The 242,493-nt window shown below is 39.8% G+C and overlaps 6 protein-coding genes across 11 annotated transcripts; 3 read left to right on the top strand and 3 right to left on the bottom strand.

The window, feature by feature from the left end:
- Positions 1-15,688: 15,688 nt before the first annotated feature.
- Positions 15,689-50,430, top strand: HEATR1 (HEAT repeat containing 1). 3 transcript variants are annotated; one of them, XM_030944992.1, is made up of 45 exons: positions 15,689-15,781; positions 15,944-16,122; positions 17,822-18,038; positions 18,925-19,066; positions 19,593-19,694; positions 20,575-20,715; positions 21,284-21,495; positions 22,618-22,751; positions 23,453-23,561; positions 23,911-24,021; positions 24,471-24,588; positions 25,863-25,970; positions 26,384-26,479; positions 27,495-27,583; positions 27,880-28,091; positions 28,365-28,486; positions 29,083-29,280; positions 30,009-30,192; positions 30,457-30,605; positions 31,273-31,465; positions 32,009-32,181; positions 32,518-32,685; positions 33,524-33,766; positions 34,507-34,638; positions 35,043-35,149; positions 36,199-36,342; positions 37,055-37,173; positions 37,440-37,561; positions 39,018-39,146; positions 40,375-40,605; positions 41,283-41,409; positions 41,713-41,876; positions 42,450-42,496; positions 43,161-43,284; positions 44,035-44,175; positions 44,383-44,672; positions 45,428-45,578; positions 46,090-46,248; positions 46,918-47,052; positions 47,310-47,414; positions 47,508-47,676; positions 48,380-48,534; positions 48,877-49,035; positions 49,717-49,825; positions 50,195-50,430. In XM_030944992.1, exons 2-45 carry the CDS (start codon positions 15,981-15,983, stop codon positions 50,281-50,283), a joined length of 6,471 nt encoding a protein of 2,156 aa, XP_030800852.1. In that variant the 5' UTR covers positions 15,689-15,781; positions 15,944-15,980; the 3' UTR covers positions 50,284-50,430. The 3 variants fall into 3 exon arrangements, with proteins under 3 accessions (XP_030800852.1, XP_030800850.1, XP_030800851.1); XM_030944990.1 differs by having other exon boundaries at positions 41,710-41,876; XM_030944991.1 differs by having other exon boundaries at positions 15,700-15,734; positions 41,710-41,876.
- Positions 49,665-66,635, bottom strand: LGALS8 (galectin 8). 4 transcript variants are annotated; one of them, XM_030944993.1, is made up of 11 exons: positions 66,517-66,635; positions 64,422-64,631; positions 60,489-60,577; positions 59,684-59,894; positions 58,896-59,012; positions 57,164-57,220; positions 57,059-57,085; positions 55,656-55,744; positions 53,172-53,337; positions 52,588-52,722; positions 49,665-50,662 (listed from the first exon to the last, which is right to left on the bottom strand). In XM_030944993.1, the coding sequence occupies exons 2-11, from the start codon at positions 64,533-64,535 to the stop codon at positions 50,570-50,572; spliced, it is 1,098 nt and encodes a 365-aa protein (XP_030800853.1). In that variant the 5' UTR covers positions 64,536-64,631; positions 66,517-66,635; the 3' UTR covers positions 49,665-50,569. The 4 variants fall into 4 exon arrangements, with proteins under 4 accessions (XP_030800853.1, XP_030800854.1, XP_030800855.1 ...); XM_030944994.1 differs by lacking the exon at positions 57,164-57,220; XM_030944995.1 differs by lacking the exon at positions 49,665-50,662 and having other exon boundaries at positions 51,463-52,722.
- A 6,623-nt stretch (positions 66,636-73,258) lies between these two features.
- EDARADD (EDAR associated death domain) lies at positions 73,259-90,346 on the bottom strand. The gene is made up of 6 exons (XM_030945374.1): positions 90,267-90,346; positions 86,018-86,079; positions 84,774-84,813; positions 81,730-81,818; positions 78,863-78,908; positions 73,259-76,376 (listed from the first exon to the last, which is right to left on the bottom strand). Exons 1-6 carry the CDS (start codon positions 90,295-90,297, stop codon positions 76,000-76,002), a joined length of 645 nt encoding a protein of 214 aa, XP_030801234.1. The 5' UTR covers positions 90,298-90,346; the 3' UTR covers positions 73,259-75,999.
- Positions 90,347-98,719: 8,373 nt separating this feature from the next.
- Positions 98,720-127,684, top strand: ERO1B (endoplasmic reticulum oxidoreductase 1 beta). The gene is made up of 16 exons (XM_030945926.1): positions 98,720-98,968; positions 103,358-103,477; positions 106,537-106,620; positions 107,037-107,078; positions 111,144-111,226; positions 112,972-113,045; positions 115,606-115,726; positions 115,817-115,863; positions 116,942-116,953; positions 117,786-117,812; positions 119,228-119,320; positions 119,476-119,722; positions 120,505-120,574; positions 121,714-121,800; positions 123,195-123,328; positions 123,990-127,684. Exons 1-16 carry the CDS (start codon positions 98,870-98,872, stop codon positions 124,048-124,050), a joined length of 1,401 nt encoding a protein of 466 aa, XP_030801786.1. The 5' UTR covers positions 98,720-98,869; the 3' UTR covers positions 124,051-127,684.
- Positions 127,685-129,703: 2,019 nt separating this feature from the next.
- GPR137B (G protein-coupled receptor 137B) lies at positions 129,704-155,098 on the bottom strand. Its single transcript, XM_030945224.1, has 7 exons — positions 154,590-155,098; positions 145,879-145,928; positions 140,850-141,072; positions 136,875-137,024; positions 134,791-134,919; positions 131,809-131,933; positions 129,704-130,305 (listed from the first exon to the last, which is right to left on the bottom strand). Exons 1-7 carry the CDS (start codon positions 154,956-154,958, stop codon positions 130,194-130,196), a joined length of 1,158 nt encoding a protein of 385 aa, XP_030801084.1. The 5' UTR covers positions 154,959-155,098; the 3' UTR covers positions 129,704-130,193.
- A 23,681-nt stretch (positions 155,099-178,779) lies between these two features.
- NID1 (nidogen 1) lies at positions 178,780-224,085 on the top strand. The gene is made up of 20 exons (XM_030944529.1): positions 178,780-179,042; positions 185,539-185,838; positions 186,942-187,171; positions 187,810-188,237; positions 189,133-189,282; positions 190,513-190,764; positions 191,888-192,088; positions 193,886-194,131; positions 195,071-195,214; positions 196,291-196,419; positions 199,227-199,370; positions 200,121-200,243; positions 207,908-208,132; positions 208,757-208,929; positions 210,896-211,022; positions 214,863-215,034; positions 215,804-215,961; positions 217,259-217,382; positions 218,594-218,706; positions 220,179-224,085. Exons 1-20 carry the CDS (start codon positions 178,836-178,838, stop codon positions 220,298-220,300), a joined length of 3,768 nt encoding a protein of 1,255 aa, XP_030800389.1. The 5' UTR covers positions 178,780-178,835; the 3' UTR covers positions 220,301-224,085.
- The last annotated feature ends 18,408 nt before the right edge of the window (positions 224,086-242,493 follow it).

Genomic DNA, 242,493 nt, shown 5'->3' with positions numbered 1-242,493 from the left:
AAGTACACACACAAATTGTGATGCTGTGATCCAGAGCTGTCCCCCATGCAAAGAGCTCTCCTGCACTGATGAAACCTGTGACCGCCCATGCACTCCCTCATTAGAGGGGAGCCATTGGAACCAGCTTTGTGCCTTTCCTTGGCACTGCCCTGTCTGGGGACCTACATGGATGGAAACGGTTCTGCACCAGTCCCCACTGTGCAGTACAGGTGAGCCTTACAGGTACTGATGGCTTCATACAGGGAGGTATTAGCTGCAACCCACATTTTATTTTTTGGTCCTCGCCCTCTAGTATAGGCCAGGGTGCCCACCTCAGTCATGAAAGCTGAGGTGCTTTGGCAAAGAATTTCTTTGACAAAGAGTATCCAAGCACACTGTGAATTAGGACTGGAATCAGACCCATGTCTGGATTTCTAGAAATCAAAGGACATCCTACCCAAATTTTCTAGAATTATTAAAGAAGGTTATTAAGTTTTTCATAAAATAACTGGATTTTCTCAAAATACAGCTAGCCACTGCTGCAAAGGTATTGTTCATTTTACCATGTTTACTTAGTACACAGGTAAACACCACTTGATAACAAAGCAAATAAAACAAAAATTCCTTCATTGTTCCTAGGAACCAACAGCCAGAACCATAGCATCTCTCAGCTAGCCTGAGAGATTAAAAAAATCAAGTGTCTCAAGACCCACTTCAGCTATGTTATATTAGTCCATTTTGGATTAAAAAATATTTCAGAATGAAAAACCTTTTTAATTCTGAAAATGTCAAAATAGGAGGCTTCAACATTGTCAGTGTGCATTTTGGGAACACTGGGCTTTTTACCTATGAAACAGGAAGCTAAGTGGAGTAGCCCCATTTTTTTAAAAAGTCCTGCCTATCTTGATGGAATCTGACGTGCTCTAGGTTCTCTAACTGCTTACTGTCTCTTAATCAGACAGCATGAGTAGGCAGGGGAGATATTTATAGATAGAGCTTTAGGAGGAGTATCTGGTATTTTGTTTACTACTTTAATTTAATTTTATAAACTAACTGTGTGGATGGTAATGAGAAGCATATGAATGGAGGTCTGTAGTGGAAAGAGAGCCAAATGTGAAGTGGAAAGGGAGTTGCCTCTTTCTGCTCAACAAGAGAATAGGAAAGCTGTGCTAGCACAGTGCTATGAATAAAGCACTTTGCTTCACCAAGCTTCTTCCCACATCTGAGGTAAATTAGGATTATTCCCAAATAAAGCTGGCAGAGTTGCATAGCCCTGAACTATGTGTGCCTAAAGAGAAAGAAAATAAAACCAAGAAAGAAATAAGCAACCTGAGCAAAAAATGAAGGACAAAAGTCTCCAAGAGAGAAAAAGAAAGAAACACAATAAACCATACGAATAGGGAATCTGAAGCTGACATGGAAAGGTACCGGAAAGTCAGCAAGTATATTTAAGGCAGAAATTACATGGGCTGTTTACAATGAGGCAAGACAAAAGAATATTCATGACTGCCAAACAGATTAGAAAAAAATAAGGTGGCAGGGGGAGATCAGGAGTAGAGATAGCAGAGCTGAATTTTCAACTACTTTTGTCTTTTATTTGGCAGAAGATGTGCAGCTGTAGCTCATGCTAACATAAACTCCAGTAATGGCCCACTCAGGAGAATGGTGCCTCAAACCCAGGAGAACACTGTGGCAAGCAGGCATCACTTCCCAAGCATGAGGAGCACCAAAAGGCCAGATCTTTCCTAGCAGCAGGTCTGGGAGTTCACACAAGCACCACCCAAGTGAAAGCCTTCTGGTATGCTTTGCATGAAGCTCCTTGAGAAACAAAAGACTTTTCTACTAAATGACATTAACCTCTATCATTCTTCTTAATGAAACTGAAGGTTTTCACAGAGTTTATATTTAACATTCATTTACTTGTCAAAAGCCACCATATCATTCTTTCAAGAACTCTGTCCTTCGCATTTTTACCGCTTCTCAGATTTTCAATCCTTCAACATGTTTCTTACACTTCCCTCTCACAGAACTGTAGAATAAACTGACAACTTTTATTAAAAGTTCAAAAATGCTGAACACTGCAAGAGTGTTTCACCTGATCATTCTTCTATTTGAACCTAATGAGATCTAGAATAAGAAATGAGCCAGATTTCTCTACTTCAATAATTGCCTGTGAAACAATCAACTGATGTGGAAATGGTCACCATCAGTTTTCAGCTGTAACACTTCTGTGCGGAAACACAATAGTTTGTATCTGCCAAAACTGTCTCAGAAAGGCCACAGGAAGATAAAAACCTTATGAGAGCTCAATCAGCCATTGAGTCTTTAAGTCATCACCTTGTCCTAGCCACAGCCTGTTTATTTGTGAAAAAGAACAGTAGGATGCTTTCTCAAGAAAGAAGTCAATGAAAGGTAAAAGAAAATAAATTCAAAGTGACGATTTTTCTGTATAAACTGTTAAAACAGGGATCAAAAAGCCTTTTCTTTTCAAAGCATGCCATAACTGTCACTTGGACATAAAATATATTTTTCCTTGAAGCAAATATCCACTAGTTTAATGCTTAACCAACAAAAATCTGAATTATTTAAGAAAATTATGATTTGGATTGGGCCAAAATGTTGGATTCTGTTAAAACTTATGCATCAATTTCCCTAACAAAGCTAAGCAGAAAGGTAAGGTGTGTTATAAAATGTATTCATCATTTATTAGAGGTGTTTTGGGGTTTGTTTTTTTGCAATACAATAAATATAACCTGCCTTCTTCAATGTCAAAAACACACTATATTTAAGAAGAAAACCAAGCAATTAAATTCATTTTGTAAAGGTAGTATGAATAAACTTTAAAGTCACTTGATATTTCTGAAACCAACACATACATAAGAAAAACAGAAGGAGAGAAGATAACAGAGACATACATCTGGGAACCAAAACCCCACTTTTGTCTGAGCTAAGGAAAAGCACTGTGGGCACTGAGCATATTTGGCCCTCCCACATTTAGCACCAAGAGGCACAAACTTTGACTGAAAAATTTCCATGCTAGTCATACATGGTGATATTAACTAGATAGTAGCTAATTACTTTTTTTAAAGTATATTATTTCCAATGACAGGTTTGGAAATAAAAATTAAGAAAGAACAGAAAAAATCATCTACTGGCTTCATAGTAACAACTGTCATTGTCAGAAGGCCCCAAAGTGTTTCATCAGCTATATATAGAGACTACTTGCTCTGTCCCTGGAATTCAGCCATGGATGAAGTGTAGCAAGAAACATTTATGGGACCAACAAATACTACCAAAGCATAGCTTGGGCTTCAGGGGTATGGAGAAAATGCTGACTGCACTGACATCACCAGCTTTTGCCAACCCTTTGTGCGGAAGGAAAATCACGGGGCTGAGACGTGGTGAGACCATGCCAGTTCAAGATGCCCTTATCTGACCTTGAGCAAATCAATTCAGATAAAATTTTCCCAAAAATCTGAGTGTTAGTTTGTTAGATTACTCTCATTGAGAGAAATGAGCTTATTGTGCTGCACTCTGCTATCTCTGAAACTATCAGCAATGCTTCCTTTGGCCCCTAATGTCCACCTAGGAAAGAAGTCACAGGAGCAGAGGCTTTGTCTGTCTAAAAGCCCTGAGGAATCTACACAACAATTATGATTACAGTGTGCTTTACCTATCACACATCCTTCCCCCCTCCATGTTCACCTCTCCTGACTGTGTGTGCCTGCCATCCCGAGCATTATTCTAGGACGGCAGGGATTTAGGGTCCCTTATACCCTGGAGGCAATGTTCCCACTGTTTGTAGGGCCATGCTTAGAGCCCTGCATCCTGTACAGCAGATGGCCCTGGTTCTCAGAGAGGGCTCAGGGCAGTAGGAATCAATCAACATCTGGTCTCTGCCAGAGCCACTAGGCAGTGATACATAGTAACAATCACAAACTGCAAGGCGAGTGCTGAAAGGCGTAACATAGCTGGGCAAACCCTCTAGTCACGGCACTGCCAGGCAGCACTGCACAAGATCATACTTTCCATGAATGAGAAGAGCCTTCAGACTTCCTATTCTGATGCATTTCTATTCATAAGGAACCACAACACCTGAAGTCCCATATCCCTCGAGCTAGACTCTCAAGAGTGTCTTTTTGATTTAATGGTTCTTGTCAGGGTAGGTGCAACTCACAAAGACAGATTAGATCACGGACTAAATAAAATCAGAAGCTTTGACAGATACTTTGCACAGATTAGAAGTGGGCAAAGGAAAAACTGGGGAAAGTATATTGTAATTTATATACCACACTGCAGTTAGTCTTGGCATGCTGAAGCTGTGGAGCAATACACACAGTAACAGGTGGGGAAACTACAAATAGGGCTGGCGTAATAGCGGAAAAAATGGCAAGACAGATCCAGGATTTTAAAAATGGTTCAGTGACGAGAATGCAAGTGGCAGGACTAGGGGTATAGCATGGCCTGTTACAAACCTTTTGAAGAAACCTTCACACATCATGTATTCCCAGAATCCTGCCTGTGTTCCTATTTTATGCTGGCTTAGCTATACCACAGCAAGCCCTGTGTGACTAGGGCAACGAGAAAGCTGCAACTGATGATACAATTTGTAATTCATTAATACAACCAGTTAAAAAAATCCCATTGTAGGCCAGCCTGTGACCCTTCAATGATTTAACTGAGACTGCCATCTAAAATGGCAGCACATTGTTCAGCAATAGAGTTTTGTTCACAATGAGAGAGGTGTGCGTGTGAGAGACAAGGAGTGCAAAGACAATATGCCTTTATTTATCTAGAAACAAGCACCATCAACTAAGTTAGCTTCCAGACAGCAATTATCTGAGGGGCACAGGTTTTAAATCACTGAGGTATGAGGTAGAGATTATGGGCACAGGACATCAGGCACTGCTGTGTTCTAAACTCAGCATTTGTACACATTGACTGACTGACCTTTGACAAGTTGCAGTCTCAATGCTCTCATTTCTTTTTCCAGATACACCAATGTAATATCACTAACATCAATGATACTCAAGTTACACAGTCAAGAAGGCAATCTGGTTGAACAAATTGCCAGTTTGCAAAAAGGAATACTATCTATTTATTATTCATTCCACAAAAGAGATACAGAGATTAATAAAAGCAGCAAATTCATCCTTGTATACAGCAGTATTAGGCACAACATGAATTACTGCCAAACAGGCGTAATTATGTTCTTTATGGATAGCACAAGTTTTCCTTTTCCAGAAGTGTTGCCCTTCCATGCTATCCAACAAAGTCTTACTCTGACACTCAGCTGCATTAAGAACCAGCACAGAGAAAATGCTGCTTTTGCATCAGACATGGCATGAACATTGCTCAAGGCCTGAATTTTCCAATTTTGGTTCTAAAGACAATTGTTTCCTTCCAGCTATGATCCCTTTCACCAGCCTCAGACATATTCTTATGTCAGGAGAAATAGGTATCAGTTTTACACACTTTCCAGTATCAGCCCGCTCTTGAGATCTACCAGCCATAACCTACTCATGGTGAAGGCTCTTGTCTATCTTCAATCCCTCTGAATGTCGACAAGTCCTCTGTTTCTTAACTAGCTTAACCTCTCTCCCTGCCTAAGTTCAGTTGAGCATAAGCAAAGGAGGACAGGAGAGCATTTAAATGTTTCTTCACTTTGAAACTAGTTCATTTTTACAATAAATTGGCTAAAGGGCAGTCTAGATCCTTTTGTGTCCTGTAGTCAAATTCGGAATAGCTGTAATCTTCCAGAATTTCACAGCTGAATCAAATTCAGCATGTGTGGGGCTTTTTTCCCTAAGCCAGAAGCTGTTCTAGGTAATTTTTTAGTTCATATGAACAGTTACTGGAGGTGGAGACAGCAACAAAGGTGAAATTACTCCTGCAGGCTGTAAGGCTCCACATGTATTTATACAAACTCCCACATTAATTTTTCAGTAGATGCAATCTGAACACATCTTCCCCGATAAAAACATTCTGCAGAAAGCTCATTTTGCAATTCAAATGAATGGACTGGAATATATTTGAGGCTTCTCTACAGGAAATTATTTTGTCATGAATGTGCTTCTAGAACACCATGACACTTTTTCATTTGTTCCCTATGGTTCAGTGATTCCTCTTGTACCACTTTCATTGGTAACCCGGGCACGCAGGTGATCTATGGAAGATCAGGCTGTTCAGGCTCTAAATTTTTAGGGCCTGATTTTTTACTGTGACAGTACCAGTGGTGGGAGTCAGGAGAGTCACTGCACTTCCAGTTGCAGGAGAGAACGTTTAAAACAATGTATGATGGAAATACCAGGAAAATTTAGGATTCTGATGGGCCTAAAGGTTCAAACCATCAGGCTTACCCAGTGGGGAAGTGGAGTATGTAACTGTACTCTGTAAAGCACATAGGGGAAAAGTTAAATTCCATACAAACAGCATTCATTGTCCTAAAACTATGCACTGTATAGGGAAATGGAAGTATATACAGTTTGGACCATGTGCCTCAGTTTTCTTTCTATAGATCAGGAATAATACTAATACTGTGAAGCATAAGGAAGTGTGTGAAAATCAAATACCAGATAAATTTGGAATACTTGAAGACAAGTACAAATACTGTGATGACCAGAGCAGAAAACCATAAATTATATATTTGGGAACATGCTCCAACTGAGTGCAATAGACATTCACCAAACAAAGAAGAAAAATCAAAATGGTGTTGAGTGCTGCTTATGCAGTACACCGAACAATGCACAATGTCTGGGAAAAAAAAATTTGTGACTGTGCAAATAAAGTCTGCATTCTGATACATACAAAACAGCTTGGAAAACTTAACTCTGGCACAGGTCACCATTAAGTAAATTGTGATCTTGATTTTTTTTTAAGATAATTTATACTTTATTTATAATTAGTTGTAGCACAATTAAATAATTTTAAATGGGTTCTGAATCGGAAGACAATTCACACACAATGTCAAGAAAAGCACTAAAGGGTTCCAATGCAGCCCAGCAGTTGCATAACCCCTACAGCATCTGCTCAAGAAATAACATCATGTTTTGCATCTCAGATCTATCTGTTGCAGTTCACACAAGAGTCATTAAACGTGTTACATTGCCACAGACTGGACTTTTCATTAAATTGTCATAAGTTGTTTAAAGTGTTTTGTTGCGCCTCTGCAAATTAAAACAAGCCACATACATCACCATACTGTTAAGAATCAGCAGGTAATACAGACCAAAGTACTGTAAGTGAGAAAGATTCTGAAGTGCAACCTCTCCCATGCCGTACTTGAGAGTATCACAGCAGGAAGTGTTTTACTACCAGGCTTATTTAAAATAAATGTATCAGCATCAGTGCCAGAAGCACCTAATTCTCAGTGCTCCACACTCCCCTCCTCTACATGTTCAAGGCCAGGCTGCCTTCCTGGTCCTACACTAAGTGCCTGTCAAGCATCGTGTAGAAATAGTACCCTCATCTGTGTGTATCCAAGGAATTGCCTCTGATGTCACAGGGTCTCTAAGTTGTCCCTCAAGTAGTTTCCCTGCAGAGAACTCCCTTAAGTCCCCAATATGGACAGTGCAGGCAGAGTGTCAGAGAGTAAGAGACACAGAGGAGAAACCAGTGACATACACTTGTCAGCAAGAGCTGTTAGCAGTTATCTAGAACGCTGCCAGTTGTCAAGACTACTTCATGCAAGGCACAGAAACAGCAGGGCCACTATTTTAAATCCGAAACCACGATGCCTATAGTAATCAGTAAATCTGGAGATGTAGGCTTATTCGTAAAACTCAGATGCATACCCTCATCTAACACACTATTTCTTCTAAAAACAGGGGTTTTTTCCCCTCCAAGAATCCCCACAATACATAAGAGCATGAACAGTTTCCAATTCACAATGAAAGCAAACACAAAAGCCGAACATTTTTTAAATGGCACTGAAACACTGAAAAAATTGGGGGATTTTTGTGACTGAAGATACTCTATGTGACTCAGTATCATGAGAATGCACTTTCTGACTCTTTAATACTTTTTAAAAAACAGTATTACTATCTCTCATATATGTATGCATATATACATACACAAACATTAAAAAATGTTCTGTTTCTCACAGTGTTTACAATGCCACTGTGCCAGGCATTATGTGAACACAACTCATTCCTACACAAAAAAATATGTAAAATGATTAAACTTTAGAATAGGAATAAACAGAATATGGAACTGAATATATTTGAACAGCAAAACCAGCAAATAAATATTCTCTTCTGTGCTACTGAATGTGGATCATACCCGTTTTCAGGAACTGTCATATAAAGTTGTGAGCTCACTGTAGTTTAAATCATGTATTCACCAGTTACAGAAAAGGCCCATGGACTGGCAGTGACTGGGACAAATGAAGACATGAAAGCAGCACAGACTTCAGTGGCTAGCCTGGGGAAAAGGCTGAAATTTGTATCTAGTGCATCCAGATAGGAACAACACTATTTCTTCTTCAGGGAAAGAGCTGTGATTCATCTTAACATTTTTAAAAAGACACAGAAAGTGGCTGGCTGACAAGCAAATAGAGGTTTGAACAACTACAGGTCAGGAATGGGTGAGTGAGACCTGCTGCTGTTCCAACACCTGTCAGTTGCTTAACAGGCAACTGAAGGAGGTGATAGCAAGACTATACACTGCAGTAAGAAAAGTGTGTTAAGCATGTCCCCTATTGATCACTCCTTACTCCTTCCCATCCTTCAGTTTATTGTCTCTCCTCCTGTTTACATCCCTGCTATGAACAATGAGATATGTCTAGTACACACTACTGTCCTTATTGTTCATTACACCCTAGTCCCCAATGGCCACATTGCTACACTCCAATTACCAAGTTCTCCCAATGCATTAAACAATGTGACTCACAACTACCACACAGCAGATCTATAACACCTACTCTCTCAGCAGATTGTCTGGCACGGGCACCTTTTCATAAGAACAGTTAATTTATACACCCAGTATTGTACTCCCCAGGCTAAGAAACATCAGAGCATGACAAAGAACTATACATTCACAGCAATCATGAGAGACATTTTCCTACTTTTCATTGCAACTATTATGCAGTCTCTGTAATCCAACTTTCTAGCTGACTTTTTACACAAACAAAAAAGTCACTGTTCATCAAGCAGCTCTGCACCGAAAGGACAGCTTTTTTTCTTCCATTCTTTACCTTCTCCATTTGTCTTCCTTACTCTCCCTGATGCTCTTAGGATAAACTAGACTACCTCAAATGGATACAAATAGATCTACAAAAAATACTATTGCCTACTCTTTTCAAGACAATGCTTTCTCTGCATGTGTCTAACTGAAGCTAGTTTGCTTATTTTGGGTTTATTTCTCCTTATGTAGAATATATATTTAAAAGCTTCCTTTACAGCAATTTTGATTCAAAAGCCTTTAGTTTGTATTACCATACCAGAAAGACTTTAATACAGTAAAATCCCCAAAACAGCTTCCACCACCCCATCTAAAGAGTTTCTATTTATTATTAGATCTGGAATGCAGCTAAACACAAGAATTTATGGCAGGGGGAAGCAACAGTAGATTTTCAAGGAAACTCAGGAAAACATGACACAGCCTCCCACAGTGGTCAGTAAGTCAATGATGTGCTGGAGGCACTGCCTAGCAAGCAAACTTCTTCCAGCCCTTCAGCTCAACTCAAGAATCATTCTCCCTTCAGCCTGATCCAGCATTGAGAACTGCAACTCTCTGTAACCTCAACCACCACTAAGTGGTGACAGTTGACAAAAAATTCAATACAACCAAGCCATGTGCGCTCTGAGCCCAAAAAGCCAAATGAATCCCAGGCTGCATCCAAAGTGCCATGGCCAGCAGGGCAAGGAAAGGGATTCTGCCCCTCTACCCTGCACTTGTGAGACCCTCACCTGGAGTGCTGCATCCAGCTCTGGTGTTCCCAACAAACGAACACGGAACTGTTGGGCCACAAAGTTGACAGCAGGACTGCAGCAACTATTCTGTGAACACAGGCTGAGAGAGTTGGTGCTGTTCACCTTGGAGGAGAGAAGGTTGTGTGAAGACGTAACAGTAACTTTCCACTATCTGAGAGAGTATACAGGGAAGCAGGAGAGGAGCTCCTTGTCAAGAACTGTAGTGACAGGACACAGGGAATGGCTACAAACTGAAAGAAGGTAGCTTTGTATTAGATGTTGGCAAGAAATTCTTTAATGTGAGGGTGGTGAGGCACTGGAACAGGTTCCCCAGAGAAGTGGTAAATGCCTCAACCTTGACAGTGTTAAAGGCCCAGGTTGGATGTAGCTCTGAGTAACCTGGTTTAGCGAATGGTGGGGAGGTTGGAACTAGATGATCTATAAGGCCTCTTCCAACTCAAACCATTCAGTGATTCTATGAATTATGCTTGATTGTGTCTGCCTCCAGGTAGCCCAGCTGTGCATTCATACAGCTTCACTGACCTCATCAGAATTACTCCTGAGTTTCACTGGTGCAAGTATAAAAAGATCAAGTCCTTATGGGAGAAAACAGACAAGGAAAAGAAATCTTAACTCCCTCATTTTAGATCTGTGCATTGCTATAGGACAAAACAGCTCCCATTTCTTTGCTTTTAGCAAAAGCTTAGCCAAGGGAATAATGGCCTTAAGGCCTTATCAACAGGTACCCTGCAGAAAGGTACTGCCTCATCATTTCACAATGCCCACCAGTGAAGGGTGACTGCTGCATTGTCATAGAGTACAGAAAGAACTGAAAATAGAGAAAAATACATTAACGCAGCCAAAAGAACACAATAAAGCATTGTTCTTCCTGATAATCACAGTAACTCTATAAATTCAGAGACCACAGGTGCATACTTATAAATGATAATGTTCTAATAGGAAGCAGATATGTACATCAATTAAGAACCAAGGACATGGATTAGCTCAGAGTAGCAGCCTCCCAAACTACAAAACTTCAGCACGTGTCTTAAAATCAACAGCAAAACACAATATATTCCTTGACAATGAGATTACCTTCGGTGAACAAGGTGTTCAAGCCACTACTCTGAAACACAGATTGGTTTACAGTTCAGTTAGCAGCCACAAACCCACATTAAACACACAGATTTGTTAACTCACTTTTGCTTAAAACATTAAAGAACTTCATACACTCCAAAAAACTGACAACATTTGCATATCCTAGAAAGTTTGAATATAACTTCATAATGCTGCAATCAGATTGTATTTTAAATGCCAGAACTAGAAATGGCATGGGGAAATGTCAGGGAACATACCAAGCTTATTAGCAAGCGATGGGAAGCACAGGGAAGGTGGCTTTCTTCTCTCTCCTTCAGAATTGTTTATCATGGTGGCTCACTAGATTACAGGAGGTGGTGCAAGAAGGAAAAAAGAAGTGTCATATTAGTAAATTAATAACAATTTGAGAATGCTTAAGAGCATTTAATACAAGCACTGTAATTTGGTATGCAAACAGTAAATTACATGGGTAGCACTCAATTCCTTCACATTCATTCTCACATATTACAACTGAACACTACTGAGGATTCTCTTTTTTTTTTAAATCAGAAGAGAATCCTTTTTCCTCTCTACATGAAATTCCTCCCACCTCCTGCTTATGAATGAAGTCAGACCAGAAAGATGCATTCCAGGGGTTTGATCAGACCAAATGAGATCTGGCCTGCATAAAACCTCTGAAATGCATATAGTGTGACAAGGGCTCCTCAGCACCACTTCGTTGTACAAATCTCTTCCTGCTGGCTTGCATTACTTACCAAGGTAGATGAAGCTCTGCTCAATGCACAGCTGATGGAGTGAGTTGGAATAAAAGGAACCTAAAGACTAGACCTCTATCCATTATATTTTCTCTATAAGTACCACAAACTTAGTAGTGGTACTTTTAAAAAAGCAAAGAACACTTACAGTTTCATAGCACTTACCTTTCTCAATCAAACCTTTTCAAACACACCAATGCTTACAAGTGAATAACTTACAGAAAATGCTTGAAACAGATCACCTTTTTCCCAATTAAAAATTAGCATACAACAATTTATATTCTAAGACCCCAAGAATTTTAACAGGCAATATAGTCTTTCAAATGCAGTTTAATGTCACAGTTGAGATGGCTACAATACACAGAGTATCCCCACACAATTTCAGAAGGCTTTATGCTTTTGCCCAAGCAGAGTAACACCTTACCACATCAGAAAGCTTCAAATAGCTGCCCATACAGAGCACCATCACAACACTGCAGAAAGCTGCAAGTATCTACTCTTCTTGCTGTTTAGTCCAACCTTTGATACCCCTCACATTCATGCATTGCACCTGTGTGCCCTCTGTTCCCTTTGGTGATTGGTCAGAGCACCTGGGCACCCCAGGTCTCATTGCCTTCAATGCTGCTCACCTGCTTCTCACAGTTGGGGCCCATTGGGGATGAGGCTCAGCCACAGCCCCACTCCCAATCACCACAAACTGTGTGCCTGCAGTTTAATAGCAGCCATCACCAGAGGTGATCTCAGCTGCAGTGTGGCTATCAGAATTTCACCTACACAGACCATCTATGTCATGCGAAAATAAAGGGACTACTTGAAACAGGTTTGGATTTCACTTCAAAAAAGCACTTCTTTAGAGTCCAGCATGGAGTAAATCTCCATGAGGCTCAGCTTCAATACTGAATAATAACAATGCCAACTAAGTGTATTTCCTAACAGACTTCCTAAGCTAATATTTTTCCACAAAACACTTGCTTATAATCAAATCAAGAACAAATATTTTTCTCTCTGTAGAAGGTGTCTCTGTTCCTCCAATTGACTTCCAAGGGAAATCCCAGCTTTCCTCTGCAACCAAGCCAGAATGGAACAAAAAGCACAAAGGCATAAAACTTTTGTCTTTCAGCTCTCAGTGGGAAAAAACAGAACCTGAACACTTTCCAGCTTTTACAACTTCTAGTTTATCTTTCTGGCTAGAGTATTTAAATAATGAACCCAGTTGCCAAACACAACAAACAAGACTAGTTTTCTTGTTTTAGAACCAACTTTCTGCCCCTTGCAATATGTTTGGTATTTTTAGGCATGGAAATATGCATATTTCTGGAGGTTTTAAGTTATGCTAAAAGTAAGGTCATGTGAAAGTTTCGTGAAAGAAAAGGATACACGGAAGCCACAGGTAATGTGATGAAGAAGTGCAGTAAAAGTGGCCTTTTGGTTTGCACCACTCCCAGCCAGCTCCTTTGCTAGGTGATCAGAATCTCAAGTGTTAGAACCATCAGAAAAATAATACCAATTCCTGTTAAATCAGTTATATCCTCCAAACACTTTGATACTGTTAAAACTGCAGTGTAGCAGCTCTTACCAGCTCAGCAATTGCTGTGATTACTTCCAGATCACACCATGTCAGAAGGAATGTGACACAGAGTTAACACACACTCTCTAACAAGGCACTGGTAAATATCATCAGGCACAGAGTTGGACATCCAGCTGCATTTCCTCCCTCTGCTACCACAGCTACAATGGTTTAACCCAAGCAAAATAAAATCAGAGAGGAATAACAAAATGTTGAAATCAGGGGACACTCATAATGGATAAAATTAGGCATTTAAACAAATCTCTGCAGAGATTTATTTTAAAAGATCCCAGACTTTTATCAGCATTTCATATTTCTACTGCATGTTAAATGATTGTGAAATACAGCAGTCTTACAAACAAATCTGTTATTTCTGTCATAGCTATGAAGCTTTTCAACAATACGTGGAAATAATTTTACAGAACTGATGCTGGAATTGTTATCTTTGGCATCATTTGGTCCATCTGCTGACATCAGTTGGGATAAATTTTATTTCTGATTTTTTGCCAGGCTTTCCTTGGTTTGTCACAAGCCACATTCCCTTTATGGCTTTGTGCACCGACTTCCAGGTGCAGAACCCTGCAAACTTGAGTGCAAACTGATGGAAGACATCACAGGTTTTAACACCAGAAATTTGTTTTTATTCTGAGGTTAACCGAATCTTGAATGAGAGGCTCATCCAAGCCATGGGGTTTCCACCCTTGGAGATATTCTAAACATAACTGGGCAAAACCATGAGCAAAATGCTCTAAGCTGACCCTGCTCTGGGGCTGAATCAGATGGCTTTTAGAGGACTCTTCCAGTCTACATTGTTCTGTGGTTCTGCAGCTAGGATCTAGCCCACACACATCACTGCAGCTTTCAGTACCTTCTGCTCAGGGAGTCCTGCACTTTCCCTAACTTCACTGACTACAGATATGGAAAAATCCTAAAGTGGAACAACTCTAGTTGTTCTAGTTGTTGCACCTCTTGTTGCTGTTGGTTTGCTGGTTCCCGGGGAGTCCCCGGGGGGCCCCTAAGCTGTATGTTCCCTGGTGGCAGCAGGCAGGCAAGGAGACTCTGCACGGCCTCTGAGGGTGCTAATTAGATGAGGGTTTATTGGGGGTCCCACCCCCGGGAACAGCATGGAATCTGATGGAGAAGGGAGGGAGGGGGATAGAGGGAGAGCCTAGGGAGAAAAGCACCAAGAGCTCCTGGTCTCCCTCGCATAGCCTAACAGGGAGAATCAAAGTGGGCGCAGAATAAGACTCAGGCCAATGGGATTACACATACTTGATACTTCGGGAGAGGAACATGGGATTGGAATAAACTGTACATTTTCGAGGGGTGAGACGGAGCATACCATTTAAATAAAACATAACACCACAATCTCTTCTCTGTGAAGAGCTGTTTGGTGGATCCCCACTCCCAGCCCAGGCTGTTGCCTTGCTGGGCTCAGCACAAAGCCAGAAGCAGCCCTGGCACACTGAGCTATCTCCATCTCTCCAGTGCTGCTGCCTTGGCTGATGCCTGGACTGGTTGCTGCCAGGCAGGATGGGCCTGTCCCACACCTGGGTGACGCCTCCAAAGGCACCTGCCTGGAAGGGTGACACCATCCTCCATGCCCACAACAGCTGCTTTCCTCACGGACACCAGCCACACGCCGGCATGGCCACTACCGGAGATGACACACACTCAGCTGAATCATTGAATCATTTGGATTGGAAAAGACCCCTAAGATCATTGTGTCCAACCACTGTCCCAGCACTGCCATGCCCACCACTAAACCATGTCCCTAAATCCCACATCTACGTGTATTCTAACTGCCTCGGGGATGGTGACTCCATCACTTCCCTTCAATGCCTGACCACCCTCAAGGTGAAACAATGTTTCTAAATGTCCAATCTAAACAAGCACGCCTCGAGGCCATTTCCTCTAGTCCTGTCACTTGTTTCTTGGAGAAAAGGACAACTCCCACCTGGATACCGTCTAGGACAACGTCCCCCTGAGCCTCCTTTGACCCAGGCTAAACACCTCCAGCTCCCTCAGCTGCTCCTCACAGGACTTGTGCACCAGACCCTCCACCAGCTCTGTAGCCATTCTCTGGATTCGCTCCAGCGCCTCCTGCACTGCTGGGCACAGAGCTGGACACAGGGTCTGATCCTTTCCCTGGTCCTTCTGGCCGCACTACTCCTGACGCAGGCCAGGGTGCCACGGCCCGCAGGACACGGCGCTGCCTCGCAGCTCTCGCCCGGCAGCTGCGGTCCCTTTCCGGCCGGGCTGCTCGCCAGGCGCTGCCGGGGCCCAGGGCGGGGCACGGCCGGGGCCAGGCCCGGGCCCGTCCCTCGCCGCCGGGGCGGGAACTTCCCGAGCCTCGGGAGCAGCCGCTTCCGGGTGAGCGGCGCGCGCAGCCCACGTGGGCCCGGCGGGAGCGGCGGAAGCCAGGTCGGTGCCGGGGACCGGGACCGGGAACGGGACAGGCACAGGGACAGGTACAGGGACAGGGACACGTGTCACCGCCGGGCTCTGTCCCGTTCCTCCCCGCGCCACACGTGCGCGCCCGAGCGGCCGCGGGGCCGCGCCGGGGCCGGGAGAGGCGGCTGGTTGTGTGCGGCTGCTCCATCGGCGGGCCTGCTGTATTTTTCTCCCCCCAGTTTTCTCCGGAGGCTCCTTTCCCCGACACTCAGAACCATGACGTCCCTGGCGGAGCAGCTGAAGCGGCTGGCGCTTCCCCAGACCGATCCCAGCCTCCTGGACCGCAGCGAGGTGGCATCGCTGCTCTTCACCTGCAAGGAAGCCGCGACTATTGACAGGGACACGTTCTTTGCCATCGGTGAGTTTGGCTAAGCAGATGGCACTGGTTTTAAAAGCACTCCAAAAAACAGATGGAGGAAGATAAATAGGAAAGGCAAACCCGTATTCAAAAAAGGCCAAAAGAACAGTTGAAGAAGCTGCGGGCTGGTCAGCATCACTCCAGTCCTTGGGAAAACCGGTTCCTCTACGAGTACGTTTCTGGACAATTGAGTGTGAGGTGATGGGGAAGAATCAGGGATTCCCAAGATGCTCAAGGACTGGAGAATTTGCCCGATAAGGGAAAGTTGATGAGAGGAATGTCTTTGGTCTCACTCAGTCTGGAGAAGAGAAGGCTTTGGATGGGTCTCATAGGAGCCTGCCATTGCCTTTGAGGAGGTTCCCAGAAAATGCACCAGGCATGTATGGCTGGAGGACAGGAGACAGTGGGAATAAGTTGAAAGAACAGGAGTTAAAACTGGATAGAAGAAAAAGCTTTTTCAGTGTGAGGACAGTCAAGCAATTAACAAGATTGTCTGGGGAGATTGTGGTTGGGGAAAGAAAAAAAGTGACTTTTTTAAAAAACTGTGACAGCATAATGCCCTGAGCAATCTGGTCCAATTTTGAAGACCCTTTTAACCCTGCTTTGAGCAGAGCCTGGGACTAGAAATCTCCCAATGTGACTTCTGACATGAATTCTTATTTCATGAAAACATGCTGATGCCCTGCTCTTGGGTAACGTTATGGTCACAAATAATGGGAAGTGGCAGTAGCCTTTGCCATGTTGGCACACTTCAAATTCTTTATGCTCTATTCCTTTCCATTTTTGTATAAATTTTTATCCAGGCATGTGATACTGTTGAATAAGAAAGCTGTTGTCTAAAACCAGGCAGACTGATATCATGTTTCCATTTTAAGTAACAGGATTGTAGATAAATATCTTTGATGCAGTACAGTGTGGTTTTTTGGTTTCTTAAATAGTTACTCTAGAACTGCTTGGCTAAGTTTGAGGATGGAGTTTTTATGGTCTCTTATCCAATATTGCACCTCTGATCCAGTGTTTGATAATTCTGCTGTTAGAAAAAATAAACAATAAACTCTACACATTGGGTTTGAGTTTCCTATGTTCCAGCTTGCATCTGTTGTCCTCCCATCCTTCCACTGTGCATCTCTGAGAAGAGTGGCTCCATCTCCTTGATAACCCACACCATATCCTGTTAAGTAGCTGCAGACAACAAGGAGATTTCCTTTTGACTCTCTCTTCTCCAGGCTGAACAGTTCCTCCTTTCCCTTTTATGTTGTTTTCCAGCCCCTTGACCATCTCAGCATTCCTCTGCTGAACTCGCATCCAGAAATGTTTTTCTTCTACTGATGATCTCAAAATTGCACACAGGGCTCCAGCTGCAGCTCACAAATGGAAGGGACAGTTCCCCCCTCCCTCAGCCTGCTCTCAGGGACAGCACAACCCAGAAGTGTTTCTCTTCACTGCTGCAAGAGCTCTCTGCTGATAGTTGCTAATGCTGTTTTTCTTTGTCAGTTGAGAAATAGTTCAAGTATATCAAAGGTTTTGGTCTTAGGCCTCTTTACTGTTTGTTTTGGTTTTTTTTGGTGAGGATGACATGTACCAGTATAACAAAAAAGTTTGATATGCCAGTGAAGAGGTAAGTGGGTAGGACTGGAGAACAAAAACTATTGTGTTAAAAACATTCCTCCCGTTTTTTTTTATTCTTTTCCCCCCACAGGGTGCACTGGCTTAGACGAGCTGATGGGCATTGATCCTTCATTTGAAGAGTTCCAGTCAAGTTTGTTTAGTTCCACAGCCAAAGGCCTTGAACGGAGTGTTCAGACTAAAGCAGTAAATCAGCAGCTGGACAAGAATATTTCATTGTTCCTCATTCACCTTTCCCCCTACTTTATGCTTAAGCCAGCCCAGAAGTGCCTTGAATGGCTGATTCAGAGGTAATCCACTGAATATCCTACATGTCAATAGATAAGGCCAGAAATGCAAGATTTATTTCTCCCGAGTGAGAAAAATTTTGAATAATATTACTTCAGCTTTCTGAAAATAGGATAGAATGTTAATAATGCCCATTTAGACTTAGTCCTTATGGGGCCAGATGCTCTTCTTTGCTAATTAGATTTTTGTCTTTTGATAAATTTCTGTGATTATTTTGTTCTGTCATGATATTCTGTATAAAAGTAATTTCACCAAAGTTGCCCAGCCTAGGCATCTTACAGAGCACACAGAGAGGCACTTCTATATTGTGCTTTTAGAAGTGGGCTTTGTAAAATAGCAAAGTTTCAATATTAACACTGAACCATGAATCCTAACTATTCTTATTTCAAGGTTTTGGTGTGAAGAAAAACACAATGAAGTATTTTGTGATGTTATATTTATTTATATAAATTAACCTATCCAAATGCAGAAAGTGCAGTACTTCTTATCATGAAAGAGTGTGTGATTTTCCTGAAACATACTTCTCTGAATCATATTTTTTTCTATACATGTATTGTACTGAGAGATTCATAATAGGTTATTGTAACATCTGTTTTACTATTGAAGCCTGTGCAGAAGAAATTAAGGTAATTTTTAGTTGTACAGAGACCTAAAATTGTTGATAGTGAGGAGAAAATATGCTAGCACTATTTTTTTCTTCTAGCACGTACAGGCTACCTTGAGTTTCTGGACTGTAGGTGGACCATAGATCTGAGTCAGTCTGACAACCACGTCAGGTCTTGCTTAAAAGCCAGTAAACAAGGTATTCTGAGAAGAATGTGACTGGGTCTTTTTTCCTTGTTGGCTTCCAGATAATTTTTAACTACATATGTATGTTCTTTTCCTTAGATTTCACATTCATCTCTACAATCAAGACAGTTTGATTGGTTGTGTTCTGCCATATCATGAGACTAATCTATTTGTGAGAGTTATTCAACTTTTAGATATAAAAAGCCCAACTCATAAATGGCATTGGATGGATCCAATACGGGTAAAGTACTTCACAGATGCCAGATAGAAGGACCTTGAGGGACTTTATTTAATAATATCTTGACACTTCTACTCTGCTTATGAATATGGCCCACTACTTTATGTGGTTAGTTTTAGAACTGTACTGAAAGGTTTAATTACAGGAATGGAGCCTGGATGCCCATATGTTGTTTCTGCTATCTTTCTTTAAAGGTGAAGTTGATACTAAAAAGCTTTGACTGTAATTACTCTTTTTTTTGGCTAAGTTAAAGCAGGCTTTTAAGGTGTAAGTATTTGCTACTTCTAGGAAGATATATAAATTGCTAAAATTTAGGTTTATTTGCATGTAGGTTAAATGTAATTCTCTTCGTCATCTGTCTTAATGTAGACACAAAACATTCTAAAGCAGTGTGTGGAAATCCATGACTTCAGCTTCAATGGTGTTAACTGATCAGTAGGATTAATTTAGAGGTTATAGTAATTTTTACTTTTTGTGCTTCGCTTTACTCTGAGTGTTCTAACTTTACGTTTTTTTCCTCTGTGTGAAGAAACCTGGAGTCCCTCTGGCTAGGGGTACTGTCATTACCCACTGCTACAAAGACCTGGATTTCATGGATTTCATCTGCAGGCTGGTGGCAAGATCTGTGAAGGTTGTTCATTTATTCTAGAGCATTGTTTGTTGTCACTTTGTCTTCCCCGTGTTTTTATAGTAATGTGCTATTTCTTAGTATTTTGAACTCATTCGTCAGTAAACAGTATGAGGATTTCTTTTATTATAATTTGTGAAGATGACAGTCTGTCAGAAGTTCTTATAAGGAAGTGACTGAGAACCAATGAGCCATGACAAAACAATTTGGCCATACTGTTTTATTTACTGTGTTGCCTGAGGGTACTTAATTGTCTTAATTTCTTCCATAAACTCATTCCTGCCATTAGTCTTTAACTGTGCTCTGAATTTCCATGTCTCTTCTGGGGGTTGTCATGGGTGTTTTAAATGCACATCTTCAAATATTAATGAGAATTTGAAATTGAGAATGTTAGAAGGTGGGCAGATTTTGTTTTTCAGTTAATGTCAAATAGAGAACTTGTTCTGTAGTCTCAGAAGGGTAAGATGTATCACAGATACAGTTATTTAGAGAACTGGGATGCATGTGCTGTCAAACTAAGCAAAGCAGACACAGTAACAGAGTATTCACAGGTGTAGAAGGAGGTGTTAAACATAACACCATTTAGCTTCTTGGCTGTCCAGCTCTGAGTCTTGAGCAGTACACCAGGATCACAGGTGATTTTGATCACCTTATTCTGATTAACTACATTGGCACCCATTTCCATCTGCTGTGTCTGTGAGGAGGAGCAGTAATCTCTGGTGAGGGTTGCTGCTGTGAGAGGAGATGACTTCAGTTGTGCCAGCAGGAGCTGCTGGAGCTTGCAGGCTGGAGTCCTAAGATTTTGGTGGTTTGAGGGAAGCCATATGTGCATTTCCACTTGCCCTGATGTCTGAACAACTGATTTTTTTTTTCTGTGGTCCAGGTCTTTTCAGAGGGTCCTGGCAACTCAGCTCAACTGAGAGTTCTCCTTGTGTTTTATGCTTCCACCATTGTGTCAGCTCTTGGAGCTGCAGAGAAGATAACAGACACTATGGTCTCTCTGCTGCTCCCTTATGTCCAAAAGGTGGGTGAAGCTCTGTTTCCCTCCTCTGTGATGGAAGTGCACTGTGTTCTGCAGATGTGTATCTGCAGATAACCTCTGAGAGAGACATCCTGTGTGGTACATACTGTACCACTCAGCCTGTTTTGAAACCTCAGGCAGGTGAGGGTCCATGGGAAATCATGTTTTTTCACACCTCAGATGAGCACTTTGAGAACTGTTTTCTACTCTGCATGAGGAATGGAGCTGTGAGAAATGGATACATGGTTTGAAGAGTGTCTTTGCTTTGAGATTATCACTCTAAACCATGAGGGAATTGTGTCAGGGTAGACAGCCTGCTTTAATATCCTCTCTTGCCCATGATTGTTGCTTTGTCAACAAACAGAGCAGTAGTTAATAAATGCGTCTTCTTTATCTGTGGATCCTGCACGATAGCTTTTTCTTGAAAGTTGAGCTTATAGATGCCTTAAACATTAACACATGGAAAAGAACATAGTAGGATTCCGTGGATGTCAGAATAAAAATGATTTTTATGTTAATGTACTCTTTTGTGTTACTCTGTGTTAAAAATTCACCTTTATCTCTTTTCTAGGGCTTGAAATCCTCTGTACAGGATTACAGAGCTGCAACATACATGATAATCTGCCAGATGACTGTAAAAGTGACAGTGGAGACTTCCTTGGTGCATTCCTTGATGGTGCAGATAAGCAAGACATTATTTAAAATGCCCTCATTAATCAGGGATGGGCTGGCTTGCTTGAACCTACTTCTGCAAACTCAGAAAGGAGATAAACTTGGGAAGAAGTAAGTCTGCATGAATCAGATTTTCCCACTTTCTAAAATTCCAAACTGAGCTTTGATAATTTGCAATTTTTATATCCTCATCATGAAAGGGATACTTCCCTGTCAGAAGTTTTGGTAGTTGACATTTCAAAGGGCTTATAAGTTCCTTTGGCTTACTTTGAAAATTTGTATGCTCACTGCAGCAGAGGAGTGTCAGTGGTGTGAGCTGGTCATCTCTTGGTGCCTCTGCTACTTCTCTTAGTAAGGGATTGATGTCAGTGTGCAAAGCTGAGCCCTGTCAAGTAAGAGGTTTTCTGGAAAGTGCAAAGAAGTTCTGCCCCTTCAGTGGAAGGGCTTTGAGTTGGTGGAGTTTAACACCTGAAGCATAAGTGTTTCTCTGCCACCCCTTGTTTGGTCTCACTTCAGGTGAGGTGTTCTCCTGGGGGCTTGTGTGGTAGGTTCCCATCCATCCATCTGCCCTGCTCTGGCACAGTTGGCTTGTGCTGCTAACGTGCATTTGAACATAGTCCCACATGCTACAAGGAATTTGCTTGCTGGCAGACAGGAGTATTCCAATAGGAAAAATCTTCTGAGGGATATATAGAGTGAGTGCTTTCCAGATGCTTAAACACTGTCATAGGTTAAAGAGTGCAGGTGTGAGGTTGATGTGTTATGCAGCATCCAGCCAGGTGGGTGTAAAAGGAGACAAGGTGAAGCTCTGTGTGAGCCAAAAGGGAAATGGCTTCTCCTCAGAGGATCTGTCATTGCACAATTACTTCTCACCCCTTTTGCTGCTTCTGGGGGATAGATATGCTCCTTGCAGTGTGAGGATATCTTCCTGTAATTCATACAAGTCTTTTTCCTTTTACTACCAGCTTTGGAAAAAAACATAGGTAGGTTCACTGTGACATTGCAGCTGCAGTGCTCAACATGGCTGGCAGTACCCTCTTTTCTTCTTGGATATTGAATTTGCCAATAAACATCTGGCATTAAGTGGAGCCCTTTGAACCTTTTCAGTGTTTGTTTACAATGGGGCTGTTACCTGATGCTGCAAATTGAATCCTCATCAAGTCTGCATAGTTTTGAGTTTGTAACCCAGATGAGCATACATACTTTATTTTTTTCTCCCTTTTAATTGTGCAGGCCATTTAATTATCTGTGCAAAACCCCAGAACTGGTAACACTTTTGCAAGGCCTGTCAGCAGGCTATGATATCTCTCCTCTCCTCCGCTACCTGTTGCCTCACCTTGTTCACACCATCATGAGAAGTGATACAGGTAAGTTAGCACAGGTTCTTTGTAAAACTTGGATCAGCCTTAGGATGGATAACTCGTAGATGTCACAGCTGTGTAATTGCTTCTTCCATTGAAACTGCCAGTACCTGTGAAGACCTGATTGAGCTTTTGTGTGTTTGCCTTTTTTTTTTTCTATTTTCTTTTTTTTTTCTTCTTAGAGGTATATTGTAGTACTATAAAATCTTGGGTAGATTGCATGTATGTACTCCATATGTGGTTAATTAGGGGACTACTGTGTTTACCCAGTGATTAAATGTGCCTGGGAACAGACTGGGGCAGCAAGGCTGGCTGGCATGCAGTTGTAGCCTGTGTCTGTCCTAGAGTCTGTTTGCACTGTGGCTTTGTAATGATGAATCATGACTGGGAAAGCTGTTTTGTTAAAAAGGTCCAGATTCACTCCAAGGGATGCTCTAGGGTAGTTGCTGGCACAGCTTTGAGCAGCAGGTCTGGAACATGACAAAGCATCCTTGAATTTATTGGCAGCAATCCAGGCTTTGGCATTTTAATGACATTGGTATAAAGCATTGCTAATGGATCACAGGGAGTTAGTGCTGGATGAGCGCTGTTGTCTTCAAGTTGTGTGCTTGGTTCACCAGAGGATGATGCCTGTAGAAGCTGTTTGCTTTAATCAGTAGGAGGGGGCTGTTCTTTAACAATTGTTCATCTTTTATGATTGTCCTTAGAGGAGCAAGAAGAATCCGAGGAGACAGAAAATGACATCTATATCAAGCATCTTCAAGCTATTCTTGAGAGTATACCACTGGAAAAGGATTTAGATGCCCTGTTGGCTTCGTGAGTTGACTTCTGTTCTTTTTCCTATGCAGTAGTGAAGTCACTTCTGGTTTAATAATAAACAATTCCTGACAATGGCATTAGCATTATATGAGCATGTTTTTATGAGTTCATAAGTTAAGTCCAGATGAGGATTTTGAAATTTAAACATTCAGTAACCCAGAAGAGCCGTTCATTTAGCATTTGTGGGAATAGTTGTGGAACAGAGTGAAACTTGAGGCCAGCAGCAAATCTGTTCTTGCAGTGAAAATGTATGTTAATCCTAATCTGTTAAGCACTGTGCTTTATAACAGTAATGGAAAGATACCATGCAAAACATGATGGCTTTTCCTTTTGTTTCTAATTTTAGCAAGTTTCTTGAAGAGTTTATCTCCTGTGGCACAGAGATTGAATCTAATCCCACCAAAATGGCTGCACTCAATCAAAAGATCCTTCCTCTCATCAGACTTCTCGAGAGAAAGTAAGTTCCTTTTTTCTGTGACAGACCCACAGTCTGTAGAGTGGTGATATCAGCTATGATTTTGGATTATTTGGTGTAGTAAGCACAATAGTCTTGCTGAAATAGATACAAAAGGGATAACTGACTCCTCATCTCTGTCCAAATTTTGTTTTACTGATTGTCCTTACATATTTTGTTACCACTGTAATACATGGACCCAGACCTACTGGCTTTGTACAGCTCTTTATTTGTAGCATGACCTTCTCTGCTCATTATGTCTCCTAGTGGTCTGCATATCGTTCATCTGTTTTAAAACATAATGGTTTATTGCCTTTGCAAAACCACTTAAAATATCTGATTTGGATGAATGCATGTGCATTGTTTCCTTGGTTTTCCCTGTATGTCTCCTGTAAATACATGTTTTTCTATAAACCTCTGCAGAAAGTATTGATGGTCTTGCCTTTTGGCAGGTATCCTAAAGCCTTAGACTCTGTGTTGGAGAAGCACCTGGAAGATTGCACAGATGAGGCTGACCAAAATCTTTTTCATCAATTTATTTCTCTTTCATTAAGCTGTGGCAAGTACAAGGTAGGTAGGATTATGATCCTAGCTCTTATATGGTTGTACTGGCAGAAAGCTGATTTTTGACGTAGTTCTGCTCTCTTATTACTCCTTAAAAACAAACCATCTACCATTCCCACAAAAAAGAAAAATTAAAAAACCAAATGAAAACAACAAAAAAAAACCCACCAAAAAAAAACCCCAACGCCAAAAATAAAGGGCCCTAACTTGATTAAATATTTTGGGGGAAAGCTTGGTCAAAATTGTGGTTAAACAAAAGTTATCAGATCTTTTAAGTTTTTTTGTCATAAGGACTTGTAAGTGTGAGATTTTTCCCCTGGTTAAAATGTATGCATTTCCACCTGCTCCAATTGCTACCAATATTTTTTTGCCTTAGAAACATGGCCACTGCATACACTGTAGGGGTCAATAGTGACAACACAGTGGTGCCCAGCAGGGCCTCATCTTACTTAAGGATGTTGTCAGTGGCAGAGGTGTCTGTTTTGGGAAAGCTGAGAAACAACTTTATCACTCTTGAGAGAATTTGGCTTGGTCCTTTTCCTTGCACTGATTTTATGAATGTTTGCAGTCGGTAACAGGGAAGAACCAAGTGACCACAGAGTTCTTCCTGTGCCATTTCTGAAGAGCAATTGAAACTCAGCCTAACACAGAATAACCATTACTGCAACAGATCTGGCCGAGGAATTTATTAGAAGAGCTGGTTAGTATTATGGCTGTTGTTTGCAATGACTGAAGGACTGAAGGCAAACATGATGAACTACAGAAAGAAGCGCTTCCTGTATTTTTGTACTGATTTAACAAAGGTGCAGATTCTGTGCCTGAGTAGTAAGTGGATTAACAGAAACGCAAGGCATGCAGAACAAAGGCATATGACTCTCTTCCAGCTTTTAAGGTTCCTGAGATAAGTGCACGCAATTGGACTAGCAGGGATGCCTTTTTAGCAGTTTCTGTCTGTGCTCTGTCACACTGACATTGTCAGTAGAGCTTTCTCAGAATCCTTAGATAAGCGTAATGCTTTTCTAGGACATAATGGTGTCTGTGGCTTACTGTACTTTTCAAGCTATCTTCCAAAAACTGTCTGCAACACTGAAGAAATTTAATAATTTAAAACAGTTATACAATATGGTTGTACTGTAGTTTAACTTTCTAGGTCTTGATTGTCCAGATTTTCTTCTGATACGAAAAATTGCCATAAGAATGTCTCCTATTATCCTTATGTATATTTAAAACATTTTTAACACGCAATGAGATTTCATTTCACTGTGAAATCTGTATTTCAGTTTCTGGAAGTCTCCGATACCTCCCTTCTGCTTAGTTTGAATCATCCTCAGCCTGCTGTGCGGGTCCTGGCTCTTCAGCATTTGAAAGATGTTATTGAAACTTCAAAGGTTTGTGTCTGAACCTCTCACTTACAGAACTGACTTAACATAGAATGTCTTCAAAAAGCTGTTTGCCAGACTTACCAGTTGAAGATGAGTGGTATGTGAAACTGTGCCTATGTCATCCTTACTGCTTTTCATGGTGTTTTCAGCAGGCTTCTGTCACCCTTTCCCTATATTCTGGAGTCTGGATATAGTTCTTGTTGATTAAGCTGCTTGCATTCTCATAAAATCCAAGTTAGTTAATATTTCTAGTTTTCTTTCTTTTGTTATTGAAAGTTAGTCTGCCTGTGAGGTTTAATTTAGATGATATTACCACTTCTCTTACACTAGAATTCAGATATTTCATTAAAAGCCTGTAAAGTGTTCTACAGACAAATTATTTATTTTTCTTTTGACTCTGTTTTCCCTTATTTTTTCAGGAAGGCTTTGATCAGGCTTTCATAGAAGAAGCAATTTTTGGACGGCTCAAGGATGACAACAGAGATGTTGTGATGTCTGCTCTCAGTTCTTTGGAGGTAAGTGTGTGTCTTTTGGCATGCAAGATTTTACCTGGTCTCCAATGTGTGTGTGTCTGGAATGTATTCTGTGTTGCTGTCTTTCTTGTTGTTGTGTTCCTATTGCATGACTTCTATCCTTTAACAGGATAAAGCAGCACAAATACAGGAGGCTTGTGTTGTTTGCCATCTCACAAATTCCCTCCAAATCTCTGCTCTCTGATCCTTACCAAGGGGTAGGCAGTTAATTTATCAATTTTGTTTTTCTTTTTTTTAATGTAGCTACTGAAGCATACTTAAATCTTTGATTATTATTTAAGGCACACTTCCTGCTTATTCTGTATGTTTTTCTATAAAAAGGCAAGCCACACTATCTGTCTTTTGGATGGAAAGTGGTGCAGTCACAAGACATTAGTCCAGTGAGAGGTGCTCAGCTGTTTTTCCATATGCGAGTCATTTGGTCAGTTGATAGTGGCAAAGTCCTGAGCTCCAGCTCAGGTTTACTGGATAGGACTCTGGTATGCATTGTACTGATTGTTTCCAGCTAGAGTAACAGTCTGTCTTTATGGCTTCTGCTAGTAGTAGTGGAGAATATTATTAGTAGTAGTGGAATTGGTCTCTTGTGTTCATTCATTCTTGATCACCAGTAAATAGGAATAGAAGCACATGAGGGCTCCTTTAAACTTCAGTGTCTTTTGTTAATGTGCCTTTTATTTTTGTGATCCAGATGCAATGTAAAGTAAAAACAATTCTTATTTAATTATAACATAGTTTGCATATCGTTTATCAATTTTACCAAACGTTTCCACATTCAATAAATTCTCCATAGTTTAGCATATCAAGAGGGCATACTGGGCAGCCTTATTACTTTTTTTCACCTGATAGTATTTTCATTACATGAACACCAGCAGAAATGCAGTTAGTCATGTTTGATCTCTGTTCCCACTTGGTATAGCAGATGCATTTTCCATTATGATGTGGCAGACTGCTTTGTATGTTGTTGTATTTTCATTAATTTTTCTTGATTATCGTTCAGATTTTCAGAGAACAAGTCAATCCAGAAGTAATAGTATCAAGTCTTTTGAACATTTTCCAGAAAACTGATCTTTCAAAGGATGGAAAATGGTATGTTTGTGCTTTTTTTTTCAGTCTACATTCTTTCAGTACAATTTTTTTTTAAGTAACTATAAAAGAATACTTTAAAAACTGTGTTTCTCTGCAAATGCTTTTTGTTATGCTATGTCTATGCTGAGTTACAAGAGAGATGACCAATTATTTTCATACCATTTCCCATTAATTCTTTATTTGTTGTTACTGCTGTTTAGATACAGAAAATCACCATGGAGAATAGAGAACAAATCAAAGAAACGTTGCTGATGTGCTTGAGTAATGTATTTTCAACATGATTTGTTCTCTTTCAGGTACAAGGTTTTGGAGCAAGCAGTAAAAATTTTAGTCAAAGAGGAGATTTTGAAAGAGAAGAAAGAACTGCTAGATGCAGCAGTAATGCAGTTGTTACCTTTTATGATAATCACTAATGCAAATTCAAAATCTGCAGATTGGAAAATGGCTGTTTGTTTGTCACAGTCTGATCTCTGCTCTTTGCATCCTTTACTGAAAGGCTGGCCAGAAGGTAAAGCGTTCCTTGTAACTAATTTGATAGAGAATACTTGTGGCAAGTTAGAACCTCATCCTTATTGAACCTAAACACATATTGAAGGAGGCAGGCTGTCACTATCAGGCTATCATGCTGTAACTGTAAATGGATTTTGAAAAAAACTCTTCGAAAAGAGGTAGAAATTGTTAAGTATGTTTCTGACTCATTCTAAATATTATTGAGCCACCAATATGTTAATACATTAATTTTATACCTAGATTATTGACTTTTTTTTTCTCCTTGGAGTAGCTCTTGAAGAGGCAATTAAATCTACTGAGTCTGCAGAGTTGGTTGGAGTGGCCAATGAGAAAATGATTCTTCTACTTTCTGGAAATTTGACATCAGAGGACCCTTCCTTACTATTGCAAATGGTAAGTATACCATGTCAGCCTAACCTTAGAGAAGTTTTACTTTTCAGGTGGTGACTGTAATCAAACAAATGTGATATTGAAGAACTTTGCATGGCTGCTCTAGGCACTAGTATGCTATAACCAAGCTGCTAGACAAATACATGTATGTGTGTATAAATATATATATATAATCATATCTATTTATATATATATATATATGTCTATATATATTTCTGTATTTATATACAATTTATATATATATGTAAAAAATACCAAACCACAATACCATCCATGTAAAACCAATTTCTTCCTTAACTTAAGGAAAAGAAGTGATTACCTTTTTTGACAAATGATTAGTGTAACTATATTTGAGGAATTTTTACTTTTGTGAAAAAAAATTTCTAGAGAGTAAGCAAGTATACCTGTGGGTAGTTCATAGAAACTGATGCTTGTGCATTGCAAGGTTTCAAAAAGTACAATTACAGCAGACAGTCACTTTTTACCTATGATAGAAACTAAACAGTATTACACCATTTTTCATTTACATGTTCAGTTTAGTCATAGGGAACTCCCACTGTTATACTGATTTTTGTTGTCCTCCACTCTTTTTTCCTAAGGTTGATGACCTGATACTCGTTGCTGAAACAGAATCTGACAGTGTGAGACAGAAAGTAACTACTCATATAATTGGTGCAGTGCTTGTTCACTGCTGCTGCAATGCACAGATGAAGGAAAATTATCTTCCAGTGGCTATCAGAGTCTTCTGCTTCTTGGATAAAAAAATTAAGAATCTCAGAACTTGTGAACTTGCAGAGGTAAGATGTAGACAGTGTGGAGAGGGCATTTTCTTTGTACTGAAAACAGTATTAAGAAGGTTTTAAAATTGTTTTTACTGAAGACCAGGTTCAGAAACTTTAAGTGAAAAATCTCACCTTCATTTCTTCTCAGAGCAAAAACACACACTTGGCAATAGTGCCATTAAGAATTACTCTAATATTTTATGTGTGTTTCCATTGGAGTTTTCTTGACTTATTTTGTTGAGAAACAGCTCTAGGTTTTTTTTCTGTGTGTAAGAAACCCATGTGAGCAGGGTTGTGTTTCTGTGTGTACATCCCCTCATATACACACATAGTGGCACATGGTAATTATTTATTCTGACCTCAGGTTATTCCATTAATGATTTTTTTGTATATGCAAGTATCTGAAACATGAATTATTTTTCTGGAACAGAGCTAGATGAAAGTGTTAAACTGACTGTCAAAAATGCTGGAATTCCCAATCCCTTTGAAGAGATTTTAGAGAGACTGATATTTTACTCTTCTGTTACCTCATTTATGTACACTGTAATTATGGTAGAAAGAGCTAGCCTAGGTTTTAAAACTGCAGATGCAAGTTTCAGTGTAAAATCAGAAATGTAATTCACTACATAAGGATACCTCTTTGGAGGTTGGAAATGAAACGTTGCTGAATTTTAAGGCTAAATTTCTGGTTTCTTTTGCATGGAATTGTGACAGAATACATTAAAATCGATTTTCATTCACAGGAAACTCTCTTAAGCTGGTCTGTTGAAACAGTGGAGGACACTTTGGTGCCTGAGGACTTGTTAATTGCATATATAGAAAAGCTCAATAGTGATGAGCATGCTCATGCTGAGGAGTCAGCTATGGTTCTGTTCTTATTGAAAAACTTCATTAATGGCCTAAAAACTCCCCTGGCCTTTGTAAAAGGTAGGTGTTAAGATTTTGCCTCTTGCTTACACTAGTGAAAAAGGAAAGTTTGTTTTTTTTTCCTTCAGAAGTTGTTGGAATCATGGAAATGTTGCTTCCCTAACCTTTTCCTTTGTTACTGACATCTGTAAAGATTGCTTACTTGTGAACATGAAATCAACCACATATATTGTCCTCTTTTAACTAGAGATGTCTGTTTTCTCCTGGTTTCTGAGGGTGTTCCTATGCACCTGCTGTGTCCTAATTATAACCTGTATTTTTTAGAGAAATATTGGTGGAATCCTGAATCTCTGAAGCAAGATAGCCAAGACTACCTGCACCTCCTTTTGGGGCTGTTTGACCTGCTTGTCAGTGGAGCTAGTGAGGGAAGCGATGCTCTTCAGTACAGAGCATTGATGAATCTCTTATTCAAGGTATTATTTTTGCATTTGTTGCTCTGAATTACGAGTCAGAGTCATGAACTATTTCATAGTTGCATTACTTTTAAGGAAACCTGAGAAAAATGGTCAACAGATCATGCAACACTGCTTGTGGCATTCAAGTACTGTGAGGAGATGCTAGTGTAAGCTTCAGCTGGATTACTTAACCCTAATTAAATGTAATAATAGAAAGCTAAGTTAAAAAACAAAACAAAACACAACTGTACTAGTGGAGACAAAGATGAAAACAGCACTGATTCGCAGGACAAGATCAAGAGCCTAAAGTTTGAGCAAAAAGTTTTGGTTCTATCTGGTAGCAAGACAAAGAATTGCTCTGTAAAATTTGGTAGTGTTTAAATACAGAAACTGGAAGGAAAACTTCTAGGAGAACTTTTGTGTTTCCTTATTACATCATCTGATGGTTTTTCACATGCATATGTAAATAACATCTGGCATTGTGTATACATGCAGTGTTTACTCAATAACTTTTTCTTCCCAAAAGACACTGTTTCTCTGTTTTTCTGAGACAAAGTTCTCTTTCAGTGTACTCCTTTGAAGTGGGTCGGGTGGTTTATCAAATGTTTTCAGTAGTAGTTTGCCAAATAAATTAAACAAATTAAACTTTTTTCTTTTTTTTCTTTTCCATTGTGTTAAATTTAAGGTGCATCTAGAAGATTCAGAGGTTCTCTTCAAATTCCTTTCCATTTTATGGACTTACAGTTATAACCTTTCAAATCAACTGAACTATGAAGTCAGTGCAATGCTACAGACTCAGGCTCTGTATATTGGCTATGCACTGCTTGAATCACAAGCAAACCAGAAAAAGAAACAACTGCTATCACCATCATCTCCAGGTAAAGTAAAACATTATCTATCTATCTGTCTGTCTGTGTGTCTCATCTTAGAACTCAATCACTGTACTTTTTAATTTTGTGCAATTTTACAATATTTTATACCATGAAGGGTATCTCAAGTTATTTATGTTCAACTTCACTGGGCTGAGACAGTTCTCTTGCTAATTCACTGGTGCAGTTGTAAGTCCAAGCTTGAAGTAAGTGAAGCCACTTTTTTTTTGATTTTATAAGTATTAAAGGAGCACAGGGCTATGTTGAAGGAGTCAGTTAGAGGACATTACTGTCTGTGCAGTCTCAGGGTGTGACAGTCACTACCAGTATATAAGGTCTGAGCTTAAACATGAATATAAGGACTGTGATGAAGTTCAGAGTCATGAATTTGTGAGACTTCTATTGGTTTTGTGTACCTTAGAGGTTTACAGTGAAAGGAGACAACTTCTTAATTCCAAAGTAATGTTGATGCCTCTTCAGGGACAGCTACAGTAAAATTTTCACCACTGACTTTACTCTGTTCTTTTCCTCCTTGCCTCATTGTTCTTGCAGTGGTGATATCTTTGCTAATTAACTTGGGTAGTCCAGTGAGTGAAGTTCGAAGGGCTGCTCTCAACTGCCTCCATTCCTTGAGAGGAATAAAGGAGTCTCTGTTTTATCCTGTCCTTCAGCATTTGGAGCAAAAGACAGAAGAGATTGTATCTGACCCTACATACATAGCACAGGTATATTTTTAATTAAGGTGTTCGTTAATACAAGTTTTGTCTGCTGCTGTGAGCTTCTGTCTCACAGAAAAGAAATCAGGTTAACCAGTAAAGTTGTTTGTCTTTGTATCCTATAGTGGACTGACTTATAATTGTTTTAGGAACTATAAAAACATTTAGGTGATTTATTACATGCAGAGAGCTGAGAACCTAAGAGGCATTAACAGTGGTTTATTTCCAGATGAAGAACTCTACTTATATATAGATGACAGTGTTAAGAAAACATCAAATGATTTTTCTTTTAAGGCCTTTTTATTGCAAGAAAATAACTTAATTTTCGCTTTGCTAATGAACTAGATTATGGGAACTCTATTTGAGGATCTTGAGACACAGTCAAAACAGAAATCCCAGAAAAAAAAATTATTGGAAGCTTTGGAAAACATACTTGATTGTGTACAGAGCCATATTTTCCCATCATATATTGCAAGAAACTTAATGAAAATTCTTCATGAAATCCATGGTGAAGTAAGTGCAGCCTTTTGAGTTTTTTTATGGATTCTGCCCTTGAGTGAAATGCTGAAATCACATATAATTTAGAAATAATGCTGTTAAATATTTCCATAATGTATTAGATTATTAGGTATTAAGTTGACACCTCCAATAATATGCAGTAAAGCTGCAAAGTATGGTTTAATGAAAGATAAAATGTTTGCATGCTCCTTCTGGAATGTAATGGCTGCAGAATTTTGCATTGGAGTTTTTAAGGAAACTCCCTTGATATTACTAAAAAATACTGTTTCAGAAGAGATTGCTGCAGAAGAAATGTATTACTTTGGTTAGTGAACATTGAGTTTTCTGTAAAGAAGTGCAAGGTATCAAGCAGTGACTGTGAATTTCTTTTATATATATTAACCTAGTCTTATGTAGCATATTCAGAATTCTCCAAGTGCTGGAAAATATGACTTCAAAGTTCAAAAAATGAATTAAATTTGAATTTTTATGTTCTGTTCAGTTGTATGTGTCTTGAAAAGATTGTGAACTGCATGGAGGGGGTGAGTGGTTTTGCTTCACATTTGGGTTTTGTGGAAAACAGCAATCATAAATGGATGGAAAAATTACCTTGCTTCTGTACTTTGAAATTATAAATACTGTTCTGCAAATGAAAATAGCTAAGGAGTGGATGAGCAGGTATTGGGGTAATCTCATATTATGCCTCATATTTTTCCAATTGAACAGCTGCTGCCTAAAATACTGTGTGCAGTGTGGTCCAAGAGAGGGGATGCTGCGGTAAAATGAAGCTGTGCTACTGGAAAGTTGTTAAACTGAAAATGGATAAAAACTTCTGGATTTTCTCTGTTTGCAGATGGTTCTGTCTCACCTCTTGCCTGTACTAGACCGTCTGCTAGAGAAGGTCTTTCACAAAGCTGAGGCAATGTTAAAAGATGAAGTCATTCTCCTGCATCTAATCCTTAGGAAGTTTAATGAATATTCAGCAACCCTCCTGTGCAAGAATCAGAAGAGTCTGGATTTATTTATCAAAAGTCTGCATGCTGCCAAGAAAATATATGAAGAAATTCCACCATTTCAGATCACAGCACTTGGGCAGGTATGGCTTTATGAAATACCCTTTATTTATTTTTATGCTTAAAGCAGCTTGCAGTGTTTGAGATTGGATTTGCAAGGGCTCTTTCACTGTGGAGGAGTCTATAGCTTTTGACCTGTCTTTTTTTTACTACAAGATTTCAGTGTCTCCATACTGTCTTTGAAACATCTAAACAGGCTGCAAAACTTGAACTCTTAAAATTATCAGAAGGAGATATTGCTGCTTGCTCTATTTTTTGCATTTTGACAAGCACAAAATAGCCATACTGTATTTGCTTGCAGATGAGTTCCTGTATCATTATAGATACTGCTGTTCCACAGGTTTTAGGTTTTTGTCAGTCAGACAAGAGCTTTACTTAATCTTTTTCATCTGAGGAAAAATTGTCAACAAAATCCAATAGGTGAGAAATAGTTCACTTTGAAGGAAGCTACAGATTCTGGCCAGGTGTAGGCATGTACTTCCCAAAGGCTGGCAACAGCAAGTTTGTTCCCTACACCAGTCAGTTGTGCGAAAAATTTCAGAAATCAGTTTGTCTCTTGGATATTTCATGTGTCTGTGATCTACATTTTTTTGTATATATCCATTCCTGGATATATACAAGTATGTAGTTAATATGCAGTTTTTTGCAGTACTGCATGATGGGGTATGTCATACAGAATCCAACATATATTAATTCAACACCTTGCAATTTTGTTACCCTCTTAAAGTAAACCTCTCTGCATCTTTTTTTTTCACTATTGTAGATTACTAAGCCATTCTTTGCAGCTGTGTCAGATGGGATGGTGCAACAGAAGCTACTAAAAGTATTGTTTGACTTACTCTTAGACTGTAAGAACCCACTTTGTGCCCAGACAATCAGCAGTGTGTTTAAAGGGGTAAGTGACAACCTCCAGAAATATGTTTAGACCCATTGCAGCATGATTTTGTCATCTACATTCAGTAACACTTGTTGTTTATATCATTTATAGTGGGAAAGGAATGGGAAGCTTTTTGTCAAAGAATAGTGTTAATAGCATGAAAATTTTGTTAAATGACTGCTTTTAAAGGGTGCTTCTTTAATAGCCACCTATCAGTCACTTACCTACACTAAGTGAATGAATGCAGCAGAAGTCACTTCTTTTCTACCGCGCTGATTTTCATTTTCTGGGAATATGACAGGAATATGTGGATTATATACCCATATGTGCATGAAAGGGATGTGTTTTAAAAAAGGCAGGGCACAGATATGTGATGTGACAGATTGTTCATTGGTGCTTGCATTGTTATTGTTTTGTTTCAGATCACAGTGTGTGCTGAGCAGATTGTCCAAGAACTGGAGCCTCCTGAGAAAACCAAAAGTCTGGCCACTGTTCAACAGACTAGAAGACAGAAAATGCAGCAACAGAGGTAAAGTAACTAGAAACCCACAAGTATTATCCATGCAGTTTGAAAACGCCAAATGTGTTGTCTTAATACATTGCATAGTTTGCACTGAAAATGCAAGCAAGCATTTCTTCTTTTCACAGTAAAATAAATCCAAGCTACTTTTGGCATGGGGAAACCAACTCTTGTCGCTGTTTGAGAGCTCATGGAAATACAGTCAAAATATGTTAAAAAATCCAGTATATTTAATGTTAACAGTTGCTGTTATAGAATCATGACACAGTTGAACAAGATTCATTTTTGTTAATGGTAAGGTTAGTTTAAAATATAGATGCATGGACAAATTACATACACTGGGCTGAAACCTAACAGATGTTCATCAAAATATTCATTAGGTGACTGAAAAACAGTATTTTGTTTCCAGTAAGGTGGTAATATAATCACTAATTTTTAAATCTTTGTCCTGTTTCTTCTCTCCATTCTCATGAGGAGCTGTTTTGTTCACTGTACTTACTCTCTTTAAATATTCTTTCAGCCATATTGAAACAGGATATTGAGTTAATTTTCCTGATTTGACCTGCAATAGCTTTTCTAATTTTCCTTCACTTGACCATTTTGAATAATTATCACCTATTAGATTGACCCATCTGTAAACTGTACCTGTCACAGTTCACAAACAGACATACTCATACACCCCCTGCCATTGCCTACATAGTCAGTGTGTTAACCACTAGTAGTTCCAGAGAAGCAAGTTTCCTGGATGGCAAGCAGATCACCATTTGGACAGTTACCTGGCAACAGAATTTTTTTTTCCTCCCCACTTCCAGAAGTGTTTCCAAGAAATACTTGTTTTTTCGAGTTCCGTCTGAAATTTTTTGTTGTTTGTTTAAAATGTGTTGCTGCTTCAATCAAAAGCCCACACAGTGCCACCCCTCCAGGGAGAGCAGTAAAGGACATGCAATACTATGTGAAAGAAAAATTGTCTTTTTTTACTTGGGGATGTGTGTGTGTGTCTCCTGAAGCACTGTAGCATTTGCTTTGACAATCCATGATTGTTTCTCCTGTCTTTTTAGAAAGCCTCAAGGTGCAGAATTGGCACCCGAAACAAAGCACTCTAGCTGGCAGCGGGTGATGCTTATTCTGGAGTTACTGCAGCATAAGAAGAAGCTTCGGCATCCGCAGGCATTGGTACCTGCACTTTTCAACCTTCTGAGCAGGTAAAACAGAGTCTGGACCCCTCTCTGGTGCAACAGACACCCTAAACTTGGAAATATGGGCTACTGGGTCTGTGCTTTGTTGCCATGTCTTGTAGCTTAGCTTGCCTTTTTCAACTGAACTTCATTTAGGCCAGTCAGGAGGAGGAGGGGAAAGGGAAGTTACAATTTTTTCTCTTGGAAACAGTAAGATTTTTACCTGATGCTTAGCTTCTCTTGTGTGAAAACTTCATTGGGTAGAGGGCTTGGGATTGCCAAGGATGGCACCTGTCCTAAAACTGGGATAATTGGCAGGACTCGTGTCTTCAGCAGAGCTGTTATAATTCTCTAAGCTTTAAAATTCCTCCCAATACATTGTGGAACAGTCTTAGTCCAGTGTAACCTAAGGAAATTATTTTTTTTCCTGCCAGCCCTACATCCAGGCACTTAGGATAAATTTATATAGATTGGGTGTTTGTCTTTCTTATGACTTGCTTGTACATGGACTAGCAATTCTAGTCCAGGTTATATGTAAGTTTTTGGCAGTTCTTTGATAAGTGTCTTTGGTTAGACCAGTTGATGCATTTGAAAACAAAAAAGAATAAACTTTCGGCAAAGACTTTTTGGAAGCCTCCATTTAGAATTTATGTAGAATTAAAATGGCAGTTTCTTATTTGTGTCTTAATAGGCAGTTTGGTCACTTATTTTTCCGTCTCTTTTTTCCATGAATGTATAGGTGTCTGGAACGCGCAGCATCAAAAGAAGAAAATATGGAATATACAAAGCAGCTGATCCTTAGCTGCCTGCTAAACATCTGTCAGAAATTGTCATCAGATGGTAGCAAGGTCCCAGCAGGTAAAAATCACCAGACTCATCTCTGGGTAATTCTCTCACAGCTCAGCATTAAAACATTTGTCTCAACTTGGTTTTCTTCCTCAGTCTACACTGTTTTGTTGAGGAGAGAGAGATTTCTCTATGAGGGTATACAAGTTTGCCTTCCTAATCGTTTTTTGTAGATGCATTAGATATGGTTTGCACACTGAAAACAGTGCTTGAGTGTACTGTTTACTCCTACATGGCTGACCATTAAGGTGTTAATCAGTGGGTATTTTTACCTGCAGATATCCTGGACAAAGAAAAATTCAATGTGGAACTGATAGTTCAGTGCATCAGGATTTCTAAAATGCCCCAGACACACCACCATGCTCTGCTGCTCCTTGGTGCTGTTGCTGGAATATTTCCCGTAAGTAACACCTGGGATTCATGTGTTGGCTCTTCTCTTTGGTTTCCAAATATTGGGTAGAGTGAAGAACATAGAGATCTCTTCTGCAGGGAGAAACTTCCTGAAAAGGAGCCAGAGGCAAAATGGACAGGGTCCCTGCTCTTTTAGGGCTTTCTGTTTCATTTTAGTTGAAAACAAACCTCTGTCTTGATGCTTTGGTCACCAGCCATTTGTGGCTTGCAGTGGAGTGCAGTAGAAATGGAAGCAGCTTTCTGACACCAGCCCTGCCTGACCTTTCCACTCTGGTCACAGTTCTTGTGCCTTTTTCTTCTTCCTCCTGCTCTTTTATATAAAAAGAATGCTGACCTGTTAGCACATGCATTCTTACAAGTTCCTATCTTGTACAACACTGAAAAATGAAATTGTAATTGATAATAGAATTGGGTTGTTCTGATTTTAATTGACCAAGAAACAGGCCTTTTCTTGTATGGACTGAAATTTGACTGTACACTGTTCTAAGATTCTTTTGCTTTGAAACTCTAAACCAGCAAAATGTATCCAGGTGTATCAAACTCAGCTTGTATCTTTATATTTACTTCAATATTTTCTCCACAAGTTTGGAAAGGTAGCATGTTTTCCTAAAGATAAAACTGTGATATTGTTGATAAATTTTTGGAGGATTTTGTAGTTTTATTGTTTGGGGTTTTTGTTTCCATCTTACTGCCATCACCTGCTAGAGAACCAGGCATTTGTTTTACATTAATATTGGCTCTTAAAAAATTTTCAAGGTCAGAATAGAAGGAAACATTTTGTATTCATTTAATCTCACTTTTAAAATCTAAAGCACTTATTCCAATCACTAAAAGTAAATGAAAAATATGCCCATAATTTATTGCTCTAAGTCCTGGCAAAATCTAGGAAACTAATTTTTGAGCTAGGTGACACCTCTAATCCAGCCTTCTTAAAATTGGCTACTATGATTACAGTCTAGGCCCCAAAAAGCCAAAAACTGAAATTAGTATGGTTAGTTTACACTGTATGATTGTGGATAATGCAGATGTTTTACAGATACAAAAAAAGTGGGTGGAAAAATCACTGGAATCTGTGCCACAACCACATTTTGTGCTTCTGCAGATTTCCTCATAGCTGGTTTTACTTGTGTTCACCTGGCACTGAGTGGAAGGATAACAAGGTGTTTTATCACACTAAACTCTCAATTTCCACTCTCTAATTAGTTGCTCAGACGTGTGTCTTGGTTTCTAAATAATGTTTAGAAATCTACCAGTCACACAGTAAGTAGCATTAAGGGACAATGTGCATTTAAAACTCATTTAGGGAGATTTTGAAAGATAATAATGATTCTCTTTTGATTTTTTGGGGTTTTTTAATAGGAATCCAATGTCATTTGTAGGAATGAGAAATGCCTCAAAGTACAATATGCACAGCAGCATGAACTAATTAATCTCTTCTTTTCCAGGATAAAGTTCTTCACAACATTATGCCCATTTTTACATTCATGGGAGCAAATGTCCTGCGTCTGGATGATACCTACACTTTCCAAGTAATTAACAAGACAGTGCAGATGGTTATTCCTGCTCTTATACAGGTACATTTGTCTGCTTAATGGAAAGATTATTAATTAACTTTATTTAGAATATTGGTGGTAGAATAAGTTGTCACCTACTCTAGGATTATTTTTATAGACAATAAATTGTTTGTAATATAATGTAATTCAGACTCCTCTGTCTCTGACCAAGTTCATCAGACTGCTGCTTCTTCAAGTGCAGTCTTGAGTTTCTGCACTTTATAAATGGTTTAGCCAAAATTACCACAACTATACGTTGAGAGGTCCTGAAACATACTTTAAGTTCAAGCTTTTTGTCATAAAAATAGCAGGCAAGTTCAGTAGAGGAACCATTGGAAGGAAGAATCTGGGTATTAGTCCTATAATATGTCATAGTCATAGGAATAGTAGATGTGGTCTGAAAGAAGTGGAAGTGCTTTTATTCTTCCTGCTGGTGTTTCTGGGGCTTTTCTTGATTTTGCTTGGACCTCTTAGATAAATGGCTAGAAACCAAAACAAAAATAGATCCTTGTTTTTCAAATCAACATTTTCTTCGGTCAGATTTCACTTGCACCTAAGAAATCTCGATTCTTGATCATATTTAGATTTAAACATGAAACATGGTGTATTATGTCATGTAAAAATGAATTGAGGAAAAAAATGTTTTCGATAATGGGCTGAGGATTTCCCAGACTATATTTAATTGTATGTGTACACATTTTCATCCTTATATATCCTCATCAGTTATAGTTCTCTGTTATATAAAAAGAGAGAGAAATTGATTTCTTTAATTTTTTTCTTTAAAACCTATCCTAGCAGCTCACACAAGTTTCTGTGACAAATTATTTGTTGCACACGATTATTTCATGTGGGAAGAAACTAATGTTACTTGAGGCCATGTAGCCCATGTATATTATTTTTCCTAGGCCCTTGAATCTAAGACACTAACTCAAAGTTTTCTGAAGGATGTGGCTTTGCTTTCTCTTGATAATGTCTTGTTTGTTTCAGCTGATGCCAAGTAGAGTTTTTCTCTTTTTTGTTCTTTTTTTTTCTTCCTTTTTAAAATTTTATTTGAAGCATCTTCCTTTAACACTGCAAAGGAGCTGTATGATTACAAATTTTACTTGGGAACACTTAGGTTTCCCTTGAGGTTATGCATTTGGCAGTGCTGTTGTCTGGCACTTAGAGGTTTCTCTTATTTTCTGAAGTTGCAAGAAAGGCCTTGTACCCACCTGCAGTAACCTGTCTGAGCTGCTGTGTTTGTGCCCAGGCTGAAGACAGTGACTTGTCAGAGTCCTCAGGAAACGTGGAGGAGGTGGTGATCAAGATCATTCGTGTGTTTGTGGATGCCCTGCCCCACGTGCCGGAGCACCGGCGCCTGCCCATCCTGTCCCAGCTGATCACTACGGTGGGAGGAGACAAATTCCTCTGGGTTCTCCTGGTGCTGCTCTTCGAGCAGTACGTGACCAAAACTGTGACAACGACGCCAAGCACAGACAAGGTTAGCAGACTGAGGGGTCAGCTTTTTACCTGAGAGCCTGATCTCTTTTCTTCACAGTCTTGCCTTTAGGAAGGTTCCTAATAAGCCCCAGGTCATGCTGGAAAAGGTAGTGAGCTCTGGATTTCTGCTACAGCAGAACCTGATGGTGATGTTGGCTGTGACATGTACTGCATATTCAATAGTGTTACGTCTTGGGGCCTGAACAACAGATCAGATCATATTGTACAGCAATCCTTAATCTGAAGAGCTGATAATCTAATTATGTAGCGCTTTAATAGTAATGAAGTTGGGTTTTTTTCCTTCAGTTGCATTTGTGAAACATTATACTGGTCTTTCTCTACAGACTAAGATGAAACCCTAATAAGTTTTTGTGTAGGCAGGCCCTGAGATTAGGTGAAAGCTTAGTTTATGGGGGAAACAGAAAGAATTATTAAAGGAACACTGGTGAGAAGATAGTCTTTGCTGCAGCGGTTTGATCTCTCTCTTTAGCCTCTGGAGCTTTGTTCTCTCCAAGGGCTTGCTGCTTTTACCAGTAGTGTTAATCCTGGAAGTGTCCAGCTCAGCATGGCATTTTCACAAGCTCACTGAGGTGTTTTCGAGTATTTTTATTAGTATTGGTAGAAATATTCTTTCTTAATCCTTGAAATATTTCTTTTTTTTGTCTGAACCATTAACAGGATGCTGTTCTGGAAGCAGACACTGAATTTTGGATTTCCATCTGCTGTGAATTTAATGTACGTTCTCAGTTCCAGAGCGTGATGAAGATAATCCAGTATCTGACAGAGCTGCCAGAGAATAAAGAAGGTAACCACAAAACAGAGACAGAAAATGCATATAAACCTTCCTAACAGAAGAGACAAGGGGTTGTGGTTTTAAACTAAAAGGGGATAGATTCAGACTAGATATAAGGAAGAAACTTTGAGAGTGGTGAAGCACTGGAACAAGTGTCTCAGAGGGGTGGTGGGTGCCCCATCCCTGTCAGCGTTCAGGGCCAGGCTGGATGGGGCTTTGAACAACTGTAATTTTACTTTGTTTCTGTGATCAGAAATGAAATATCTTGTATTTTTGCAAACAAATGCAAATTTGTTTTGTCAATGTCTTCAGCAGATGATCCTGGGACAAAAAAGTTAACATGTAAGACAAAGCTGAAAAATCAGGAGGGGCAGCTCTTTAATGTGGAATCTCACTCCGACAAACAACTCCGGCATTTCAAATTCTTGTCAGTCTCCTTCATGTCACAACTTCTGTCCTCTCAGAGTTTTGTGAAAAAGGTAATAATGGCAGTTTGCTTCTAGACTGGTAAGTGACTGTGCCATTTTGTAATAGCTGAGGTGTAATTTACTTTTTAGTCTGACTTTATATTCAAATGGGGGGCACTGTCCAGTATATCGTGCTGACACTTTTATTGGCACAGTTTTGAAACCTTTCAGTAATGTTATTTATGCATAGGTAACCAAGTGAAATTCTGGTCCCAGTGTATTCCCACTGACTTTATGGAGATGGGGATTTCACTCACAGCCTGTGTAACTCCAAATTCAGCATGAGATTCATGTTGTTAATTGAAAAGACAAAATGTTATGAACTTCAGGCTCTGACTCTAGAAGATAGTCCCAATTTTTCAGCTGAAAATCATCCACCAGCATGAACTGCATTTGCTAATGTGACTGCATTGCCCAAGGGTCTCAGATTTCCTTCTAGAATGATGGCTTAAGTACAAATGTAGGGACTCATAATTGCCATGTTGGTGGACATTTGATTTAAAAAAGCCAAATTTGTGTATTCTGGCATTTTAGTTTAATGAGGGGAGGAAAGTTTCATATTTTCATTCTTGCTTTTTAAACCAGATAGTTGAATATGAAGAACCCGAAGAGCTGCAGGAGTTGGAACAGAGGTATGCTTTAAATATGCCCTACTCCTATTTTTAGCTTTTACTGCAGCCCAGGAATATCTTTTAAGTGTAGTGCCATTAGAATATCTTTTACTCTAATGATAGTTTTAAATGTCCTCTGCAACAAGCAGTATTTATCATGTGCAATTTACTTGGTTTTATGTTTTTTCTTTTAATGGAATGTAAAACTTTTTATTTCTGAAAGACTTGCTCTACCCAATGTCCACTCTTTTTCTGTATTTTTGATAGAGGTTATTTACATGCTTGGCCATAATTGTCATGCTATTCATGTCTGAATCACTAAAGGTATTTGAGATTTTTAGCAAAATATATTGGTTCATTGGTAGGAAAGAAAAGTAAATCATTGTTCATGGGTGCCTCTGTATTGGTGTAATCAAAGATCACAGTTGTAGCCATTGTGCTGTAAAAGCCAGTGTTAGGGAAATTGAGGGTTTCTTTTGCAGAGGCCTAACTTATATGTTTGTTCCAAGAGAAAAAGCATGTAAGATTTATTTAAATGCTGTGTTCCATGAATGCTCATTTTTAAATTTTTCTGTTTCATTTCCTTGTATTTTTGTTGCCTTGTAAGATTTTATGCTTTCCAGTAATAACAATGGACTTCTTTAGCCTCCTTGTTACTTGCTGAAAGTTACTTCTTTCTGTCTAGGCTGTTAGAAGAAGTTCTTCAGTACATAAACACTGTGGCATCTTCAGTGGAAGGAAATGTGGACAAGCCAACGGCCAAATTTTGGAGGGTTCTGCTTAGCAAGTGCTACGATATGCTGGATAAAGTAAGTCTCACTAGCCCCCATGTTAGCACTGGCACATTGCTGCTTTTGCTTGTTAATATGATTATAAACTTTATAGGGTTTCTTGTTGCATTAGTACTATATTTCATTGGATGGTCTGCAGCCTGGTACATCAATGTTTAAACTCGGCTAACAACCTGAATAATTACAGCTAACAGCTTCTCAGGACAAGCAGAACAATAATCAGGAATGCTTGTTTCCTTTAGTTTAATGTTCTACTGGCTGTAAGCAGTCATTTCACTATGTCTGGTGGAGAAAAATGGCTCTTGGCAGCATTTGTCACTGTTAACTCATAAAATTTTTTATCTAATGCTGTTGCATATTTCTACATGGAATTAAATCCTTACACTTTTCCTCTTACTATTTTTTCTGATTAGAAATGTATTTGTAGAATTTGAGTGGCTATCTTGTTGGATCAGTTTTCATGATGTACATGGAGAGGGCATTGGCAGAATTATTTTGGGTAAAGAGGGATAGAGCTCACAAGGGTAGACAAAAGGACTTGCTGAGGAAATATCAGAGCTAGTGGATAATGGCTGCTTAGCCAGTGAACGCAGAATAGCTGGACCCTGCTTTGTTGTTTTGCATGCCTCAGATACAGCATTGCTGGCTTGTCCTCTCTTCTTTGATCCTGAAACCCATGAGGGAAGTTGAAGAGAGTCTTATCAGGAGGCTGCCATGTCACAGTGCAGGCAAAAGCATTTATGGTATTGTTTTTTTGTTTTCTTGTAGGTCAATGCCTTACTGCCAACAGAAACCTTCATCCCTGTAATTGGGGGGCTGATGATGAATCAGCTGCCGTCGGTGAGACGCAAGGCCATGGACCTCCTGAACAACAAGGTGCAGCAGCGCACCAAGTGGCAGAAGAGCCAGGTGAGGCAAAGGCGTTATCCTTTAGCAAAAGTACCCAGAGAGAGATTCATGTGCAAGTGCTTGACCCCATATAAAGATGGCAAGTACCAGTGGCAAGCCTGGCAAGGGCTCTTGAGCAGTGACACGAAGGCCGCCTGCCCACAGCTACCTTGCAGGTCCTGAGTTTCTCACTGAATGTCTGATGTGTGTGTTCTCCTGTCCTCTCAGATCCTGCAGCTCTTAGAGCTGGTTCCTGAGCTCATTGCCATTGTCAAGTGCAGAAGAAACGAGGAAGAGGAGGAGCAAGCAATCAACAGGCAGACTGCTTTGTTCAGCCTCAAGCTGCTCTGCAAAGGTTTTGGCACAGAAAATCCAGCGCCATTTGTGCCTGTTCTGAAAACAGCCATTGATCTCATTTCTTCAGAGAAGGAGGAAAAAAATGTGATGGGAAGTGCTTTGCTCTGCATAGCTGAGGTCACCTGTACACTGAAAGCCCAAGCAATACCTCAGCTTCCAAGGTACTGTGGGGTTCTTCTTAACAGAACCAACTGCAGCAGGAGTTAGTTACACCAAAGTGCATTACTGAAGGAATGCTGATGAAAGCAGTCTGCCCCTGTGTGTGTTTTGTGCAGACAAGATTAAAAGTATTTCTAGTGCTTGAAGGTGCTTTGTGGTCATAGACCTAAGAAACTAGTGGGGAACATTGCAAGACTTTTATAATGACCAGTGGAGTTCCTTATGGAGTCTGCTGCTGTCACTAGAGAGACAACCTTTATGGCTTTAGAAAAATTAGACCATAGCTGGTATTTTTTCTGTAGAACAAATTGCATTTAAAAACATGAGAATGAGTACAGTTGAAAACCCTTCATGCTACATTATTTTATTCTCCCAATCCAAGAAGAATCCATGTATCTAACTTGTTTCTTGTAAAACTGTTTCATTTCTTTACAAATACAAGTCTCTTATTGTCATTAAATCTTTAAACTAAAGACAGGGCTTTGAGTAACCTGATAGAGTAAAAGCTGTTGATCTAGATGATCTTTAAAGATTTCTTCTGATCAATCATTCTGTGATTTTAAATCTAATGTCCTTCATTAGCTTCAAAATAAAATATGACAGTGAGCCCAGAATATTGAGCTTTCTCAAATACACATGTAAAAATTCTTGTGAAAGTTGTCCCTGCAGGCTTAACAGATGGATGTATTTGATTGGAAACATACCCCCAAATGGTTAGTTATTTCACCTTTCTCTGCTTATGTTTGGTTATTCACAGACTGATGCCAGCACTCTTGAAGACTTTAAAAAGTAAGAAGGAGCTGGTCTCCAATGAGATTTACCTGCTGAGTGCCATCACTGCTCTGCTAAAGGTTGCAGAAACACTGCCACACTTCCTTAGTCCTTATCTTTTGGAGTGCTTGTTGCAGGTGAGCTCTGTGACTCCTACAGGTGTATAAAGGGGGGACAGGACCTGCCCAGATCCCAGAAGAAACTGCAGAGATTACTTTTTTCTCTGAAACTGAAGTAGGTGTGCTAATTGTGTGAAAGCTCATAACATACTACTCTTCTACTCCCTTTCTTATGTGGGTAACTCAGATACGGAACCTAAGAGCATCTCTTCCTCCTCCCTCACATTGTTGTATTTTTCCTCTTTGAAAAGGAAGATGAATCACAAAAAATCATTCTGTAAAATTCAGTCTCCTCAAACGTGTATCTGACACTCTTGTTGGAGTCATTCTAACCCTCTGCTGCTGACATGGGCATTTTTCAGAGTTTGTCTTCTGAAGCCAGTGAGGCTTTGTACGCAGACAGCTTAACGTAAGGTGTTCCAAGTGGTGCAAACAGCAAAATTCCTGTCTGACATTTGAAGCAGACAACTACTATAAAATAATTCTTAAGTTGCTAAGTAGGCCTGACTTTTGTTGGAATTCCTCACAGGTTGTCCGCTTGGAAAAGATTGTGGCCGAGTTTGGTCCCACTTCCCAGATCAGTGTCCGTGTAGCAGCACTGAAATCCATCCTAGCGACGAGGCTGGCTCCCCGAATACTCCTGCCTGCGGTCACCAAGTGTTACAGTGAAGTGCTGCATACCCGCAAGGTAAGGGCTTTTTTCATCCTTCAGTACTGTAATAAAGAAGGAGAAGAAACAAAGAAACAAGCACGCCAAAATTTGGTTCAGCTGTGTCCCCTCCCAGCACTGTGGCCGTCACCAGCCTGCTCACTGCGGCTGAAGAGTGAGAAACAAAGGAAGTCTCACAAACACTGTTCAGCAATGGCTAAAACACGGCTGTGTAATCAGCATTGCTTTGGTCACAGATCTAAAGCACAGCACCATGTGAGCTGCTCTGAAGAGAGCTAACTCCATCCCAGCCAAATCTGCCATAGTCTTTATATTATTATCTCTGGAGTTTTTTGTACTGCTGCAGTGATTCAGGAAAGGTAGATTTGAAAGAGATCCAGCAGTTTAATGTCTTTTGCATGTTAGATGATGAATGCTTGGGAGATCATCCCATTCATAAAGGACTTTATTTATGTGCTAGGAACATGAGTGAGTGAGAATTTTCTCCAGTACGGTAGAGACAAAATGCTTTTCAGGAATCCTGCTAACTTAAGCCCCCAAAAGTACAGGGAAAAAGCTTATTTATTTTATTGACAGTATTTAATTTAGTAAATGCATGAAGTACATAAATCCAATTCCCTAATTATGTTTTTCAGTTACTGTCAATATCACAGTTGCCTTTGCATTGCTTTGCTTTTGTTTTGGCAGAACTGCCTGGGTCCCCTTATGAACATTTTGAAAGAGCACATTACTGGTATGGAGAAGGAGCACCTGATCTCCCATCAGCCTGAACTGACAGCATTTTTCATGAAAGTCTTGGACTTCCGAACAGAGCATGCTGAGGTAGCTTGCTTGGGAGGATGAGCAGCAGCTGCACCTCTCTACATGCCAATTGCATCACTTGTTTAAGAAAAGATTAGTAGATTCCATTGTACATGTGCTCTGAAATTCTGGGCATCCAATATTCTGTTCCACGTTGGTTTTATGGTGGAAAACATGGTAGTTAAGTATTTAGTCTGAAATAGATAAAATTAAAATGTGCTTTGAAAGCTCAAATTCTTGCATTTCAAACTTAGAATTATGTTTTCTGATTTTTCTAGGATGATTTAGAGGAAGTTGGTAAGATAGAGGCTTACATTATTGACTGTCTAATCAGTATGGTTATGAAACTTTCTGAGGCTTCTTTCAGGCCCCTATTCTTCAAGGTAAGAAGTCTAAATATAATTCATCTGCATCAGCATGTTTGTGTTTTCCAGTGCAGAGACACAGGAAACAGCTAATCTGCCTTTCACTTTCAGCTCTTTGATTGGTCCAAAACAGAGACTACCCTAAGAGACAGGCTGCTGACATTCCACCGAATAGCAGACTGCATTGCAGACAAGCTCAAGGGGCTCTTCACCCTCTTTGCTGGTCACTTAGTGAAGCCGTTTGCTGAGACACTGAACCAGGTCAACATTTCTAAAACTGGTAAGTTGTCAATTACTGGCTACAGAGAGACTTAGTCTTGATTGCTGACAGGCTAATTTTAATTGCAGAAATTTTAGTCTCACAGGATTTATTTCACAGCACACATAATTCTTTTCTCTCTTTTTTCTTCCTGTGGTAAATGAGAAATCTTTCTCTGATTGGAACCAAAGGACGTTTTTCGTCTATGGAATGGGGCTGCTATTATAATGTTGTGACCAAATGAAAATTTTCTGTGTCAGCTCCAGTGAGTTCCCTGAGTATGAAATTATGTAGAAAGAGGGTTTCTCTTTTTACTTTTTTCTTTTTCATTCATTGACTTCTCTTATATGCTGCCTGGTGTATCTAGACTCCTCTGCTTTCTTGGGCAAAAATAGGTATTATTTTCTGTGGGAAATTTTGCCCGTCCCAGTTGTAGTGACCTGAAGAAATTCTCCATATCCACAGGTATGGCCAAGCACTTCTCCTGTAGCCAGTGGGTATTCTCTTTTATTTCCATCAGTAGCAGACCTGCTGGGGCAGTAGCTTAAAGCCAGATAATGTATCACATCCGCTTGTTCTGAGTGATGAGTACATAATTGCTATGTAGTACATCCATTAGCCTGATTGACAGACTAGCAATGTTTCTGTCCTGCAGTTTTGTAGGAAGTTTTGTGTTTTCATGTCATATTGATAATACTTTTTTTTCTCCTTGGCTCATGTGTAGATGAAGCTTTCTTTGACTCAGACAATAACACAGAAAAGAGCTGTCTACTGTTGCAGTTCACCATGGACTGTCTGCACAAGCTGTTCCTCTTTGACACCCAGAAGTTTTTGAGTAAAGAAAGAGCAGAAACCTTGATGCAGCCTCTGGTCGATCAGGTACTGACAAATCCATAGAAACAATTCATAACTAATTTTTTTTTCATAGTTAACAAAAAAATCAGATGTCAGTCCTCTCCCTTAACAAAAAAGGGGGCATTAGTTCATCATTTTTGGGCCACAGACAGTATTGATTTCTTTGCCTAAGGCTTTGAATTACTGTCTTTTTGTATCCTTTTTTTAAATGTCTTCATTCTATAAGGTTCATGCATGTTTATTGAGCTCTTGCAGAAGTGCACTCCCACTGATGAGCTTTGACTTAATTCTTCAGTACCTGAAAGCCAAAGCTAGAATTATTTTTGGCTGGGTTTATCTGAGCCTGGATCTGTTTTACTTCCACAGTTAGAAAATGTGCTTGGAGGAGATGAGAAGTTCCAGGAAAGAGTGACAGCACACCTGATACCCTGCATAGCTCAGTTTTCAGTGGCAATGGCAGATGATTCTCTTTGGAAACCACTGAACTACCAGATCCTGCTGAAGACAAGGCACAGTTCTCCTAAGGTTGGGAGCCATCAGAATTTGAACTGGTTTTCTTTGTCATGCTAGAAAATGGGAACAGTGCTCCCAAAATCAGAAGTGAATTAACCAAGTCATTGCTGAAATAGTAGCCTAAATTAAAATACTGATGCTGTACAACAGTATTCCCAAGTTGTAGAGATGGGTGCAACATGCTTTTCTGCTCTAGCTGTAAGCAGTTAATATTCCATGTCTTTTGTGCTGTGGGGTTTGGGCTTTTTGAAGATTTGGTATCTGTTGGAATAAAAGATGTTTGTGTACGAAGACAGGGCACTTCAGAGGGGTAACAGGAAGACAGTTATCAGCTTTCAGACCTGTTCATAGAGTTTTGTCAAGACTCCTATTGACAGGTTACAGATATCAAGGGAGTGTACTTGGTTTTTCACAGTGCTGAGCTAAGCTCTGGTAGAGTGGAAGTGGCATTGTGACAGGAAGTTAAAAGTCCATTATATCAAATAACTTCCAGCAATATTACCTGCTTCTTACAACCTGTTTTGTATTTGCCATTATGTTAACCCAAATGTTAGTATTTAAATTTGCTTAAAACTAGCTCCCTTCAGTAATGAAAGATTATAACCTTACAATGAATGGAAGGAAGGTAGAGGTGGGGGAAAACTTGGAACTATACTGTAGTGTTTGTTTCCTTACCTAATTGTTTTGATTTAGGTCCGATTTGCTGCCCTGCTTGCTTTGATAGAAGTCGCACAAAAACTGAAGGAGAACTACCTGGTCCTGCTACCAGAATCTATTCCATTCTTAGCTGAGCTTATGGAAGGTAATGTTCTAAACTGGCATTAGTGACTCATTTCAATTTCAGATTCAGACAGGCTCACTGTTATAACTGCTATAAATCTTATGAATTTGTATATGGTAGCTTATACTGTGTAAAATGCAAACTAAAATGGATTATGTTAAACACTCATGAAGTTCAGTTAAATTATGGTGGCTTCTTCAGTGTTGTAGCCTTTGCACATCTCCCCATGTGCAAGTTTTAGATCACTGTTAGCAGAAAGAGTTTGCCTAGTTCAGTGACAAAATATTCCTGAATAATAATTTCAAATACGGTGTTTTAGGATGGTTCTAGCCTTGATGGTGAAGCCTTCCTTGGGTAGCCTTGTAATTCCTGCTCAATTTCTTTTTCTAGATGAATGTGAAGAAGTTGAACAGCAATGTCAGAAGACAATTCAACAACTGGAAGTCATTTTGGGAGAACCACTCCAAAGCTACTTCTAATTTTATGCCCTTAATTTTCAAATTTTGTCTGAATTGTGTTAGCTTTACACATTCAGGTGTTACAGGCAAACTGTCATAACAGTTTTTATCAGAGACAAGATTTTAACTTTTTAATAAAATATTTTAAGAATCTGGCTTTATAATTTCTGGATGAACTGGGGACTTTCCTTATGACTTTTCCTTAACTGCTCTTTTCTTAACAGTGGGAAACTGGTACAGGCTATGAACAAATCCTGAATGACAACATGTGAGACTTACTGAATTCCACTGTGCTCAGGGCATAGAGTTACTGTCCCAGTGGAGGGGCTGTCATGCTCCAAGCATGGTCCTCACTGGACCAATGCACTGCAATCCTGAAAATCTGGTTTTTTTCTGTCATCTGTAGGGAAGTAAAAAGTATACCACTAAAGACACTGAAAAATAACTTCCAAGAAACTATGATTCATGTAGAAACTAAATCTGTTTTACAGTCTTTAAAGACTGCTACTGATTAGCTGAAGTTCAAGAATAAATTGCTTGCTTTGATAATGGATTTACCCAAAAAATTACTACTTGTTTTGCACCATGAGGTGCTGGTTCATTAAACTGGTACTAAGAAAGGCACTCATACTCTGTAAAATAGGGTTTAAAATGCAACAGGGTAAAACTGACACTATAAAGAGGATAATGTTACATCCTATTGGGTGCGCCTCTGTCCAGGGTGCAGCATGACATGTAGATCCCATATGTGGAAAGGTTACCACATCAAGCTCTTACAGGATTTTCTTAAAACTGTTAATTGTGTCTGCTGTCAAACAAAAAGGACATTCCCATGAGAACATCTGCTGAAGTCTCAGCTAAAGGCAAGGACACACAAGTGGTGTTACTGCCATAGGGAGCTGCCTACCAGCTCCCCCATTCCAATGAGTTTATCCTGCAGCCAAGGGGTCTGTACAGCACAGCACAGAACCACATTGTCCTGAAGGCCACCCCAGCACAGCCACAGCCCAGCTCCAGTGCCTGCTCAGGTTAACTGCTCTGCATTACTAAATCCTTGATTAGAAATGGTTCTCCAGTCAGGGTCACTTTGCCAACTTAAGAGATACTGGTAAGACAATAACAAAACAAAACAAAACAAGATAATAGACCAAAAAGGGATCATAGCTACTTAGCTACACTTGGAGAAAAGCAGAGTTCACGTATGTTTTTATTGATGTTTTTTATACATTAAATTTGCTCTTTTAAAATCTTTTAGTGTACATCTTATTCCTGAAATTGCTTTGTTATTAGCAGTCTTAAGACATACAGGGACATCCTTTGGGCATGTATTGACAACCAATAGTAACTTATTTTTAAAAAGGATATAAAAAGACTGGCATTTTTATGGAAAACTGAATAGGAACAGTTTATTTCACATAGTATTTTAATACAAGACTGAAAAAGGACTCCTTCTCTAGTCCACTGCTGAGTAGTCAAGTGCCATCTCAGCTGAAACTCTACCTGGACTACCTGGATTCAGACATATTCTAAAAATGAAACCCACAAACATCTACTTCAGACCCCAAGGATTCTTAACCCAGTTAGGAGCCACTTCAGATCAAACAAGCTTTGCGAGGTTCATGTTGAATTGAAACCAGCTAAATCCCTTTCTGGTGTTTTACTTTGGAAAACTAAAAGCTAGAAATCTTGGGCCCTTGTAAGCAGGAGGTGACATAACCATAACACAGATGTCAGAGAAGGTGCTACTGCAGCAGCAGGCTAAGAGGTAAGATCAAACTTCTTGCCTTTTGCCGGAAGTAAGGGGTCAACTGTTTGCTTAATCCAGCCTCACTGTAAAGGTTATTGGTCTAACATAAATTAGGACATATAAAATTATAATCCATAGTTCTATATTAAATAAATTATAAACATCCCTTTCGAGGCAGACAACTATCTTTGGATTCTATTTCAGTCTCATTTCTACTTCACAATATTGAATGTATGGTGTCGAGGAATGCTAAATGGTAGTTAAACATAACATACAGAGTGCAATTGTTGGACACAGTATGATGCAGCATTTTCATATTGCTAGGTTCAGTAATGCAGGAGATTTATCTGAGCAAACACTAACAGCTTGCCAGGAAACTGAAGACTAGAGAAGGATTTAAATTTGCAGTTAGCATTTCTGGTACTTGCCTAACTCACAGAGGCAAATGCAAAGCCTAGATAGGTTAAAGGCAGGCTCAGCATAAGTCAGCACCTGTTTGTACTTGACAAGGAGGCACTGTCATTTAGAAGAGGTTAAATTATTTCAGTACTGATTGAAAAGAACTACCAGCTCCTCACATCCAACAAGTGAACATCTCCTATGACTTCCACTATGTTGATCTTTTCAAGTTGTTTAAAACGATGCTTGTACTCCAGAGTGTGAACACCATTCACAGCAACTTTGAACTGGTAGGCATCACAGAAAATAATCAGCTGGAAAGCAAGAAGAGAAACAGTTAAGATTTAAGCTCAGGTAAGATGTGAAAAACAATCTGATGACCTAGCATAGACTTGGGCTAGACATGTTTCTGCTACAAAGAATGTTTCATGCAAAAGCAACATTTAAAAACAAAAATAGGGCAGAAAAAAAATTCACAGAATCATAGAATAACTTAAATAGCAATAAGGACCCATAAGGATCATCAAGTCCAACTCAATTTAATTTTACTCTTAGCACAGGTTGAATTTTTGCAACTACTTAAAACTGTTACTAAATAAAATCTCTGCTCTCTAATGTCCCATTTAATTCGAAGTATTTTCAAGACATGAAATGCAGGAATAGAAGTTTTATTTAAATCTGTATTAGTAATAGGACATTTAAGCACCAATGTTAATCCGTTTGGCAGATTTTTTCAGGTTGATGGTCTTTCAGTTCATCTTACCTCAAAATACATCCCTGGACTGAAAGGAAAGTTAGCAACTTCCTTTTCTTCTTCTCCCCAGCTGTCATGAAGGTAGGAATTTCTTACAAAAACTTTGTTTTTCATTCGGGGATTCAGATGTAAAGCAATGTCCTTTGAGTCACTTGGTCTCAGATTGACTGCAAAGCTGTAAGATATTTTTTTAAAGTTTACTGCACCAAGGGTTTACAGACATGACAAGAGCAGTCAATGCCATTTACCAAGTCCTCAGCCAATGTTCAGGCGGTTTGGGAGCCAGGGCTTTGATTCACCTGAAGAACCAAGCAGGGAGCCAGCCAGCATGCACTCATCTCCTCTGCACAGAAACCTTTGCTGGAGGCAGCAAATGTAGGACATGACCCTGCTAGATGCACTTCATCATTTGCAGCTTTCTGTACATGTCTCAGCAAGAAGCTATTGAGCCTAGAGTGGCTCCCCTACTGCACTAGGAAGCAGCATTCTCACAGGAACACATGGAGCTGCCTGCTTCCCCACCTCTCACTCAAGCACTGGGAGCCTTTCTTTTACCTGAAGATACCATATCCTTTCTGCCAACAAACTGGTTGGACTCTAAGGAAAAGTTTAAGGATTCTCTCCATACATTTAAGACTGCTGGGATGCCGCGCATACAAAACATTATTTTGTAGGCAGGAAAGCTCTGCCCAGGCTGAGTGAATACTCTGCCATCTCAGACATGAGCACCAAACAGGGCTCCTAAAGGGGAGCTCTGGAGAAGGGTGATCAGAGGGAACAGTTATTCAAATTCAAATGACTGCTTCAACCTGTGGCAAAGACCTTACCGCATTTGAAGAAAAAAAATATTTCCTCCCCACCCAAATTAGCTCCAGCTGTCAGATTGTTGCCCTCTTTTGACTTATTCAGTCCATCTAGGAAATACTGCAACACTTCCAACCTGTGAAGTTCTCTTTTTCACCAAGAAAAAGAAACATCTAAAGCTGTGTGAACTGAGCGAAAGACATTGAATAATTTATAAACTCAATATAAATATATAGGTTTAAAAGCATAAACATAAAAAGCAGACAATCTGCATGCTTTAACAGCCAAAAGCCTCTTCATGCTTACATGCATCTGAGCACATTCAGCACTTGAAAAGTGCTAATAAACTTTTCAAGCTAAAAGAAGGGAAAGAAATGCTACTCTCTAAGTATTAATTATCCTATTCAATCTGAAGTCCATCCAAACTTTGTGGATAAGGATTCCAGAATGAACTCTGAATGCTGTTCAACTGCAGGTAAGAAACGTGCCCTGAGGAAGCAGGAGTGCAATACACATTCAAAATGTGAAAACATGCTTCCCATCATTTTCATTTTTCATTAATTGCTTCATTTTTAGGCATGTTTTTGCAGAGCCAAAACTACCCCTCAGGTAAAGGGCATGCTGAAGCACAGCTCCATTTTGACTGCGTTATGCTCCCCTACTCCCTGAGCTTTATTTCATGTTTGGAAAACATGTTATTTGCAACCCTTCATTCCTAGTTTGCTATCAAAATTATTGCTCATACTCCCCTATCAGCTTTCATGGAATCACAGAATGCCCTGGGTTGGGAGGGACCTTAAACCTCATCTCGTACCAATCCCTCTGCAATGAGCAGGGACACTTTCACCAGACCTGGTTGCTCAGGGCTCCATCCAACCTGGCCTTGAACACTGCCAAACATTGGACATCCACAATTTCTCTGGAAACTTTGTTCCAATGTCTCACTATCCCCAGAATAATGAACTTCTTCCTCATATCTAACCTAAACCTATTCTCTTTCAATTGGAAGCCATTCCCCCTTTTCTGTCACTACATGCTCCTCTAAAAAGTCTCTCTCCATGTTTCTTATAGGCACCCTTCATGTACCGGAAAGCCACAATTAGGTCTTCTTGAAGCACTTTTTTTCCCAGGCTGAACAATCCCAATTCTCTTAGCCTTTCCTTTTTGGAGAGGTGCTCCATCCTTCTTAATCACTCAGTTAATCACTTTCATCACTCAGTTATTGTCAATTAGGCACATTCATGCTTATCCCAAGGAGGTTTGTCAGAGAAATATTGTAACATGCAGCATTTGAGCACACCCACAACTTGCCTCACTTATGTTTCACCTATTTCTAACACATCCTTACTCTTGGATCTCCTTAGAATAAAAGCTGTCTGTACAGTACATCTGCTCACACCTCCTGCACAATGGAAAGCCCTGAACAAACACACAAATTTGTGAATGACACAGATTTAGTAGGTAAGACACTCAGGTTTTACCTTCACTTTTCACAACGGAGCTGCACATTCAAGTCCTCTCTAAAGCGGTAATCCTGCTGGTTCCTGAGGAAACTGCACTGTAGTTTCAGGTGATTCCAGATGCTAAGTTGCAAGTGAGTAAGGATATACAGAGGCAATGGAAAGGCCTACTCATTCTCAAGAGCACCTCAGTTAAATAACAGAAAAATAGCCCATCAGTAACACATACCTCTTTGGGTTTTTATTCACTTCTCCTTTAATGGCAATTGTGCATCCTGGACGAAGTGCAGTATCAAGCTTCCCAGTGTAAGGAACACCCTGGAAGTACACCCCCAGTAAAAATCTTGACTGTGACTTACTTTTTTTTAATACAAGCTGAGCTTTACCATGGCATGATGAAATTTTGGCCTACAATTGCAAATTTGAACTTACAGCTAAAGTTATTCCTACAGCATATTGCAGGATCCTAATAGTACAGTGGAAAACTTACACTGAGATAAATACATCAATGTACTGGGTTTTAATTTAGACTATTACCTTGGGTTCAAAACAAACAAACTAATGGTGAGAGGAGGGGAGGAAGGGGAAAAAAAAGAAAAAAGTAAGCATGAAACTCCCTGTAATAGTTTAAATTCATATCACATAATTATTCAGACATATACCTGACTTCTCATCTCCGGAAGTACCATTTTTGCTTTAAAGAAAAAGACTTATGTTGAGGTGTGTTGTTGTCCCATGGTCACATAAGTACTAGAAGTAGAGTCACTAAGTGTTCTGTCCTCCTGGCAGCAGTTCATAATGATAGTGCAAGTATTTTATTCATCTTTACTTTTCATTGTGCTAGCAGTTATTTTTACCAGGGAAAAGAAGGGAATGGATAAGCACTTCACTTTTATGTTTTTGCTGAAGCCCACCACTTGCAGATTACAATATTTTGTGTTACTTGGTTTAGAAAAAAAGACTGGAGAAGGCAGGCTGTTAAGTGACAAAGCATCTAAAATTATGGCACTCACTGCAACTTCACTTTCTCCACAAATTCTATGTGTATATATTCCTGGCTTCAGCCCCTTTTCAGTTTGAGTGCGGTCCGTGCTCCAGTAGGGATACAGTTCACCTGCACAGGTTTTTGCAAAAAGATGAGCACTCACTCCATCTACACTCCATATTAGCTGGGTACAAGTTCCACCCCTGAAGTGCAACACTTGCATCCAGCTGCCTAAAGTGCACACAGAGATCTGACAGCAAGAGGAAGATGTGGCAGACAGGTTCCACACCTGTTAACATAATGACTGCAGAATACTTTTGCTTTGCAGGCATTCCCTAAGGCAGAAAAAACAAAGTATGCCTATTTGAAAAAAAAAGTGACCTTTAAAACTTCAGATACTTCACTTTTAATTTGTTTATGGTTGTGGATACTGTGTTTATCTTTTGGGTTTTCTAAATGATTTAACAATAGTCTCATTTGTACTAGGAGCAAAGGATTACCCTCTACAAAACCTCACTGATGATCTTTCTCCAGTTGACTGTCAATTCCTTTCTTCTTGTTTTTGTGCATGTCTTTTCAGAAATAACTGAAGTATTTTTGATTGGTTTTTATTCTACATTTGCCACAAATCTACAGGAAACACTTACCAATTGTGAACCATTTGGCATTTCCCCCTACAAGAGAAGAAAAGAACATTATCTAGCTTATCAGACAACAGGGAGATTCATTCAACGTTTTACAAACATACGTACATTTTCTGTGCTTATCTTTGTTACTCCTAGAGACGATGGCTGAGAGTCTTGTAAAGACTGCAGAAAGAGAGATATTTAGGTGTCATTGCTAACGTCATATAACTTTAGCATAAAGTTGGTTTAGAACAATGTAAGGATCATCGTGCTTTGAATGGCGAACTGTTAAGATGGAAATCTAGGGCTATGTTAATGAAAAAGATAGCCAAACGCCTACAAACTACAGAAAAGTTCTGAAGATCACATTACAATTTGGATTTTTATTTAACAGTCAGAACACTGTGAAACCCTCAGGAACTCAGGGTACCCATAGACTTTTCCTCATAGTGTGGCAAGTCCATACAGCTGGGTTCTTGGGATTCTAAGCAGCCCTCTACATCACTGTCCCTCCTCATGGGAAGGGCAGATGAGCAACATGGCCATGGCAGAGACAGTTCCAGCTTAGCCCTAGCAGATTGTGTCTTCAGATTGTTTATTTCAATACAAACTCATAACTTCCTCCTCAGAAAAGTGTATTAGAAGCAAAGACTAAAAGGAAAGAATCACCTTTCTCCATTCCTTTCTTCCACAAAGCATACAGCATCAGCAGGCACAGATTAAACTAAGTGTATGTTTTGTGCTTGGGTCAGAAACCAACCTACAGCACCTGCTTGCCCTCAAGCTCTTCTTGGAGTCAAGTCCTCCACGATTAGGATGCAGACAGCTTTTGCAGGAATATTATTCTGGCAACATGCCCAAGACCAAGTGATGGGACCCATGAGGATCTGTTTACCATCTTTGCAAATGGTCTTTAAACATAGCAGACCTATGTTTAAAGCTTAGACATTATTATGCTCAGCTTCTTCTTCTACCAAAACAATTATTAGTCTGCTGACCTGAGTTAGACCTGGTATTTGGCAGCAAGAGTCAAAAGCTTCAACCACAATGTAGTGAAGATTGTGCTGAAGAGACCCAGAGTATCTCACAGGAGAAGGTAGGCTACCTTAGTGAACAATCCCAATTCTGTGGCAGAAAAGGGAAAAGACATTCACCTTCTCTATCTCCCTGGAATTTACACCTTCAGTTTCTGTTCTAAAAATCTAACTCTTTCAGAATAAAAGGAGCTTTCCTTCTCCACAGGGAAAAACTCCATGTTAGATTACTATCAGCAGCAGAGCTGGCAGCTGAGAGGAGGCACAGCACAGCCTTCACTTCAAATTCATTGCAGTTTGGTCCACTACAAAGTCTGAGAAAGAATACTTCTTTTCATCCCCATAAATGTACATTTCTGACTTCAGTCAACAAATCAGTCAGTTTAGCAGGAAAAACAGGGCTATGTGCACAAGGAGCTCCAGCTATGGCCAACCTTGGCATTTCAAAGCCAAGCAACAAGTTACAGCCATGGCTACACTTGCCTCTCAGAAGCACTGAATACTCAAGAGTTCATTCTGAAGCCACTGCAATATTTGGAAAGTCTAATCCACTCGTAGACTAAGTATCCAATCAATTCTTATACCATTTGCCCTGTTAACTTTGTAAGCTGTAAACTTTTGTCACATTCTTGCCCCTAACTGCAATACTGAAACAGGAAGACACAAATCCTCATGAGAGTCACATGCTGAAATGTGGGGAAACCAAAATCTCCTTACTAATGTTGGACTGTGTAGCTGCTTCTCCTTCCTTTTCACCATAAATCCGACTATGCAGCTTAGCAGGACAGAGGAAATGAATCAAGTCAGCTATATGTACATCTTACCTTAGAAACAAACTCAATGGTTTTGATCTGCACTTTGCCATATATTCCAAGAGTATCTATTTTTTCAAGGCTAATTCTGTGGTTGTAGAGCAGCAAGTGCTTTTTGTTTACAGTCACCTAAAGAGATGGGAAACCAAACAGAAAAACTGTATTAAATATACATTGCACCAGCCATGTATCAAACTGTATGCACACATCTGGTTTATACTGGTTTGGTGCAGAAACAATTTGGTACAAAACACTCCTAGGAGTGTCCTAGAAACATAAGATCAACTAAGTTCAGCTCATCCATGATTCAGTCTCTCTTTTCATCACTATGAGGGAGATTCACTTATCTACACTAAAATTTGCAATTCACACCTCTGTTTCTAACACCTGATCATTTACCAATGTGGTATTATCAATATAATAGAATATACTACTGCAGTCTAACAGAGCAAGACAAATACACCTCACATGTCTCCTCCAAGAGGACTGTCCTATACTAGCCACAGAACAGGTTTATCCCAAGATTAGCCCTTTGCACATACAGAGGGAAGGGTGGAGTAGCCATTAGCTATGGCAGGAAGTTCCTTGCCTACTCATCCAACTTGGAGGGAAGCAATACAAAATTAAAGGTCTGGTTTAATTAGCACCTCTTTAAAGAAAAACTCTGAACTTTTCTGTAGTTAGACTACACCTAGGTAACAGAGACACCTAGACCTCCAATATTTATTTCAATTATACAAAATACTTCTACTTTTATTGGCCTAAAAATGGCTGCAGATGAAGAATCAACCCAGACTCACCTGGAATTTATCCTTTAAAATCATGATGACAATCTCAAATGACTTTCCTTTTCCAAAGGGCATCTCATAAGTGATCTCCTCCCAGCCCCACTTCTCCCTCTCCAATGTGTTGCAAACAATGCAGCCAGACCTTTTGAAGCGGGGGTTGAAATGGAATGCCACATCAGCTCTAGGCTTTATGCTGCTGCCACACTGTAAATCCACCTGGAACCTAATCACAAAAATAAAACAAACCACATTCAGCTCAGTCTCTCAAGAACTCACCTAAAGGTTTGGTACATTGTGTGTTACTGTGAAGCCTCAGAACAGGCAGACACAATGAATGTCACTGGACAAGAAAAGATCCCCAAAGAAACATGTGTCCTTCTCTCTTCCTACACAGATGTGAAAGGTTCTCCCATTATCTACTTGCAGTGAATATAAATATTTACATTTATTTAACGGTCATCATTAATATCATGTAAACTCCTCACTTACTGCGTTCATCACCTTCCCTCCCATCACCTTCAGCAGAACATATCAAATGAACCTTGGATAAGGTCAGGGAACAGAACTCCCTTACTGGGCACAAGCACTAGTCCATGCCTCCCTATCCCAGTTTAACTTAATTCTCACACACAACACATTCAGTTACCAATTTTGTTAGTGTCAGATTACCCTTTAAGCCTGCATTCAATCTGATGTTATCAAAAGGATTTAGATCAAGCCTTTGTGTGCCATCCTAAGAAGGATCCCTGGAAACATTTCACCCTTTATGGTCTCGCTTACATGGTGACACTGCAAAACTTGACAAAATAGCCTCTACCTGTCTGCATCATCAGGAACAGTCCCACGTATCACAATCAGCTCTCCAGGAACAAGGCCACCGTGTATTGTCCCAACATATGGAATGATCTAGAAGAGGGAAGAACAAAAAGAGAAGAAAACATACTGCAATACTATTTTGTGATGGAGGCAAGAAACCCCAAACCAGTTTAAAAATTAGTATTCTAATCCTTAATTATATGATTCTCTACAACATTAGAAGAAACACAACTAGTTTTTAATATAAAAGAATACACAACAGGAAGGGAAAACCTGGCATATTTTCCCCTACAAAAACCAAGATTTTCAGATAAAACTAAAATTTCCATCCTCCATTTTTAGCTCTCAAATGAAGAGTCATAATAGTCAAAAGAGTCAAATGAAGAGTCTATTGCCTCACTATTCATAAAGCATAAAGAGGATTCACTTCAAATTCGGTAATTCCCAAGAGTTGACTATTATCAGCCCCTTGCTGGTACCAGAAGGCAACTTCCACAACTCCTCTGACCCCAGACTACAGGAGCTGCCTTTTTGCTTGTTCTTGCTCCATTAGGGAAAACAATGATAGGAAGAGACTATGTCACAGAGTGTCTTCTCAGTAAAACCTACATAAACACAACAAAATACCTCATCCAAATGAGCCAAGAACTGCAAAGTGCACTAAAACAGCCCCGTCCACGAGTCTCGGATTTTATGGTGCCTACAGTATGCAGTCTGGCTCAAAGCCTCACTATCTCTTCTTCCTTATCAATAGCTGGAGAAGGTAACATATGGATGTTACACTGAACTGAAATGGCAGCATGGTGAGAGTTGTCAAGCCATAGGGAGGCATGTGTCATTTAGGATAAAAGCCCCAAACACCCCGGCACAGCTCACTGGCAAAGACTCAGACACGCTCACAGAAGCCCTACTCTGATCATCCAGCATTTCAGGAAGGGATGGGAAGCACCTTAACATTAAACTGTGGAAATTCCCAGGTGCCTGGCCCAAAAGCAAAGCAGTAAGTCTACATCTCATCACATGTGTGATGTGCTCCAGATTAAAAAAAGAAGTAAATGGTAGAAAATGTTGCACTTGCTCTGGTTAACCAAAAGGAAATTTTGCAAAGGTCGATTTTGATAGTTTGTAAGATTTTAGGATACTCCTGAAATGAAACATCAATTGCAAACAAGAGTTCCAGTAATTTAACAAAAAAAAACAAACACATTGGAATTACTACTCTTGAATGGAATATTGGACCATAAAACAACGAGTTGAGATTTTTATTTTTAAAATATATAGATCATTGCATGAAACAGGCAGATATGATAAGGGTATGTGTTTGCTGACACATATTTTTGTTAATCTGTGAGGAAAACGGAATGACAACAGAAATTGTCTAAATCCAGTGTTGATCATTTCTGCCAGTAGATCCTTTTCTGCCCATTCTCCACTTTCCTTCTCAGCTACCCACCCACTGCATAAAACCTAATTCAGAGTCATCTTCTGCATCAGAAAAAAAAAATAGGACCTGCTTCTCAAGCAAATTGGCCGGTTGTTTTAAGTCTCATCATCTCTATTGGCTTTAGCAGGTGCAGTGGAGGAAGACCAAAATGTGAAATTAAGTGTTAAAAGTGAAAGAAAAGTGAAATCCCTTTGCTTACTAGTAGTGGCTTGCTTCCTTAAAATACAAGCTGCACACCAGAAGATAACTTTTATTCAAACAATAATAATCAAAAATTAAAAGTCTATCTTGATTGTTCTCATTCTTACACTCTGCTCCTGAGGTGCAATAGCTCTACTGCAATAAAGTAGTAAGTTACTGGTTCGGTCTCCAAAGACAAAGCAAAGAAGCACACACAGGTCAGGGATACTGGGACTTGACCACTTTAGTGAAGCAAAGTTCTATACTTCCTGAAATGGAACTGTGGTAAAAGCACTTCTTTATATTCAAAAGGATGCATTTATTTAAAAGAAAAGGTGGCTCATCAACTCTTCAGAAGCACAGATGTGGAACCCACAACACCATAATAGAGAATTTTCTGGGTGCAATACTACAGACTTAATGGAACTTGGTAATTACAGAATGCGCCTATAATTTCCTCATGTCTCAAGATGCTCTTCTACTTTCTCCTCATTTATCAAGAATAGTGCTTGTCATATGACACGATCTACCATCATCCTGCCTTTCTTCCAGATCTCCAAAACTCTGCTCTAAAGCCAACTGGTCAACTGCAACTGAGTTTGAGAGGTCTCGAAGATTATGTTCTTCCTAAAAGAAAATGCCAGTTTTCATAAAACAAGAGGAGAATCATGATCTTACAGAGGAAAGGACTGCGACAAAAGCTTTTATCCAGCATGCTGGATATCAGACAGCTGCCCCACCCGATGGGACATGACATCATTTCTTGTCAGATGGGTGGAGTAAAGGGCATAAAGGAGCAAAGCAGATTTTCTACATGCTTGAGAACGGTACAATAATGAAGAAATACATCCCACTCTCAGACTCAAACCTGTAATAAAGTTATGAAGTTTTGCTGCTAATGGAACAATGTACTGAAACAATGACATTTTCATAGCCTGCCCTGCTACAGAAGGGCTGAGGTTGGAAGACACCTCTGGTCTCTCTAACGAAATGCCATGCTCTAAGCAAGGTCAGAGCAGGTTGCTCACTGCCTTGTCTGAAGGCTGCCCCAAAGTCATCTGGCACAATCTTTCCCAACTCTGCCTCCACATTCCAATCCCAAATACTCATTCTTTTTCCCACAATAGACTCTTGACCCCTAAGCTCTAGTTGAATTCTCCTGCTAGGTCTTTTCAGCCATCATACCGGTCAGTCCCTTGCAGCCACCCAATTTTGCTGGACTCTTAGTCTGCCTCTGACACTACTCATTGGTCCTAAACATCTCCTGATCCTTCTCTTCACACCTCCTCTCCCACCAAGATCTCCATCTACCAACTTTCATCCTCCCTCTCCTTTTGCACTTCAGTCCTGCCACCTTTTAGTTCATCATACAGCTTTCCTTCCTCTTCCAGCTGGGTTCTTGTGAAGGAGGTTGAAATTGTTCCCCCCTCATGCCTAACTCTATTCACTTTGCAAGCACTGACCATACACTGGGGACAAACAATCAGATTCTCTGAGGGCCCAATAGTGCAACAGTGCAAAGCTGCAGCAGATAAGGAAGTGTGCAGGCCTGTGCTACTGCACATTCCCCATAAATACTTCACACATTTTAGTATTTTAAAGGGGTCTAGCACAGAATGGTAAAAATACTATTTCCTGCAGGTTCAAATGAACAACCTTTTTTAAGACACAACAGAAAACACAGCTTCAGGTCACCCCTTCAGGGTAAGCCAAAGTCAGGCTGCTGTCACAGACCATGAGAATGACAGAATTTTCCAGAGAAAGTTTTCAGACTCTGAGCTAGGCAAACAAAATTCTGTCAAATCCAGTCTTTGCAACTGCTGAATCATGCCAGCTCAAGTCTTCCGTAGAAAATAGGATTGACTATGAATTAAAATATGAACTATGAAAAAAGATCCCAAGTTCAGTTGTTCAGACTGAAGTTACAGGCACCACAAAAAAAAACATTTCATGAAAGCTGCCAAGCACCACCCGTGTTTACAGAGAATGAGGAGTGAAAACACATCATACTTTCACTTTCCAGCATATTCTGCAAAAATGCCAGACGTCTACATAAACTGTACATGAAACAGGATTATCCTCCAAGGCTGACAAAACATCTGTCCTCTTTTGGAAGTCCTGTCCATTTGTTTACAGCACAATTTCTAAACACCATCAGCTCTTCGTGTCACCTGTGACATTCTCCCTCAAAAACCTGAGTGATGCAGAGCTCTCAGTAGCACCCCTCACTGTGCACAACAGTACTGTTGATATAAAACAGCAAAGTCCCCTCTCCCAGGTGACACACTGTTGAAATGACAGAGGAGTTACCGGGTTGCTGATTGTCTTCTGTGATGTATCCAAGGGCAGTTCATGTATTTCTTTCTGTGGCGTATCCAAGGTCAGTTTACGCATTTCCTCCTGTGGTGCACCTAAGGACGTCATCTTCCCTCCTCCAGCTGAAGTTTGTCAGTTCTGTGCGGCCACTGCTGGAGCGTATGTAAAGAACTCACTGATCAGGCAACACCAAAGGAGTGATCCCTTCAAAAAAAAAACCCAAAAACTTTAATTAAAGAGAAAAAAGGTGACACAACATGAAGTGAAACCCTCAGTACCTCCAAGGTAAAGAGCACAAGAACGATGCAAACATCTTTCCAGTAAATCTGCTGGAGTTTTAAAATATGAAATTAAAAGGCCTGCTTAAAGCACTGACATATCCCACTGGTAAACAATGTCAGCAGCAGTGTGCTATCCCCAGATTTGCCATGGCAGTCAAGCCTTAGCAGGTGACCGAGCCTTTTCCACCTTTATCTTACATAAAGTTAAGAAATACTAGGCAAAAACAAAGAAGAGAAACAGAGGGTCTTCTATATTTCTTCCTCCAACACATACACTCCCAGAACTACACAAGTAATAACAGGAGTTTGTAAAACTATCATTAAATGCACAACATTAATAAGAAATAAAGTTTATGAGTATACTCAGCTACACTGCAACTTCTTTAGCAAATCCTTTAACAAAGTGTCCAAAATTCAGGGCCCAATTGAAACTACTAAGTATTATTTCTGCCATATTCTGGTGAAGGTAGCATGTAAGCTATGTGGTGATGACAAGCAGACAGGGAAGAAGCTAAAGGTGAGGACTCTAGCCACATTATTGTGTGACAACAGCAAGCAATGTTATGAAGAAGGAAAAAAAAAAAAACAACCAACCAAACAAAAAAAAAACCCAAAAAAATAAAACCACAGAAAAAAATTCCAAAACAACACAAAACCAAAACTCCAAGGTCTGTGGCTTGTTCTACAGGGATTAATCTTCTGCAATGATTAAACAATAGAGTGGTCCATTTTGCAACACCTGACTTAACTTGTTGGAGATTTGGACCAGATGGATATTACCTCACCCACTTAAGACCAGTATCTAGAATACATTTCAGAAAGCATAACATACTTTAATTAAACACTGCATAACTACTTTGCCCTTTGACCTTCTCAACAGATACTACCATAAATTCACTTTTACCTGTGCAGGCAAGTTTTATCAATTTCATTTTTAAAAGAAGAAAATAAAGACCAAATCAAACAATAATTTTGCCTTTATGGTTGTACGGTCCAACAGCAGACCCCACGAAAATGAAGCCTACAACCCAGCAGCCTGCTATGTGAACTTCCTGTGCCTGCAACAGCAATCTAGATCCTGCTGGGAGAGGATCCTGGCACAGGATCTTGGCAGGGCAGGTGGCACTATGACAAAGTGATGAGTTAGGGGTTTTCTTGTTTGCCTATTCCTATTTTATTGACAAGGTCGCAATAATGAAGGAAAGCTGCAATTCAGGCTTTGTTTGTCAAAAGCAGGACGTGCAACTGCAAAGCTCTCCTGTATCCTTCTGCCAGAGGAACCACTATACGTGTCACACCAAATCTGCAACGCGGCAAGTTAAGGTTCCCTGGCTGCCCTGTTATCTCACACATTCCAAGGGGCTGGAAATATTTCTCACAGACAAACAGGAAACCATAGAGACAAAAAAAAAATAATAAGCAGCTATTATGCTTCCCACCCTGACACAGAGAAAATGTGTCCTTCACGAGTTACCTTCACGACGGTAACTCCGGCCAGCCCTTACAATTAAAGCGAGATTTTGTACCAGTGCGAACAAGGCTTCTGCAAAGAGAATTACCGAGAGGCTTTCTGGATATCTGCAAGCAATTAAAGCAAAACACTGGCGCTGCCCCCTCGTCCCCCGCTATAAACCCAAGACTCCCGAACACTGGAAGGACACAGGACCAAGCAAGCGCGACCACTTCAGCTTTACAGCGAACCGAGGCAGTCCCGGCTTCCCACAGCCCCGCCGGGAGCAGCCCCTCTCCCCGACACGCACAGGGGCGGGCAGGGGGAGTGTCCCTGCGTTCTGCGCTCCGTCTCTTACCTGCAGGACACACCGCGGCGATCAGCAGCGCCCGCTCACCCGCGGGACGCGCCCGCCCGGCGCTGCCGCCATCGCCGCCGCTCCCGGCCTCGCACCCGCCCCTCACCGCCGTGACGTCATCGCGGCACCGCCCGCGCGGGGGCTGCGGCGCGTGCCCGGCGCGGCCGCCTGGCCCCGGCGCGCGCAGGCGCCTCCCCCTGCGGCCGGCGGGGCTGGGCTGTGGCGGCCGCTGTGCGGCCGGGCTTGAACCTTGTATAGTACATTGCACTCCCTTCCCTGCGAACCTTTCGCTTCCCATGTGTGTTGTGCTTCCTCTGGATGCCCCGTGTTACAGCGCAGCCCCATCTCCTCACGAGGCACATCTCACATCGAGTCACAGAATTGTTAGGTCCTTTCCAACCCTCTGGTGACCAAGTCCAACCCCCCTGCGAAGGCAGGGTCACCTCGAGCAGGTGACACAAGAATGTGGCCAGAATGGGTTTTTAAAGTCTCCAGGCAGGGAGGCTCCACGACCTCCCTGGGCAGCCTGTTCCCAGTGCTCTGCCACCCTCCTCTATGTAAAAAAGTTCTCCCTTATATTCCTGGGGTTTAGTTTATGACCATTGCTCCTCACCCTGTCACTGGGCATCACTGAAAAGAGTTTGGCACCATCCTCTTGAATTCACCTTTGAGATACTTCTATGCATTAATGAGATCCCCTCCTCAGACTTCCCTTCTCCAGTCTGAGCAGGCCCAATTCCCACAGTCTCACCTCCTAAGAGGTACTCCAGACACCAAATCATCTTTGTGGCTTCCACTGGACCCTCTCCAGGAGCTCCTTGTCTTGTACTGAGGAGCCCAGAACTGGACACAGCACTCCAGATGTGGCCTCTGTAGGGTGGAGTAGAGGGTCAGGATCACCTCCCTCAGCCTGCTGGCCACACTCTTCCCAAGGCACCCCAGGATACCATTGGCCCTCTTGGCTGCAAGGACACTGCCAGCTTGTGGTCAGCTTTCACCCACTAACACTCCCAGCTCCTTCTCTGCCAAGCTGCTCTCCAGTAGATCAACCCTCAGCCTGTGCTGGTACTTGGGATTATTCTTCCCAGGTACAGGACCCTGCACTGGCCCTAGTTTAACCTCATTAGCTTTTTCTCCGCTCAACTCTCCAGGCTCTCCAGTGGCCCACGATGACTGTGGTCACTTCTGTGACCAGACCCAAACACAGTTTCAAAGCTACACTGGGTCATTCACTGCCACAGAGCCTTTGTGTTTCTGAAAACCTGGCAATCTTATACCCAACCCAATCTTTAAAACCACCGCCCCAAGGCTGCGCTTCCATTCTCCTGTTCCCTTGCAGGCCCCACTAAGAGTGATTTTGGCAGTATCGGTAAGGTAAGCAGGAAGGCCAATGAAGTCCCTTGCAGTTTTACAGCTCATGATGTGTAACAACAGTATGCTCAAAGAAGCACTACTTCAGGTTCCCCCTGTTAATATGCTGGATGGGGAAAAGATGAGCACAAAAATAAAGTGTGCAATATAAAAGGCTCACAAGCTTAAATCACCATCTCCTATTCAATTAAAGGCATTCAGTATTTCTCTACCTTGCAAAAAGCTGTGAATGTGGCTATAGAGAATTTAGAATGGCATCCAGCCACTTGTCACAAAGACCGCTAGAGTATCTTAGCTAGATAATATCCAGTCTTTTATTCCACAATTAACCAACACAAAAGCCCCATCTCAAATCATCTATCTACTTGCTAGAGTTCTGCTGATAGTTGTAGGACTGCTGCTTCAATGGGTACCTCAGCTTAGCTACATAAGATTGGAAGGATTCATTCAGAGAAAGGTATCTTTTGAAGAGAATTGCAGAAATGAGGTATTCAGATAAAAGAGCAGCAGGGCAGATTGCCTGGGGAAAGGTACCTTAGAATCATGCATGGTTGTGAGAGAGGACTGACAACTATTGTGTGTAGTCAGGTGCTAGCAAAAAGCCTGCTATTCAACTTTTCTACATAATTCCATAGCAATACTTTAAAAGAGAACAAATAAAAGGTCTGAGCTACCACTTAGTTTTTCTTTGAAGCTATTTTTCCAGGCACTCTAGTTGAAAAAGTAAAACACTTTAATAAAACCAGACTGACATAAGTATATGAAATATACTCAATTGTCAGTATTAGACTGCAACCTCAAAGTAGGTTTGAAAGTTCAGGTCAAACAGCAAAGAAAGAAAATATGCTGAAAGGTTGGAATAAAAAAATATGATGCAGAAAGGAAGAGCAATAGGTGGAAATGTTTCTAGAACTACAGAAAATAAAGTTTTACTACTTTACTACTTCTTGCTCAGGGCTCTTCTACTTTTGGGAAGAACCAAACCAGAGGAAATACAGTGATTTGAATTATGCACCAGTTCCTTGCTGAAGCAGAACAGCTGCTTGATTCATGTGATTTTAGGCTGAGTCATAGGCAGTTTATGAAATTTGCAGGGAAGCCCCTATTTCAGCTCCCAAACCTGATGCAGCATTGACAATGAGTCAGTTGGGTTACAGCTTCAGCAGCTTTGTGCGAGCTACAGTGCTGCTGCTTTGTTCATAGACTGTCAGTCTTCTGCTGATTTCTTGTGACTGCTATTTTTAGCACCATTTACTAATGGCAGTCCTGGCAGCAAATAACACAGTCTCCCCTTATTTCCACAGTCCAAGTCCTAATTCAGGTTTTTTCTTCTAAATTTGATGTGCACTCAGCCATTGCTGGGACTGTGTGTAATCCTGTCAGCAGAGACTTCTCATGTTCCGGCAGAATTTTGCTTGCTGGAAAAACAGAAATGCTTTGTCAAAACAGATGCAGCCAATTTCAGCTGAAGTGAACATAGCAGCTATCCTTGGCCATAAGGCCTTTCATCGAGGACCCCGCTACCCCTAAGAAATTTTACCTGCCTCTCCTGTCCTTGATTCCAAGCCTGTAACCTGTGTCTTTCAGGATAGCAAGCCATGGTCCAAAGTCAAGGTGAAAACATACATAGTTGCACTTACTTGGCCTGGTATTTTATGCACATTTCCAATTATAAAATTTCTATCATTAATGGAATTCCCTAGACGTGACACAAATAAACACTAGTCTCCATTAAGAAACCTGCCCATGGAAGTTACTCTTGGCTAATTTTTTTATACTGCTGTTCTATACCATGATAACTAATTCTATACCAGAATAACAATTTAATTTTTAATTTAACAAAATAATAATTTTCCCTAGTTTATACAGCACTACAGGCCACAGGGGTAAAGCTTCTAGCACATTGGACTGTTCAGCAGACATTTTGTGCTTAAGGACTTCACATGATCTCAAAAGACTGACATTGTTGTGTCTTCTGTAGTTTTAGTGGAGTTGTTTGTGCCTTACAGCATTTTCTGATGGAAATTATTCCCCTAGCTTCTTTGAAAAGCTTTAGACTCAAGGAGGACATAAGTCACCACCTCTTGGTACACCAACATTAAATTGCAGTTGACAGCCCAGTTCAGTGTTTACTTACCTATGAGTTAATCAGTGGCCTTCCATAACTCTTCCTTGACATGTCACTATTTAGCTTCAGTGATCATTCAGATTTTCCAGCTCTCAGTTTAAAGTTGCAAATCACAGGAAAGAAAAAGTAATGGTTTTTCAAATGGGCTTATAGATTCAAAAGCTTAAAATGCTACAGCTGCTTCAGGAACTAAGTATTCTATTTTCGTTGCAATGCCTGCTTTTTAAAGCAAAATGTTTAAGAGAAGCATAACAGCAAACAAGATACAGAATAGATATGAGGGCTGAAGGACAAAGAAGATGCCAAGAAGTCACTAGACCTTTTGAAAACCAGTTATAGGCCATATAACCATTAAAACATACTCACCCCTTCTTTCTTAAATCAGTGACACGACACTCCAGGTTTCCTGAAATAGTCAGGATCACTCCTTTATTTGCATTGCAATAGCTGTGTCCAGGTTTCCTGAAATAGTCAGGATCACTCCTTTATTTGCATTGCAATAGCTGTGTCTGTGCTTGCCCGGTCTGCACACCCCCACCCCCAGGCAGTTGTGCCGCGGTCTGCATACAGTGATTCAATCCCTGCCTACTTAGGGACATAAAACCCAGGAAATATCACACATCTGTACCAAGGGGAAGATTGTGTGATGCTCTCCAAAGTGAGGGCTGTGACCAAACCCAAGATCCCTAGAACTTCACCTTCACACCTTCATCATCCTCCTTGCAGTTGCTCCTGGATATCCCTGGTGGGTCTCTGCAGTTACAGATGAGCTCACTTGCCCTCCGCTCTGCTGCATTTTCAAGGGAGACGTGCGAGGGCTGTAGTATCACCTCTCACCACGAGATGGTAGGTGTTTCCTGATGGTTAGAGACGATCAGGCTTTTAACAGACCTTTGAGATAGTGAACTTCTCTGCTTCAGAGAAAGCAGAGGCAAAAATAAATAAGGACCAAAAAAACCACCCACTGTTTGCAGGATTGTGAATGACGTAGGGGAAGCTCACATGAATTGGGTGCAAAGACAAAAATAAATTCTCAGCTTGGACTTAAGATATTTTTTACTACTGTAAGGAATTGGGTGCCCCTTTCTTAGCCTAGCTCTTTCCATTAAAGAACTTTTTAGTTATGTAAATTTCTTTTAAGTAATCAACAATATGAAACTTCAGGGTTTTTTTTTTGAGACAAAAAACATTCCCAAATTAAATATTGGGTAATTTTGAAACAAACTCATAATAAAAAAAGAATAAGCAATTTCACATGAATGCGTAAAGTTGTGTATCCATCCCTTGCTGTACACAGATACACAGAACACATTTATTATCCAAGTTACTTGTGCTGATCTTTCAGTGCAATTTAAGAATTTAAGAATCTCTGGCAACTCTCATTATCACAATAACAAATATACATTTCCTCAAATTACTTGCCTTTGAAATTAAGAATCACTGTTTTACAAAGGCAAAATACAGAGACCAAGCTAGTAAGTATGCCCAGCTGTTAATTGCCGCTCTGCCTGTAACAGAGAGTACAGCAACTCTTTCCCAAGGCTGTCTACTTCTCTTTGCCATCAGTTTCTGTCGGATTCTTGCCTCATGGGGGTCAGTTAAGTTTCTTGTAAGATGGAGTCAGTCCCAGTCCTTGGCCAAAATACAGGCAAATACTACTGACTGCACCTCTCAAAGTAAGTTCTTTTAGTGCTGCTGATATTCAGCCTGTTCAACCAGTAGATCCATACCTTCCCTATCCACTTAAGGCCAACCGACCATAGCCATGGAATCAAGACTAGCTGAACTCAGGGACTAGGAAAAGCACTTTTCTGTCAGAAAAAAACCAGGCAAAAAGCTCACATCCTCATTTAATGGTGCTCTGCCCTTCTGTCCAAAACTGAGGCAAAATTTAAAATTTACAAGATATATTGAAAGCAGTTATGAATAACTAATTGCTTTGCCTTCATGGACAGAAGAACATGATCTGCTGGAAAAATTACACAAGTAGGCTGCTCTAAGTTATTATAAATGTCATGCACTTTCTTTGACCTTGTTTGAACAGTTCTTCTGTCTGACAAACAATTTCCAGCTATGTCTGGCCACAAGTCAAGAGTGCTACCCTAGCTTAAAGAACCATAAGGCAGAATTTACATTTCTTTCCTCTTGCTAACAGGTTGACTTGGAACCGTGGGAGGCCATTTGAGACAATGAAAAATATGTAGTCTGTTGCACAAAGCACTGCCCAGGCCAAGCTGCAGCTCTCCATTTTTCAGTATTGGTTCAGGAATAACCTTGATTTTTTTTTTAGTTTCTGCACAAGTTATTTTGAAGCAAGCATCTGGGACCATGCTGACTATGCCTATCCTTTATGGTAGGTTCCAAAGGACAGTCCCAAACCCATCATGCATTCATCTCCACAGATCCAAGGGAAGTGCATGCAGAAAGTATGGCTTTCTGGACCCTGTCACCATTTTGCTGGGGATACCCATAGTTGTCCTCACAGGAAAACTAGGTTCTCCTGGAGCACAGCACTGCAAATTTGTCATTGAAGAACAGTTATTAAGCTCATTTTATCTTACATAACCTTGCAGGAATGATACAATACAGTGGTTTGGCCAGCTTCATAGAAGCCAAAATGGGTGGCAAAGGCCACTGATCATCCTGCAGGCACAGAGACAGCAGGCAAAAAACTGGAAATTCCTGAAGGGAGAGCAGGTCTTACACAGGAACAGGAGAAGGATATCATGGAACAAAACTGATAGCCTAGTAGAGCCTCTTTAGTGTCCAGTATCAGATTGGTTATTAATTCAGGAAAAGTTCACCCCATACAGGTTTCTTACCTCTCTTGGTCAGTAACTCAGCTACAAATTTCTAGATAAATGTATTTGTTCATCTTATCAAAATTAACTCATTTTTCATATGGAAAAGATTTAAAAAATGCATCTTCCTTTCTTCAACAGCAGTATGTGTTGCAAACATAAATGCTTTAAGGCATCGTGAATTTCATATATAAGGTGTTTTTTACACAGAACAACTAATTGATAGTTCAGTAATTCCAAGGTGACTAGTGAGAAGAAAAACAGCTGTTTTCCTAGACGTAATAAAAACAAATACAATAAAGTCAAACATTGACAACTATATTTCTTCTAAAAACAGTACACATTATAACAGAAGACATAAGAATAAATTGAACACTCAGAATCAATATCTTGTAAACAGATATAAAACTAAGAAAAGAGTGCATACATCTCCATTTATGCCATACAAGGAGGAAAAAAATATTTCAAGTATAGTTATGAGTAATCCAGTGTGTGGTGAAGTTTAACACTAACATTTTCAACCTTCAGAGCTGAATTTATACTGAATCCACCTATGAACTCTCAGAAGCAGGTTTATTTCCATCCAGCATGAACTCTTGCATCTGACATTGACTTTTGAAGAGCTTCAAGGGATCAAACTCATCTTCACAAGACAGTTTCCTCAAAATTTTACAGGTTTTACCCAGAAATCAGGAAAGTGGGTATATTTCAATTGAACACCTTGATTCAGGAATGCTACTGCATCATTTCATATTCCCATTCTGATTCTTAGATGAAGAGTCCAGCTCCTAGCTGGTCTGGATCTACCAAAGCACAGCATATTATAATACCACACAGATATACCTGTGGTATGTTGTGGGAGGGAAAAGCGGTGTGCATACATGCCAGCACTCATCACTCAGAAGAACAACTTAACACATGTAGGAAAGACATTCTGTGCTGTCCCTGTGAGCTAGCAAGGGCCTCCTGAAGATAAGGAGAAGCCCCATATCTCTCCTGAAGGAAGACCAAGGTTGTTACCATGGAGAAGGATGAAGGAGAGAAAGTTAAGAGATATGGACTCTGGCTGGCTCACAGAGTTCCCTGATCACCTACTGGGAACTTTGTTTCTCTCTTATGACCAATGGGCACTGAATGTGTATGTTGGATGGGTATAAACATCTTGAAGAAGTATAAAAGCAACGTTGCTGTAATAAATCTCTCTTGCACCCTTTTGATGGAGTAGTGTATTTTTGTACTGTGTTGTGCTCTATAATGACAAACACACAGACATATGAATCTAAATCCTGCTTGCAGTCAGCCCAAGGTGTGGGAATTATGTTGGACAAGCTGCGTTATGAGCTATTTGCACATCAGCAGTGGATGCCTGTGCAGGACCTGAAAGCAGCAGGCAGCCCAGCCACCGCAATAGTCCCCAAAGCTGAATCTAGAGCATCTAACTCAAGACAGAAGATTATTTGCAAAAGTTATGAGCTGACAGAGAGCTGTTGGGAAACACCCAATCTTAGAAGAGAACCATTAAACACTTAAATTCCAGCCCCAACAAGACAGAGCAGTAAAATTTTCTCCTTAAAATACAGCTAGAAAACTAGAGTTCTAAAGAGTAGCAGCTTTTTTTTTGAGGATTAGTTAAAAAAATTCATCACAAATGCCAGTCTTTTCTAAAAAAAATTAGAAATTCAAACCTCAAATTTAGGTCAATTTCTTTACCCTGAAACAAAACTTTCAGCTTCTTGAAGTTGCTAAAACAAAGCTAATTTTATGTCAGTCCAGAACAAGTGCCTGACTTGAAAATGTTAGTCTTTACTTCTAGTTCCTCTGTAACCATATCAGAATCTATAGTAAAGTATTACTAGAGGTCCCTTTTCAAACTCTTACAGTAAGAAACTCAGCATACAGCATTAGACTTCCCTCAAGCTTTGCTACTAATTCTTATTATTTCTACTCAAGAAAAGTAAACAGTGTATCAACCTGCACCCCGTTCTAGTTTTGCCCCACATCTTGACCAGTGCTTGGGTATATACACCTATGTACATACTACATGTCTGAGATGTCAGAAGAATTGTAGGAAAGAGGCCAATTCTGAAACATTTAAAATGTAAAAAGTGTAATTCATACAGAGTCCTTAAAAAAAAGTCAGTCTAAACCACTGTAAGTGCTTTAATAACCATCCACCTGGGTGAATTCAGCTGTTCATTTTCCATTAGAGGGGCTCTAATCAATATATAGTGCTAGTTTCACACAAGACTGCAACTGCCTTGGTGTGGGACAGAAAGCAGGCCAACCCACAGGACTGTAAAGAAAACCACAGCCTGTGAAAAGGGAAGTTACAGTCAATATTAACAATACCCTGTGGTGCCATCATCTCGCACTGCGAAGTGAGAGGGATTTGATACCTGCACTCACAGTGTACAGTGTCTTTAAACCTTTGGAAAGTAATTTTAAACACTGAGCCTTTTAATTGGTTTTTTTGGCCCCTAAAGGTTATGGGTTGAAAAGTCTCTCTGAGTTACATTTCTCTTAGAGTAAATATATAGCCTATGATGTAGTAGCATGTGAGGAAGTATTTTGTTTAACATCTGTTATTGTTTAATGTCTCCTCTTGTTCATAAGAGATAATTTTCTCAAATGTGATGTTGAATATTCAGTTAATTGTAACATTCAAATCCAAACTGCTGCCTGGAACACTGAGGTGTTCCTGTGCCAAAAATAGTGTCACAAAGCTTAAAAAACAACTAAAAAGGAAGAAAGAGGTTCCACCTTATCTTCTACTAGGTAGAACATACAAAATTGTGGAAGGGCTACCAATAAGGCCAAGAGACTTTCCTTCTAACTGTGGCTTTCCCAATAACAGCAGCACACAACTGATATGGTTCACAAGTGCTGCAATAAAACAAGCAGTCTGGCCTTTTCATTCCTTTTCTATTTAGGAAGGCGGTGAACAGCAGCAAAGAAACTGAAGGTATTTGCAGACTCGAGAACACAACCTGGATGATTCCATCCACTTTTGGAAGGTTAACTTTGCAACCCTGAGGGCATAAAGCTTACATTGTGTGTAGAGTAGATAAAGCTTACACAGCATACAAACCCTCAGTACAGGCTTTCTCTCTCTTGCAAGGGAAACTTCCAATGTATCAGTGGTAGCTAGCATTTAACACGTACAGAATAACAACTTTCTTTGACCTAGAAGTCATTCTGGTAGGTTCTATTCCCTCTCTTGGGCCATTCCTCCTCCACCCATTTCAGCAGCACTTTCACAACATCAATTCTCTTATAAAATTTACAGAGATCAATCAGCTGCTCCACAGTCCGGTCACTATTCCGTAGCAAGAATTCCAAGGTGGGACTTTGGGGCTTTTGTTCAAGGAAACACAATTCATCATAAGTCATCCCCCACTTGCTTGCTAAATTTCTCCAGTTTTTCACTGTTGGATGGCAGGGATCCAGCTTTAGCCTCACTGTGTACAACAAGTCCTCATCATTGAGCATGTCACTGATGGTTGGTGCACGGAATAAGCACAAGGAGCAGGTGACATTTTCCTTGCAGGTTTTCTTGAGATCTGCAGTGAAAACCATTACATGGGAAGAAATTAGGATCTATTGCTGTGGTATCACCAGGAACAAAAAGTTAAAAGCATATAAAGTTGAGGAGTATTACGTTTCTTTGAATTGCTTCTGAAAAAGTCAGAATAGCGATATGCAATGCCTCTTCTCATGAAGAGCTCATTAAATTAACTTTCTAAAACTTCTCTCTTCACTACACTCTATTCAAAAGTGGCTTTAATCAAAAAGAAGTAATTTTAAAAGACAGTAAATTACTTTGAAAAGTAATGTATATTTTTACAGAAAATACACAGGATTCCATGCAGTGTATAAGCTGGGATAGTCCCCTTTTTTGTTTTGGAACAATGTCTCTTCCTTGAATCTACCATAATGCCCACTTACATCACCAATAGGATTATGTGTGCATTCTGTGCATCTTGTGTATCTGTGCTGTAGAATGAAGGAAAAGGTTTTGCATTTCTGAGCTGCTACCTTCTTAACAACATGAAATATGTGCACCAGGAAAATCTCTGCTGACAGATCCAAATACAACTAACATCTAGTACTTTAACACAATGAAAAAGTAGATATGTTCCTTTGCTTTGTAAGGGCTCTTGCAAAAAAAACTGTCCCTGTTTTACCAACAAAGTCTATTTTAAAGGTGCATGAGAAAAGGAATAAAGTGCGTACACCTCCACATGCAAGAAAAACAAAAATACCAAGCTGGTGGAAAGAGGAGGTGATATGTTCTAAAATCTGCATCAAATACTGAAAATTGCCTTTTAGATATCACCTACACACCATAGTCAGCATCTCCCCCAAAACTGGGAACAATGTGGTGCTATCAGATTATATTATATATTAATACCCCTTAAACCACATAAAAACCAGTTTGAGTCATACCTCTAGTCAAACTCTAATACCGAGACTTTTAACACTGCAACAGTTTGGGACATGGTCTGAGCATTTTGGCTAAAGATATGATCTTAACTCTCTCTGCTCCTTCTTGAAAGCAGGAAAATCTGGTGTCTCCAAATAGTATATAATGGACCCAGCCTAGAAGCTTTTCATAAAGTTTCTGTGCTACAGCCTGATTGCACAGCTTGAAATCGGGAAGTAGCTAGTCTTACTTCAGATGAAACTCCGTGAAAAAGGGATTGATAGTAATCAAAAGATTGATTTAAAACAACAGAAAACAGTGACACACAATTTACAAGTGCTGTATTAGAGGCCTGAACTGTATCTCTGGCAAAGGATAAATCTGGTAGTTAGTATCACCTACGCATAAGAACAACAGCATCTGTTCAGGCTGTTTGTTTGTGGGATTTTGTTGCCTTTTTTTAACATCAATTATTTATTTTCAGTAATTACTGTCAGATTGTGTGAAAATTCCAGAATATAATGTCTACATGCATGTTCTATTTTATTTTTAAAGAAAGAATAGGCTATTGTTAGTTTTGTAACATTGCTCATCAGATTGTTTTTTTTAGCAGGCCAAGGACAATTTCTGAAGTTTTCAACAAGTTAGGACGTGCAGCAACAATACCGCTGCAAACACAACTTCATACAAATGCTTAGATTCCCTGTTAAAAGGAAACATGTTCTGGTGACATCTTAGCTCACAGGTATTCCACAGGCTTTGCAGCTGTTCTCTACAGGAATATGTATGTTAACTCTTCTGTTCTTCTTGTGCACCCTAAACTTGCTGAACTGAGACAAAACTTTCTTGTTTCCTTCATACCAACCTTTACTTATACAAACAAGGCAAAATGAATATAATATAATCCAATCAAATTTCTGCCTGAGCTTACAGGGCAGGAGAGCACCCTATCTGAATTCATCTTATTTACTCTGGCAGGGTTGCCAGGGTAAGTTTTTCCTCCAATAGAAACAGGGAAGAAGGGCTAAAGAAAACACCTCTGTAAAAGGGCACAGATATAAGTAAACAAAACTAAACCAACCTGCTTCTTGTGCAATACCATCCAGAAGACTATCAAAAGCATCATAAAGAATCCTGCTTTTCTAAGGTGCTCCTGTGCTAGACACTGACAAGCACTACCCAACTAATCGCATGATCCTAATGCTACCTGATAGGACAAGCTGCCTTACCAATAGGAAACTCTCAGTTTCTTACTGTTGGACTAAGAGAATTGTACATCATACACCCCTCCCCAGCAGAACTCTCACAAATGATGGGATAAGCACTCACAGCCTACTGCCAGCTTCTGCTCTCTCCTGACAGCTATTCACACACCACTTCCAAAGGCAGAGGTATTAAATGTACTTGGAAAGCCCAAGTTGCATATTTTGTATGGTTGGCATTATTGATCACCATCTTCTTAGAACAAAGAGGAAGCTGTAAATGACACTGGTAAGGGAATGAGCTCCATAAGCACTAAATATCCAGGCAGTTATTTGTTATGACAAATAGCAGTTTTTAAAAAAGCACTTTCAAATAAAACCTAGGAATAAAATATGGAGAACAATAAAGTTGACAGATTACCTGAAAGTGATTCATCAGTATGGTTTTGTGTGTCTTTGTCTTCTGGCTACAAAGCAAAAAACAAATATAAAAATAAAACTTTGTAACTGAACACCAGAATAAGTATTTGACTAATTTACAACCGGCAGGAGATTATTTAGAAGAATCCCCAGCTACTTGTAAAATTAGACAGGGAATATACATATAGTTTTGAGGAATTGCTAACAATCTGGAGTCTTTTCAGGCAGCATTTCCATGCTTTGGCTCATAAAACTGCCCTGTTGGTTGTAGGCACTGAACAACAGCATTTTTATTAATGATATGCTATAGCATTGCATCTTTTAACTAACTCTCAAACACCCAAAAGTTATTTAACAATACATATAGTTTGATTTAAAAGATTTTAAAAATGTTTTGCAATGTAAAAATCAAGAATTTTGTAACCAGCAGTAAGGGATTGTTTTGTTGATCTAGGCAAAGGGGAGAATTTTTTTTATTTACAAACTTTTTTACATACCTAGGAAGCTTTTATAGACAACAGGTGGAGGTGAATATTTTTGCAGCTCACATCTAACCCTCCCCCTATTTGAAGTTAACATTCCCTCAAATGATGTTTCGTCTGCTAATCAAACATAATGAAATTGCTTAGCAGCCTGAGACTGTAACACACGTTGTAACATTTAAATTCTACTAGTTAGCAACCTCTAAAAACTGGAAGGACAGCCCCTCGATTGTAGAACTGCGGGGAAACTGCAGCTGCCCTTACTTTAACTATGCAGGTGTGGAGCCAGGTGAAATAGCTTTCTTCTGTTGAGGATTTAAAGATGAAAGTAGAAGGGGATTTTCCCCTTAGATAGCTGCAATGAAGTATTGTTGATCTTTTTGTATTGTGTCATTCTTCTGAAACAGCAGGCTTCTTAATTTTGCAGGTTATGCATACAAACAAAAGTCAATATATGGGTAACAATATAGTGTAATAAGATGCTCTAGTCCAACCTGCTACACCTTCTTTACTCAGAAACCCACTAAAAATAGAATACAGGCAATTTCAGTTGCTGTGGTGAACTTGCATGCATTCATGATCTAATTATAAAGAAGGTGAACTCTCTCCAAAATATTTACAGACTTTGTTAAGAAAGGAAAAATTTGCATACTGTTTTCAGTATTTCTTTACTCCCTGAAAACTGCAAGACCACACATGCAACATCAAAATGTCTGCTGTCTGCTCAAGAGAGATCTAACACTGCACATGCCAATTGCAACTGAATAAGCCCTGCCATTATCTTCTAGCAGTTTACTTTTCTGCCACAACAGCTTTATCTGGACAACGCTTTTTAAACACAAAGTTGGCCTTCATGGCAACATGTGAGCACACACAGTTTAAAAAAATTAAATCTGAAGTTCCTGATTATAGTAATTGTCTCCACTCCAACAAACACCTTAAAAAGGCAGAATGTTATTACTGAGCCTCAAGGAGAAAATTCCCAGAAGAGTAACTCATTGGGGAGAATGAGGAATGTCTCAGGACAGCTCAGCCTCCCCAGAGATCTACTCCAAAATAAACAAATAAGCAAATTAAAAAAAAAAAAACAACAAACTAAACAAAACAAAAAATCCACACCAAAAAAAAAAGAAAAGCAGATACTATTCATTTAACTACTGTACTGAACCTCATTTCTCAGACTTTATCAATTCATTGAAGTTCAAACCTTACTGTGAAAGCCAATGCCTAAGTGCCCTTATGTCACTATTCATGCCTTATGAGAGATAAAAAATAAAAGTGGGTAGTACTGCAAAAAGTACCAAGAAATGTAGTGATACTTACTTGTGCCATACATCTGTTTTCAAAATTCATATTTTTACTGATCAGTCATTATCCAGTTTATCAAGTCACATGCACTCAAGTTTATTCAAGATCATTTTCTTGTAATGTAATTGCAATAAGACAATGTAGTGTTACTGCCAGGGAAATGAAGGCATTAAGCAAGAATATTTTTTTCCCACAGTGAAGATCCAATCATCCTCTACAGGTCTAATCAAAGCCATAAACTTATGTGCAGTCTGCAGGTAAGCAGAAAGTTTTCCAGCTCTGTGGAACCATTACCACCCCAATACACTGAATTATCTTTATAGTGATTCTAAGTTGCCAACAAATGCTCTCTTCTTGATGATGGGAAGGAATGGTTACCTCCATCATCTGCGAAATGCATACCAAACCCATGTTTGTTTCTGATGGAATTCAGCTGGGACTTTGGCATTAGGAACTCCTTTTAATTCTTCATCTTGCTGGAAAATGCTCATTCATTTCTCTTCTCCAAGTTTTCTGCTCAACCCAAAGAGAATCAACTTGAAATTCAGCAAAAAACACTCACTTGAAATATGATAACCATGGAGCATGGGAGTCACTCATCATTGCCCTTCTGATGGTCATGAAAGATGTCACAAAAAGTGGACAATGTTTCAACTATGGGAAGAGCAGTGTCCCAAAATCAAAGCAAAAACCATCTAATGCCTCCCTAAAGACAAAATCTAGGTTTCCTTACTTCTTCTCTGCCTGGCTTTATTTTCACCAGGAAATATTTTCATCAGAGGGACAGCACGCATGACAAAGCTTTAGCACTTTGCTGGCTCTTCTTCAGAACATCTATACATTGATCAAAACCTATTTAAACTATAAAGTACATGTTAATGATAAAATAATCTCTTTTTTTGCTCTTCTCCACAAAAGCCCCCTTCATTGAACTCTTGAAAAGAAAGCAAATTTCTGGTCTGTTTTACTGAATAATTTTGTGCTCTCCAGATATATTCTGAAAATATACTTATTTGTTAACATACTTACTGAATTAACAGCAGTAACTTAGTTCATGTTCAAGTATCATTTTTCTTACCTGTTGTATTAGGCCAGAATCTGATGTAAGGGTCTTGATGTTCACAGATGCAATTTCCAAAGTAACTTGATCTGTTAGGTATTCCTCATCTAAGGCAAAGAGTGTGAAACACTGGTCTTCCACTCAGACACAAATTTAAATAGTAAGAAGTAATTTATGTTATCAACCATAAATTATAGTATAGTTGTCTAACACAAAAAATATAACTCCATATCATGATCAAATGCTGAGAATTGCTGGATTAAAAGCCCAAAATGTTAAGTCAGCAGAGTCTGTAACAGTCATGCAGAGCATGACTGTGAGAAGAAATATAAACCTTGCAGAGATTAGATATTAGAGTAGCAGTTGTTTTCTAAACAAACATCACACTATTTTTAAAGCAAGAGTAATGTTGTTCTTTCGGAAAGCTGACTACAGAATATTAACTGCATCAACACAACAAAATAGGCTGAAGATGTCACAAGTCACTCTAATTTTTGTTTTGCTTTTCTCATCACACTTAAAATGACAGTTAAAATAAGTATTGCATAAATACTTATCTTTTATTCTGCCCCTTTGTGAACTGGACTCATCCTAGTGATTCCTACTACACAGGAATTTGCTGAAGCACTGAAATAATCCATTTCAAAGTGTGTTTATCAACAGCCCTGGGAGTCCACTGAAAGGCACAGCATTCCCTAGTACAGCACAAATTCTACTAACTTTTCAAGCATCACTTCAGCCCTCAAAATGGGATACAAAGGATACATAAACCCTTTGTGGACCTTGTGCACTCTGCATGATTAGTAAGGTCCTCCTCATCAAACTATTTGCATAATTCCCCTGAGTCAGGTGCTGACCAACCATTAATACAAGCTTAAAAAGGGTTATATTCTACATGTTTTTACACACAAGAACACTGCATGGGGGTGACTACATTTGTAGCACTGGTATGTTTCCATTTGTTGTTTGTTTAGTGGCAAGATCTCATTGAAGAACCTCTACAATATTTTCTTAACTCACTCAAGAAATTGATCCGGATCAAAGAATTTATCCTTACACTTGCAAGAAAAAGAAAACCAAAAATCACTATTCTTCTCTTTTTCTGGTTTTATAAGACTGATGGAAGAGATTTCATCCCCAGTGATGTCAATGTTTGGTAGAGGATCATCATTATTCTTTATGACTCTAGGTCCAGAGACAACAACAACCAAAAAAAACACCAAAAAATCCCCACAAACAAAACAAAACCATCAAAATCCCAAAACCAAACAAAAAAAGAAAAAAAAAAACCCAACCAAAATAAAGTCTGTCTGAAAATGCAAAGCATGGGCATCAAACCTGTGAAAAGAATATGTGTGAAATTGTGAAATTTATTCTATATTTGAGTGGAAATAGAGTTATTATCAAATCGTGATAAACACTAAGGCAACCTCTGCAAGATAAGAAGTTCCCTCAAATCTATTTTATCTCATAATCAGTAAAGGGTGCCAAGAACTTCACTAAGTTATGGCTCCAAAACAGCCCATTAATTAATTGACCAATAAAAGATACAGACAGCCCCTCTCACCAATGTACTGTCAGTTCAAACATTAAATCTGAAACAAACATAATTGTTATACAGAATCAGACCAGCACATCTGTTACAATTTTTAGTTGACAGACTCATACTTCTAAGTTGGTTTTTTAAATAGAAATAACTATGAAATACCATTCTCAGAGAAATAATGAATTTACAGAAATGAAGAGAATACTAAGAGGTATTTGTATCACTTTCAAAGGGGAAATGTCAAGCTATATTAGTAATTACATCTTCTTACACTTAGTAAGAGGAAGCAAAAATAAAAATCAAATATAAACCAAGTGTACTTCCTTTTTACAGAAAGTGCTGACCTTTCTACTTATGTCTTAGCTTTCCTTTTTAAATCAGGTGCATTTAATTTTGGACTTTAAACAGCCCTGGCAAATTTGAAATTTATGAATTTATCTAATTAATTTTGAGGAAGATCTAATGTCACAGGTGAAATAAAAAGCAGAACATGGAAAAGAATGTTCTAGTGTAATTGCTTTGGTGCAAATAAAGAATTTTGAAGGACCAAACCACCTGCCTGCAAGCAAACAGAAACTAGTTTGACTTCATCCCACACAATCCTTCCCTGCTGAGCAGCACTTCCGAAGAGCACTCATTTCCTCTGCCTGGCTTTCTCAAACCCTAGAATAATGCCCAGCTTTTCTTTAACCCCAGTGATATACTGTTCCCACTCCTCATCACGAGTTTCCATTGTGACAAGCCTGGTTTCCTATGGCTGTCCCACTGCAGACCTGCTGTGCAATACAGGATGGAGAAGACATTACCTGCAGAGTGCTCCTCAAGCAAGCCCCTGCCAGGGCATTCCCTGGACAAAAGTCAATGGCCAAGCCTGGGATGACAACAAAAAAACCCACCCCACACATCAAGGAAACATAAGGAAGACATTCACTGTGTGTAATCCATGTATTTTTCTTCAGAACCTGCACTCCCTCACTCCTTTTTCAGCAAGGAGAGGCAGGAACCTTGTGCAGAGTAGACCTAATAGTAGGTTCCCCGGTAGATGGTATTAAACCAGCTGAATGTAAAAGATGGCATGAAGAGTTGACAGGTTATAAGGCTGGGAATGCAGTCAGAGGCAAAAGACCTGGAAGGTATTTCTTGATTTTATTTCTGACAGCATGAAGGCACTGGTAGTCCCTTCAAAGTCACCATCCAACATCATGATGTCTCTATTATCTGTGGTCTGAACCCTGTCTTTCAATGTTACCACTGTATTTTCCTTTCAGATCAAGAACCCAGGTCTTCTGATGATATTTTTGGAGTGACTTTAAGATCAAAACTAAACTTGGGAAGGAATTTTCAAAAGTTAGATAAACACACCAAATTGACCTCAAAAGTAAAGAGGGCATTACATTTAAAGCACAAATATGTAGAAAAAGCATGAGTATTTTAATCTGTTGGGTAACACCACTGTTTTTATTGCAGATAGCAACAGATCAATGATATCTGAATAGACAGAATTCACAATACTTACCTTTAGGTACTCCTGTGTCTTGGACAGGATATTTTTCTGTCTGTCACAAAAAGGCAAGAAACACAAGATGTTTGTTATTTTGAGTGTAATTGTGCTGGGGAAAGAGTAGTTATATACTCTTTATGTACTTTTGTAAGTGCACAGTTATAGTTGTATCTCTCAAGTTGCTACTAGTTGATCTGTTCACCATCAGATACAGCAACACTCTTCTGTGGGAAACTGAGATGTTACTAACACTGCCAATTAGCACTTGAAGAAGTAATAGAGATTGCTAGAGATTGCTGCTTTGCTACGGTATTTTTAAAGCTATTTTTAGTGAAAAAGTAGAGTTTAGGAAAGAAATTTTGCACCGAAGTAGCAAGATAACTTTGAAAAGGTAATGCAGGCCAGGAGGAACAGACATGGCTGCAAATTCTTTTAGCAGATTAAGCTTTTAATAAAATGTTACTGCATCGAAAGAAAAAGAAATATTTTCCCCTTCTGCTCTAAACTTGCACACCTGATTAAGAGGGAATAGGAAGCAGTTACTACTGAGTTTAAAGAGACAAGTACTAATTCCAGGGCATGACATCACTTATCATTATATCTGACATTTACCTCCTTCCCTATGGCTCTCACCCTTACATGACAGTAGGTCTGTCTTTTACAGAAAGCCACATTTTAAAAAGTTTTCACAGAATTTCATATTACTCCCACCTGGGCAGGAGCCTGGGATGTTTGAGATGCCGACACAAGCGGTGCTCGTGTGCCAGCGAGCACCAGAGGGCGCGGTTTGGTCCCTCCCGAGGCTCAGCCAGGCCTGCCTAAGGCACTGCTCTTGGATCCTACCTTTCCATTATTAGATTCAGCTACAGGAAGTAGTAACAGCTTAGTAGCGTTGAAATTTTAAGCCCTAGGTGGGTTATTTTATCCGTTCAAACTATGTAGACAGAAGAATGTCAGTGCTAATTTTTCTCAGTTGTGGGACTTTTTTAAATTAAAGAGATGTCACAGCCACAGCCTTTGAAGGTTATCCCATGGGCAGCTTCACTAATAATACCATCCAGTTCAGTTGATATACATGTTGGTATTTTTATTTACACTTTGACTGCACAGGTTAATTTATTAAGGCTTTTTGTGCAGTCATATCTTGTATATACACTGACAGTGTGAATTAGCATCTTTGAATGTTTTCTCTCACTGTGGCATCACATAACCATAGAGAGCTATAATGATTTCAACTGCACTAGACCAGAAACACATACCATTGTTAAGGAAAGAGTGCTTGGATCTGTATCCTCCACTGGCTCTTTTGCTTCATGATCAGCTGGAAAAAAGAAAACTTTATCACTGCATAGTCATTAAAGTATTTCTTCCAGTTCATATTTTGCTTCTTGGTCTGACCAAGGTAAAACACAACTATACAGCCATTACATGCATTATGTCATATTTCCACAAGAAAACATGACAAACTGCAAAACGTCAGAACTACTAGCACAGACATTAGAAACTACATGTAATAAGGACACCCGACTCTAACCTAACAAAAGATAGACTTCAACTAAAATCTCAAAGTATCTTTAGTGGAAAAAAAAATCACAAAACATGCCAGCAATAAATACTAAAATTCAGTACATTTTCTAAAAGCTAAGTTCTGTTCTCCTATTGACAGCATTAAAATTTTTCCTCAAAAATTAATTCAAACAGGAAACGAACATACCCACTACAACAAAAATTAATACTAGATTGAACATCAGATTACAATATAAAATTGAAAACACTCATTTAAAAATATTTGAGCAAAATATTAATTATTTGTATACAAGAGAACAGTAAAAATCAACTATATTAATATCAAGAGAATCAAAACATGAATCTTCAAAGTACCTGCAGGTGAATCATGAAATGTTAACCCCTCTGCATCAATGGCTAAATTGACAAATACTAGTGGGATACTGACCACAAGTGCACAGAGAATCTGAAACAAATCTCATACAGAAGACAGGATTCACAAAATTACTCCTATAATTTAACATCATCCTGCCATATTTTTCAGAAATCTCTTCTGTTGATAAGAATAAATTTTTTCAAAAATTGAAAAACATTTTAAATTATGTGGTAAGATCTTCATTCTTGTCACTCTTACTCTAAAAGTCACTTACTGCAAGTACACATTAAGTTTCCAGCAGCAACAAGTAAGACATGATTGTAATCAGTATTTGGCGACTACCTTCTTTGGAATATAAAAACCATTAGATTTAGAAGAAAGTCACAGAAATTAACTACAAAGCACACATTATCAACACTGAGCCCCAAAACAGAACAGAAGTTACACAGACATTATTCTAACCAGCTCAAATTTAGTATAGCTGCTTATTTGGGGACCCATTCCTCCATATCTACTCAATATAACAGAACAAGCTGGAGCAATAACCAATGCAAGACAGCACAATAAACTGAAAATTTTAAAAGTGGCAGCAGGAAGTCAGAGTTGTGCTCCCTCCTGCTTCTGTGAGGCAGCCCCACCAGCAGCAGTTCCTGGGCCTCCCTGAGATTCCATGTAAAGCCTTTCTCAGCACTAGAGCCCCCAGGAAATCCACAGGCATTGTCCAAGCAGGTGGCACATGATCAGATGACAAGGGCTGAGCACAGTCTTTGCACACTGAATGTTTAAAAAAGGCAGGGGCCTATGAAACTGCAGTTGAGCATTGTTCACAATGCAAATTTGGAAGCCATATGCAGAAGAGGAAAACAAACAAACAAAACCCCCATGTTCTTGTCACATGTCTTTTTTCCTACATATGAAATCCCTGCTCCAGAAACATGGTATTAACAAAATATTCTGGATAAAGCCTGCCCTGATAGCAACAGTCAGCACAAACTCTCAAATGCAGAGGAGTTGAGAGTCACTGGGACATGGGAAAATACAATAAGCTGGCATAAGACATTGCTTGAGGGTAGGGCCAAAAATAGAGGCTCCTAGTGGGAACTGCAGTGGAAAACTGCAGAGGAACTGGGCAAAGAGAAGCCCACCCAGTAAAGGAAAGCTGAAAAACAAGGAGGCACTGGGAGCAAAAGAAAGGCTCTAGGGAAGAAGGCCAGCCCAGGCATCCTTAGTCTCCTTATTTTCCACTCAAAGCCAATGGCAAAGCATGCACCTTATTGTTGGTTTATTCTGGAGGCCTTTCTGCTCCTCCTTACAGATTCTTAGATGAATTAAAAAAAAAATAGGAACCAGCCAAACAAATAAAACAACCCCCAGAACTTCCTTTTTCCCTTGTAAGAGGAGCCTTGAGGCAGGTGAAGGCAGACCCCATAGAATGTCCAAGCCTTGGTGAACCTCATTGGCTACTGCAGCTATATAAGGGCTCTGTCCCCATCTTCTCTGTTACATCTCCATTTCACCACCAAGGTTTTGACACTGGTAACTTACTTTCCACAACCCAGTGGGAAGCACTGAAAAAACTGGAGAAGCTTAGAGAAAACAGGCATTTGAAACAAGGACTTGATAGACCCAAGGGTATCTTTACAAGAGGTGATGGGGTACAAGGGTGGTACCTCCTCTCACTCCTGCTTTCTAGGTCTCACACATAAACACAGTCATGAGAATCTGCATCTTTCTTGCTTAGCATCCATCCTGAAAAGTATTTTTAAATTGTATTTCATTTTCTATACCTCAATTGCTTCCCTTTATTTAATAGTTCTTCATGAAGAATAGTAATTTCCATTGTTTTGTTTAGGCTGCAGACTACTACCAAGTCCCCAGGTTTTTTATAAGTGGCACGGAGGTGTATGAATATTTGCACCTAAGATTAAAGACTCCACCTATTGGGCTGCAGATGATTCACCAGGGTCTTGTTGACCACTCATAGTAGGCAGATAATCTGAAAACCACAGAGCTAGTATTTTATTGTGAATAAGGCAATTTGAATGTCCTTTCTCCCTTTCCCACACACATCTGCCCCAACATTCCACAGCTCATGTCATAGAGCTGGACACAGGTGCATAAAGCAGTAAAGAGGAAAGTTCTGTGTTTATCTCAGATGTAAACCATGCACAGTTTTGCATGCTGAAAGGCCAACAGGAACTGAGGGTATCATCTGACTGACTGTCTGATTTCATAGTTATTTTAACAACATTACCTGGGATCCCTCAAAAATTACTACCCTGTACTCACCCCAACAGGATACAGACACTGGACCACATTTACTTCCCCACCCTTCTGCAGGGAGCCACAAGTGAGTTGACTCAGATGGACATAAATCAACATGTGCACATTGACTCGGACAGACACAAATCAGGTTCAGTGGTTGCTCCTGAGGTTCATTTCTGCCATGCAGCACCTGCATGCTGCTCAGCAGCTGCCACAGCTCTGCCAGGGCCCACTCAGTATGACCAGTCTGCAAGAGGAGCAGCAGACTTGTACCAATGCCCACCTTTTCATTCTGCCCAATACCGCTGCTACAATGAGGATGCGATGCTCTGCACTTACCAGTGCGAACAGTTTTTCTGCTTTTCACCCTTGCATTGGAAGGATGTCTTAAAGCAAGTTTTAGAGACCTCAGGATTTTGACCTTTAAGCAGGAGGGGGCTCACAAAGCACCAAGTAGCAGAGACAGTGTTCCACTCTGTTACAGTTGTACTCTGCAAGTCTTGACACCACCAGTAGTGAGTGAAGCACCTGAGATCGGTTGTAGTTACATAGTTCAACCATGCATGTAAGACCTTTTCCACACCAAGGCTGGGCATACACATTAATAGTTTAACTTAGCACAACTTAAACAATTAATCACTAATACTAATGTTGCTCATAGAGATGAACTCTGACTAAACCCGAATAAAAAATGTTGCTTTGACTAGAGGCATATGAATTTTAGATTTGAATAGGAGAAGAGGCTATGGCAAATTATACTAGAATTATACTATTCAGTACCCTGAAAAGCCCAAGTCCCTCAGCACTTGTGCATTTTTGTTTACTGTCAATTACTCAAAACTTTGTCCCTGTCTGAGCAGATAGCCAAGGAAAAATCTGTGATGCTGGCATGCCACAGGTGAGGTGCTTAAAAGTCATTTGCACCATTACCATGTAAGTTAATGCACGTGGACTTCGTAGCCACCCGAGCTCTGGGCTTCTAAGAAAACGCCTTTTAAAAAGGTATTTTGAACGTGCTGTTAACTAGCGCAAACTAACACGCTAAATACTGGAGCAGGCTTGACAAGACAAGTTACACTAAATCACATCAGCAGAGCACATGATAAATTATTACCGTACTTAACTGGCGTGTGCGGAGGGGGAAGGGAGCAACTTGAAAACTCTTTTCCACCCGGCCGGGTGTACGCTCCTCACCTGGCTCCCAGGAGCCGCGGCCCCGGCTCCGCCCGGCCCGGGATGAGCGCCGCGGGCCGCCCTCCACGCATCGCCCATCCCGGACCCCCGCGGGCCCCGGCAGCGGCCGCCGCCCCTCAGGGCATCCCCGCCCTCCCGCCCAGCTCCCCGCGGTGCCCCGGCCTCACCTGGCGGCAGCGGGTCCTGCGGAGCGGCCATGGGGCGCGGCGCTCCCGCGGCGAGGAACGCGATGTGCCCGGAACCGCCGCTCCGCCGCGCCGCCCCCTTCCTGCGCCGCCCCGCCGCAGGTAGGGCGCTCCGGCAGGGACGGAGCCAGGCAGGTCGGTCCCACCCATGGCCGTCCCGGGCGCCACGGCCGCCGCGGTAGGAAGCGCGTCTGCCGGGAGCCCGCATTTCCCAGCGGGAAATACCACGGATACGTCGGGTTAAATCCTCCCTCACTCAGGTGCTCCCCTGACTGAAAACGCCGTGTTTCGCTGAGACCACAGACACAGAGTGCACGGACCACTCGTCAAGAAGTGCTAGTTCGGATTTAAAAGTGAGCTACTTCAGCAGTATGAAATCAAGTGCTCGCTGTCCTGTTCTTGTGGACATTTACGAGCCTAAATCACTGCCTTCCGATAGAGAAAGGCGATCTCCATTAGGGCTGAAGGTGCATTTGCAGGTGGCTCAACACGTACAGAGAGTTTACAAAAGCAAGTACTGAAAAGCAACAATCATAAACTGCACTGGTTTCTCACAGATATTTAAAATTTGTCCTCTTATGCTACAGGCACATCTAATACCATGACAAAGTCAAATCTTTGTATGCAATTGCTTTGGAACGCCACTGTCATTTCTGGCAAATTCTCTCACTTATGGTTTCGATGTAAAGTAATACAGGCTTATTAAATGGGGTCTGTGCATTAAACCAATTTCTAAATAAGAGATATTATGTATTGCTATTTAGTGTACAATACAAGCAAAAGAAGCTGGCACAACTGAATCTGCCGTTATAAAGATCACTTTTGTGAGCCACCTGGCTCATTTATTAAAGAGGTACATTTACAGATAGATTCTGTTCTCTTACACTGAGAGCGCTCCAATTCAGCCAACTGGCTTACACTGGCACAACTATAAGTAGCCTTTGGTCCATTAAGCATTAAAATTGAGCGCTTTTCCATGGATTATTTTTCATCTCTTGTGCATGTTCCAAATAATTTTTTTAAAGTGATAAAGATTAAATTGCTGTTATTTCCACAATTTAAATTGATGACAGTAGCTGTCATCCTGTTGTCATGAACAAGTATTTCTCACACTGCAGCCTGGAAAGGGCAGGGTGGGGATGTGGAATGCGCCACCACACCTGTTATTTTTTTTAGCTTAACATCAGTAATATTGATGTTTTTCAATTATTTTCTTACTGAATTTCATCTTAGATAAATGGAGGCTCCACCACTGGGTTAAACACACAAACATATGTATATCTCTATATATCTTAATCTCCAAGGTACAGCTAACAGATCACTAAGATCTCTGCAATTCATGATGTGCAGAAAACAAAGATTTTTTTTTTTAGGTCTATCATTGAAGTCCAACTGTTCAAGGGGTCAGTTGCCTCTCCTTTCTTCCACATTCATATTAAAACTCCTTCTCAAAGAATAAGGGCTTACTTCAAAAAGATAACACCAAATCAAATTAGAACTAAAACTGCTGATTCTGTGTGTTTCCCTAGATTTCCTTAGCAGCACAAGGGTTTTGGTGGTGGATAATTAGGCTGAGAGCAGAAGTGTATTCTTATCTACACTGATCTGCACAAATACTATACTAATTATTGGAGTCTCTTTTATAATTGTGAGGAATGACACAGCCACAGTAGAGCTAAGAATGTTCTAAACTCAGATCTGTCAAATTTGTCCTTCAAACAAATTAATGCCATGTCTATCCTGAGGACCTCCATGTATTTATTGCCTCTATGTGCTGTTCAAAAACTACTGGACACAGTGACTGCAAAAACTTTTGGAAAATGTATTTACAACCTACATAAAAATGTATCCATTGATTTCCTTCAAAATATCCTTACTGTGCTATTGTTGCACAGATGGCTGTAAACAACAGAAGGCTACAAAACACTGGTGCTGTGGGCTAAGTCAGGTTTTACAATCAACGTGGCATTTACTCTTCTCATAACTTACAACCTGATATCTTCCTATATGAGGATTAAAAAGTTATTTCAGTAAACAATAACAAAATTTTTTTAGCGGAACAACACTTGTGCCAGCAGCCAAAACTGGTTAATATTGCTCAAAATCATGTATTTTAGGAATATAAATATTTATACCTACAAATTAGATTGGCTTTTCAATTTGAAGCAGATTTTTTTAAAAAAATTATTTACAGAGAGCTCTTTAAAATAATGAAATTTAATAATAGAAATGAATAGTCTAGAATATATTAGTGCTTTAAAACTTAGGTTAGTAATAATAGTTCAACAGTTTTTCCATAGCACTGAAGGAGGAGACTGCAATTACTTACAAGTATCTCTAGAGTACTGCTAACAGTACAGATTAAATTGGCTGTTGCATGCCTGTTCTTGTATCATTCTTGAATAAGCGTTGTTGAAGTCTTTGTTACTTAGCCAACTGACCAGTGCAGAAAGCCAGCAATTATTCTGGCAAAACTAAATACAACCATATCATAAAAGCCAAGTCCAGAATGAGATAACTTTAAGCAATGGCATTCCATAGAATGCTGGATTAATTTTCTCATCAAATTTCTAAACCTAAGTACTATCTGTACCTTATCTTGAGAGAACCCTATAACCTACTAAATTCAGCATAGCTAATTATAATGGGAAGAGTTCAGAATTTTGTAAGTTTCCCCTCAAATGCAGAATTAGTAATTTCAAATAGTTTTCACAAATCAAGTCTATGCAAATCTCTTCTCACTCCTTTCCTCTTGGCCCCATCAAAAAATCCAGCCATATTTGATGACAGGGGCTTTTCTCAGAGATCCACAAATTATCTGGTAATATAGAGCTGGAGAATTTTTTGTTTGAAATAGCAATTAACACAGTCTCAATGGGCTTCCCACCTCCTGAGCACTAGAGTGTAGACAAAACCAGGGACAATATATTCCTCTGCAGAAAAATATAACTCCTACATCCTCACAACAAAAAGAAAAATAAAACCACACACACAATCCCCCCCCCCCCCCAAAAAAAACCACCAAAAATAAAATTTAAAAAACCACCAAAACATTTTTTCCAGTTGGTCTTCTGTAACCTTTCCATGTGGAGAGTTTTTTTCCAGATCACAAACGCTACTATAACACAGGGGATCAGTGTTATTCCCCATGCCTCCACACAGGTTGCCCATAGTCATGGTAACTGTGGGCCTGCCAAAATCACATGGCAACCTTGTTTATTCTTTCTCATCTGTTTGCTTTCTACATTTCAAATATCTTCACTTGAGGAAGTTCACATTGAGTAAAAAACCTCTATGTCAACATAAACTCTTTGCCCCTTCTGTATTTCAGGAGATTTAGGAAGAAACCTCCCTGCATTTTCTCTCCCAGTATCTTCTAGACAGGTTTTAATTGTCAACAGCTTCAGACTGCTGCCAGAAAAGTTCTGGAACATTCTGAGACTGCTTTGGAGAAGGGATAATTAACCAGCAGCTAAAAAGTCAAAACTGCTTTCTTTGTCAATAATGATATTGGTCTTCTCTTTTATAGTTCTTTTACAGGAACATCACGATTTTGACATTTAATTGACAGAAACAGCACTATATGGAGAAAACATTAAAAATTACACATACCTAGAGCATCTTATGTAATCCTGTGGGAAATTTGTTTGCCTGACAGGACTGCATGATATGGAAATGTTCCCACCACTCCAAGAGTTGTGCTGTGTCCAAGTCAAACACACACCACAGAAACAGTGAAACCTTGCTTCCTTTAGATTGACATGTTGAAACTGAGCCTAACACGATTGATTTCAGGCTGCAGCTTATGCCTCTGCAGGAACGTCAGCCCAATCCCCCTGCCTGGCTGCTTGTTTCCATAAATGAACAATTTAGATGAGATCTATACCTCATGGTCAGATTTGCTGACTGATAAGCACACACGCTGAAAGAGCAAGTGCACAAATCTTAGGTGTTTTTTTTAAATAAGATTATGTATTTTCAACACATTCACTATACTCAGAAGTTTGACAGAGCCAGTAGACTCATTCCTATGTTGGCACTGCTTACAAAATGTATAGGTACTACAAGAATGACAATAAAACTCTATGGATTACTTCTACTCTTCACTCAGATTGTGCTGTTATAGACTACACAAAGCACTTTGTTAACATCCACCTGTAACACATACACACGTGAAACATGGAAATGAGAATACAGGTCTACAGTTAAGATTTGTAGTTAGTTTTTCACCACTTACAAGAACTTCCTAAAAATGCGCTTCCTCTCTATAGTTTGCTATTCTGTATTTTTTACTGCATTCTATTATTCTTGCTTTTCTTCATCATAATCACTCTGAAAATATTGCTGTATTTTCTTATTAAAACTTTACCTTTTTTACCACTACACTGAATTTGACATGTTGTTTTGCCATTTGCAGGCCATGCTCCCGAGATAGCCCTAGACATCCATAGGTCCTTTTCAAAAGGCATTTACACCCGTTGCTGCAGACAGGAGCATAGGTTGTGGTTTTAAGGCAGACATCAGTGGGTGGGGAACAAGATGTCAGTGAGGCATGACTTGCAAGGAAACATAACTTGTATCAGGCCTAATAAGAGTAGGACAGAACAGGGTGTACAAGCTCTTCACAGTAGAAGGCCTAACAGACCACAGAACTTGGTTGCTTTCTGTACTTGTGTCAGGTGGTTTACTGAAAGTTCTCACCCACAGCTGTGCCTTACTGTATCATTTAAATCTAGACTACCACAAGATGTTCCACTGCTCAACAGGCACTGCCCTCCCACTACTGCCGTTTGCCAGACTTAAACAGAAGTTTGTGACATGTTGATTCCTCTGGTTTACCCTCCTAAGTTTAGGAAGGACTCATTCAAAAATTAATTTGGAAAAATCAATAAGGGCAAAAAATAAATAAAGAAAAATAAATAAAGGCAAACAGTTCAAGGGCAAAAAGTTTCAAAATAAAAATCCATGTTGTCATCTTATTGCACAGGTTCCATACTGTTGTCTCCTATTGCAAAAGTTTCATACCTTCTTGATGTTTTCTCATGGGCAGCTCTTCAGAGTACTAACTCTTCTTCACAAAGCAGCCAACTGACTCCATTTCCTTTCTCAACCAGCCATCCCACTCATTTATAGCACTCCTTCTCATTGGTTACAGCTGAGGCCTGTTAAAGTCAGGCCTTTTCCTAAATCTTTGATAATTGGCCCAGCTGTAACTCCTCAGGGGTAAGATTACTTTCTGCACTATCTTTATTTTCTTATATTCTATCCCCCTACAAATCCACATTTCAGATTACTGAAATCTAACTCATGAACTTGAAAAAGCAGCTGGGATTTATCAAGTTTCTCCTAATGGGAAATGTGAAGCCATCCTTTTTTAACATGTATGTTCACTTAAATCAGTCCATAATAATCTCTAAGATCTATTGTTGGATTCCACACTTGATGCTTGTAGATCATTATTTCTGTCTACAACCAGAGTCCATAAGCTCAATTCTGGCAAATAAGAGCTGGCTAAAAAGCACCACTGGAGGTAATACAGTAAAACTTGCAGGACTTGATCAGTTTCAGGCCAGAGGCAAGTTTGGTAATTGCAGATTTGCTGTATCCACTAAAAGACTGTCTCTCTCTCGTGCACCCACATCTGTGCCTATGCTAGAGAACATCACAGAGATATGAATGAAGAGGTGATTCTGATGTTCTTTACTTAATTCTTATTTAAGAATAATGTTTTTAGTTCCTGTGTTCAAGGCTTTCTTTGCTTGCACATACAAAGAAAACATTAGTTCTTGTAAATGAAACTGTCAACATGTGTAACAGCAGTGAATATTATGAAATCACAGATGTTTGTTCCTGTGACAACCACCCTGAAAAATTAGATACATAGGGCCAGACTCTTCATGACCCCAGTAACCTGGAAACTGTGATTATCCCTCTCCCCAGTAGGAGCTTGTCCTCAGCCCTTGCTAAAATGTTATAACATTGTGGCAAATTTCTTTAAAAGAAAAGAGGCTTAGTAGACACTCACAGCTTTGTAATATGCTGCTGGGTTTTGGTTGCAATTGTAACACTGCTTCTTCGGCAGATCTTTCCTGAAACTGATTTCACACAGAAATCCTATATTAGGATTTTTATGTTTGGGGTTTTTTAGACATTTTTATACCACTAGCAAAGTAGGATTCATAGATTTAAATCTACACTAAAACACAAATAAGATTGAAAATACCCTAGAATTTAGAAAAGTGTGTTAAACTACATTCAGCTCTGCTATCTTAGACAGTACTTACACCAAAAAATCCTATAAAAGAAATATTTTTTTACTGCCTCTTAAAATGATCCATTGTATATTTTTACAGCCAATTCCTTATCCTTCTAATATGGCAGTAAAAAGCTAAACCACGATTGACTTCTGGCACAAGCATTTCAGTGGTGAAGAAATAAAGTACCCCTTGTAACTAACATAAAGTGTTCTGAACTGAAAACTCAGCGAACACTATGACTTTAAAACATGATCATTTACTTCTAACTTTTAGAGGCCCAAGAGTGTGACAGTGCTTGATTCTTCCAAGGTTTTAGGGCTTTTCTAAATACTCGTGATGGAAAACTTTTTTCCAGAATCAAAGGTACAAAATGTAAACAGATACAATGAATTCACCTTAATCTGCTGAACAGAAACAGTTTCTTTGTGAGAAGTACAAACCACTTGTGATAAAGTGTGGAGTACTGATACTGAGAGCAAACTATGGCAATGTAAACATTAACATTAGCTGTTCTGCTAATTTCTTCTCAAGTATCTAGCTAATGTATTGCTCCACTGGTGCTGAAAGTAGGAGTAGGTTCTCATTTAGTCATCTGTTCCCAAATTATAGTTGTACTGCCCGTACTCCAGAGAGGAAAGAAAGGAGCACTTACATCATCTCTCTGGAACCAGACTAGCTACTGCCTACTTCATCTTATGGTGTCTGTCATTCCTAGACAGCATCCCTTTGAGACCTTTTCAGCAATGCAAAAATCTGTGACACACTGGCCCCTTAAGGACACATGTAATGGAAAATTTGAATTACTTGAATTAATTTGTAAGTAAATAACAAAGGTCAATCTAAAAACTTTTAAGCTCTTTTAAAGCTTGTCTCCACACTCCAGTAAAGGGGTATTCTCCAAATGAAAGGGTGTAAGAACCTGAGTTAGCATCTGAATTGAAAATAAAATCCTAATTTCAGCAACCGTGCACATTAAACGAGTGCAACACTCAAGTTTTTCACAGAAATATGACTTTTTGCAATTCTGGAAATGAATTACAGATAAACATTTAACTGTTGGGAGCAAATGATTGATTTTGAGATGCCCCAACAGTGGGGCAGGGGGTCCTGTGGCCCGGCCCAACTCACCTGTGTAGCACTGGCCCCAGTCTGCTGGGTTATACTGGAGTGCACTGGGATATAGTGGGCCAGACTGGTTTGTACAGGTCTGGATTGGGTTGGACAGATTGGACCAGGCTTAGACTGGGTTTATAGGGAGATATGCTGGGACATACCTGGTTGGTTCAGTCTGGAGGAGAGTGAGGGGAGACCTCATTGTGGTCTTCAACATCCTCACAAAGAGGAGCGGAGGGGCAGATATCGCTCTCTTCATTCTGATGACCAGCGAAAGGACTCAAGGAAATGGCCTGAGGCTGAGTCAGGAGAGGTTTAAGTTGGATGTCAGGACAAGATTCTTCACCCAGAGGGTACCTCGGCTCTGGAACAGGTTCCTCAGTGAAGTGGTCACAGCACCAAGCCTGACTGACTTCCGTAAGTGTTTGGACAACACTCTTGGGCACGTGGTGCTACTCTTGGGAATGGCGCTGTGCAGCGCTGGGAGCTGGACTTGATGATCCTTGTGGAACCCTTCCAACTCAGGGTATTCTGTGATACTGGGCTAAACTGGTTGATACTGGCCTGGACTGGGTTATACTGGCATGGACAGCGATAAAGTAGGCTGGGCTCAGTTTAGGCTGGGATGAACGGGGAAGTATTGACCCGACTGGTGCATACGGGTCGGGTCGGGTCGGGCCGGGCCACACGGGTCCCACAGCCCCGCTCCGCGGCCGCCCCTCGCGCGCCCCTCGCGCGCCCCTCCTCACGCGGCCCTCCCGCCGCCGCGCGCACGCGCCCAGCAGGCCCCTCGCGCGCCGCCGCCACTTGTTTTGGAGGCGCGCGTGGTCCTCTGCGATTGGGCGCCGCCGCCCCGCCCCCGCCCCGGCCCGGCCCCGGGACCGCGAGGGGAACTACATCTCCCGGCGTACCGCGCGCCGGCGGCCCGGGAGCGGCGGGCGCTGGAGCGGGGTGGTGGCGGCGGCGGCAGTGGCGGCAGTGCCGCGGCTTCGCGAGAGGATCTCGGGCGCGCGCGGCGGTGCCGCGGGCAGGTCGCGGTGAGCGCGGCGCCCCCGCCCGACGGGTCCCGCCGCCCGCAGGAGCGGCCGCGCCGGGAGGAGACGCTGCCGCCGCCGACCCGCGGCGCGTCCCTCTCCTTCCTGTGCCGGCGGCAGCGGGGTGAGGGTTGCCCCTTCCTCCGTCAGTCGCGGCGGCGGCGGCAGCAGCGGCAGCAGCATGAGCGGCGGCAGTGGCGGGCGGAACGTGGCGGCGAGGGCACGGCCGGCGGCGCGGCTGCTGGCGGTGCTCGGCTGCGTGCTGACAGCGGAGGCCCAGGTAGGAACCGGCGGCTGGCGGGACGGTGCGGCGGGGCGGCACGGCAGGGAGCGTGGCCGGGCAGGGATGCCCGCCGGCTGTGGGCAGGGCTGCGGAGCTCTCCCGGAGGGGCAGCAGGGCAGAGGCGGGAGGTGAGGTCGCTTCGGGAGGTCGTAGGGGAGAGGGCAGCTCTGGGCCGTGTCATGGGTCGGGTCCCCGCGGAGAAATCGGGGAATCTCTTATTGGAGTCTGCAGCCCACGTCCTTCTCCTTCCACGCCCTGCGGCTGGCACTTGCCGGGATCCAGCCCGGGGTCGGTGCCGCCGGTCTGCTGGGAGAAGTTGGTTGGCCTGGGAACCACAGGTAGCATCAGTCAGCGGGATATGTCGGGGAGCTCCCGATTGGATCATGCCCGTGGCTTCAGGCAGAAAGTTCGGTCCCCTGATGAAGTCTGTGAGAAGCCATATGTTCCAATGGTGATGCCAATGCCAGGGCTTGGCTTGTGCTTAGGTTGTGTCTGTTTGCCCACATTACCGGCAAGGATGAGAACACGCAGTCCTTCCTTCTGTAAGCTGCGTTCCCAGCTTTAGGAGGACATGTGTCGGTAGTTAGGAGCTCGCTGTTCATCCACTGTGTGACCGTGACTGATATGATCGCTGGTGTCAAGTAGGAGAGGCTTTCAGCTGGGCCAGAGATGTTGGAGAGAGTTTATTGAGGAATACACCGTCCACGTGGAGCAAAGCTTGTCCTCTGGATTAATATTTCTCTTACATTTTCTAAATTTCCGAGTTGCATAATATGCTATACTGTATGTGGCCACCCAAGGTGGTGATGACAGTAGCATAGATAACTTTTATTGCAGGTTTTTTTGATGTAAGTTGAGGCTGTCTCTGATTAACATTATTTTAGTAACTATTTTAGCATAACTAAATGCTAATTGAAATGGAGTTCTTAAAGAAGCGCTGAATAAAGTGGCATGGGGATTTTTGTGGTGCTTGGCAGAGGGATTGGTTGTTGCTCTCTCATGAAATTGTCAGCATATTGAGTTCAGAGTTTGGCTTGTGCAGGGAACAATAAACTAACCAATACTTCTTGGAGTCATGTTACCTGAGGCTGTTCTCTCATTCTGCAGCCATGGCAAGCTGAAATGTCTGAGGAACAAAACAAGGTGTCCCAGATGGTCTTCTAAGTGTCGAAGCAATTAAAGTACAACAGCCTGATAACACTAATAAGGTTGTTTATATGAATAGATTGCTTATTAAATGCATTTATTCAGCCTTTTTTCCTTAATATTAAAGTGCTGACTGTGTTTTTCTTTCTAGATTTTATAAGGAGATGTTGATGCAGGTTGGACATTGACCTTTTCTTCTGAAAGGTTGATTTATCTTGGAGAAGATAAGTTAAAAATTTCACTTCTCCAGTATAGCTCTGATACCTGTTCAAGAACTAAACTAGGTTTGACAACACTTGGAAGTACTTTGATAAGCATATTGGAAAGGTAGAAAAAATAGCAGCTGCACCATTTCAGATGACTTCTTGAACACAAATGATAGTAGGCTAATGCTTTTACAGTTTATTTAGAGCTCAAAGTAATTAACAGATGAAAAGAAACCATGGTACTTGCCCACCATAATGAAAGTGTGATAACTTGGAGTACTTAGAGTTTGACTTTATATTTGTAGACTGAGTTAACTAGTGTAGTTCAATTAAAAAAAGGCGAAGTACCGATTGTGTGAATAACAAAGTAGGTCTTGCAATACGTAGTTTTAACTGTGTAGTACACTGTTCTTATTTTGGTATCTCCAATTTGAAAAAAACAAATTAATTGGAAGATCCAGATGCTGACAAAAATGAAACTATCTTCTACATGTTCTTGGAGTGTTACACTGTGAGTGAGAGCACTGAAGCCTGCACTTAGACTAATTAAAAAACCTCTGACTGGGGTACTTGAAGCCAGTGTTGCTGTTGCATCACTGTGCTGTGAACTGGCTCCACTGCTGTGCAGTATTAGTGTTTCATGCATGCTATTAAAGTATTTTATAATTTGTGGTTTGGTACAGATACAGCTTAGTTTAATTTTAGAGCATGCTTTCCAAGGAAACATTGATTTTTGTAATTTAATGTATACAGGAAGCTAACTGTTCCAGTTCTGGAAAAGTTAGGAGGAAAAAAAATGAAAAGTTAGTTTGCTTGCTCTAGTACTCTGAATTATTTTTTCTCTTCATAATTTCCTAGATCAGTTCTAGTTTTTGAGGATTCATTTCTGAAACTTCATTGATCTAGGTAAACTGTTCTGCATTTTCAAAGTTGTTTTTAGAATTGAGGTCTTAGTTAAATAAAATGGCTGCAGCTTTTTATTTTTCATTGAGGATTAGACCCTGAGTATAACTATTGCATTTACCTGGGACATTTTTCCCCTGAAAAAGCATTTTCCATAGATGGTAAAATTATTTTTGTAAGCAGTGGATAGCCTTACGAGCTGGTCATCAAAATAGTTTCCAGTTCTTTATCTTCTCAGTCCAAAAAAACTTCCATGTATTATCCTATTTATACAGTTCAGTAATATTTGAGCAAAATGACCAGTTATCTCTTTGCCTTTTTTGTATTATAATGCAATGTTATGCTGTTTGCTTTGTGGTATAGTGTTACCTGTAAGGGCTGCGCCTTTACAGATTTCTGCCTGTGTGTGATCAATAAGAAAATTTCAACTTTTAAATAAAATTATTATAGACTAAAGTGCATGGGAGTTTCCTCTCTGTAAGCATCATTAATAACAAGCTTTTTCTTCTGACTTTGAAGTTGGCAGTCATGTGGACTGTGAAAAACCTGTAATTACACATTGGCTCTTTGACAGTTGTTTGCCCAGGTTTGATTAACAAGGCAAGCATAACAGCAGGAAAAAAAAATTTGTTTAAAGTATTTTTCCTTAAATTAGCTTTACTTCATTGCCATGTCTGCTCTACAGAATTGTGACAGCCTATTTAGTGCCTCAGGAAAAGTAGGATCTACATAAGGTGAATTTTCCACTTAAGTGCTTTATTGCCATATCCTCACGTCTTTATTCTCACAGAGAGTTGGGGGAAATCCCTTTTCCAGGCCTCCTTTATGCTTTATAAAGGAGCATAAGCCTACAATTTGTTTTCTAGTGGCTCTTTTACATCAAGCTTGGTTATATAAGGGTATCTGTTCTGTAAAGTACAGGAGTGATTTATCATGCATAAAACAGATTAGATGATTTCATAATCTCATCTGTGTGAAATCTGTGGAAGAAAAAAAAAGGCATAAAATAGTTTTTGTCTCCTTTTCCACATAACATTTCAATAGTTAGAAGTTCTTCTAATCCCATGCAAGATATAAGATGTGTGGGCATTTCTATTTTAAGTAATTTCTAGGCCATAATGGATGTCAATGAAGAACAGAAGCAGTAACCACCAGTGTTTGGTTCCATTCCCTTTTAAGCATGTTCTGAAGCCTTCAGACATGTTTGTAGTAGTTTAAGAAGCTATGCCTAAGAGAGTTAGTTTAGATTTATTGAAATTTATGATATAACTGTGCATAGAATCAGGCTTTCGGTATTTCCACCTTTCAATAAGACACCACCAGGGTCTCAGCAAGAGTGTTTCCATAGCCTACTCTGTGGTGTTAGTTGGAGCTGCCCTCTCTGCTACATGCGCTGTCCTGCCTTCCCTTTCTGTGTTGGCAGTAGAACTTCAGCACTTGCAGTTTGTGCTGCTTTTCCTAGAGGTGGTCCTAACCTAGTGCGGTGGCAGTACAGCTTGCTGTCCTGGCACAAGAAGAGGGATGAGGCCTGGAAAAGTCAGTCAGTTTCATGATAGATTCACAGCATTGAAATATAGATTCCTGTGCCTGGTTTTCCTTGTATTTATTTGTGAAATTGCAAACTTCTTGGGCACAGAAGAACCTACACTCCTTTTCCCCGTGCCTCTAAGGAAACTAGATGGAGTGTTTTCACACTTTGAGCAGAAATATGAAAATAAGATGACAGTGTGTGATTGTAGGGTTTTTTTAGGCAATTTGACTTGTGAGCATTTGGTAGGAGAACAGTTGATATGGAACTTTGCTAATATACCGTATATTTGTAATTTGGAAATTCTTGTTGCTCATTCTTCAAAAAGTTCTGTATGCTGAAAGTGTCAACAAATTTCAGGGGTGAAATTAATCTTGCTAACATTGATTTAGCAATGTATTTGGAAGTGGGCTTAAGCTCAAAGTGCTACAGTTTTACTTTATGAGGTGTGTTACAGAGTATTTTGTGATGAGAAATATTTGCTATGGAACTGCATTTCACTAGTATTTCTTTCAATTACCATCTTTTTCTCTTTAAAAGATTTTTCTGCAGTTAATATTCTATTTCTATATTAAAATAAATGTTTATGTATTTTTTCAATAGCTCACAGGAGTCCTAGATGACTGTTTATGTGACATAGAAAGCATCGATGACTTCAATACTTTCAAGATCTTTCCCAAAATACAGAAACTGCAAGAACGTGATTACTTCAGATATTACAAGGTACACTTAGAATGGTATTTTTCTGAATAATTTAAATAAAATGCAGAAAATATAGCAAGAATTGCATATCAAGTCAACTTGCCAGTGTTAAGCTGCCTATTAGAAGCCCACAGCTTTTTAATTTGGTTGAAGCAGGTTTTTAGTCCCTGACAGTTATGTTGGTAATAAGTCTTGTTTGCTGTGTTCATCCTGGAGTCAGTGACAGTAAATTATGACTGGTTTCATTCAATTGATAAGTCGTAATTTTAAAGATAGTGTCTTTGCAAAAGGCACTGGAAAAGGATCATATTTTAGCATTTTATGACAGCATGAAGTGCTTATCTGCTAAGAAATGTGTGTAATTTGAAATGGAAATATTGGCATGATTTACTTTTCTAATAAGTTACTGTCTTGTTTCTGATTTTAGTGTTTGTTATTATTTTGAAAAATAGGTAAAACTGTTCCTTTTTCAAGTAGTATGTAATATCACTTTTTATTACTTGAAGCATTTTTTGTCTGTATTACTATCTGATGTGCAAATGAAGATTTGAAGCCTGATACTTCCGTTTTCAGATATGCTTAACCTGAAAGTGAAGTTGCATTTTGACTGAGCTAATCAGGTGGCTGCCTGCCACTGGAAAAGAGAGCTCACACTCCCCTAGAGCAGCATCCTGCCCCTTTGATACTTTTACCTCTCAGTTAGAGCAATGCATCTCTTTAACCTGGTAGATATTTAGTTAGGGTGTTTCCATTTGTCATTTGGCAGGGAGTTTTGTTGGTAAAGTTTTGTTGATTTTGTTGGGGTTTTTTTGTTGGTTTTGGGGTTTTTTCTCCTCAGGATATAAGAAGTCATCTGGCCGATCTGGAATCGGACAAATATTAAACTCAGGCAAGATGGGGGTTATGAGTGAGCAGAAGGAGAAGAAAGCACTAGAGTCTAACTTTCTACCTTGAGCAAGCAGTGTAATGTACATTCAACTGCACCTTGAATCTCCTGCTACATGATATAGTTCTAAATTCACTTTTCAGGAGAAACAGGATGTGTGCAACTTCACTACTAATACATCACATAGCAGTGGTAATGAGATTCTCCAGAGGCAACAGAAAGATAGAAAACAAAGTACATGAGGATGAGGAGCAACAGGTATATGAGACTTCATACAACAGTAACTTCATCTTGCAAATTTAGAGCTAATGTTCATTTCAACAGCAGTTCTGCAGATCATGCTCTAAAGGAGTGTTGCAGTCCTGCCTCATCTTTTCTACTGATCTTTGTAATAGATGAGCGGTTCCAAGGGTCTGTCTGTGTGCAGCCCACCCAGCACACTTCACTTAGTACTTCCAGTGGTGGCAGGGAAGAATTCGTGTTGAACGAACAAACTAAGTCAGTCAGAACATTCTTCACCCTTTCCTGTTTCAATAAGCAACGGCTCATTTGATATCCCTGTGCAGAATGATGGAAGTTCTTTTAAGCACATAAATGGATGTGGAAATTGTGAAGGTAGGTGTTGTGGTTTAGGAATAGTACTCTCCACCAAACCACGCACCGCTCACTCTTGTTCCCCTGTTTTCTTCTCCCTCTCCGTGCTAAGTCATGATGGAGGCAAGTATTGGAGACACAAAAGGTGAAGATCATGAGTTGAGATAAGAACAGTTTTCTGGAAACAGCAGTGAGATAAGAAAATGAACAGTAATAGCAACAGTACTAATGACAGAGGGCATAGGAAAAGAAGTGATTCACACAGAGCTGAAAACAATAATAGACAATATCAGACGACTCCTGCTGCCACATTTTCTCCACTGGAAAGAACCCCTTCTCCCTGTTCCCTGCCCCTGGCAATGATGTGTGGTGGTATAGAATATCTCAAACCTTAATACTGAATGGATGAAGTAGTTTTTATTTAAAGGCCAGAAAAAACTTCATGAAGTCTTGCAGAAGTTGTGCTAGGTGGTTTCTAAATAGTAGAACACTTGCCAATGAAGGAAATAAACTTTTTTGTCTCCAATTTTATACATCAAAACACACCAACTGTGGAAACCTCATGATCAAGAATGTCTTTTAATTTGTGAAAGGACTGAATAATACTGTGAGTGATAATAATGAAATACAATACCTCATGCCCTGAAGATGATTGGATGTTCCATGTAGACAGCACATGATTGGTTTGATGAAAGTACAAGTGCTATACAACCTCAGTTTGTGTGTGTACTGCTTTTCAGTGCTCTTCAGTCATTCTTGGACTAGTACATCTTGATTCCCATGTGTTCTTTCTGAATTATTCTGCAGTTTAGGCAGCACGTTATTTTTTTATTTTATTTACAGCATTCCTCTGTGCAAAAACAGTGACTGCCTAGTTACTTATACCTTCCTCAGTGTGTAAGCATTTTTTTATTGTGAGAGTTTGCTTTGAAGAAGGCTGTAATTTAAATGTTTTAGCTGATCTTTTATGATAGAAATTGGTGGGAGGTGAAAGTTTTATATGATGGGCCTTACTGTGAAGGTGATGTGGAATGTAAAACTATTTCGTGCTTTATTTGAAAAGAAATGAATGAACAAGTACAAAACATAATTTTGCATTATTTTTTTCTAGAAATGATGTTTGTGTGTTGAGTAGAGGAAATGAGGGGAGGCAACCTAAAATCTCTGCTTTTATTGTATCTGGGCTTGCAAGGTTTGAGCTGTAATGAGAAGATATTTGTCATCACTTCTAAGAAGTTGTACCATCTGCTAGATGTCTTGTCGGGGGTTTTTTGACTGAGGAATATCCTTAACATTTAAAAATAATAATCTGTTTTTAGTTTGATTTTGAAATCTAAAACCATCCAAGCACTTACTTCAATCAGTAAATTTCAATTCCAATTTAATAGTGAGAGATTTAATTTCTGCTTTAATATATTATGTGTTTGTGTTCATTCACTGGAGACCATTATCATTAACAGTTTTACTGCACAAAGCTTCATCTTATGTAGTTAGAGAAACTAATTAAAAGAATTTAAAGGATTTCCTGATACTGAGAGCTTTTTTTCTACAGTTGCCTTATGTCAGTGTGAACTATAAACTTCTGGTTTTGTATGTTTAGGTCAACCTGAAGAGACCATGCCCATTTTGGGCTGACGATGGCCATTGTTCTATCAAAGATTGTCATGTAGAGCCTTGTCCTGAGGTATGGATTGAATAATATGTAATAGAAAAAGGGGTTTTGGCAAAAAATTTGCTAAATTGCAGTGGTTAGTACTATAGTACTAGCTAATGATACAAGCACTACTAGCAATACTTTCTAGTGAGAACTTAAGTTTAAGTGAAAGTGACAAATTTCTTTTCTATGCCAAAAGTCTAAATACAACCAAAATATTTTAAGGTCTTAGTCATTTTATGGAGAAAGCAGATAGCTTCAAGAGTTAATCTCTTCTAGACTCTAGCGCGGTTTTGCATATAACATGTTGATAAGGCAAAGGAGCAAGTTAATTTTTCAAAAAACAAGTTTGCTTTGACCTCTATAGGAATGATACCTAATTTGTAGTTTTTAATCAAGTATTTCTATGAGCAGTGTAAAAGCTGTGATTTATTTTTTGTTTCTAGAGCAAAATACCTGTGGGAATTAAGGCTGGGAGCTCTAATAAAGTAAGTACTCCTTAATTTTTGAAGTTCTTTCTGTTTTGTTTTTTTAATCCTAAATTTATAACAGCTATGTGACTTTTTAGTATAAACCTTCAGTGTTCGCATACTGACGAAATAGTTAAGTGATCAATTCCTGTATGTGGCTTTACCTTTTTGCCTTTGTGTATAGTAGTGTTTCTGACATAGCTGGTACTGTTGTGTCATTTTGAGTCTGTCATTGCTGGAGAGCTGCTGCAGACTCAATCAATGAATGACAAGGGACAGCAGTGCATGACCACAGAATGCCTGATGCAGAATTGTTGCTTCATTTCTGAGTACAGGCCACCTTTTAAAAAGCTACAGGCTAAGATGCACAGAGGCAGTAGAAGCATAATCTTTTTTAACAATCATAAGTAATCACAACATCTCATATTAAAAGAACCCAAATGATACATGGAGTTCGGCTGTGCCTTATTTTCAAGAGGTCATTAGTCCAGAGATTATTTGGTCATTAGTCTAAAGACAGTTGGGCCAAAGTGGCCAGTGCAAACTTAAGCAGTCAGTCTGTGCTGTTGGCTTTTGCTTGCATCTCTCCAAGCCATCCTTTCTAAATCACCAAGTGATCTTAGCAAAGCTAAAAAGTCAAGAGGCCTAGGAAAAGAGGTCAGAGCAGAAGGACTACCCACAAATCCCACACATCTGAAACACAGTGCCCAAGAATGAGGATTTTAGCAGTTGATGAGTTAATGGTGCCCAAATGAGAGATCTTCCTGTTGAGTGCCTTGACTGTGTTGTAGACACTTACCTCTTGCTTAACTATCGTATCTCCATCCTCCCCAGTGCTTTCTACCTCACAGGGCAGACTGGGTGTAGTTCACCAGATCATTAAGGACTTATGAGCAGGAGTGTTTGCATTAGGTTTAGATCTCATGCCAAGAAACGTTATCAGAGATAGCTGAGATGAATACTTTGTTGTGAATTGATGACTTGTGTGCTGCTGTCTGGAAAAGAGCAGGCAAATCTGTCCAAGCTTTAGCTCAAGAGGAAGAAGTCTTGTTTCTTTTGCACATACATTGTTAACTCACTCTGAAGTAAAGACTACCTCTTCATTTAAAGGTTCCTGGTATTCTGTGAAGAAAAGTCTTTCTCACTGACATGACCTAAATGTCAGTTGTTTGCCGTTCCAGCACAAGCAGCAGTAGTTTTTCTGAAAAGCTGACACTATCTCTGGGCAGCAGATCTTGTGTTTTAGCTGAGTAATGTGTTGCCAGTTCTCTTTTTCATTGACTCTTTTATCTTCCAAGCTTGATTGTAGAGAAAATGACTCCTGGAATGCCATAATGCCTCCTAAAGAGAGGGACTGTAAGACTTTAAAAACTGTTTCACTAAGGGTTCTTTCTGAATTTGAGCTTCCTGATTGATTAATCTTGAGAGCCATAAATAAGGTGTTAAATAGTAACCAAAGAGTATGCTGTTCTTTGGATACTTCACATGAGCATATCAAATTGGATTTAGGAAGTGAAAAAATGGATGCCTTTTGCTTTCACCGCAATAAAGAAGGTCGGATAGATTCTTTGGGAAGCTGTCATTTGCTGTATGTTCACTACAGTGGTTTCCTTTGAGTTGCCTTGCAGGTTGTTGAAACCAGCTACAGTACTGAAAGTTAGACAATTCTGTACCTTTAATCTGTAGTAGAAGGCATTAATATGTGCTGATTTTCTGGGTGAAATTTGTCCTCAGAATGGACATGAATCTTACCTATGCCATTTTCTTCTTATGGTTCAGTTAAATGATCTTTTGTAGAGCCAATTAAAAATTTACAATCTCATTTAATATCCCTTTTAAGGAAATATCAAATTCATTTTAGTATGAATGTTTTGTTTCAAGGACTGTGCAAGTACTGTGCTATTAGCCTGTGCTAATTTCCCATTTGGGAAGTCTTACACCTTATGGCTTATCTGTAAAGTACTGGATTTTAAAAAAGGGTGTTTTTTTCCCTGAGAACACGTGCATGTCCAGTTTCTGTCTTTCATCTGATAGTGTCGGTGTTGGAAAGCTGAAAATAACCAAAGGCATCTTTTTAATAATGACACTTACAATCTCTTGAATGGATATACTCACAGTAGAATCCTGTGGAGAGGTTTTCTGTGGCTTCTGTCCAGTTTTCCATTGCCTTTCTCTCCTAATGTAGAGGAGCTTGTAAACTTCTAGCTTTATTTAGGTTTTTGTGGGGGATTTTTTTGTTTGCTGAGCAATGAAGAAAACAGTTCTTTTGAATGCTCATCTAGCTGCAAAGACCAAGGTTACACTTGTAAAGCTTCCCCACAGGAGTGCAGTTAGCAATAGAGGATGTCTTTTTCATTCTTGACACCACCATAAGCCTTTTGAAATAGTGCTGTAGAGGCACCCAGTAATTTCCTTTTCTACAGTTCTGTTGCATTTGAGTGCTGAATGCATATTTTGTGGCTAGACATTAAAGCTGTATTAATCTTTAAAGCAAAGGACAGGATACAGTAACTCCAGGGTACAACATTCAACTTCGTAATTTACTTCCTGCCCTTCTTTTCTGGTTTTTTTCCAGTAACTGGCCTTAGGAGATCCTGGTTGGCAAGAACAGATATTTTGTCTTGATCTTGTCAGGGGTCACAGAGCACTGATCCAGCTACTCTTGCTATTAAACACTGGAGAATAGGAAAGACTGGAAACATGTTTTGAAACCTGAATGTTCATTTTGTTAGAAACTTTAAATTTAGGATTCTAATCTTGGCAGTAACCTTTTTTCACTTCAGGGTAGGGATTGGTTTGCAACTCTAGACATGCAGAATGTTTGCTTCAGCATCTCCGTATGTTATTTCATCAGCAGTATGTGTTTCAGTCTAGGTTAAGGCCATTCCTTGTTCCCATTTTTCCTTTTAACATCCATACAATCCTGAAGAATGCCTGCCAAATACAAGAAAATTGAGTGAGAAATTCTTTCTGGAGTAAGCATATATGGGCAAGGTCCCTAACAAGATTTAAATTGTTTGTTTTTTCTAATCTCCTTTGTGTCTTATGTCTTCTGCTGTTTTTCCTCGTGTTGGTCCAGGCAAATGCATTTTTAAAAAGCAAATAATTTTGCTTACTCATCTGAACAGTTATAATTAAATTTATTTTCTTTTAGTGATACGTATTGTGGTGGTACTTTGCCTCTGGCATCTTGACCACAAAACTGTCCACAGAAATAAATTGCTCTTTCTTTTAAAATCTATAATTTATTTGTTTTAATAATTGACCTGAGGTTTAGTCTGGAAAAATACACATACCCCCCCCACCAATCAAAAAAACCCCAAAAGGAGGAAATTGAGTTTATCTTTTAAGACAGCATTGTTACTACCTTTTATTTTCCTAAATGTAGAAGAACTTTCTGAGCTTTAAGCTCACAGACTTAAATTCCCTGCTTACATAACCATATTATTATAGAATAGTGGAATATAATCTTTAATTCTTCAAATGTTTTCCTTAGACGTGTTCCAAAAGTAAGCATTTTAGTGGATTACTTTTTAAAAAATTCTTCAGAATCAAAGTTCAGCTTATACATTTCCATTTTGTCTTTAAAATAAGCAAAATTTGCGTTCAGCTGAAAAAGCTTGTCTTCCAGACCCATGCACATCTGAAGTGGGCTGATGAGCTGGATTAAAGGAAACATGAGGAGAAAATGGCCAAAAATAATAAATATACCTACTAAAATGAAATTAAACTTGGCATATGATTATACTTGCAAAAAAAAATGGTAAATAAGTATCTGAAATACTCCATGTAGGGGGTTTCATAACAAAATAACTCAATTTAATCAAAAGGCAAAACAAAATTTTGACATCTTTAGCTGAATTCCCTGTAGCAGTTAAATTCAGAGTGAAATCAGCCTGATTAACTTAACTGAAAAAAAAATCAAAGTAAGAAATGTTCCAGAACCACAGACTGCTTCTAGAATTAGAGGATTTTCCCTAATACTAGGGAACTCACTGCTAAACTCAGAAAGACCTTTCACAACACCTGTTCTTGAGGATTTCAGTAATTCATTTGCATATTAAATATGACTTTTTTTTACAGTATTCAAAAGCAGCAAATAATTCCAAAGAATTGGAAGACTGTGAGCAAGCTAACAAGCTGGGAGCGGTTAACAGTACCTTAAGGTATGCTGTGATTTACATCAACAGTACAAAAATAGTAAGAAAGGAACATTTTTTTTCCTCTGTCTGATGTGGTGGTTTTTGTTCTTCATACTTCCCATTAGAAAGTAAATGGGAAATTATGCAAGAACATCTGAAAGTAAAGGTATTAAATGATAAGTAGACTTTTTTTGTTGTTTAAAGTATGCTTTGATACTACTTAAAAGAGGTGTCCCACTTTGAGAGAGTTTTGTCCCACTGTTGCACTGATGTGCCTATTTGTGATCATTCAGTTAACCAGATCAGGGAGTTGAATTACTTTTGTTGTTGGTAAAGTTGTTTTTAACTTGGATCAATTCTGTGATCTTGCTTATGGCATGGCACTGTCAAGGTTGGGTGGGAGGAGTTCTTCAGGATGGTGCTACCTCTAGGTACAGAAGTCTGTGGAACAGCATCTAGAAAACATAGCACTCTGGTGGATTCCTCACTTTTGAAAAGCAGAAATAGAAAAATCAATTTTTCACTGTTAATGGTGGGATATGGTGTCTTTGCCCACAAATTTCAGCAGTTCTACCTGGTAAAGATTTTGAAACTCTTTCTTGTGCCATGAAAAAATGACAGTTTCTGCCAGGTGTGTGGTGTTTTAGGGGAAGTAAGAAATTATTAATTCTGTTCCATTTCTGTAAGGCAAAAGAATGTGACCATGGAGAGCTAGAGAAAATGTCTTTATGGAAGTAGGATAGATAATTAAAGTTGGAAGAGGGCAGGTAATGGATCCTGCAAGTGGGGGACGAGTTTGTGCTTTGCAGGAAAACCTCCATGTTCCCTATCTAGCAGTGCATTATCCTCTTGGTTTTGAGTTGTTTTCCTTTATAAGTTGTATTTCTTGTGGTTATCAAATCTTGCCTCTTGGTAATTACCAGAGAATTTCCTCACCTAATGCCAAGTATGTCTCCTATTGTGATTTGGCAGAAGGTTAGAGGTTTGTCTTGTAGAATTGCCTCTGTTTGTTGCGTTGAGCTGGTGCTAATTTGATCTAACAGAATAGGTTGTTTTTGTTATTTCAAGGCACTTCCCTGCACCCTGGAGCAAGTTCCCAATCTGAACTTTGCTTACATTTTGCTGTCAGTAGTGTGGCATCAGCAGTTCTGTGCTGCACAGTCACAGAAGGAAGGTTTTGGCACTGTTTGTGTTTCATAGTGTGGGAGCTTCAAACTATTTGTCTCTCTAGTACAGTGCACCTTTGAAAATGCTAGAGTGAGTGGAATAACATTGTTAAAATGGCTTAGGACAAATCATATTCATAGAGTACTTTAGCTTAGAAGAGGGATTTAGGCATCTAGTCTCCCAGAAAAAATAAGGCACTAACAATTGTAGCTTTCATTGAAAGTACAGGTTATGAAAATAGGGTGATTCCTTCCTCCCCCACCCTCAAAGTGACAGCTGCTAAAGTAGTACTTTGAAATGTGTTAAAAATGTACTATGAACATATTTTTCCATGATATTACTGAAGAAGAGAAGCCACTGCAGTTTGTTCAAATAATGGTAAAATCTTTGTCTCAACATCAAGTTGACTTTTGAAAGTATTGCAGTTGATGCCTGCTTGAATCACATTGTAGTTAATAAGGAGTAGCTCCATATATTCTCAAGTTTCAGATATACTGACTCAGAATCCACTTCCAAGCTATATGTAGGTTATATTTCTTTCAGAAGCTCTTATTGACATTGTTTATTAAAAATTTTAAAATCAATTTTTTTTTCCCCCTCAGTAACCAAAGTAAGGAGGCTTTCATTGACTGGGCAAGATACGATGATTCACAGGATCATTTTTGTGAACTTGATGGTAAAATGTTTAAGCTTTTTCATAGTGTTTGTTTTATTTGCTGTCTCACAAAAAATGCAAAAGATCTTGTTTTCTGTACAAATAGCCATTTTTAAGAAGTTTTACTTTTGTTCCAAGTGACAGAAATGTGATAGCTCATATCATACACACCAAGTGCAAATTTTTGCAATTTTACAAGGAGTGTTTGGTAACCTACACAGTGCACATTTACTGTTACCTCCTTTTAGTATATTGAACAGGAGATATTTATGTAAATAAAAAAGATGCTAAATGGGAGAGGGCTAACACTTTTTTAAAAAGCTTCTCACAAAAAAATTGCATCTAGCACAAATATAAGTCAAATGGCTTGTCTGTCTTGCAACTGGTTGTTTCTTACTACTATATTGTTTTGTTGCTATTTTACTATGCTTGGATTGAGTTTGTTCCTCTTCCAGCCCTGCTATTTCCAAATGATTTCTGCATCCTCATTTGAAAGGACTTTCTTATTGGTAAAACATTAGGATACTAGATTGTGTCTTTCCTCTCCTTCACGTGTGTGAGTCTTTTTATTTGTTTGTAAGAATCAAAGTTCAAAGGAGTGTTTTTCAGATAAGCGTGGAAATTGCCATCTTCAGGATTGACAACTGAAGTCCTTTTTAACAAATACCTTAGAAAGCTTCCTATGCAAGGAATATTTAGGGCATAATGCTAGATGTTTTCATTTACCTTTAGGCTTGTGTTTGGTGTCATCTGAGAGTAGCAGCTGCAGTGGACTTAGCAGTGGACTTCTCTTTCAGCACTTCTGCTGTGTCTGATCTGAACGCTTTCTATATGAGCTGTTTCTGTAACAGCTGATGAGCATTACTGTACATCTGAACTGTTATGTAGAATTATCTGCTGCTGTCTCTACTATCTTCAAGTTGTCTACATGCACGTTTTAGTAATAATGAGCTGTGAAAGGTATAGTTGAGGAGCATTTATTTTAGAAATAATACTAACTTAAGTAGTTCCCGATTCTACCTCCGTCTCTCCTTATATCATGCCCCGCTGAAGGAGGCTGTCCCCAGCTGTGTTCTTCCAGTGTGGTTTTTTTTTGCACTGGCTCTGGTGTGCATCTTTCTGCATGGTAAGCTGATTAGGTTTACCTAAATAGCGGTAAAGTAAGTGTCCATCTCCCTGCCACCTCCCACGCTGTTGTGATGAACTGGCTTGTCGGGTGAGTTTGTCATCTAGGGCAGGGAGAGTAAGATAAAATAACTACTGGGAGTCATGGGGAGGAAGCAGAAACCCTTGCTCTCTTCTCCTCTCTTCCTGTTTGGCTTAATCATAAACTAGATAAGAGAATTGATCCAGCTGAAAAAACTTACTAACATGGGTCACCTTTCCATCTTTCTGTTCCATGGCTCCGCAGTGAACATAGACTCAGTCATATGTAGATAACAAGAAGAAAAATGGACCCTGAAGTGATCAGGGAGTGTAGGAACTGCTTAGGTTAGCCACACTGTCAAATAAATAAGTAAAGCTGTAATTTGACTTTCTCTCATTTGGCACTCATTGTTGTGTGTCTTGTATCAGTGTCCTTTCTTTGTTTTTGCTGCTGCTGCTGAAGCAATGCTTAACTGCTCATGCAGAATAATTTCTTTTTCTAGAGCAGTTTCACTCTCTGTTTCTGTGGGGTTTTTTGATATCTGAGGAAGTACTACGTGGCACTTCTTGGCCTATTCCTGTGACTAACTCTCTGAACTTTCGGCTTGTATTGTATGTGGGGTTTGTTTAAGCATGATTTGGTCCTGACCTAGAATTTCAAAGAGTGCTGAATTCCTCCTGCTTTTTACTAGTTGTAGCTTGAAACAATTTCTGTTTCTACAGTGTTTTTAAGCAGAGGGAGTCCTGTTTCACAATTTCCTTTGGATAAATTATCTGAAATTTGTAGTGAACTTCTGAGATGAGGGTATAGCTTGTTGAAAGGCTACTTAAGTAACATGCTTCCTGTTGTAACCAGGAGATATATTCTGCAATATGCTGAAAGTTTTGTACAGTTAAGCAATGTGATTCAGACTTTTCTGCCAGTATACGAGGGTATTTGGAGAAAAAATTAGTTTAGCTAATAAATTTACACTATGTACCAGCTACAAGATGTAGTACTTTGATCTTGTCTTTATTAAGAACCTACTGTATGCAGTATACCCATTTCATAAAAGCAACCCCCCCAACTAAATACTGCCAGACAAACCCTAAATTTTGAGGCCATTTAAAACAAAACACTGTTTATGTCTTAGCCTAGGATCAGGGAATACAGTGCATGTCAAGTGTTTATGGTAGATTTAAAGAAGCCACATAGATGATCATCAGACATTATAGAAATTAGAAAGACACAGGAGACTTTGGAATAGATTATGTGCTTTTGAGCTTTGTATTTAGTGTGTATATTGCTGCATTTTTACATACATGGTACTTAAAATCCAACTGGAAGACAGAATAGTATTATATGAGACCTCTTGTTTATATTTGGTTCTGTGAGACTGGTTAAATCTTTTCCAATTGATCACTTAGCACATGTAACAAAATGTTTCCTATTTAGATGAGAGATCTCCAGATGCACAGTATGTGGATTTGCTGCTCAATCCAGAACGTTACACTGGATACAAGGGGCCTTCTGCTTGGAGAGTGTGGAACAGCATTTATGAAGAAAACTGCTTCAAGTAATTGGGAGGGAGAGGAAGCCTGTTTTTTATGCTTGTACCTCAGTTTAGCTAAAAACTGATCTTTGTGTTTTCTAACTTATTTTTTAGGCCTCGATCTGTCTATCGTCCTTTAAATCCACTGGCGCCTAGTAGGGGTGGGTCCTGCCTGTTTTATTTTCCAATGCACTTCTTTTAACATAGTGACTGTTGCAGTACAAGGAATACAGATAGCAACATTCAGTCTGTAGGTGTGCTTTCTGCTTTTTTAATTTCTTCTGTAGAGACAGCTGTACATTTTCAATATTTAGACTAAAGCTTGTGATGCTTTTTTACATACATGCCTAATCTTATCCCTATTAACAGGCTCATTAATGTCAATTAAGCTGATATGAAAACTAAATTGTAAGTCTCAAACTGTTTACAAAGTGTCACAGTAGTTTTCCAATTTGAATGCACTTTTGTATTCTTGTTTCTTTTTTCAAAAAGCATTTCATTTAGTCGCTTCAGTTCATACTTATCCTGGAATAATGTGGTTGTACATTTTTCATCCATAGTGTGCAATGTGTTGCAAGTGTACAAATAATTGCATTATTTGAAGGACTGGACACTTACGAAGAATCAGTTATGTGCAAAATTGTTTAAAAAAAGTATTCTAACAGCTTGGGATTTGTTTTCAAATTTAAGTTGAAAGCTATAACCTGGTGTTTCAAATGAATCAGCTTTCCTCTGTCAGTGTGTCTTATTTCCCTTAAAAATTAACTATTAGCCAAGAGATTCAGTTAAAAAATCACTATCCACTAGAAAATCAAGATATCTCAATATTTATAATTACTAAAAGCTGATACACACAAATAAAAAGAATTTTGAGAATTGTTTATTGCAGAGATCATAATTTCAGGAGGGAACACTGAACTGATTGTTGACCAATGCAATCTAAAGACTATGGCTTCTTCACCATTTTTCTGAAGCTAAAGTACAGCTTTCAAGAATATGTGAATCAGCTACTACTAAGATTTGAATTTCTTAGTGACCTTCATTATTACAATGTGTCAAGTCTTGTGTGGTCTTGAGGAGCAAGAATGGAGTGAAGGAAAGTAGCCTATTTTTTATAAATTAAATAAGGTTTCTTGCACTTCTTGAGTGTTTGTATTAAAGTCTGTGTTTCATTACTGCTTTGCTGTGGAAATTTATCTTTTTAATGCTTATGCATTTCTTTTTTTTTTTCCCTCCAAGGAGGAGATGATGGTAAGTAATCTTATTTTCCTTGACCTGCAGAAATGAAGTAAGCATTAGAGAGTTTTGGATTTTGGATTTATTCACTTTACTGTTATCGAATTAGACAGCAGGAAAGTTATGTTTCTGTTATTGAATAAGAGAGCAAGAGAGTTGGTTTATGCAGGTTATTGATCAGAAAATGTTTTTAATGGACTCATACTTTCTTTTGGAGTAAGGGAAAGAGTGGATAAGAACAAAACACAATTCTTTTCTTGGTTCTTATTCTTGAAACAAAGTATGTGTTGTAATAATGTTACTAGTTCTCCCAGAACCACTTTCATACTGATGTCAGATCCCTTAAAAGAAGAGGGACAATTTCTTGTGTATTTTCTTGAATGCCCTTGATTTTGGGAAGATTGGGAGAGAGTGGGGAGAAAGTATTTGACCTGCCTACAGTTAGGCAGGCTTAAAGATTTTTCAGCCAACTGAAAGCTCTCGGGCAAAAGATCTAAGTCTGAAGGAAACCTTTAGGCAGATTAAAGTGAAGGCTGTCAGAGTTGTACTCTGCCATCATGTCTTTCACCAGCAGTGCAAATAATCAAACCTGTGCTTCCATACACTGCTGAATGCCCTGACCAGTAGCTTAGGCATGCTCGGTCTTGTATTTCTCCTCTTCTGTCCCCAAGAGATTTAAACCAACCTCCAAGTTAGCTGCTTCAGTGCCTATTCTCATTTTAATAGCTAGGTTATTTAACTTCATGGTAAATTAGATGGCAGCTGATGTTGTATGCATAGTAATATAAAGATGCTGTAATGTTGAAAATGAATATTCTTCATTTAACTATGTACTTTGTATTTACAGGAGAATCTTTCTACACATGGCTAGAAGGTAAAGGCTCTTGGATGAGTTAATGTAGTGTTATATTCACTAGAAGGAACACTGTAATCCTTTTTTCATCTCCTCAAACATTTTTCATAGTGTAGGCTTTTTCGTAAATTGTGCAGAGCTTTCAAGTGTTGTTCAAATACCTCCTACCTTGAGGGTCTTTAAAAATCTTCTCATTTACTTAGCGCATACTCCTTAAACACTTAAGTGTTTTATCTTTCATAAAGAGGGAATTCACTTCATTGCCAGTTACTTTGAATTTTCTGGTTACTTGAGGCATTTAAGCAGAGGCATTATTACTAGTAATATTGGTAAGCATTATTATTTGGAAACAGCTTTAAAGAACATTAAAGATTTTGGTGGCTCTGTTCCCAGTTTATAATCCAAGTCTGTGCATTTAGAAGGCAAAGCAGTTTTCTTTTTATTCATGTTGAAATGGAAATTATTATTTCAGTAGTAGCAATCAAAATCCCATTTTGGAGGTGTGCAGAAAATTAAGTGAGTCAAATGTACTTACTTTTAAAATTAGTTCATTCTGCCTTTCCTAAGCCTTTACTTGTCTGGTGCTATTGCAGGAAAGCATATAAATTTACATGCCTTTAAAATGTAATGTCTAAGTGAGGACACATGTCACAGGTAGGCTTCACCATCAGCTCTTCCCGCTTCCATTTGTGGAGACTGGAGTGGCAGGAAAGTTGCCCAAATGTATTTTTGAGAGGAACAAACTCTTAAATTTCAAGTGTAGTCTCTAACTTTGGTTCTAATTGGAATTATAAGTAATTTCTGCATATAAATTATATTCTGACATCTCAATGCCACTGTATTTCCATTTATGCTGTAGAAGTCTGTGTTCATCAAGTCATATTTTCCAAGGTTTTGTCCTGTGTATTAAACTCTTCAGTGACTTTGCAGTACAGCTATAAAGAGGTATTTTTGCTGTTTTCCAGTGCTGTAAGATTTTCTGGGCCTTTTGGTGTTTTTCTTTAGGGCCACTCCTCTAATTCAGTGGTAGCTCTAATTGTAATTAAGATGGGTCACAATATATTTCTGATTTCCAGACTGTCAAAATTCAACGTCAATTCAAATTTATTGCTCAAACAGTGTAGGCATCTTATTTTTGTGTGACAAGTTATCTGTGCCAATTGTGCAGAGCCTTATTTGACTCTGTTTGCTAGAACACTAAAATAGCAAGCAAGAAATGTCAAATGTCATTAATAGTATTACTTATATAAAAGAATAGGAGGTAAGCTTTTCCTATGATGGCTATAAGGACTTATTAACAATACTCAAGTGCTGTAATTGTAATTCTTGAAAGTCAACAATGCAGACTTGCATCATTAAAATGTCAGGGTATATTCATTTTAATGAATTATTTCCTGTATTTAGTTTGGTATCTGTTTGTCATTTTTCCTGGACAGGTCTGTGCCTTGAGAAAAGAGTGTTTTATAAACTCATTTCTGGACTCCATGCTAGCATCAACTTGCATCTGTGTGCAAATTATCTTCTTGAAGGTATGTCTAGGTAAAATTGCTGAATGGAATTCTACAATATCTGTAGTATGCATTTTGTTTTTTCTTAAAATTGTTGGGGTTTGCTTAGTTGATTTTATGTTCTAAATGTGTCTCTTTTACTACCCCTGCCCCCCCCTTTTTCTTCCTCTGTGTAGAAACGTGGGGGAAGCCCCGCTGGGGACCAAATGTGAAAGAGTTCACTCGCCGCTTTGACCCTACTGAAACGAAAGGAGAAGGACCAAGGAGGCTGAAGAACTTGTATTTCTTGTATCTGATAGAGCTGCGTGCCTTGTCCAAGGTTGCGCCGTACTTTGAGCGTGCCGTTGTCGACCTTTACACCGGCAACGGCCACGAGGATGCTGAATCTAAAGCTCTCCTATTAGATATCTTCAGGGACACCAAGTAAGGCATGAGGGGTTTTTCATCAGCAGTTTGAAATTTTTAGTTATATTTGGAAGTGAGAACAGGTGGCTCCTTGATAGGATAGGACAGGAAGGAGTGTGGAATGAAGAAATAAAATTTAAGTAATGGGAGAGATCAAGGGGAATTTGTACATTTGATAGGACAGATTAATAGTTTTGAGGTTTGAATATACCAATCTTTAAAAACAAACAAAAAGCACTCAAAAAACCCCAAAAAACTCAACACCCTAAGCTACTTCCTGTGTGTTGTTTTTTCTGATTCTTCAGTATAAGATGCACATGATTTATTTTGAAAAGAAAAGTAGTACATACAGTCTTTTAATGGTCCACTGAGTAATTCAGCTTTTATCACAGACTCAACCTCTGGTAGTTTGGCCATCCCCTCTTCCTTCTATTTATTCCATAATGTTCTTAAGTTCAGTTTCTTTGCTCTCCTTTTTGCTAGTTTTTGTGATTGGTAACGTGTGGTTTCATTGCTGTCCCTTATCGTGGTCTTGCTAGGTAATTGAGATGTAGTCAGGCAATGATCAGTTGGAAGGCAAACATTAAGCCACTTTCAGTATTAATTTGAACAAACTCTGAATAACAGATTTCAAGTTGCAGTGATTGCACAGTAAAACCAATACCACTGAGTATTTTAAGGCCTAATCTGCAAGAACTCTGAAAAATATCTTACACTGATGGCATCAGCTGCTTACCAAGCTTAATTGAACACTGTAGGTTATGCTAGCATTTGTTTTGATTGCATTTTGTCTTTATTAGGTCCTTCCATATGCACTTTGATGAAAAGTCCATGTTTGCTGGAGATAAAAAAGGAGCCAAGTCACTAAAGGTAAAGCTAGTTTTCTGAATGACATCCAAAATACCTGTTTTGGAGTTAGGCTGTGTTACTTTGGAAAGCCCTTCTGCCTACCACAAACACGCTGCTGAGAGTAAGATTTTATCCCTGCCTTTTCTAGAGCTGTATATGAGGCCTTTTAATCAACTTAAAGGTGCTGTCCTGGTCCAAGAAGACTGAAATCTCTGGCTTTGTGCCTTGAGTCTGGCATCAGGACTATGGTGGGGCACATGAGTATTACCAGTAAATGCAGTGGTGCTTATTTTCAAGTAAAGTAACTGTTTCATAATTATCTGGATAAAAAGAACCCACCCAGTCATGTTTGCTTTACAAAATGATGACTTATATAATAGTACACAATATACAGTACAGTCTCATAAATATGATATTTAACATTGGAAAACCTAGTTCCTAGACATGGGAACCTAATGGGAATGCTGTACCTACCCATCAGCTTCTGGTGTTAACATGCCACTGGTGTAAATTGCAATTCCATAGTTGGTAATGAAGTTCTGTTTTAATATTTATTAACACTTACAACACTATTTCAGTAGTGGTTTGGAATGTCATCAGCATTACAAAAAATGCTATTAGAAAAGTGGCAGTGTTTTATCAGCCCACCTAGTGGTTTTTGGACTTTAAAAAATTGGGATCAGCTTGGTTAGTTCTGCACTGTGCTTGCTCCTGCTCTGTCTGAAGTTGCACAGCAACAATCTACCCATAGTTTTGAAAATATCTTTTGTGAATTGTAACTTGTTTGTCAAAAAGATGGTTTGTTCAAAAAGGATTTGAATAATGGAAAAAAAATGGTCAGGGACACAGATACAGTACTTATACCTCAGAAAATTTCTAGAAAGTTGGTAGGAAATCAGTGTATAGAATCCAGGCATTACCCTGCATATTCTGTATTTTTGAGAGATTTTTTTTAAGAATTAACTGTTAGAAGTGGCTTGAAAACCAGATTCTGGATTTACATGGATCTTGGTTGTGGCCTGGCTACATAAAGCAATGGTTTTGTTCAGTTTTGGTTAGAGAATTGATTTTCTAATAGTACTACATTCATTAATGTTCTGTTTTTGCAAAGCTAAGATGTATGTTAGCTTAAGCTTTTTTATTTTGTTTTTAACTGATAGGAAGAATTCAGATTGCATTTCAAGAACATCTCCCGCATAATGGACTGCGTTGGATGTGACAAATGCAGGCTGTGGGGCAAGCTGCAGGTACAGTTTATTTTGTGTAGGTCTGTGTGTTCTGGGAGGGGCAGGTCCCAAGATAAGCATCTATTTCATTCTGGCAGAATACCTCTTACCTTAGCATTCAGGCTTTCTGCACATGGTTGGTCCTTGGTATCCTTACCTATATATTAAAAATAGATGTATGTATAATTTACCATTAAACATTTTAATTTTTTTTCAATTTTTTTATTTTGTTTAGTCAACAGCTGTGTAGCTTACTAAAAGGCAGAGTTTGTGTTCTAAAAGTTACTTTTAAAGCAGATGCTTCATGGTGAGATATTACTAACAGTCAATATCTTACCTGTATTCAGTGATCAGAGGAGCCTTGTAGAATCACTTATGGGAAACCTTCCTTTAAACACAGCACTTTCTTGTTAGGGAATGGAGTGTGATATTTAACTCCACAAACTGAGGTGTAAGAAAAAGAAATAATGCAGATTTTCACAGTTTATGCAGAGGGCAGCAAATGAATGCAAAGTTGCCCAGTAATGCTGGAAGTTGAAAGCCAGTTTCAATTTCTTGGCTCCTACTATTTTTATTTTACTGACAACAGTATTTTAAATCTCAAGACTAATGTTAAGTCCAGACTGAGAAAAGTTATTTTGGAGTGCCTGTTGTACTATACCACTGTATTACATTAAACTTATCAGAGTGCAATTTTCAAAGAGTTTGCAGCATCAAAAATCTGTTGGTCCCTGCTGAATTTCTGGAGTTCTGCTTATCCTGTCCTAGTTAATACTTCTGATCTATTGTTGTTGTTCCTCCTCACTAAGAACTAAAGAAGGCCAAATTTCCTGACCTATAAAATTCCCTTGTAGCCAGCTTCAGCCACTTCTTGTCAAAGCCAGTGGTTGCTTATGTAACTCAACTAAAAGTGAAAATAAGAAAATCTGCTTCTGTTCTATTCCTGCGTAGAAAATAGGGGTTGAAATTGAAGCTGCGTTGTTTGCCACTAGACTTGAAGGTGGAAAAAAGTGCATGTGTTGTGATACCTCATAAAAAACTTAGTTTGATTTCAAAGGGAAAGGGGGGATGTGCTCCTGCAGGAGTTGGGGCATCTATAAGTGAGGGATAGAAGGGACTTGAAGTTGTGTAATGGACGTATTTTCATATGCATAACCAAGAAGAAAAGAGATGAGAAAAGAAGAGATGATGAAGAGCAAGTATACTTGAGGAAACAAATGCAAACCTGGTACACAGTTGCTGTCATGCAATTGTATTAGTGCCCTGGTTTTTGTACAGTTATTTGGGTTGAGGGTCAGTATATAAGAATTGGTACTAAAATTTACCTAGATTAGTGTGTTTTTATTTTTTTATGGTTTTATGAGTACTTGAAGGAATGATTTTACTGATGTTAAAACATTGGACTTTTCTTATAGACTCAAGGCTTAGGAACTGCTCTGAAGATCTTGTTTTCTGAGAAAGAAATACAGAGCCTTCCTGAGAATAGCCCATCAAAAGGTTTTCAGCTCACACGGCAAGAAATAGTTGCTCTTGTAAATGCCTTTGGAAGGTAAAATGTTATAATTTTAATAGTAGAAAAATATAAAACTTCAGTGCCAATACTCAGTTTCTGTGGAAAGAAGGTATTGTACATGTAGCTGTAGGTTTTGAAAGGCTGAATTACTACCAGTAATATTGATAAACTTAATGCCTTCAAACTGAGTATTAGCCTTAGTCTTCATTCTGTGTTTGGATCTAATTCATCCTCCCTGTCTCAAGTCTCATAAATCTGCCTTCTGCAGGATGAAACTTAAGTCTCTTAAATGTAAAAAAAAATAATCAAATTTATCTCCTTCAAATGATGAAACATTTTAACAGCTTTAAAAGAAGTTTACATAGAGCATGCTTTGCTCATTATGTTAGTTCTTCATATCTTGAATACAACAATCTGTTCCTGTTTAAACAATCTATTTAAACAATCTGATAAAAGAATGTAATAAACTTAACTACATGTGGTTAGGGATTTTTAGAAGTTTAATGAAGCTGAGATGATTAAACATTATATATAAACTTTAATCCCTGTCATATATTGTGTTAATATAAAATGGAGAGTCAATAGACCTTTTGAGAACAGAATTGTGTCTGAGGAAAAATCTAAAGGAAAATGAATGTGACAATTTGTACTTCTCTTTTGCTGAATTGGTAACACTTTGATGGTTTTTATTTTACAGGCTTTCCACAAGTATAAAGGAGTTGCAGAATTTTAAAATTTTATTACAACAAACTAGGTAATGAAGGTCTTTGCACAGCCTGATAGTGAAGATCTTTTACATGACTGCATTGAGCAGAAGGAACTGATCCTTACAGGACTCACATGAACTGATAAAAAGTAAAATCAAATCCCAACTTGAATATTTATGTTTCAACTAGGAATGGTTATTAATTAGAAAATATATTTATGAATGGAATATATAGTTTTTAAATGTGTAAATTATGCTGATCTGTTTATTTTTTAAGTTTTCTGCTCACAGTTCTGTTGTACTGAAACTTCATAAATTTTCTTATTTCCTTGTCTTTCTGAGACAGCTGTTTTATATGAAAACAAATGTACCTCCACCCTGACTTGGCCTGTCTGGAAAGGGGGGATCACTTCTTGTGTCTCCCCATTTACTGAGCTTCAGTATATTCTGAGGATATGGTATGTTAGTTCTGACTGTCAAAAGGAAGTGGGGGGGGGAACCTCCAAACAAACAAAGAAAAAAATAACAACAAAAAAAACTAACCACAAAAAAGAAATAAGGCTCTTGCTGAGTTTTAGCTTCTTACTGTAATAATGAACTTACTTAAAAATAGCAAATTTACTGAGCAGAAATTTTTTCATGCTGGGCTTCTTTGCATCATGATGATACCAATTTTTTTACCCTTGTCTTGTGCTTTTCAGCACTTTTTTTTTTTTAATTACTACCTTGTCTCTGATGCAGCAGAGTTGAAAGTGACTTTTCTGTAGCCCCTTGCTGCAGCCCCTTACCTGCATTTACTTGGAGGTAGAGGTCAGGACAGGGGGAGATGGTTAGTGGAGTGCTGCTAGCTGAAAAACCTCAGTCAATCAAATTTCTGTTTACTCCATATTATTTTTCTAGATTGTAATCACAAGTTCAGTTTCCAAAAGTTGTCTTTTTAGTGTCTTAAATGTTAAAATAGCACACTTGGTCTTTGAGCCATGGAAATAAATTTGCTCTTTATGAGTTATGTTTTAGTGCTATGTTAAAAGGTCAGTGTAAAAATAACTTGCTTTTGTAGTCACTTTTAAAAAAGATGCTTTTTAAAATTCATAATCATACTGACATTTAATGCCACATACTCTATCTATGCAAACCCATACTGTATCTTCTTTTAAAGGATATTCAACATAAAAAAACGGGTATGTTAATAACATTACTTTCATAAAATAAGAAATTACTCATGTATCATTGTCCACAAATGTCAGTGATAACTTACCAGTGTCAAAACAGAATTCAGAAACAGCATTACCATTAGTAGCAACCAAATATTGGTTTAAATTTAAAATGAAGTAATAATTTCTTTTAAACCAGCATGTTTAAAAATGAAGTTAGATGTTATGAATGTAGGAAGTGCTGGTGCAGTGTAGATACATCTCTTGTTTTTAAAAACAAGTCTTCACAAAATTAAGTGCTCTTAAACATTTTTCACCCTATTAGATACTGAGTGACCTATTTATATAATTGATTGTAATTGTATTGGCTTCCATACTGTGTTCCTTTACAGCTGAAATTTTCTGAAGGCTGGAATACACTCTGTCCTTTGTTTCCAGACTAGCCTCAAATTTCTACCTGACTGGAAATGAAATAGTCTATTCTGCTGACACTTGGCTTTTATAAAAAATGCTGTTGCTTAAGAAAGTTAAACCCTTTGTGTCAAACTGGGATGGATATGCTAAATGACATTTAAAAGAATAGAAAGTTAAATAAAAAAAACAAACAAAAAAAATCCAAACCACCCTTATGAAGTTTTGGTGATAGTTGCACAAATTGGCAGTGAACTGGTATCCCAGTGGAAGTTTCTGTTTAATCTTATAGGTAATTGGACATGGTGTTAGGGGAAGCTGATGCCAGTTTGGGGATGTCATGTTTTTTCCTAGTAGCCTCTCTGCCTGTGGGCACCTGTGTCTGAGCAAGTCATCACAGGCTTTTGTTTTCTAGTTAGGCAGAAGAGCAGGAGGTTTCTAGGTGGATTCATCTGGCCTCTTCCAAGCTCTGTATTTGCACCCTCAGAGTTTATTTTTCTCTATTAAATTGAAGTGGGAGTCTAGGTAAGTTGCACAGATGTGAACAGTTCTGTTTGGTAGATGAGTTACACAGAGTACCCAAATCTTCTGAGTAATTGTATATATTGAAAGAGTGTAATTTTTAATTGGCTGTTAGTTCTTTGCCTTTTGGATAGACCTGCAAGGGCTAGAACTGTAGCCTCACTTGTGTGAGGAGTGCCCTATAACTGGGATTTATCTGTATTGTTACATATTATAGTGCCTAAAGCTTTAGGCAGGATTTTCTAGTTAAAAAACAAAACTGTATGACTGCATTGCCCCAGGAAGGACCTAAGTCTCAGAAATGTTTCTTCCTTTTTTCCCCTTCCTGTGTGGGGAAAGTGAATTGCTTCCAGCCTCCTCCTGGGGATGCAACTTGCTATTTATTTTTTCTTTTTCCACCTGTGCCTGGCTAAAATCAACAGACACTGAAGCAGAATCATGCACTTGTTCTTGGGACAGGTGAGAGATTCAGGCATGCAGATCCTGGACACCTGGTCCTTGCAGCCCTCGTTGGCACAAGGTAAATACTGTTGGGTAAGGACATAAAGAGATGTGAAGCTTTTCTTCTTTTCCTTTGTGTCACGGGAACACAGGAATGCAACTGAACAGCAAATTGTGTGTGTAAGTTCTGTTGCACCTGAAGGTACATATCTCTTGATGATCAAATATGGAAGGCATTTCACTTCACTGTCATTGTAGAGATAGGACATAAGATTTTTCCTGTAACAAATGTAGTTGAAACAATTTTCCTGTCACCATCTTTTTTACTGTATTTGATGTACATTCTGTGACTATGCTGCCTATGAAGTTTTGCTGTGTGAGTTTGATGACTTAGTTCTTTATATGTTAAATTAAATTTTAAAAATTTACAGCTCTTTTTTTATACTGAAGAACAAGGTTAATTACACCGTCCATGATCTGTAAACTATTTTAAATTCCAGCTCCCTGTTGGAGATCAGCTTGTCAACACTGTCTGCCATTCATTTCAGAGTAGCAGTACATTTTCTTGTACAACTGACACAATGATTGTAATCCCAGAGGTAGTGAGAAGACAAAGACAAAAATGTTTAATTGTTCCCAAGTCATGAAGACTTGTGTGAAATGGTGAAAAAAGACTTGGTGCAAACTACATAGGTAAAAAGTAGGGCACTTGCTGAATAACTAGTTCTTCAATGCCTGAGAAGGTAGGTCAGAATATAAATTTAAAACAATGAAATATAGAGACTTGTGTAAGCTGGAATAATAAGTGTTTTCCTAGTTTTCAGCTGATGATCTGTGCTGTCATTGTATGTGCATGAAATACACTGTGCCACATTTTCTTGAGTTGTGTTTGATGGTTGGGTTGCCTTTATCTGACCTTGCTTTGTGCTTTTCTGGGAAATGACCTGTAATATGTTGTAAATAATCTTGATGCTCATGTTTATAAAGTAGCAATCAGCAATTCATCACTTTACAATTTCTCCATATAGCTATCCTATTAAAATGTAATATTTATTAAAATCAGAATCAATGTTGGAACTGCTTATTGAGATTTAAACACTTCTGAATCTTTGCTATGTTTGAATCTACAAAATGCAAATTAAAGTATTTTCTGCTACACCTTCTTTTTGTGGATGTAATTTTTTGGTGTTTCATTCGAAAATATATTTTTGCTTTTCATTTATCTTTCAATGACACTTGGTAGCTATTACATAAATTCCTTTTGTAATAGTCATGTAAGATTAAAATTATGAGCAGATTTTCACTCTCACTTAAATTTCATTCAAAAGATGAAGGTAACCTGTATATTTCTTGCTGTTGACATTGCACTGTGGTGTGTGTGCACATCAGGAATCCATTGTAGAATTACAGTGTGTTTCTATATGAATATTGCCAAATATAGTCCCTGCTTAAGTCCAATTGTTTTAAGATACAAAAAGGCTTATTTAGGAATTAAGTCTGTTCTGCCCCTTTCTCGGAATATCTTATAAAATCAGTTTTGTGAATTATTTTTGGTTTGTTCATCCAATGGGGGTCTTCATGTTGAAATTATTTCCCTAAAAGGAAAATAATTGTCTTTTTTCTTCCATGTATGCATTTTTAACAAATTATCTTACTGAAAATTTGATAGAGGTATTTCATCCTCAGCTTAGGTGAGTAAGTGCCTGTTACAAGGGTGATGATAAATTAAAATTAAGATCTTACCTCTCACATTGTTGTTCAAATCTCCTGTGTTTTAGAATTTTTAGGTCATTACTATGGTTGGTTACAGTCACTTGCCACTTTTTTTGTGTGCATACTGAGCATAGGGCTGAAGTTTGTTCTAAGTGCAGAATTCTCTTACATTTTTACTGTGCAGCTGTAACTGCTGTGAACAAAATGAAATTTCTGCAGACTTCTCTTGCACTGGGTCTTCAGGCAGTTTTGTACAAACATGATTGTAGAACTCCAAAGGGTTTAATAAAATTTCAGTTCTTCTCCCAACCCAGGGTTACTTCTTTTAATCTGACTGATACTTAATTGGCTTTTTTTCTTCCATGAATATATGTGAAGAATGCAATGTTAGCTTTGGAGGGCAAATAGTTTACTTCTGCTGGAGGCAAGGCTCATGCTTTGGCTTTCCTACAAAGACCCCAAAACCCAAAGATGCTGTGGAAGTCTTGATGTGGGAGTATGGCACTGCTCTGCCTTTGGCTTTCAAGCAGATCTGATCAGATCTACTCCTCATCCCTTCTTTTTTTACCCTGTATCTTCTCTGTGAAATGTGCACAAGAATTCTCAACTACTTGTACTTCTTGAAGTCGAGCATGGGGAAAACATGACACCCATCCACCATTTGGGGATGCTGTAATGCACCTCAAAATGGAATACTTTTATAGAAGTAAAAGTTACTGGAAGTAGTAGATTTTTCTCCTGGGAAAATATGGATTGAGTTACAGTATTTGTTCCACATAGATAAGGAGAAAGAGATGCTGGGGATGCAGAGTTCTTCACTGCTGATAACTGGGCATAATACAAAGACCTGAAGTAGAGTCAAGGTTTCTGTTTGCCTTAGATTGGTAATAGTTACTTTTAGGCTTACTGTCTGCAACATTGCATCCTGGAACAATATTTATCCACCATTACCCCCCCAGAGCTCACTAATTTATCCCTGAAGATAAAAGGCTGAAGCACAGCTTTTCTGCTTGCTTGTTATGCAGAAAGGCACTTTTGAGGTTCTACTGCTTTATGTACTCCTGGCTCTTGTTCTATTCCCACACTGCAATTCTCAGGTTTTTAATAAATAAGTCTGTTTATTTATACTGTTCTATGTATCCCTCTCCCTGGTGAGGTATTTGACTTACCATGTTACCTTACCATGTAATATACATAAATCTGATTGATGGACATGATTGCATAGCTTTACTTTTTCAAGCATACAAATTTTCAGCTTGTTTTGCAGTTCACAGTGCTCCAGTTAGAGCAGATGCCCACCTCCACTCTTATGAGACTGTCCCTAAAGCTGCTGAGAAGATACAATTTTCTTACTTCCTTAGAAGAATACAGGGTACAGATAACTTCTAGCCTCTGACTGTCACACCACACTGAGTAAGCAGTGACATCCAAAGAGTAAATTGTGCTCTGAGAACATAGCAATAACTTGAAAACACAGTATTTAATTGGGTTGATATTGTTTTCTTACAGGCTTTTATGTGTACATAAAAATTGCAACTGTCATGCATTTGAAAAATCTATTCATGTGTTTACAGTATACTGATCATAATAATGTATTTCTAACTATACACAGTGTAAAAATAAAAATACTTAGAAAATAATTATGCCATTTCACTTCATGAAATTTGCTCTTTTAAAATGAGCATAAAATGATTAAATTATACCTTCTAACAACTCTATTCAAAGCCAAAATACCATGGCTTAGAACAAGGTATTAATTGGAACAGTCTTCAAAGTTTAAATCATTAGCTTATACTTCTCCTTGAACTATGAAAAGCTCATGGCAAGGTTCTTCATTTATGTGTGCATAGGAAAATTTCTAAAAACCAAAAGGTGAAGAAAAGTTGCTAAGCTTTGTTTTTCAGAATATTGGCTTTAACACTAGAATGTCCTAGAATGCTGTAGTTGATTGAAGTTAAATAGGGCTCGGCCGGTCTGTGTCCAGTGCTGGATCTTGTTGGAGGGATCCTATGTAAGCCATGAAGCTGTTGTTCTGATGGCTCCAGTCATAGTAGTCTGGAGAGAAACTTAGAAAGAAAATAGAAGAATTAGTGACTGGCAGATTGGTTCTTTAAGCACCTAGTTAAAGAACACGGGCAAAATGCAATTATGTAGAGATAGTTCTCATGCTGAAGTGCAAAAATAAACCCCCAGCCAGGGGACAGGCAGCTATTTATTTTTCCAATCTGTCAATTATTTTGGCCCAAGTGTTTATTATCTATTTCCTGATTCTCTCAGTTCACTAAAGACCCCCCTCCAACCCCTTCTGATTTGCTGTTCCAGAAGGTGTTGGAAAATCCCAGAAATGGCGCTGCTCATTCCTGCCACGTCCTGGCACTGCAAGGAGATCTAAACCTCCTGTGTCTGTGTCCCAGAGCCCAGGACATGGATTGCAACTCTGCCATGCTGTCTTTTCTCCCATGAGCAGCATGACACAGTGCATGTGGCTGGTTTGGCTTCCACTGGGAGCTGTGCATGTGTTACCAGTGTGGCTGGTTCCCTGATGGCTCAGTGTGGAAAACGGTGCCTCTGGCTCCAGGATGGGATACCAGGCTGGCTCAAAACCATCTCTAGCATCCTCCATAAGCTTAGTTACTATGTGAAAAACTAATTAATGCAGGAATAGGATGACTGATAACTGTAAATAGTGAGTGTGCAACTTTACTGAGCCATGGTCTGGGCTCACAGACAGTGACTACACTGTCTCACCTGAATGAGTGACAAGAACTAGATCTGGGTTACATTAATCTATTCATATCATAGTGTAGGTACAGCAACAGCAAAGGGATAACATGACTGAGACTCCTTTCAGGGCAGGATAGAGTGCTGTCAGTGCCTTTCCTTCTCTGAATTGGGTGCTACTATTTTTCATGTGAACTGCTCCTTCCTGGACTGGAATCCTTTCCCAAACATCACATCTGTGCAGAGAAGACAGAATTTTTGTGCCAGTTCGGGTTGTGTGGGATTTCAGCAATTTAGTGGATTTTTCTAAGCTTTCACCATGTGGGAAAGCTGATGCTCCTTTCATTTTAGGTCACCCTCGAGATATTTAGCCATGTTACAGGGCAACCTAAGTTGAAAGGCCTCTCACTACAACCCTCACAAGCTGCTGCCTGTGCTGTCCAGCTTTTCCTTGCTCTGCCTGAGCAGGGAGACAGCTGTTTTTCTAGGCAGTCTTGCTCTCACACTTGAATTAGTAAATGGAATTTTTGAAGCCACTCTTGGAAGAAACAGAGGACGAAACAAAGTTCTGACCTGAGTTTTTCAATGAGCAGTACATTGGTACAATTCTTAAATTATGTAACTATTTTCATTCTTGTGTCTTTATGGTGTCTGCAGTGCCCTTGGACCCCCACATTCACTCAGTGCTGCCTGTCCACTTCAGCTTCCCCTTTTGCTTCCCCTCACCCTGCTGGGATTTACACAGCAATTGCAGCTAGACAATTCCCATCCGTCTTCTGTGGTGTGTCAGAGTTCCTGCTCCTCCAGTTTCTGTTTTGGGCAGCAAGAGGTTCACTCTTGTGTCTCACCTGCCCTGTGCCCCCTGTGGTGCAATATTCCAGGCCAGATCATCGTCACTGTCGTATCTGCGGGGATTGTCAAAGAAGTAAGACCTGGGACTGAAGCCATGGCTTGGGACCACTCCTGCATTGGCCTGAGGGAAGGGAAACCTCAATCAGTATTTGCAACTTGTATCAAATAGCTGTTTATCAATTGCCTGGTACCTGACTTCCAGAAGAAGTTGCTGCCAACTTACCTCATGGTTTCCAAAATAAAACACATAGTTTTGCATTTGCTGAAGACAACTGAAATAGTTTTGCATTTACTGTTCACGTCTACCAGCCTAGTGATATTCATCTCAACAGCTTTTTATGTATCCTTATTTCTTAGCTAGCACCTGACCTTCTTCTGAAGCCACCAGTCTGCATTCAACCTTTCTGCTGAATTCCTGTCCATCCAGGACACTTCATGCTTTCAGGCAGCTGACTTGAAATGAGCAATAGGAAGCTGCCGAGGAGCTGAAGGAAGCGTATGAAATATCTAAAGAGATTTGATTTTTACCTCCCACATTGCTAACACTCCTTCCTGGTGCCTTACCTCCCTTACCACAGGAAATGATCATGTTGAAACTTGGCATCCTGCTTAGTGAACCCCCATGTGAAAAGTCCCTTAGGCCCTCACCAACCAATTTCAGTATCTAATCTACAGTGAGGGTCAAATGTGCTGTGAGGGTCAAATCCTGAGGTCCGGTCCTTTGACAAAACAGGGAAAGGAGTGTACATATAACTCTTTCATTGACAAAGCATTTTCACAACTTTCATTTACAAAGCATTTCCCTGTGAATCAGAACAGAAAACATACAAGATGCAAGAAATCAGTTTGATTTCAGGAACAGTGCAGAGACATCTAAGAACCTGCTGAGCCTCAACCACTGATTCACTGCTCCCATCCCCAGGGAAGAGGGGTTTGCTGTGCCTGTGGATAAGCCAGGATGACATTTTCTCCCAGCCTTAAAAAGGAGATCAGTTTGATCTCCCCCTTTACTTTATGTGTTAAATAACTTTGACAAAGATGGAAAGAGGATTAAGTACATCTCTGTCATGTCCCCATTTTCAACATTTGTATGGTTAAAGGAATGGCAAGGCATAGGGCCACATGCTGCTGTAACCCTGTGTCAGCACCAGAGCCAACAGACAGCTCATTCCAGGCTATAAGCACTTATTATTTCAGTGAATTATTTCATATTCACTGATTTATTTCATATTTGAGTAATACTGAATGCAGGATGCCTCTATTCAAAATTTTTGTTTCTGAAGTTCCAAATGAACTATGAAACCAAAGAACCATTTCTCAGGATCGTTTATTAAAAATTAAAGAATAATTTTGATTTTTACCTAATCAGACTTGTTGTTATGATTTTTTTAACTAAAGGAGGGTTAGCTTTAATTCTAACCCCATGCTTTCTGGCCAAGTAGCAGCCTATTGAATGCATTAGCCTAAAATCCTGTGGCCCTTAGTCTCCCTCTTGTGGCAACCTCGCACTGTAGTTCAGTTTTCTCTCGCTACAATCTCTTCATTTTTTGTTCAGTTCTACTTATTTCTGGTCTTCCACTAAATATTTGTCCTATGTGAAAAAAAAATCTATATATGACCTAACCCATGTGACAAATAATGTTTACCCTAAAAAAGTTATCCATAAAAGAAGTGATACTGATTGCAGTATACAATTGCAGATACTGAGGCAATATCACTGATTGCCTCTTCTGAACTGTGTCTTTATGGAGATTTAAGGCTTTCTGCAAATTACAATGCAAAAATATGTTATACGTGTTACTGCCATGCTCTTGTGGGAAAATACTGCCTGTTTGACTCCATTTGAGCTCTTGTTTGATTAGGATTCCAAGCCTTCATGGGATTAGCTTTTCAAAATGAGTGATTAGATCACTTCCATTATTTTCATTCTCTCTGAATCTCCCCCACACTATCCAAACTTGGCCACCAGGTCTAGCCTTACTAAGCCCACCTTAAATGAAATGAGATCTCTCTGTGGTCACTTTTTGGAAGAGCAAGACCTCTGGCCTATACTTAAAAACATTTCTTCTCTTTGCAGTTGTCCTGGTTAACTCCTAAGCAGGAGTGAGTCTGAGATGGTTTTGTCATGGACACTGGGATCCATGGGGTTTCTTAGTGCAATGTCAGGTATTGCTTCCTTGCTCATCTTGGCTTTATCATTGTCCCTGAAATGTGCATATGAGGATAAAACCCATCACCTTGTCTAGGTTATTCTGTTGTTTCTTTTACTTGTGTATTTACCATTTACATCCCTTTTTAATAATATTAGCTTTGGTTTCATTTGGCCTACAGAAACAGAGACATTACCTCAGTAATCCTACTGAGGGCTGGTATTGCCTGTGTGCCTGCCAACCAGCTGACCTGGAGACATTGCCTACAGCTACAAAAAAAATGTTTGTCCATCTATTAACTACTTAGATATTAAGGATATTTACTGGGAATTATCCTTACAACTCACACCTTAATCTCTGGTCTTCTGAAATTGCCAACAAGTCAGCAAGTGCTTATTATGGCCACTGGTCTTTGACTTGGAAGAAATTCAATCTATTATTTCATAACCCTGTTGAGCTGTTAGCGCACAACCATTTTCACTGCTATGTGATGAAAGGTGCCAAGTTTGGATAACAAACTCCTTTTCCACTAATTCCAATAAAGTGCTGCTTTATCTCAAAGGGAAGCTGTCCCTACGCTTAAGAAAGTTCCTGATTTTTTAGATAACCTCCCTGAGAACCTGGCCTTTCTTTCTGGATAAACCTGATGAGTTTCTTTCAAGAGGAGTTAGCACAAAGAAGCAAGAAGTTTTGGTTGCTCTTATTCTGCCAAGGACACATTGAAAAAGAGAGGTCAGAACATAAAGAAGCAGAAGATCCCTCAGCAGCTGAGCCCCTCAGACCTGCCTGGACATTACACTAGCAAATACACTAACAAATTCCACTTACTAGGTCTTTTGTTGGGTTTCGGACACGGAAGAAATACACAACCAAGGAAGTAGGCAGGAGCTCCCAGATGAAAAGGATCACTCCAAACACTATGTAACCTGCATCTCCCAGCTGACATTTCAGATCTGCCTGTTGAAAAGTAAAAGAGTAAAGTGTTTAAAAATAAAAATGGCAGCTCATTTGAAGGTGCAGGAGGCAATGCCAGAAATTCCATTCTGTAGAGCCAGATCAACCTGGCTAATGATTAAAGGCATACTAAAAAAAATCAATGTGCTATCTTGGGTACATGATTTCCCTTTCTTCCTCCTCCTGTCTTTCCTTCAGAAATATCAGTTTAATGCAAAGGTCTTCCCAGCTTAAAAGCCTGGCAAGCAATCACTTGATGAAGTGATTGCTTGATTACCTGATCAAATTCAGGTAATGAGAAACTAGTTTTCCAGTCCCTTTCCTGCCGGAAATAATTGTAAAGGAACAATCAATGGTCAAGGGCTTTGCTTTTAAAAATGAAAGGCTTGCGTCTGTTCAAACTGGTGCACATTCTAAGGCTGAATAACCCTGCTGGCACTGCAGCCCTAGCTGTGATCTTCTCTCTAGATGTCCACCATTGCCCCTACCTACAGAGGGCAAATCTCGTCCTTTCATGTGTTTTGCACAGAAGAGAAAAGGGTGTTTCTGACCAGTGACCTGAGGCAATGCTACAGTACATTTATTGGGCTGTAATTTTAAAAGTGTCTTTTGAGTCTGGTACCAAATTGAGTACCCACTCCTTCATTCCAGGCTCTTTACATACAGTTCAAATAACTTACCCAAAATCCATGCAACCCTAATGTCACAAGCCAGAATAGATGTTCAAAAAATGTAGTAGTAACTCAAGGGCTAAAAAGCATTCCAGTGAGCTCCCAGTGAACAACCTCTGCCTCCAGAGGGCAAACAGGACCAAGCCAGTCTGGCCGTACCAGCCCCTGTTACTCCAGACTGTAGGAGTCAGAGAACAAGTTGTCTGTCACCTGCAAAGGGTCAGCAGGAGCAGCAGCAAATCCTCAGGGCTTAACAAGAGGGAAGTTGTTTGATTCAGGAGAAAGTCAGGGCCTAATGCCCTTCTGCCTAAACCTCTGTGCTCTAATTCCACTGGCAACACCTGCAGTCCTCTTCTCTGCACTGCAGCAGGGCTGATTAAAGGTCCCTTGACAGACCCTACTCAACTTACTCATAACAAGGTCCTCAGGGCAATCCTATCCTACTCTTTACCTACTTCTTAATTAGAGTTTTACCTATTGCTCAACAGAAATTTGTTAATGGCTGCAGGTTTGCTTGGCCACCTGGGCAATACAAGGTCTTTGCATGGCTGGGAACACTGCTTTGGGTCTGCAGGTGCTTGCTGGTTGCAGGGGAGACAAGGGATTTTGAGGCCAAAACAAAAGATACTCATGATACAGGACCTGGCCCAGAGCTGGAAAAATACTGGGACTTAAATTCACTCTTCAAAGCAAAGAAAGGAGCTAGATGCTGAAATTTATTAGAATTCAACAAAGAATCCCCTGCTATTTCCTTTAGAGTTTCTATTACTGTTAGTTTGCAGTGTAAATTGTCACTTGTAATTAAAGGTTGGGAAGAGTCGTAGCCTTATCCTCAAACAACAGAAATTATCATGTTAATTCCAGAATTAAAGTAAATAACCCCACAGCCCCGGATGGCAGTGAGAGATGTTATGATGCCTTAGAACTGAGCATTTCAGTGGAATCAAGTACTTCTCTAAGTACAATACAGTCTTTACAGTGGACAAAAAACATGCTTTAAGAAAAGGTGCTCTTTCTTTTGACAACAAAATCAAGGTAAATACAAGACTGATTTTTAAAAATTATTTGTCTTGTGGTTATTTTTTCTTTTAGCATAGAACTGGAGTTTTTATCCTTACGCCAAAATTATCAGATATTTGGATTCCTGGAGCAAAACAATCTTACTGCCTTGAATAAAAGAAATAAAATAGGGTTTGAATATATTTATTCCTCTTGTGATAGCATTTAGGAAGTCAATCAACAGCTAGAGAATTAGGTTTTCTCATTTGCAAATATTTTCATACTTGCCTGATCTGACACGTTGTACCAATCGTAATCAAAAGAGTTGACTTTCTTGGTTTGGGAAAACGATAAGATGAACAAGTTGTAGCAGGCTCGTGAGGTATAAAGTAGTATAACAGTCACTCCTATGCTTGTCACCTGACAGACAGATGAGCCCTGGAAGAGATTTAAGCACAGGTTATTATTCATAAGGGAAGTTGAGAACAATTTTGCTTTGCATGGACTTCAAGAGCTGTCATGCTAGTCTGTCTCATGCAATTGACTTTTTGTCTTTCTTCCTTTGGCTAATATATCCTATTTTACGTATATTCCTGTATTTTATCAGCACAGTGGTTTCTAGGCAACAGTAGCAGTTCCAGCCCTTAGCAAGATGGGCTGTGACTAATTTTTACATTTTATTGAACAAGTGCTATTTTCAGAGCAGAGAAAACACAGAAGACCCACACTTGGCATGAGGTGGAGCGACAGAATTCAGCCTTCAGCTCCACACTAGCTACAGAGCATCCTGTATCAGATGCTGGCTAGCATGATGCAACCTTGCATCTTTTTACAACTGCTTGCTTTGCACCAATTTCACAAGTACAGAGCAGGTCATAACAGTCAGCAGTTAAACACAGCACAGACAGGAACAGAACATCCTGCCTCAGCTAATGTCAACACAGAAGAGACAAAGTGGAAGCACAGCCTATGAGCAGAGTGACCATGGCAGGGCAGTCAGAGTGGCACCTTGAGCACAAGGGGAGGAATGACACTGCAAATGTGAAATTGGAACAGTTCCTAAGCCCTAGAGAGAAAACTGGACAAAGCAGGGGAAAGACCTTGATCCAGTGGGAGGATTAAGTGCCTGACTTGCCACTATGTCAAGTGGACAGGGTCACTGTCAGGGGCTGAGACATCAGCACAGGAGTTGTATCAGGAAGGAAGCGTGGAAGGAAGGAATCCAGGAGCCATGGCTGCAGGGACCTGTGTGAGTCTGATCAGAGAGGCAGGCAGATGTACAAAAATGGGACTGGCTTTGAAAGAAGCTCCAAGTAAATTCTTTGTAGTTGGCTCTGGAATAGTGCTTTGCACAGCTAAAGGAGGAAAGCTGGGTAAATGTGCTGTGTGCATTTAGAGGTAAATTGCCTTGCAGTCATTTGCTTCTCTAGCCCTGCCCTCTCACTCTCCTGGCAGAGACCCACACGGGGAGGATGAGTTCCTTCCGACTATATGAGAGAGACAGGCCGAAAGAGGAGCTACTTTTCCCTGCCACAAGACCTTTTAAATCAGTGCAAGAGACTGGAAAGTCAGCATCTTATTCCCTCTGCTCACACACTGCTTCCAGGTTTGCAGCTGAGGGTCACAGGTTCAAAGCACTGTGGTCGGCAGAGCAGACACAGCAGAAGGGCTAAAGAAGTATCAGGGGAAGTCATCAAGCCACCATGTCCTGAATTCCTGGACTTCAGGAGACTACCAGGGCTCCAGTGCTGCTCACCCAGGTGCTGTTGAGTATTAGCCCTGCAGCTTTATTGACCCAGCTCCTCAGTCTGCCCTCCCCAGTGAGCATAAGTTAAGAGAAGCTCAGGGAGCATTTGAAAAAGTCTGTGGAAAACAAGCTGGCCTGTCTTCCCAGCAAAATAACATTGGTTCAGTGAACAGCCAGGCTCAGAAAATACCCAGTGCAGTCAATGTCTCTGAATTCCAGCTGATAACAGCCTGGAAACACCAATACCAGGCCATAACGTGCAGCCATGTCAGGAGTGAGCCAAGTGACTGCAGCTACTCAGGAACTGAAGCCAGATCCATAGCAGGCAGGGGTGAAAGCTGTGGCAATACCAGCAAGCAGGAAATGCTTTAAACAGGAAATGTTTGCTAGGCACTTCTCTGTTCTCCTTCGACACTAACAAGTCAGTGGTGCTGTCATGGAAACCGAGGGAGAGAGAGCAGAGAGAAGCTGCTGACTGGCACATACCATACCCCAGCTCGGTGGCATTTACAGATTGCAGATAGCAGAAGCAAAATGCAGAACGGGGCTGGTATTTCCCTGTATAGATTTCCCTACATTGCTGTCATTCTTTAACAGTTAATAGTTAAATGTGTGGGGATTTAACAAACTTCCATCCCACCAAATATAAAAAAGCAGATAAAAGTGTCCTGGTTTTGCTTCCATACACTTCAAATGCTTCAAATACACTCAGTGGGTCGGTGAAGGGAGAAGGAAGCAGTGAAAGTAAATCCAGAGGAATAGTTTTTCTGTCACAGGCCCCTGCAGAAAAGAAGGGGAGCCCCAAGCTGGTAGTGTGTCCCAGCAGAGAACCAGCCCAAGGCAGCACCTAAGGGTAGGGCTGTGCACCTCCTTGGTGCTGGCACAGTCCTGGCACAGAGCACCACGATGGTTCCCCATGCCAGGTCATGGAGAGGAATGTGTTTTCACATGTGGTTGGAAGATATATACCAGCAAATGGGAAATGCAAATAAAAAGCTGCCAGTACTGATGCCTTCCTACATGCACCACAGAGCATGCATTATCTCCAACAGTATTTCTGTCATATCACTGCAGAGAATGGACTTTTCTTCTCTAAATAGTTTTCTGGCATAACAGTAGCAGATAAAACCAGGATGTTTTATTCACAGCTAGTTTCAGTCACCTGTATCCCTAAAGTATGTGCAGTCAAACCCTACTGGAAGTCCTCAGAGGAGCTCCCATCTCAGGTCAGCAGAAAGGAGGAGAAAATCACTCTTAAACTCCCATTTCCACATTCAAACTTTCATCAGGTGAGCGCTCTGTCCTTTCCTGTCTGCAGTAATGTTAGAGATCCTTTGGGCTTTGTGAAATAGCTTGGAGTAAGGAAGGTTGGGATTCCCACAGAAGGAGAAAACACAACAAAACCAAAACCAAACTAAAACAGAACCAAAGCCTCCTTTAGGTTAACACTGCTTTGTAACAGAGATTTATGCCTCTCTGATTTGCAGCACAAGAAAAACTTTTCTTACTAACAAAAATAATCCATTGCCAGTGCCCTTTGGTCAGCAAATGACAAGCTTGAAAGAAACAAAACTGACCTGTGTTTTTAAATCCTCTATTCAGTCCTGAACTTTTAGTTGTTGTGCAGCATGGCCGGATTTGATTAAACAGGAAATGTACTTATTTCATCTGATTAGGTAAATGTAGAGAGGAATTCTATGATAAGGTTTTCTTAATAGCAGTCGAACCTTAAAGTTTAAAGGCTTTGTTGTGGTAACAGCAATATGTTATTGGTTAAACTGATAATTCAAGATTTAACTGTCTTCTGCAAATGCAAGGACTTTTGAAAGCCCTGTTTCATTATTTATAGATAGAAAACATCTTCACTGATTTTATAGTAAACACTGCATGCTTATGTGATGCCACCCAGCTCCTTGACCACTGAATGTGTCCAAAGATATAAACCTACCAATATTTCTTTAAAGAACATCCTGTAGAGTAATAGGAGACACCTTTTAACCCTTTTCCCCAGCTGGCTAAGTTATAATGTATTAAGTCTTTTAAAACATATTCTCATTATCTATAGGAATATATATAGGAATATGCAAGTATCAAAAGGGAGATTAATATTTCTCTGTCTGGCTTATCTTCAGCATGCTGCTACCTTAAACAGTTAGTCAATAATTTGACAAGCTGAAGGATTTTGAAGTACAGGCCACTTCTATGCTGCAGTACTGAAATGAAGTGGTCTTCAGACAAGAGACCCAGAGAAAGCAGTGTCTGCTTGAAAAGAGCTGTGAGAAATTCCAGCCAAAAAGTTATGCAAAATCTGCCTCAAAACCATATATTTTGGATCACTGGTTTTAACCAAAAGCTCCCTTGCTAACATTTAATATTTAATTAATGTACTGGACACGATGGCCAGCCAAGCGCAGGCTGTAAAGTTTAAGGCCTCCAGCTCTCAGGCTTTGTGGCTTTGCCTTGCACTGCCCTTGTATCCCAGAAGGTACTTGAAAATAACTGAAAATGTACCTTACCTTGGACTCCAAGTAAATGTTGGCTAAAGACATCTTGGAGATCTTATACAGGCAGATGGAGAGTGAAACAGCGCACAGCACAAACAATGTGTCATTAATTGCCACCCGGACAGAGACAATGATTTTTCTCTCTGAATTCTGTGTCCTCACCAATACTGCACATGTTAAATTCACCAAGAGGAAGAGGAGACTTATGAAAAGAGAAGCCAGGTAGAGGGGCAACCTGGGAGAGTGAGAAGAAAACAGTTTTAGCAACATTGTTCAGGAAGTATCAATCATGAGCTGGAAGTTGCACTCTGGAAAATGAAATCTGCCTGTGTTGGGCTGCCACAGCTGACAGAGTAACCAGCTGCTGAGCCAAAATCAAAGTGCTCCAGATTGCTGGAGAGATTAACCTAGCCCATTTCAAACCTGTTTTTACAGTTACACAACAAGCTGTAAGTAAAGCGACTAATATCAAGCAGCAAAACACGGAGGACTGCAGCAGAAATTCAACAGCACAGTTCTCAAAAACTACTTAAAAAATACATGCACCTTCTTAGACCATGCACTTCACACACAGCACAAATCCTCTGACTAATCACTCTCAGAAAAAACCTCTGCCTGGAATGGACTGGTTTTGACCCTGGTTTTACTATACCACCACTGCCATGTAAAGCATACTGACTCTTAATGTTTGTCATCAGATATCAAACTAGGGAAGTGTCTAACAGCAGGAAAAATCTCCAAGTTACTGGTTCCCTAGCTTCCATCTCTGTCTCTTTATCTAAACAATTTGGTCATGGCCAACCTCTTGAAAGAAACATCAAGAAATTTAACTATGCATATTGATTCTGGGTTGGCATCTTGCCATCTAGGCCAGGAAAAATGTGTTTACACCACCACAGAAGCAGACCTGGAACCGAAATGTGACAGACAGAAGCCCAGGATTTGGACTGTTTTTATCCATCTGGTTCTTTTCCAATGTACCCAGCACTGATACTTAGAATATAAGCATACCATGTAATCAAGGTATTACATTGTATGTAATTTTTTAATTTATTACTGGTTGTAACTCCTCCCTATGCCTACACAAACCTGTGGGGCTTTCCATTAGGAAAAAAAAAAAAAAGAACATGCTTTCATTTAAAGTATTTGCTTAGTTCATTATCATTGCTGACCAAGGAAATTACTGATAAAATGCATAATCTACAGCCACTGAACAAGAGGTTTTGGCCCCAACTTTTCATGCCTGTTGGGAACTTTGAATTTCGCTGACAACAAACATACAGACTGTCCCTGAGGAATCTGGTTCCAATTGTTTAATAATACTTTACCCAATGGGGATCTTTTCCTTTTACACATTCATATTCTTTTGGGTTAGTATCAATGCAGCTACAAAGCTGAAGCATAGCTGGCTTCCTTTCAGAGGGCAGGAAAGGAGGAGATACACCTTTGAGGTATTTTAACTGTGTTACAGGGAGAACTGAAAGCCTAAAAGCTTGTGAATCAAAGCCTTTCTTTCCAGCTATATCTGGCAGTGAGTAAGGATGCTGTTTCTTCCTTGCCAGGCACGGAAATTCCCTCTCAGCAGGAAGATTGTGCTCATTCTTAACTTTCCCAGGGCAGGGCTCTGTTTTTAGGATAAGCAGCTGGAGGTAGTTCCTTTAAACCTCAAAGTTTAATGCAGGAAGCACTGCACTCCTGAAGCTCCTCTCTCACACGGTTTCCTCTGTAATAGTGGTACATTTACAGCTTTTATTAGTAGCTCAGAAGTCTTTAAATAGTGATCACATGTCTTCCTTTCCTTCCCCTCCCAAAGTCCCATCTCTAGTCCCCTTGTGGGGGCTTCTGAGGAAGGGCACACTCTTACATCTGCCTTGCTTGTGGGACAGTAAGTACTCCCTCTTCTTGCTCACCTTAGCCAGAAGGACCTTCTGCTGCAGCACAGCCTGCATACTGGCATGCAGCATGAAGCTGGCTTGCAACCAGCAAGGCTGAGAGGCTTCCAGGCCAGGCTCCTCCTCTGCAGACTTCAGAAAAAAAAAAAAACCCAAAACCAAAAAGCAGCAAAAAAAAAACCAACCCGGTGCTTTCACACTCCCGTGCCCACACACTGCCATATGTGCCAGGGTGAGCTGTCGTGGCCAGTCAGTTGTGCAGCTCTTCACACGAGGATCTTCCAGGCCCCTTATTAACATGATGTGGCTGGGGAAATGGCTGCCTCATTTGCAATGCAATAGAAGCATTGTTGCTGAATTTATGGAAAAGCACTGATAGAGACGCAGACTGTCTCTCTAGGGGAAGGGTTTTAGGGTCTCAGCAGATTAAAGGCAGAAAGTATCTTTTCAATTCAACTACAAGAGCACCTACAAGGCATGAAGAAGCATGTGGAGTTTTACAGAAAACAGAAAAGCAGGGCAGGAGAGGCGTTTCCAGATTGCATCAGTGAAAGTGCAAGTGAAAGTTCAAAGGCCTATTGTGCCTAATCCCCACTTTGGGACTAGTCTTTAAAGGAGCCTTGTGTAATCTGGTTTGGCTGGGGAAGACACATGCCAGGCTGTCCTGTTCCTTCTGTGTCAGGCTGAATACACCCATAAGTTTTTCTTTGAGCTGAAAACAGAACCTCAGCTAATGCAGTGAGATTTGCCTCGTTTAACAAGAAAATCTGTTTGAAATTACTGTATTTTGTATGCAGTGTTTGAGGCTTGTGTATAACAAGACATGCACACACAGCACAGTAAGCCTCATCCAAAAACCTGGTGACAGTAAGAAATCCCCAAGTCCAGGGAACAGGCAGAAGGACTGTTTAAATATGAAACTGGACAGAGGCTTCACCTTGAGCTCTTTTACTAATATTGTAAAGGCTGCTCTGAATAAAATTTGCTTAAGATTCTGGATCCCTGATAGAATTTATAGGATTTTATTTGTTCGTTTTTTGGGGTTTTTTTTGCCTCTGAAATGATTCCAATTTCTGAGACCTGTGTCAGTACATAAACAGAAGTCCTACCTCTCAGTTGCCCCATTTATGTTGCCATCATCTGTTGCAAAAATGGCAATACCAGGCAATAGGGTCTTACAATTAATAAAGAAATGGAGGGAAAAAATGAAAAAGTGAACATTCAGTAGTGAAGAAAAATCAGATTCAGTAAGTGCAGATTCCAGACCTGTCTGTAGGCCTTGCATCTTTCCATCAGTTCTCTCTCCCTCAGGATCTGAGTAACCTGATCTAATGAAAGATGTCCCTGCCCATGGGACATGGATTGGACTAGATGATCTTTAAAAGTCCTTTCCAACACAAGCCACTATGTAAGTCTGTGTTCTTTCACTAGCTTGTTACAATTAATTCATCTGTGGTTGTGCACATATTACATAATTTCAATCGCCCTGTGTAAGATAGGAAATGAGGTCAGCTTTATTAATATAGCTCTTTTAGACAAACTAACCACACTCATGCTGCAATTGAGTTGTTAAAACAAAATACAACTGAAATCCCTTACCAACAGAGTGAACAAGAAAGAAAAAACTAGGCCAGATCCAAGAGTGATTTGTATTAGATATCCAGTGGGGAAGAGTCAGTGTGGACATGGAGCTCTCGTGTGCATGAGTAATTCTAGCCACAGTACATTTGTATTTAGGAACAAAATGCTCCAAAAGCTACGTGCAGGTTGCTAACGCAGTCACTTTACAGGCATTGACTAAATATCACGATCTCCCTGGGCTTCAAGAAAGACATTTTCAAGCAGTGTTCAGGAATAAAGCCTTGCCACAAGCATCAGTGACAGAGGAGTTCCAAGCTTCTAGCTCTCACCTCTAAAGCCATGCAGGAACCTGTCCACAGACAGCCCTCCACCACCCTGAGCTGGGTCTGTGCACAGCGACCCTCTTTGTCTCTCTTGCCCGTGTGGCCCACCAGGGGCAGCCTCATCTGCTTGTCTGGAGCCCATACTCCTGGATTTTCTTCTCACAGGAACCAGAGTGCAAAAGGGGGGTTCAAAGCTGCAGTTCAGTCTGGAGTCCACATTCCTGAGCCAGCCATCACACTGCATTTCCCATGCCCTCCCGAGCCCACCTCAAGCCTGCTCTCACTGTACTGCCCTTATACCACACATGGTTCCCAAAGCACTTGGTACAGATGATTGCCTCACAAGCTGTATGAAAAACTTGTAGGATAACAAATTTCTAGAGAAGGACAGTGATATTTGCCCTGTTGATACAGTACTACATTCTCCTAACAGTCAGCAAGTAACAAGTCAGATTGCAGTTTAAATTATTCTGTTTTCCTATCCTGAATTCATATTGTAAATTCTTTCTTTAGAATGGAGACAACCTCTCTCTCTCTCCTCCTTCTAAACAGCATTGCCCAACTGAGGCTCTTAAGCACTGGCACAACAAACATTAATTTATTGAGCTCTTCCTGAGCTTTCTGCACATTACTGCCCTTTGGGGTTCCTTCAAATACATCCTGACAGCTTCTCCTCCACAACAAGATGCCAAATGAATCTCTCCACCTAAATGTAAATCTACCATAACCTCAGCTCTATGGAGTCAGGGGAGGTTATCTATAAGCTCCCAAACACATCACGAAATTGAATCCATTCTCCCTAGCTCCTTCTCTTCACAATTTGTCTGTCATCTTCACAAAACTTTTAAGACTTCTATTACATTGACCTCACAGGTTAAAACATACCCACTCCCACTCATTCCTGTCAAAAAACCAAAACATCACTCTGCTTCTTCAGCACTGGATCTGAATTTACCTAGTAATATAAATGATAAGAACCAATATACAAATCTCTAGGGTGGGTGTTTTCTGCTTGCACTGGAAATATTTGCTTTTGAAATATGTGACTGTCTAAAAATGATCCCTGTGTTGAGAAAGGACACAGTCCCCTAAAGGTCATAGGTAAAAGGTGGCTTCAGAACCATCATCATCAAACATTCGTATACAAATATGAATAGCTGAAATACGAGCGTCACGAATTAGAAAACATGTTTCTCAAACAGCATGGCTCTTCCCTCCCATATTGAATGTTTGCAAAGTTCTTACCTGTATTTCAGTAGCTCTGGGGAATACTTTGACTTAGCTTTGAAAATCACCTGCAAAACAAAAAAGTACTGCATCAAACATAGCATACATGTCAACAAAAAAAGACAGTGCGAGTCACAGCAATTCTGTCTCACAGGCCGCAAGATATGCCATGACAGGTTTCATTACATAATGGATTTGCATGGATTGCTTGCCCATGGCAGGCAAGCTCTAAGCAAAGTACTAGAACCATTCAGCAGGTGATCAGATGCACTTGTATCCAAACTACCTACACTATTATTTTCACTTACTCTGGTTTAGGAATAAGGTCCTTTATACCAGTATTAACAAAAGGATCAATGCCAGTATAATCATAGAGGGAAAGTATTGTAGGCTCTTACATGACCTGACAGTACATGTCTCTCACACAGACCAGCTCACATCAGGCCAAATGTTCCCATGAAGAGCCTATCATAGTACCCTGGCCTGAAATTAGATATATACTTTCACATCCATGTTACATTGCCAAAAAGATGCCATTGAGAGCCAAACTCATTCTTTTACTCTGAGGTATTATTTGGCTTCTGCTGACTGGCTCTTCACTGTACAACAATACGTGCTTTTACAGAAGGATAGCTCAGGCCCAGCAGTTAGCCAGAAAAGATAAAATACTGACAAGTTTTCTGTAATGTAGCCAGGTGCCATCAGTCATAGTTGTTTAACCATCATCAGAAATTATACAAAAATATATTACCATGTTTTGTATCTTATTTATTAAAAATCACTTTTAAGTACTACTGCTTTTTTATAAGCTAACATGGTTTCCAAACAAAAACTTAGTTTACAAATGTTCATTTAAACCAACAACAAAGCACACTGGTTACAAGTATTATAAAAACGTCATGATGCATGACTTATTCTGGGTAGTTTCCCAATCATTTTCTCCTCAAGTTCTGCTATCTTATCCATTTACCTTGGTTTTGCATGCCCTTTAGTTATGTTTGCATAATATTTGCTATGATTATTACGCTTTCCCAGGGAAACAGGACTTAAATGATCACAATGTGACTGTAGACATGTGTCTGCCTGTCAGTCTCTCTATCTGGCCTCTACTAATCTTAAAATACTTCAGAAAACTGATGGGAAAATGCTTGAAGGATCCTTTATCATCCTTCTAAAAATCAATGACTTAAAAGAAAAAAGGAACTCTACAAATGTATCTAATATATGTCCTCTGTGAGGAGAAGCCTACATAATGATTCTACATATCATCCAATAGGAGAGAGTCTGCATAGCAAAATATTGTAAAAAATTCTCCAGTTATGGGAACAACTGAGAGTCAATCATGAGACATAGATCTGGAGAAAATCAGGCTCAACTTGTTCCAGATCTCCTGGAACAACTTGTCATTTAACTCCTATTCACCATAAACAGCTGCCTTGACATGGAAATTATTTTTGTGATGCATCAGCTTGCTTAGCACTAGCTGAAGCAGCAGAGAACACTGAGTTTTTCAGCAAACTGAGAATAAAATTGAAAACTTGGGAGAAAAAACTCTGTAAAAATATTCTGCAACCATTGATATTGTTTTCAAATAGATAACATCTCTGATAGTACCCCTTATTGAGGAGTTTTGTGATTCATTCTCCAAATTCCTGGGTCATGAAATCTCACAGGAGTTCAGGAAGAAGTTTTAGGTTGTTTTATTTACTTGCTTTTGAAAGGAAAGGTACAAGGGGCTTGCAAATGTTCTGCACTTCTGCTGTGCATAAAGAGTAGCTGTCACTTTCAGAGAAGGGATGAGGTTCAAAATACTTCTCAGATACATTTTGTACAAGATTTATTGCCTACCCAGTTTATTCTGGAAGGGAAGGAGGAAGCAGATTCCTGACCTCAATGAAACTAAATGAGTAATCCTCGTCTCTAGGGTCATTCCACAATCCTCACCTATTGTGAGTATCACTTCTACACATTCTACCATTAATTCTGACACCTTTCAGGAGTTGCACTGAACACAAGAGTTCAGAGCCTCTGCAAAGAACTTCACAAGACAAGCAATTTCCAGTGGGCAATGAGTTGTTCTGGTTTCACAAAGCCTAGCAAATACCAAGTTCCTAAATACCATCTCCAGTGGTTCCCCAAAAATTATCTACTCATCCCTCTTAAGTCACAAGGTACTGTCACATAAACCAATCCAAGACCACTGCCCAGCAAAATCTCCATGGATAACTTAGGCAAAACCAAATGTGATGCTCCTGCTGCAGATCCAACAGGATCTCAAGATTCACAATCACCAAAGCAGCTGTTACCGTGGTTCTGCATTTGGTGAACTGTCCCAGGTGATACTTGTTCTGAAATTTTCAGGCAAAATGACCATTAAGAAACAAAATAAATACTGGACCAAAAAAAAAAAAAAAAACCAACCAAAAAACACCAACAAAAAAACCCAACAAAAAACCCCCACCAAACCGAAAGGATGCTATATAGAATGAAAGCTACACTTTAAGGCATGGAGAATTCTTACCAATTCACTGCTAGGCAGGAGCACAGGCAGCCAGATTCTGCTGCCTTTGCTTAAAAACTGATGGGGCTTTAGTTCATGAGTAGCCCTGCTGTAAGCAATGGGATTGTCACAGAATAAAGGGTTGTTCAGTGGGAGTAAGGATGTCAGGAGCTGATCTCAATATACCTCACATGCGTGGGTGCAGCTTTTTGCTTTTAGCATTTAGCTCAAGAGACTGGTTGCTCAATGGCCCCTTCTCGCAGCAGTGCTGAGAAAACTTCCAGTCAATATCTGAGTCATCTAAGTAAGTCTTCCAGCAAACCAGAGCAAACCAGACCATTCCTAAGAATAGACTAAACAGCAAACAGAGAGTAGGCTGTTTTAAAAAGATCTTTCAGAGAGACCCAAGATGAACATGGAAAACGCAGTGAAAGTCCTTGCTAATTTTCTTATGTCTAAAGGGTTACTTTTTAGCTTTTTAGACTTAAAAGTATTTCCCCTTCTGCTTGTTCTTTGAAGGAGAAATATCCTGTTTTGACTCTCTGTTTCTGCCTAAGGGTTGGAAACCTCAAATGAGATTCTCACACTCCCTCCTCCACTCCCCTGAGGTGTATGTCTGGCATATAAAACTGCAGCAGTTCAAAAGGACTCCAAAAATCTCTTCATACAGCCAGAGAAAATTCCCATTACATGAACTGATGTAAACAGCTGACCTTAGAGACATTTTACCAGGCCCCAGGAGTGGGGATAGCATGGGATCCATCAGCAGCTTGGCTGCAGACAGCTTTGGAGAGCTGCTGGGCAGCAGAGCAGGCAGACAGGGCCAGGCTGTTGTAGCTGATGGGGGTTCCAGCTAATCAGGAGCCACTTTGGCTCTATAAGTATCAGTGAACCAGCTGTCAAAGCCAAGACAGATATTCCCAAAGCAAAAGAAAAATAAAATCTCCTGGGAGCAATTTTCGTGTCCATGCTCTGATTTAGCTGAACTGATGTGATGACTGGCACAAACCTCTGCTGTACCTCCTGTGCTAGCTGATCAATTCACTTTTACAGGAGCTACAGCTCAGCTTACCAAAAAGCCTCAGATATGTGGTAAATGCTTGCGTGTGTCTCAAGCTGGCCCTCGGCACAGGAATGAAGTTCAGCTTTATTTACCACTTCTCACTTCAAAAACCCTATAAGAACAATAGCATGCATTTTTCCTTCCCAGTTCCTTTCATCACAGTCCCTCTCTTCCTCTGTCACACTCCATGCAAACTTCCCTTTGAAACCTGAAAATAATGCCACAATCTCATCATCAGCACATGTACCTTTCTTCAGCTGTGTATCTTTCAGTCCCAGGCCCACCTTCCCCTTCCTCTCCTTCTTCCATGTTCATTCTTTTATTTGGATCAGATTTCCCAAAACAGGCAAGTTTTCCCTCTACTGTCTAAATTCTACACAGCTTGTAAGGCCTACAGACATGGGCAATGTGACTCACTACCATCCTCAGTCTTCCACAAATTGGTAAAAATAGTCCTAAAAGGACAGGGATGATTGTGGGGGCTGACAGCCACAGTAAACTTCCAACGGTAGCTTTCCTATCAAATTATATTCTAAATCAAATGACCTCATCCTTCATGTCAGATGCTGACAGCCAGCTAATCTGCAATTGCAATTTGTCTTCTGTAGATACAATAGTAAAGGCAACATTTTACAGCAAACATGTTTGCTGATGCTTTACCATATGTAGTTAGACTCCTATGTAGTTCTATATACATCTAAATCTTGTTTTAAATTAATAATAAGCTTTATAATATATGATTTATTAATTTCTGCTAAAAAGAATTATCCAAAATAAAAAGCCCTCTCTGTTCTCTCACTGGTGAGAACTTTTGAAATGCTATCCTCGGTAATTAGAGAATGAGGAATTTTCTTAATTATCCTCCCAGAGCTACCATTTACTCTGGTTCCACTGAAATACATGAAAACTTTCTGAAAGCCTTGCGCTGTTTTTACCTCACCCTGCCAGGCATGGCCAGCTCCCCTCAGAGCTGTCTTACTCTGTACAACTTCTCTTCATTTGAAAGTCCCTGATTTTATCAGCACTGCCTGAGAGACAGGGTAAGTTTCTCAATCCAGATGCCAAAGAAAAGGGAAGATGGTTAGGGAGGAAGAAGGAGAGGTAAAATCTGCCTACCAGCCTTCTCCACCCATACTGTCTCACAGCTCTTTAGCTCAGCACTATTTTTCCTTGATCCTGGAGAAGTTCCCAACCTGATGACAAAACCTAGAGCCCACCCAACTGTTTTCTGTGCCTGGCCACAAGGGAGGCCTGGGATTTTCAGGGAAATTTATAGCTCACAGTCTTTGGCCCTGACCTTGTTCTTTGAGCCTGTAACCCTCCATCCTAGCCTCTCTCCTGCTTCATTTGTTTTCTGTTCCCCAGGGAAATGCAAAGCCTGAGCAAACAGGACAAAGTGAAGCAAATCCTTCTCTGCCCACCCCTCACATGCACCAGAAAAGGCAACTTATTTTTTTTCCCAGAGCCTCTTTACCCTTTTACTCACAGCACTAACTATAAAGCCTGAGGACTCATCTCAGTGTCCCCTTGTCAGGGACAGGGAAGATTTGAGGACATAAATAAAGGAGTATCCAAGTCCTGAAATCCTCACATTTTTCATTAGCCTGGGATGCCTCACTGTGGGATCCTCCACTTCTTTCCATTTAAAGTGGAAAATACGTTATTTATCAGAAAATAAAACATTTGAAGCTGCATGTGTGAGGCAAATATCTCTATGAGATTTTTGGTCTGGAGGTGGAAATACACCTTGGCTCCCTATGTCGTGGATCAGGATCAGGGGGCTGTCTTGGTACAGTGCTGTTACTTGCTGGCGTTGTGCTACTGTTTTACAAAAGTGCCACTGGATCTCATCATTTGAGATTTATTTTAGTGATTTCCAAGTAGGCAGAGGGCCTCCCCTCCTGAGAGCGTAGATAACACTATTATTTTTCTTTAGAAGGAAATTAATACAGACATAGGATTAACAAATTCTAATACATTTACTTATTCCATTAAAAATCATATTCATTTTCTCCAGCACTCATTTTCTCTCACAATCTCTGAGAGTAACCAATATTCTATAAGCCTTATCTGCAGCACCCTTTCTACATGCTCTAAGTAGGGCGTTACAACTGCATCAAAGGACCCTGAACTTGGCTCTTAACCCAAAGATCTCATTTTGAGTCAAAACTATTTTGATTCTAACTTCTCTTTTGTTCATAGTTCTCCTGCTTTAGCAACCTGCTCCAACACACTAGAGGTTCTTCTGCTGCAGCTGCTCAAGTCTGGGGACAAGACTCTGCTGTGCTGATGTCATCAGGGCTCATTTGTCCTGCTACACATAAAACACATCTAAAATTCCCTATGGCTTTGGGATACCTATTAAAAAAGAGAATAGTTGTGGCTAACTTTCCATTAAGTTCAAAGGTGCTTGTTATTTGAAAAATGCCCTCAGGCACTTGCCAAATGAGTTTTTTGTTTGGCCAGGAGGATTTGCAATATTTTTTAACCACTTTTTTTCCTCTCACATCTACATTTATGAGTTTTCCTAGCAGTGCTACATTTACGAATGGTAGGTGCTCTACAGCAGATAATAAAAACCTACAAATTCCAGAGATCCATGGGATCTTTTCCAGTGCTCTGCACCTATACTATATACAGGTCACTTCTTTCCCTCTAGCTAAGCACCAGTGAAATAGCAGGGGTTTCATGCAATGAGACACAGCTGCAGACCCTTCTTGGCTGTCTTCTAGAGAATAAAAGGATAAAAGCTGTCTCTAAACAGGTCTGTGAAGTTTTAAGCCATTACTGAAAACAAAATTTTCTCTCTCCACCCCTTTCACACTAGTTCTTGCTTGTCTACTGTGGAAAGCGAGATGTACATTATATACAAGATGCTGAATTTCAAGCCAAACCACCTTTTAATGGTTAGAAGTAAAGAATTAATAACAGTGAATTAAAAATACATGCACTTATTTTGTCATGCATTCGTAGAACGGCTGTGCTTGTATTTCTTAGACCTTTGTTTCAGCTGGGAAGATATCTGAGATTAAATTTCACTGACTGCAACTAGCTCTAGAGCAAACAACAATACTATTCTTAAGTCTGTCTACAGTGGCCCAAGGTATTTGAAGATTATGACGCACATCACAAACTCTGAAAGTCCCTTGCAAATATTATTTCAAAAGCCTCACAACAGCTCTTCAATACAGGTAACTATTCCACTCTTTCTCACAGGGGCTCAGAGGAAGATCCGGAGAACTCAGAATGACAAAGCAGGAATTCTGTCTCAAAGGCAGAACCAACAGCCTTAGCCTTTTTTCTGTTTCCAACCACTGACTTGTACTTCCTGCACGCTATCAGACAACAATGCTAAAAATAAGTGAGAAGGACAAATGTCTGCATTCTGTGTGCTGCCTTTTCAGATCTTCTTCAGACAAAAGGAATGTTACCTGCAGCACTAAGCCTCCTGAGTGCTGACACTACTGCACAGACTGCTGTGCCCCTCCTGTTCTCGCTCCAGCCCAGGCTTCTCTTGGCCAAGAGCCAGGATGCTGCATTCTGCCTCCAGGCTTCCACAGCAGACCCACATGCGTGTCTGAGGGAAGAGTCTGACCCCAGGCTGTGACTTAGCCCCAGCACTGTGATGGGGTGGACTGTGTGCTGGTGGACATTTGACTCTGGGAAGCTACACAGTTACCAAACAACCCTCACAATAGCTATGGGGTAAAGCATAGGTAACCACATGCCTGAGCTGGATTTGAGTAGTATGCAGATGAAAGGTTCCTGTAATCCCTTAATATATCTCAAGTACCAGGGAGTGGAGCAGGGTGAGTTAGCAGGCATTTCAGACACTGAATCCATGAAAGCAAACCTAAGCACAAAACTGGGTATGTGGTTCTAAGTATTTAATACCCTCTACAACTCAAGTGATCTTCTTACAGCTGTCATGCTTACCATTGCTGCTTTTCCAGCTCTGGGATAGCAGCCCTTGCATGCAGCCTGATGCCTCCAGTCAGGCTGTTCAGAATTGATAAGGCCTGTCATCACTACAGAGCACTGTTAAACACCATGGGGATACAGAAGCATCAGCCCCAGGCACCCAGCTGGTTCCAAGTGGGGCACACAGGAACACCCAAAGTATCCTGAGCACTGCTTGGTGTGCTCCAGGGCTGGCTGATGCTCTCCTGACCAACTGCTCCTGCACTGGGAAAGTGGACTTTGATCAGGGCCACATGAGTGCAGGCTTGGTATCCTGCTTCAGGCACTGCAGTGGGATTGAGGAGGTAAAGAATCCAGTCTCTGCCCTCCTGCAAGTTTCCTGTGAGATCTTAGGCAAGCCCAGCAGCCTTTCTTTGTCTCAGCATGCCAATATCCCACCGTTCAGCCAAGTGCAAGATCACCATGCTCACCGTAAATATTTCCAAGCAATTCTAGCTGCAGCAACCTGGAGCCCTGTGCAGCTTAACTCATCTGACTTAGATGTCCATGGCACAGACACACTCTAAAGACCTCTTCATGAAATGGAGATACTATTTCCCTTACTCCAATATACAGTGAATTTACCTTTGCATCAGAGAGTCCTTGAAATAGAGGATATATCTGGGCACAGCACTTAGCAGTTATTGAACAGAGTCAAAGCTGTTTGTAATACAGATCCTAACAGGAATTTGGGCCCACAGTAGGATTCCATCACCAGTTTTGATTGTTATACACATAATAGAAACCTCACTGAGAAACATCAGCCAACTTATGAAAAAACTGGGACTGGGGGTTTGTTGCTGGCAAAACCAGACATTACAATTCTGACTGCACACAGAGATCAAGTCTGGTAAGACAGGAGGTTTTTTTAAAGTCTAATAACAATAATAAGGCATAATAATAAAATGACATTTTGGGCATCCAAATTCCAAGCTCTCCTATACATTTTTTCTCCAATCTCTGAATTATTTTTATAGACAGTAGACATGTTAATTGATATTCTCACAGTGATCACTTCAGGCTCTGGTTTCACTGTAACACTGATCACTGGCATACAGACCAGAAATTAAAGTACCCAAATAAACAACTGAAATTTGCTTTTTGCATTGCCAAGGTACATTTGTAAATTACATTTTTCTCGTGATGTTCACATAATAAGGCTTTACCATTCAGCTAGATTTAATCAACTAAATATCTGTTGCTTACCTGTGTGAAGTAAAGATTCATCAGGGTCAGGGTGAAAAACTGGAGGCAGACTGGGAAGCAATAAAGAAGCCAGAAGATGAAGGGGCTGAGAGAATTTGCTGTGACAAAGTCTTTAAAGTAAAATGAAAAGAGCACTGTCCTAAGAGAGGCCCAAAACAGGCACAGAAACAGAAAGACAGTTTGGTAACTGAACCTCTTGTGCCTGTAGTGAAGGACCAGCCAGAGCTGGACGTAGATGAACACAAAAAGCAGTGAATAAAAAACAGTATATACAATGGTCAGGCCCAGCTTCACATACGGAGGGACAGCTGGCGTCAGGGTCGGCGGAAGGGTGTCATTTTTCAGTGGGTCCCACTCAGGGGCCTCCATTTGATATCGGGAATCGTCAGAATTATTTAAGTTTGGCTGCCGCTGTTGCCTCCTCCTCCTTCTCCTTTCATCTTCCTACAGCATAGGAATCAAGAAAATGAAAGAAAACAAGCTGCACTTCCTCTTTGGCAGCTCACTGTGGGCTGGTAGCACATGATCACAATTCAGAATGATTCATTAGGACTGCCTTTGTCAGCAATTGGCAGGGAACAGCTCAGAAAGCTGCTCTTTGCTGATGTCTCTGCACAAATCTTTACCATCCTTAAGAAACAAAGAAATCCACCAGCCCCTGAACGGTTTGCTGCTAATTTTTTTTCTAAGGAAAATTATCTGGATTTTAAATTAGTTAAGTAATGTTCTATTTTTCACAAGAAACAAGTACCTGACACTTTCCCAGTGGCAGACACATAATATCTTCGTAGGATTTTTTTTTTTGTTTCCTGTTTAACAAGTACTTCATTTAGCTGCATTTTGTTAGAAATCATTTTAAACACCTTCAAGTACTCCTGAAACTCAAACTGCTGTATTAAGCTGCAACAGCTCAGCTTGCCATTGCAGAAAGCTTTGTGTTTATAAAGTTACACAATTGGCACAGCAAATCTAGTATATTCAGTTTCTTCTTTTTCTTATAAGATGCTTCATTAGAATAGGAGAAAAGGTACATCAGGACTTCCAAACCTAGCATATATAGGAACAAAATAAAACCTCCTAGAGATCTAAATTCACCAAAGCATACATGCAGCTACAGGTTTTTTTCTTCTTGGTTGCTTTTGTGCCATCACTCTGGAAACAGCTGACTGGCCACACCTTCTCACAAGTGTGCAGATATGCCCTTGGGATGAAATTTATAAATTAATAGGTGCTATGGCAGGCTGATGGGTTTGACTCATGGGGGTGAGAACTGAGAACTGAAACTGAGTGGTTTAGACATTTGTAGTGTGGTCAAAATGCTTCATATATCTCTAGGTCATGTATAGTGCCACGTACCGTACAACAACAAGATTTTAAAAGCTACTTTGGTTATGGCTGGAGCACTGACACGTTTTTCTCTATCATTTATAGTAAGCTGATTGCAAGAAGTGCTTATTACCTGGACCAATCCCCAGGGAAGACCCCACATGTCTGGTGAGCAATGAAAAAAGATTCCTACAGTGGAAGGGTCCATGTAATGAACTAACACAGTGCCCATGATATGCAGAAATTGACACTGTCAATGAAAATAGTGATTTCCATGCCTTGCACTAAGAGGAGTTCAAAACTACTATTTTGTTGAAAAAGACAATTATCATAATTGTGCTTATTAATATAAATGAAATATATTAAAATTTGGGTATCTATTTAAAAATATCTCAATGTGAACCCTATTCTGCCCCAGAAATATCCACCCTGAACCCTTAAAGCTCTATTCCAAAATCCAAGGTTAAGTACTGAAACTTCAGCAGTTTGATTTTCAAGGTGCTGAGTAAACCCAGGTCCCATTGACTGCTAAAGGATTTGTAGATTCTCAATGCTTATGTAAATCTGGTAATTGATAAAAGTTTCTAGATATGATTTTAAGACTCTTACCAGGAGCAGGCAGCCTTGAAAATCCCAGATAAACGGCTTACAGGGTGATACACAGCACTGGGTGATGGTCGATTTGACTACATACAGAAATGTACAGAACACAGAGTGAATTTGGGAGAGATGAGAGAGGCTAAGAAATGCCTAGGCACTAAAAATCTTGTACATCTACAGAGGTATATTAGAGCTTGCAGAAAAAGAATTATATGGCTTCAGTGCAAATAAACTTGGACTTAGTTCTGAACTAGCACATGCTCCTAGATCCTGCATAATTCCTGGAACAAAAACAAAAACAAAAACAAACACAAACAAACAAACAAGGAAAAAAAAGATTAACATTTACTCAATACCAGGGCAGGACACAGAAAACTGACAGTTGCTGAAGCAAGTTTTTCAGAGAAGCTGTCTGTACTCAGGCTGTAATGTTCCTTAGGAATAGATGGCAGGAGGTAAAAGGCCTGAGCAGGAGTTTAGAAAATATGTAAAATATGTATAACAAATAAGACACAATAAAATATATTTCAATACATACTACAGAATGCTCCATCTCCCAGATCAGGAAAAACATCTCCCATATACTGAAACATACTTCCTCCTAGCAGACAAGGAAAACAACTTCCTAGCCTTCCTCAGTTCCACTAGTAGGCCAGCCTTGTATGTCTGTCAGTCTTCACAACCCCAGTGCACACATACACTATCTAGAGGCCAGAGTACAGCAATAACAAATTAAGTGGGTTACACACCACCTCTCTGCTCTCAGTACAAGCTTTCTGATTGTGCTTGCGGCCATCATTAACCCACAGTGGCCAGAAGCACTCAACTGCTTTTTATCAGTGACCTATAACAGCTCTTCACAGCTTGTGCTGTAGGACTTTAACCTGCTACATGGGGTAAAGGCTTCCATTGCATTCCTTCAGCAAGAGCCACTATTCTATAAAATGTATATAATGTATTCTATAAAATGTACAGAGGAGCAGGAATCCATTTCCACTCAATAATCTGCTGGTTTAGGGCCCTTTGGATGTGATTGCCAGCTCATGCTTTGTGTGTTGTAAACAGCTAAAGAAGAAGCTGCTGCCTCGGTCAGGTGCTGCCAAGAGACAGCAAAAACAGTGGTCGCACAGATTGTGCCCCAGACAAGTGTCCTTGACATAGGTGAGCAAAGCTTGGTTGTGCAACTCTGCATTGCAGCATTTTAAGAAACTTCTTAATAGACCCATCTTCCCATGCAGCTCTTCAGTGCTTAGGCAGTTCAGCCACTTGGTCCTCATCAGCCCTGCTGCTGTCTGTGGATGTTGGGCAATTCCAAGTGGTCTGTTCGTGTTATTATTTTCTTCCTAAGAGCCATTGGTCAAAGAAAGAAGCTTCGCTGAACTGCCAGTGTTCAAAAAGTTGCTTATCTAGGCTGTCCCACTGCTATTTGACTTGAAATGAACAAAAGTAATTTACATAAAGTGTCCGGGTTCTGCAAGCTGAACTGCTGCCCCTGCTCCTGTGCAAAGAGGTCTGAGTTCTCACCTATGATGTCACTTGCAGTTAATGAATTTGCTGGCAAGACTGTTAGCACTCTGCAACTATGGACGCTCATTAGTGTGCAGTTCTAAAAATCTTTTAGAAAGGGTTTTGCAGAAAAATGCACCTCTGAAAAGGGAAGGAAATAAAGTAATTTAAGATTTTGTTAGATATGGAATCATCTTAATATTTGATTTTACACTATGGTAGTCCAGAAAACTTGTCCTTAGTTACATGAGCAAGTTTTTAAATTCTTTTGAGGCTTCATGACTCTTGGAAGGATTGTGTTTCTTATAACTACCAGGCTCTCATGGTTCAAACCTGAAGTACTAAAGAAAGTATCATGGTTGGACCTTAAAGTCTGTCCTTCTTCAAAAGTTGCTTTCTCCCAAAGTTATCTGCAAAATTGTGAGGACTTTCTATTCAGTTCCACCCCAGCTGAGACATACCAGTAGAGGTTGTCAGATGGACAGGCCTCTTGCCAAACCAAACAAAAATAAACTGGTATTCTGGTTCAACATTTTCTTTTGCTCTGCACCCCATGAGGCCTATGATTACAAAACTCAACAACAAAATTTTGAAGCAAATAATTCTTCCTATTTCTACACAAAAAAAACCCCAAAACAAGTGGGACAGAAATCTGATGCTGAACAAGACCGGCCAAGTATGTGGTGTGGAGTGGAAGTATTAATACTCTGAATTAAGCAAAGAGTAGAGATACCATGGAATTCACGATTATTTAATTCTCCCACATTTGTCACAACACTTACACCTCCTCCTTTTTCATTTTGTGTCCCACAAAATTATGAGCTCAATTCCATGCACTCCGCTCATTTCACTTGAAATAATCTTTTGAATAGACAAATTCCTCTGAAGCCTTGTGTAATGTGACCATTAGAACAGAGAAATTTAACTATGTGGTGTAAGCACACACCTTCTGCATCTAATACTTAGGCCAATGCAATGTGGTGCATTACATGACAAGATGTCACATTTCTTGATGAGACACGGTGGCCAGGATGCTGAAAAAAATGGTCATTTTCTTTGGATGGGTTCAGCAATCTGATTTAACTACAGGGCAAGCACCTAAACCAGTGACTGCTCAACATGATGGATGAATTAGCTAATAAATCCTGAACCTGTAATTTCTCGTTTGTCTTTGGTTTCTGAGAACCTTGTTGGAAGCTTTTTGACTGCTACTGCATTGCAGAGCATACGTAGTTAGGCTTGCAAAATAATGCTGATGGGATACTTCTGTCCTTCTTTTGGAACGGGCGCATCTCCAAGTCATGGTCTACGTCACCATCTTTGGGATCCAGCGTCTCTCTGCCATTCAGCATTTAATAACTCTGTTAAAAGCCAAACAGAGGGCTGGGAACCAGTTTTCTCAAGGGAAAAAAAGGTCCTTTCATTGCTGGGCTTTCTCTGTGCCTGGGCATGTTACATTTCACTATTAATCCTGACACAGACCTCATACTCAAAACATGCCTAAATAAAACCCTCATAAAAAATCAGGATTTATTATTCTAATCTCATTTAGGTCATACAGTGGCGTAAAACAGTACAAATTCAGGGCCTTAACCCATAATCCTTAAGGCAGCCAAAGCTTCCATTGGCTTCACATAAAGTAAAACTTAGGCTTTGAGGGCAGGAGCTCACCACACAAACTAATCAGAGTAATGCAAATACCTTTTAAAGCAAGAAAAGCGTGGTTTCATAATTTCATACTTGACCAGAAGAAAATTTTCCAAAATACATAACTCAGTGAATAGAAGATTGAAAGAGACAAATTCTGAAAACAGAAGCATCTGGATACAAGTGCCTGTGTTTTATTTTTGAGCATTGTCTCTATTAGGCTGGTTGAATGTTGATTTCAGCCTGTCCTGCAGACTTCTCCATTGTGCAATATGCAATAGGAGCAGTGTGAAACTTGGAGTTGTAGTTTGTATTCTAGACTGGTAAGAAAGTCCTGGACACCTTGAAATTTCTGTCTGTGTTGCATGTTCCTTGGGATTTAAAGCAAGACTCAGCAAAGTGAGATCTAAGATTGAAAAGAATCAAAAATGATTTGTTGCTTGTCACTGTTTAAATGATTCTTTGCAGCTTTCAGTTCCCTGGATGTCTCCATAACCCAGAAAGACACTTTGAATCCTTGCTAGCTCAAGCAGAATATATCCTGTCCTTTGCTAGCCTTCTTCTGCTTTCCCTGACTCACAGTTTACACTGTACTTACTCCTTTGCACCCATCCCCAGCCTCCACTGGAAAAACCCATCAAAAGGGAACTAAAGCAGTTGGGCATTTCCCTTCACTGGGGATTCCCTTAGACAGATCCGTCAGTTGTGTATGAGCTGGCTGGAAAAAAAGATGTGGATTAGATGTGTACTGATAACAGAGGAAGGGAGATTTGAGTGCTAAAGGTTACTTGCCCAGTGCTGGGCATTTCATACTACCTGTGACATTTCCTAGCAGGGATCATGTCTTCTTTCTTCTTTTCACAAGAATCTTGACAGGTAAATAACAAAAGTCCATTTGAAAAGGGATTATTTTAGCCACATCCAGGAAAGTAAGTTAATTAATTTTCTTCCCTTGGCTTCTGATACTTAGACAATATGAAGCCTCTGGCTCACAGCTAACAAACCCCTCCATGTTAGAAATCACCTGATTCAGCTCTGATTATCTGTTGATTCAAGCAGCTGAGAATTCAGCTGTGGAAGCAAAAGTCAAGAATCTCGATTAAGCCTTCTCAGTTTAATATCTCAAGAAGGTTTTTAACTCTAGTGTCCTAAATCTATGCCAGTTAGTGCCGACAGCCAGGCTAGCTCGGAGGAAGATGAGGGTTATGTTGGGAAGTGCTCACAGACAGGCCTGAGCAGCTTGGTGCTCCTTCAGTTTCTGAAACTGCATTGCCATGGCTGTGCTCTCAATGTGGCTGCTGCAGAAACTTGTCAGCTACAGGGCTGTCCTTGGAGCATTGATGAAGACAGTTTTGTTGGTGAAGGACTCCAGTCTAGCCTTTCTGGGATATAAAAACAGGGTGGAGAGGGATAGCTACTGTAGCTGGAAGCAAAGGATCTTGTCTGCCACTGCAAGGTGATATAACTGAGCAGAAGAACAGAATTCCTGAGATGCGTGTCAAGTTCACAGCTCGGAGATGCATTCCTACAAGATGAGCTTTCTTTGACCACTAATGAATCTATACTTAAGCATATCTTGGAAGACCTGAGATACATTTGTATTTCCTGGGCTAAAACCAAGTGGTAAACCAACCTTTTGCAAGCAAATTTGCATTCAACTTTGACAAGTCAGATTGAGCCAACAGTGCCCTTCCTTGCCCTGCACATGGATCCCCTGGATGCCGTATCCCATGTGTCACCCTCGTGTGTTTGTGCTGGGCCTTCCCCGCTGGCAGGGGACTTTTCCGAGCTGTCAGCGCGCACCTGAGGGCAGAGCACTCCGGTAGCACCTCCAGCTCCGATCAGAGGAACGAGACACAGCTGGCACCTATCTGCCACAGGCTGCCACCTTCTGCCCCCAGGTCATGCTGCGTCCCCACCCGCTCCGAGGGGCATCTCTGTCAGCGGAGAGGAGGTGAGGACACTACGGAGGAGCCTCTCGCCTCAAGTCACCGCCCCTCTGTCCCCGTCTGCCAACAGGAAGGGACAGGGAGGGCTGCCTCAGAGCCCCCCACTCTGGGAGCCGCCCCGTGTGGCCCGGGGCCGCGGGGACAGGGCCAGAGGTGGCGGCAGGAGAGCAGTCCCTGCCCCAGGAGCAAGACAAGGAACGCTGGGAGCGGCGGGGTGGCTCCTGCTCACCCCTTCCCTCACAGCGGGGCGGGCGCAGCCCCCCGGGGCCCTCCCCCGGCCCCCTCCCGGCTCCTCCCGGCCCCTTCCTGGCTCCTCCCGGCCCGCCGGCGCCACCTCGCCCCCTCGTGGGCAAGGAGAGACGGGAACAGCTTCATCGGCTGCTCGGTGATGGGCTTGAATTCCGGCTTTGTTAGGGTGGGGGTTTTTGGTTTGGGGTTTTGTTTAGTTAGTTTATTTTTTTCTTTCTCTTTTTCCTTCTGCTTCTTTTTCTTCTGTCCACCTGAGATGGACACAGAGATTGCAGCTGCTTGCTTTCCTCTCCAGCTCAATGTGTGCTGAGGGTATCTGCTTCTCCACAGTGCCAGCCTGTTTTCTCCATAAAGCTCCCCTGGAAAAGGAACAGAGGTTGTTACACAGGTTCATGTGCCCCAGCCAGCTGCATTTAGCCAGGCGGTTTCCTGTCCCAACCGGCAGCTTTTCCGTATTTATCCTTGTTGCAAAGCAGTAACCAGCACTGTCCTGATTTATTCTGCAGGGTTTTACTTGCTTGTGAACTATGCCTCAGTGGCAGAAATCGGCTGAGCTTTATCTCCTCCTCCTTAACATCATTAGAATACATTTATGTGAAAAAAATAGTATCTGACTTAAAAAAATGTTAGTTTTTATTGGGGGGAAAAGTGCCAAGGTTGTATTGTACGTCCATAAACCGAACTGCATTTGTTTCAAACACAGTAAACTAAAATATGATCTTTTCATGACTGCAATAATCATGCCAGCAATTTTTGTTTGTTTCATCATGCAGAACATTAGGTGCATTAGACTTCAAATGGCCCAGCTGAAAAAATTGCCTTAGTGGATGAAGCAGAGCGGTAAAAGTGTAAAAAAGAGAAAATAAAGAAAAGTTAAAAAAAAGAAAAGAGAAAGAAGAACGTTTGAAGAAACAGAGTTGCAGATGTTTTTACAGGAATGACATTAAAGAGAAATTCTGCTTGGAGACAGTAAGTGACATTTTGTAACCTTTGGGGTTTTTTGTAAAATTCTCACAAGTGAGTTGTTTGATGATACCATCATGTCGATAGCAAAAACTCTGTCTTTTTCATTTCTTTTAATAAAACCACGTCTATGTAAGTTTATTATATTAAATAAGCATCTTGGCCATTATTGTGGCTTAACCCCAGCAAACAATTAATCAGCATTATTGTACTAAATCCAAAATACAGCACTCTATCAGCTGAGAAGAAAATGTACTCCGTTCCAGACAAAACCAGCACAACTACACTTACAATTTCTTAATAATAATATTTGACAATAAATTTGTAATAAGTGATAATTATAAAAGAAAAACACATTATATAGCTATATTAATATTATCCTTGATATATTGCTAAATATAATTTAAATTATAAATAGGTAATAATTTATAATGTCTTAGCATTAAGTAACAAGATATTAACTATTTAAATATTAGGGCATGATGGAATTACGGTTGTTGCTGTGAGTTTTTGGACACCTTTGCAAGTGTTTTGAAGTTTTACCTTAGTGAAAGTTTTTCCTGCAGGGTCCTTACTTAGGAGGACAAAATGGTAACACAACAAATGTTTTAGGAGGAGCCAGAGTTGTTGAAATGTGATATGGTTGGTTGTAAGGTTTAACATACGTGTGAGCTGAGGTTTGGTAAAATGAGGGTTTGCATCAAATCATATCAGCTCTTTATAAGTACAGGGAGAGCTGAGAAATTCTGCAGAGAGGAGAGGTTAGAAACTATCCAGTGGTCCATGCTGTGAAAGGAAAGATTTAACAGCTGGGATGGAGAGCAGGGAGTATTTGGCCTGGATATAGTTCTATCACCTCCAGCTGTGCTGACTGTAATTTATTTTTGAGTAAAATACAGAATAGCCCAATGGCAGATTTCCAATCCTTTTATAGAATGGACAACTTTGAAGTAAAATGACTTCAATCGTGTTTGCTATTAAAATGTTCTAAGAGGTGTGTTCCTGCATGCAGCTGTATTTGCTTCATCTTAACTATGTCATTGCAGAGAATGTTTCATCAGAAACTGCTGGGTTTTGGGCTATTTTTCACATTTTGTTGCCCCATATCTTTTTAAGAAGTAATGACCATCTCAATCTCAAGCTAGGAAAAGGTGGTACAGCCATGTGATTAATGAATAGAAAAAATATACAGAATTTCAATCTACCTTAATGAAAGAAACTGAGCAGCTGAATTTGAGTTTTACTAACATCTGAAATGTTTTCAGATTTGCATAACATAATTTATAGTTTTAAATGCAAGAGATGTACTAAAGAGGCCTCAGCCAACAGCATCAATGACCGCTAAAATCAAAAGCTGGGACAAAAGTAATTGTCAGGTCTTCTTGGGACTGCTTGTCCCAGCATATATCCTGCTAAGTGTTGGGGGTTTTGAGAACTACAGGTATAAAATTGTAGTCCTTCAAGGTATATGGCACTTGACCATTTATTTTACATCGCTATGTGTCCTCTTGTTCTGTGCTAAAAAGATTTTAAAGACATGAAGGAGAGAAAGAGAAAAAAAAAAAAAAAAAAAAAAAAAAAAAAAAAAAAAAAAAAAAAAAAAAGAAGGAAGGAAGGAAGGAAGGAAGGAAGGAAGGAAGGAAGGAAGGAAGGAAGGAAGGAAGGAAGGTTGGTTTGTTCGTTCGTTCGTTCGTTCGTTCATATCCAGGACTGCATCTTCAAAGGTAGGCTATGCAAGCCTCTGTCTCTCAGCAGGCAGCTTTGGTTATAATTTGGTTACAATCTTACCAAATATGTTCTAACGACCTATCTCTTTTATTATGTTTATCAATGATTTTTAATTAAGGGTAGCAAAATAGTAATGTCAGAGAATGTTTGCATTAAAAAAGAGTGTAATTTGGTAGTCAGAAGACAGTAGGGATGATGCATGGTTAGTTTCCCCCACAGGGCACTGTAAGTGAATAACACAAGAAAAATTCAGTCTTCCAAGTATTTTCGGAAGACAGACTAAATCTAAATAGTTTTTATTTATTAACTTTACAGAACTTTATAAAAAAAGTAATTTCTATTTAAAGCAAAATGAAAACATGAAGCTAGTTTTCACACTGCATCCTCTTTATAAAAGCCTTATAGCTTTATATGGTAGAAGGCATGATATATATTTTGGAAAAAAACCCAAAATGTGCTTTCTGTGCATTCTCCTGCAAGACAGAGAACATGGAAAAATATCAGCCTTTTAAAATTCACCATAAAACCTGAGATTACTAAGGACATATAAATGTTTCTATGAAATTTTGAGATAGATAGCTATATATGCAAAGAAATTGAAAACCCTGAACACTCAGTAGTAACAAATTCTAACCTTTCAGAGGGATTTCGCTGATATAAACTTAGCAATCTGAGTGTGTTAGCTTTCATTATGTATTCTTTGCTTCTATTACCATCAACCTTATTTTTAACATTTTTTACATTTAAGCAATTTTATGAGGATTTTTTAAAAATTTGCCTTGGTAATACTAGATCAGTAAATTTTTAAACTCCTAGGAACCCACACGCTGACAATTTGTTAAAAAAAAGCTTGAACATTACCAGAATTGGAGTAAGTAATTTTACTAACAGTGTCACCACTTGTCTTTTTGGGCAGCAACCCTTAATGTTGATTTTATCCCCCCACTTAGGGACATATTTCTGTCTTGGAAAATATGACTCCTTTCTTTATTGAAGTCACTTTATATACTCATCTCACTCATGTTTCTATGATATACTGGCTGAAGATCTAATCCAATGAGAATTCTTACACATGGTTAGGGTGTCCAGGAATTTGTGCTAAGAATTACTCCAGTCACTGCAGATGTACTTAGTATCTGGCTACTCACGTGAAATTGGAGAGGGTATTTCAAATGCTGTCTATCCATTTAAATTCCATATAAATATCCACATCCATGTAGTTACAGTAAGGAAATATTAATGAAATATTAATTAATCCCAGTTTCAGTCTAGGTGGTTTTGGTTACACAATTGTGTAAGAGTAATAAGAATCAAATATCCATATCAGCCAGCTCTTGGAAACACTGCTACTCTGCATGAATGCACATATGCTAAACAGAAAGCAAATATCCCTCCCACCCCCTCAGACAATTATAAATCAGATTATGAACTGATTTAGGTAGACCATAATTTTCAATATGGACCTTTATGGCTTTATTATTGGACACTTCAATATAAGTAGAGTTTCTGTAACTACACAGAATAAAATTTTTTAAATCACTAATGTGATTACACAGGTGATCTTAAAAGAAAAAGAAAACAAGTTAAAATATGTTGTATGTGCTTAATCAGTCACTACTTCTAAAAGACATTTTTGCAAGCTGCCATGCACACAGACACCAGGTCTTCCTCAGGTGCATGGCTTAGGTTGTGCCTCTTTTTTTTTGATTGAATTTTGCGCATATCCAATGTCCAGAAATCTTGGAGGAAAAGAAATTGCAATAATTTATAATAATTTTAATAATTAAATTTAAAATTTTTAAAGATATTAACTTTTAATTACAAGCACCAAAATAAAATTGGCAATTTAACTAAAGTTATAATTAAGATTAGTCTGTTTGGAGATTACATATTTTCATATATTATAACACTGTTTGTGAGTCTTGTAATTAACACTAAAATTAAGTGCTCTTTCTGTGCATAAGGTTTACAGTCCCTGACCTTGCTTTTACGTCGTGTGTGTGCCTAGTGACTGGAGGCAGCTGGGGGCCGCTTACAGAGGGCATGACCTATTAATAAGTTTAGTAAAAGGGTGTGTTTCTCTGGATTTACCATAACAGGTCCAGCAGCAGCTACGATCAGCGCCTTCCCCGCGGGTGCCTTCATGGCAGGGGCCAGCGGAGGGTGCTGCTGTTACTGTTCTGCACCCGAGCACGATGGAAAACAAATACAAACCCGAGGGCGGCATTGTGCTGGGAGTACCGTGTGCCAGCGTGGGGTCCTGTGGCTCCCCCCCAGCACAGCCTGTGCGAGCTGCCACCCGCCACAACCCCGAAAATCTGTGAAATGGTTAATCATGAGTGATAGCGAGCACCGTCTCCGACTGCAGGAGGTCGGGAGCGTGAGGGGAACAGCTTCCCTAGAGAAGGAGCCTGCAGCAGAGGGCTCCAAAAGGCCGGGGGGTAGGCTGTGGTGTGTCTCACTTTCAAAGTGTAAGGCTTGACACGCTGGCAGACACAGCCGCTGCACTCAGTCTGTCATGGCAGGGGGTTCAGTTTGCTTGTTTCTATTTTGAAATATCTTTGTGGAACTGCACAACAGAGGTTTACATCCTTTAGCATAGAATCATAGAACATGCTGAGTTGAAAGGGGCCTATCAGGATCATCAAGTCCAACTCCTGGCCCTGCACAGGAAATCCCAATAATCACATCATGTTCCCGAGAGTGTTGCTCAAATGCTTCTTGGACTTTGTCAGGCTGGTGCTGTGACCACTTCCTTGGGGAGCCTTTTCCAGTGCCCAAACACCCTTTGGGTGAAAAAGTTTTTCCTGATATGTAACCTAACCTTCCCTGACTCTGCTTCATCCTGTTCCTTTGGGTGCTGTCACTGATCACCAGAGTGAGGAAATAGGTCCCTGCCTCTCCTCTTTCCCTCATGAGAATGTTAAAGACCACAATGAGATTTCCACTCAGTCTCCTCCAGGCACTGGCTGCACAGTGCATCCTTTGTGGTGAATTTTTACTTCCCCTGTGATACTGTATATTCTTGGCTATTCACAAGCAATCCTGATGCCAACTTTGAAAAGTCAACCTTTTGGAGGTTACAAAGTATGCAGTAATAAAAGTGTTCTGTACTGTGTCCCACTCATGTTGAACAGCATATGCTTGAATCTTTACTGGTTGGCTTTACCGGTAGGAGACCTCTGCCAGGGATAAAAGCTGCTGGAGCCCTCAGCTTCTGCTTTGCTACAGCTGCAGTTTACCAGCTGTGAAAGCCTGCAACACCAAGTCTTTAACCCTCACTGAATAGACTCTGGAGACAGAAATAAACTACTAGGCATAGGAAGCAGGAGTCAAGCTCAACAAGGGATAACTTCTAAACACAGTGTTTAATCCTCTTAGCATCTCTTGTGTGCTGTTCTCTTTTTCGTTGGAATTAACTTCACCCAGTTTTTGCTCCTTGCACCAGTACCAGTGCCCTTCTTGTGCTTAGCAAGACAGGCCTGCCTATTCCTTTCATCTTTTCAAGCATCCTTCCTTATTACTGAGTGGCAGCATTTCTCTTTTATTTAAAACCAGGAGATGCTCATTTAGAGAGTTCACTTGTCTTAGCCGAGCACTGCTGGAGGTAAGAGAAATCTTTGATAAAGAGGAGATCCATTTTAGGCTGCAGGGTGCCAAGACCAGCAGGATCAGCAGACCTTGGCTTTCATTTGGCATGGGTGGGAGTACACACATGGTTAGGCAGCAGTCCACCTCTTGCTTCTTTGCCTGCAGGACTGGATATCCCAAGTTGTGCTTTTCTTCATTACCAGCACCCTTCTTGAAGTCATCAGGGCAACTTGCACAAACAAATGCTGGTTGTGACAGGCCTAATATTTGTATCCTCTGACTTAAAAGACTCAAATTCCCTTTTGCTTTCCCACCATCCTTCTCTCATTTGACTCCTTTCTGAAATCCAGGTTCTCTTCTCCCTGGTTGTTCCTTCATAATCGAAAAAAAGACACTCTGAAAGTATGGAGTGAGATTACTGAGTCCAACAGGCTTCCTCTTAGTCCTGGGTCTGGCTCTGCCACAGCAGGAGCAGCTGAGAGCAGCTGGTTCAGATACTGGGACAGTAACTGAGTTGTTACTCAGCTGAAGCAGCACATGCAACAAATATTTATGTCTGGTACCAAGAGGGGAAAAGCATGTTCAGAGAAGATCGGCTGTTTGGAAATGAAAAATGTCCTGACCTCAGGCAAGGCTGAGCAGTCTGGAGAGATTGCTGTTTAAGTCAGTCTGAAAACTGTAGTACACTGTAGGGAATGTTCAGAAATCTTAGAAAGTAGAAAAGTTATTACCATTAGTGGCAGTGAAATAATAAGGATAATGTACTTGTAAGTTTTTCTGTACATGTAACTTATATGCAGTTGAATATAAGCCCCAAGGTTGCAAATACTCAGGCAGAAATGTTCCCAAAGTTTTGGAGAACACTTAGATGCATGAAACATGTAGGGCATGCTGATGAATATCTGGAAAGAAGCATCAGCAAGCAAGAAAACTAATTTAGTCTTGGTCATCGTTTGCCAAACAAAATGGACATGATGCTCTGGAAACTTCAAAGGTAAGGTTTTATTCAAGAATCATACTAAACAGAATTTCTTCTCTAATTGTCCTACCTTTGTATTTTGCTGTCCTTGAAGAAGAGGGTTGTTTGAACAATACTGCGCTGTCAGGGGTGGCTTTATGCTGTTGTATTAATCTGTTTGTTTTACTTTACTCTGAAGCATACATCCTGTTTCCAAAGTAATGGCACAATTTACAGAGAACAGAAACAGCTTGCAGATAATTCCTCCACCACACAGAACGAAAATTGTTGCATAAGTGTTTGTATCTTTCCCTGCTTACTAAGCTGTAATTTGTCAGTCATATCCTCCCCAATGGGGCTGAATTTGGCAGCCAGCAACAGAATCCTTTGTTACATATTCACTGTAAAAAACTTGACTCCTAATTTTTCTTTGGGATGGTTTTTTCATTAATTTTTGCCATGTGGTAGTCCGCAGCGGATCCCAAGTTGGTGAGCTTTCTCTGAGGCTTGTGAGCTTTAGGAATAACTACAGAACTTCACACTCTGCATACCCATAGAGAGGCTAATTAGCTGAAATTGAATTTTCTTGGGTAGAAACATAATCTGCTCCACTTTAAAAAGCTGCTTCTGATTGCTAAGAAACCTTCACTGAGTTTCCTATGTGTCTTCTGATTTGCCAGGTGGACAAACTGTGTTTCTTTGATACCTGAATTTTTCTCTTTGGAAAGTGGAATAACAATAAATGTTTCTTAAATCATCAAGAAAGGTTTTGAAATTTGGAAGAGTGGGGATCTGACAAATGGAAAGTGCTGTTGAAACTATTACATAATGATTTTGAGAATATTGTACTGTGATTGCTGTGTGAAAATCTGCTTTATGTTTTAGCACTGTCGCAGGGAATAAGCCACAGGAAAAAAAAATATTTTGGATAAGACAAAGTCCTGTTCTGAGTACTTAAATAACTGAATTTTATTTATTAAATGGAAGAAGCAAAGAACAGCAGATTTCCCTCAGAAAGAGCAAAATGCTCTTGTTTGTTCAAATGCTGTGGCTCATTCTTCAGAAGTTATTCTTCCTCCTCAGATGATGAAAAGGTTAATATCCACCAGAAAATCAAAGATTTTGATAAAACTTCTGTCCAATGTAGTACATATTTTTTCCCAATTATTTGTTTTCAACAATTTAATCTCCAATTATTTTCAGACTATACCAGCTGTGACAAGTTGAATAAGGGTGTCTAAATGAGAATTTTGTATTGTATTTAATGGCTCTAAAGATGGATGTGTTGCTGGATAGGATGAGCATTTTAAGGAACAAATGCATTAAATACATAAAATCATAATCAACAATTATTATCTATCTTAAAAAAAATAGAGAATTAAGGACCAGACATAGTTTTGTTTTGGATAATACCTTTTCTTTCCTAAGTTATTTCCTCAAGTTTAGTGGCCTTACTTGTAAATAAGTATAACCCATGCTGGCAGAACTGTGCAACTGAGTAACTTTGAAAGATCTGTGCTGTTGGAAAACATTCAAATGTTTTTCATGCAGGAAGTTTGAGGGAATCATAAAAGATTTACAATTAAAGGGAAACAGGCATGAGTTCCTCTGAGAAAGAACTCAAGGAATGAGAACTGGTCAATGAGCCATAAAGAGGGTCAGCCCTAAGATCCCATAAGGTTAATAAAAAGACTCTTCTGAAAAAAGATAAAGAAGGAAACTAAGATACAGATAACCAGTGCAGTGTTAAAGGCCCTTGTGGGGAAAAGGTAAAGGAGAAGGAAGTTAACAATGGGGTCAGAGAGCTCAAGGGAGAGAAGGCGGGACAGGTGAGGTCATCTAGTTGGAGGTCCAATAATGACTGCAGAGCAAGAACCAGTAATTGCCTGAAAAGGCTTTGGTAACCTTTCATATGCTAGTGTAGCTTTTACATCTTTTGCTGGTTTGATGTAGCTGTTACATTTTTTTGTAACAGTCTTGCTGTCTCTGCCCCTTGACAAGATTGAAACCCACCTCTGACACAGGTACACAGGTATCTCTGTACTCCTAAATGAGAGATGGCCAAGGATCTCCCTCATGCACTGAACACCTGAATATATGAGCTGCCTATGTGCTAGCTGATCTCCTGCCCGCCCCAAAAGGCTCTTTCCATGACAAAACACAGAGTGGTCTGGCAACAGTTTGCTCCAAGGACCACACTCAAAAGGCAGACACAAACCACAACCAGACTTCGTTCTTGTCCTTTCTCATCCTCCAGAGCTAGCTCAAAGGCTTTGCAACTTCAAATACCTGCACATTCCCTCATGTCACAGGCTTTGGTATGTGACACACCCTTAGCTTTGTGCTTTAACTAAACCACTGCTGGTCTCTGTAATAGTTCATTTTATTTCAGACACACTGAACACGAGGGGGCGAGAGGGGGAAGAATGAAAAAAGATGTGTCTTAGGGCTGCAGTAGCCCAGTAGAGATTGAGGGCTAAATGCTTTGCGGGGTGACACTCCAGTGAGGTCTGGGGTTAGTAGCTTGGACACAATCCAGTCCTTGCTACTTGACCTCAGGGAGCACCCTCTGTCCCTCTCTCAGCTGGGAGTGTAGATACACAAGGACTTTGTTTCCAACAACCTCTTGTAAAAAAGACTTTTCGTGCTCTCACCCTGTCACTTCTCCAGTGAATAAGTTATTGCATCAATCCCAGGGTTTGCAAATCAAGCCTGTTTTTTTTCCCTAGGGCAATGCAATTTTTTCTGTGCTGAGTGACTTTAGTGCAGATCCCCGTGTTTTATTGTTGCTTTGTGGCAAAACTATAGTGTTATATCCTACTCTAAAACACTAAACTCTGTTTGGGAAGAAGTGAGTGGGCCATTGCTTGTGTTAGTCTGCAGATGCCAAGTGAAGTGAACAGCAGCATAAATCCTTGGGTCAGAAAGAATAAATAGCTTTAATTCATGGAATTACTCCTGGGTCTTTTTGAATCTGGACTGTTTCAAGTCAGGGTAAAGTTCACAGTCTTTACACAGTTTAAAAAGGAGCAAAAAAAAATCTTCTTTCAGCATTGAAATGTTTGGTGTGTTACAGCCATCTACATGTGCTATGTCCAACATTTTAAACATAACTTGCCCCCAAGCACACAAATTAGGTCTTCAGGTTGAAAATGTACAGTCAGTTCTTGAATTCACAAATGGCTAAGAATAAATTATTACACTTATGTCACCTCATAGCTAAAATTTCAATTCAAGACACTGGAAAACCTATGAAGAAGAAAAAAAGAAGAAAAATAATTTTAAAAATAAACCATGAAACTACTGAATTGATATCCACCAGTTTTTACTACCATTTTGTGTGGAGGGATTGACAGAATTGTCGCTCCAAAATTTTGCCTGTTGACAATGTTCTTGGAGTTGAAGGTTATGATTCAGCCATTCTCAGGCAAGCTTTGCCTTTAAGCACACACATCCACCCCCCACCTCCCCCTCAGAAAATTATGTTAAGCTCACAGCAAAATTTCGTTAGCTTATAGGAAGCTTTGGGGTGTGCTGACTGGATTCCTGAAGGCAAAAAGCCTTTGGTGTAGTCGACCTTGAGCAACTGACCAGGAGACATCAGGAAATGTTTACATCCTCTTCTTTGGATGGAGGAATATTCTTTCTCAGTAGACCTTGACCAAAAATGAAAACATTTACAAGCAGCCTCATTAAAGGAAATATTAATACCTAGTGTTCAATCTAGCCAAGCATGGAATTATGGGGAACTTTGTTCTTCCTCTCTGCGGGGCTTTCACAAATATATCTACATGTAAGGATAAACCACAACCTAATTTTGAGACCATGCACTTCATGAGAATAGATGTTATATTGATTAAATATTTCTTCCCTAATTTAGTTCTTTTGCAAAAAGCAGGAATTAAAACTGTTGGCCTTTGCTGCACCACTGCACCACCTATCCTGAAAATCAATTTCTGTGTTTAACTCACAGTCACTTAAGGTAATGATAGATTCTCCTGAGTGAATTTCACTAACTTGAGCAATGGTTTCCACTCCAGAAAGATCAGTTTCACATATAAGATGTTTTCCTTGTAAAAAACGTCATTCAATAATCATGGGGGGAAACAGGTTGTCTTGTCTGAATTGTTGTGAACATTTAGACCCATCTGAGAAATCATATATTCTTTCTAAATGACAATTGTTGCAAGATATATTATTCTAGCAGGCAGAGAATCCAGGCAGAGCCAGGCTCTGTGAGGCTGGCTGGCTGCTCTGCAGACACAAGAAGCTGATGTGACAGAGTAGCTTGGCTGTCACAGGAAAGACTGTGTCAGTGTTTCAGACTTTAGCAGCCTTTCTGAATGTTTGTAGAAAAGCTGAGGATGTAACCATTTGTTAGAGAATTTTCAGCCTCCACAAGCATCAGATCTGTGCTTGGCCTCTCTTTACCTTCTGATTGTCACCTAGAAGCTTTGCTGTTGATACTCAATGTGGCATTTATTTTTTATATGTTACATCTGCACCTGAAATTCACAGTCAAAATCTGGATGCCACATAAAAGAGAATACAACATTTATCATTGCCTTTGGTTTGGGTGCACATTCAATCTGAAGCAGTGGTTTAACTTGACATGTACTAAATACTAGTACAATACTAAATACTTTGCCAGACTACAAGGATATGTATTTTACCTGTGTGTAATATCTATGTTCTGAAACCGACACAATTATCAGTGGGTCAGAGTAATTATTTCCTTAGTCTTGGAGAAGATAGGTGGTAAATGATAACCTTTTCCATAGCTGTCTTCCTGTCCCATTCAAACTGGTTTTCTGCATCCCATTCCCATTGTTTGAAAAACAATGTTCCTTCATATTGTAACTGGTTTTTGTGTGTATGAGAAAATGATTGTACATTTTGTCTTCCTGTCTTTGCCACATTTTTTAAAACTCTGAAGTAATTTTTATTGTCTGTTTGGAGACTTCTATGGCATAAAGCAAAAACCTTTAGATAATAACAAAACAGTAAGACTTGGAGTATAAGTACTAGTTACTGCTGAGCTGAATATTTAAATAGGAGACTAATTATATATTCTCTGACCCTGTTACAATTCTCTCTTACTACAGAGAAGTTCTGGAATTCTTACTGGATTAGAGAATCTGTTCTTGAAAGGGATCAAACATTAGGATGTAAGAAGGATATTTTGAAAATATATATATTGAAAAGTCATATTTTTCATATGACTACATGTCAGGTGGGAGGATTGTAAGGCTATTTTTTTGTCTAGCCATTTTACAGTGCTGATATTTTTCTCTTCCATTTTCAATCTAATTTTTCCTAAATATTAAATTGGGATAAAAAAGTGTTCATGACTCTGTACAAGTATTACTTCCTCTTTGAGGTTTTTTCTGTCCCCTATTAATATAGTTACCAGCTCTAATAATGAGAGATAGAAATAAATTAAGAGAACCCCAGAAATACGAAGTGTCTCCTTGCACCAGACCTAGGAAGGGTCTAAGAACTTCTGTTTCTCTCATGCTCTTTGCCCTGCTCCAGGGCAGGAATCTGCTGCTGCCATGTACCATTGTATTGCAGCAGCGTAGCTCTTCTGTACTGACCAGGTCACTGGCCAAGTGTTACCACATTCCTGTTCTTGCCCAGCTGTTCTCCAGAACAGGATATGAGTTTCCAAGAAGATTGTCCTGCAGAATTGCTGCCCTTTTGTTGCCCTGCAATAGTTCTGCATGAGAGAAAAAGAAGGGATTCTACAATCTTCTACTCTCTGCCCTAATGCAGAGGCCAAGAATTAATATTGGCATTCATGCGAACCTCTTCTCAAAAGCATCTAAGAGTGCCTCAGAATTAGTTTATTTCTGTAGAGAGTTCTGCTGCAAAATGCACTTTTTTTGAAGATGCTCCAGAGTTATTTTCCCTGCCTGGTGATTCTGGTTCATGTAGAGTTACAGAAGGAATCTCATTGTGTTCCACTCTAGTGAACAATGAACATTAAGTTCTAAGACAGAGTGATTTAAATTTATGATGTGCACTCCATGATCTTCCTGTGAGCTTTCCCTTTGCTTGTGACTCTCTGATTCCCATGACCTTGTCTCTCTAAAAAATGCTCCTTCTCAGCAGACCTCAGTACTATTCTTTCCTGCCAGTATCCCAAATACTCAGTTCTCTCCAGTTTATGACCACATGGTTACTCTGTCCTTTGATCCATCTGCTAAAATGTTTTGTTGTCGTTGGACAGCAGAACATCATCATGGGAGGCCCAGGGCATTACTTTCCTTACTCCAGTCATGCCAGCAAAGGCAAGGCTAGCTCTGTTTTCTCTGTTAATGAAACCTGGGGAGGGGCTTGGGAATGTCAGACTTCTCCATATCTGTACCCCCTTTTCCAAATCTCCTTACATTTAGACAGTGAAATGCTCAAATATATGTATGTGCGTGTGGAGGGATAGAATGTAAGAAAACAAAGATAGTACAAAAGGCAGTCTCACACCTGAGGCATTGCAGCTGTATTAAATACCAAAGATTAGGAACAGGTTGCCCTTAATAGGCCACAGATGTGTCCAATAAGAAGAGGAGTGCTACAAAAGAGTGGATTAGCTGGGTGAGGATAGAGTTGGAGTTTGTTGGTTGTGCTGTGAGGAGCTACCCATGAGAAATCACCAAGAAGGTATGGGAGCTTTTGCAATGTGATGACAACGTGTGTGTATATCTGTGAGCTATTTTAGCACCGTATGAACACCGAAGCTCAAGTCAGATCTGTTGGACTGTCTCAATTCTTTGTTAAGTGCAGAATTATTCCTTAAGGTCTATTGCTTAGCGATCTGATCAACCTAGTGTGGACTTTTCAAAGATTTCTATCATTCTGCTTCCACTATGCCTCATCTATGATTTATCTGAAAATAGGCCCCATGGTAAGGAAGCATTTGCTGATACATGGTTTCTTTAGTTATTTCTTTTAGTTATTTCAATGTCTGAGTCACCTTTAATCCTTAAACTCACCCATTTAATTCCTCTATCTGTTTGGTACCCCCTTCAGATATTTGAGTTGAAGATGATATGTATCTTTGAAGCATGATCTCAATCAAATTTCCTCATTATAATTTAATCAAGTACATATGTTTAGTTCTTTAGCAATTTCCTCTTGTCCCCTGATCTTTATTTTTGGTTTCAGCCTCAATTCTTTCCAGTGGTGAATTTTCTGTGACACCTTTGGTCTCACAAGCAATCTCTGGAAAAGCAGTGTCATTATACACCTTTAGAAAAAGTCATCTCCTTGTAACAAAATGAACCCAGCTTGTTTGTTGTACAGGTTCTCAGTGGCTGCTCAGAGAATACTGTTGCTTTGTAAACTGCTGCTGTATCTTATTTAATATCCAATGGAAATGTGGAGTTCTTGGTATTTACCAGCTATGAAAGACTTTCTGGAAGGTCTTTCTCAATTGGAACATTCCAGTTTGCATTTAAATACTTTCCCTCTGTTTTTAAATCTTGCTGGAGTCTCTTGCATTCTCCACTCTGGTTGGAGTTACCAATCAATATCTCCCAATTAATTACAATATAAGCAAACGTGCTTTTTCCATCCCCTTTTTAGGTCCTTACTGAAGATGCTAGAAAGGACAACGGGACACTTATTTACTTGTCTTAGAACTAACAGTGCTTGAAACTCCTCATAGTGGGAGCTGTATAGAAGGTAAACTTGCAACTACAACAGAAACACTGCAATCCTCTTAAGGTAAGTATAGACTAAACAATCTCAATATGCTGACTAATGGACAAAGGGTTTACCCTAACATGGCTATTACTCCATGTTTTAAACATGCAGATGAAGATACTTAACTCTTGAGCCTTCAAATCTATTTCAAATTTACTACACTAAGTTTCTAGCTTCTGAGTAGTCCCTGTCCTTCAACTTCTGGACACAATACTAGGAAATCATGTAAATCTGACAGGAAAATGTTACCTTCTCAGGATTTTCTTCTTGTTTTGGTTATGTTTTCCTTTTGTTGAGTCTCACTGTTGTAGTAAATGTGGCTGTGGAAAACATTAAGCCTAACAGAAATTATTCTCTTGTAAATGTGCGTGTGTTACCATGGGGGTTAATTTAAGCTTTCTCTTTGCTATGGAGCTGTGTTGCACAAGCACGAGAACTGGTTCTGCAAATCTGGAAATGGGCTTATGATGGGGGAGTAGGTTTGTAATAGGAAGATGATTTTGTAGGGAAGGCAGCTGGTGGTATGCCAGTGCACACATACAACTCTAAGAACTTACAGTTGTCTTGCGGTTAAGCATTGATTTGTCAAATGAGGAGAAAGATACCTTAGCTGGATGTTGAGTCATCTTTGTCTGTATGTCTATGCTCAGATATGGAGGTGATCCAGCCAAAAGGCTGCTCTTGTGGCAGTGGTCAGCCACATATTCCTGGATATATAAAGCCATGGATTCCATGAATCCACCAGTTACTGTCTTAGAGGCTCTGAAAATATGGAAGGAAGTTGCAGGTGAAAGTACAGTGAGTATGTCAAGGAGAGCAGTATCATCTTCCTCCCGGATCTCCCTGCTACTTTGTCTCAGTGACTATTTTCACTGACATACAGAACCCAATAGTAAATAGATGTTAGTAATAACAGTGACTAGATGTGTTTCCCCTTTAGGCTGGCATGGTTATAGCTCTACCCAGGAATGTCTTGTGCTGTTGCAATTTGCCAAATGCAAAATCACACTTTCTTACAAGGAAAAAAAAAACACAAGCATTTAAAGTAAAAAGCCATGCAAAAAGCACGTGGGTACATTTCAGCTGCCTTTCTTCAGATGGTTATCTGCTGTAAACCTTCTATGCTCATATCACAGTGTATTCTTTACTGACCAAGATTTAATCCCTAAGTACTGCTGTCCTCACTTGGTAGCTTTAGGAAAAATATATGAAATATAACCATTCTTCACTTGCTTCTGAGTGTTCCAAGGGAGCAGGACTACACTATAAAACAAGAAGACATAGTCAGAAGTAAAATATTTACATATACCATATTTCTTTTCTCTGTATTTCATATCATCAGCAATTTTTTTTTGCTTGTAGATTTATTTTACTTATTTTTTAGTTTTGTTTTACAACCAAATGCAATTCTGACATGGATGGTGTAAATTTATGAAACACGTTCCAATTCATTTATTCATTTCCCCCGACAATGAGCACCTGGTATCAAAATTATTTCAGAAGATAGCATGGGGATTCATATTTTTGTTTCATGCTGATTTTGGTATTTGGTCTCGGTGCTCTGGCTGTTGGGAAGTACTGCAGCTGCTGGAGTCATTTTGAGCACGTATCGTCCAAGCTAACTCAGAAACCCCACTGGCTCTGGCGGAGAGCCGTGATACTTTGAAAGCATCTGCCGGATGCCTATGACCCCGCACCTACTCAGCTCCGCGAGTTTCGCGCCCCAGAGGCGACACTGATCCCGAGAGCGGCTGAGCGTCCCCATCCCCGCGACCCCGGACCGCTCTGAGGGTCGGTCCCCGCGGGCTGCGCGGACCCTCAGGCAAAGCCTCGGGCCAGGAGCGATCCCCGTGGCGGCTCCCGCCGCTGAGCCCCGCTAGCGCTGTGGGAGCGGCCGCGGGGTCCCGGGGCTGCCGCTCCGCCCGCCCCGCGCTGTCATTGGCCGCGGCGGCCCCGCTGCCCGGCCCCGCTGCCCGCGCTTATAGCGGCGGGACGGCACTGCCGCGGGCGCCGGGAGCCGCCGGGATGCGCGCCCCGCCGAGTTGCCCGCGCTGGGCGCTGCTGGCCTTGGCGCTGCTCGTCCTGGCGCTGCCCGCAGAGCCGCTGGAGCTGCTGCCCCACGGCGAGGATCGCGGCGATGCCGCGCTGGAGCCCGGGGACGATGTGCACTCGGCGGCGCTGGAGCTGAGCACGGCGCTGCGCTTCTACGGCGCGACTGTGCGCTCCCTCTGTGTGAGTGTGGGGCCCCCTCTGGCTGCCCCGGGTCGGAACCGCTCCTGGGGACTCCTCGAGGAGCTTTGGGCGGGTGTGCGGCGGTGCTTGCGGGTTCTGTGTGGTTACGTGAGTGCCGAGGTCAGAGGTCGGTCCAAAGAGCTTAATTGTTCCAGTTGTGTTCGGTCAGGTATCGGGGCCGTGTTAATTCCCTTCTCACACTATGGTCGGGGCAGAGTCTTCGAGATGCACAGCCTCCGCTGGGAGACAATGCAACAGATGATAGAAGTGCAAAGCAAATGCAATCGATTAGCCGGAGTGAATGCCATCCCCAGGCGTTTTCTGCAGTCATACAGTGTTCAGCTCAGAAGCATCCTCGTTGTGGTCTGCTTTGTGTGTTTCAGCATGCCAGAGTCACAAAACTGAAATGGAGTGTCTAACCAGCAGCCTAACCTGTTGAAGACTTGCACCTCTAAGCACTGGGAGACCTTTCTGTTCCTCAGTGTCTTGGGTGCTCTCAGGTATTCGTTGCTTTGAGTGTCTTCAAGCACCCTCGATGGTCTTGCACGAGCCATAATTTCTCTGTGAAGAATATGTGTGGCCTCCTTGTTTACAAATTTATAGAGTGGAAAAGGTTGAAGAAACGTGGAGACACTAAGGGTGATCAAAGAGGAGGAAGTCCATATCCATAGTAATTGCAGGCTTTGGGCTGCAAGCACATCTCAGCCTTTGTGTGCGTGTCTCGCAGCTGAATCTGCATCCCAGAGTGCTGTGTGCATGTGTATAGCTGATCGAGGGTGTTCAGTATTTGAAGGTGGGATTGAAAACAGATTGTCTGGGGCAGAGCTTTTTAAAAGCAGCCATAAGGAGAGCAGTTTAAAATGGCAGCATGTCTTCAGAACACTGCAAGGGTACTGCGCACTGTATCATTGCCTCTTGCCCCATCTAGGCTAGCAATTGAACATGCTGAGTAGCATGTTTAGAAAGGTTTTGGTAGGGAAGGCATAATGTATTTAGTGTATTAATCTGGTAAATGTCATCTCACCTCCCTGGCCAGATAAAGCAGTGTGGTTTAGTGTCATGGGTCTAAGAGGCAACTCAGTGGATTAACCTACATGGAGACACTTGGGAAACTAGAGCTCCATGTGATTGCAGTCATTCAAAATTTGATGTAGTTCCTATGCACTTGAGTCTGTTTCAAGGGTACTCACTCAAGATATAACTTGTTTATGCTACACTGAGGTGTATTAGTGCTGACACTTAAGTTACACTCCTTTTCATTGTCCATACTGCCACTACTTAGATAAATCCTGACATCAGATCTGAAATCTAAAAGGCATTTTGAGGCATTTGGGTTATGCTTGTGTGGAAAACAGGTGTTGTTCACTGAAGCTGAAGGTGTTGTTCACTGAATACTGAGATAAAGTATTAGGTGGAGTTCAGACTTCAGTTTGACCCTTAGTTCATTGTCTTGCCTTCTGTACTCTAATTTGGTCACTGATTAGTCAAACCAAGTAAAAAATACCCTTTTAAAAGAACAAAAATATTCTTGAAACATAGTGGACTGTATATTCAGCCACAGAGAAGCAGAGATAACAAGTAGCATGTCAGGTAAGCCACAGAGACAGGACAGAGTTTTCAAAGAGCAGTAAATTGACTTACCAGTCTAGGTTTGTTTAGTTTAATGACCCTGTTACTTGCCCCGCCCTCAAACAGGAACAGTTGTAATTAGTTTTTGCCTGAAAGAATACTCATGTAGTGTCTATTTCCAAATCGCTTCCAGGGCTCTGCCAGCATCTCTCAGTACTAAGAATGGGCAGTTTTAATGAATGGCAGTTCAGTATCAGTCTATACACTATGCAGAGGCTTTTTCTTGCACTGAACTTTGTGCAAGTATTGCAGAACAGAAGCACAGTACAAACTTCATGGGGGTAGGGAGAGGAGAAGCATACCTGTTAAGGAAATGTACTGAGCAATTTTTAATGTATTTTCACAATACACGTGTTTATTGTATATTTTCAATGTGTATTTATGAAGCTCTATGGTCTTGCTTGGCTGGAGTATCCAATGTATTGCTAGTTGGTAGTAAATATTATCAAGCTGATATGATTTACATTTAGTGCACATAATTTTGTGTAGAAATTTTATGTGGATTCTCTTTCTATCTTTTTTAACAGTTGAGAAGCTGGGTTATTTAAGTTAGCTGCACACATAAATAGAAAGGCAAGGCATTCTGTGAAGTGATTGTTTAGTACCGAGTTGTCATAAAATCCCTGGCAACAAAAGCTTCTCTCACAGACAGAAGTGGGCACTTGTATTTCATATAAGTGGAAACAGACTTTCACATATTGTAATCTTCAATACGGTGCTTTTGTTTGTAAGATTTATAGCGTTGAGCTCTATCACTAACCCGTACTATTCCATTTGTTTTAATAGCACACTTCTATTAAGGCTTTTTCAGTTTACACTAAAACTCACTGGTGTGGAAAAATTGAAGGATTAGGGGTTACATCCATTTAGAAAAGAATTGAGAAACTTCTAATGCAAGCTTGGTTCAATTTTCTATATCCTTACTTTTAGTAACTCCTTAAATTAATAGTTGATCATGTTTGTATTGGAAAGATTTGTTGCTTTAAGTCAACTATCACTTCAGTATAAAAATAAATTCAAATTTTCTAAACATTTTTATGCAAGAATATTCAAGTCCATAAAATGCCTAGTCATTGAACAGGGAAAAAGTGCCTCATTTGTTAGAAACTTTAATTTTTTGTTGTGCATACGGAGATGCAATTTTTCTTTTAACAGAAATAGTCCTTACTTTGAATTCTTCTTCTCACTTGGTTTTCAAGGTGGACCTATAACTGTGTGTGTGCGTTATTGGTTCTGCTACAAACCACAAATGTATGTTAACTATGTGTGTAATCCAGAAGTTTAACATGCTAAAAATACATCTATGTTAGTTCCTGTCAATTTAAATAGTGTTATACCCTAAAAGGAAAGACTACTCTAAAGCTTGTCTTTAGACAACGCCCACCTGAGGCCTCTTTTCCCCCCTTTCCCTTCTGACAGGAATGATGCTTTGATGAAACCCAGTACTTACCCCAAATTACTTCTCTTTATTTTGGGATTCGCACTTAAACCTATGTTTGTGACCTTGAAAGAAGCAGGGTGAAGTTAAAGGAGTATTCACTGTCTTTGTCAATATAAATGTGTTTTGAATCTGAAAGCTAAAAACATTTTTTTTCATTGTTCATGAGTTTCTTTTTTTGCATTAAAAATCACTGCACAAATTGAGCAGCTTGTTTATTTATTTTCATGTGATGGCTTGCAAATGTTTTCTGGGTTATAGAAACATACCCTTAAAGCTGAACTGTCTCACTTAAAAACTTCCTTTAAAAAATAAGGTTTGCATCTCCTTAATAAATTTACTTTTTACATTAAATTTTGTAGCAAATAGGAAAGGTATAGCTAGACGCATGTCACTAAGAGGTGAAAAGAGGAGGGCCATTTCTTCTGGCTTCTTCTTTATTCTGCAGTATTAACTATTCCTGATTGTATTTTCTCTTAACGCTCTTTTAATCCCTGCCATAAATGGGGGATCATGAAGCTGCAAAATCTACACACACCAGATCTGATGAACAGCATGGAATTTGTTTAAAATACCTCAAACTCCAGTAATCTCTCACAAGAGGATTTAGGAGAGGGTCGGGCTGTTTGTCTACAAAAAAATGTAAGAAAGCAGAAGGAAAACTTTTAACTTCCACTAAATTTATGACTTTAAAGAGGGAGTGCATCCCTTTGCTAAAAGTTCTTAACAAACAGACTGTAATGTCCACCACTCTCCATCCTGTCTTCCAGTGGTGTAGTATAATTGGTGGGTTTTTATTTTCAGGTCATGTTTTAGCTTTGCTTTACAGGAATATGAAGCCTTTTCTAGTGTGTACAGATGTTGTAGGAGTTCTGTGAACTTTTCTGGACTAGATTTCTTATATTTATCCAACTCCAGTTGTAGGGTCTGTAATTAGGTAACCTATGCTGTCTTTTTAGTTCTTTATTCCTCAGATCCATACCTCACCTTAGGGTCCGTGGCCACTGTCAAGTCACGAATGAGTAATATAAAAATTTTCACACTATTCAGCTTCTTCTCTCCCTTTCTTACATGACCTGCTTTCCCAACATGTTTGCACAGATTATTTACTGCTTATACACCTTAGATATACTGTTCATGCATAAAGCCAACTCACCTATTTTTTTACATGATCTTAACTTTTTTAGTATTTTACACTCTAGCTACAAATTAAATTGTAAATCTGCAGAAAATACAGTCAGCATATGTTGAGCCACTTTTAAAATAAATTCTGATATACTGTGGGAACTGTTTGCCAAGCTTAGCTAATGGTTTGTGATAAGCATTATCCAGTTCTACACCAAGATGACTGACCACTGGCCTGTGACATGCTCTGACCGTCTGGATAGCCAAAGGAGAGTTCAAGGTATAAGTGTTTCTTGTGTATGGAGGAGTGCTCTGTATCATGATCATACTGCGCTTTTTTCTGATTTACTGTGTGTAGCAGCAGTGGTGGTCCATATTTCAAAGATGTTGCCAAGGCATGAGTAGCCAGCATCCTTGAGGGGCTTGGACAGACAACAGTTTCTCTGTGAAGAATATGTGTGGGCTCCCACTGGCCTCCTTGTTTACAAATTTGAGTGGAAAAGGGTGAAGAAATATGTGGAGACAATAAGAGCGATCAAAGACAGAGAACAGCTCTTAAACAGGGAGTGCATGAGTAGGCTGGGGGTCGTCATTCTGGAGGAGAAATTACATAGTGGGAGAGACTGGGTAGGATTTTTCTATGTCCCAATACAAAAATTAAAGCCATCAAATGAAGGTGGAAGCAAGACTGAAAACAAACAAAAGTAGGAGAGACCTGAGTCACAAATTCGTGGAGTTCCTTTCTAAGGGATTTTTTGGGTGCATAGTTTGTATGTGTTAAGCGAAGGCTCAACAAATATGAGAAGGACATCTGCTGAGGAAAAACAGTCAAACCACAGGGAATGCCTGGAGGTAGATGCAGTTGGAGGCACACTGGAGAGGTATGTGCATGTCCTCTTCTTTTGCTGAATCTCTAAGCTGGCAGGCTATTGGGCTAGGTGGCCTTGGAGTTTGAGTCAGCAGCCATTCTGACCCACTTCTAGGCATTTGTAAAGATTTAATCATGTTGACAGTATCTTGACTGTGTAAAAGGATCCAGCAACAGTTTGTTCTTCTTGGACTTACAAGAATCCCTTTGAGTGAGATAAATCTGTGGGAGATTGCAGTTTTAATTTCATAGCTTATAATGACAGTTCTGGCACCTCTGTCCCATTTTGAGTCCCTTGTGTATGTGGCAGCACCTCTAGAGTGAGCACCTGGCTGCCTGCAGGTAGCCAGATGTGTCCTGTTAGCAGGTAGTCCAAGACTTGGAGGTGGATTTGTATGTAGCTTAGTCAGTGCCAAACACAGCTGGTGGAAGGGCCAGGCACAAAAAGCTGTGTGTGAGCACTTTGTGCAGACCCTCAAGGCCTGACACCTGCAGTCTTGCTCACTGCTTGTGTGTGTGAGAGCCAGCTCTGGTTTGCCAGTGGAGTTTGGCTGTTGCACTTAGATGTGCCCTAGCACCTATGTGTGTATCTATTTATCTCAGTTTTAGTCAGAGGTGGCTGACTATGGATCCTCATCTCAATGATGGGTTGCATCTCCCTGAGCCAGTACCTATGCATTTGCAGACCAAGAGTTTCACTTACATATGTAAATTCCTTCCCCCAACCCCCTTCAAGTAGTAGACCCATTTTCCTATCAGACTGTGTCAGGGCACTCAGCTGTAAAGGAATTTATAGTGTGGCCTGTATCTGCTGTGGAAATTCCGTCTCTTAGGCTCTATAGCCTCTGGTATAAGAGCTGTGCTCTGTGCTCACAGCATGTCTTCAGAGGGAGCAGCAGCTTGTAATCCTTGCACAGTAGCCCGAGAAATTCCTAGGAGGGTGGTAGTGAAGTGAATACTAAAGAAGTCCTGGCCAGGCAAAGAGAAATCTGTATGTCTTCCCAAAAGACCTTCACCCAGGCTATTGCAACATGTAAGCGTGGACCAGGTTTTTTGGGTTGGCATCTAAGTGTGAATTAGTTCTTTGCTCAGAAATTCTATCAGCTTCTGAGGCGTTGGTGGGAGGGTTATGTGTGTCCCTATTAGAAGAGACAATAGGTGTCTGAAATTTAAATAGCTAAAATCTTTATCTAGGAAAAAAAGGCTGTTCCATCTGTACAGTTGACCTCTGATTTTGGGCATCTGAAATCTCAGGACTCCTGACATGGGATAAAAAACACACAAGCTTAAAAAAACACAGTTACTTTTTAAATACAAAACTGACTTTTGATTCAATTTCTGTTGGAATTAAGATTAAAATAATGTGATCTGGAGCACATGTGTGGGAGACAGTTGTATGAACAGTATTTGTGTTATAATTTTCATCTTTTTGTTAGATTACCACTAATGGGATTATTGCAGTGAATGAACCCTCAAGTGAAGAAAAATACCTTGGTCGATTCCCAGTGAGTTTTGGGGCTATTGCTCCTTTTATGGCTGACCTGGACACAACAGATGGACGTGGAAATGTGTACTACAGAGAAGATTCATCCTCAGATGTCTTGCAACTTGCATCAGACTATATCAAAAGAGGTTTTCCTGAGACTGCTTTTGATCCCAGCAGTGTTGTTGTTGTTACCTGGAAGCTTGTGGCTCCTTTCCAGGCACCAGGAGAAGATCATGCTTTGGAAGAAAAGGTGAATGTTAATCAGAGCTTTAAGTCATATTGGACACATGCTCAGCTAAAGTGTAATGCTGTAACCTTTTGCTTTGAAGGCTTGAAGTTCTGTGTGTTTAAATGAATTCTGCAGACCTAAGAATGTATATTATTGTCGAAAAGGCTGCAGCCAAGTAGGAGTTTCCTCAGCTTTTACTTGAGATAATGTTTTATTAACTCAAAAGATAGTGCTTGGAACTACATAGCTGATTTAGTTGTTTCCTAATGACTCTTACTTTGAATGTTAAATGTGATGTGATAATAACTGAACCAGAATATCCTGACCTCCCACTGTGAAATGTAATCCTGCTGGCTTGCATTTTTCAGAGGACTCTTAAGTAATTTTGACATCAAACTATGTAAAATCAGATAACTATATGGACTAGTAGGAACTTAAGCCCATTTTGAACAGATGATATTGCATTTAGCAAAAGCTCATGTTTTGTAGTTAGTATTAGGTTAAGAAACAGCTAAAGGTTATTTTCATTATTATTGACAAATAATTTTCCCCTTTTTAAACCATGCAGGTACTATCCTGCAAGGATATGTAACTTTGTATACCATTATAAAAGTTGATTATAAAGTTTGTATTATAGCTATCAAAGTTGATGAGAACATTACTTAGCACATTTTTTTTATGCCAACATCCAATTTCTTTTGCTGAACTTGGCACAAGCATTGTGTTTATAGTAACAATATTGCACCCTGATAGCAATGAACAGCTGATGTCTGAGGTGCTGTCCCAGTGGTTCCTGCAGCAGGCAGGAGTGTTCCTGTGGGAAATGACTTGAGCAACATGAAACTTGAACTTCAAACATTCTGGTTACAGATTTTTTTATTTAGTCTAGCACATCACTTCTGTTATTTTAAGGAAATGAAATAGCATCCTATAGCACTACAGAACTTGAAATTGTTATGCTTTGGGCAGCCTATCTGACTATTTCCTGCAGATTTAATTTACTTTTGATAACTTTTTCTTTTTAATGAAAATTCTTATTTTAATTTTGCATTTAAAAAGAAAAAAAACACTTTTTCTTAATTATTTTGATGTGAGTAAAGGTGTGTTAATTTTTTTTTCCACAGAGAAACACATTCCAGGCTGTCTTAGCCTCCTCTGATTCCAGTTCCTATGCTATTTTCCTTTATCCAGAAGATAGCTTGCAGTTCTATAGCACGTACTCCAAGAACGACGATGAAAATATTCCTGCTCTGGTTGGCTTTAGTCAAGCCTCTACAAACTACTACTTTTGGGAAAAGTCAGGATCCTACAATGTCATTGCTGAAGATGAAGACAGCATTAGAAACCTGTACAAGTATGCTTTTTTCTTTGTTTAAACTCAAGAAAACATCAGAGTTCCATGGTTTTCTTAATTGTAGCATGAATAAATGAGAACTAATAAGATCCTATTAGCCATTGCATGGGAAGTCACAAGATCTGCCGCTGATAAATATCCACCCCCTTGAGGACTTTGGTGGAATTTGTTTAAAGTCCATATTCCCATTGTTACTGGTAGGAATTCCAGTATACTTAGTTCTTCTATAAGTAGTAGCACTTAGACTTCAACTCTCCATAATCTATCCTGGGCAGGTTGTTTTTGTGAGTTTGTGTTTTTGGAAGAAAGAGTGAACTAGCAGGAAAGGGAATGAGCTAGAAAGTTTTAGTAAGTGGTAGCAATATCTTTGTGGCCCTAAAATCTCCTTCTGTTCTTGTCTTCTTTGGAGACAAGAAAATTAGAAATTCTCAACAAAGTTCTGGGTGAGGAGAAAAAAAAAGTTACCCAAACTGTCAGGGGTGTTTCACAGCTGAATAAACTGTACCTGTAGGTAAGTATGTAATGTAGGTAAGATCATTAGACAGTTTTGTCCTGACACTTTGCAGTGAAGGATAACATTGTGTGTAGGCTAGAAATACCACACAGCTTGCTTTATTTGGCCTGTTTCTCTTTGACAGAAGCAGCAATGCTGGGAAGCAGGGCGTCTGGGTGTTCGAGATTGGTAGCTCATCTGACAGTATCGTGCCTGCCAAAATCAGCAATATTTTGGAGAGCGTAGAGCCCAATGAAGAAGACCAGGAGATGACTTCTAAGCCCTTTATGTCTGACTATGGTTCCACTGAAATAACACAGCAGTATATCACAAGTAGCACAGACAGCACTGAAGAGGATCAGCATCTTGTCACATACAGTGTTCCTCAGCTAGCTGCAGAAGACTTTCTGACTTCATACCAAGATGTAACAGGAACACCTTCAACCGAGTCTTTTTACAGTCCTCAAAATTTCCCAACAGCAAAAGCTCCACCTCGCCACTTTCGGATCCAGCAGTTTCCCCCACAGCCACCTCAAGTCATAGATGTGGAAGAATTTGATGAAACTGGAATAGGTAAGATCTTTTGTACAGTTTAGCTTCTTCTAACCTGGACAGGCTGCAAAAAAGATATGTGAAAGAAATTGAATTACCAAAGAAACAATGTTTCCTTTGCTTTAGCTCAATATCTGAAAATCTGGACGCACATCATAAGTTTGTGTTATTTATTGAGATGGTTAATTCAGATGTCACCTCAGATGCAGTTTTTGCCAGTCTAGTAAACTAGTTCCCTAGTCAAGCTCACAGACCTTTCTCAGATGTGTTACTGAATACAGATGATTTAATAAAGCTTGGGAATAGAAGCTGTTGTAAATTTTTTTTGGCTAGGGTTTCATGGCCTCAAGTCTTAGAAGGGCAGAACTAGCAAGTCTAACTTCTAATAAAGTGTTTCTAGAAATTTAAGAGTAGTGTGACTGACTGCCCAGATGTTGGTTTTTTGTTGAAGCAGGTGTGAGAATTGCTATCTTCGTTAAATAACAGGGTAAGACAGTTGGGATTATAGGGTGCATCCGTTGCTGCGTGGTCCTGGGTACTATACTGATATGTTTTGTTCTAAAGTTAAAAAATCCCCTTTTTTTGTTTTGAATCAGAAATAAGGACAAATTAAAATTACGTGTTTAGCTTTGACAGGAATTTTAACTGATTTGTGTTTAGATCTGCTGAAGTCAGAATTAAACAGTTTTCTAACTAAATAATTCAACAGCTGAAGCCCTGAGGTTTACTACAAAATAGTAGGAAGTTGTCTGCATATTGCAAGGTTAACCAATATCAATTGCAATAATTTGCTTTCCTTAAAGAGAAAATGAAAGTCTGATCAAGTGAGCCCAGAGATACTTTTAAACTAGTCCAGTGATACGTGAATACTACAGTAATTGCATGAAATATAAATGTCTGGTCTTATTTTCCACAGTGTTTCGCTACCACACAGATGTCCAAGAGACCTGTGCTAACAACCGTCACCAGTGCTCTGTTCATGCTATTTGCAAGGATTATCCCAACGGGTTTTGTTGCAGTTGTATTGCTGGCTACAAAGGAAATGGCAGACAGTGTGTAGCAGAAGGTAACTGGTTTGAAGTTTAGACACATAAGCAACAATTGCATATGGAGCTCTTGAATGAGGTGACCTGTATTCAATTCCAGAAAAGACCTGATAAAAGCTTTTTGAAAGACTTATCACTGGGATATAGTGAAAGACATTTGAATCAGTGAGCTCTACTTTTTAAAATGGTATTTTGAGTGAAGCAAATTATTTTGAGTGGTCAGTTATAGGCTTTATGCATTTTAATGTGACTTTCTAGAAAAAATAAACTTCTTCTGTAACTGACATAATTTGAAAGAAAACATAACATCCAGTGGTATTTCCTAGAATTAGTCATGAAGTTCCAGCATATTATAATCTGATATGGTCCTCACTCTAGAAATGGACAGTTCAAAGTGATGAACAAATTAACTTTGATCGTTGAACCAAAGAGCATGGCTCCTCTTTGATTCTTAAGCTGCTTTACTAAAGGGTGATCTGCCAGATTTCTGTTGAATACCCATTTAAACTTTGTTCCTGTGTAAAATCCATAAAGGAATTTCTTATGTATACACTTGTAATCCTTGTAGTGATTAGGCTCAGAGCACAGATGCATTTCAACAACTCAAATAGTTTACTGCAAGACTGTGTTTGATAAACCAGGAAAGCAAAACCTAATACTTAGCTTTCAGTTCATAAAACTGGATTTTCCATAGAAAGAAAAGAAGGATCGGATAATAATGAAATTAAAACTTCCATGTAGGAAATTATAAACAGGAGAAAATTAGCAATCCAAAATAGCTACTTCTGTATAACACTGGCAGTCTTCAAAATGGCCAATAGTTCAGAGCCAAGAAATGTAATAGATTAGAATAACACGTAAATTATTCTAATGCCTAATGGCATTAGTTTCTTAATAGGGAATAAACAAATTTGCATTCAGATATGAAGTGTGATCTTAAGTTTGTCTGCCACTTACTGTCAGATAACTTCATAACACCGTTACAGTATATCTTTGCAGACAGAACTTTCCATGAGGATAAAGAGCATCTCTTCAGGCAAATTTGACCGTTTAATCATCCGCATAAGACAACACACTTGTGTGTGTGCATAAGCAAGTGAGCACGTGGCAATTTCTTGTCTGAACTCTGAGTATTTGTTTGCCACTTATTTCAACACTAAGCACTGAACATTGCAAACACTCTGGACATGTTCCTTGGAGAGTATGAGAATGCTGTTATTTGGTTCTGATGTGTTGTATTGATTTGCCAGGTTCTCCTCAGAGAGTCAACGGCAAGGTCAGAGGAAGAATCTTTGTAGGAAACAACCCTGTCCCAGTTGTGTTTGAGAACACTGATCTCCACTCCTATGTCGTGATGAACCAAGGGCGTGCCTACACTGCTATCAGCACAATCCCAGAGACTTTGGGGTATTCTTTACTACCTCTTGCCTCTATTGGAGGTATCATAGGATGGATGTTTGCTGTGGAACAGCAAGGATATAAAAATGGATTCAGCATTACTGGTAACTTCTAAATTAAAATGTTCAAAATTGCTATGCTTTCCTCTGTCTTGATAGAAAAAAATCTGTATTTAGCATCAATATAGGGTGAAAACACACATCTATTCTGAGCTGCAAAATGGTTTTTTTTGTAATCAAGTTTCTCACCATTTTTGTTGTTTGCAATATATAGACAATGAACCTTTTAATTTACTGCCAGTGTACAACAACTATGTGTGTTAGAGAGAAGATTGGCTGGGCCAGTTTCTCTTCAAGAAAGAGATTATTAAAAAGATCTTTTGGGGGAGTTGTTACTAGAGTGTACATAGTTAATATAAAAAGCTTCTCCTACATCTTCGAGAGATTTAACTTGTTAAATCTCTGATTGTACCAACAGAGCAAAAGAGAAATGGTAACCTGACCTCCTGAGGGTCTGAGGCACTTTACAGAAACAGCTGCTGCATGACATGCAAATGGCTCTGTTAGCTAGTTTGAGGGAAACCCCTGCTCACAATTGGAGCTTTTCATAAGAGATTAAGGCCAAATCTGGTTGGTTGTGCTGCTGTGCATTCAAGCTGTAGATTCAATCTGTTCTAGCAGAACATGTGTTTCTTTTGAAAATTTGATCCTTTACAGACTTGTAATATGAATTTAGTTGAACAAAACTTTTTGGTTTGGGATTTTCTTGGATTTGATATGTTTGAAGCTTGTTCTGGAATTTACAACATACATTCCACTTGGTTTTGATTTGGAAACAGATGTACTGGATTTTGATTTTTTTTAACTCTGTGTATTCCTAATGGAAATTTTCTCTAAAATGTCCTTTTAAATGGTAGGATAAGGCCTACTGCTATTAGCTTAGTCAGAACTTCTTTTTAATTTTATTAAAACCCCACTGCCTCAGGGCCGGGATTTATGATTTATCATGTGCAGTGCTTAAAAAAATTTGCTTGCAGTATCCAAGTATATTATCAGTATGCCTCTGAAAGTTATTTCATTAGAAACACAAGACCTTAGCAATTGTGCTGCATCAAAACTTACAGACAATAGTAATTTATATTTTATATTTTATCTCTTTATTTATTTGGAATGGAAGGAATTGGAAACCTCTATTAAGTTTAGTGTTAAACTAATTATCTTTCTTTAGGTGGTGAGTTTACACGGCAAACAGAAGTAACTTTTCTTGGCAACAATGAGAAGCTGGTTGTAAAGCAGAAGTTTAGTGGCATTGATGAGCATGGTCACCTCACCATCAGCACAGAAATGGAGGGCAGAATACCTGAGATCCCATCTGGGGCATCAGTCCATATAGAGCCCTACACTGAACTCTACCACACTTCTAGTTCTGGTAAGGTTCCATAAGAAGGAAATGATGAGAAAGTCTCTGCTTCATGCACTAAGACAATCTGAAAAACATTACTTTATTACCTTTTTAACAAGTGTATTTAGGACCCTTTGACTTTTAGAAAGTTGCATTTTATCCCTTAGGAAAAGCTTTCAAAAGAAGGTGGATTTTGAGTGGGACAATGCAAATATTTCTAATATTTTCATTTAAAAAAATACAGATTTAACTTTCTCTGAACTGTTGTTTGCAAAACACTCTTGATTTCCCTTGTTGTTGACTTTTTTTATGCTGTTGATGGCAGTGTACAAGGGGTAAAGGTTTTCTTTGTAAGCCTGCAGCCCTTTAGCCCTGTACTGGCATATACCTTTTTGTGGTAATGAAATTAAGTGAGCCGTGATCTTTGATGAGACTAAACCCATTGTTTACCACTGTATCTTGTGTGAACTTCATTACAATGGCTCTGCAAGCATTTATCAGTATTATTTGAACTGAATTTTAACAACCAATTGGAAATTACCTCTTAATTCCCTTATCTGTTTCTTGCATTGTCTCTTCAGTACTCCTCTCTCTCAATTCCTTTATCACAGATCCTCAGTTTCCTAAGAGAACCATTCTTCATTCACTATTTACAGGACAGTCTTGTTTTGCTTAATTATCTTGCTTTCCTCTTCCTGGATAAAATGATGGGTGTTTCAATACAGAAAGTGGAGAAGTGAGGTTGGAGTGTTCCTGCTGGCCAGCCAGCCATCAAAAAGATGAATACTACAGATGAAGTAGCCTGTGGTGCACCCACGTGCACATGAATTCTGGAGATACTGCACTTTTCTCCAAGGGTGCACTTTTGGTTGCTAGAGCTAGAAAATGGTGTGGTTACATCATCACTGCCTTGTTTTCACTAATGTCTGAATTTAGTAGCCAGTGATGAACCTGCTTGTGCTTTGCCCGTTGTTTTGGACTGGGAGGAGGAGGAAGTGGAAGCAGCAGGAAGCTTCTGCTTTGTACTGAACAACTTGAGAGTTTGGACAGTGTCTGCTCTTCAGAACAGTTGTCTACTTGGCAGAAATGCTGTTCCCATGGAGGTAAAATCGGAGGCTGGAAGGAGGTGTCCTTCAGGCTGGATTTGATTTACCAGGACTCAAACAGCTGCAGATCTGCTGTCCTATGGCGTATCTAATGGACTTGGCAGAAATCCGGCTTTAGCCAGCTGCTGCAAGTGGATTGATATAGGTGTGTTCTGGTGTCCAAATAAAGAATACTGGTGTTCTGAGGACCTTTCCTACAGTGGGAAGATCCACAAGCCCAGATCTTTTTGAAGAGTTTTGTTCAGAATTTTTCCCTGTGTAGAAAACTGTTGCGAAGCATGCAGGAACTCTCAGACATGCAGCTTCTTCAGGGCTCTGTTAAAATCCAAGGCTAGTAGTCTAGAATGAACTAAAAAGTGGGTGTAGTTTAGGCTGGTGATATGACTGTCCTTAGCTTGGAGATAAGGAACCTGAAGGAATCTGAGTTTGCTGAGTTAAATTTTCCTTTAATTACTTGGAAATCCATAAAATAAAGTTAAATTTTTAAAATATGTCAAAATAAATCAAATTACTCATTTCTAAAAACTATGATCCCTGAGAACACAGTAAGTATACTCCAGTGCTTGTTCCTTTGCATGGAAATACATCCCCTTTCACAGCTTCTAGCCTTTGAAATTCCCATTCGCACTACACAGACTGCATCCCAAGTATACAGATAGAATTTGACAGGGTGCTTTTGGTCTCAGCTCTGATCAGCGTGTTTGCTGTCATGTTGCAGTGATCACTTCATCGTCCTCGAGGGAGTACACGGTGACAGAGCCAGAAAGGGATGGAGTGGCTGCCACCTACACGGGTGCCTATCAGTGGCGCCAGACCATCTCCTTTGATGAATGCGTCCACGATGACTCCCCCCATTCTGCTCCTGCCACTCAGCAGCTCTCAGTGGACAGTGTGTTTGTCCTGTACAACAGGGACGAGCAGATCCTGCGATACGCCATGAGCAATTCCATCGGCCCCATCCGTGGTACGTACTTTATATAGGTACACAGGTTTTGCTTTTTCTCTTTTGTAAGCAATTAAGAGCGATCATCTTTTTTTTTTTTTAGCCTGCCCTAGATGGGTGTTAATGAGTTACATGAATTAATTTCATTATTTAGCAGCAGTCCTGATCCACCAGTGAAGAAGGGAAATGGGATTGTTGAAAATTTGTATTTTTACTTGAGAAAGAGTATTTAAGTGATGCTGTGTTGTTGAAATTCACTGGGGTTTATGTCTAATTCCTTGAAATACTCCCAATACGCCACCTTGAATCTATTCACACTCAGATGCATGGACTGTGTTGTTTATCTTTACCTAATTTGTAGTTCCTCTATTAATTTTTTTTGGGGGGACACTGTTAGAGAAGAGAGAAGAAAAGGGGAATGAGATTTACCATGGATGAGTTTCTATAATTTATCTTGAAACATAGCATTTTATCTTTGAATTGTAGGCTGCTTTTGAAAGGTATTTTTTTAGATGAGCTGACCAAGCTTCCACTAATATTAGAAAGAAAGCAAAGAGACAATTTGAAAATGCACATCAGATGAGTATAAAACCAGGCTGTGCTCACTTTTGTTTGTTACAAAATAAAGTTCTGCTAATTAAATGAATAAACCAAGCTGTTAGGAATCATGTTTTGAGTCTTGTGTCAGTGACTGGAAAATGAATTTTCTTTCTGTCTTATTCTTTAGAGAGGTTTTTGTGGCTCTTTTTAAACTCAGTAGTCCTCTGTACAAGTAACAAGGAATACAGATGCTATTAAATACATGTCTGTCTAAGATATCACCTGCAAGGCCCTTTCTTCCTGATGCAAAAAATATGTTTCCATGTTTAATGTATGTTATGAGCAACCTCCTTCCTGGCCTTAGCTTGGTGCTATTACTTGGACAGAGTCATCAAGGCTAAATATGGTCTCTCTTGCCAGATGGTTCTGCTGATATTAACCGGAATCCTTGCTACACTGGCACTCATAACTGTGACACCAACGCCGTGTGCCGTCCAGGAACTGGGAATCGTTTCTTCTGCGAATGTTCGATTGGCTTCCGTGGAGATGGAAACGTTTGTTATGGTATCAACACACTTCAATACATTGCAAAATGAAAGCTAATGTAGAATTTATTTTCCTTGGGGTATATTGACCTTCAGGACTAGCCATTCCAGCAAAATGAACTGCCCGGAGAGGCTGATTTTAAGGTTAGAGGGTTGCTGGGCTGTGGATCTCAATAATCAAAGTAGGCAGGTTTGACTGTCTTGAAGAGTGTTTTCCTATCTTGCAAAGCATCTTTCCCACCCAGTTCATCTTTTTATAAAATATGTGGAAACTTAGTTGTGAGAACTTTACTGTAATGCAAGTTCTGGTTAAAATGAGTCAACTAGGTTAAAAGTTCTCAAGGGAGATGAGAAATAGGAAATGCACATGCAGACAGGGCACAGATATGTGCAATTCATTGAAATCATCTTTTTCACAATCTACTTTGAAAATCCATTTCTGTTCCAAAAGACTCATATTTCCCAGTTCATTCTACTCTGTATTCCTAGTGTATTTGGTTTTTGCTTTGCAATCAAATCAAAGCACTAATATGTGTTTTCAAGAAGTGAAAGTGTCTGTTAATGAACTGTGTCATCCCTATTACCTAAAAAAGTTCTGGGGGCTTTTAAAACCCAAAGGACAACTCTCCTTCCACTCCAGCCCTTTAATCAACTTGCTAATGAAAATGACAGCATCACTCTGTCCCTTCCAGTCCCCTGATGCTGTGAGTTGGGCAGCAGTGGATTGGAGATGTCTATGGATAATGAAAGGGGAAGGCTTTCCTAGAGTTCACGCTCCCCAGTAGTTATTATTGCTTCTCATCACCTCAGGTTGCATTTTCTTTGACTTCTCTTTCTTCTGCAATTTCCTGTGGCATCCCTTTATTACTCCATGATAGAACTTCTGGCTTATTTTCTTTTTGGTGCAGATTAGCTGAGGACACAGTTACCTCAAAACTTATTTTCAGGTTATTAATATCTCTTAAGAGGTATGGTATATCCAAGCCATGGCCTAAATACAGAAGACTGCTATTAACCTAGAGTTCCCCAGTTTGTTTTTCTGGCATCCATATTAAATGCCTTTTTGTAATAATCAAGATCCTTTTAACACCCTAGATATTGATGAGTGTTCAGAGCAGCCAGGGCTGTGTGGCAGCAATGCAGACTGCAACAACCAGCCGGGAACCTACCGCTGCGAGTGTGTTGGGGGATACCAGTTTGCGGCAGATGGGCGGACTTGTGTTGGTGAGTTTCATGTTTCTGGAAAGCATTGCCCACCAGCCTTTGGGCTGTGATCCATCTCACAGGGATAGAAAACTGTGCTTCATGATCTGTGCTGATTTTTAGTGTGAGTGGAGTTCCGGAGTTTGCACTGCAGCTCATGATTACTGGGTTTTTCTGCATTTTCTGAGTGCTGTGTTTTTGACTTTTTGGGGATTTGTGTTCTGCTCCTTATGTCTAATCCAGAGTTCAATTTAACAGATGAGATTTCAGTTACAAATTCATCCCTTGGACAAGGTAGTGCACAGCTCTAAACCAATGTGTCTTGGCTATTGCAGACTTATTCTAAAGTGATAATTCATCATGATTAAAAAGAGTTGTAGCTGCAGATCACTTCACTGTTAAAATATTTGTGATTTGGCTCTTAGCTCATTTTTAATGTACCATTAAATATCGAATTCAGTAGTTGTCACTAAACTAGTTTATTTTTCTGTAATTTAACAACTTTTTTCTGGAGGAAGCCTGAGTTAATCTGTATTTGCTAGACTAAGGTTGTCCTAACAAGGGATATGTTTTCTTTTTCCTCTTTGTCCTGTTTTTTACTCAAGTTGTAGAAATTCCTTTTGGAAGAAGGAACCCACAAATGGTAGATAGAAGAGAAATAACAACAAATAACAAAAAAGGAATAATGACTCTACCTCTAGAGCTGCAACTGTCAGGATAGGATGGAGATAATTTATTTTTTCTTGTTAGAATTTTTCTTTGCAACCTGACAGTAATTCTGTACCAAAAAAAATCTATACACACTCTTTCAGTGTGGCTGGAAGCTTTATACTACCAGTATGGCTGGAAGTTCCTCTATCTTTTGGAAAGAGGTGATAACAGCTGAGGATTTTTTGCTTCTGTTGTGACAGCTTTGTGGTGGAAACTTGGCTACCCTTTGATCAGCTAATGCATCCAGGTTGTTGCTCATTATAGCCAAGACTGTTCTTCAAAGACTGAGGAGCCTTCACCTTATCACAGAGAGTTGCATTACTTTCCCTGAGTTTGTGACTTTGCATGCTGTGTATTGCACTCCATCACAAGCCAAATTTCTCTGCTCCAGTATGAATTATAATTCATGTCTGTTCCCTAAGTCACAGAGTAGCCTAATTCTCTTTCTTGCAGAACAGTCAGAAAAAGCAGCTCCTTCTACCAAGGCCACTGGAAGGGATAGGGTGAGATGTGGAAGAGCAGCTTTATGTTCCTTCCATTATGTCCAGCACTGAAGTTTTGTGACTTGGACCTGAAAGGGAACATTCTTCCCTCCAGCCATGACCTCACCAGCTTCACTCTACCACTTTCCCATGAAGCTGATGTTCCACTTTTAGCAAGTGCTAAGTAATTCCTTGCTCAGCTTGAAGGATTTTGGTTTGATCCCTTCCTTCAACTAAAAACAAATTGCATTTTTAAGGCTGAAGAGAGGGAAGATAAAGTCTAGTTTCCCAACAGATTGAATATAAATGTCATGATAATCTTTTCACAGTAGAGGGTCTTATAACCTACCAAGAATTTGAACCCCAAAAGGGGCAACAGCAACCCTCTGTGCTTTTGCAATTTGCTCTGGGATAGCAGCTCTGACTCAGCTCCTTTGGAACCAGCCCTTTTTTTTCATACCAGCTGTGTGATTCACTAAGTAGCTTTATAAGAGAGTTGTAAATAAATCTTGTCCTCCTCTTTGTAGGATGAGAAACAGAAAGACTTGGAGACTCCCTTTGAGCTCCAACTCTTACCTTATGCGTTTATAATACTGTTTTTAATTAATTTCTTTTTAATCCAAAACTTACTTCATCAAATGAAGATATTAATGATTCCAACAATGATGTCATTTCCTCCAGAGAAACAGACAAAATGAGTGTTTTCAGATATGGCTCTGATAGAAGATTTTTGTTATTTCCCTGCTGACACTGTGGTAGTTTCCATCTGTGTGCTGTGATGAAATGAACATTGTAGACTCTTGTCTTGGCCCCCTGTCAAATCCTTGTCATAATTGTGTAAAGACAGCCTCAGTGTTACAGCAGCTGGAACTCTATTCCTCGATGTACACACTGGACACCCTTTTTTCAGGCCCAGAATTTTTGTAGTATTTTACCTCTTCCTATTTCCAGTACCATGGTTTCCTTCCCTGTTCTCTGATGTAATAGGTAAGCATAGTCAGAGCTCCAGCAACTTTGTAAAACAATTTATGTGCAAAGTAATGCAGTGCTTTCAGAGCCATGGCTGTCAACATGGGAGAGTTATGAAAAGCTGCAGGTCTGGTCCCAGATCTCTCCAGTAGTTGACAAATGTGTTTATCTCCCACTGAGTGAGTCAGAGCTCCTATTTGTTGCCAAGTGACAGCAGCCCTGGGTCAGTACTAGGTTAGTGTAGCAGGTCATCTAAATAATTCCCTGTGCAGTGAACTGGCCACTTAGCTAACATGTGAGTTAGCTCTGTGAGATGCCTTACATTTCTTCATTCAGGTCTCCTTTCCACAACCAAAGCTGACATGGGTGTTGGGATCTGTCACTATGGTAACCTTTCTGCCCCATTCTATATTAACAAGCACCTGTGAGGTGCTGAGGACAGTCAATTCATTGTAAAACATTAATAACATTTAACACCACTGAAAGGGGAGATTTCAGAAAAAAAAAGAAAAAAAAGAAAAATCCCGATCCCCTCAGTTCCTTGTTTCCTTTCTCTCCTGTAATTTTCCACAGATGTTGTTCTCTTGTATGAACTTACTATGAGGCTTAGACTTTGTGAAGGAAAGTTCAGATTTTCATCTCCTCTCTTACACATTTAACCTGCAGCTGTGGAGCATGAGGTAAACCACTGCCAGAGGGGCACACACAACTGTGACATTCCTCAGCGTGCTCAGTGTGTGTACACCGGAGGGTCTGCCTACATCTGCACCTGCCTCCCCGGCTTCTCCGGAGATGGGCGAGCCTGTGAGGGTGGGTAGCACCATTTATTGTGGGGCTTTTATACTCTGCATTGCACTACTGGACTGGTCTTTCCTGTGTCCTATATCAGCTTGTCATTTCAAGTAAGAAATTTCATAGTCTGAGTCCCTCAGGCAGGAATTTTTATTAAGCATTTCTCTTTTCCTCCTCTCACTTTTGAATTTACTTTTCAGTGTTTGATTCATAGAAGGTCTGAGATGAAATAACGGCAGGAATTGGTGTAGTTGCTTCTGCAGACCTTTGTCTGCTGCAACTGTTTGCACTGCATTGGTTTAAATTACAAACACGGTGAAACATAATACTCTGATTATGTAAAAAAAAAATTGCATTCTGTTTCATGTCAGTCTGAGTGCAGTGAGGGAGCTTTACCAAATTACATGCTGGAAACATGGCTAACCAAATCCTACTTCTCTTGCTATGTTAAGTCATTTCTTTGGGAAATATGGACATGTATGTTTAAAATACTGTGTGAGTTAATAATGTCTATTACCCTTTGGGATAGGGGAATCCTGGGATTTGCTGAGATAGAGAACCTAAAATACAGGCATGCTTCCCCTTCTTCAGACCCCTTTATCTCCCTTGCATTTCTGTACTAGATGTATTTCCCAAGAACTGTCTGTATGTCTAATCAGATACCCTAAAACAGGAGCCTGAAAATGTGACAGGTTTGTACTTTATTTCATCACTCTGATTTGTCCATCAGAAGGAGCAGTCACCTGTGATTGATCTTTTCTTTTACAGATGTAGATGAATGTCAACAGGGCCACTGCCATCCAGATGCTTTCTGCTACAACACTCCTGGGTCCTTCAGCTGCCACTGCAAGGCAGGTTATCGTGGGGATGGTTTCCGATGTGTGTTAGGAGGTAAAATTCTATAGTTCTTGAAAGTTGGACCAGAAATATAATTCGGGATTTGGAGGATATATATCTTAATTTGGTTCCATTCTGAAACATAGTGCCTGCTTCCACATTTTCTGTCTTTATTCTTCTCAAGTCTTTCAAGTTTAGGACTTTACCAAACTTGTGCCAAAACTGTATCTTGACTGCTATCACTTTTTCATGATGTCCTGTTCAATGTCCCATTTTATGCTTTGTTTATTCCATCCCCAGCAGTTTTCAGCCCCAAGCTGATACTATCTTTTGAAGTTGCCTTGCGTAAAGGTTTGACTGTGGGGGTGATTTGGTTGGCATACTCAGTAATCACTTACCATAAAATATCTGGAATTGTTGGCAATGCAAATGAATGCAATATTTACAGAAGAAAAGTGAAAAATGAGACCAAAGTCACAAGGCTCTTGTCTGCAGTAAGGTCTAGATGCCTACATGCCACATACCTGTGGTCTAGAAAGAGTATAGTTTCCAGCTGGCACTTACTTGTTTCTGTATTTATCCAGATTATTTTCTGTTTAGAAGGAAGTTCTTTACCCTCACACTTGTATTTCTCCATTGTACTTTGAGGCTTGAAGTATAAAACTCATCTTGAAGGTGTGCTAAAAAAAAAAGAGGAAGGACTGTTGGAGCACAAAATAGTGTTATTTTACTTTAATTCAAAAGCATGGCAAACCTGTGAGGCAGCTCTCAGGTTTTGTAGATGGTGAACCTTTCAGCCAGGAAATAAACCCTAACTTCTCAGTATATTCGAACCAATTCTTCTTCCTCTAAGATTCTTGCTGGTGGGCATTTCTCAAGAGACTGAAACTCAAACTGTGCAGTCAAGAGTAACAAGAATATCCTAGAGCCAGAAGGAAAGAAAGGGTTTGGGTGTCTTGGTTGGGTTGTTTTGTTATTTTTTAATAGTGGAGGTACTTGTTTCAAAGTGCTTGTCTGTGTGGCATGATATTACCACCTGAGACTTAATATTTTTATTTTGCCTCTATATTCCCTAATTTTGAATTTCTGACCTTTTTTTTCCCCACAATTGGATGCTCAGCTTTTGAAATCAAAAGGCAAAGGATTGTACAGAGGAGAGAAAAAAACATCAGGAAGTTGATTCTAATTTTAGCTCATATTTACATAACCCTTCACCGTGTGCACAGTAACATGTTATGTGAAATCACCCAGTGCTTGTAGATTTTTATATCATAGGTAAATTTCAGGAGGATTTCTGGTGTTTAATTCTGAGGCATAGCTTTCACCACTTTGTCCATCTTTTAATATAATTTTTAACTAACATTTCATGCACAATTACAAATGTGTATTTTCATTTTAGTGCTAGATGAATGAGGAACTAACTGTTGTTTATGACCTGTGTCAAAGTATTTAACTAACTATCCAGCTGATAAAAACAAAATTATTTCTCCTAGAGGAGAAACTTGATGTGAATAACTTGAAGCAAATCAAACCTTAAAGCTTCCAGTTCTTCAGGCAGAAATGTAGAGGCAAAAACATTGCTTTCATGTCTGCCGCATGCCCTTTGTAGATAAACAGGTGGGTTGGGAGACTGATATTTGCAATCAACCAATTAACTTTATTACAGGGACACAATTAATTTCTTCTGAGCGTATGTGATGATTTACTTAAGTAGGGGTTGTTTTGTTACTCCTAACACCTTTTCTTATGCAGTGGTTAGTGTGTCTACTCAACTGCTAATCATATGGTATTATTTTGTAGTTACTTTATTTCCTACTTATCCTGTACCCTTTTTCACTTTCTGTGCTTAATACAATTGCCTTGAATAGGAATTTTTCCATGTCACAATTTTAATAGCAGTAACAAAATATTTTTAAGAGTTTTTATCTACTGTTTTAGTGGGTGAAGATCTGCCAGGCTTTGTTAGTCTTCATATATGCCTCGCTGTTAATTTTTTTTAAATATGGTTTTTTATTTCCAGTAGAAGACAGGCTTTTAGAATCACAGTATCAATTATCTCTGCTCATTAAATGTTCTGGGCAGTAAAAAAAAAATCTGAGTAGATAAGAAGTCTCACTTTTGCTGAATTGTGACTGAAGTACAAAGTATCTGTGTTGCTGAGCTAGTCAGCAGCAATGGCAATGTTTACAACTTAGCGACTGCTCCCTTCTTAGAGTTAATAGAACAATAGCTGCCCTTGGGGCGTCATCTGTTGCTAAAGTTTTAGTGCTTCTAGAATGGATAGATCCATCAGTTAATCATTGCCAGGGACAGAAACAAACTATACTTTCTGAAGCCTCACTAAAGTAGTTTAGTTTACTCTAGCATTGGAGTTGCTTCAGAATGGAGATTGCAGAGGAGGCTGTATTGTATTCAGCTGTAATTAGAGACTCTCCCACTTTTTACGCACAAAGGTTTTGATCTAATAAGCCTCAGTGTAGTAACTGAAGTTTTTCCTGGTTGTTAATAGCATGGAAAGTTTCATTCATCCAAATACTCAGTTCTTTTTGCTGTTCTCAGTTCCAACCCATGTGTACAATTACTTGCTTGTTTGGTATCTTTATTATTGTATGAAACCTACTGTTAAGTCTCAATGGCAACTCTTGAAACAAGTAGACTAACAAGAAAAATGGATTTGAGTCACAGACGTGGGAATGTCTGTTGGAGTGAACAGGCATGTTAATGAAAGAGTTAATGATGCTGGAATGTCCTGCTGCTCCCAGCTATTAAGGAAGTCTGTACTTCATTATTTCCTCACGCTTCATTTTTCCATTTCAAAAAAACCAGATGTCTGAGTGTTTCTACCCCTGCAGACCCCAGACACTGTTTACTAAACAGAAACAAGCTTGGATTCTTGGAACTAGGAACTGTTAAGAGCTGTTGTCTGCTCATCTGTGTGCAACTGGTTTCACATGAGAAACACACTTACCAGGACAAAACTGTAAGTGAGGAATTACAAAGGAAAATGAAGGGACAAAGGGAAGCTTTTTCATTCGGGTTTTTAATTTTTTTTTTCTCCAGTATCTGAGGACAGCAATTAAAAATATCGATATAAGTCTTTGAATAAGAGAAGTCCATACATCTCAATTTCTCATCCTTTTATTCAGCTTCCATTTTTTTTAAGAAAAGTCCATAAATAATTTTCTACATGGCTGCTACAAGAGCAATCATCTATGGCTAAAAAATTCCTTGAATATTTGTATATGGCTTTAATTTGGTTTTTTCTCCATTCTGTTTCTTTCTTCACATATGTGAGAAATATGTACGTGTATGTTTTTCATCTCATTTTTCCATATTCATACTACTTCCATTTTCATTTTTACAAATTCCATAATCTATTTCAGTGACTTTTAAATTCCAGATTTCTTCTGGTAATTCATTAATCAATGGAAAAAAACCCACGTTTAATACTCATAAAATACAAATTGATTCTTCTGAAGAAGGATCATTTAGCTGAGGTTCAGGATGCACCATTCTATGTATTTAGTCTGACTTGTACTGTGTTCCACAGGGCACAAATTCTTCATTGCACCTTAATTCTCTGTTCGGCTCTACACTTCTGTCTTAGGAGCATTGTTCCATACACTCATTCAATTTCTCACTGTTGTTTTGAACTGTGGTGGCCAGAGCTGGATGCAGTAGTTCTTTAATCACCTCCCCAGCCTAATACTCTTCTCTATGCCTGTATATTCCCTGTGTATATGCTGAATTATTTTTTATACCCTCTCACAATCCTTACACCACTGAGCTGTGATCTGCTGATAGCTTTTTTGGGTTGTAATTTCAAGGATAGATTAATCTTTAGAGGCTTGTCTACACAGTTTATTCCAAGAAGCATAACTGTACATTTACATCCTGTCCTCCTCATGTGGCCTGTTTCATGTCTACAAATGATGCAAGCTATGGTTGTATATCTTCCTCTGGAATCCAGATGATGGAATTAAATTTCTTAATAGGGAAATTTACAAGCAGTACTAAGGCAGTATGGGAATTTACCGAAGACACCACTAGTTCATGACTCTTGACTTCTGACTCAGATGATTTCTTTCAGTTTTTAATTATTTGCCAAATTAAGTGCTTAGTTTCAAAAATTATACGGTCCTGTGGGCATAAATAGCACACCACAGGAAAACACAAAGTTATTAGGTCAGTGTATTACCTTCAGCAGTCAAGCATCGACTGCAGCAAAATGCAGAGAGAATGGGGTTTTACTTAATTTTACAGCAGATGCTGATTGGTAATGTTTAAATTCGTACACTGAAAAATACTGTAACTTGATCCTGCTGTTAATGAAAAGCTGATGTTCCCCCTGCTTTTCTTTCATTGCCAATGATTACCTAGGTCCTGCTTTTACTGGTTGTTTCATCTATGGCAGAATGAACTAGTCCTGGTGTAACTATTTTTATCATCACTGACATGATCGTTTGCCTTGCATTTCAAATGTGGGTTCCAAGAATGGTGAGGACCACTGAAAGTCAGGGCTAGTTATCCCTGTATGTGGAGCCTTGAGACAGGTGTGGCTTGTTTTCCATTTGCTACAGTCAGGTGCAGTAGGTGGTGTAACAGCACCATTACACCAGGTAGGTATTATTTGCTCTTGGCACTACCAGTTGTATTTAATGGACTTTTTATTTATGCCAATCACAAGATCAGAGAACTTTCCTAGTGCTAATTGTTCTGTATCTTTGAAGAGTCTTGACTGGATGCAATACTACAGTACGTATGTTAAAGGTAGGCTCACTAAGAAACCACATTTAGGCTGCTCTAGTGATGGAAATTTACGGGCTTTTAGGTTTGTGTCTGGATGCTGGCTTAAGAAGTAGCCCTGGTGCTACCTAAATATGTCCCCTTTCTTGTTACTCATTTTGTCTAGCTTCTGCTGTTAGCTCATCAAGGCTGGAAAAGTGCTTTATTTGTCATGTCAATCTCATCTTTCAAACTCTGTCATAGCTAGACTAATTTCAGAGAGTTATTTAATGCTATTTAAAACTTGAAAAATCAGAGCATCTTCTCCTACCATCACGGAGTAAAAGGTATGGCAGTGTAAGCAGACTATCCCAACCCACTGTCATCTGTATCCAATATTATTGTGCCCTCATTGTTGCACAGGCTACAACACTGGATTGGATTTCAACTCACATTTCTTTAGGTGTCTCTTAGCTGTAAGAATAGTAATCCTGGCCATGATCCAGAGATAAGAAGAAAAAAATGGAGAATGAATTCCAAATGCTTGGTCGAACTATCCTTTAATTTAGTCACTTGTTTGATTTATAAGTTTTAATACTGGTTAAATTCTTATTAGGGAGTCAAAACAAAATGTTGAGACAGGTTAAAATTATTGACTCAGCATAGATGAACATGGTAACCCTGGCTTTATTTCTTTTCAGAATGTCTGTTTGACTTCGATTACTTATTGTACTTGATTCTGTTAGTATAAGGGATTTTCATGAGCAAAAAAGTAGTAAAATACACATTTATTCCTAAAAGTGAGTGACAAGAGGGTATTTGCAAATATTTTTATGTAAGTAAAAATTCAGCATTGATTGGTTTTTTAGAAAGAACCAACTATATGCTCTGCCTTCTAGAAATTCAATACTAATTTTGAAAATTATTTTGTTTGACAAGTGTCTTGACTTTAGTGGTGTTAAGTGCATAAGCAGATCATTTGTGAGATTGGTCTTGATCACTGAAAGATAAGTTCTCTTAAAAACTACAATCAGAATTCCTGAGTAAAATCTGCAGATATTAATGTGAACATTGTCTTGAAATTAGAACAGATATTGGTATTTCAAGTTGCTAATAACACTAATATATTTTATGTGTAACCACTGGGTCCTGCCTGGGATTCTATACACCCTCCTTTCCATAATTCACATAGAATATTGAGTAAAAAATTGTAACCTGTTGATATATACCCTGTTTTTATGGGTTTCTGATGTGAAGAAGAAAAGGAACACTTTCTACCTTTTTTAAATATCCTACTGAGGAGGCGTTAACAGTGTTTCTCAAAGCTGATAGGAATGAAATTATGATTTTTTTTCTGCACTGGACAAAAATATGCATGGGGAGTAGTTTACCAACATTCAGTGTTCCCCCTGTTTTCTTCTGTGAACATTGCCTTTAATGAAAATTTAGAATAAAAAAACCTGTGGCAAAGCCATCTGTTTACTGGAATCAACGTTTCTTTTACCTGCATACTGCATAGGACACTAAATACATGAAAACAAAATCTGAGACAGATAATGGAGGCTTTCCCACAGGGGCTGGTTTTGTAGGTTGATTCAAGGCTCTCCACCACCCACATTAAAACTGATGCCAAATATTGCAGTTGTTCAGTGAGCTGTTCTCCAGTCATTTATATTTCTCTAATTATGTCCAGGTGCATGAAACTTGTCCAAAGCTTTTGCTTGCATAACTAGTTTAAATATCAATAAAAACCTCCCTTCTTTTTTACAGAACAGAGATTTACACCACAACAGTCTGTAGATGCATGGGATTAGCTTTTTGCTCAGCTGGGGTCAGTCTAGTCTGAGCCACACAAAACTAATCCTGACCTAATCCTGGCAGTGTGAAAACAAGTAAAGGAGTAAATTGAATTGTAGTGTTAAAGATACTTCAGCAGACAGTTTGGGCTAAGTATTTCTAAATGTCTGTAGAAATCATTGACAGGGAAAGGATACTCTCCCATAATTACATGGTTCTCTCCCAGGGATCTCAAATGTGTGGTAAAACCAAGCCCGATTTCTTTGTCTGGAGAAGGAAATATATTATTTTTATTGTATTCTTTTAATTTCATTATGTTCTTTGGCTTCTAGAATGTATATTGATCCAGATGACTTTCCCTACTGCATGATAGATAATAAAATAAGAAGGTGTAAATTTTAGTTCAGACTATTTTGTAAAATTGAAACATAAAGAGCCAGATCCCTGAATGTCCTGATTTGACATCTGAAAACTTTCTTTCCTTTGTAGTCTCTGCAGTAATATATATGCATGTGATGTAGCCAATGTGTATGGTATGTTTCTCTGTGCTTCGCCAGGGAGTGGACAACCTTTCCCTCCAATTTCTTTCTTAGATCCAGAAGAATCAAATGAGTGCTCAAACTTCATAACCAAACTTTAAAAACCTAATATACGTCATAGCAATTAATTGCTTCATCTCCTAAGATCTGTAGAGAGTTTGGCATCTGCCTCATGTTGTGGTTTTCTCTTGTGGCTTTGAAGGGAATCTCGACTTTTAGCATTACAAAAAAACCTTCAGCCACTGTAGGGTCTAATTAGTCACATTTTAGGGCCCATGGATCGTTGCCAGTGAGTAGACAGCAGGGTCAAAAGTCAGGCAGAATGTTCTTGCTCATCTGCTTCAAGGTGTTTTCCAACTCCTGTTTATGACTCTTCAGTGAAGGAAGATGCAGGGGACCTGTTTGTTCTCTTTCAAACTAGGCAGTGAAAGATAAAATAAATTTAAAGCAAATGTGTCACACTTATGTAGGGCAGACTGGTTGAAGCTCTTCTGAAGTCACGTGCCTTCAAGGTTAGTAACAGTGTCATGTTCCACTAGAGGTAAGAATTCCTGTGTGTAGCTGGTCAGTGTATGCGAACTGTTAATGGACTGTAATTATTAACTAAAACAGAAATATTCACTGGGGTTTGTTTTGTTCTCTTGGTTTTTCCCCCAGAAGTAGAAAAGACCAAATGCCAGCATGAACGGGAAGTAGCTCTTGGCAGTGGAGGTGCTTTCTTCCCAAGGGATGTAAGAGTTGGTCACTTCATTCCCCAGTGTGATGAGCATGGGAATTACCTACCCACACAGTGCCATGCTGGCAGTGGATATTGCTGGTGTGTGGATAGGGATGGAAATGAGATTGATGGCACCAGAAGCGGTCCAGGAGTCCGACCACCATGTAAGTGGCTGAAGCAGTTGTTTCTTGGGAGTATCTCTTCATCTGAGTGCACTGTCTCCCAAATGCGGGGCTTAGTCCTTCCCCGAGATACAGCACTGACTTGGAGCGATGCAGATTTCTGCTGTCCCATTGTGGTATGTCTCATGCCCTTCATGACCCCAACACACACTTTTCCTTCAGTCAGGGCATCTGGACAGCTGTGGTGAGCTTCTGAATAAGAAGGTTTTCTAGCTTCTTCTTTGCCTTGAAACGGTGGGAGGCCCAGCTAGTCTCTGCCCTCTGGGAGCTGTAATGGCTGACTTGCCTCAGGAAATGAAGGATGTTCCTTCCTACATCTTCCTCACTTCAGCTGCAAAATAAGATAGATTTTTCTAAACATTTGAAGCAAAGAGCAATTACAGAGGCAAACATGAAAAGACCTATTATGTCAATTGGTCCTTCTCTTTCAGCCAAGGGGAAAATTTCAGAAGCTTTCTGCATCTGATTATAGTTATTAATGTCTGCTTATAGGGCTGTTTCCTTCTTAGAGGTCTGACTGTAATTGTGTCTCTGCAAATAATAAGGAACTTTGTTGTGCTATACAAGCTAATTTTTTGCCCATCTGTTTCCTTTTCTGTTAACAAGGTCTGAGCACAGCCGCTCCCCCTGTAGTTGTTGGGCCCTCTGTTCGACCAGACACGGTACCTCTGCCGCCAGGAACGCACTTGCTTTTTGCCCAAAGTGGTAAAATTGAACATGTTCCGCTAGAGGGAAACAATATGAAGAAAAATGGTGCAAAAGCCCTCTTGCATATTCCAGTAAGTAATTTACTATACTATGTCCATATTTTTTAGAAGATCTCCTGACAAAGATGAAAGTTATTGTTTGTCTGCATACGTCGATAATTTAAGTTGAAAACACAATTTTTACTCTTCATTAAAATTTCAGTATCCCACCAATTTGATACTGAAAATTCCTGATCTGACTAGTTTAAAAAATCTTAAACCTAAGGTATAGAAAAAATAATTACTTCCTTTTAAAGAATGGCTCACAATAGATCACAAGGCAAAAATCTAATCTCACATGCCTCCAGCAGCACATGTCTTCATGTAAACTACTGTCTATTCACACTTCTATTTACTTTCTGGCTCTGGTATAAAAGTTTAGGAAACCTACAATATCAGTAGGTGGAGAAGCTCCTTTTTCCATTCCTACTCCCTCAAAGTTTTTTCCTAAGTCTTAATCTATTCCTGTTTTTCAGTCAGTTGTCTCCACTTCTTGGCTGCACATATATTTTTCTTTCTTCTTTTTTTTTGCTTCCTTCCCCATGTGTAAGCCCAGTGGGTGGTAGATCTTTTTCCCATGCTTGTTTCTACCATCTTGAGAATCTTTTTTCCTAGAAAATGACTTCCTGATGCTGAGAACCTCTCTTTTCCACCACCTGTATCACATGCGAGCCCTTTTCACTGGCAGTTTGATCACATTAATTTGTTTTGCCCAAGGCCTAGGTTTTTTTCTTTTTCATTCCAGTGTTGCTTTATTTAAAATAGATGGCAATATCAAGTAGCATGCTGATCTTTTTTTTTTTCTTATATATTATACTGAGTAGCTAGTAAATCAAATACTGGCTAAATTACACAGATTCACTTCATTAAATAGTACCATAAATTGCTGTGATGTATGGTCAAAATCAAGGTTTTGTCCCTTATGTAAAATTCTGCTGCAATAACATGAAAAAAATTAAAATGCAGTATAAAACATGGTGCAATAAGGCTGAAGGTAACATGATTCTGAATACTGTCATTATTTACTTGATCTAACTTAAATTCATTAATTAGAAGTATCTTAAGGAAAGAACTTCCAAGAGATAAGATGCAATTTTTTCTTGAAGCTTTCAATTGAAAGGAAACTTAAGGTCTCTGCTAGCACTGTTGACTTTGTGTTGTCTGTTTTGTGTATTTGAAAGTGGTACCAGAGGTGTTTATACTGTTTAGCAACCCACAGAATTTAGGTACAGTGATGAATAAGTGCATCTGTTTTAATTCATGGGTTTGGAACATCTTTCTAAAAAGCTGTGTTGCGAAAGCAGCAACAGTGACAGACCTGGGAATCCAAGTGCAATTGTTGCTTTTCCCTGATAGTCCCTTTGATTTGCCTGGCAGGGGAGTTTGAGCTCTAAGCACAAACTCTAATCCTATCTTCTTTCTGCCTGAAAAATTACATATAAATGTTTCTTGTTACTGAGAATATTGTTTCCATGACAATGATTTATGTAGTACTTGTTTAGGCTAACTTTTATTTTAAAACCTTACTTTGCTAGAACTTTTTAGAGTCAAATAGTGCTACATAGGAAGTGTAGCCATAATGCATGACTTGGATGTCAGTGCAAGCCAGATTTGATGGAAGTCGTTATTCCCCCTTAAAGGGAAAGAATGAGAGGAAAAAGGTACAGGAAGGGGTGACACAGTAAAATGCCAACATGAACTTTTTTTAGATGGGAATGCAGGTGAAGCTGTAGAAGTCAGACAAACTTTTCAGTGTATCTCCAATGCTTCTTTAAAATAATGGTGAATGATGTCTGATAGTTAAAAGGGACTTTCAAAGTATTTTTCTAAGATATTTGACCATGTTGCCCAATTATTTTCTTGGCCTTTCCTCCCCATTTCCCACCTTTCCTCAAGAATTTTGTTTCTTCAGGCTTGAGACTTAAAAGCATAAGCTAATGCTGCTGATGAGTAGCTGTTGTTTATCCTAAGCTGATCTCACTTGCCTGTTGTCCAACAGGACAAAGTTGTTATTGGAGTTGCTTACGACTGCGTGGACAAGGTGGTTTATTGGACAGACATCAGCGGCCCCTCGATCAGCAGGGCCAGCCTGCATGGTGGGGAGCCAACAACCATAATCAAAACAGGTAACAGCAGAAGATTCTTCCTCTAGGAACAGTATTAGACTTGAATTTAGTAATATGTAATTCCTAGGTGTTGTCTGAGCTGACTAAGTGTTGCGTTTATTCATTTACATGGAATACCATTGGAGGGTGTCTGATTTTTGTTCTGGCAAGCAAGGCAGGTTCTGGATGGCTGAGATTTTATGACATGTAGTATTTTGTTTTCTCTCCTGAGCTCTACCTGTTAGCTGCCTGCTCTGCTGAGAAAGGAATGGTGAGCATGGAGGCTGAAGAGAACTCCTGCTCTCTCTTCCTTGGCTTGGGGATCAAACAGCTGAAGAGTTGTTAGAAACCATTTCAGCTGTGGTTTTCTCATGCCTGCTACTCAAGTGAGCATGGAAAGTGAGTAAAGCCAACTTGTTTGGTTTTTACCCTTTGTAGTTGTTCAAGGATTTGAGAATTAGACTAGAAGGTATTGTGGAGTTAGTGCTTATCCAGTTTTTATCTTGTTCTTGCATTCTTTCCTTCAAGACTGCAGGTCACTGCAATCTGTGTTCATTTTCATTAGAAGGGTTAAGTGCAAGCCCATGCATCTTGGATGTTAAACCCTGTTATTGAGTGGAAAGGGCTGAGGGGTAGGACAGGTTTAGAGAATAAAGTGGGGGAGGTGTCATTAAAAAAAAAAAACAACAGCAAGGGTAGCTGGAGGCACATTTTAAATACTAGTATCCTCAAGATCCTAGAACACCTGGGAAGTCAAGGTACTGGAAGAGGTCACCTTTGCTTTGAATCCTTTGCAGACATTGTTAAACTTTTAGAATTATTTTAGAAAAATGATCAGCCAGTTATAAAACTCTGCAATAAATTTGGCTTAGTTTTCTTTGGATGTGTAAAGAATCACTTCTTTTGTGCTTTGGAATGGTCAGTTTGTGAGACTCCATTCAGGCTCTTAGGGACAGCAGATAGATGGGGGTGGCTTGGATCCTAGCATTGTCCTAGGAAGGAAAAAGGGAGAGCTTAAGGCCATCCTTAAGCATTCTAGCAGTTATGGAACTTCATATTTCTGTACCGCTTGATGGCTGAGGTATTTTGTATGACTTCTTCCATCCCAACATACTTAATAGGAAAGGGACTCTAACCTGCAGTGCAATCCTGAGCTTGCCTGTGCAAATCAGAAACTCTGCAGGGAAAAGATTTTTGCTTTAATGATTTTTTTTCAGAATCTGGACTTTTAAAAATGAGGAAAATTGCTATGGCTAAAAACTCTATATGGATATGAATGTCTGTCTAATGAGAGTGTGTGTAGGCATTAAAATTCTTGCAGTGTGTAAAATGTTGGAAAATTATTTGTGAAGGCTTTCAGCTGAATTTGATTGATTATTTAAGGTAATTCAAGATGTTTCAATGCCACATGGAACCCTCATAAGTTTTATCTGCTATAAAAAATATTGTAAGTATGAAGCTTTCTCATGAATTCTGTTGTTCTGTTGGTTGCATAGGATGTGGATGCTTTTCCTGAAGAGACTGGGAGACATGTTGCACTTTAGTTTTGGTGTATTAATGGACATTTCAATAAGGATTTAGATCAAAATAATATTGAATATTCAACATTCTAACGTGTATCTTCTATGCGGGCCAAAACTGAAACTTTCAAATTTCATTAAATAGGAAAATGCCTCCTCCTCAGAAGACTTATGAGAATTTTTTTGTTTTGTTTTGATCTTTTCCTTCTCCCTCCTGTGAGCTCCAGCTGCTTTCTTGAGTTCATGCGTATTTCTGTGGAATGTACTACATTTTTGGTTGGTTTTTTATAAAGCTCTTGTGATCCAAGTTGTGCTGCTTTGCAGAAACACTGTTTAATTGTGGAAGCCCCATCCAGTTCTCCTTTATCCCTGCAGCTGTGGCAGCAGGTTAGGAAGCAGAGCTTTCCTTTGTAGTAATTGCTTAAAGTCTTATCAGCTGTGTGTGTCTCTGCAAACCTGCCCTCAGGGACAGAGCGTGTGACTCTATCAGGCTTGATGACAATATAGCAGGAACATATTTGTGCCTCTGGAAAGACTGGTGATTAATGAAGCTTTGAAATATTCCCTTACCCCTCCCTCCATGGGGGATAGTTTTTTCTGGCTCATTATCAGCCACACAGAAGAGACATTTACTTTAAGACTTCTCTAAATCTCCTACATATAGCTGACATAAGGAAATTGAAACAAGGAAACTAGTCAGGGAGCAGGGGCTCCTGGGAATCAATGACAGCAAATCTTTTGCCTGCTACTGTCTTCTGTTTCCTAAAAGAGTCTGGGAGCTCCTCCATTAGCATTTAGTCAGTAATCTTCTGATCCCAGACACTGGGGACTGTTGTACTCAAAATGAGGCCACTCTCAGCAGACTCTGCCATTAGCAAGGAAAGAAGTAGGATCATTTGAGGGTCTGAAGTATATGTGAGGTGGTTTCTTGCAGCTGACAGGTTTAGCTGCACAGAAGCACTTAGAGAAATAAAGACCATCAATGTGAAGTCAGTATAACTGAGTCAAAGTGCCTTCAGGAGGAGTAAAGAAATGCCTGATTAAAATTTACTTTCTTGCCCATCACCCCTCCCCTCCGGCCATGAGCTGTGAGTCAGAAACAATGAGATACATCTTGTTTGTTCCTTTCCACCTCTTCAGCAATTAATGTAAACTTAAAATGTCATGTGTGTAGATAAAGTGCAATCCACTTGAGTGGGAGAGCAGAGGATGCTTGAACTATTGTGCAACTGTTACTCACAGCAACATCACAGTAGCAAAGTCGAGAGAGCCCTATGTTCTGATGTTCTGGGCCAAGTGCCTTTTCTCCAGAAAGGTTGTTTGTGTCACATAATGTTTGTTTAATGGCTGTCAGTGAATAAACCTAAGAAATAAAAGAAGGCTTAAGGCCTACATTCCATTCAGTGTGTAGATCAGCATTTGAAAGGTGCTTTTTTTTAAACAGCTGGCTGGTATAAAGGGTCACTTTGCCTCTTTTGGGGAGTGACCATATAAAATTCTTTCCTTTTTTTTTTTTTTTTGGAACTGAAATTGAATGAAAATAGACTTCTTTTTTTTTAACTTGTCTTTGGCTTCCTTAAATTCCTCACAGCCTGCCTGCTCTTTTTCAATGGAACCTTGAAAAAAACAGAGCAGTTTCTCATAGAGGCTGAATTAAGCTTTATAATTTTTTTCTGCATTCTGCATCCAAGTTAGAAATTACTGATGCTAGAGCAGTAAGGTCATTATCTGCTATTTCCTGTTGCTTTTGGAACAACTAACTGTCCAAGAAAAACTGTGCTCATATTGTGCTAAAATGTGTTCCAAAAAGAATAGCTCTGCAAAACCAAGAACTGGATCTAGATTGCATCAGTTAGTTAATATCATTGTCTCTCGTGTTTAGAGTTTGATTTGTTTAATTGCTGCATCACTTAGCATAAATTCAGTTGTCAGAGAGGTGTCATGTATGCTGGTACTAAAGAAGGAGAAATATTAAGGGTTAAAAAATCAATTTTATGGCCTTCTAAGTATGGTAGAATAAGATTTTGACGGTGTCTGCTGTTCCTTTCTCTGTTATAAACGCCTATGTTTGCCCCTCCAAGTACAATTTCTTTGTGTGGCAAGTTTGTTCTGCATGGAACATCTCATTTTATGTCTTTATGAGAGTTTTGTGTATTTAAACTTTCAGGTAAAATGCGTGCTCCTCTTCCAATTGATATAAAGTAGCTTTGGTTGGACCACAGCCAGAACACTGAAGAAAACTTATTTCTTCTAAAGGTTATCCTTATGCAGCATTGAGGCTGACAGAGTGTATTGGGAATAAATATAATACCTAGGAATGTTTTTCTCTGTTCTCCTGCAGACTTGGGAAGCCCTGAAGGGATAACTGTAGATCATCTAGGTCGCAACATCTTCTGGACTGACTCTCAGCTGGATAGAATAGAAGTGGCCAGGCTGGACGGGCGGCAGCGTCGCATCCTTTTTGACACTGGTTTGGTGAACCCCCGAGCAATTGTTGTGGATCCTGTGAGAGGGTATGGATGTGTTGTCAAGAAACATGTGCAAAGCTTGATTTTATTTATCTGGTTATTTAGTGACCTGTGTTCCATGCAGAACCCCAGTGATGGAGTAAGGCTCTGGGTTCAGGTCAAGATCAGGGACTTCCATCTTATAGTAAATTGTGTGTGTGTTAAGGAGTAAACAACGAAGACGCCATTGAGGGGCTGTGCATATTCTCAGGCACAGAATGTACATCCAAGGGAAAAACATCCTACCATTAAAAAATGGCTATTAATAGTAAAACATCAGAGAGTTAATGGCCCTCTCTGGGGATCTCTGCTGAGGATAAACTATTCTGATTCCATTGTGTGTTGCTTACTTGGTACACTGAAAAGAAAAATATTGTTTCAAATGGGTCCCAAATGTATGCCAAATACTCTTCCTTTAGCCTGAGCAGACATGGGAAGTGAGATGAAGAACTCGAAATGTAGATGTACATTTTGAACGGCCCTCAGACTGTTGCAATTTAAGTCTTTTTACTGGCATTTTGATCATAAGCTAAACAATGGAAGGAAGCATTTCTTCCTTTGTCAGTGCTTGCTCCTTTTGTTTTTGATGGAAGTATTTTTGCTACGCTTTTACTACACTTTTTTGATTTCTATATCAAAGTGCAATATGGCCCATCTTATTTATTTAAATTATTTAGGGGCTGTATGTTGCTTATGTGTTCTCAGCACTTTCTTAATTACACCAATCTTTTGAGATAAGTCCTGTCTTAACTCTAGCCTTTTTCTTCTTCCTAAGAAACTTGTACTGGACTGACTGGAACAGAGAAGCTCCTAAAATTGAAACTTCATACATGGATGGCACAAATAGAAGAATCCTTGTTAAAGATGATCTTGGGTTACCAAATGGACTGACATTTGATCCTTATTCCTCAGTGCTGTGCTGGGTAGATGCAGGTAAAGGAGGGCTAAAATATTTCTTTGTAATAGTAGTAGTGTAAGTATATCCAATCCTGAAATTATGCACAGCCATAGCTTCTGGCTTTAATGATTTATTCATTGCTGTTCACATGAGAGTGTGTGCAAGCTAAAGGATTTCAATTCTGATCACAAAACTCTCTAGGAATGCAACAGATCTATGTCTTTATGTCTTGTATGTGGCTATTTTTTTTACGTAGTGCTTAGGGCTTTGTAGAAGTTCTTAGTTTAAGACTAGAGAAAACCACAGATTTATCTAATCTGTCTTCCAGAATGTCATCCTGGCACTATTGTTTTAAGGCCTGTAACCTGAGGCCAAGTCTGGCTTATATTTGACTGAAGCAAGTCTTGAAAAAGCAGTGCACACAAAAGATCAAGGGATCAAAGTTCTGCCACAAACCCATTGTTAGTTTTGTGACAGTGAGTAGAAGGGAAGAGTGCTTTTAATTGTAATTTAATTTTTATCTTTTGGGATCTTGCTGTCTTTCACCCTGTAGACTCTGGCAGGGATGTCTTCCTTTGGAGGTGCTTTTACACTTCAGGTCACCTTTCAAATTTTGGATGAATTAAAATGGCCAGGCGCTCTTTTTCACTGTAAGACACTTTCTCCAACCTTCAACCTTTTGCTATCTCTAGTTACTTTCTCTCTCTTCCAGTCTTGTTGTCACGTTTGCATCTTCTCCTTTTTTGTATAATTCTGAAACACTTTACTGAAGAAAAACCTCCAGGTGTTTACATTCATTAGCAGTGTTCCCAGCCTGCAGTGGCTTTGCAGCTAGATCTTTTTGCACCCTATTTGCATCTATGAGTTAGAAGTTCTTCCTGCAGTTTCACCTTCATGGCCCAGCCCAACAAATATTTCAGGAACATGCTCACCAAACTTTTCAAAAATGTCTTCCAGAGGAGGAGAAACAAGTAAATGGCTGAAGTATCCCTCCAGAATGGAGGAAGCCTTCTGTCAGCTTCCACACCAACCTGAGGATTCTGGAATCCATAGCAGGAATCTCAGCTTGTGAGCATTGGCCATGGCTGCCTGGGACATCTGTGTTTCTTTAACTTCAGTGGCGTGCTGAGTAGCAATAGCACTGGAGTACTTATCCGTTTAGTTTTTGGCACGTGCACACGTGACACGGAGGAAGGTTTTGACTAAGCAGCACACTGAAAGATTTCCAGGACTTTCCACCCTGTTCATGGCTGCATATTTGTGCTTGTCTTTCATCCCTGATGAGAGCTCTCTTGTTCTGATTCAAAGGCTTAATTGTTTCACTACATGCAGGTACCAAGAGGCTGGAATGCATGAACCCTAATCAGCTCGGTAGACGAAAGATTGTTGAAGGGATTCAGTATCCTTTTGGTGTTACAAGCTATGGGAAGAATTTATACTATACAGACTGGAGAAGGTATGTTATCTGCTAAAGAAATTATGGAGTACTTTTATATTTTTTTTTCTCCTTGGTAGAAACTGAAGCATATACTCCATTTCTCATGCCTGACCTCTCACACATTCCTGTTTTGTTGCTTTCCTGGCAATAGCTGATGCAGGGTGGAGTGGATATGTAGAGCTGACCTATTGATGCTGCCAGTTAACTGAGTTTTCACTTTTTAGCATAGTGATTTGTCCTTGAAGAAAATGCTTTTAACACTGAACATTCTTGGGAAAGGAGTGGGCAGTAACTTGTTTCTCTTACAGCAGCTGCATTGTAGAGGGCAGATGTTTCATCACTCTCAGCTTTCTATGCCCTTTATTATATGAATGTTCAATCAAAAATAAGGGAAGAAAAGTGTTCACTATCTTGATGACACTTTCTTTATCGCAAATGCTCTGAAATGTTGCCATATGAACAAGACTTAGAGGTTTACTTTAACTTCTGGGAAAAAAATCCAGTCCCTGCATTTTAAAATAAATATTTTTACTTGATATCAATGGTTTTATGGGCTCTATCAGAAAACTTACCCAAATGCCTCTATCAATTGCAGAAGCAGTAGCTATTACTGTGGGAGAATTTCCAAGTTAGCACTTCCCAGATGTTAATTTCTATTCTAGAACAGGCTTGAGGAACAGTATGCTACAGGTCTGTCATTTGACTGCCCTTTTATACTTAGGAAGGAAGGATTGCTTATGACTAGCTCTATTCCTTCTGGAGATCAGGCTCCACCTAAAACACATCATTTTCCATAATTGTTATGCTTAATAGCTGCAATGTCAACTATACCACAGTACTTGTCAGAGGGACAGAATATGAAAAGCGTGCCAAAACTACCAACACATGCATCCCTCCTGTAGAGGGACACTGTGCTGTACTGGAAATACCTTCAAAATTATTAAGGTGTCTCCCTGATAAATTTCTGCATAGAGTGAAGGTCATAACATACTGGGTTTGTCCAGGAAAGGTGATGTCTTGGTGGATTTTACTTCTGGTATCTCTTCCTAATTGTAAAAAAGAAGCAACTTCAAATTTTTCTCCACTTTTGGTTTTGTTTTGTTTTTTTGACTGGTTGATTGAGTTTGTTTTTGGTTGTTTTTGGGGGGGGCTTTTTGTTGTGTTGTTTTGTTTTCCCCTATGCTTTCACCTTCATCTCACTTCTGTATATTTTCTTCTGCACGTGGCAGGGATGCTGTTGTAGCAGTGGATCGCACGATTTCATTAGAAAGTGATAACTTCCAGCCTCACAAGCGCTCACGACTGTACGGAATCACCACAGCCTTTGCTCAGTGCCCAGGAGGTAATCCAGATGATTCTTGAGTTTTTACAGCTGTGTAACACTTTACTGTATAAATGAACTTAGTAGCAGCTCCCATTTATAAGCTGCGAACTGATTTGGGTAGTGAAGATTTAGGTTAGTGCTTAGATTTCTGTCTAGTAAGAAATTAAAAACCCTCTAGTTTCTTTTCCATAAAAGCAGTTGTTGTAGTTCCCACATGAAACCAGACCTGGAGGGGGAGAAGGGGCTCGTTCTGCCCTTTGTGAAAGGATGTGTATGATTAAGATGGGCATCTGACCTGGCAGAAATGCTAATGTATCATCTTCTAAATTGAATGCTATATTCGTGGCTAGGGTCTTATTCACTTACTAAGTTTAAACTACAGAAATATTATGGTCTTTCAGATGTCCTTAATAAGATCCAGTGTTTTTCAAAATGGAATGTTCAGAAAACAGCAGGTGGTAGAGTGGCTGGACTGAGCTGGCCCTTTTGCTCTGTTGAATGTGAAGTTTTCCAGATATGCTATTGAAAAGAGGAAGAGAGGAAGCTGATACCCTTGAAATATAACTTGGTTTTTGTGAAGCAGTATCACTGTGCAGTTATGTTGTTCTTAACAAATCACAGGAGAAACATTTGCTGGTTTTTATTACAATATGTCTGGAATTACAAGAGTTGTGCTATTTTTACTTTGGGACTAAAAAAAACCCTTAGAATTGTTTCTCTTCAAATTACTCAATATATGCAATAAAAAACAATTTAGTGCAGGTTTTGGCTCAGAGCTTAAAAATACATACAAATGTCATGATTAAGAAATCAGTTATATTGTTATTACTAGTTAATTCACTGGTCCATTTTGGTAGGGAGTGTAAAATTTAACAATATTTTGTCCTCTGAGTATATGCTTATACCTATAATATTCAGAATCTTGGTGTAATTTCTTTCTTTGTCTTATGTCTGTTTCAAGTGGTTTTCTGGATGGATGCCTTTCCTCTCTGATCCACTGCTTCTGACTCTGGCTTCTCTTTCATGTCACTCTTTAACATTAACACTTTCCCAACCACCCAATTCATTTGCGTTTGTTTTCATGGATCATTCCTCTGTCTTTGTACGATTGTTATCTGAGGATGATGTCCTGTAGCATTGTGGACTTTGTCCTCACATTGCACCTCTGTATTTACTCACTCACTTCATTCTTATATCTTGTGACCATGTGGCCAGTTTATGAAGAGTATTTTAGGAACAGCCCACTTGATTCATGCTGCCTCTTTCACTCTGATATCTTGATCTTTCTTTCATGTGAATGTCAAGTTGACACAAGGAATACGGTGACTCTTATCTCCCCAAAGCAAAGTTTTCTTCCACTCCTAATCTCATTATGGCTTGTTTCACTAGCATGGCCATAAATCTTAACATCTCTTGAGCATGTCTGTTTCAGATTTTATTGTGGGTGTGCATTTGCTTTTCTCTAAGGTTTTGCATCTGTTTTTTTCCAGGACATAACTACTGTACGGTGAATAATGGTGGCTGTACTCACCTCTGCTTGGCTACCCCCGGAGGCCGCACTTGCCGCTGCCCTGACAACACAGTTGGAGTAGATTGTATAGAAAGAAACTGAGCATTTAAAATAAGCTTTAGAGCAGCAGACACCTTTTGGAAATGTGCTGTAAACAATTCACTCCAATCAACACAATCAGGCCCTAAAGATAAGTGCTCCATGCTGCTGACAGCAAGCCACAATGCACATATGCAGACACACATACACACACACACAGAGGCTGTTTTTGTAGCTGTTAAGTAAGACAGAGCTGCCCAGGCTGGATCCAAACTCACCTTATTTCTTGTAAAATTATCTCTTTGCTTTTAAAGGTAAATGTTGGAGGCCTTAGTTGCGTCTGCCCCAGATAAGGAGGATGTGTCTCTTGGCAAAATTGAAATAACAAAACACAGAAGAGAGTAAGGAGAATGGAACTACTCAAATCCTGAGACTGAGTTGTACCTTGGCATGAGCAGCAGTTTTCTGCAGAAGTGGTATGGTTAGCCCATCATATATGTGGCTGGGCTTATCTTTAGCTGAGAATAATCAGGGGTCCCAAGATTGAACAGTTGAGGGGGAATACCCAGCAATAGCACATATTTACTGCCCAACCACGTTCCGTCTCACTACTGGTCCTTCCACTTCAAAAACTTGAATCTCAACTTTTGACTTCTGTACTACAGAAGTATTTTATCCATGTGTTGTAAGGATTATAATTCTTACCCTGGCTCATGTGATCCTTTTCTACAGCACATGATTTGTTATAGATAATCAACACTGTTTAGTGGATATATTTGCGGTTTTTGTTAGATTTTAAGAGATTTATCTTTCTTCTGTTTGAGGTGGATTCCTGAATAGTTCCCTAAAATCCACTAAACAAAATTTAGATATTTTGAACAATTGCTGATAGGTCATCAAAGAATGGATGTTGATTCAATGGGAGACAAGTGGTTTTAAAGAGATAGTCACATTTGTTTTCTGAGAGGTTTTAAAATAGTATTTCTGTGTTTGATCCTATAAGCCTCAAAGTGGTCTCTGAATTCTATCGTAGCAATCTTTCTTCTTTAGCAAACCATGCTATGCCTTTTTATAGACCATAAGAAACCATGGCGGTTAAAATCTGATTTTCAGAAAGCTCACCTCTGGTTTGGTGCTTAAAAGAAAAAATATACTGATGCCCCATTTATGTGCCAGTGTTCAGGAACAGCAAAAACAGTGTTCTGAAAATTAAAGTGAAGTTGATATTTTCATCATCACCAGTAAGTTTGGAGAGGGAAAATCTAAATGCATACTTACATGTCAAATTAGCAGAATAAATCTGGAAGTGAAGTTTGGTTTCCCCACTGTGTTGGGAAGGAAGCTTGCCTGCAAACCAACCTGTGGCAGAGCAAAACAGGGCTTGTGAGGCTCCTGCCAGAGCACATTTCACTGTGTGTCATGATCAGAGCAGTAAGCTAACATCCCCACTTCCTCACTCCCTCTTCAGACACAATGGTGACAGTTTTAAACAGAGCCAATGCTGAGTCTTAACTGTGTGACATCTTCCTCTTTAATTGTATATTTATCATAAAATAACAAAACATATAAACATTTTAAAGATCTTTTTGTATAACTTTTTATAACTCTTAATTCATTCTACTCATACACTTAATCAGGTATGTCTTACTGTAAATATCAAAAATTTGTTGAAATGAAGGTGCTTGATAACTCGTTCTCCAGAAGTATTCACATATCTGGTGAAATATTAAAGTTTACACTCTGTACAGGTATCTGCAGTACAGTCAATAAAAATGGTTGGTTTTTATTTTCTATAAAAAAATGTCATGTCTACAGAAGGAAGTGATATGTGGTGTCTCAAATATATTTTCTTGTTGTGTTCTGGGTTTTAGCTAACTCATATCTAGTGATGGTACTTCTCTTCCAAGATGCAGCATCACGGGGGGAAAAACTGCTGTTGGGGCTTTGTATTCGGGAAGCAGTAGGATACTTCAAAACAAATCCCTATGAGAGTGCTTGAAGAACAGAGGGCTTTCAATTCAGATTGTTTTGGCTGAATCTTTTTGCTGGTTGTAAATTCTTGTTAACCTTTGTCAAGTAAGCATAATTCAGTTATCCCATACTTCAGACTTTTAACAGTGAAAATATGGAAAAAGCACAAGAATAAAAAGGGGGTAGAATTTATCCCTATGCTCAAATGGTACTGGGTTTCTGGGTGATAGGGTGCTTTGCAAGGAGAATACTACTGGGATCCAAAGGGTGGCATTTGGAGTTACAGCAGGAGATTATTGGTGTTCTGTTCTGGGGACTGCACATGGAATTGGACTGCATGGATTGATTTATGGTTTTTTAAATTTATGTTTCTACTTGCATTATGATGGTTAACTTCCTAAACACTAGTCAGCTAATGCTATGCAAATCAATCAGCAATGACAAAGATACCAAGGAAAACATACCTCAGCAGAACTTCTAGTGTTGATGTGTGAGAGTCTGAGTAGTATGTAGCACAAAGAGAAACAGTATTACTGTGGACTGAGTTTTTAGCCTGAGGAACTCAGGTATTGTATCTGGGAGTAGGTAGCACTAAACGAGGGGAAGCTTCAGCAGATCCATGTCAGTGGTGTAGATGTGGCAGTTTGCAAAACTTCAAAGTCTGCACAACTTCAGCATTCCAGTCCCTAGAAACGAGGAACTTTTAAAAAGCTCTAGTGTGATGTTTTGTTTCTCAGTTAATGCTTGTTGTTAAATTCAACTGTTGTAGCTCAATGTCAGTGTGCAGCAAGGACAAAGCTGTTCCCTCAGGGAAGGGAGGCCAGTAGAAGCTGTGGCTTTTCCAGTCACAGACCAGTCCAACTGTACCCCAAGTGAGGCTGACAGTGCCAGTGAGAGTAGCTGGGTTCAGCCAGGGGCCAGAACACCAAGCAGATCTGCAGTGGAAAGAGCAGGTCTGATGTCAAGCTGGGAAACTGAGTCAGGGTCATAGATCATTATCAGGTTTGGGCATAGTGACCAGGATCAGTGATTGCCAGCCAAGTGCACAGTGGTGAGCCAGGTCCACAGCCACACTGGGAAGTTGGCCAGGACTTGAACCAGTAGAGCTCCTGGCTGTGGCGTGGCTCAGGCAAGGACCAGGGTGAGAGCCCCTGCTTTAAAGCAGTGTTTAACAGCAAGAAAAAGGGTTACCTTTGCTGAGAACCCCCAACAGAGCTGTTTGAGGATGAGCATCTGCTGAAGTTCCCTCAAGTTTTCTGCACACCTTTTGTTAACAGGCTGGCCTTGAATAGCCAGCTATGCTGCTGGTGTTGGGTGGTCTCTGTGTGCTGGCACTCCAGAGTTCTCTATTCCTCTATTCTGTTTGCTTTCTCAGTGAATCTTGCTAAATCTTTGGCCTCTAAAAATGATCAGTGGTGCTGAGTTCCTTATTTTAATCATAGTCTGGCCAACAATGTCAACTTTTGATAACATATTTAGCATTATCCACTTGAGGATATTCTTTCTGTATCTACCATGTTTTTCCACTTCATAGTTCACATGTATTTTGGATGCTGAAAATGTGAAGTTTTGATTTCCTTCTTCTAACCCTAGAGAATTAATGGTATCTTTCTATTAGACAGGGTTTTCTCCTGCTGACCTGGGTCTCATTCACCTACTCTGTCCTTTTTCTAACTGTTGCTTGTTGAACGGTTCTAGACTTGCCTCAAGAGCAAGTAGATTTCAGATATATTTTTACATTATGTTTAACGTTAAAGAGATAATGGAAACTATGATGTTATATTTTATTATTTTTATTATTATTATTATAGGCTGGGACTGGTAGTCATATCAGTCTCTGGTTGAAGAAAAGATTCTGTGTAGCTGCAGTTCATGGGTTTTTTGCTACAAAAATCTGTAGATTCCCAGGTTTTGCAGAAATGAAGAAAAATTGCTTCAATGTTTAAAGAAAAGACAAAATACTTCCTAGAGCTATTCCTGAGGTAAGTTAAATGTTTTCTTAAATGCATCTGTTCAGATCTTCCAGCACACATGAATATACTTACTGATAGGATTATTAATGATGTTTACCAATCTTGTAATAGTAGCAAAATAGTGAAACTACTGAAAGTAGGGGTGGCTTCCTTATGGCTTAATTGGATGATTTGGCTACCTTTCCATCTGAAAGGTGTTTGAAAACCTCAACTTTACTCACTTTTTAACTTGCAAATAACCTTCCTCATGGTGAAAATGCAGTGTGGTTTTCTGGAGCTCAGCATCCTGACCAGTGTGTTGTTCCAGTCTGATAAACAGTTTACTCTGCAGTTATCCACTAGCACAGTTTTGTCACAACATATTAGATTTATAACTTGCCTGCATATGATTAAGAATGACAGATGATTACTAGAGGATAATGGCCCCCCCATGGCAGTGTCACAATGCATCAGTTTAACCTATGGTTAAATGCAAACTGGGCCTTTTGCGTAGTATTTAATAATGTAGTCCTTGGAGAATTTGCTGGGAAGGAAAAAAACAAAAAAAGAAAAAAAAAACAAAAAAAAAGGAAGAAAAGACAAAACCAAACAAACAAAAACCAAACAAAAAACAACAACAACAAAAAAACCCAAAAAACCCAAACAAACAAACAAAAAAACAAACCAAGATGTGAAACCAGTATGGCTATAGGGAATACAATTGTGAGAAGACCCCTGCTTGCCCTGTCTATTACCTCCAGAACCCAAGTGTCCAACTGGGGTGTGGCAGGAGATTGTTCATTAACTGATTAAATCACTTTCTTTCTTTAAATTCTAGTCTAATTGAAGTCTGTCCTTTATCTTATAAATAAGTTTAGGACAGCATGGCAGTAAAATTGGTGAAAGGTCAGTGTATTGCATCCTACAAATGTACATATTGATGAGTCTAGAGTTTTGCTTGACACACAAAAGGTTCAGCTGGCAGTGGAATGCAGTGAGTGAGCTTCCCTGCTGCTCTGTGGCAAAGCAGATGGGACTGCAGTAACTTAATGGGGTTTTTAACCAGAAGGATTCTGGAGCTGATGAATGAGGACAAATTGTCATTCCCACAAATAACCAGGATATGCTGTGTTTCAGCTTTGGCTTCTGAGTCTTCAGTATTCACCAGAATCCATTTGGTTTGTGGTGGTGTTGCTCACTCCAAGCAGGCAGTGTTTCCTACCCCATGGGGTGTCTGGAACACACAGGAAGCTCACAGAGGAGCTGTGTAGTGCAGGGCCTTTGGCATGAGGAAATTGGCTGGCTGTACAGATGTCAGTGGGCTGTGGCACAGGGTGCCTCTGGATCTTACCCAGTAACTTGCGCAGCAGCGTTGGGGAAATCTTCCCAGGAACTTCCCAGAGTTATAGTGAAAGGGAAAATGTTGTGGAAGGCAATTGAAGGTTTTATGGAAGTGGATGCAGAAGTGTGTGAAGTTTGGGAGGAGGGGTAAACAATTAGCAAAATGATGGTTGTACTGTGTACTTGAGGTCTTCAGTCAGTTCAGCTGGGTGGGAGACTGAGATGCTAAGTAACTGTGTTACACTGGATTTCAGAAACCTTTCCAGTCTCTTCCTTTCCTACTAGAACCATACTATCCTAGGCACTTCAGGCACTGTTGATTTCAGACCCTGTTCTGTTTGAAGGCAAAACCCAAGAGCAGGAGGTGTTGTTTTATACATCTGTTCTCTGCAGATAAGACACCTAACCAGATAAGCCGACAGTAATAGTCCATCCAGCTCCCACCCACAGGGGAGAGCAGGATGCTGAGCATAGCTTCCCTCATTTCTGACACAGCCCCAGATAACCCTGGTGAGCCACTGCTGGCATTTCATGGTGCAACTGCTCTCTCAAGTTGGTAATCCCAATTAATACCCACCTGCACCACCAGTGCTGGGACTAGGTTCTCTAGCTATGACTGTCTGTGCATATTAACTGTACAGCAAGTGTGTTACAGGGACCTCCTTTAATACCAAACAGCAGCAAAGTACCAGTGTGCTAAGAAGTTGGAAAACCTATCCAGCAGCTTGAATCCAGAGGTCCCTGATGATGATTTGTAAGCATGAGATTTATCCTCTTGCATTGTATTACGGGCAGTCTTATTACTGATTAACATTTGAGAAAATGTATGTCATGTATTTTTAAGGCATTGCATTGTAATTAATAATTTATTTTTAGTGGTCTGTTGTAATTTCAAACATACACATATGGGAGATGGCAAACCACACATTTCATCCTCTTCTAGGCAGAGTGTCCTGCTAGGCTTTTGCTTCCCAAGTGACAATGCGACCATGGCACTGATTTCTTGAAAACAGTACAAGGCTGATATACTGCAATCAATTTCTGTGCTTATATGATTTCTGTAGATCAGTTTTTGTACTGACAGGCCACACTGGCATTTTTATCTGACCTTAACCTGAAGAACCCATGGGTTTTGCTTTTTACGTGTTTCAGCCTAAATCGTGATATGTCTGCTAGATTCTGTACTGTTACACCCAACTAATAAGTCAGAGGGTGACATCTGATATGGCCTCTTGTATCTATCAAATAAAGTGTATTTGGTCCTGGGCCAAAAACATTTGGCATGATGTATCTCCCCCAGACAGACATGTCTGTGCTCTGTCATGGCAGGAAAATGTTCAGTAATGACAGATGTCTGTGTTCTTCATGTGCTTTACCCCAGCTGCCTGTGGTACCCATCTCTCTGCTATGTTTTGCTGATTAATTTTATGGACCTGGAGCCTGGAATTTGCCACAAAATATGTTTTTAATGTTACCCGTTGATTAAGACAGAAAGGAGGAAATTGCTTCTCTTGTGGGATTTATGTGCTCCCTGTGAAAGTTCAGTCCTCACTGGGTGTTCCCTGGAATCCAAGCTTTTCAAGGATAACTTGGTGGTACTCATATTTATCTGTCTGTTTCTTACTTTGTCTGTTAGATTGACTGCCTGTGAGAAATGACATTAGGGTCTGAAAACCTCTGTAGACTGCACATTTGTTCTGAAATATTATTCTATTACTCGTGGAGAAAAAAATTTAGCTTCATTTTCATTCTCTGGTGCTGTGGCAAATTTATGTTCCTGCAGTTGCACAATTTTTATTTCCTTCATTTTGAGCTTAGTTTTTACTTTAATGAAGACTCGTAAAAGGAGAATGAGCATCTTCTTATACAAAAAGCCCTTCTTCAAACGTTTTAATAAGCAACAAATGTACAACAGCTAAGAAACACACAGGAAGAGTTTCTTTCTCAGATTTTTGTCCAGAATAGTTTTTTCTTCTAGAACCATAGCTTTTATACACATGACCCTCAATAACCTTGGCTTCAAAAGGCAAATAAAATAACCAACACACATGATACTATTGCTCAAGTTTGTTAACTATATGCATTCTTAGAAAATTCATGGATAAATTTTGATTGTAAGGCAGCTCTAGAGCATGTTAAGTCTTCAGCTCAAAGCTGGTACAACTTCCATATAAGAGCATGGCACCTTGTCCAGTCAGCTTCTGAAATCCCCAAAGATGGAGATGCAGCAGCATTTCAGCCCTGAATCACTTCAATGTTGAAGTCCAAGTCCAATGGGAATTTCCTTTAATGTGACTAGTGGCCATTGCTTCTTGTCATTTCCCCAAAAGGGTTTGATTCTAGGCCCTTTTTTAGGAGGTAAGAAGACTTAGACCAAGCTTGCCTTTAGGGAGTATGTGTGTTGGAAGCTGGGAGAGTTGGTGTCCTTTCTTCTCCTGGTCATTCTGAAAGTATGTTATTTTTCATGGCTCTTGGCATTTCTGTCTTGTAGGAGCCCTATTCCAGCACACAAAATGGCTATTTGTGCATTTGCTGGTCCTAGATTGAGTTGTTAGAGCTACAACCCCCATCCCTTGAAGGCCCTAGGACTGAGAGAAGCCTTGAAAAATGAGAGCTGTATTCATACTCCATGTGAGAGGGGAATTAATCCAGCAAACTTCAACTTTAGAAGGACTGACACAAACACAGGAGTCTTCCCACTGTCAAACTGCAGCGGAAAGGCTTCTGGATACAGGAAGGCAGGGGTACTTGGAGGGAGCTTCACTGGGATGGGTGCTGTGAGACACACAAAGAGATGTTTGCTTTGAAGTTCTGCTGGGCCCTAGACAGGGTCAAACTATTGAGCTGGGTATGCACCAGGTAAAATTTGGACCTTGTAGTGACTGACTATGCAGGAGGGGATATGAGGGTCTCAATGCCACAGCTGTGATGAGTAAGACCCCTTCTGGATCTGCTCCTCGTTCCTTTTGTGCAATTCACTGAGCACTGATGGCTAACAGTGTTATTCAGTGTCAAGAGACATTCTGTGCCAAATTACTGTCTGCTTATAAATATTTGGCACAAGGCAATATCAGGTGCTTTAAGCTCACTGGTAGGATGTGAAAATTTCCATAATTTAGGTGGTTAAAGCATAGGTATCAGGTGAGCAGCTCACCTGTCAGGCTGCAGTCTTGAATCATGAAGGTCAAGAGCACAGCCCTCAGAATTTGCTGCAAAAATACATGTGCTGCAAAGGCAGGCTGGGGACTAAATCAGTAGGACAAGAAGGACCTTCATCCAAATGATTGCTATTATGTTGAAGTCGGGATTAATGTTGTCATAGGAAAGGGAGCCTTATGAAACATATAAATGAAATATTCATTTCAATTACTAACAAGGCATAATATGAACAAAATAATGATTTTAATATAGAAATCAGAAGTATAATCATGGGTTTGGAAAATGAAGAACTACTGCTGTATCACAGCAGGCTATGCTGGAGATGAGATCTCTTATATTCTGTGTCTCTCTGTATTTCAGATTCTGCATTTGTTCTGCTCTAGGTTGCCATCGGTCTCATGGAATATTTAAAAGACAGTGAGTCCAGTTATTAGATGCCAAAATATTCAGCAGCAAAATACTTCTGAGTGCAGTACACCTTCAGGCAAACCTCAGAATTTATTACTTACTGCCAATGTATACCATCAAGTTGTAAAACATGACTAATGTTTTAAACTTTAAGTACTGTATTAGTGTAATCAGCTAAATAGCCATCTAACTACAGTTTATCATCTTTAAGTTAGCTATAACATTGCACATGGTTCAGGTATAATTTTCTTAATGCAAAACTGCCCAGTATCACTTAAATTACATTCATTTCTGATTCAGCATTTCAGGTGGTTAAGCAAGTCACTAATTCCAAAGGGAGAGCCTTCAAGTACAGTTTTCTGTTTGTTTTCATGACTTGAGAAGCTTCCCAGAGTTGTGCAAGAGAACAATGTTTTATTATTTGTATCTTGGATCAGTGTGCTGCCTTGAACTCCCAAGATGCATCCAGCTGCAGCTGCCTCAAATGAAAAATAGATTGGACATCAGAGAAGGTTTGGGGTTTTTTTAGGCTGCTTGTAATTGGATCCCACAACTCTATTACTTTGCTGTGCAGTCTCCTTATGGTGCTCAAATGGCTGTAATTCTTGTGTTTTAGAGAAAAAAAAAAGTAAAATTGAAGTTATTCTGTAGAAAATGTTACTTTGAATAATCTTATTGCCAGGCAGCTGTTGAATGGTTTCAAGTGTGCTAAGTTACAAGCTCCAGATGTGTGGGAGAGACTACATGCAACCTGACTTACATCAGTGAAAAGAAATTGTGGTGGGTGCACTGATTTGTAATATTCTTATAGAATAAGAGTCTGCTTTGTGCTTGTATGTGCAGTATCACTGAGGAAAAGCTCAAAGAGGGCTCTCTTAAATTATGGCTAAACAGCCCTGAACTCATGAGTTTCATCACTGACTAGACTTCCTTCACATACAGCATAGGTAGCACCAAACACCCTCAACACCTGAGCTAATCAAAGAGTCTCAAATACACTTTTAAAAAACTCAATTTTAAATCACTCCATCCCCCATTTTGATAGCAGTGAGGGGGATTTGTTATTTTTCCACCATGAAACCATACTTTGAAACTTGCGATGCACAGAGTAGGACTGAGCTAGAGTCATTTTTCTAGTCATTTTACTGCAGTTTTCTACGTAGCTGAATTTTAATGCTCCTTTTCTGTTCCTTCTTTCTTACCTCTCTTGCTTAAATGAAGTCTTTGAAGTGTGTTAACTCAGCAAGTAAAGAGTTAATGTGGTTTTCTTGCTCGTGAATGACTGAAGCCCCCTGGTGCCTATTTATTAGCAGATCTGGGAACAGATCCGAAGCATTGCAGTTTTCGGTTTGTCCTTGTGTTTAATTACACGGGTAAAACAGATAATGCTCTTTGGCAATACACATTTAAGCCTGGATCCCACATTTCTTCCGTGCTCTCATACGCTTTCTTTTTCTTGCAGTTTTCCTCTCCACAGCTCTGCAGTAGCTGTCAAAGGAAAGGTAAAACACTACAAATACCAAGCTGCACATACATACAGGAAGGGTTTCATTTTTCTTCAAACTGACTTTTATGGTCCTTTGATGCTTGCTAAGTTGGACAGTGGTGCTGGTTTTTGCCCTCTGGACTTTGCATTACTCTCCTTTTTCTTCTCCCCCTTACTTTTAGAAAAGATATTTTGCTCAAGCCTGGCTCACATTCCCTTGGTTGCAGTTAAGGTGCTCTGTAGTTTGTTGTTTCTGTTTATGCAAGAATCCTCATCAAAGACTTCATCTTTTCCCATTTAAAAGACCATACAGAGATCAAAAGTAAGACTTGAAAGCCAAACCTCCCTTGAAAATACCTTGCTCAAAACATCAGCAAAAGCTGTAAGCACAAGAATTCAGCAAGTCTGAAGTTTGTTTTTTTCATTAATGCAGCTGTGGTTACAGCTCAGGTAACCGGACACCATCTAGTGGCAGAAGATCAAAAATAATCTGATTACAATCATGTTGATCCCTCCTCTGGGGTTTATTCAAATGCTCACAGTGCTCTGAAGGTTCTTTCTGAAGATCTTTGTGTCCACACACAAAAAAGTTTACTTTTTTTACTGCCTCAAAAACTCAGGAAATTAAATGTCAGCTTGTTGTCAAATTTATTAGTAATTTGCAGCCCTCAGGAGGGTATTTACCATTTGAAATTATTTTCTAGTGCATGTGATCAGTCAGTATCTTGATTAGGAGTAGTCCAATGTGTGGAATTCAGTATAGCATTTAAAACCAGTTGGCTCCTAAGTGTGCATGGGATTTTTATTTGGGTGTGAATAGGGTGTTGCGTTTGGTGTGATGTTTTGTGGTTTTTTTCTTTTGTCAGCTCTGATTTAAAAGTATGAACTATTTGAGTGTAGTATTTAGAACAACTCAGCAAGGAAAGTACCGCTTAGTATTTGCAACACATGTTTAACCTAATATTTGCTTAAAACTTCATGTATTGGTTGTTCTGAGGTTATTGGAGAGTGCAGTGTCTTAAAAAAGCAAAAGACAATTCAGTGTTTATTTTGGATATGGGTTATGCAAGCAAACATTTGTTAAGGCTTTAGTGCCATTTGCCCATTTTTTGTAAACAAAATACTACTTTTTTTCTTCTTCTTCTACACTGCAAATAAGATATTGAGTAACTAATTTTCTGTTGGCTAGCACATCATGATGGATGAGTTGTCATGATGGAGGTTTTTGGCTGATAGTGTAGATTCCTTGTCTTGGTTTGTTCGTAGCATAATAAAGCCTAATTTAAGAATAAAGAACATATCTCAGCCTTCATTATTGAGTTGTTATGCACTGCTAGCAGTTACTAAAGCTGAGAACTTAGTACTTTCTTCTCTTGAGATCTGCAAGGTCTCAGGGATAAGTATTTGTCAAAATAAGGTAAAACTGAAGAATAGTAAAATGGAAACTCACCCCTTTCCTCTCTAAAATATGTATTTCTTGCAAGCACAGGAAACTGATACAAAGTCTATGCCTTTCTCACAGGACCTGTCTCCCAACAGAAATAGATGTCACCTGTTAACAATGTATTTCCTTAAGTTCTTTGTATGACAATCCTTTTCAAGACCTAAGTGAAAGGCAAGGTCACTGCTTGGAAATGTCTTAAATTGGCATTTAATAGCAAAGCTGCTGAGAACAAAAAAGAGCTGTCCCAAAGAACAGACCAACTAATTCAGAGCATCCAAACAGGGAAGTGCAATTTAGGAACTGTGAACTCCAGTCCAAATACCATGTTTGAAGAGGAGCTGAAATTTGAAACTTCACAGCTGGATCTCATTCTCTTTTATGAAAAGACAGTTAACTTCTACCAGAGCTTTAGGCTTTGCACAGAAAATTTGAGACACTAACCTCTGTCTTGAAGTAAATGTGTTAGGCAGGTTATGCACATAAAAGCAGAAGGACTGAGGGTCTTGCACCAACAATCCTACATGAGAAATCCCAGTAGGTGTAGCCCTGCTTTATCCAGGGTCTCAAATGAACCACAAATAAAATTGAGATCCATGTAGCTAGTGAAGTAAATTTAAAACCTTTATGAAGTATAAAGCTCAAGCATAACTTTAAAAATTCCAGTCCTTAAAACATTGCTTTACATTCCTTTATACAGGAAACACAAATAGTTTTATCAGTCCCTTAGCAACAAAATATCTGCAGCATCAAGTATTAAACATCCCAATGTTTAATTTTCTCCTCCCTCACTTTTTCCTGAGGCACCTGTGAAAGCCCATACTCAGCTAGTCCTTGCGGGACCACCCAGGGGCCACATCAGCACTGAGCCCAGACTTGCTGCCAGCACTTTGAATGACCTTTTCTACATTCTTAGGAAGTATCAATACACCAGCAGTCTTACACAGCTGCAGGTTTTCACTCACCCAGCCGCCACCATCTCTCTCTCTTTCCAGCCCAACATCAGGAAGCTTGCCCTAAACCCATCCTCCATTCATAATCTCACTGGCAGCTGCCTGATTTTTTGTAGCCCTAGCAAAGTTGTCTTTGATGCTGCTTTTGGCTGAGAAGCTCAATTGCTGGCATTCCCTGTTATTTGAAAGAACTCAGATTTGTGGGAAGCTGTGATTTATTAGAGCTAACAGCCCTGGGGGAACAGTTTTAAGGCACAGGTGTGAAATACGAGTAACATGCTTCAATTATGGATTAAAAGTAGCCACTCTGAATTTAAGAGCATTAGCACCTACTGTGCTGAAGTTGTTAGAGAGGAGAAAGGTTTGGTGGTTAGTGCCTGTTAGAGTTAGAGGTCAGGGGGTCATCACGTGGGTTAAAGTTTTGCAGCATTTGTTGGGGGTTGGATAAGGATCTGTCTGATTCCTCTGTTCTGTGATCTCCTGTGGGTTTTTCTGCTTGAATTGTGTGCAGAATTGCAAGCTGTGCATGGTGAAACTTTTACTGGCTTGAAAAGAAATAATTGGCAGTTTCAGAAATATTACATGTCTTAGCTCTTATGCAAGTCAAGCGTGGAAGAGAGTGCTGAGCATGCCACATTCAAAGCTTAAGCAGAAAGCTCTGCATTCAAACCTTTTCTGTTGATAGTTTTGAGACAGAAAGACAATGTGACTTGCTCATTTATTTTGCTCTAAAATTGGGAAAATAAGAGATCCTCGCCCCATGGGTTTGTTGCCAGGATCAAATTTAGACCACGAGTATGAGAAGGGCTACAGAATTTCCAATTGTCAGAAATAGGGCAGATGCAGCCTTGGTCTTATGTGAGGAGGTGCAGGAGGAGAAAGGCTGCATAGATCTGCCCATGATGGCTGCTCCACTGGCAGGGACAGTCATGAGCCACAGCTCTGCTGCCTGCTCAGTGAGTCTGTCTGTTCCTCACTTAGACACAAGAGACTCCAGAATGAACAAGCTCTCACACAGGTTGTGGGGCTAAGCCCTGGCTCATGAAGATGGAGGAGCAGGAAGTGGGAAATTTTTGGGCCCTTCTGCATTTTAAATAAATTGAACCCTTCACAGCCCTTTTCTAAACTAATGATTGGGAAAAGGCTTTGTCAGCATACCTTTGCTGCCTAAAAAAAGGTTTCCAAACTTAAGGCAATGAGGAGCTTTGTCTGATGTGGTTTGATTTAAATTCTAGCCCATATGCATGTAAGATAAATACATCAGAAAAATTACAGCACCATCCATGGAGGGTTACAGGCTTAAACAAGATGTGTGATAGGTAGGTGAGCCCGAACAGCAGGCTGGAGCTGGGCCAGATGAACAGAAACTAGGTAAAAATTGTGTCCCTTGTCTTCAGTGCTTACCTCTATTATCGGGTTGGAGTTAGCAGGATGCATTAGAGAACAACATTCTTTTAAATTGTACCAGTGGTGGGTTTGGTGACTTGCAAGAGGAAGGTTCTTCTGAGGTAACCTGGGAGGCAGTGTGAAAGTATAGGAACAGAAGTAGAAAATTAGCCTTCTGCTAGGATAGAACTAGCCTGTGAATGTTTTTGGAGCAAGGACAAGAAATACATAGGAGAGGCAACAGGAAGTTTTCAAAACACATTACATAAAGAACTGCTAAACAGTAATCGTCCCATACCTGACTACAATCCCCAACTAGTGGGCTGTGATCCTTTGCTGGTGAAAAGCTGCTAAGTTGCAAAATCAACTGAAACAAAATGTCAAGAGTTTTTGCAATGAATTGTCTACTTTTCTTCCAAAGAAAGTTGAGGTTAGAGTCCTGCACTATTGTGTGTTTTTACCACATATTTAAGCTGGTAGGATAATTAACATTTCTTTTGTACTTTCAACTCTAAAATCTGATAACTAGCAAACAAAAAGCAAAGAGGAGAATTTTAGTCAGAGAAATATTTAAGGTCAATACTCACATACCTCATCTCAGCATGAAATATGAGTGCTCTGCAATGGCGTATTTGTGGTGGGATAGAATGTAAGAAAATAAAGATAGTGCAGAAGGTAGTCTCACACCTGAGGAGTTGCAGCTGTACTAATCACCAAAGATTAGGAACAGGCCTGCTCTTACTAGGGCACAGCTGTGTCCAATAAGAAGAGGAGTGCTACAAAAGAGTGGGTTAGCTGGGTGAGGAGAGAGTTGGAGTTTGGTGGTTGTGCTGTGAGGAGCTGCCCCTGAGAAATCACTGAGAAGGTATGGGAGCTTTTGCAATACGATGACAACACATATTCAGACTGATAAATCAGGGAGCAGACTCAGATGCAATATTTTGTCTTACAGCAACATTTTTTGTGGGACATTCTTCATCTCTGTGTTTTGGGGAGTGTTTTTAAGCACCCCCCGTTGTCTGGTTTCTCAGGGCCAGCATAGCATCAGAGTAAAACATAACATTCTTAAATCTTCAAAAAATGTGTAATGGTTAAAATGTTAGTGTCTTTAGCCTAACATGTTTTCCACACCTTCTAGTGCAGGGCCTGAAAATAAGAACTGAGGTAGAACAACTTTGATGGTGCTGTGTTAGACAAGGAACCCTTCTTCAGCTGAAGGTGTGCCCTAGTGTCTGCTTTTTCCTTCCTTCTTTCCTTTCCCCAAGCTGGGTTTTGTTGTGTACAGTGGCTGAAGGGTCCTGCTCCTGAGGGCAGGCACAGGGTGTGTGCCTAGGCAGCTGATGGCCACAGCTGTAGTTTGCCCAGAAGGACCAGAGCCACTTTGAAGTTTGGATCTCACAGATCAACAGCCCAGCTGGCTGCTTAGCCCTGGAATGGACAGCTGAGCTCCAGAGAGCAGCAGGTTCTACTGGGGCAGTCCTTCAAGGTCTCTGCTCAGACCCAGATTTAGCCAGCCCTGTGTGCTGCAGGAGGGACAGATGGTTTGGGCAGAGCTCTCCGTGGACAGACAGCCAATTTGAATAAAAGAGCAATGGCGAGAATCGATGCTGCTGTTCACAGCAGCCTAGGGCAACACCACTATCAGCCCAGAGGTGCTGCAGGAGCCATGCCTGGGTAGATGCCCAGCAATGCCTTTGCTCCGGACTTGCCCAGAAACCGTGAGAGGAAGTTGGGGAGCCCAGCAGGTTGTAGGGAATTTGTCCCACAGCGCTGTGCGGGAGCAGTAGGTACCACTAGGTGGTAGCGTATGGACACAGAATGCCTTCCTCAGCTGGGATCCTGCCAAACCTGCAGCAGGGGCAGCCAGGCTGAGCTTGGAGCAGGGAGAAGCTGGGCAGGCTTTGGACCCGCAGAGCTTCTGCTGTGATTCCTTGACTACAAAGGAATGTAACTTTGCACGTTCCCTGCAGAACCTGTGGTGATCGTGAGTTTGAATGGTAACATCAGGAAGTACAGAGGGTTCAGAAAGTAAAATGTTAGTAGAATATGGAACAAAAGAAAGATTAACAACTAGCTGGGAATTATTTTTTTTTCTTCCCATTGCCAATAAAAGAGCAGCAGTACAAAGAGACAAGCCATCATCTGGCCAAAGATGCTGATGAGGTACCCATTGGGATGGCACTGTCCCAAACAGACTTTGTGGGTGATTGCAAAAAAGCTGTTCTGAGGAAGCTGCTATCAGTTTATTAATCTGTCTTAGAGCTCTCAGCAGCTATCATGCTACTGAGATGACTCTGCATTAAGGCATCTCGGCCCCATGCAGTCTTTAGTTCATGGTCCCTGGAGAGTGCTGTGCTTCACAAAAAGTCTTCTGAAAAGCTGAACTGAATTAGAGTTTAGTTCACTTCTATCATTGCAATATATCAATATATATTGTAGCAGTTGCTGTTCATTTTCTTGAACAAAGACATTATGAATGAACCTAAACATTGACAATCTGGGAGACTCAAACAGGCAGAAAGGAGCTCAGACCTGTGAAAAAAAGCTTAGTTCTACTCTATACCAGCAACTGCCAGCAGTAATATTGGGACTAGTTAGTGATCCTCTCATTAACTAGCTCCCTGTGGAAACAAAGTTCCAACAAAGCAACTTGTTGTGAAAATGGATTCCAGTAAATGCTCAACAAACCCCAAAATGTTGATTTTTCTCCTAGTACACTCTCCTGACTGACAGTCAGTCCGCCTGGCAGCCCATTGGGACCAGCTGCCGTGTCAGGCCACCGGTGTCCTGGGTTACCAACGTGTTCCCAGCCTTGGCAGAGCATGGAGCACCTGCCCATCAGCCAGCCGGACCACAGTGGAGCCATTGGAATGGACTGTGGGAGAAGGTTCAGGCCTGTGACTCATCTGATATCACTGAATCTTTGCAAAATGTATTTTTCTTGTGTTTATCCCCCTATTGTTTTTTCCAGTCATAGTGGGAAAAAAAACTCCAAAATCTTCCTTAGGATAGGAATTGTGGCACCTTTTCAGGACTGACCACTGTCAGGAAGATGTTGTAATAAATGTTGTCCCACCTTTAGAGAGCCTTTGCCTTTCAAGTCTCCCAGGATTTTCACTCACCTTCCTTCATCAAGCAGGGATTGTCAGATTGATGTAGCTGAGCCAACTGAATGGCAATGTAGTTAAAAACCCCCAAAATATTTGAAAACATCTTCTGGAGGGTCATGACTGGTCTTTGAGCCTAAGTAGATGGCCTAGCTGTTTTTCTACTCCAGTGTTTCAGGGAGAAGTTCCAAATTCTGAGCATGGTGATTTAAAAGAACTTTCTCATGGAGTAGTTCTGGGCATTACAACATACTTTATTAATTAATGAATTAATTGAGCCCTCTATGTTTTCTATTGTAGTCACAAAATAATGAGGGTAGTTACTAGTACCTTGCAAAAAATAATGCTGGAAGATTTAACTACAATAGTAGGATCATCTAAGTATTTGGAAATAAGGGGTGATACAAATTGAGAATATCAGAGATTTTTTTAGATTGTCTCTACACTATTGCGCCATTCAATTTCCTTCTCTATGCAAAAATAATTTTTATTTATGATACTTTGAAATAGCAATGTTTTTAAGCCAAGAACTGAATTAAGTACACATTTCTAGGCTTTATATTGTGCGGACTTTAGCAAATTTGATATAGCATTTAGCAATTGTCTGGGAGCTTAGTACTCGGAGAAATCTTTCAAAACTGAATCCAATTGTCTACCATTGTAGGCAGCCTTGTCATATTATCCTTTTAAAGGATTTATTTAGCTTTATCTTAAAATTGATTAGGCCTTTTCCAGTTACTGTTCCTGACAGGAAGTCTGTTCCAGTGCATCACTTTATTGATGAGTAGAAATAATCCCCAAACTCCAGCCTAAATTTGTATGTGACTGGTTTACAGCCATGTGTTCTTGTGCCAACATTATGCCATTTTCAAACCTTTCTTTCCCCCTCTTCGTCTCCCTTTCCAGTGTTTTTACAAAAAGCAATCATATGCCCTCACAGACTTTTTTAAATTAAATAAGCTTAGCTGATTTAGTCTTCTCTTATAAGATAGTTTTAAATCCCCAGCATCTTTCTCTGCATTCCTTCCAACATGAGTTAGGTTTTTTCTGAACATGGGGACCCACTGTGCTGTGCCTTGTCCTGAAAAAGCCTCACCCAGGCAGTGCCTCACAGTGTGGCACTGCCACACAGGGTTTTCTCCAAGAGTGCTGCACTGCGTACAAGCTTTTGGCAACCAGTCCCTTCATCCATCATCACAGGCATGCCCAGCTCAGTTGAGTGCTCTATGTCTTTACATTCCTTCTGCTGAGAAAGCAAACTGCAGGGGAAAAAAAATTAAAAGAACTGGCACAAAAAGGGAAATTCATCTTGCAGCATCTTCCCTTAAACAGGACACGTCAGACAATCCTTTGAGCAGTGTAAGTATAGACTTTGTCATTTCTGAATTGGTCAAGCCATAATAAGAGTGTGGGCTTTTTCCCTGATTAAATCTTTCCATATCCCAGTTCTATAAATACAGTGGTGCAGCCTTGGGTATATATTTGATAGGATTTGGAGTTCTTCCAGTGTGGCCAGATAATGTCTGATGACAAAGTTTTCCCAAGTAATTTTGAGGCATGTTGATTGGTAACCAGTGAAAAATATAACCAAGGGTCCCAGATAGCTGCTACACAGTGCAGGTATCATTTCATTCCAATAAAATTTATTCCATGATACTTTTTATTCCAGATTTTTTTTAATGAGAACATTTTAGGCGTACTAATGTTATTTAAAGGAGAAAGCCATATCTGAGTTTTGCCCAAACCTGCTCTAACTTAGCAATCCTCCTGGAACTGGGAAAATGCCTTTCTGTATTTGCTGGATTCTTAGTTTGTGACAAAATGGAAGTAGAGTAGAATTCTCACCCATGAAGAGTGTTTGGAAGGACACCATAAGTTCTTGTGTTAGAGATGTTCTAGGGATAGATATAGCTACTGCCTTTTTGAACTTAATTCTCATTTTTCCTATTCCAGTTAATATTGGTTGGCTTTTTTGGAGTACCTTCTCACTTACACTGGTACACAGAATACAGGGATATAGAAAGGACTCCAGGGAGTGTTTTTACAAAACAGAAAGCAAATAGTATATTTTGTTCTGCTGCCTTGCTCTGCTGAATAAGGGCTACTTCACTAGGCTATACTGCCAAAGAGGCAAGCTGCATCTTCCTCTGAAAATTTATCAGGAAAGTATGTACAAGGAAGGCCTTCATCAGTAAACTGATCAGCTAAGAGAAACATCGTCAGCGTGGGAAAGAATCACATAATCCTCATTCTCTTTCTCATTTTTTGCTAAACATTTATTATAATTACTAATTTTTATTGAACCATCACTGTCTGGTACAAGATAATAAAGATGAGTGCAAGTTTTTATCAGAACCCTATTTTTCATTAGGCTGTACCTAGTGAGAGGTGATATTGCCTCAGTATGTTGCAAACCATATGGGGAAAGTGTTGTGGGAAACTACTTTTCTCACCCGCCAAGGAAAGTCCCCCAGGAGAAGGGATTTCTTGAGTATGAGGCATATAAAGAACCACTAATCCAGAAAGATTCTGCAGCAAATCCCAGAGTTTAGTTTCAGGATTAGATGTTCTGCTTGAGATTTTGCCCTCATTTTCCATCTCTCTGATTTCTGAAGTCCTTTTCCTTTTTCCTGCCTGCAGTCTCATTCTTCCTCCTGGAATAAGAAAGCAAGAGCAAACTTTGCATCTATTCTATGACCTAAATGCTTGGAATTGCCATAGAACTTCTACTGTTGCTAATGATGGGACAGACATCTCAGTTGCCATACATAAGGCTTATGCTCAGTACTTGATCAATAAAAGGATTTGATCACTTAAAGATCTTGACTAAATCACAAGCAGACTCATGCTTTATAGGTTTATAAGTATAATAAAGGTAAGTTTTTGCAGACAGGACAGGTTCTAGTCATAAACTTCTAGGCCATAAATTTTAGGCCAACAGACTTCATAATCTATGGAGAGCACCACATAAGCATTGTCCTTAATAAAACCTCATTTCTGTTTTGCTGGATTTATACATTCAAATTTTAAGTTTCTCACCTCATTGAGTTCTGCTGAACAATTAGCACAGGTAGAGTGTTTTGTTTTGTGCAGGTCCAAGAGTAAATCAGGGCTTGGTGGGGGGCCTTTTGGTTGTCTCTTTTTCTTGTACATAAAGTACAGAAGAGATCCTAACAACTGCATGTTCCGATGGGGGACTGGAGATAAAATTAGCATGCTTTTTAAAATGCACATTTTACCTGAAATTAATTTGAAAACTCAATGTGTTATCAGGAAATGCCCTTCACTGCCCTATTTTTGGAATTTGTGGAAAATACCAAGCCATGTCATTTAGGCTGACAGTTGTTTTGTTTCCTCAACTGGAGCTAATGAAACAGTGGCAGATGTTTATAAAGCCTCTTCTGCAAGCTCGTTATGATATGTGCAATAATTGGCTCTCCTGGGAATGTATTTCTCAGCAGCCTGCACAAATGACTCACACTGACTTCAGTGGAAGATCTGTACAGGGAAGTGGGTGCCTTTATGTAATCTTGAGAAAGAAAAACACTGTCATCCCTACTTAGAGAAGACAAGCTAAATCTATAGATACAGCTGACTATTTTTATGTCATCCTCCCATTTTACCCACTGCCATTGAATTCTGCCTGACCTTATTGCTCTTTCAGAGATTCCTTCCTCCCACCTCTCCTGTGGTGTTTGATCTACTCAGGCACTGTGACCCATGATTTCCTTTTAGGCACATCATCCCCTCGGATGGCAGCATCACTCAAGAGGTAGAATTGATTCCTCTGGCTCTGTCTGTAGGAGAGTTCTCTTGTCTCCTAAAGTCCTCTCAGTAACAGGCAGCAGTTCAGAGTTTCATCCTCTTGTGTGCTCCTGCTATACAGGGCTGCAGCTGGGATGGCTGTAGCAGACCAAATCCTGGCATATGTTGGCGTGAGAGAGCTGACTGCTCTCACTGTGTTTTGTTTAGGTTTTAGCTGTCGTGTTTGCACAGTGCAGTTTGTGAGCCTGACATTTTGTGCATTGTATAAGCCCAGGATGAGTCACAGAGGCAAAGATTCACGGGAATCTTTCCAGTAACTTCAATAGGCTTTGACTCGAGCCTCTAGCACCCTCGGCTGGAACAGATGGTGTGTCTGCAGGAGAGCAGGCAGCCTGATGGACATTGTTTAGGCCTCTGTGATGTCACTGACACTGAATTGCACCAGTTGTTAGTGAAACCATAATTCACACGGCAATATGGAGAGGCATTCACAAAGCCTCTCCTAAATGTTGCCATACTGAGTGAAACCCTGTTGCCCCTTTATTCCGTTGTTCCATCCCTGACAGTGGGGAGCAGCAATAGATAGATGAGAGGTAACTCATTTCTATTACAATCTTCTCTCCTGAGCATTAGGAACTGGGACTGGTTTAGCTCCTAAAGCATGGGGGGCTTTTGGTCTTTTCACTTGCTCACATTATTTTTTAAAAATTCAATGTGGAGGGGATGAAACAATTCAGTAGAAATTTACTATTTGTAATTTCTACGCAGAGAAAAATGGAAATGTTAAAATTGACTTCAAAGGTAGTACAGTAAAAATCTGCTTACCCATGACACAGCCTTTCTGAAGTCATCCGTTGATAGAGGGAAGCAGCCAAAAATGTATGCTTTGGGGTACTGGTAAACCTTTAACAGTTGCGGAATTATCACCAGGTATTTACTGTCTGTATAGAAATAAGATTACTCCTGTTACTAAATTTCCACCCTAAGACCTGACAGCAGGTAAATCCCACAGCACTCTCTCCTGCTGTGGGAAGGACACACATTGTAAAGACTTGTGTCTCTAGGCAGGCTACACATACAGTTACTGACTGTCTTTGAAGGGACTTGCGATGACCGCTTCCTTTTTGCTGTCTTACTCTGAATGCTTTTATTTAACAGTAAAATTCTGGAAAGAGTGAAAAACTTCACCTCTTCTTAGTCTGGGCAATTCAGCATTTCCCTTGTGCTGGCTTTGTCTGTCAGAGCTACTGACCCCCAAGCCAGTGTGATAGCAAACTCTCAGAAAGA

Source organism: Camarhynchus parvulus, chromosome 3 (genome assembly GCF_901933205.1).
Source record: "Camarhynchus parvulus chromosome 3, STF_HiC, whole genome shotgun sequence".
Taxonomy (NCBI): Eukaryota; Metazoa; Chordata; class Aves; order Passeriformes; family Thraupidae; genus Camarhynchus; species Camarhynchus parvulus.
This window is presented reverse-complemented; position numbering and strand designations above follow the sequence as displayed.

Excerpts from the sequence above, each read along its gene's own strand:
- NID1 (XM_030944529.1), top strand. The coding sequence starts at position 178,836 with ATGCGCGCCCCGCCGAGTTGCCCGCGCTGGGCGCTGCTGGCCTTGGCG. Across the intron at positions 189,283-190,512 it reads CAGACAGTGTGTAGCAGAAG|GTTCTCCTCAGAGAGTCAAC; the intron begins GTAACTGGTTTG and ends TTGATTTGCCAG. Across the intron at positions 218,707-220,178 it reads CTTTGCTCAGTGCCCAGGAG|GACATAACTACTGTACGGTG; the intron begins GTAATCCAGATG and ends GTTTTTTTCCAG.
- ERO1B (XM_030945926.1), top strand. The coding sequence starts at position 98,870 with ATGAGCGGCGGCAGTGGCGGGCGGAACGTGGCGGCGAGGGCACGGCCG. Across the intron at positions 106,621-107,036 it reads ATGTAGAGCCTTGTCCTGAG|AGCAAAATACCTGTGGGAAT; the intron begins GTATGGATTGAA and ends TTTTGTTTCTAG. Across the intron at positions 111,227-112,971 it reads GCGGTTAACAGTACCTTAAG|TAACCAAAGTAAGGAGGCTT; the intron begins GTATGCTGTGAT and ends TTTCCCCCTCAG.
- HEATR1 (XM_030944990.1), top strand. The coding sequence starts at position 15,981 with ATGACGTCCCTGGCGGAGCAGCTGAAGCGGCTGGCGCTTCCCCAGACC. Across the intron at positions 24,022-24,470 it reads ATCAGACTTCTCGAGAGAAA|GTATCCTAAAGCCTTAGACT; the intron begins GTAAGTTCCTTT and ends GCCTTTTGGCAG. Across the intron at positions 44,176-44,382 it reads CCAAGTGGCAGAAGAGCCAG|ATCCTGCAGCTCTTAGAGCT; the intron begins GTGAGGCAAAGG and ends CTGTCCTCTCAG.
- LGALS8 (XM_030944993.1), bottom strand. The coding sequence starts at position 64,535 with ATGACGTCCTTAGGTGCACCACAGGAGGAAATGCGTAAACTGACCTTG. Across the intron at positions 60,578-64,421 it reads AGAAGACAATCAGCAACCCG|ATCATTCCATATGTTGGGAC; the intron begins GTAACTCCTCTG and ends TCCCTCTTCTAG. Across the intron at positions 57,086-57,163 it reads CAAAGATAAGCACAGAAAAT|GGGGAAATGCCAAATGGTTC; the intron begins GTACGTATGTTT and ends CTTCTCTTGTAG.
- EDARADD (XM_030945374.1), bottom strand. The coding sequence starts at position 90,297 with ATGGCCGCTCCGCAGGACCCGCTGCCGCCAG. Across the intron at positions 81,819-84,773 it reads AGACACAGGAGTACCTAAAG|ATGAGGAATACCTAACAGAT; the intron begins GTAAGTATTGTG and ends TCTTTGCCTTAG. Across the intron at positions 78,909-81,729 it reads ATTCTGGCCTAATACAACAG|CCAGAAGACAAAGACACACA; the intron begins GTAAGAAAAATG and ends TTTGCTTTGTAG.
- GPR137B (XM_030945224.1), bottom strand. The coding sequence starts at position 154,958 with ATGGAGGCCCCTGAGTGGGACCCACTGAAAAATGACACCCTTCCGCCG. Across the intron at positions 141,073-145,878 it reads CCAGAGCTACTGAAATACAG|GTTGCCCCTCTACCTGGCTT; the intron begins GTAAGAACTTTG and ends TCACTCTCCCAG. Across the intron at positions 131,934-134,790 it reads GAAACCCAACAAAAGACCTA|GCCAATGCAGGAGTGGTCCC; the intron begins GTAAGTGGAATT and ends CCCTTCCCTCAG.